The sequence below is a fragment of the Bombina bombina genome, chromosome 1 (assembly GCF_027579735.1).
Source record: "Bombina bombina isolate aBomBom1 chromosome 1, aBomBom1.pri, whole genome shotgun sequence".
Taxonomy (NCBI): domain Eukaryota; kingdom Metazoa; phylum Chordata; class Amphibia; order Anura; family Bombinatoridae; genus Bombina; species Bombina bombina.
In genome coordinates this window covers 1,158,771,794-1,159,060,151 of record NC_069499.1, presented here as the reverse complement: position 1 = coordinate 1,159,060,151, position 288,358 = coordinate 1,158,771,794, and the positions used below count along the sequence as shown (strand labels likewise).

Sequence of the window (288,358 nt, the reverse complement as noted above, 5' to 3'; positions counted from 1 at the left end):
ACACCAGTCAGTTGCTTCAACAACCTCTTCAATAACCCCCATATTCTTCATACGCAGAAGCTCCTTCTCAAATTGAGGCATGAGCGGGAACGGAATTCTACGGGGAGTGGTAATGCTGTATGGGACTGCGTCACCTTTAAGTGAAATACGGACAGGGTTGCAATTCAGTAGGCCCAATTCACCAAACATATCTTCTGAGATCTCATTCACTCTGGCTACTAGACCCAAACCACAGGCTGCTTTTCTGCTCAATAAGTTGTTAACACACTGACCTCTAATAACATGCACCCACATGGTGAATTTCCTTTGCTTGTACTCACAGCTGGCAAGAAATTTCCCTGCACCATGACTATGGACTTTTGTCATAACATTCGCCAGCTGGGGCTGTTGAGGCAGTTTCATGAATGTTACAAGAGATATTACAGTGATGTCTGCTCTTGTGTCAATCTTAAAGGCAACTCTGGCTCCCATTACAGTAAGAGTAAAAGTTCATATGTAAGGATATATCAGTGTTCTCTGGGTTCAATTCCCCACTTCTTAACGTTCCTCAATGAGTTCTCAGATAAAAGGAAACAAAAGAAATAACATAGTGTAACTCTGTAACCACTTGTAGAGGAGTAATTAGGTGTTGTAACGAGTAATTACTCACATTTGTTGGAGCTTACAACTAAGCTCAAGGAAATGCGCACTCCCACTTTATACTGGTGGGAAAACAGTAATCTCAGGCAAATCTTTAAAACAAATATTTATTTAAAATACATAAAAGCGTCACAAGTGCCTCTGTTACACCTAAAGTTATGGGTGAAGGATTAATGCTGATGTAACAATTACTCAAAGGAGCAAGTCTTGGATGGGTGTGGATGGACCAGCAGAGTATAGACCGCCGAAACCACCACCTCACAATCACAAAACAAAAACGCTCTTTTCCCAGGTGTATCGGCAAGTGTAGAGACGCACTGAGAAGTCTGTGATAATAGTTCCGTTCCGACGTACGTTTCGCTGATTCAGCTTTCTCAAGGAATGAAGTGCGCATGTCCAAGGGTCCTTTTAAACTTCCAATTGATGACTCATAGTTCATATGAGGCTGTGTCCTCCATTTTGGAAATTGGCATGCTATTAAAAAACATCTCGTTATCCGGTATGGCTTATATCCCGTTTATAATACTTATCCTTCTATCATTGTTGATATATGCATACAAGTTAAGGAAAACCACTTATTGAATTTTGTGAAGTAATATACTAAAATAATAGTATCTATAATATAAACTATCTTTAAAATTATTATTATAACCCTTTATATTATAATTCCTGTGATTTGATAGTGAAAATGACTGGATTGTTTCCATCTTTAACATGGGTATTTTGTGAGCATTTAGATGCATAACTTTTACACTTTTTCTTTTCTACATGATTCGCACGTGTAAGTGTAACTATTTATTTTATACTTTACCAAATTCATAGTAATACTAGTGCGTGCAATCTAGTTAATGGTCAAAACTGTATCCAAATTTTGATATTTCATTGTCCCTCATTATCTGCAAAAAATGCTATGCTTTATCTATGTTTTTAACTATCAAATCACATATACACATATTATGTTTGTCTCTCCCACATTCTTGAGACGGGTATAAATGTAGTATCCTATAGTTGTTAGACATCTATGTAGTGTAACACATGGATAATGATGTTATGAGGATATCTTTCACAGAAAATGATGAATTTCGAAGTCTTTGTTTAGTCCATTAGGTATGAAGCTATCCATAATATGGATCCACTTCATTTCTAACTGACCCAATCTGTTCTGAGTGTCCCCCCCTCTCCAATTCTGTTCCACTTTACTAATACCTAAAAATTCCAGATCTTTTATATTTCTATTATGTTTTTTGTCAAAATGAGCAGATACAGTATGGTTACAATATCCTTTCTCAATATTGTAAATGTGTTCATTTAATCTACTTTTGAGAAGTCTGGGGATACGCTCTAGGTAATAAAATTGCATGAACAGCGTAACATATAGATTACATTTTTACTGTTACAAGTTATAAATTGATTAATGTCATACTCTTTTTTACGATCTGTAGAATAAAATTTGTCACATAATTTAGGAGTTTTTTTCATAAGTTTGCATACATTGCAAAACTGACATTTTCTAAACCCCATATGGGACGGTAACAACCAATTTTTAGTGGCCTTGTTGTTGTCTGTATCTTTAGTCCCTTGGGAGAGTTGCAATTTTAGATTGGGAACTTTTTTAAACATGATATTGGGTCCATCCCCTAAAAATTCAGTTATGCTTGAATCCCTTGATAGAATACCCCAATGCCTCTGTATGATGCTTCTTACCTCCTTACTTTGAGTACTATGTTGAAAAATTAATCTGTTAGCTAGGTTATTATCTGTTATGCCTGTATTGTTTTTATTTTTTATTTTGTATTTTAGTAGATCCACCCTGTCCATATTGGTTACCTCTTCAATTTTTTCATCTAAAAATTTATTAGAGTAATTTTTCTCCAAAAAGCTTTCTTTTAGCACTAGTAATTGAGCCCTATATACCTCTTTCTCCTTGCAGTTACGTCTTAAACGGACAAACTGACCTTTTGGAATATTTTTTAACCAATATTTCTGATGACAGCTATCAAGACTGATATAGTTATTGACATCTATGCTTTTGAAGTAGTTTTTGGATTTCAATATGTCATCCTCAATATAAATTTCCAGGTCTAAAAATTTATATTGAGGATGACATATTGAAATCCAAAAACTACTTCAAAAGCATAGATGTCAATAACTATATCAGTCTTGATAGCTGTCATCAGAAATATTGGTTAAAAAATATTCCAAAAGGTCAGTTTGTCCGTTTAAGACGTAACTGCAAGGAGAAAGAGGTATATAGGGCTCAATCACTAGTGCTAAAAGAACGCTTTTTGGAGAAAAATTACTCTAATAAATTTTTAGATGAAAAAATTGAAGAGGTAACCAATATGGACAGGGCGGATCTACTAAAATACAAAATAAAAAATAAAAACAATACAGGAATAACAGATAATAACCTAGCTAACAGATTAATTTTTCAACATAGTACTCAAAGTAAGGAGGTAAGAAGTATCATACAGAGGCACTGGGGTAGTCTATCAAGGGATTCAAGCATAACTGAATTTTTAGGGGATGGACCCAATATCATGTTTAAAAAAGTTCCCAATCTAAAATTGCAACTCTCCCAAGGGACTAAAGATACAGACAACAACAAAGCCACTAAAAATTGGTTGTTACCGTCCCATATGGGGTTTAGAAAATGTCAGTTTTTCAATGCATGCAAACTTATGAAAAAAACTCCTAAATTATGTAACAAATTTTATTCCACAGATCGTAAAAAAGAGTATGACATTAATCAATTTATAACTAGTAACAGTACAAATGTAATCTATATGTTACGCTGTTCGTGCAATCTTATTTACATAGGGCGTACCTCCAGACTTCTCAAAACTAGATTAAATGAACACATTTACAATATTGAGAAAGGATTGGGCTCCCTTCTCTGAGTAGGCCAGCGTTCCAGGCAAAAGGCACATTTAGACACATGGCTTGCAATGTTGGAACTGATCCCAGGCCACCATACTGCCATAGCTGCCCTTTCTCTGCACTTTGTAATGCCTAAGTGGCCATCGTGAATCCTGTTTAACATCTCTTTCCTCATGCTGACAGGAATAGCAATGCGGTCCTGGAACAGCACCAACCCATCCAGCTCCGTGAGCTGCGACCTCTCTGACTGGTAAGAACTTAAAGACATCCAGGCTTCCCGACTCTCGGGCCAACCTTCTTTTATGCACTTTATAACTTCTTTAAGGTCTGTATCTAAATATGTCTCTTTCTTTATTTTTTCTAGTTTCCCTGAAGAAATGGACTTGGAGGCCAGAACTGAATCTACATACACTTTCACATCCGATTCCGTTGAAGACTCTTCAGCAGCAGCCAGCGGGAGCCTGGATAGTGTATCTGCCATAACCAGTTGTTTCTCCGGCACATGCACTGCCTGAACGTTGAACCTGAGCAGCCTCATTAGAAGTCTCTGGCATCTTAGGGGTGTTTTGTCAATACCATAGGACTAGCGGTTTATGATCAGTCTCCAGACGAAATTTCTCTAAACCCACTAGGTAACGCTGAAAGCGCTCACAGGCCCAAACTGCAGCCAGGCACTCTTTCTCAATTTGGGCGTATTTTGACTCAGTAGCCGTCAGTGTACGGGAACAGTAGGCGATGGGCTGTAGTTTGTTTTCATTCAGCTGCAGGAGGGCGGCCCCTAATCATCATTTTCTGTGAAAGATATCCTCATAACATCATTATCCATGTGTTACACTACATAGATGTCTAACAACTATAGGATACTACATTTATACACGTCTCAAGAATGTGGGAGAGACAAACATAATATGTGTATATCTGATTTGATAGTTAAAAACATAGATAAAGCATAGCATTTTTTGCAGATAATGAGGGACAATGAAATATCAAAATTTGGATACAGTTTTGACCATTAACTAGATTGCACACACTAGTATTACTATGAATTTGGTAAAGTATCAAATAAATAGTTACACTGTGACTGCAACAGTGCTGGCTGGCAACCATCTGGAGAAGGGTCCAATATGGTTCTATCAAAGAAAGATTTTAAACTTCAATCTACCAATAAAGTGCTCTTTGCAACCCTTCTGGAAATGGAATTTGATGAGACAGACTACCATTCTTTTTGAAATTCTTCAGGAAGTAACACTGGAAAAGGTACATTCTCCACCTTTCCTATTTCACAATATGACTCACTAGAGCCATGTGGCCCCGATGTTTCGAGCCATCACAGGCTTAGAAAGTATCTTATTAGAAACTGGATTTGTGACTGTGGTAGAGATACTGATCCTCTCAAGTTCAATTGGGTTCCCAGAAATACAAGTTCCTGTGATTGGATTAGATGACTTTTCTGAAAGTCATACGTTATTTTGTAGGAACTGTAGCAAAATTTCTCAGTGTAAACTTTCTTGCTCCAAAGAATTTGCTATGAGGAGCATATGGTTAAGGTAGTGAATTATTGTGATACAGAGTTCTGCTATAAGTGGAACTAGTAGCTTTGTGAAAAGCCTTGGAGTTGTAGAAATGCCAAAGGGCAGCAACAGTAAATTGGAAATGTTGGTTTCCAACAGCAAACCTTAGATGCGTTCTGTGAGCTTCTGTGATGAAAGTATGAAAATAGGCAACTTTGAGAACGACAGAGTAGAGAAATACTCCTAGACGCATTAGATTGATCTTGAAGCTTTGTACCATAAGGAAGAAGTTTAACTTCCAAAGAACTAGAACAGGCCTCCAGGAGCCTTCCTTTTTCTTTATCAGAATCAGTAAAGAGTAAAAACCTTGATTGTGATGGTGCACAGGTATCTCTTAAATATATCTCATCTCTTGAATAACGTGCTTGACAAACTGGTATATGGTTTCCAATTTTATGGAATCCTTTGGGAGTGGCAATTTCCCCAAGTGATATACATGCCATTTCTTTTTGAATAGTAGGTAATAACCAGTTTCTAGGAGACTGAGGACCCATTTGTCCAAAATACTGGATGCCCAATCCTCTTTAAATAAGTAGGCAAACCCTCATTGTTTTTTAACTTAATGAACTGAAAATGACTGTCACATTCTCTAACCTTAACCTGGGACTGAGAATTCCAGTCTTGAGCATGAAAATAATCCCTTCTGGGTAAATACTAGTAGTTTTGATAATGAAACCATTGCCTTTGAGCAAAGAATAGAGTCTTATGAACTCTAGTTGATTGTGGGAGAAAAAAGCTCTTACCGCCAGACTTCTTAGCTAATAGCACATACAGAAAGAGAAGCAGTCTGCAAGGAATTAACAACAGATCAGTGGATTGTTCTATGACCTGGTTACCACCTGAGAGTAGCTTTTTTTAGCCCAGTTGTGCTTTTCACAGAGGAAAACTTTCCTTAAAGGGACATGCCACCCACATTTTTTCTTTTATGATTTAGAAAGAGAATGCAATTTTAAACATCTTTCTAATTTACTTATATTATCTAATTTGTTTTATTCTCTTGATATTCTTTGATGGAAAGCATATCTAGATATACTCACTATCTGCTGATTGGTTGCTGCACATAGAAGCCTCGTGTGATTGGCTCACCATGTGCATTGCTTTTTCTTCAACTAAGGATATTTAAAAAATGAAGCAAAATAAATAATGGAAGTAAATTGTAATGTTGTTTAAATTTCTATTCTCTATCTGAATCATGAAAGAAAGATTTTGGGTTTAGTGGCCCTTTAAGTATATCAGTCTTATCCCGCCTAACAAGGTCAGTCCAGCCCTGAAATACAAGGCGATTCTCCTCTAAACAAGAACTTTGGGCGTTGTCAGTGACTTGCAGCCATATCCCTCTAAGCACATTGTCCAAGGAGTCCATGCCTGGTTCCCCCATCACCCAATGATCGAAAGTGCTGCAAGGCAGCGATATATTTAAAAAGGATTCAATGCAATGTCAAGAATGTTGGCAAAATATTCAAAAGTGGTGACATTACTCTTAAAGGCAGCATCGCATAGGGGCATTTTACTATACATCGCTATGGGTGGCGATGCTGGCAAAATATTCCAAGCAGCATCGGCACCAACACTGGCAATGTAAAGTAAAGGATCCCTTTGAAATATATAACTCATAACCTAATGAATATACCTATGTACCCCTAAACCAACATAATTTACCAACGCAAACTAATCCTACACTACTTAACCCCTATGCCACCAATAGTCCACCGCAATAAACTTCCTAACCTATTTACCCCTATACCACCACAAACCCCAACGCAAACACCCCATAACCTATAAACCCCTATACCTCCACAACCCCCCAACGCTAACAGGAGTGGGCATGCGGCGAAGACAGTCCTCAGATGAGGCCCCCATGGTATTACAGTCCAATGACATTACAGTAACATGGTGGCTCCCACAAGTAAGTAATTACCCACATCACATGCACACCACATATACTGTAAATATTTCACTTTCCAATGTTCTTCACATAAGGGAATACGTTCTAAGTATTTTTAAATAGATATTCCTATATATATATATATATATATATATATATATATATACACAGTATATCTGTATATAGGTATACGTTTAGCAAAGATGTGCACTCTCACTTATATGCAACAACCAGGGTGCTAGTGAAATTAGATACAAAATCAGAAACAGACCTTGCACTCGCTGGATTTTTTAACAAACTTTTTTACTTGGCAAAAATAGTGACGTTTCGGGGACAGTGTATCCCCTTCCTCAGACAGTGAATGCTTCAAACTTAGGTGAATTTATACAAACAAATAAATAACCCCTCCCCCCAATTAGCAAGCAAAAACCGCCAAAAGTGTTGCTATGGTGACCATATGTCACAAAGTGAACATCGTATATACATTATAATATAAGCAATCAAAGCTATGACAGTGAAGATGATCAAATTAAAAGACCTGTAGTAAAATGAACATGGTAAACAACTTAACATTTCAAGTACTGGTATTCTTAACAAATCCCTAATGTCCGTTATTGTCCGGTGGAGCCAGCCAATATTGGAAGCCCTATATGATGTAGCCTAGGTGGTCAGGCATAAAATACACACTCTAAACCTACCAAGATGGGAAAACAAAGTTCTAATGTAGATCGCCGCGTCCCACGCCACCGCAACTACGACCGCACTAGGTAGAACAGACAAACCCGGAAGTGCATCGGCCGATCATGTGTCTGGCCATGCACCAATCACTCGGGTTGCGGTTGGGGTTGTCATGGCAATGGGTCACAACGATCCAAATAGCAACAAAGAAGCATATCGGACAAATCAGCTACTAAGCATAACATTGTAATAGTGCACATCAATAGATACTTGTAATAAGTGCTGCTACAATGGCTATACCACTGCCGTAAATATAACCAGTAAATCATATATATAGAGCCATCTTGCCGTATTCTGATGGGGGTATTATAATATCATACATTCTCCCTAGAGCGCATATATATCATAGTGGACGCTGCTACAGGGACTATATCACTAATGTGCATTCACTATCCAATATGCACAGTATATCATGGTGGAGAATGTGTACAAATTTATACACGGTAATATCACCCATTAAAGAAGGTGAACTGGGATGGCATGACCAATGAGAGAGTACCAAACGCCCCAAAGAAAAGAACCAAAATAACCCCACCAATACTTAAATACAAGGAAACCGAATAAAATGAGAAAAAAGAATGTTAGTGAAAAAAAGGGAAGGGAGAAACAGACGAATAAAAATAAACAAATATAAAAATAAAAATAAAAATAAAAAATAAAAAATAAAAAAATAAAAAAATAAAAAAATAAAAAAATAAAAGTAAATATAGATATTAAAAAATATAAAAAAATAAATAAAAATAATACTAAAAATAAAGTAAAATAGAATAGAATAAAAATTAATAATAAATAAATAAAATTAAAATTAAAAATAAATAAAATGGGAATAGAGTGTGGACTCTCAAGTAGAAAAATTCTGGATAACATGGACTCCCATGGTAAATAGGCAGATCTCCCTAAGAGCTGGGTCTAATTTACAAGAAACAATGCCAGTCAAACATAGTATTGAGTCCATGTGGTTGCAGGGTATTCAAACGAAAAATCCATTTGGCCTCAACTTGCAGGAGAAGTGTATCCCTATCACCACCCCGCCTTAATGGGGGGACATGATCAATTAAGGTGAATCTCAGATCATGGAGTCCATGGCCTTTCTCCACAAAGTGCCGGGCCACAGGTTGGTCACTAGAGCCCTTCTTAAGGGCCGTTCTGATGGATGATCTGTGGTTAGCGAACCTGGTCCGGGCATCGTCAGTTGTTTTTCCCACATAGAACCGCCCACAGCTGCAGTTTAATAGATATACCACATGAGAGGTGGTGCACGTTAGCACATGCCTAATCTTGAACCTCTGATTGCGATGGGGATGTCCAAACGTTGGTCCTGGAATCATGGCATTACAGGTGGTACATCCCACACACCTATAGCATCCTGGTTTCTTTCTCTGTGTCAGCCATGTCTCAGGGTTATAGCAATGTGTGGGGTCTGTGAGCATCAACAGATCTTTTAAATTTTTGTCACGTTTATAACCCACTCTCGGAGGTTGCCACTTGTTAAATGGAAGAGAGGGGTCACCTTGTACGATGTGCCAGTGTTCTCTTAGTGTTATGCCTAAGGCTCTAGTCGAAGGACTGTATACCGTAGTAAAGGTCATCCGCTGCTCGTCTTTAGGATCGGTTCGGGTAGACATAGTGGTATCTCTTTCCACTCCCATTCTACTTTGTTTAACAAGGTGCGGATTATATCCTCGTTGTACAAATCGTTGCTGCATCTCATCCAGTTGCTGGTGTCTTCTGGTCTCATCACTATTATTTCTTGCGGCCCGCTGTAGTTGGGCTTTCGGAATGGCCCTGAGAAGTGCAGTCGGATGGTTACTTGATATTATAATACCCCCATCAGAATACGGCAAGATGGCTCTATATATATGATTTACTGGTTATATTTACGGCAGTGGTATAGCCATTGTAGCAGCACTTATTACAAGTATCTATTGATGTGCACTATTACAATGTTATGCTTAGTAGCTGATTTGTCCGATATGCTTCTTTGTTGCTATTTGGATCGTTGTGACCCATTGCCATGACAACCCCAACCGCAACCCGAGTGATTGGTGCATGGCCAGACACGTGATCGGCCGATGCACTTCCGGGTTTGTCTGTTCTACCTAGTGCGGTCGTAGTTGCGGTGGCGTGGGACGCGGCGATCTACATTAGAACTTTGTTTTCCCATCTTGGTAGGTTTAGAGTGTGTATTTTATGCCTGTCCACCTAGGCTACATCATATAGGGCTTCCAATATTGGCTGGCTCCACTGGACAATAACGGACATTAGGGATTTGTTAAGAATACCAGTACTTGAAATGTTAAGTTGTTTACCATGTTCATTTTACTACAGGTCTTTTAATTTGATCATCTTCACTGTCATAGCTTTGATTGCTTATATTATAATGTATATACGATGTTCACTTTGTGACATATGGTCACCATAGCAACACTTTTGGCGGTTTTTGCTTGCTAATTGGGGGGAGGGGTTATTTATTTGTTTGTATAAATTCACCTAAGTTTGAAGCATTCACTGTCTGAGGAAGGGGATACACTGTCCCCGAAACGTCACTATTTTTGCCAAGTAAAAAAGTTTGTTAAAAAATCCAGCGAGTGCAAGGTCTGTTTCTGATTTTGTATATAGGTATAGATATATATTTTACAAAAAGATCATCAGATATATATATATAGAAATATGTATTTATTAATAAATAGAACATTCTGCTATGTGAAGAATATTGGAATGTGAAATATTTCATGTCGGGTTTGCGCACTTGAGTAAATGCGATCAGGTTTGTGCGCTAGTAAGGGTGTTTTTTCCCCTTTCGCACTCCTTTGAAGACTATGGGGGAATACTTTAACGTGTTTGCGATATTCGAGGTTCAGCTTTTTGCATGCGTTGGGTGAGCTCTTATGCAAAAACTTTTTACTTTCAATTTGTAATACGTGCACTACCTGATGCGTGCAAAAAGCTCATGTCTAGTGAATTTGTGCATTCAGGTAGACAGACAAGCTTAGTAAGATCAGCGGCCAGGCTTAAAGGTTGATATGGTAATGAGTAATGTCAGTAATGTTACTACTGGGGGGGAGGGTAATTTCTTTCTTGGACCCAGGCAGCACAATATATTGAGCTGGCCATGGGTTCTTGATACAGTTAAACAGTTTATATTCACATTTTTCTATGTTACACTACTACTTTCATTCTCAAGTTTCTTATTTTAGCTTAAAAATAACTTAAGTCAAGTAAAAAAAAATGTTTAACATATTGGGGCCTATTTATCAAGCCGTCAACTGTGCTGCATTCGCCGGCACCAATACGCTCGCCTAACATCGCTGCCGCAGACCTGAATATGCTCTCCACAGTTAACAAAAAAGCTGTCAAAAAGCCACGCACCAAGTACGAGGTGATGAGCAGCGGACTGTTGTTAACTAACAGTCATCGATCTCGCTGCTCTTTGGCTTTTTCCCAGCTTTATTTGTATACTGTCACTAAGCACCACCACTATACTAAACTGTTTAACCCCTATACCGCCGCTCCCGGACCCCGCCGCAACTAAATAAAGTTATTAACCCCTAAACCGCCGCACCCGGAGCCCACCGCAACTCTAATAAACATATTAACCCCTATTCCGCCGCTCCCAGAGCCCACCGCCACCTACATTATGTTATTACCCCCTAATCTGCCGCCCCCTATACCGCCGCCACCTACATTATACTTATTAACCCCTAATCTGCCACCCCCTATACCGCCGCCACCCACATTATGTTATTAACCCCTAATCTGCTGCCCCCTACACCGCCGCCACCTACATTATGTTATTAACTCCAATCCTGCCGCTCCCGGAGCCCACCGCAACTAAATAAAGTTATTAACCCCTAACTCGCCAGCCCCCCTCATCGCCATAAACTAAATTAACCTATTTACCCCGAAACCTAACAACCCGCTAACTTTATATTAAATATTAACTCATCCCTATCTTATAATCAATTTAAACTTACCTTTTAAATTACATTAAACTATATTAAATTAATAATTAATCTACCCTAACTTTTATACTAAAATTACATTAAACTACATTAAACTATTAGTTAAACTACCCTAACTTTTATAATAAAATTACATTAAACTATATTAAATTAATAATTAATCTAACTTAACTTTTGTAATAAAATTACATCAAACTACAAATTAAATTCACTATATTTTATATTTAAACACCTAACCCTACTTAAATAATTTAAATCTACACTAAAAAATTACTAAGTTACAAAAAACTAACAACTAAGTTACAAAAAATAACAAACACTAAGTTACACAAAAAAAATAAACACTAAGTTACAAAAAATAAAAAAGAAATTATCAAAGATTTAAACTAATTACACCTAATCTAAGGGCCCTATGAAAATAAAAAAGCCCCCCAAAATAAAAAAACCCTAACCTACAATAAACTACAAATAGCCCTTTTTGCGGGGCATTGCCCAAAAAAAATCAGCTCTTTTACCTGTAAAAACAATACAAACAACCCCCCCAACAGTAAAACCCACCACCCACACAACCAACTCCCCAAATAAAAGCCTAACTAAAAAAACCTAAGCCCCCCATTGCCCTGAAAAGGGCATTTGGATAGGCATTGCCCTTAAAAGGGCATTTAGCTCTATTGCAGCCCAAACCCTAATCTAAAACTAAAACCCACCCAATAAACCATTAAAAAATCCTAACACTAACCCCTGAAGATCGACTTACAGTTTTGAAGATCCAACATCCATCCTCCAAGAAGCCAGCAGAAGTCTTCATCCAAACGGCCAAAGTCTTCATCCAAGCCCGCAGAAGTCTTCACCCAGACGGCATCTTCTATCTTCATCCATCCGGCGCGGAGCAGCTTCATCTTCCAGACATCCAACGCGGAGCATCCTCTTCCATCGACGTCTTCTTCGGAATGAATGTTCCTTTAAATTACGTCATCCAAGATGGCGTCCCTTAGATTCCGATTGGCTGATAGAATTCTATCAGCCAATCTGAATTAAGGTTGAAAAAATCCTATTGGCTGTTGCAATCAGCCAATAGGATTGAGCTTTCATCTTATTGGCTGATCCAATCAGCCAATAGGAAGAAAGCTCAATCCTATTGGCTGATTGCAACAGCCAATAGGATTTTTTCAACCTTAATTCCAATTGGCTGATAGAATTCTATCAGCCAATCAGAATCTAAGGGATGCCATCTTGGATGACATCATTTAAAGGAACATTCATTCTGAAGAAGACGTCGATGGAAGAGGATGCTCCGCGTCGGATGTCTGGAAGATGCAGCCGCTCCGCGCCGGATGGATGAAGATAGAAGATGCCGTCTGGGTGAAGACTTCTGCGGGCTTGGATGAAGACTTCGGCCACTTGGTTGAAGACTTCTGCCTGCTTGTTGGAGGATGGATGTCGGATCTTCAAAACTGTAAGTCGATCTTCAGGGGTTAGTGTTAGGATTTTTTTTTTTTTTCCCCAAAACAAGCTTTATTAAAGATAATATGATTACATAACAGAATCAAAGTACCATACAATTTCGTACATTTAGAAAAAGTACGTAATCCAAAAGGTTATAGTTAAAGTTTCAAGGAATGTAAGGTAAAGTCCATTTTAGACATAAGGCACGAGGGGGCCCCCACCAGGTATCGGCAGAGACCTGTCCCATGCCGTAAGGCATTATATGCTGATTGTCCTTAGGTATGTTTGCACGGAACTCTGTAAATTGCAGCTTTGTTTTTCAACTAAACATTTTTTTTTCAATATACAAACATAAAGACCATATTTAAGTAAACACAAAATAAAAAAAAATAAAAAAAATATATTCAGATACTCATCTAAGACATTTCGTCCACGCCAGGTTTAGAGGAGGAGAGGAGACATGTAGTAGAGAAGGAGGAGGTTAAGAAGAAAGTAGGGGACATGGAGGGGGAGGAGAAAGAGAAAAAAAAAAAAAGGGTGGGAGAGGGTTTCAAGAAGTAGGCTGTTTTGTGCCTGAGTGGTTTAAACTTACGTTTGAGAATCGATGACTATGTTAACTATTTTGATTAGGGGAGGGGAGAAGACCAGGTAGCCAGCATCATTTCATACGTGGCCATTTGTTTACTCATGAGATAATGTAGCTTTTCCAATAATAGCAGTTCATCTACGGCAGCTCGCCACTCAGAGATAGTTGGCACCTCCCTCGACTTCCACAATCTAGGGATTAGCCTCTTGGCTCCTGTAAGCATGATCAAGAGAAGGGCCCGTTTCTGCTTCTCCACTAAGTCTGGGAGATGCAAAAAGAGGATGATTTCAGGTGACATTGGTATGTGTATGTTTAATTTCTCTGATATCTCCCTAATTACCGTCGCCCAGTAGTTTGTCAGTTTGGGGCAGGCCCACCATATGTGTAAAAGTGTTCCTATCTCACCACAGCCCCTCCAACAGGCGGCAGAAGCCGCCGGGAAGATTCAATGTAGCCTTGACGGTGTATAATACCATCTGGCTAACAATTTGAGCTGAATTTCCTGGACTGTCGCTGAGACAGAAGAGTATTTAACCATTCTGAATGATTTGAGCCATTCATCTTCCCCGATATCATTATTCAAGTCTTTGTTCCACGCTCTTGTGTATGTTGGCAATTGTGTGTCTGGTGGTGTGTTTAGCAGTTTGTAAATTTTTGAGATTAGTCTTTTTGGTGGTATGAGACTTGTGCATAAAGTTTCGTAAGGAGTGAGTTCCCTGCAAAATTCGCTTTTGTTTTTATGGTATGTTAAAAAATGGGACAGTTGGTGGTATCTCAACCAGGATGAAAAAGTGTACCCAAAGAGTTCTATCATCTCTTGTTGGGGTCTAATTTTGCCCCCGATCAGCGCAGAATGTAGAGTGCCTAATCTCAAACTGTATGGTTTGCAATTGCATTTACTCAGAGCATAGGATTTTCTAGGATTGGGATTAGTGGTGAAGAAATGCTAGATATATGAGTACTGGTGGAGATTGTTCTATCCCACTCTAAAAGAGTTTCTGTTATCAGATGGTATTTAGATAGAATCTTAGGGCGTTTGGATGAGGGGGTCCAGGCAAGGGAAGCAACATTACTATATTGAAGAATCTGACCATCAATCCTGACCCATTGTTTTTGCAGCGTATTGTGCGACCACTCGGTCAACCTTTGGAGGAGTATGGCCCTTCTGTATAGTGCCAGGTTTGGGAAGCCCAGGCCCCCCCTATCCCTGGGAAGGTAAAGTGTCTTTTTAGGTATTCTAGGTTTCACTCCAGTCCATATGAACTGTTCTAAAGTACTCTGAAGGTTAGCGAGATAATCCCTAGGTAAATGGATAGGGACAGTTTGCAACACATATAAAATTCGTGGTAGGATATTCATCTTAATTAGACTAATCTTACCTACCCACGATAGAGACTTATTCTTCCATGAGGATAGGTCATTAATTATATCTTTTCTTAAGTTAATATAATTGTTTTTGTAGAGGTCAGAGGAATTAGCCGATAGGTATATACCTAGGTATTTTAATTTGGTAAGTGCCAGTGGTACATTATGATTCATTGTTAGGGCTTGGGTATGTTCGAGGGGTGAGTTAACATTGAGAAGCTCAGATTTCGATAAGTTTAAGTGGAAGTTGGAGAGTTCTCCGTATTTCCTAAGTTCTGTGAGGAGTTCTGGGACCGATGTATCAATGTTAGATAGGGTATAGAGAACATCGTCGGCGTATAACGCCTGTTTGTGCTCTGTGTCTCCAATCTGGACTCCTCTGATGTTGGAGTTAAGGCGTACCTTCTGTGCCAATGCTTCTATCGAGAGGGCGAAAAGTAAGGGGGATAACGGGCACCCCTGCCGAGTGCCGTTTGATATAGAGAAGGTGTTAGATAATGTGCCATTAATTCTAATCCGCGCATTTGGGGATGAATAAAGTGCAAAGACCATGTTGAGGAATGGTTCCCCAAAGTTCATAACCCTCATTACCTGACGCAGAAAAAGCCAATCGACGCGGTCGAAGGCCTTCTCTGCGTCAGTTGAGAAGAGTGCCATAGGCACCCCTTCTACCTGTGCAAAATTTAATATCTGTATCACTTTGGTGGTATTGTCTCGTGCCTCCCTGCCCGGCACGAAGCCCACTTGATCAGAATGAACCAAATTCGCGAGATATCTGTTGAGGCGATTTGCTAATATTTTGGCCAGAATTTTGATGTCTAAATTCAGTAGGGAAATGGGTCTAAAATTTGCTGGAGAATTGGGGGGTTTGCCCGGCTTGGGTAGTACAGTAATATGTGCCTCAAGCATTGTATTAGGTAATGTTGGTTGTTCTATTAGGTTATTGAAGAGTTGGAGCATTAATGGCCCTAGCGTATCCTTAAATGTTTTAAAATATTTTGGTGAGAAGCCGTCTGGGCCCGGGCTTTTTCCATTGGGGAAATCCTTAATAGCTAGCATAAGTTCCTCTGAGGTAATGTGGGAGTCTAAACTGTCTTTTTGTTCGGGATTCAATTTTGGCAAGTCCAGCGTTGCCAAGTATTGGTCTATGATTTGCTCCCTGGATTGTACGTCTTCGGAGGGGCCTAAAGAGTCTGGGGACTGTTTTATATTATACAGCGTTTGGTAATAGGAATGAAATGAATTGGCTATTTGTTTGCTGCCTTTTATTGTAGTCCCATCTGAATTTAGTAAGAGGTGAATGTGCGTCTTTAACTGCTTTCTGCGTATTGCCCTAGCTAGTAGTTTTCCGGGTTTGTTGCCGCCTTCATAATATTGTTGCTTTATGTTCAATATCTTACGGTGGTAACTCTCTAGGAGATGTGCCTTAAGAGCCTTTCTGGAGGTGTCTAGAGCAGTTCTGGTGTCATGGTCTAGTGGATTTCTTTTGTGTTTTTCTTCTAATTGTGTTATTGTATGTAGCAATTGGTTATGCCTTAGTCTGTTTTGTTTGTTAAGGCGTGCCTTGTGTTTAAGAAATACCCCCCTAATAACACATTTATGCGCTTCCCAGGCGTTTGTAATTGATGTTTGTAGAGGGTCATTATGTGTTAGGTAGTCCTCTAGTGATTTTTGTATGTCTGCTTTGATGATAGGGTCGTTCAGTAACAAGTCGTCAAGCTTCCAAATGTATGTCGTGGGGGGGAGGTCAGGCCACAAGACTGAGCATGTAACTGGGGCGTGATCTGACCAAGTTATGGACCCAATGGTACAATCAGTTACCATGTCCAAACCGTTCGAGTCTGTATAGAAATAATCTATACGGGAGTATTTATTATGGGGAGGAGAGAAGTATGTATAATCTTGTGCGGTATGTAGCGTGCGCCATATATTGTGTAGTTGGAGATTAAGGAGTGTAGTTTTGACAGATTTAATTATTTTAGGTGATGTACTGACGGCACCGTTGGATGTGTCCAACCGAGCGTCCATAGATAAGTTAAAGTCACCGGAAAGGAATATCGGGCCCTTCGCGAGATCAAGGAGGAGCCTGGAGATTTTAGAAATGAATGTATGTTGGTCGGTATTTGGGCTATATAGTGTCGCTAATGTTATAGGATGCTCGTAAAGTAGACCTGTCACAATCAGGTATCTACCCTCCGGGTCTTTCTCGATATGTGAAATTTTTAAGGGCAGTGAGTGGTGTATTAGGATGCCCACTCCGCCTTTTTTAGATTGCCCTGAGGCAAAGATTGCTGTAGGATATTGGGAGTTGAACCATTTCGGTTCTCTACCCTTGCGGAAGTTGGTTTCCTGGAAGAACAACACATGGCTGTATAAATTTTTTAGAGCTCTGAAGGCTATGGACCTCTTACCTGGGTTGTTTAGTCCTTTTGCATTTATGGTAGTCATCGTCAGGCCATGTGAGCCAAACCTGCTCGGTTGGCGATTCATCCTGAAGGGGAGAGAAACCAAAAAAAAAAAAAAGAAGGGGGGTGAGGAGAGGGAGGAGGATGGAGAAGTTTAGATAGAAAGTCTATCGAGGTAGGAATAAAAGAGGTTTAGAAGGGTTAGTTAGTATAGCGAGAAAAGAAAGTCAGGAACAAAAGATAGAAAAGTGAGACCTGGCGTGCAGTCTTATCCCAGATTATTTTCTGAATATGATAAGGATAATTTTCAAATTACCGTTACACTACAAGTAAAGTAGCACAAAAGAAAAAGGTTTTGATCGGGGTAGTAACCCCCAAGCTTGTACAAGAAGTAGCGATGAGTTTTACACTCCTAAAGTTGGTTTAGTAGTTAGCATGTGGAGCATGATAATCTGGCCATATTGGTATATTTGGTAGGGATGTGGGGCTTAGAGATAATTGGAGAGGAGGGGTAGAGGGGGGAGGAAAGAATAGGAAGGGAGAGAGAAGAGGTGGAGTTGTGTAGGAGGGCGACTAGAGGAAGAAGTAGAAGTACGAGAGGCGAGGGGGAGGAAGTAGAGGAAAGTGGGAAGATGGGGAGGGGAGGAATAAAGTTAAGTAGGGGGAGGGTAGGGATGCCGGGGGGAGAGGAGGGTCTGAGGGGGAAGGAGGTTGGAGGAGTGAGGAAGGGGGGGAGGGGAGGGACGGTGAGGAGAAGATGGAAGTAGGGTGAGGGAAGGGGGAGATTGGGATGGATAGGAAAGGGGAATAGGGAAGAGGGGGAGGTTTGGGGGTGGATAGGACAGATGGAAAGGGGGGAAGCGAAGGTGGGTGAGGAGAGAGGTGGGAAAAGGAGGGGTAGAGGAAGGAGGGGTGTGGGGATAAAGTGGAGAGAGGGGTTGTGAAGGTTAATGTGAGAGTGAGCCTAAGTCTGATGTTGGGTAAATGAGATGTGGAATCTTATACCCTTATATATGAACCCATAGGTGGAACTGTGTTGCTGTGTACCTGTGTGCGGTGCGTTTAACAAGACAAAAAAGAACATTGATTTAACCAAACTTTGATAATGTTACGAGGCAACAAGACTATGCCTCTATATAAAGACAAGGTAACTAAGGTAAACAGTGTGTAGATTAATTAATTTAAACATTTTAAATGAACAACTTAAATCATCATAGCATTTTATAATTAAGAGATGACATATTGAGCTGAGAGTTATTAAGAGGACCCATAGTCCTGAGACCAGTTCACAGGCTCTCAGCATTTATTTTGTACCAAGGGCTGATCGGCTCCTGTATAGGGGTACCTTGGTAACATCAGGTGCAATAACATTCAAAGAACAGCCGACAGCCCCTAGTAGTGTTCAACATCAGAATAAGAGAAAAAAGATACATTAGAGGCCTCTCTTCACTATAGACCTTGATATCTTCTATGGCGGTCTAGTCTCCGATGTTGGCTACCAGATCAGGAGTTTGAAGAATCACTATCAGGGGTAGTATTCCGTTGAGGAGGATCTTCATTGATTGAGAGTACTGAGTAGAAAACCTCTTCGTCTGAACCTGGGTGGTATATTGCCGATGTGTTCTGGTGTGTGGCCACAATTGACACGGGGAAGCCCCAGCGGTACTGGATTTTATGTGCCCTAAGTTTGGCCGTGATATGGCCCAACTCCCTCCTTTTCTGGAGAGTAGTGGGTGATAAGTCCGAGAATATTTGTATTTCTTCTCCTGCATGGTGTACTGGGTGTTTGAGTCGTGCGCATTTGAGTATATTTTCCTTGTCTTTATAGTTAAGGAAGCGGGCAATGATATCTCTGGGGGGGGCTTGGGTGGTGGTTTTGCTCTGAGCGCTCTGTGTGCGTGTTCTAAAATTATGGCAAGGGCTGAGGGTGAGTCCTTCAGGGTACGAAACAGACTTTGAAGATAACCGTCTATTGCTGGAGGATGAATAGATTCTGATACTCCTCTGAAGCGTAAGTTATTTCTTCTCCCCCTGTTGTCCAGGTCTTCAATTTTATCAGACAACTGTTGTATCATTTCAGAGTTACTCTGGACTTCTGCAGTGATTGATTTCACAGAGGATGAGTGCTCTCGTTGCTCCGCTTCTACCTGTGAGACTCTAGTGTCGAGGGCAGAGATATCTCCCCGTAGTTCATTAAATAAACTGCGCATTTCTTGGACTGCATTCTTAATATCTTCCTTGGAAGAGAGGTGTTTTAAGTCCTCTTTTGTAATTAAATGATGTGCTTGTATATCTGAGCTTTTTTGTTGCATATTATCAGCACGTGGGTTAGCTTCCATGTTGTCCACCGTTAATGGCGTGGTGGGATCTGCTTGTTTTAGATATTTATTAAGTGTGCCTGCAGGGATATTTTTCTCCACTTTTTGCTGTTTTTTGCAAGGCATCACTTATTTTTCTTTTCTTTAAGTAATGAAAGAGTTAACAAGTATGTCTTTGTAATACATTCATCATAGGCAGAAGTTGTCTTTGTGGGGATATCTAGTGAATAAAAAAGGTGCAGGGAATCCAAGCTGTGTATTGTGTCTCTAGTATTTTGAGGTACCAAAGATACAAAGCTGAAGTATGTCAGTTAATATATCATGCAGTGATGAAGCTACACCAGCCCCAGTTTGAATGTGATGAAGCCTTAATAAATGTCTATTTAACTCTCTTTATTGTGTCCCAGGTTAGGTGTTATCTCACTCTGTAGCAAGAATTATAACCTACGAGGCTAATTGAAATGTCTAGAAAGGCTGCTCACTGTATCCTTATAAACAGTGAGGTGTGTATGTCTGTGAGGTCTTTTCTTTCTGTGTTCCAACCTCCAGAAATGGCCTAAAGTATAACCCTTCTCCTATTTTAGAGTGGCCGCAATGCTTAATACCCCCACTGTATTTATCACTGTTATACCTCCGGTTTCGGGGTGCTATAGTAGGAGCCGGGTCTCGTGCGTCTCCTTTATTAGCAGCTGCATATGATTGTGTCAGTCCGGAATATAGTGCTATGTTGCGCTGGTTCAGCTGGGTGTACTGAGTTAGGCCCTGTTGCTGGCGTTGTGTCACAGGGGCTTACATGTGTTATCAGCTTACCGCTTGCGATGTTGATCGGTCTCTTTCCTCCTTACCAAGTCTGGGTGCCGATATTGAGCAGGTACCTTCTTCTGTGTGGCACCGGGCTGGGAGGAGATGATAGAGGCTGCTGCTTCACAAGCGCGAACTTTCCTTCTCAGCGTGAGTAAAGGATGAGGCCCTGCAACCCCTTCCCTCGGCTTGTTCTATTTAGCACAATGTGTTGGCCGTCAAAGTGAGATCAGACGAAGAGGAAAGCTTCAGTGCTCCAATGGAGATATAAATTTAATAAAAAGGAGTAATATTATAACATTTATATTTTAAGTACAGCCTGAGGGTTGAAGAGCACTTCTAGAACACTGCCATCTGCCTGCGTGGCTTGGCTCCGCCCCGTGTTAGGATTTTTTTAAGGGTTTATTGGGTGGGTTTTAGTTTTAGATTAGGGTTTGGGCTGCAATACAGCTAAATGCCCTTTTAAGGGCAATGCCCATCCAAATGTCCTTTTCAGGTTTTTTAGATTAGGTTTTTATTTGGGGGGTTGGTTGTGTGGGTGGTGGGTTTTACTGTTGGGGGGTATTTGTATTTTTTATTTACAGGTATAAGAGCTGATTTCTTTGGGGCAATGTCCAGCAAAAGGCCCTTTTAATGGCTATTTGTAGTTTATTGTAGGTTAGGGTTTTTTTATTTTGGGGGGGCTTTTTTATTTTCATAGGGCCCTTAGATTAGGTGTAATTAGTTTAAATCTTTGATAATTTTTTTTTATTTTTTTTTTGTAACTTGGTGTTTATTTTTTTGTGTAACTTAGTGTTTGTTATTTTTTGTAACTTAGTATTTTTTTAGTGTAGATTTAAATGATTTGAGTAGGGTTAGGTGTTAAAATATATAATATAGTTAATTTAATTTGTAGCTTATTGTAATTTTTGTATAAAAGTTAGATTAGATTAATTATTAATTTAATATAGTTTAATGTAATTTTATTACAAAAGTTAGGGTAGATTAATTATTAATTTAATATAGTTCAATGTAATTTTATTATAAAAGTTAGAGTAGATTAATTATTAATTTAATATAGTATAATGTCATTTTATTATAAAAGTTAGGGTAGATTAATTATTAATTTAATATAGTTTAATGTAATTTTATTCTAATAGTTAGGGTAGGTTAATATTAGTTTAATATCGTTTAATTTTAAAGGTAAGTTTAAATTGATTATAAGATAGGGATGAGTTAATATTTAATATAAAGTTAGCGGGTTGTTAGGTTTAGGGGTTAATAGGTTAATTTAGTTTATGGCGATGTGGGGGGCTGACGGTTTAGGGGTTTTTATTTAGTTGCGGTGGGCTCCGGGAGGGGCGGGATAGGGATTAATAACTTTATGTAGGTGTCGGCGGTGTCAGGGCGGCAGAGTAGGGGTTAATAAGTGTGATGTAGGTGGCGGCGGTGTAGGGGGCAGCAGATTAGGGGTGTTTAGACCCCGGTACATGTAAGGGTGTTAGGTGTAAACATAACTTTTATTTTCCCATAGGAATCAATGGAATATCGGGCAGCAGCGAACATAAGCTTTCGCTGCTTTCAGACTCCCATTGATTCCTATGGCATCCGCCGCCTCCAGGGTGGCGGATTGAAAACCAGGTACGCTGGGCCGAAATAGTTGCGATCGTACCTGGTAGTTATTTGTTAACTAGCAAAAGTAGTCAGATAGTGCCGAATTTGCATTCGGAACATTTGTAGTGACGTAAGCATCGATCTGTGTCGGACTGAGACCGGCAGATCGTATGTGACGTCACAAAATTCTACTTTTGCCGGTCTGTAGGCTTTGATAAATAAGGCGAATCAAGCTCTCCACAATTGCGCTGCGGAATTCCAGCGAATTTGCGGTTGACGGCTTGATAAATAGGCCCCATTGCCTTCATTTTAATATATGTTGTAACCATCTTTTGCAGATTGTCTTCTACACATCACTTCCAGCCCTAATTCACAGTGGCATCCCCAAAGTCTGCTGTATGTTTCACGGTCTAATATATATTGAAGGTGTCAATGATCAGTATGATGGAAGACCTTTATCTGAATGTGCACATTTCTACTAAGCATAGGGGAGGCAGTTGGCATGGGGGTTGTGTGTTTTCTGTGTTTTTATTTTAATGTGTTTTGCAATCTTTATACTAAAATGTCATTCTTTTATTGGATTAACATTTGGTTCTAAAAGAAAAGTTTTCAAAAGATTTATCTCTACTCTGTTCTGAAGCACAGCTAATCAATTTAATGGTAAGCTTGATGCAGCTTAACATTGCTGTGAACAATAACTGCATATCTTTTATAATTTGACATATTTTCTCTAGAACAGGGCAAGCTGCTCTTAAAGAATCCATGGAGACTTTATTGCCAACCTCCTATCCTGGCATTTTGACAACCACCCAAATTAAAACAAAAATGGGTTCATAGAAAATTAGCTTTAGAACATATTAGCCTATATAGTAAAACTCTAACTCTATATAGATGAACAAAATAAAGTCACAGTTGCAAGAAAAAAATAAAATAATTGGATCATAATTATTTATATAGGCAGTTTTTTTATAGGATTCAACATACACAATACTTGCACCCTGCCAAAAATTCTACCTATGGATATTAGAAATGTGCATTCATGATGAAGCGGGTATATTCTTTCGTTTCCATAAAATGAATACCTGAATGAATGCACCCCAAAAATTAGGGAAAATGAATAAATACTCGAAAATTGACTAGTTTTAATTTCTTTACCTTTTACTTACCCTTTTTGCACTGTAGAGCTGTGCTTACCCGCTCCTCTTGTTTACAGAGCCCCAGCCGCGCTAATAGGAGGCTAAGCGCAGCGACTCCCAGGGCCTGCACTAAAGGACCTAATGTTTAGTATGAGGTATGGATGAACTTTTTCACCTGTAGCTTTGGAACATTCATACTCGTTTAACAAAAACAAAATGTACATTTTCTAAGAATATTCAGTATTCTTTCAACTAAAAGAATACAGAATAGTGCTGCCAGGTCATGTACGGAGAAATTACTTTCCTCAAATGTTCGTTACAAAAAATTCTACCAAACCTATTTTTTTCATGGTTGCACATGCATGTCTGATGCATATGCACATTTTTAATATACACTATGTTATTTTTTTGCGCCTCATTTTGTTCCGCCGCATGGCCCTAAATATACGTACATATGTGCAAAGATAAAAGTATTTTCCACAAAAAGGTGAAACACCAGGGCAAGGGCACATGATCTCCAGTTGGAGGGTAATGGCTTCAAGAGTAATCTGCATAAGCACTTCTTTTCAGAAGGTGTGATTTGAAATTCTTCTTATTATTATTATCAGTTATTTAAAAAATGGCAACAGATTACACAGCACTATAAAAAATAATAATTTGTGGCATGCATTACATTCACATAGAGATGCAACAAGGGTACAATACATTTGTTAAGGTGCTTAACAGCAGTGCAATCATTGAGCTAGCAAAGTCATGCAAAAAATGAGGAATGCCCTGCCCTTCAGCACAATCAATAGAAGGTTGACTTACATACAAAGTGACCTACAGGTAGACTGGCTCTTCTCAAGCTTACAATCTAAAGGAGACGGAATGGAAACAGAAGGTAAGTGAGAAGGGGAATAAGTCTGATATGAGGCAGGGGGGTCTGAGAATGGGTGATTACATAGTAAAAGACTAAAGAAAGAAAATGTGTAATGAGTGAGCAAATAAACAGCTAGATTACGAGTTTTGAGCGTAATATAGGGAAATTAATGACCGCCACAAAAGCAGCGTTATTCAGCTCCCTATAGCACTGCTATTACAAGTTTGTAAAAAGCAGGCTTGCACCAAAATACAAGCGCTGCTTTGACGTGCTCATGCACGATTTCCCCATAGACATCAATGGGGAGAGACGGCAAAAAAGAAGCCTAACACCTGCGATTGCGGAAACAAAAGTTCCGTAACGCAGCCCCATTGATGTCTATGGGGAAAGATAAAGTTATGTTTAAACCCAACAACCTAACGTAAAAACCATGTCTAAACACCCCTAATCTGCTGCCCCTAACATCGCCGCCACCTACATTGCAGTTATTAACCCCTAATCAGCCGCCCCTAACATCGCCGCCACCTACATTACAGTTATTAACCCCTAATCTGCCGCCCCTAACATCGCTGCCACCTACATTACAGTTATTAACCCCTAATCTGCCTCCCCTAACATCACCGCCACCTACCTACACTTATTAACCCCTAATCTGCTGCCCCCAATGTCGCCACCACTATACTAAAGTTATTAACTCCTAAACCTCTGGCCTCCCACATCACTAACACTACATAAATTAACCCCTAAACCTAACCCTAACGTAACCCTAAGCATAAGTCTAACTCTAACACCCCCTAATTTAAATATAATTAAAATAAATCTAAATAAACCTTACAATTATTATCTAAATAATTCCTATTTAAAACTAAATACAAACTTACCTGCAAAAAAAATAAGCTAGCTACAAAATAACGGTTATATTGTAGCTATCTTAGGTTTTATTTTTATTTCACAGGTAAGTTTGTATTTATTTTAACTAGGTAGACTAGTTGGTAAATAGTTATTAACTATTTACTAACTACCTAGTTAAAATAAATACAAATGTACCTGTAAAATAAAACCTAACCTGCCTTACAATAAAACATAACTTTACAATCAAATCAAATAAATTTAGTCAAATACAATTATCTAAATTACAAAAAAAACAAAACACTAAATTACACAAAATAAAAAACAAAATTATAAAAAAAATGAATTACTCCTAATCTAATAGCCCTATCAAAATAAAAAAGCCCCCCCCCCAAAATAATAAAACCCCTAGCCTAAACTAAACTGCCAATAGCCTTTAAAGGGGCCTTTTGCATGGTGAATGGCCCCCAAAAAACTGCTCTTTTACCTGGCAATAAAAATTACAAACACACCCCCAACAGTAAAACCCACCACCCACCTAACCAAATCCCCCAAATAAAACTCTATCTAAATAAACCTTAGCTAACCATTGCCCTGAAAAGGGCATTTGGGTGGGCATTGCCCTTAAAAGGGCATTTAGCTCTTTTACGGTGCCCAAACCCTAAGCTAAAAATAAAACCCACCCAATAAACCCTTAAAAAAAAAATAACACTAACCCCTGACGATCCACTTACAGTTTTCAAAGACCGGACATCCATCCTCATCCAGCCTGCAAAGTCCTCATCCAAGTGGGCAGAAGTCCTCATCAAAGCCGGCAGAAATCTTCATCCAAGTGGGCAGAAGTCTTCATCCACGCGGACAGAAGTCTTCATCCAGACGGCATCTTCTATCTTCATCCATCCGTCGTGAAGCGGGTCCATCTTCAAGACATCCGGCGCGGAGCATCAAACTGTAAGTGGATCGTCGGGGGTTAGTGTTAGGTTTTTTTAAGGGTTTATTGGGTGGGTTTTATTTTTAGCTTAGGGTTTGGGCACCGTAAATAGCCAAATGCCCTTTTAAGGGCAATGCCCATCAAAATGCCCTTTTCAGGGCAATGGTTAGCTTAGGTTTATTTAGATAGAGTTTTATTTGGAGGGTCTGGTTGGGTCTGTGGTGGGTTTTACTGTTACGGGGGTGTTTGTAATTTTTATTGCCAGGTAAAAGAGCTGTTATCTTTGGGGCAATGCCCCGCAAAAGGCCCTTTTAAGGGCTATTGGCAGTTTAGTGTAGGCTAGGGGTTTTATTATTGGGGGGGGGGGGTTATTTTGATAGGGCTATTAGATTAGGAGTAATTCGTTTTTTGTTGTTGATAATTTCGTTTTTTATTTTGTGTAATTTAGTAGTTTTTTTTTGGTAATTTAGATAATTGTATTTGATTAATTTAATTTATTTGATTTGATTGTAATGTTAGGTTTTATTGTAAGGCAGGTTATTTATTTTAACTAGGTAGTTAGTAAATAGTTAATAACTATTTACTAACCAGTCTACCTAGTTAAAATAAATACAAACTTACCTGTGAAATAAAAATAAATCCTAAGATAGCTACAATGTAACTATTAGTTATATTGTAGCTCGCTTAGGTTTTTTTTACAGGTAAGTTTGTATTTAGTTTTAAATAGGAATTATATAGGTAATAATTGTAAGGTTTATTTAGATTTATTTTAATTGTATTTAAGTTAGGGGGTGTTAGTGTTAGGGTTAGACTTATGCTTAGGGTAATGTTAGTGTTAGGGGTTAATATATTTATGTAGTGATGTGGGAGGCCAGAGGTTTAGGGGTTAATAGTTTAATTTAGTATTTCGGTGTGGGGGGCTTGCAGATTAGGTTTATTATAGCAGCGGTGTGGGCAGACGGCAGATTAGGAGTTAATAATATTTAAGTAGTGTTTGGAATGCAGGAGGGCAGCGGTTTAGGGGTTAATAGGTTTATTATAGTGGAAACGATGTCAGGGAGCGGCAGATTGAGAGTTAATACATTTATTTTAGTATTTGCGATGTGGGAGGACCTCGGTTTAGGGGTTAATAGGTAGTTTATGGGTGTTAGTGTACTTTTTAACACTTTAGTTACGAGTTTTATGCTACAGCTTTGTAACGTAAAACTCATAACTACTGACTTTAAAATGCGGTACCAGTCTTGACAGGAGAGGGTCTATCGCTCACTTTTTGTCAGACTCGTAATAACGGCGCTATGCAAGTTCCATTGAAAACTGGTACGAATCTTGTGTTTATAGAGTGTACCGCTCACTTTTTAGCCTCCCAGGCAAACTCGCAATACCGGCACTATGGAAGTCCCATTAAAAAAAAGGACTTTTTTAAAAGTGCGGTACTGACGTTGCGTGACGGCCAAAAAGGTGTGCGGTACACCTATACCTACAAGACTTATAATAGCGGCGTTAGGGAAAAAGCAGCATTATGAAGCATAACGATGCTTTTTCACTCATAACGCCAAACTCGTAATCTAGCTGACTCTTTGTAAAAAGTGTAGCAGAATGTGAAATAGTATCAATATAGAGACTGTGAATGTTTCTCTATTCTGGAGGCGGATCATTAGTGACAACTGCACATGATTACTGTTAAGGGGGTGTTATATTTTTAAAACAGCTGGGTTTGAGGTGGTAGAAAAAGTTGGAGGGATACTGGTTGCTGGTTTGCAACGCAGTAAAACTGATGTCTGTTAGGACACATTTTATAAGGAAATTAAGGAATGTGTGGGATATTGCTAGCTTAAAAATTGATAAATTCAGAATTCAATATGAGCAGACTGGATTGGCTTTTGGCTCTTCTATGCTGTAAAAGTTCATGAATATATACAAGTTTGTACTATATTTAAAACCTCCTTACTTAGTGGTTTCATGAATTTCAGTGTTAGAACTGTTAAATCTTGTTTTAGAAGATGAGATAAGTTGTGGTCACTTTCTTTTTATGGAAATTAATATCCTGCACTGTTCTCCTTCATTTTAGAGGAAAATCTCCCCGAAATGGAAATTGGGGTTTTGTTAATAAATTAAAAAAATAAAACATGTATTTTTAACATTAAAAGTTAAAAAAAAAAATGAAAAAACATTATTGAATAAACATGCCTAGTATACCCATCATACCCATACACAAATGGCCTTTAGATTGTTTAACACTTACTGTAAAAACCACTGTATCCAGTTGCTGAACAGTCACAGACTCCATAAATCCCTTCAACCCATTTGTTATTTCAGTGTTTGGCGTCCATTATCAGTAGTGTTGAGTGCTGTTGTTCAAAAATGGGAATAAAAAATCGTAGAAGTTTGACTCTGGAAAAAATGGAATCCACCCCAATATTAGTTGACAATGCACATTTAATCTTAAAATGTAATTAGTGAACTGCTCAGCACCTCTAACTATAAGGTTGATCACAATTTGCACTTGTTTTCTTGTGTGGAATCCAAAACCATAGAGATATGTGTGTATGTCTCTAAGGGATTTGAACATGGACATAATCACTGCAGTGGGTGTTTGCTGGATTATCAATTTTACTAATTTTCATTACTGTAATTTTTTTTGCTTTATTTGATTGAGCATTAAGCATTTATATCTTTATGTGACTTTGCTTCCTGATGTAACCCAGTCTGGCAACTGACAATTTGAGTCTTTGGTAAGTGTTGTACAGAGCATCCAAACATGGAGTCATGTGATCATTTACTGATTACCATTGGTTCATAGCAGCTGAAATACTAAAGAGATGTTTCCCTACACATGTAATTTACTGATGCAATTTCAGCTAAAGAACTATTGATTTCCCCTGACATAACCCATTTAAATTAAGTAATTAGTTCAGAAACACATAGACACATAACTCCAGGTGCACTTGACTTCCCTGTCTGGACATTTACATAAAACCCTGGAACTTTTTTTATACTACAACTTATCTATTTTAAGGTTTTCTGCAGGTTCCTTCACCTAGCTCAGTATCTTTAAAAGGACAGTCTAGTCAAAATTAAACTTTCATGATTCAGATAGGGCATTCAGTTTTATACAACTTTCCAATTTACTTTTTTCATTAAATTTGCTTTGTTCTCTTGTTATTCTTTGTTGAAAGCTAAACCTTGGTAGGCTCATAAGCTAATTTCTAAGCCCTTGAAGGCCACCTCTTATCTCAGTTTGACAGTTTTTTACAGCTAGTTCATGTGTGCCATATAGATAACATTGTGCTCACTCATGTGGAGTTACCTAGGAGTCAGCACTGATTGGGTAAAATGCATGTCTGTCAAAAGAGACTTTGATACAAGGTAATCACATAGGTAAAAAGTATATTAATATAACTGTGTTGGTTATGCTATCTATCTTTTAAAACAATAAAAATTCTGGAGATCTATTACAAGTTTCCTGTGCTTTGTTGAACCCCTGGGGTATAAAAGAATCTTTTTAAAAAAAAAAGTATCATGATTTATTTATAGAAAATTCACTGATAAAAACTGTAGGTAAATTATTGCACAAACTATTCTAAATGACTAGAATATACAGCATTACATTTTCTTTTGTGATTCAGACAGGCCATACAGTTTTTAAAAAAAGTTTCTAATTTAATTCTATTATCAAATTTGCTTAGTTCCCATGATATTCTTTGTTAAAGAGATACCTAGGTAGGCATCTAGACATGATACCTAGGTAGGCATCTAGACATGGTAGGAAAGGGTACTGCAGTGCACTCTAGTGCTCTTGTAAATGGATAACATTCTTGCAAAACTTCTGCGATAAAGTGCTCTAGAAATAGGCAGGCTCCTAAGCTCACGTCCCTGCTTTTAAACAAAAGATACAAAGAGAACAAAGAAAAATTGATAAGTAAATGAGTGAATTAGAACATTGTTTATTCTCTATCTGAATCATGAAAGAAATAAAATAGTTTTTCATATCCCTTTAATATATGCGTTAGTTCCCTTTGTTCATTTGGCTCTGTGACTTGTTGCATGTAAATATGTAGTTTGCTTATTTATAAACTGACTCAGGACTCACTGCTTACACTGCAGAGAGAGTAATTAAGGAATCCTATTGGCAAAAACTGTGTATCCTGCTACAAGTCAATGATAATCCTTTCCAGCTTGGTTGCTATAGTAACCACAGTTTTATTTTTGCTGCCCTGAATCCCTTTATAGTTATTTATTTATTTTTCATCTGGGAAGCAGTAAACGTGTGTGCTATTGTGTTTCATAGATCGCAGCACACGTACAGCTGTGAGCGGACAACTTTAATAAATCTCACTACTGTACATTTATTAAATGCAAATTAATGTATAACTATATCAACAAGGATCCTATTTACAAGTTACCATTTGTGAATTTGAAAATCTAATTTCACTGCAATTGAGTATCAACAACACTGAGAATGTCAAAAATAGCTATACAATTTCCATACTTTACACATATAAAGGACTGCAGCTGTAATTAAATATGAATATATATATATATATTATAGTATTCCAAGAAAGGGCACTCACAGGGCTTGACAGTAGAAAAAATCTTTATTTCATACAATTCATCATAATGTGTTAGTCAACGTTTCGGCTATACATCTAGCCTTTTTCAAGATAAATTAAAAACATAATAGATATACAAAAATTAATATACAATCAATAATTATCTAAATTACAAAAACAAACATTGTGACCAAACCTCATCCCTAAAGAAAAATTAACAAAATCCTGTGTTTTAAAAGTTCAGAAGTAGAACCATTAATGCATCATAGTTTACATGCTATATCTAAATCAATAAACCAAAAAAGGAAAAAAATAAAATAAAAAATGTATTATTATATTACGATATCACATAATGTCCAAAGTATACATTTCTATCATCAAAGTATCATATTATGCTATGCTGTAGTACCATTCAATTATTGTTAAACTGTATCGTTGCCAAAGTACATACAAAGCTGCATTAGATAAATTCCTTCTGATGGCACTATCCATGGGCCACATAGATGAGACTATTTTTAAGTTTTTGATTAATTAACACCCTAGGTATCCTTTCATTTATACTATCCTGTCATGTAATGTCCCTTTAAGCAGGTTTTTAGGATAAGGCAGCATATTGGTCAGGCAAGCAATGGTCAATGTCCCTTTAAGCAGGTTTTTAGGATTAGGAAGCAGATTGGTCAGGCAAGCAATGGTCAATGTCCCTTTAAGCAGGTTTTTAGGATAAGGCAGCAGATTGGTCAGGCAAGCAATGGTCATTGTCCCTTTAAGCAGGTTTTTAGGATAAGGCAGCAGATTGGTCAGGCAAGCAATGGTCAGAATCCAGAAGACAAGTTATTTTGGAACAGGCAGAAGAGTAGTCAGGCAAGGCAAGGGTCAAATTCAGGCAGCGGTAAAATTAATGAATATACTGAGAGGAGAAACTTACAGAGCCACAAGTGGCGGTTTAGGGGTTAATATGTTTATTCTAGTAGCGGCGATGTCGGGAGCGGCAGATTAGGGGTTACAAATTTTATTTTAGTGTTTGTGATGCGGGAGGGCCTCGGTTTAGGGGTTAATAGGTAGTTTATGGGTGTCAGTGTACTTTTTAGCACTTTAGTTATGAGTTTTATGCTACGGCGTTGTAGTGTAAAACTCATAACTACTGACTTTAGAATGCGTTAGGAATCTTGGAGGTAGAGGGTGTACCGCTCACTTTTTGGCCTCCCAGGACAGACTCGTAATACCAGCGCTATGGAAGTCCCATAGAAAAAAGACTTTACAAAGTTTACGTAAGTCGGTTTGCGGTAAGGCCAAAAAAGTGTGCAGTACACCTAAACCTGCAAGACTCGTAATAGCAGCGGTAATGAAAAAGCAGCGTTAGGACCTGTTAACGCTGCTTTTTCAGCTTAACGCAAAACTCGAAATCTAGCCGATAATTAATATATCCTCTATCCTCTCTCTCTCTCTATAGCATAACAAAATATATTCTTATATGATAGACACAAGGAAAAAGTACCTCCACACAAATAGAACTATCTCCTAATATGGACAATGAGCATGTAGCGTTATAGTCCCAATTCTATCAACTCTCACAGATATAAAATGGTTACACAATGCATATGTCATATGTGAATACTAAACGAGATGTCAGCTTGGGACCAATTCTTATTATTGACATAAATGTGTTTCCAATGCCGGCATGTTATCAGTGCTTTCATGTTTATGCCCTTTGTATCTCTTCATGAATTTCAATAAAGCTGTATTTAAAAAAACACCTTGACATTTATTTTCTTCACTTACCCTGTAGTTTACCTCTAAAAATTGTAAATATCTATACTATAATCGCGTTTGTAATGTGTCCATCGCCGGTTGCGCGCGCATCCTCAAACGAATGTTGGCTGCGCGAGGCAGCCAAAAGAATTCACCTGGATGCAGTGAAGCTGCATCCCGGTGGATTCAGAAAATGGCAGTTGAATTCTTTCACCACCCTGCCATTTTTAAGATCCACCTGGATGCAGCAAAGGCAAACGGAGCATTACAAAAAAAAAAACCTAACCACCCGCAATAAGTATTTTTTTTAAAAAACTAACCGCCCGCAATAAGTATTGAGAAAAAAAACCTAACCACATGCAATAAGTATTCAAAAAAAAAAACTAACTGCCCGTACGAAGTATTAAGAAAAAAGAAAAAAGAAAAAAAACGCCTGCACGAAGTATTAAAAAACCCAAAAACGACCTAATAAAATTATTAACCCCTAAATCCACCAACCCCAACATTGCAAACTACTTAAACTACTTAAAAATCTATTAGCCCCACATCGCAAATTAAAAAATTAATTTATTAACCCCTAAACCGCCATCCACCACCAACGCCTGAAGTCCTGGTGGAGAAGGTCTTCTTCCAGACGAGGTACATCATCTTGTATCTTCATCCACAGAGAAGTCGGCACGGAGCGGAGGTGCAGAGCGGTCTTCCCAGATGTGGCGATCCTCGGCGGCGGTCCTCAACAGCGACAGTCCTCGGCGGCGGTGCTCCTCAGCAGCGTGAAGGCTCCTCTTCATGCGATCGTCCGTCGCACACTGAAGATTGAATGTACAGTACCCCATAGTTATAGGGTACCTTGCATTCCTATTGGCTGAAATTTTGCAATCAGCCAATAGGATGAAAGCTACTGAAATGTTATTGGCTGATTTGAACAGCCAATAGGATTTCAGTAGCTTGAATCCTATTGGCTGATTTCAAAATTTCAACCAATAGGAATGCAAGGTACCCCAAATTGATTGTGGTACCTTGCATTCAATCTTCAGTCTACGACGGACATCGGATGAAGAGGATCCTCCATGCAGCTGAGCAATGCCGCAGAGGACCGCCGCAGAGTACCGCCGCTGCCGAGGTCCACTGCCGCTGAGGATCCAGGCATCAGGAACACAGCTCTGCACCTCCGCTCCGCTCCACATTTGCTCCGGATGAAGATAGAAGATGATGGATCCGTCTGGAAGAAGACCTTCTCCGCCGGACTTCAGGAACAGTGAGTACCTATTTGAGGCTTAGGTTTAGGCTTTTTTATTTTAATTTTTGGGGTGGGGTTTTTTTTAGATTAGCGTTTTTTGAGGCTAGAAAAAGAGCTGAATGCCCTTTTAAGTCAATGACCATACAAATGCAAGGGCAATGGGTAGTTTAGTATTTTTTAGTGTTAGTTTTGTTTTATTTTTGGGGGGGGGTTGGGGTTTTTTTTTTATTGTTAGGGGGAACTTAGTATTTTTTAGAGTTAAAAGAGCTGTTTAACTTAGGACAATGCCCTACAAAAAGCCCTTTTAAGGACTATTGGTAGTTTATTATTAGATTAAGGAGTGTTTTTCTTTTGGGGGGATTTTTTATTTTTATAGGGGTATTAGTTTAGGTTTAATTTTTCTATTTTGGATAGCTTTGTTTATTTTTTTTATTTTTTGTAACTTTAGCTTAGGGGTTTGCATTTTTTAAACATAGACTGTAGGTTTATCGCCTAGTATGTATATATATATATATATATATATATATATATATATATATATACAGTATATACAGTATATGTATAAGAATGTATCCATGTCCTTCTAGATCATGTGGTGGCCAGTAAAAATCATAAACTTGTATATTGTAAATATGTATTTGAACAGGAAATTTCCACGCTTGCACATTTTGAATTGATGTCACTAATGATGTCATCAGTGTAGCATAAATGTGCTGAGGCCTGGAGGAAGGGCACATAAATGAGAACATACAGTCCTGCCAGAACAAGTGTGAATTTGAAGCTGTATATGTGTGTGGTGACACATCATATAAAGATAACAGAAGTGTGTTTGGAAACAGTTTTTTTTATCATATTTTTATTTTATAATTATTCTTAGCATATTATTAGATAGTACATTTCCATTTATCCTATAATACTGCTAGACCACATTCATTGAAAATCACTAATATAATGGTCTGTAATAAAATGGCTGTGGCTAAACCTATCTAACGGCTAGATTACGAGTTTTGGGGTATGAGTGAAAAAGCAGTGTTATGGCTCTTTTTCACTACCACTGGTATTACGAGTCTTGCAAGTTTAGGGGCATCGCACACTTTTTTGGCCATAACGCAATGTAACTACAGCAGCTTTCAAAAACTCCTTTTTCAATGGGACTTCCTTTGCGCCGGTATTACGAGTCTGTCTGGGAGGCCAAAAAGTGAGCGGTACACCCTAAAACTTCAAGATCCATACCGTAAACTGAAAGTCAGTAGTTATGAGTGTTACGCTACAAAGCTGTAACATAAAACTCATAAATAAAGTGCTAAAAAGTACACTAACACCCATAAACTACCTATTAACCCCTAAACCGAGGCCCTCCCGCATCGCAAACACTAAAATAAAATTGTTAACCCCTATTCTGCTGCTCCGGACATTGCCGCCACTAGAATAAACATATTAACCCCTAAACCGCCGTACTCCCGCATCTCAAACACTAGTTAAATATTATTAACCCCTAATCTGCTGTCCCTAACATCGCCACCACCTACCTACATTTATTAACCCCTAATCTGCCGCCCCAACGTCGCCTCCACTATACTAAATTTATTAACCCCTAAACCTAACCCTAAGTCTAACCCTAACCCTAGCACCCACTAACTTTAATGTAATTAAAATAAATCTAAAACACCTTATAATTAATAACTAAATAATTCCTATTTAAAACTAAATACTTACCTGTAAAATAAACCCTAAGCTAGCTACAATATAACTAATAGTTACATTGTATCTAGCTTAGGTTTTATTTTTATTTCACAGGCAAGTTTGTATTTATTTTAACTAGGTAGAATAGTTACTAAATAGTTATTAACTATTTACTAACTACCTAGCTAAAATAAATTCAAATTTACCTGTAAAATAAAACCTAGCCTGAGTTACACTAACACCTAACCTTTCACTACAATTAAATCAATTACATAAATTAAATACAATTACCTAAATTACAACAAACCCCCCCCCCCACTAAATTACACAAACTAAAAAAAGAAATTATCAGATATTTAAACTAATTACACCTAATTTAATAGCCCCCAAAATAAAATAAAAAACCCTATCCTAAACTAAACTACCAATAGACCTTAAAAGGGCCGTTTGCGGGGCATTGCGCCAAAGAAATCAGCTCTTTTACCAGTAAAAAAAATACAAACAACCCCCAACAGTAAAACCGACCACTCACACAACCAACCCCCCAAATAAAATCCTAACTAAAAAACCTAAGCTCCCCATTGCCCTGAAAAGGGCATTTGGATGGGCATTGCCCTTAAAAGGGCATTTAGCTCTTTTTCCGCCCAAACCCTAATCTAAAAATAAAACCCACCCAATAAACCCTTAAAAAAGCCTAACACTAACCCCCAAATTCTATCAGCCAATCGAAATTAAAGGTGAAAAAATCCTATTGGCTGATGCAATCAGCCAATAGGATTGAGCTCGCATTCTGGGGGGTTGTTTGTATATATTTTTTTTCAGGTAAAAGAGCTGATTTATTTGGGGCAATGCCCCGCAAAAGGCCCTTTTAAGGGCTATTGGTAGTTTAGTTTAGGTTCAGGGTTTTTTATTTTGGTGGGGCTTTTTTTATTTTGATAGGTCTATGAGATTAGGTGTAATTAGTTTAAATATCTGATCATTTCTTTTTTTATTTTGTGTAATTTAGTGTTTTGTTTGTTTGTAAATGATTTAATTGTAGTGTAAGGTTAGGTGTTAGTGTAAGACAGGTTAGGTTTTATTTTACAGGTAAATTTGTATTTATTTTAGCTAGGCAGTTAGTAAATAGTTAATAACTATTTAGTAACTATTCTACCTAGTTAAAATAAATACAAACTTGCCTGTGAAATAAAAATAAAACCTAAGCTAGATACAATGTAACTATTAGTTATATTGTAGCTAGCTTAGGGTTTATTTTACAGGTAAGTATTTAGTTTTAAATAGAAATTATTTAGTTATTAATAGTAGGTTTTATTTAGATTTATTTTAATTACATTAAAGTTAGTGGGTTTTAGGGTAGGGTTAGACTTAGGGTTAGGTTTAGGGGTTAATAAATTTAGTATAGTGGCGGCAACGTTGGGGGCGGCAGATTAGAGGTTAATAAGTGTAGGTAGGTTGCAGCGACATTGGGGCGGGAGATTAGGGGTTAATAACATTATGTAGGTGTCGGTATGGAGCTCAATTTTGCTCTACGCTCACTTCTTGCCTGCTAACGCCGGGTTTTTGTAAACCTGTAATACCAGCGCTGTAGGTAAGTGAGCGGTGACAATAACTTGCAAGTTAGTAAGTTAGTACCGAGCAGCTCTTACCGCAAAACTCGTAATCTAGCTGTATGGACAACAGGAACATTTACCTGCACAGTATCTCTCTCTCTCTTAAATTAAAATCTTGAAAAAGTGGATTCTTCATATTTATAACTTCTAATACCTGTTACCTCTAAACCAATGGCATCTGAACTGTTGTGATTCTAGAGCTTCATATTTGGGGTGGGCTAATTGGGGGACAACAAAAGTGCTGAAAAAGTTGAAAGACAAAACACAAATAATATGTGTGGGAACTGCTACTGAGTCTTAGGTTGGGAGGTGCTGAGTGGTTAAGCACCCCAATCACTATTGTAGCATCCTGAATTTCAATAGTCTTAGTACGTCTTCTGCTCTAGCAGAACAAAAAATGGAGACAAATTTGGTCTTGGGGGGGGGGGGCGGATATTAAAGTAATTTCTTTGCATCATACAAATATCAGTAATTATTCACTACATTGCAGAAGATATAAATATATACATTTTTCAAAAAGATTTAAATTGTAATTTTCATTTTCATAGCTAATTTGCATTGCATTCCAAGCCAAGAGTGTGCAGTAATCTTTATAAAGTATATTTAAAGATGTTTTTTCCTTTGCTTTGGCCAATTAAAAAAAATATTAATGAGGTCCTGCACTGATCAGTCAATAATTGTGTATAGCATATTGCAGAATAAAAGTTCTAAACCATGTAGGATGCTCTCCAGTCTCTCAGGAGAAGAAGGAAAAAATGTAATGTTACATATACATTAGAGTTTTATTACTATGCATAACTAATTATGTCTGCTTGGAATACTATTTTGCATTTAAAGTCTCTTAAAAATAAGATAAACAGGATTGGGAGCCTAAGTTAATGGGGCAGTATACACCAATTTTTATATAACTGCATGTAATAGACACTACTATAATGAATAATATGCAGAGATCCTGATCTAAAAATCCAGTTTAAAACCTTTTAAAAACTTACTTGGAAGCTCCCAGTTTAGCACTGTTTAAAAGGTTAGTCTGGGACACCCAGTGAAAGGGGAAGCACAGCAAAAAGAGCAGACACTAAGGCCTCCATTACATATGCAGCGTCGCCCGCAAAATCCTCCGCCACAAGATTTTACGCGATTTTGGTATTACATATAAAGCGTAGCATACAAGTTACGCGCGTATATTTCACCCGTTGCTCGCAATTATTAATCCCATAGGCTAACATGGGACCATAAATCAGTATCCAATATCCAGCGCAAGCATACAATTGTAACTTAGGTTAGGATTTATTTTACAGGTAAAGTTGTATTTATTTTAACTAGGTAGCTATTAAATAGTTAATAATTATTTAATAACAATTGTACCTAGTTAAAATAAATACAAAGTTGCCTGTAAAATAAAAATAAATCCTAAAATAGCTACAATGTAATTAGTAATTATATTGTAGCTATCTTAGGGTTTATTTTATAGGTAAGTATTTAGTTTTAAATAGGAATAATTTAGTTAATAATAGTAATTTTATTTAGATTTATTTAAATAATTTTTAAGTTAGGGGGGTGTTAGGGTTAGACTTAGGTTTAGGGGTTAATAACTTTAATATAGTGGCGGCAACGTTGGCGGTGGCAGATTAGGGGTTAATACATTTAATAGGCTATGTGGGCTATGGTGGTTTAGGGGTTAATACTTGAATAGGTTTATTGTGTTGTGGGTTAATGGCGGAGTAAGGGTTAATAGTTTTAAGAGGTAGTTTGCGATGTTGGGGTTGGCGGATTTAGGGGTTAATAATTTAGTTATTATTTGCGGTGTGGGTTTGATGGCGGATATAGGGGTTAATAGTTTAAATAGGCATACTGCGTTGTGGGGGGTTGTCAGTCTAGGGGTTAATACATTTAATATTAGTAATGAGAGGATTGCGGACATAGGGGTTTTATGTGTCGGGCTTATTTTTGGGAGGCATGTTAGACTTTTACGGGAGATGTTATTTTCTTTACTTTTCTTAGGCGCCGGCAGTTTCTAAAGTGCCGTAAGTCACTAGCGACTCCAGAAATTTGTATTTACGCTCATTTCTGGACATCGCTAGTTTATCGGACTTACGGCACTTTAGGAACTGCCAGTGGGGTTTATGTAATACCCCGATAAGCGAGCTGAAATTACGGGTGGCGCAGGTTCCCATGCTAGCGCCGAAACCTGCGCCGTATATTTTATCGTGCCCTAACCCCTCCCCCCTCTTCTACATATGAAAAGATACTTTACACAAACAGGGTAAGCTGGAGTAGGTAGACAACAGTCTACTTCTAAAACTTTGGGGCTTGGTTAGGAGTCTGAAAATCAGCACAATGTTATTTTAAAATAAGTAAAACTATACATTTTTTTTACAAAAAAAAAAAAACTCTGTATAGGCAATATAAATGGATAATCTACAAAACATTAATGCAAAGAAAAATCTAGTGTATAATGTCCCTTTAAGTGAGAAACACTTGCAGGGTTGGGTTGTTTTTGTTTGGAGCCATGAGCAACAGGTGCAGTGTTGTGGGTATTCAGTGGGTGGAGTTAAGTGGAGCATGGGCAGAGTTGGATCAGGTCATGGCAGGGACATGAGATGGTCCCTAATTTCACTTTAGAATCTGGGACTTAAGGTAGTTAAAGCTGGAGCAGGAGGAACATCAGGGCAGATGTGGGGCGATTGGGAGCTCTTCCCCATACTAAAGCATTTATATGTCCTCTGCACTAATCTTAGCGCATACAGAGACTGTGATGTGTATATATGTACTGCATGTGCTTGAGTGATAGTCTAGACATGTAAATTATACTATGCTTCAGAATCTGCACGGGGTTAAATTAGGGAATATGTTGTGTTTTTTAAATTATCTATATTTTACACATTTCTCTGTGTCTACAAATAGAACAAGGTACACTTTATTGTTGTCTAATAATAAAGTTCATTTCTGTATTTGTGTAAATGTGTTCCATTGTTAGATATAGGGCCATTATTTGTTGTGGGGCTGCATGGAGGTACGTGCATTATGTCCGCTCCCATGGAAAAAAGGAAAAAGGTGTTTATTTAGGAGAGGTATTTTCATATCCATTGGGTAAAACTGATATCCTTACAAGAGGCCACACATTCATCCATAATCTTTTGTTCCAGAATAAAGTGCACAGGAATCATCTGCATGTGGGCTTCCTGCGGGAAGCCAGGGAATTAACAGCCTAAGAAAGGCAGAAATACACGGCAGGACTTCTTGTGGGGTGGGTCTGATGACCTTTATCCTACATTGCTTAAAGATGCTTTGACATTAACAAGCTCTGTTCCAGATTTCCGGGTAAATATTACAGGTCAGAAAGCAGCAGGTCTTTCATTTATGTATTATACATGAGTAAATTCACTTATGAGCACCGATACATTTGCAAGTGCACGCAATAGTGTATTCTATTTTCTACTTATATGTTTCTACTAATAACTTAAACACACCTGTTTTAGTCTATATGAGTCAAATGGATATTTTCTAATTATTTAGAAAAGTGATTTATTAACATCATTTCTCCTAGACTCTAATGGTACATTTTCTAGGGGGGGGGGGGGGAGAAGGTTTTCTTAAAGATTAAAATATAATGCACATTTTTAAAAAAAAAATCATGTTTAAAAAAAGTGCTCATTTAAAGAAAACAGCAAATGAGCAAATATCAAATACCAAAGTAATCATTGAAGGCTGCTTTTTTTTTTTTTACTTACCAGCACTTCTTTTTCCTCTTCAAAATGGACTTAACCTTAAAGGGACAGTATACACTCATTTTCATATAACTGCATGTAGTAGACACTACTATAAAGAATAAGATGCACAGATACTGATATAAAAATCCAGCATAAAACTGTTTAAAAACTTACTTAGAAGCTCTCAGTTTAGCTCTGTTGAATTGGTAGCTGGAAAGCCCACTGCAAGTGGGAAATAAGATACCCCCCTCCCCATTCTTTTGCATATGAAAAGAGGTAGCTGACGGTATTCTCATAAAACTTTGGGGCTTGGTTAGGAGTCTGAAAATCAGAGCAATGTTATTTAAAAATAAGCAAAACTATACATTTTAAAAAAACAAAAAACTTTATGGGCTATATAAATAGATCATCTACAAAACATTTATGAGTGTATAATGTCCCTTTAAAAGCCAAATCTACAGTGTATACATCACTTTTTAGAACAGCCTTGCTAAGTGGGGTTTTTCACCAGTGCTGACCAATTTAAAACTTACTTTGGCCTGTTTCAAACCCCACAATCATTTTTTAATTAATATTTTTTATTTATTTTTTACAAAAATAGCCTATATTCCACATTTATACAATGAAATATAAAATATTTATTTACGATTGCAATTAGTGTTTTGACATTTAAAAACCTTTTAAAAACTACAAAAAGTTTGTGAAATCAATTTTTCTCTTTCATCCACGTCCAGGGAGATTAGCTACAGTGCCATGGGCTGTAAACTTCTTGACAATGTTGCGCACAGTGGACACAGGAACATTAAGATCTCTGTAGCCCCCAATAAGCAAGTGCTATCCATGGTACTGAACCTAAAATGGGCCAGCTGTCAATGCCAAAATCTAAAGACCGCTGCTCCATAACCCTGTCCGCCTGCTCTGATGAGGCAGACAGGAATCACCGGAAATCAACCTGATCGAGTACAATCGGGTTGATTGACACCTCCCTGCTGGCGGCTGATTGGCCGCGAGTCAGCAGGGGGCGACGTTGCAACAGCAGCTCACAAGAGCTACTGGTGCAATGTTAAATGCGGAGAGCGTATTGCTCTCCGCATTCAGCGAGGTCTTGCGGACCTTATCCGCACTGTCGGATCAGGTCCGCAAGACCTTTAATAAATAGGCCCCTATCTATTTTCAAATGAATATTATCATATACATCCTTAAATAGCTGGGGGGAAAATTTATATTTATATATAACAGGAATGGGTGTGGTTCTAACATGCCATGTCTGGTTCAAAGCCACATTTTAAATGGTGTTATAGGAATACAGTGACTAATTTGTTATTGGCTTGTTTTCATGGTTGAAAATTTTTAAATAATTTGCTGACAGCATGAAAATATAGTGGTTAAAAAACACATTCTTGTAGCTGAGATGTGGTGTACATTTTATTATGGATTATAAAAATAGTTGTTAAACAGAACTAGATTATATATTAAAATATCTTTCAAGTAATTTTTCAACTAAAAGAGGGGATATTAAAATATATTAACATTTTCTGGTCTTTAATATATATTTTTATTATGAAAAATACCTTTAATGTGTTTTTTATGATGATCTTTTAGCATATTTAAGGCTAGAATACAAGTGGAGCTCTATTTTATTGTGCGCCTGTAAATGGGCAAATTCGCATTTCAAGTGACTGGTTATAGCTACCGTGAGCTTGCGGTAGCAATTAGCACTCTAAAAATTAACCAGATGTCAGAAATCTGGTTAATTTTAAAAAAAGGTCCCCCAATTGCCACTAAAATTAATTGTGCATATTCCTGTTAAAAATAACAAATATCAGCATCTTTAATTCTTAGAAAAATTACTGCATGAAGCCATTTTATGGCCTAAAATCTTCAAATGCAGCACAATTAAATCTTCCTCTATGTACATTGCAACTTTTAATTAATTTATATATCACAGCCCAGAGGTGGCTCTAAAGAGGTAATTGATATTTAGTGCATAAGATATTCAGATACACAGGTGTGGACATAATTACCAGGTAAAAAGGGGTTTCAGAATCTGCAGAAGTTAAAATCAGGTCAATAACATACCATCTAGAGCGGAAATATGGACTACTTACTATAGTCCAATATTCGGCCAAAGCAGCATGTTGGTACTTGACGTAATGTGACATTTTAGCTGTCCTTTACTTTCTTGCCAGATATTGGACCACTAATGGACCAGTTGAAAGAGGTGAGGGTGGGGCTAGTAAACACCTTGTAATTACAAGACATTTATGTTGCTTAGAATGACATATCAGCCAAGTCAATAGCCAAACTCCACCTACCATTTGCTTTATTTGGAGGGACCAATTTGGGCTATAGTCTGCAGACAGCAAGGCTAGCCATGGTCATAAAGTTAGTATAAAGTAGTCTGTTTTGAAGTTTTTATCAGTTAAAGCAAATTAGTCACATACATATAACAAAGTTAGCCTTGAGAAGTCAGCAGGGTGCATTTCATGTTCTAGAAATTTCTCAAATTTCAAAGCTAAATTACATGAAAAGGGGCAAAATAATTAACAAAAATATATTGCAAAATTTCATTATGTATAATTAAACATTTTATATAAAAATCTCAAGGTGTTTACTGTACCTTTAAAGGAATAATAATATTAAAAATGAATTCCCCTTAAAGGACCAGATTACAAGTGGTGTATGTTTGAGCGAAAAGGGGTTTATCGCGGCTGTTTGCACACATTGGTGTAGCACTCCTATTACAAGCTGAAAGTTGATTTGAACAGCCAATAGGATTTCAGTAGCTCTCATCCTATTGGCTGATCTGAATTTGAAGAATCAAATCAGCCAATAGGAATGCAGGGTACGCCATTTTGAAATGGCTGCCTTGCATTCAACTTCAGTGTACGGCGGTGACCGTATGAAGAGGACGCTCCGGGCAGGATGGGATCGGCTTCCAGGATGGCTCCGCTCTGCGCCGCCGGGATGAAGATAGAAGACGTCCCCAAGATGGATGAAGGTGTTGCCGCCTGGATGAAGACTTCTCGCCGCCTGGATGAAGATGGATGTCCGGACTTCAGGAACCGTGAGTAGATTAAATAGGGTTAGTGTTAGGGGTTTTTTTTTAATCTTTTGGGGTTTTTATTTTTTTAGATTAGGGATTTGGGCTTTTGTAAAAGAGCTGACTGCCCTTTTAAAAACAGTGAAAAGGAGCTGAATGCCCTTTTAAGGGCAATGCCCATACAAATGCCCCTTTAGGGGCAATGGGTAGCTTAGTTTTTTTTAAGAGTAAGGTTTTTTATTTTGGGGGTTGGTTGGGTGGTGGGTTTTACTGTTGGGGGACTTTGTATTTTTTTACAGGTAAAAGAGCTGTTTAACATAGGGCAAAAGGACTATTGGTAGTTTATTGTAGGCTAGGGGGTGTTTTTATTTTAGGGGGGCTTTTTTATTTTGGGGGGGCTTTTTAATTTTTATAGGGCTATTAGATTAGGTGTAATTGTTTTTATTTTTGATAATTTAATTTATTCTTTTTTGTAAGCTTAGTGTTTTTTATTTTTCGTAATTTAGTGTTTTTTTGTAATTTTAGATTTTTAAAATTTTTCTCGTAGTGTTAGTTTTTTTAAAATTTGTAATTTACATTTTTTAATTGGTAGTATTTTTTTAATTTTATTAGAATAGTTATGTCAGGTTAATTTATAGTTTAATGTTAGGTATATTTTTATTTCACAGGTAAGTTTTTATTTTTTTAAAGATAGTTATATTGTAATTTTATTTTAAAGTTTTGCTATTTGGGGGGCTGGCAATTTAGGGGTTGATTTAGTGGCGGCGATGTGGAAGGCCGGAGGTTTAGGGTTTAATAACTTTATTATAGTGTCGGCGATGTCAGGGAGCGGCGGAATAGGGATTAATAACTTTTATTAGTGTCGGCTATGTCAGGAGCGGCAGATCAGGAGTTAATAACTTTATTTAGGTGTTGCGATGTCTGGGGCGGCAGATTAGGGGTTTTTAGACTTGGGGTTTAAGTTAGGGTGTTAGGTTAAAACTTAACTTTTTTCCCCTCAAAGACATCAATGGGGTTGCGTTACAGAGATTTTTCATTCCGCAGTTCAGGTGTTAGTTTTTTTCTAACATTCTCTCCCTATTGATGTCTATGGGGGAAAGTATGCATGAGCACGTCAAAGCAGCCCTTAGATTTTGTGCGGTATGGAGCTTAACGCCACCATATTGCACGCACAAGGAGGCTTTTCAGTAACTCGTAATGGCAGTGCTATGGAGAGTGAAATAACGCAACTTTTAGTTTCACACCCTGTTTAGTGCAAAACTCATAATATAGGTAATAGTTTTTTAAAAAATTGTTGTGTACGTACCTTATTTATTTTACCTGCTTTCCTTTTATTTATAGTTTTATGATTGTAGATTTTTACTCTTACACTAAGAGTCTGGGGTGCTTTCTATGGAATTCAGAAGCCTGACCCAGCTGAATGCTTCACATTGATTGCTTCATATGTGCAGGAACTCATTCATAGTTGTCCCTAATTGGCCACCACAAATGTGATAAGACAAACAACACTTAAAATGCTTTTCAAAAGGTATGTCACTGAACCGGGAAAAAATGCAAAATTAAAAATGATTTATTTAATATGCAGGTCGGGCAGTGATTACTTTATGAATATGATGCATACAAAGGTTACAATGTCCGTTTAAAACAGCTGCTCCCTTTTATTCTGCCACTTTCATTTCCTTTTTAACCTCTATACTTCTCTCTCTTTTACCAAACCCACAGTCACTTACTTGGCCACAATAACCTTCTATTGATCCCTGTTTCCTAGCAAGGTCAAATCCCATTTGTTTAGCAGGCTCTAGCATATTTTGTTGTTTCACATGCTCAGGCCTGAATCTAAAAACTAAGCATTTTATTTATTTTAGGGTTGTATTATTCTCTGTGCCCTCAGTTGTCAGATTCTAGGAGGCCACAGACAAGGGAAATTTGAGTCGGGGAAGTAATAATGAAGAGCCCAGAGACTTGAAAAGAAGAGGGAAACACTGGTTGGATTGTGGGGGGACAGAAAGGTTAGCAAGTATGGTAGATATTGGGATGAGTGTAGAGAGTTGAGCATGGTATAGATAGAAATGTAAATTTAGGGTTAGAGAAAGACAGTGAAATAAGCCAAACGAAAAAGCCAATATGGTATCTAAATGGGGCTACATATACTGTCAAAGCAATGTTAGGTTTAAATAGAAACATCCATAGACCTATTTTAGATCCCTTTAAATCTATAAATAGAAAACAATGACAAATAGAAATAGGGGAAATGAAGACTTTTACCTTTAGTTTAAACATCTCAGCACTGCAAAACCCTTCCTCCCTCATCAGTCAAGGTGAAACTATACTTTAGTGCTAGGCATATGTTATAATTTCTAAAACTCTTTGACATACAACACCATCTCCAACAAAGTGAAATTCTATTAAATGTATAAAAACACAGGATATGTTTGTTTCCTGTTAAGATAGCACCAAAATATACTAGTTTACAGTTCTGCAGCTATTTCAGTGCATGTTCCAGATTAACCTTCAACAGCATCCTGGAGTAAATAAAAATGCTTTTAGTTTCTTTGGATAAGATAAGGACTTCAAAGACAACTGTCAAGCTATCTACCAAAACCGGACATGTTTATGTTACTGGCAGAAGACTTTACTAACTGATGGATGACCGATAAATAGGCTTTTGTCACTCACTGAGTATACAGATACTTTAGTCCTCATGTTTGTGACACAGGTATAGGTTATCCAAAAATACTATATGTCTGTAAATGATTACTAAAAAAGATGTTTTCACTCATGGGGAGACTTTACCAAGCTGCTTTTGCAGCTTCTAGGACATTGTAGTGTAGATTCCCGTGAGCATCCAGCAACCACAAACTTAACAAGGACTTCCTGCTTTTTTTCCTCTGCTATTTCAGAGCTGGCGGGATAAATTACCCCAAACTCGGGTGAGCGACAGGCTCTGCTCTTGCGCCATTGCTTATACAAGAGCAGAGGGTAGTATTGCACAAGAGACATTGTGCAAAATCTTGAAGGGATAGTCAAGTCCAAAATAAATTTCAAATAGGGCATGTAATTTTAAACAACTTTAAAATGTAATTTTATTACCAATTTTGCTTTGTTCTCTTGGTATTCTTAGTTGAAGCTAAACCTAGGTAGGCTCATATGCTAATTTCTTAGACCTTGAAGGCCACCTCTAACCTGAATGCATTTTGACAGTTTTTCACCACTAGAGGGCGTTAGGTCATGTGTGTCATATAGATAACATTAAGCTCACGTACGTGAAGCCACATAGGAGTCAGCACTGATTTGCTAAAATGCAAGTCTGTCAAAAGAACTAAAATATGGGGGCAGTTTGCAGAGTCCTAGATACAAGGTCATTACAGAGGTAAAATGTGTATTATTATAACTGTTGGTTATGCAAAACTGAGGAATGGGAAATAAAGGGATTATCTATCTTTTTAAACAAAGAAAATTCTGGTGTTGACTGTCCCATTAAATTTCAACGAGTGATGCTACATCACAAGTGGTGACTTCAGGTTGACAGGTTCACTGATTAAAAAATTTGTCTGCCAGCAGCTTGATAAATTATTCCTTTGGTCATAGTTGCTAATATTTGAAACACAAATTCTGACACTTTGCAGTAGAGCAAACAAGTAAGCAGGTAACAGAAGTATTGACCACATCCACTCACGGTTCCTGTATCTCCAACAACTTTGCTCGTACACCAAAACACTCAGGGGCCTATCTATCAAGCTCCGAATGGATTCTTCAGACTCGCCAGAAACACAAGTTATGGAGCAGCGGTCACAAAGACCGCTGCTCCATAACCCTGTCCACCTGCTCTCAGCAGGCGGACAGGAATCGCCGGAATTCACGATCGGGTTGATTGACACCTCCCTGCTGGCGGCCCATTGGCCGCAAGTCTGCAGGGGGCGTCGTTGCAATGCTGAATACGAAGAGCATATTGCTCTCCGCATTCAGCGATGTCTTGTGGACCTGATCCGCACTGTCGGATCAGATCCACAAGACAGTTGATAAATAGGCCCCTCAATGTAAATTGCAAACAATCGGCTAGATTACGAGTTTTTGTCGGTAATGGTGTGCGTGGCTAACGCACAGTTTTCCCTCACCGCTCACCTAAAGTAACGCTGGTATTACGGGGTTTTTTAAACCCAGCATTAGCCACAAAAAGGTGAGCGTAGAGAGAATTTAGCTCCACATCTCATCTCAATACCAGCGCTGCTTACGGTAGCGGTGAGCTGACTAAACGTGTTAGTGCACGATTTCCCCATACGAATTAATGGGGCAGAGCCGGCTGAAAAAAACCTAACACCTGCAAAAAAGTAGCGTTCAGCTCCTAACGCAGCCCCATTGATTCCTATGGGGAAACACTTTTATGTCTACACCTAACACCCTAACATGAACCCCGAGTCTAAACACCCCTAATCTTACATTTATTAACCCCTAATCTGCCACCCCCGACATCGTCGACACCTGCATTATATTATTAACCCCTAATCTGCCGCTCTGGACACCGCCGCAACCTGCATTATCCCTATGAACCCCTAATCTGCTGCCCCCAACATCGCCGACACCTACTTTTTATTTATTAACCCCTAATCTGCCACCCCCAATGTCGCCACCACCTAACTACACTTATTAACCCCTAATCTGCCGTCGCCGCCAACGTCGCCGCCACTATAATAAAGTTATTAACCCCTAAACCTAAGTCTAACCCTAACTTAAATATAATTTAAATACATCTAAAAAAAATTACTATTATTAACTACATTATTCCTATTTAAAACTAAATACTTACCTATAAAATAAACCCTAAGCTAGCTACAATATAACTAATAGTTACAGTGTAGCCATTTTAGGATTTATTTTTATTTTACAGGCAAGTTTGTATTTATTTTAACTAGGTAGAATAGTTATTAAATAGTTATTAACTATTTAATAACTACCTAGCTAAAATAAATATAAATTTACCTGTAAAATAAAACCTAACCTAAGTTACAACTACACCTAACACTACACTATAAGTAAATAAATTACCTAAATTAACTACAATTAATTATAATTAAATTAAATAAACTAAAGTACAAAAAAAACACTAAATTACAGAAAATAATAAAAATAATTACAAGAATTTTAAACTAATTACACCTAATCTAATCCCCCTAATAAAATAAAAAAGCCCCCCAAAATAAAAAAAATCCCTACCCTATACTAAATTACAAATAGCCCATAAAAGGGCCTTTTGCGGGGCATTGCCCCAAAGTAATCAGCTCTTTTACCTGTAAAAAAAAAAAATACAATACCCCCCCAACATTAAAACCCACCACCCACACGCCCAACCCTATTCTAAAACTCACTCAATCCCCCTTTAATAAAACCTAACACTAACCCCTTGAAGATCACCCTACCTTGAGACGTCTTCACCCAACCGGGCAGAAGTGGTCCTCCAGGCGGCCAGAAGTCTTCATCCGATCCGGGCAGAAGAGGACCTCCAGACGGGCAAAAGTCTTCATCCAGGCGGCATCTTCTATCTTCATCCATTCGGAGCGGAGCGGGTCCATCTTCAAGCCATCCGACGCGGAGCATCCTCTTCCATCCGACGACTAACACTAAATGACGGTACCTTTAAGTGACGTCATCCAAGATGGTGTCCCTTCAATTCCGATTGGCTAATAGAATTCTATCAGCCAATCGGAATTAAGGTAGAAAAAATCCTATTGGCTGATCCAATCAGCCAATAGGATTGAGCTCGCATTCTATTGGCTGTTCCAATCAATCCTATTGGCTGATTGCATCAGCCAATAGGATGTTTTCTACCTTAATTCAGTGGTTTCAGAAATAAATGGACTATAATTTAAAAATTGGTTCCTCTTTCTTAAAGGGACATTCTACACTGTAGTTATCAATAATGCTTACATTAATATGATAACCGTTCCGCCTCCTGCACCTATTGTCACATACAATAGCAGTAACGAAGTGCCCTCTTTAAAAAAACATTTTTGGCCATTTCCAAATAGCCACCAAACTCCTCTCCCTCCTGCTTCCTGCTCCCTACAGGGGATTTCTCTATGCATGTAAGATGTAACACTTGTGCACTTAGCACTGACAGACTTTTTTTCTGTCAATTGCACAGTCGCAGCAATTGCAGCATGCTAAGAAATAGAAGTCAGGGGGGACTCTTTATAAAAAAAAGTGCATTTGTGCAGTGTGCATCTTCCGGGTTAGCATCCATGTGTATTTGTGGCTGTAGAAGCTCTCAAAATTAAAACTTTACATATTAATTGCAAAAGTTTCAGCTTACAAAACAGTGGACTGTCACATTTATAATTGTTAGTATGCTTTTAACTGTGTCCATAATCTTCCCTGCTGTGTTGGAAATGACTCTAGAAACACTAACGTTCCACACCCTATTGTCCCTTTGAAACTGCATTCACAAATCAGCGTAACTACTACTGTATGTTGCAATGAGTGCAGGAGGCTTAACAGTTATAATACTAAGGTAAGCGTTATTGATAAGTATAGCGTAGACTGTCCCTTTAACAATACCTCCCTCTACTTTTGCACAACCAATTCCTAGTGTGTACTAGTCATGTGCTTTTGTTTCATTACAATTGTAGATTCATTTGGTATTTGAACAGATATTCATTTAATTTTCACAAAATAAATATATCCAAATGAACGAACCACGACAATTAATAAAATACTGACGAAATTTGTCAGTGTTTATTCATTTCCTTTAAATTATCTGAGGGTTTAAAAATAGAATACACAAAATGTGACTAAGTGCACTACAAAGGATATCCACTCACTGGCCACTTTATTAGGTACACCTGTTCAATTGCTTGGTAACACAAATTGCTAATCAGCCAATCACATGGCAGCAGCTTAATGCATTTAGGCATCTAGGCGTGGTGAAGACGACTTGCTGAAGTTCAAACTGAGCATCAGAATGAGGAAGAAAGGGATTTTAAGTGACTTTGAATGTGGCCTGGTTGTTGGTGCCAGACGGGCCGGTCTGAGTATTTCAAAAACTGCTGATCTACTGGGATTTTCTTGCACAACCATCTCTAGGTTTTAAAGAGAATGGTCAGAAAAAGAGAAAATATCCAGTGAGTGTCAGTTGTCTGGACGAAAATGCCTTCTTGATTTCAGAGGTCAGAGGAGAATGGGCAGACTTGTTTGAGATAATAGAAAAGGCAACAGTAACTCAAATAACCACTCATTACAACCAAGGTATGCAGAATACCATCTCTGAACACGCAACATGTCAAACCTTGAAGCAGATTGGCTACAGAAGCAGAAGACCACACCGGGTGCCACTCCTGTCAGCTAAGAACAGGAAACTGAGGCTACAATTCGCACAGGCTCACCAATATTGGAAAATAGAAGATTGGAAAAACGTTGCCTGGTCTGATGAGTCTTGATTTAAGCTGCAATATTCAGATGGAAGGGTCAGTCAGAATTTGGCGTAAACAACATTAAAGCAGGGATCCATCCTGCCTTGTATCAGCGGTTCAGGCTGGTGGTGGTGGTGTATTGGTGTGGGGATATTTTCTTGGCACACTTTGGGCCCCTTTGTGCCAATTGAGTATCTTTTAAATGCCACGGCCTACCTGTGTATTGTTGATGACCATGTCCATCCCTTTATGACTAAAGTATACCCATCTTATGATGGCTATTTCCATCTGGCTAATGCACCATATAACAAAGCTCAAATCATCTTAAACTGGTTTCTTGAACATGACAATGAGTTCACTGTACTCTAATTGCCTCCACAGTCACCAGATCTCAATCCAATAGAGCACCTTTGGGATGTGGTGCAACGGGAGATTTGCATCATGGATGTGCAGCCAACAAATATGTATCAAAATGTCTGAGGAATGTTTCCAAAACCTTGTTGAATCTGTGCCACAAAGAATTAAGGCAGTTCTGAAGGCAAAAGGGAGTCCAACCCGGTACTAGCAAGGTATACCTAATAAAGTGGCCAGTGAGTGTATATATATATATATATATGAATAGCTGCAGTCCCAGATAAGTGGAATACTGATTTCAACATTCCAGAAACCTTTAAAAAAAAGGAAAAGGCAACAACAGTGAAATCCTGTTGAAAGGTGGAGTCGTACTCACGTATTTCAGAGCTTTATCTACGCTCTAAGTGTATAAGCTCATATATCTCTTTCAATAAAAGCAAAGAAGTGGAGCCTTGACTTGCCAAATACATCTTTTATTCCAGGAATACGCACAATCACTGATATTATAACAATGGAGTAATTCACATCCAGAACTCTCTACATACATAGATCGTTACAATGTCTCTTGTTAGAGGATCAGCTGTTCAGAAGGAAAGCTCCCTCCCTCTTTGTGACGTCACTCCAACACGTAACTGACATACGTTTCACCTTCCATGAGAAAGCCTAGGTGAAACTTACGTCGGACACGTGTGGGAGTGACGGCAAAGAGACGGAGGGGACTTTAAATATGTGAGTATTTGTGAGTTGTTTTAACAGGACTTCACTGTTGTTGACTTTTCCTTTTTTGGAGGTTTCTGGATGCACTTACCTGGGATGCATCTATTCATATATATTGTAGTGCACTTTGTCACATTTTGTGTATTCTATTTATTATTTTTTTCTGATTTACAACTATTCTAATATATTGTATTTTGAGGGGGTTAAAAATACTTACCTATAGCACACTAAAGAAATACACTAATCCAACACTTCTTCACAGAGCCCCGGGACACGCTAATAGTAGGCTTATACTGCTCTAAAAAGGTTTAGTGCACTCTAACCCTCCTAATATTGCCGTCCTGGGGCTCTGTGAAGGAGAGTCTAGATTAGCACAAACTAAAGGTAAGTATTTAACACTACAGGTGAACGTTTTCACCTGTAGTAAAGGAACTTTTACATTCGTTTAACGGAAACAAATGTAAATGTTACACAAATATTCAGTATTCGTTTAATTTAAAACAAAACAAATACCGAATAGCACTGGTACGAATATTTGAAAGACAAAAGTTTTTTTAAAAAATACATTACGAAAGAATCGGCCGAACCAAATTTCTCATCAGTGCACACCTCTAGTGTGTACTAATTTGCATATTTGATGGTGTCACAGAAAGAAACATACAGAATCCCACTGTCTCTGTGTGATTTGCTCGGCACCTGTACGGCTGTCCCAATGTCTATCTATCTATCTATCTATCTATCTATCTATCTATCTGTGTGTATATATATATATATATATATATATATACACAGTATATGTGTGTTTGTGTTTTTATTGAAATAAATGTTTTAACAGTGATTTAAAAGGATATGGAGTGGGATTGGTAAGATGTATATATATGTCTATATGCGTGTATGTAGATATTAATATGTGTGCACAAATAGATGCAAATAAACACATACATTCACATATAAACACATACACACATATTGGGCTACATTACACGTGGAGCATTCATTTAACGCAGGCCTGCAAGCGGGCAAATTTCACAAGTATATTGCATTGTATGTAATCACATTATAGTGTGTAGAGGCTTGTGAGAAAATCAGATATTATTAAAGTAAACATGGCTAGGAGTAACTATATATACTATATATAAGACTCTCTAAGACCAATGCATACTAATGATTATGAGGTAAGATGACTGTCATGAGATGCAGGACACAGCAAAGAGGGTACAACACTATTTTATTGCAGAGCATGGAAATATACATCTGGTAGCATTGATCTCACTTAGTAACCGTGACACAGACAAACAGACCTAAGCTCCGCCCCCATCCGGTGACGTTACTTCCCACTCTCATCACATCTTCCCCCTTTTCAAAGGACAAGGCATACATTTTTTTTTCCATTTGAATACAACAAATAACTTAATATACAAAAAGCATACAACAACAGTATAAACAACATGAATTACATCCTGACTTGAACATCGGGGTAGACTACCCTTGTCCACAGTGACCATGGGATTATTCTGCCCATACTTCCGGTCACTGCTCTAACTAATGTTAATCCCGATATCGGGCCGGAAGTTTCACCTCTATTCTACTTGATGTAACTCTACATGAACTGTCCTCGGATACAGAAGAAGGTGATTGAGAGTCTGCTGGAGGCAAAGACATATCCCTGCTGTGATCTTGCTGAGGGGAAGGCACCCATCGTAAAACAGGGGATCCCACCGGCGGTGGTACTGAGGCATCCAGTTCCAAACTCTCAGGTACAGGCTGAAGATGTTTTTGATTTCGACATGTGACTACATAAGACCTTGGTTCTGGAGAGCGTACAATTACCGTAGCAGGCGTCTTCCATTTCTTCTCATCATCCAGTTTAATTCTGACACTTTGCCCCGCATTCAGCTCCTGCAAGTGCCTCACAGAATGTCTCCTGTCGTAGAAGAATTGATAGCCCCTTTTTGCCTCTACATCCCTCCTAAGGACTTCTTCCAGAGGAATAGAGCTAGTTTGCTGGAAGACACCCACAGAGGGTAAGGTGGTGTGAATCTGGCATTCTAGCATCAGCTGTGCTGGGCTAAACCTTGTGGCTTGAATGGGTGTCACCCTATAGGACAAGAGGGCCAGGTAGGCTCAGATTGCTTCAAAATGAACTTTGTTGTTTGAACTGCCCTTTAAGCCATTTCATTGGCCTGCGGGTAATGTGGACTTGACGTGGAATGTAAAAAATCACATTCTCTGCTGAAAGAACTGAACTCTGTGGAAGCGAACTGCATTCCGTTATCACTCACCAACTTCATTGGTATGCCCCATCGGGCGAACAAGCTCTTGAGACGAGTGATAATGGCTTGACTAGTAATTTCATTCAAAGGTGCAATTTCCAAATCCCTGGAATAGTAGTCGATCTTGACTAGGTACTTTTTCCCGTGCAGATTGTACAAATCAGCAGCTATTTTCTGCCACGGGCCTGCAGGCAGCAGAGTAGAAATCAAGGGCTCCCTTCTCTGAGTAGACCGGAGTTCACGGTAAAAGGAACATTTTGACACATGGCTTGCAATGTCAGAACTGATCCCAGGCCACCATACTGCTGTAGCTGCCCTTTCTCTGCGCTTTTTAATGCCTAAGTGGCCATCATGAATCCTGTTTTAACATCTCCTGCCGCATGCTAACAGGAATAACAATGAGGTCCTGGAACAGCACCAACCCATCCAGCTCCGTGAGCTGCAACCTTTCTGACTGGTAAGAACTTAAAGATATCCAGGTTGCCCGACTCTCGGGCCAACCTTCTTTTATGTACTTTGTAACTTCTTGAAGGTCCGTATCTAAATATGTCTCTTTTCTTATTTGTTTTAGCTTCCCTGAAGAGATGAATTTGGAGGCCAGAACTGAATCTACAAACACTTTCACATCTGATTCCTTTGAAGACTTTTCAGCAGCAGCCAGCGGGAGCTTGGAAAGTGTATCTGCCACAACCAGTTGTTTGCCCGGCACATGCACTGCCTGAACGTTGAACCTGAGCAGACTCATTAGAAGTCTCTGGCATCTTAGGGGTGTTTTGTCAATATCATAGGAGTTGATTAGAGGGACTAGCGGTTTATGGTCAGTCTCCAGACTAAATTTTTCTAAACCCACTAGGTAACGCTGAAAGCGTTCACAGGCCCAAACTGCAGCCAGGCACTCTTTCTCAATTTGGGCGTATTTTGACTCAGCAGCCATCAGTGTACGGGAACAATAGGCGATGGGCTGTAGTTTGTTTTCATTCAACTGCAGGAGGGCGGCCCCCAAAACATAACTGCTTGCATCTGCATTAACCACAGTCTTTTTGGATGGGTCGTAGAACCCCAACACTGGGGCAGACCCCAGTAGGGACTTGACCTGCATAAAAGATTCTTCCTGTGAAGGTCCCCAGACCCAGGCAACATCTTTCTTTAGCAACTCTGTGATAGGGTGTAGTATAGTGAATAAATCTGGGAGGAACCTGCCCACATAATTTACAAGGCCCAATATTTGTCTCAGCTTATGTACATCAGAAGGACTTTTCATCTGTTCAATAGCACAAATTTTCTCTGGGTCTTGCTTGATGCCATCCCCATTGATGATATGCCCAAAGTAACATAACTCAGCTTTCCTAAAATGGCATTTCTCTTTATTTAACTTCAGCCCGGACTCTCTAATAGTCTGCAGCACACAGCTCAGTCGCTGATCATGTTCCTCCAATGTAGACCCATACACCAAGGTGTCGTCCATGACGACTGCCGTGCCCATGTGGTCTCTTAGGAGAGAACTAATTTCTCTTTGAAAGATTTCAGGAGCAGAGGATATCCCAAAGGGAAGTCTGCAGAAGCAAAACCGACCTACCGGTGTAATGAAGGTAGTCAGTTTCCGGCACTTTGGATCTAGAGGTATCTGCCAGAAGCCGCTAGAAGCATCCAATGTAGAGAAGAACTCCACCCCAGCCAATTTCGGAGCTATGTCTTCAAGTGTCAGCAGCACATATCTCTCTCTCTTCACCGCCTCATTCAGCCTTTTCAAGTCTACGCAGATGCGTACCTTCCCGTTTTTCTTCGCAACAGGTACAATGGGGGCACACCAGTCAGTTGCTTCAACAACCTCTTCAATAACCCCCATATTCTTCATACGCAGAAGCTCCTTCTCCACTTGAGGCATGAGTGGGAACGGAATTCTACAGGGAGTAGTAATGCTGTATGGGACTGCGTCACCTTTAAGTGATATATACAGACTGGGTTGCAATTCAGTAGGCCCAATTCACCAAACATATCTTCTGAGATCTCATTCACTCTAGCTACTAGGTCCAGACCACAGGCTGCTTTTCTGCTCAATAAAAAAAGGACACTTCTTGACCCTCCTGGTCGCTATCCACCTGCATCTCCTTAATATTTTCAGTTTTACACACCACTTCAAAATGGCCCATTCTGTTACATTTTCTACATCTTTTGTCTTTAGCAGGGCATATGACACTCTGATCATGGGCACGGTTGCACCGTGTGCATCGGGCGTGCTGCGCCCATCCACTTCTGGGCCTATCTGTTGCCCTAGGTCTACCGCTCACACTGTGCCTTTCACTAGCAGTTCTCCTGAACTGCTGCACTTCATCCACAATACTCTCAGACCTCAGATCCGCACTTTGCTTTTTCCTAATAGCCCCATTTAATGTTAAATCAGACTCTAACTGTAGCTTCAGTGAGTCTTCGGCATCTGCAATTCCTATGACTATTCTGTCTCTGATTTGCTCCTCTTTAGCAACACCAAACTCACAGAATTCAGCTAGTTCATACAGGCTGCGCACAAATGACTCCACAGATTCTCCCACACGCTGAGCACGTTTGTGAAAACAAGCCCTCTCATGAATCACATTCCTTTTGGGCACAAAGTGGGCACTGAGTTTATTCATAACTATTTCAAAGTCAAATTCTTCCCCTTCTTGGAAAGTAAAGGCATTGAACACTTTGTCCACATCTTTCCCCATAGAGTATAAAAGAGAATTAACTTGTACTTCACCACTCTCCTTGTCTAGCTTGGAAGCAATCCTGAAGCGCTGAAACCGCTGACGCCATGTGGGCCAAGCTGCAGGCTGAGAAAAATCAAAAGGCTCAGGTGGGGTAAACTTCAACATCGTCATCAATCAGGAAACAGAAGAGCAGGCAAGAACTTCTGACACCATGTCATGAGATGCAGGACACAGCAAAGAGGGTACAACACTATTTTATTGCAGAGCATGGAAATATATATCTGGTAGCATTGATCTCACTTAGTAACCGCGACACAGACAAACGGACCTAAGCCCCGCCCCCATCCGGTGACGTCACTTCCCACTCTCATCACAATGACATTTTGTGAATCTATTAACACTGCTATTATTTGTTTAATTGTTAATTAATGAATTCATTATTTTTTTTATAAATAAATTAGAAGGTTTAATTGAAGGGACAAGCAATAGTAAAAATAAAAAGTGGTGTGATAAATATCAAAAGCTTTTTTATACCTTTTTTGAAATATATGTATAAATATCTTGACAAATTTGCAAACTTGTTTATAATGCTTATTAAAAACAGCTGGCATTAAAACACATTTTACACAAGGTGAAAGTTCATAATACATTTAAATTCCTTTCAAATACCACAGGACAACCTTATGTAAACAGAATCCATTCCTGGAAATCCCTTCACATGTATGTGCTCTGGAGTCCTGATCAATACAAAAGGTTTATTACTAAACAGCACATCCTCAGAATGTTTGGGATTGTTGTGTGATGACCTAAGGGTCTTCTACAGGGTGAAATAGGTTGTTAGTTAGTAAACAAGTGTGGAGGTTTATCTGGAAGTTTGGGTTGTAAAAACTCAGTTTCCAGGCACCTGAAAGTCAAATATTTGCTAACAGTAGCTAGTATTAAACATTGGATAGGAGGGATGTGGTCAGTCTTGAGAGGTATTCCCCATTAACTCTATTTAGCGTATGTTTTTTTCTATGTCCAATAGTTATGTCACAGGTTATCTCAACAGAACTATACTAATTTTGCTGATCATCTTAACCCTCAGGTTAAATGGGTCCATATTCCAAACCATCACAAAACGTATAATAACATTTCTAATTAGCATACATTTGCATAAATAACTAATAAAAATTAAAACCTATAGGAGTGATTTTAAATGATCTTTTTTTTCACTTTAGATCTAACTCACTTAGAAAAGTTTCACCGTAAGAGTGCTCTTTATTTTGTATTTGTAGGGCCATACTACAAGTGGAGAGCTAAATATTGCTTGCTTGCAACCGATATTAGAGCTCCGCTATGCAATACCAGCGCACGATAATGTGCGCTGGTAGTACAGGTTAATAGTAATGCGAACGCAAGCTCGCTTTCACGTTGCTAGGAAGCATTGCGCTCACAAGAGCGGCCCTCCATAGGCTATTTTGGGAGCCTTGTTCTGATGCTGTCACAAACAGCATCAGAACCTCGAACAGCGCAGCGATGGGCAGCATTTATAATATATATGTATATGAATATTTGCATATATATTTATGTGTTTTTTCTAACACCCCACTCCCACCAACTTTAAAGCCCTAAAACTGCCTAGTGCAGTTGTTTTTTTTATTTAAAAAAGCTAGATTAAAAAACTAAACAAAACTATAATGCCCTCTTTTTTGAGGGCATTTGGCGCACTTTTAGAAAATTAGCCAGAAATCTAATCTCTGGTTAATTTTCGGAGCACATGTTCACGGTAGCAATAATCAGCCACTCGTAATGTTTGCGGGAGCGAAATAATTTAGCGCTCCACTTGTAATCTAGCCCCTAGTCTTTAGTATTTACATAGAACTGAAACTTACTGGGATGTTTTTAAAGATTCCTGAGCTGGTCCTTCTACTACTCACCGCGCCATTATATCATTTTATTTATTTATTTATGTATCTTATATTATTTGTAACTCCTCTACAGATCCTGTAGTGCTATACAGGGGGTGTAAAAAATAAAAATGAGGCAGGGGTACACCATAGATTGTAAGCTCTTTAAAGCAAGGTCATCCTCCTCCTGAATTTGTTTGGTTTGTTTAGTCTGTTTTATGGATCTCTATTTTTTACCATGAATCAGTGTAATTGTGCACCCCTACTCATTTATAAATATAATAAAAATAATAATAATTCAGAATGAGAAAGATGGGTTAGAGAGCCCTGCTTCTTAGAGAGTTTCCATTCTAAAAGCCACAGTAATCAACCTACTACCATAACCAGCTGCAAAATGCCACCATTACCACCACAATACACAGTAACTTACTGTGAAATTGCTGCCAATTACCTCTATTGTTCAGATGCAAGCATTGATCAGTTTAAAGAAATGCGACCCAGAAAGAAAGCTATTGTACAAAATATAAATAAAAAATGTATCACAACCTGCCAAAAATGTGCTCTAATTTGCATACCCAATGATGTCCCAGAAAGTGCCACCACATATAGAAATTAATTCCAATACATAAACCATCCTTTTCATTTAAATAGGAAATTTTAGTACAAGATTCTACTTTTTATTTTTGTAGCTGAATGCAGTTTCCTTGAATTAAATTAATGTTTCAGCCCACTTTAAAATAGCCCGATAAAAATAGCATTCAAATGGAGAACATTTATATTATTATATAATGGAATCTTTACTCATATGAAATGGAAATAATTGCCTAAATGTAATATTATTGTACTTTAGCCATTTGTGATGTGGTAAGACCAGCCTGTGTCTAGACGGCTCTGATATTACCTAATAAATTGATGTCAGCTTGTTGATAATTCCTGATTTTTGTTTATCACTTATTAGGAAAACTGTAGAGCTTGAGCTCAGATTCTGTATAGTAGGCTGAAAATCTTTTTACCTGGAGAATATGTTCTAAAAAGTGTGCTCCATAGGTGTCTCTCCATATAATATACACCTTGTAGCTAACATTAATACCTCAAGCCACTATTGTTGAAATTGTGTCATGTGTATGTGCACAGGCAATTCTCTCTTGCTACACATTGCCACTGATTTCATTATGTTCATGAAATTTTATGCTTTTTATGATCCCCCCAGGAAAAAAATCCTTGTAGACACCAACAAGCAAGTTTTTAATGCTCAACTGAAATGGTTAGTGTAACACTATCATCCCCATATTGATCAAAGTAATCTTCTTTTGTTGAGCATTGACATCCCCTATTACAGCATAAATACATTCCTGGAACAGGGTATCATTCACTTATTAGAACTGTTGTTCCTATTTGCATTTCTTGAAGTCTCCCAAAACACCTTGGCGATTCAAAGTAAAGGATCCCTTTTAAATACACAACCTAATAACTTGTATGTACCCCTAAACCGACATAGCCCACCAGCGCAACCTAACTCTACACTACGTAACCCCTAAACAACCAACAGCCCACCCAATTATCTTCCAAACCCATTAACACCTAAAACACCAATAGTCCACCACAAACACCCCCTACACTTCTTAACCCCTATACCACCAATAGCCCGCCGCAAACACCCCCTACACTACTTAACCCTTATACCACCAATAGCCTTGGGTGACAATCTTACTACACTGACTGGTTATTTGGGATTTGGGAAGTATCTGTTTAAATCCCTGTAGCCAAAAGTGGCGATTTGGGATACTAAGGAATAGACAGACCCATAATCACAGAGTTTATTCTGGCATCAAATCACACATTGTATCTTATGGACATATACTAAAGCTTGCTGGAGATTCTTTAAACTAACATATGAACGCTGAAATTTGCATTTGCATGGCTTTAGCTATTAACCGTCCGTATATTGAAATCACTAATCAGCAATGCTACCTGTTAAAACTTTGCAACTGCTTTGCTACTGATTTTGATACTGTTGATATTAATTGAGCTCCCTATCAAGATTATATTGCATTAGGTGCTAATACTGATTAAAAAGAAATAAATAAAATTCTAAGCACTGCACTTCTGCACTGGCCCTGAGTGTTAGAAGTTTATTTATTTATTTTGAATCAGTAAAGCTGTGTGTATATATATATACAGTATCCCACAAAAGTGAGTACACCCCTCACATTTTTGTAAATATTTTATTATATCTTTTCATGTGACAAAATTACATTTTGCTATAACAGTGTAAATTTGCTGTCCCCTTAAAATAACTCAACACACAGCCATTAATGTCTAAACCGTTGGCAAGAAAAATGAGTACACCCCTAAGTGGAAATGTCCAAATTTAGTCCAAAGTGTCAATATTTTGTGCGGCCACCATTATTTTCCAGCACTGCCTTTACCCTCTTGGGCATAGAGTTCACCAGAGCTTCACAGGTTGCCACTGGTGTCCTCTTCCACTCCTCCATGATAAAATCACGGAGCTGGTGGATGTTAGAGACCTTGCGCTCCCCCACCTTCCATTTGAGGATGCCCTACAGATGCTCAATAGGGTTTAGGTCTGAAGACATGCTTGGCCAGTCCATCACCTTTATTCTAAGCTTCTTTTGCAAGGCAGTGGTCGTCTTGGAGGTGTGTTTTGGGTCATTATGATGTGGAATACTGCCCTGCGGCCCAGTCTCTGAAGGGAGGGGATCATGCTTTGCTTCAGTATGTCACAGTACATGTTGGCATTCATGGTTCCCTCAATGAACTGTAGTTCCCCAGTGCAAGCAGCACTCATGCAGGCCCAGATCATGACACTCCCACCACCATGCTTGACTGTAGGCAAGACACACTTGTCTTTGTACTCCTCACCTGGTTGCTGCCACACACGCTTGACACAATCTGAACCAAATAAGTTTATCTTGGTCTCATCGGACCACAGGACATGGTTCCAGTAATCCATGTCCTTAGTCTGCTTGTCTTCAGCAAACTGTTTGCGAGCTTTCATGTGACAACTTCTGGATATGACGCTGAGCATGTGCACTCAACTTCTTTGTTCAACCATGGCGAGGCCTGTTCTGAGTGGAACCTGTCCTGTGAAACCGCTGTATGGACATGCCCACCATACTGCAGCTCAGTTTCAGGGTCTTGACAATCTTCTTATAGCCTAGGCCATCTTTATGTAGAGCAACAATTCTTTTGTTTCAGATCCTCAGAGAGTTCTTTGCCATGAGGTGCCATGTTGAGCTTCCAGTGACCAGTATAAGAGAGTGTGAGAGCGATAACATCAAATTTAACACACCTGCTCCCCATTCAAACCTGAAACATTGTAACACTAACGAGTCACATGACACCGGGGAGGGAAAATGGCTAATTGGGCCCAATTTGGACATTTTCACTTAGGGGTGTACTCACTTTTGTTGCCAATGGTTTAGACATTAATGGCTGTGTGTTGAGTTATTTTGAGGAGACAGCAATTTTACACTGTTATACAGGCTGTACACTCACTACTTTACATTGTAGCAAAGTGTCATTTCTTCTGTGTTGTCACATGAAAAGATATAATAAAATATTAACAAAAATGTGAGGGGTGTACTCACTTTTGTGGGATACTATATATATATATATATATATATATATACACACACACACACACAGCTATACTGATTAAAAATAAATAAATAATTTTCTATGCACTGCACCTTCTGCACTGGCCATGAGTGGTCCGGGGGCCAATAGCCACCCTGGCTGAGTCCACCACTGGGTTGCAGACTCGCTCATGCAATCTTGCAACAAAAGCCTTAAAAGGTGTGAATGCAACAATACATTTTCCCTATAGAGGGAGTCATAAAATAAGCAGCAGAAGTAACTAGGAAGGAAAATTGAAACTCCTGCAAAAAGAGGATAAACATAGGAGCATATACAGAGATGCAAAAGAGGAGCTGATGGCGAGAGGGAGCCTCACCCTCACAAAACTCTATAAAGGTAATATTGTCACACATCCTAGCCCTGTGGTGGCCTAATCATTCAGCTCCAGCAATCCAATAACGTAGCCTGTAAAATAAGGGAGGAAACACCTGCTTTCCAAAAATAATCTCAAAATAAAAATGGAAATGTATTTTACTACCAGGGCTGATCCACTAACACCCATAATGACTTTCTGCAGTAACAATAAAATCATTCCTTATTGAGAAACCAGAAATAGTAAAGGGAAAATATTCTATTTAAAAGCCAGTTTTTAAGGTTTTAATGCTTGCAAAATAATCCTTAATTAATCATTGCTTAATATGATCCTAGAGAGTAATTGTCCTATAGCATGCTATGGTTCATGTCTGCAATGGTCTTACTGTAGGTTATTTGAAGAGTGTGTATTAGTTGATAGGCACTATCCTTCCTCTGTAAGTTTATGTGTTTGTGCGCTCGCATGCAAGCGTGTGTGTCACCACATTTGTGTATGTTTGTATGTGTGTGTGTGTATATGTGTATATGTACGTATGTGTATATGTGTGTGTATGTATATATGTGTGTGTGTGTGAGTACGTATGTGTGTGTGTGTGTATGTACGTATGTGTGTATGTACATATGTGTTTGTGTGTGTATGTCTGTGTGTGTGTGTATATGTGTGTGTATGTACGTATGTGTGTGTGTGAGTACGTATGTGTATATGTGTATGCGTGTGTATCTCTGTGTGTGTGAGTGTTTGTGTATGCGTGTATATGTCTGTATGTCTGTGTTTGTGCATGTGTATGTGTGCTTGTGTGTGTATGTGTGTCTTGTAAGTCTGCAGGAACTGCTGAAAAAAATATTTTGCCCCAATAATTTTAGGGACTTGCACAGGATGTTGATAACAGCGGAAACAATAAAAGCGACAGTTAATACTTTGAGATTGTAATATAAAATGCTTAATTATCCATAGTAAAACATCTTTACAATATACTTTCATATTTGTTTTGCCCAATTTTCTGTAATTTAATTCTGTAAATTCTGGATTTTCCCGGTCCTGAAATTTGTAAGAGCACATGGCAGGTCTCACAAGCCTAACCCTTGCCACATATTTCCCCTTAATTTGCAGTTAATTTTATATTTTCTGATGGAGCCAAATAAAGTTTTTTTAAGTCCTGTCATCTCCAGACTCAAGTCCAGATTGGATACTGCAATTAAGTCAAATTGCGGGTGAACCTATGAAAAACAATTGCAGCAAACAAGGTGTTATCATGTTATCATATAGTTCACACTTTGCTGATATGTTAATCATGTTGGAAGACTTCAAAAAAAATTTATAATTCACAAGATTTCTGCTGTCCATTTAACAAGGTAAGCAGAGATGCTTCAATAAGGAGCACAGGAAGGAATATACGTATAGTGGTGCAGGTTGCTGTTGTGGAATTATGCAGCCACAGAATGCAGGTGAAACTGTTGTCTGAACTTGTGCTTCATTGAACAGCTGAGACCAACACAGCTGACCACCCTCAGTGATTCTAGTATAGGCCTGACAACAGCTTTCACTTTAGTAATCTTTCTCATAAGTACTCGGTTGTACTAGATTATATGGCTACCAAAGATAACACAGATGGGATTTTCCACATAGCTAACCATCCATAATATCATTGTTATGTGAACTGACTTGGCATATTTTCTGTATGTCATACTTCCCAAAATTTGCTGGTTGCTTTCTGGGATTTTAAAGCGACAGTCAAGTCCAAAAGAAACTTTCATGATTCAGATAGGGCATGTAATTTTAAACAACTTTCCAATTTACTTTTATCACCAATTTTGCTTTGTTCTCTTGGTATTCTTAGTTGAAACATAAACCTAGGAGGTTCATATGCTAATTTCTTAGAACTTGAAGGCTGCCTCTAATCTAAATTCATTTTGATAGTTTTTCACCACTAGAGGGCATTAGTTAATGTGTTTCATATAGATAACATTGAGCTCATGCACGTGAATTTACCATGGAGACAGCTCTGATTGGCTAAACTGCAAGTCTGTCAAAAGAACTGAAATAAGGGGGCAGTCTGCTGAGGCTTACAAGGTACAAGGTAATTACAGAGGTAAAACGTGTATAATTATAACTGTGTTGGTTATGCAAAACTGGGGAATTGGTAATTAAGGGAATTTTATCTTTTTAAACAACAAAAATTCTGGTGTTGACTGTCCCTTTAAAGATTAAGGAGCTTGTGGGAATTTTGAAAAGCAGAGTCACACATAGAGGGGCAGCATTGCGGTGGGGTTTGAGCATGTTGTGGGTGTGTTGTTTAGCCAGTGCCTTATAACCCAGATAAGAAGAGGTTACAGGTGGGATGCAGGCTGTACCTCCTAACCCATGACAATCCCACAAGATGAGGGCAGTTGGGAGGTATGGTATAGTTTTAAAAAAGAGACATTTTTCAGGTCAATGCCAGGTGTCCCAGAGGTGTAGTTCTAATAATCATAGGGGCATATTTATCAAGCTCCGTACGGAGCTTGATGCCCCGAGCTTGATGCCCCGTGTTTCCGGCGAGCCTTCAGGTCTAAAGACCGCTGCTCCATAACCTGTCCGCCTGCTCTGAGGTGGCGGACAGAAATCGACAGAAATCAACCTGATCGAATACGATCGGGTTTATTGACAGCCCCTGATAGCGGCCGATTAGCCGCGAATCTGCAGGGGGCGGTATTGCACCAGCAGTTCACAAGAACTGCTGGTGCAATGATAAATGCCAAGAGCGTATGCTGTCTGCATTTATAGATGTGCAGCGGACATGATCCGCTATATCGGATCATGTCCGCTCGCACAATCATAAATATGCCCCTTAGGGTGAAAAAGTTAACAAAAAATAGAAATATAAAAGTTTCATGGGGCTCTGGTGGAGGACCCCATTTTAGCACAGGACATCTAAAAACAACACTACAATTCAAATTCAGGGCAACTTGTGCTTTTAAAGTTTGGGAGTAATCAATCCTGGTAATAATCCACTAGAACCGCCACTGGTGTCCCCTGAAACCACGACTGGTGTACCCTTAAACCACCACTGGTGTCCCCTAGAACCGTCACTGGTTTCCCCTAGAACCACCACTGGTGTCCCCTATTGTGGTCAACATTCCTGCTAACAATATCCCATTTAAATTGAAACTGATGTTTGTGTCTGTTTCACTGCTCGGTATTAAAACTGTCCCCAGACCACTCTACCCTTACTCAGTTTGTCCAAATCATGCCCCATGACCTGCCCAACTTACACCTTCAAACTACTCAAATCCTGCTCTCCAGGACGTGCCACCATCATGATTTTCCAAAATAACATGTCTGGTGTTAATCAATCACGGTTTTATGTTAACAGGAAATTAAGAATATCCACAGTAAAATAATAAAAATTGTAAAACAACTTTGCAGTATGCTTCAATTATTGACTTTCTCTCCTCTTCATGGAACCACACCATGCAGACTTCTTAAGGCTAATCCTGCTACATATCTATCCATATTTGGCCTCATCAGAGCTTAGCAGATAAACAACAAAACAATGCAGTTTTTGTAATGACAGGTGCTACAAGTGTATATTTCAGACCAGATTGGCTCCTCCAAAAAAGACAAGTGGTGAGTGGAGTTTGGATTCTGAAAAATAATTGAAACAAATAAGGTGTTGAAATTGTTTTTAAAATGTTTACACCCTGATATGTTATTCCATGACAAATCTAAAGAAATGTTGTGTAAATACAAACAATTAAGTGTCCCTTCAAAGGGACATGGTCAACACCACAATAATTGGCAAATTAAACATAAACAACGTACCTACCTAATTGTACCTAAATGGTTCTGTTCTATTGTTTTATTTTTTCATGCTTGCCAATAGCATAATTGTAGTGTTACTATGGAGGAAGTTTATGCTTCTCACCTAGAAAAATAACTTGAAAGATTGGAATGATGTTAGTTGGATTCTTCAATTCTTTCCCCTTGGCACAGCAATTTTACACATCATTTAATTTCCATAAACTGAAACAGCCAAATAATGACACCACTCACCCCTCCTTCTCTGGATTTGGGTCTAAAGCTGCTAAAAAAAGCAAAATGATGTCAGACTGTATTTGTGTAGCAAGTATCTGGCAAATATATTCTTGTCCTTTGGATGCAACTAAAGCCTTGGGATTGTTTGTGACCGTTTGCCAAAGAAATAATAGAATTTTCTAAGTCCTGCAAACTATGAAAGGGTCACGTAATTTCCTCTAGAGAGAAATTTAGTAAACATCATTATGAATAAATAATCATTTGCAGATCAGCAATAGGGAGGGGGAAGATGACCAAATAGCTTAGGGAAAGCAGTCTATAGTCAAGTAGTTTTTGCGAGAAGTCATCTGGAAAAAAAACAAAAAACGTTTGTAATGTTGCACGACTAGTATTATGCCATTCTATCTTCTACGGATTTTATAACAACCTAAAGAAAACTTTCACCTAGATTTAGAGTTTTGCGGCCAAAGGGGTGCGTTAGCTACGCGTCTTTTTTTCCAGCGCTGCTTCTAAAAAACGCTGGTATTGAGAGTTCTCTGAAGGGCTGCGTTAGGCTCCAAAAAGGGAGCGTACAGGCATATTTACCGCCACTTCAACTCTCAATACCAGTGTTGCTTACGGTAGCGGCTAGCTGGAAAAACGTGCTCATGCACGATTCCCCCATAGGAAAAAATGGGTCAGTTTGGGCTGAAAAAAAAACCTAACACCTGGAAAAAAGCAGTGTTCAGCTCCTAACGCAGCCCCATTGTTTCCTATGGGGAAACACTTTCTAAGTCTGCACCTACCACCCTAACATGAACCCTGAGTCTAAACACCCCTAACCTTACACTTATTAACCCCTAATATGCCGCCCCCACTATCACTGACACCTGCATTATATTATTAACGCCTAATCTGCCGCTCCGTACACCGCCGCAACCTACATTATCCCTATGAACCCCTAATCTGCTTCCCCCAACATCACTGACACCTACATAATATTTATTAACCCCTAATCTGCCCCCCCCCCCCAACGTTGCCGCTACCTTACCTACACTTATTAACCCCTAATCTGCCGACCGGACCTCGCCGCTACTCTAATAAATGTATTAACCCCTAAAGCTAAGTTTAACCCTAACCCTAACACCCCCCTAAATTAAATATAATTTTAATCTTACAAAATAAATTAAATATTATTAACTAAAGTCTTCCTATTTAAAGCCCTACCTTGAGTCGTGTTCACCCAGCCGGGCACCGATGGACCAAAAGAGGACAGTAGTTAAGAGCTTTATAAACCGGCGTTAGCCCATAAAGCTCTTAACTACTGACTTTTTTCTGCGGCTGGAGTCTTGTCGGTAGAGGGTCTAATGCTCACTTCAGCCAAGACTCTAAATACCGACGTTAGGAAGATCCCATTGAAAAGATAGGATACGCAATTGGCGTAAGGGGATCTGCGGTATGGAAAAGTCGCGGCTTGAAAGTGAGCATTAGACCCTTTCCTGCCTGACTCTAAATACCAGCGGGCGGCCAAAAGCAGCGTTAGGAGCCCTTAACGCTGCTTTTGACGGCTACCGCAGAACTCTAAATCTAGGCAAATGTAAATCTCTTGATTCTATAAAATTAATGAGATGTTAAAGGGACATTATGGTCAAAATTGAAATGTACATAGTTTAATTAAAAACATTTTTGCAATATACATGTATTGCAAAATGCTTTTAGTAAAAGTTATCACTGTTTTAGTGTTAACATTTTCTCTGCATGTGCATGTAAAGCATAGCTACATATTCTCAGTGCACACTACAGCTGCTTAAAGCGCCAGTGGGGCTTGTGTAATTTCAAACAATTACCAAATTTAGTCATTACCAGATGATACAAGCATCTTAGGCACCCTGAGTAAGTGCTGTGTTTAAAATGCTGGTGCACGGTTCATACTTAAATAAACTTTTGAAACAGCTATAGCTTTTACTAGAAGCATTTTTGCTAATACCTGTATATTACAAAAATGCTTCTATTCAAAACTGAAATGCATCCATGTACACTCCAGTTTTGGCTGGTATGTACCTTTAAAACAAACCATTTTTATTTATGCATAGTATATATTTACTATTAAACACTGCATTTAAAAAGATCTGCAAGTCAAAAAAAAATCCTAAATCAGGGTTTGCTAAAGCAGTCAAGATACACACCCTATGAAAACCAACCATCTCAAGTAGGGTTACCCGGTCTCATTTGCTGTGGCCAAGAAGTGACCATATATAAACAAGCTCCTCCGCAAATATATAATACATATAACTATGTTGCTGAATCATTAAAGCTGGCCCATCTCTCCATTGTATAGTAAATCAGTTGTATAAAATATAACATTTTGCCCAGTGAAAAGCCCTGTTTTAGTTAAATAACTGACATAGCTAGCAAATCGTCTTCATTACAAATGTGCAATTCCTGAAGCTTGGATAGATTAATAGACCTGACAGACAAGAAGTTGATAAAATTCATGACTCCCAAGTTGCCTAAAGGAAAAGTCACTTATTACCAGACTGAGGTACACACAGAGTCCCATTAATAAACAGAATATGGCCATTTAGCCAGATGCCACTTATCTTCCAGATACATTCCAAAGCGCGCCATGCCCATAAAACATCAGCTATCCTAGCCTTACTCTGTCCATTTAACTTCTTCATTGTTCTCTTAAAGGGACATAAACCCAAAATCTTTGTTTTATGATTCAGATAGAGCACACAATTTTAAACAACTTTCCAATTTACCTCTATTATCAAATTGTCTTTGTTTTCTTGTTATCCTTTGTTGAACAGCAGCAGCAGCAAGGTAAGTTCAGGAGTGTGCATGTGTCCTTAATACCACATGGAAGCAGTTTTGTAAATGTCATACATTAGCAAGAGCACTAGATGGCAGCACTGTTTCCTGTGATGTAGTGCTTCAGGCATGTGCATGCTACCTATCTAGATATCTCTGCAACATATAATAACAAGAGAACAAAGCAAATGTGTTAAGGTTTTTTTTTAACACAAAATGACATCCCAGCTAATACAATGTTTATGGTAGAATTTAACTTTTTAAGAAGTTTCTTGTACCCAATTCTCTTAAATCCAGCAGTTGTGAATGGCACTCAGAACAAGAAGTTTTAGGATCACATGTGCCATTGGAGTCCATTAAATCACTGACATCTATGAAAAAAGCATTCCAGGGCAACTTAAAGGGACATTCAAGTAAAAATTATACTTTCATGATTCAGATAGAGCATGTAATTTTAAACAACTTCCAATTTGCTTCCATTAACAAAATGTGCAGTCTTTTTATATTTACACATTTTGAGTCTCCAGCTCCAACTGAGCATGTGCAAGAATTCACAGAAAATACGTATATGCATTTGTGATTGGCTGATGGCTGTCACATGGAATAGGATAAGTGGAAATAGTCAGAACTTCGAAATTTGCAAATCTACTGTATTTACTGGTCCTTTAAACACATCTGAAAGCAGAAAAAACAGCAAACAGAATATCATCTAGATTCAATAAAAGAACTGACGGCTAAATTACGAGTTTTGCGTTATGAGTGAAAAAGCTTCATAACGATGCTTTTTCACTACCGCTGGTATTACGAGTTTTGCAGGTATAGCTGTACTGCACACTTTTTGGGCCGTAACGCAACATAACTACCGCAGCTTTCAAAAAGTCCTTTTTCAGTGGGACTTCCATAGCACCGGTATTACGAGTTTGCATGTCTGGCCAAAAAGTGAGCGGTACAGCCCATAACTACAAGATCCGTACCGTAAACTGAAAGTCAGTAGTTATGGATTTTATGTTATAAAGCTGTAGCATAAAACTCATAACTAAAGTGCTACAAAGTACACTAACACCCATAAACTACCTATTAACTCCTAAACCGAGGCCCTCCTGCATCGCAAACACTAAAATTAAATTATTAACCCCTAATCTTCCACTCCGTACATCGCCGCCACTATAATAAACATATTAACCTCTAAACTGCCGTACTTCCGCATCGCAAACACTAGTTAAATATTATTAACCCCTAATCTGCTGTCCCTAACATTACTGCAACTTACATTACTGTTATTAACCCATAATCTCCTGCCCCCAAGATCCCCACCACTATACTAACGTTATTAACCCCTAAGTCTAACCCTAACCCTAATGTAACCCTAACACCACTAACTTTAACATAATTTAAATTATTCCAAATAAAAATTACAATTAATACCTAAATTATAGTTATATTGTATCTAGCTTATGTTTTATTTTTATTTCACTGGTAAGTTTGTATTTATTTTAACTAGGTAGACTAGTTAATAAATAGTTATTAACTATTTACTAACTACCTAGTTAAAATAAATACAAATTTACCTGTAAAATAAAACCTAACCAGTCTTACACTAACACCTAACATTACAAAAATTAAATAAATTACATTCATTAAATACAATTAACTAAATTACAAAAAAAAAATAAACACTAAATTACACAAAATAAAATAGAAATTATCAAATATTTAAACTAATTACACCTAATCTAATAACCCTAGCAAAATAAAAAAGCCTCCCCAAAATAAAATAACCCCTAGACTAAACAAAACTGCTAATATCCCTTAAAAGGGCCTTTTGAGGGGCATTGCCCCAATGAGATCAGCTCTTTTACCTGTAAAAAAATCAAACAACCCCCAACAGTAAAACCCACCACCCACACAACCAATCCAAAAACCCAAAAATAAAATCCTAACTAAAAAACCTAAGCTCCCCATTGCCCTGAAAAGGGAATTTTGATGGGCATTGCCCTTAAAAGGACATTTAGCTCTTTTCCATTGCCCAAAGTCCCTAATCTAAAAATAAAACCCACCCAATAAACCCTTAAAAAAACCTAACACTAACCCCCGAAGATCCACTTACAGTTTTGGAAGACAGGACATCCATCCTCATCAAGCAGGAAAAAGTCTTCATCCAAGCGGGCAGAAGTCCTCATAGAAGCCGGGAGAAGTCTTCATCCAAGTGGCAAGAAGTGGTCCTCCATGCAGGCAGAAGTTTTCACCCAGACGGCATCTTCTATCTTCATCCTACTGACGCGGAGCGGCTCCATCTTTAAGACATCTGGCGTGGAGCATCCTCTTCTTTCGACGGCTACTGAAGAATGAAGGTTCCTTTAAGGGACGTCATCCAAGATGGCGTCCCTTGAATTCCGATTGGCTGATCTAATCATCCAATCAGCCAATAGGATTGAGCTTGCATTCTCTTGGTTGTTCTAATCAGCCAATAGAATGTGAGCTCAATCCTATTGGCTGATTGGATCAGCCAATAGGATTTTTTCAACTTTAATTCCGAATTAGCTGATAGAATTCTATCAGCCAATTGGAATTCAAGGGACGCCATCTTGGATGACGTCCCTTAAAGGAACCTTCATTCTTCAGTAGCCGTCGAAAGAAGCGGGTGCTCCGCGCCGGATGTCTTGAAGATGGAGCCACTCCGTGTCGGAAGGATGAAGATAGAAGATGCCGTCTGGATGAAGACTTCTCCCGGCTTAGTTGAGGACTTTTGCCCTCTTTGAAGACTTCTCCCGGCTTGATGAGGATGGATGTCCGATCTTTAAAAACTGTAAGTGGATCTTCTGGGGTTAGTGTTTTTTTAGTGTTTTTTAGTGTTAGTGTTTTTTTTAATGTAGGTGGCAGCGATGTCGGGGGCGGCAGATTAGGGGTTAATAAGTATAATGTAGGTGTCAGCGATGTCGGGGGCGGCAGATTAGGTGTTAATAAGTGTAATGTAGGTGGCGGCAATGTCGGGGGCAGAAGATTAGGGGTTAATAAGTGCAATTTAGGTGTCAACGATGTCGGGGGCGGCAGATAAGGGGTGTTTAGACTCTGGGTTTATGTTAGGGTGTTAGGTGTTAACATAACTTTTCTTTCCCCATAGGAATCAATTGGGCTGCATTACGGAGCTTTACGCTCCTTTATTGCAGGTGTTAGGTTTTATTTTAGCCGGGTCTCTCCATTGATGTCTATAGGGAAATCGTGCACAAGCACGTAAAACCAGCTCAAAGCAGCACTGGTATTTGAGTGCGGTATGAGCTTAACGCCGCCATATTGCCTGCTAACGCTGGGTTTTTGCAAACCTGTAATAGCAGCGCTATAGGGAGATAAGCGGTGGAAATAACTTGCAAGTTAGTACCGAGCCGCTCATAATGCAAAACTCGTAATCTAGCCGTGAGTTATTTATAATAAAACAGGAATCAGAACATCCCATCAATAAATATAAATGAACAAAGAACCATTATACATATACCCAAAGAGATGGTGATCCATGGGTCATCATGCAAAAGGTGAAAAAGCTGATTCCGCATTACCTTTCAATAACAATAAGGTGTCCATTCCTGCCCCCCAAACCAAATCAGGAGCGCAGTCAAGACATGTATCAATTCCATCATTAAAATATCTTTTTTGATAAGAAGATGGCTAATTATTTAGGGCTAGATTACAAGTGGAGTGGTAATTACAGATCACGCTTGAACATTAACTTTACTAGAAGTGAACTTTTGCTAGCTGTGGTATTCCAACTTAAAATTAAAAAGTTAAGTAACTAATATCGCAATCCCGATATTACATTCTCCCCATTGACTTCAATGGAGCAGAAAAGTAAAAAAAAAACACTTATACTCACACTTTAACCTTCATCGCAACAAGTCCCCTACTCTAATAACCCCTAAACCACCACATCACCCTACTATTTAAACCATGTTAAACTATTAACCTCTATTCGACCACATTCCCTATCGCAAACTACCCCACTACACTATTAACCCCTGAACCACAATAATCCCTACACTACTTAACCACTAAACTGCTATTACCCCCTCCGCAATAACCCCTACTCTATTAACCCCTAAGCTGCCATTACCCCACCACAATAATTCTACACTACTTAACCCTTAAACCACCATTACCCTTACAGCAATAACCCCCTACACTACTTAACCCCTAAACCACCATTACCCCACTACAATTACCTCTTACTCTCTTAACTCAAAGACCCCTAACCTAAGACCCCTAAGTTACAAAAAATAAAACAGTACCAGTAAAGAAAAACTACCAAAAATATAAAACACTACCAATAAAAGCCCTGTCCTAAAACTAAACTAAAGCATCTCCTGCACAGCTGTTTGTTCTGTTGTTTTTATCATGCTTGTGGATTTTGGACTTTTAACTTTGATTCATCAAAAATAAACGTTTTATCAAGGATACTCGGATGTTGCTCTTTTGTTTTTTTCATTATCTTTTTGACCAGTACTGAGCATTCATTCTCTCCCCTGCCTCCGATCGTGAATCTAGAGCCTTAAACCACTGCCAGAGCCTTTGCCATTCAAGGACATATAAAGTAAAGGTTTTTGAGAAGAGCCTCGTTTTTATGTGAACATGTGAATATCACTGGGGTCGTTTTCTTCCAGATAGTCGGGCTTCAATGGCTACTTGCCTTACTGTAGGACTGGATAAAAGTCGAAGTGGATTGGCTGACGAAGCAGACACCCAAGACACACCAACTCCAGACACACTGCAAGGAACCGGCCCGCAAAGGTTTGAGGTGAGAGATTGAGTCTGTGGCGGAATTGAGGGATTTACATGGCTATCGGTGAGTTAAACACCTAGTAAAAACAACGGTGGTATTGTCAGCATTTATCATAGATATATGTATCCTAACTGTTTTCCTGCCATTTTTAGACATCTCTCTACCCTATACCTGACTTTTGATGCGGTTAATATACACTGCCTAACTGGATTAACTTTTATGTGTTTTTTTGGCTTTTTCCGATGGTATATGCTAATAATCTATATCATTCATAAAGAAATTGTAATTTTGAAGGATTACCCTGACTCTAACCTTCCTCTTGTGTCTAAAACTAAAGTACCCAACAAAAAAAACTATACTAAAACTAAAATAACCTCACAAATAAAAAAAATCCCAATCTAAAAATCACCATTTATCAGGCAGTGTCCTTGTTAGAGGGATCATAGCTCTTTTGCAAAAGTAATTATAGCTCTTTTGCATCCCCACCAAAAAAATCTTAGGCTAAACCCCAAACTTTATACTCACCATCTTAAATCCGACACCTTTGGGGGTAACTTTTTAGGAAATTGATTATCTATGCTACAGTATTTTGCACAAACAGGCGTGTATATATTCTTCATCAACCTTCTTTATAATTTCCAGTGTATCTTATATGTGACTATTGCAAGTTGTTTCTCGTTTTTGTCATCTCTTACCACACAGCAATATTTTCTACCTGTCTCATCATAATTGCCTCCATATAATTATCGGAGACAAGCAGGCGTTGGAACTCCAGAAGCTGCATGTAGTTCTACAGAAGAATTAAACAGTTCAGTCTTTCTAACCGCAGCTAACAGCTGGTGCTTGACATGGTTTAATACATCTTTTGGGAAATACACACATTCTGAATCAGGCTCATTACATGTGAGTCATGTTCACATTAATCATTCGAGCCTTGTAAAAAAAAAGAAAAAAGCAGATTATTAACATCAGATACTCTGCATATTCTTGTAGAGTGGTCTCATAGCTTAATTAAGATAGTGGAACAGCATAGACGTTATTAATATTATTAACAGACAGCAGAGACAAAAATAAAACTATAGATGGCAAACAAAATGCTCCAGCCACATAGATGCTGAAACACCATGTTCTTCCTCACAATATTTAGAGGGGAAATACCACATTATTATTATTATTATTATTATCGGTTATTTGTAGAGCACCAAAAGATTCCGCAGCGCTATAAACATAGACGGAATACAAGGAAACATTTATAGGGATCAGACGGGTAGAGGGCCCTGCCAAGAGTCGCACTGTTGTAGTCAGCTCTAAAGAAGGTGATCTACAAACAGCATGGCTCTTAGGCTTACATGCTAAGGGGGTTCAAGGGGACAGCAATGGAGGAGAGGAAATGGTATAAAGAAAGGTTAGTGTAGGTTCTATGCATCCCTGAACAGTAGAGTCTTTAGGGAGCGCTTGAAGTTTTCAAACTAGGGGAGAGTCTTGTGGAGCAAGGCAGAGAGTTCCACAAGATGGGAGCTAGTCTGGATAAGTCCTGTAAGTGGGAGTGGGAGGAGGTAACAAGAGAAAAGGAGAGTAGTCAGAGGTGAACAGAGCAAAGGGGTCGGGAGGGAGAGTATCTGGAGACAAATTCTGAGATATAGGGGGAGCAGTGCAGTTGAGGGCTTTGTATGTCAGAGTTAGAATTTTGTGTTTAATCTTGGAGGCAAGAGGAAGCCAGTGAAGGGATTGGCAGAGAGGTGCAGCAGATGAAGAGCGACATGTAAGGAAAATGAGCCTGGCAGAGGCATTCATTATGGATTGTAAAGGATTTAAGCGGCAGCTGGGGAGACCAGAGAGGACAGAGTTGCAGTAATCGAGGCGGGAAAGGATGAGAGAGTGGATTAAAATCTTAGTTGTGTCTTGTGTAAGGAACTGTCTTATTTTAGAGATGTTTTTAAGGTGGAAGCAGCCAGATTTAGCCAAGGACTGAATGTGAGGAGTGAAAGAAAGATCTAAGTCAAGTGTGACCCCCAAGACATCGGGTATGCGGTATAGGGGTAATGATGGAGTTGTCAATAGTTATAGAGAGATTGGGGGTGGAGATTTTGGAAGAAGGGGGGAAAATAAGGAGCTCAGTTTTGGAGAGATTTAGCTTGAGGTAGTGAGAGGACATCTAGGAAGAGATGTGAGAAAGACAGTTAGTGACACGGGTTAGCAAGGAAGGAGATGGGTCTGGTGCAGAGAAGTAGATTTGGGTGTCGTCGGCATACAAATGATAGGGAATCTAATGATGGCGTGTAGATTGAGAAGAGAAGGGGACTGAGGACAAAGCCTTGTGGTACCCCAGCAAAAAGTGGTGACGGGGCAGGGGAGGCGCCAGAGAAGGCTACACTAAAGCTACTGTTTGACAGGTAGGAAGAGAACCACGAGAGGGCTGTGTCACAAATGCCAAAGGATTGGAGGGTTTGGAGCAAAAGAGGGTAGTCAACAGTATCAAAGGCTGCGGACAGATCAAGGAGGATAAGCAGAGAGAAGTGGCCTTTTGATTTTGCTGTAAGTAGGTCTTTGGTAACCTTAACGATTGCTGTCTCTGTGGAGTGATCGGGACGAAATCCAGATTGCAGTGGGTCAAGGAGGGAGTTCAATGTAAGGAAATGGGATAGGCATGCATATACTAGTTTTTTGAGAAGCTTTGAGGCAAGGGGGAGTAGGGAAATAGGGCGGTAGTTGGATGGGGAGGTTGGATCAAGAGAAGGTTTTTTTGAGGATAGGTGTGACCAGTGCATGTTTCAGAGATGAGGGAAATATACCGGTGCTGAGGGAGAGGTTGAAAATGTGTGTGAGTGTAGGAGTAAGGGTAGAAGAGAGGGAGGGGAGCACCTGTGAGGGGATAGGGTTAAGGGAACAGGTGGTGAGGTGAGAGCGCATTATAAGTGCCGAAACTTCTTTCTCAGTAACAGGGGAGAAAGAGCTAAATTTATGGCTATGTGGGTTGTGGTTGATTGCGAGCATTTGAGGGGGGTGAGAGAATGGAAGTATATTGAGAGCTGATTTTGTTTCTGATGGAGTTGATTTTCTTATTGAAGTGGCTGGCAAAGTCTTGAGTTGACAGAGAAGTTGGATTAGGGGGTGGGGTGGGCGGAGAAGAGTATTGAAAGTGGAGAACAGGCATTTTGGGTTTGAAGAAAGAGTGGAGATAAGAGTAGAGAATTAATGTTGCTTATAGAGATTAAGGGCAGAATTGTAGGAGTTCATGATGAACTTGTAATGAAGGAAATCAGCTGAACGAGATTTTCTCCAGTGCCGCTCAGCAGTACGGGAACATCTGTGTAGGTACCTTGCCAGAGGAATATGCCAGGGCTGAGGATGAGTGTGTGATTTCCGAGCAATGGTAAGAGGGGCCAGATGAATTGGATTTCTTTTAAATCACCTTCTTTTGGTTGGACACCTTGGCCTCAGTGTGGACCTTTGATGTGTCACTGTTATAAAATTGGTAGTAGCTTCACTTTCAATGAGAAAAATGTCATACAGGTGTGACCAAAAACATTTTTCTGGTCTTATGTTTAAAACTACGGAACATGCCATAAAATTAAAAAAAATTGTTTGTCACTGGAAACCCTGTAGAGTGCTTAAAATAGTGACTGTCCTTTTAATGGAATATTTTACTTAAATGACCAGTAAAAACAGTAGATTTGCATAATCAACAAATGCATGATAAAAAGACAATGCATTGGCACTTAGACAGAACTTCAAATGAGTAGCAGATTTTTTTCTGACAAATTTCAAAGTTATGTCTATTTCCACTCCTCCTGTATTATGTGACATCATCAGCCAATCACAAATGCATATACGTATATTCTGTGAATTCATGCACATGCTCAGTAGGAGCTGGTGAGTCAAAAAGTGTAAATATAAAAGACTGTGCACATTTTGTTAATGGAAGTAAATTGTATAGTTGTTTAAAATGTGCATGCTCTATCTGAATCATGAAAGTTTAGTTTTGACTTGAGTGTCCCTTTAAACAAATGATATCATGAATATGGAAGTACAGCAAATATACATATTAAAATATTTTTGCATGAAGGTTTTTAGGAAAATAATTTATATGTAAACTGAAACTAATAATGAATGCACATTGCCTGTCTATGCATTTATTACTTATTGGCTGATAGAGAGACATCCCACTGCATTGTGGGTAGGAGCAAACTTATATAAGCTAAAAAACAAAAGAAACACTTGTATACTATTTCCCTTTAAATAAGACATTAAAGTGCAAAATGAAAATGCACATAGTTAAAGTCAGCTCCAAAGCAGCAATGCACTGCTGGAACTAAGATGAAAACATCTGGTCTTTGACAAGAGGCATATGTGTGTATCCACTAATCATCAGCTAGCTCCCAGTAGCACATTGCTAAGTAAATCTTCTATTTTTTACCCATATTACTTAAACATATTGTGATGTTTTAGGGAATGACCCATCAAACCTGTGAATACTATTAGTATACACATGGACTGGGACAAACTGTCCAGCTCCCAGCACACTTTAGTACAGGAAAGAAGGATCAATGAAACATGCAGCTACCACTAATTAACTTTATTCCTAGTATGCCTGGTACTGCCTCTAAATAGGTCTAGCTAACTGCTACTAAACGGCTATATTTTAACTTATTCCATTCACCAGATTTTTCCAGTCAGATCTGCTTAGTGCAGATCTGGCTGGCTGTTATTTACATTTGAAATTCTTACAAAGTAATTCCCTTGTATTGCTTGGAACTTTCTTGGAACATAAAATTACACATTTATTCCACATTGTGGCAGAGAACCTTAGTTTAATAAAGGTCATATGCATCTCAGTCAATGCTAATTCTTAAAGGAATAGTAAACACCAAAAATGTTATTGTTTAAAAAGACAGATAATCCCTTTATTTAACATTCCCCAGTTTTGCATAACCAACACTGTCATAGAAATATACGTTTTATCTCTGTAATTACCTTGTATCTAAGCTTCTACTGACTGCCTCCTTATCTCAGATCTTTTGACAGCAATTAGTGCTGACTCTTAAATAACTTCACGTGCATTAGCACAATGTTATCTATATGAAACACATGAACTAACGCCCTCTAGCTGTCAAATGCAGAGGTGGCGGCTAAGAAATTAGCATATGAGCCTACCTAGGTGTAGCATTCAACTAAGAATAGCAAGAGAATAAAGCAAATTTGATTATAAAAGTAAATTAGAAAGTTGTTGAAAATGACATGCCCTATCATGAAAGTTTAATTTGGACTTTACTATCCTTTTAAGTTTTCTATGGAGAGCACAAAGAAAATGAGAACACAATGATAGAGTAAATGTATAACCATACACAGCTAGCACACGCAATTATCATAATGCTGAATTTGATAAGTGTAAAACAAATTATAAAATAGGAAATTCAAAAAAACAGTGACCAAATAATATATATTTTTGTTAGTTTTTCTCTCCTTGTTTAAACTTTGTTTTAATAGAAATCTTCAAAACATCAATATATGGGTTTGTTGTCTTTATAACTAGGATATGCCCACAGTACAAACTCTCTTTATAACTAATCAGAATGCAGGACATGCCCACAGTACAAATTCTCTTTATAACTAATCAGAATGCAGGACATGCCCACAGTACAAACCCATATATTGCTGTTTTGAAGTTTTCATTTAAAACAAAGTTTAAACAAGGAGAAAAAACTAACCATCAACTTCACTTAAATTGACAGTAAAGTCAAAATTAAACGTCTATGACTCATATAAAGAAATTTTTTTGAAAGAACTTTACTTCTATTATCTAATTTGCTTCATTCTCTTGGCATCCTTTGTTGAAAAGCCTACTTAGGTAGGCTCAGTAGCACCAATTTAGCTGCTTTGCCATTTGCCTGCTGAGCTAATTGTTGTATTGTTTGTTGCTGACTGATAATAACACAGCTGCTGACCTTTGGATCTGTGCTTTGGAATATTCTTCTAAATGTCTTCCTCTACTTTACAATCTCGCTAATTCCTGATCTTGGCCTGAAATCTGACTATTCTCCAGTCTACTCTTCTGATACTGATGCCTGGTTCCTGAATTACTGTACAGCTACACACCTTGTCTTGTCCTTAAATATGGCTTCCAGTCCCACTCCTGGGCAAGTGAATCCAGCAGACAACCAAGGTAAAGGGACAGTCAAGTCCAAAATAAATCTTGGCATTTTTAGTTAAAAGCTAAACCTATGTAGGCTCATATGCTAATTTTTTAGAACTTGAAGGCCGCTTCTTATCTGAATGCATTTTGACAGTTTTTCACCACTAGATGGCGGTAGTTCGTGTGTGTCATATTGGTAACACTGTGCTCATGCACTTGGAGTTACCTAGGAGTCAGCACTGATTGTCTAAAATGCAAGTCTGTCAAAAGAACTGATATAAGGGGGCAGTCTGCAGAGGCTTAGATAAAAGGTCATCACAGAGGTAAAAAGTGTATTATTATAACTGTGTTGGTTATGCAAAACTGGTGAATGGGTAATAAATGGAGTCTCTATCTTTTTAAACAACAAAGATTCTGGTGTTGACTGTCCCTTTAACACAAAATATAAAGAATTGATCTTGATAACAATCCAGGCATGGATAAAAATCATCCTGAAATGTATTTGTTCTGTGCACAATATTACAGATGACGTTTACTAGAATGTGCCAACATCCAGTTTTCTGATGTTGCTTCAGGCCCTCAAAAACCCAGTTTTGTTACAGATGCAAAAACTGACAATTTGTGTGTTGGGTGAGGGGGCAACTTTTTTAATTTGTGGATATCTAGGACTAAAATTTGGACTCTTTCCGTGTTGTATATTTATTTGTTTATATCTCATTATACTAAGGGAATCTACAAATTATTTGATCTGATTATTGTTTTGAGTTTTTATTGTTAATTTTTTTATACATACACTGATAGAAGCAATATTCCAAAACAAAAAAAAATAGAACAGTATAAGACAAAGCATAATTTGAACAGAGAAATTGGAGATTTGGGCAGGTTCAATTACCAGACATAACACCATATTCAAAATGATGGCTATGAGGGTTAAAGGATAATGAAAAAAAAAAAGATGCATGAATGAATGTTGCTGATTATTGTTTTAGTGCTTACCATACAATTTTGTTATTTTTCTGCCACTGCATTCTTCACACCATGAAGGCATTCTACCCTCAACATAATATCTCTGCATCATTTAATGTTCTGTTCCACTTTACAATTATCCATTTTAAATGTGAAGGGACTTCCCTCTTGTAGAATTCTTCATGGTAAAGTAACTATCTAAAATAGTGAAGGATACTTTCTGTAAAAGCAGTAGTTTCCTTTTTGGGAAAACCTGGCAAAAAGTAAATATTCAAAATACATAAGGATACTTTTTGTAAAGGCCTCTTCCCTCTTTTGGAACTCTGAGAGAACCTGGCCTTAAATGGATAGTCTAGTCAAAATAAATTAAACTTTCATGATTCAGACAGAGCATGCAATTTTAAGTAACTTTCTAATTTACTCCTATTATCATTTTTTCTTCGTTCTCTTGGTATCTTTATTTGAAAAAGCAGAAATGTAAGCTTAAGAGCCGGCTCATTTTTGGTTCAGCATCTGGGTAAAGATTGCTGATTGGTGTCTAAATATAGCCACCAGTCAGCAAGCGCTACTCGGGTGCTGAATCAAAAATGGGCTGGCTTCTAAGCTTATATTCTTGCTTTTTCAAATAAAGATACTAAGAGAACAAAGAAAATTTGATAATAAGAGTAAATTAGAAAGTTGCTTAAAATTGCATGCTCTGTCTGAATCATGAAAGTTTCATTTTGACTAGACTATCCCTTTAAAACCAGAAAGGCTAGCATTAGACTCAATAATGATGTTCATTCCATTACAGAAAATGTAGAGTATATTCAAAGTAACAACACAATTACTTATCTATAGTGATAAATTAAACACAATGCAGTTTTTGCATGTGTAGCATTGTTACAGCTTTTTGAGGCTAGTCAGTGGTATGTAACCAAGGGGTTAATTTGGACGCCTCTCAAATATACTTAAAGGGACAGTCAACTACAAAATTGTTATTATTTAAAAAGATAGTTTATTACCCATCCCCCAGTTTTGCACAGCCAACATGGTTATATTAATATACCTTTTACCTCTGTGATTACCTTGTATCTAAGACTCTTCTGACAGCCCCTTGATCACATGACTTTTTATTTATTATCTATTGACTTGCATTTTACTACTGTGTTGTGCTAACTCTTAAATAACTCCTCGGGCGTGAACACAATGTTATCTATATGGCCTACATGAACTAGCAATCTCCTGTTGTGATAAGATAAAATATTAGAAACAGGCAGACATTTAGAGGTTTAAGGTTATAACGTATATTAATATAACAATGTTGGTTGTGCAAAACTAGGGAATGGGTAATAAAGGCATTATCAATCTTTTTAAACAATATAAACAATAACAATTTTGGTGTTGACTGTCCCGTTAAATTAAGCATATTTAAAAAAAAAAAATAAAAAAAATGTATAGCTTGAAATAAATAAAAACAAAGTGATGTAAGGAGACATAACTGTATGGTTAGCTAACTATGCAGACAGATTCTCTACATCTGAATTATTAGCAGGCTTAGTCCCTGAAATACCTTTGAGTATGAAGACTCTTTCAAATAATTTTTCACATTCCATCTTACCAGAGTGAATTTATATCTTCGAATGGTCTTTATCACAGACTGTTCTGAGCTAAGCACATGAAACAATAGATTTATTATGAGGCATTTGCTTGGTGAAGTGCAGCTAACATTTAGCTAAAAGAGCATATATTTTACATTGTATGCCAGATACCCTTTAAATCCAGAATGAAGACCCCCCTTTAACCAATCAGGACACCATACATAAGGACCGTGTATGAGTGCCCACAGGTGTTTGCATAAGGGTGGCAGGAGCTGGTACAGCGTGTGACATCTTTCAGTAGACACTAACAGCACAAACATATAATGACAGATTAAGCATTACATAAAAAATAGTTTAAATTGAAATGTGAATTATTATTCATTTGTAGAGCACCAAGAACTTATATGTAATATGCCATGATATAATTTACAAAAAGGCAACAACAAAAAAATGAAGGGGGTATAAATGGGGTATAAAATATAGAAAGCACAGCAGAAGTGGAATAACTGATTATTAATAGATATACTTTTGAAACTTATTTTGAAAAAGAATACTTTGAAATTGTCTTTACCTGCTTCCTTGTTTATTATATGACTAGTCCTAAAGCCTGTTTACACGGGCCATTTTTTGCAGTACAGAGGTCCCACCCCTTGCTCTCTCTCCCTCCTCTTTTTTGCTCTCTCTTCCCCCCTCTCTTTTGCTCTCTCTCCCCCCCTCTTTTGTGCTCTCTCCCCCCTCTCTTTTGTGCTCTCTCCCCCCCTCTCTTTTGTGCTCTCTCTCGCTCCACATCTCTTTTGCTCTCTCTACCCCCTCTCTTTTACTCTCTCTCTCCCCCTCACTTTTGCTCTCTCTCTCCCCCTCACTTTTGCTCTATCTACCCTTTCTTTTGCTATCCCCCCTCTCTTTTGCTCTCTCTCCCCCCTCTCTTTTGCTCTCTCTCTCTCTTCCCCGCTCTTTTGCTCTCTCTCCCCCCTCTATTTTGCTCTCTCTCCCCCCTCTCTTTTGCATTCTCTCTCTCCCTCCTCTCTTTTGCGCTCTCTCCCCCCTCTCTTTTGCGCTCTCTCTCTCCCACCTCTCTTTTGCGCTCTCTCTCTCCCCCTCTCTTTTGCACTCTCTCTCCCCCTCTTATTTGTGCACTCTCTCCCCCTCTCTTTTGCGCTCTCTCTCTCCCCCCTCTCTTTTGCGCTCTCTTTCTCCCCCTCTCTATTGCACTCTCTCTCCCCCTCTTATTTGTACTCTCTCTCCCCCCTCTCTTTTGCGCTCTCTCTCTCCCCCCTCTCTTTTGCGCTCTCTCTCTCCCCCTCTCTTTTGCTCTGTCTCTTTCCCCTCTCTTTTCCTCTCTCTCTCCATCCCTCTCTTTTGCTCTTTCTCTCCATCCCTCTCTTTTGCTCTCTCTCTCTCCATCCCTCTCTTTTTCTCTCTCCCCCCTCTCTTTTGCTCTCTCTCCCTCTCTCTTTTTCTCTCTCTCCCTCTCTCTTTTTCTCTCTCTCCCCCCTATCTCTCCCCCTCTCTCTCTCTTCCCATATCCCCCCTCTCTCCCCCTCTCTTCTTTTGCTCTCTCTCCCCTCTCTTTTGCTCTCTCTTCCCCTCTCTTTTGCTCTCTCTCTTTCCCCCTCTTATTTTCTCTTTCACCCTCTCTTTTTCTCTTTCCTCCCTCTATATTGCTCTTTCCCCTCTACTTTGCTCTCTCTCCCTCCTCTCTTTTGCTCTTTCCCCTCACTTTTGGTCTCTCTTCCCCTCTCTTTAGCACTTTCAAATCTCTTTTTGTCTCTCCCCCTCTCTTTCTATCTCTCTCCCCTCTCTCTCGCGCCGACCATGCCCGGCACCGCCCCTGCCACACCCGATCACGCCCCCATTCACGTCCGGTCACGCCCACTTTCGCCACACTGTGCCGCAAACAGCAGATCAGGTAAGGCCAGGTGTGTTTGTCCTGTGTTGTCTCTACTGCGCATGACAGCTTCGGACAAACTTGCCCTTTTATATTAACCCTTTGCGTGCTAATGACGGCTCTGAGCCTTCCCAGAGTTTCTCACTCTGGTGCTAATGACGGCTCAGACCCGTCATGAGCACTCTCCCACCTTGAGGGAGATCTGGGGGCTCCTTACTGCTCCTACCCCGGCGATCGTGCCTGTAGAGTGACAGGCATCGCCGGGGCTTCACGTGATGTGCGGTGATGTCACGCGCAATTACGTGATGACGTCACCGTGCAACTTTATTTATACTTAACAATGTTAAGTATAGGAGGAGGGGATGCTGCTTAGAAGCCTGTATCTCAGGCATCTAAGCAGCTACAGACCCCCAAGACCCATTTTTGGAAAGGTAATCGCCTAACCTTTCCAACAGTGTAAGTCTTGGGGGTCTGTAAAAAAAAATAAAAAAAAGTTAATAAAAAGTTTTCAAAAATTTCAAAAATAATAATAATAAAAAAAATATTAGCACCCAGGTGGGAAAAAGGATTAAAGGGACACTGAAACCAATTTTTTTTCTTTCATGATTCAGATAGAGCATGCAATTTTAAGCAACTTTCTAATTTACTCCTGTTATCAATTGATATTTGTTCTCTTGGTATCTTTATTTTAAAAAGAAGGCATCTAAGCTTTCTTTGGGTTCAGAACTCTGGACAGCACTTTTTATTGGTGGATGAATTTATCCACCAATCAGCAAGGACAACCCAGGTTGTTCACCAAAAATGGGCCGGCATCTAAACTTATATTCTTGCATTTCAAATAAAGATACCCAGAGAATGAAGAAAATTTGATAATAGGAGAAAATTAGAAAGTTGCTTAAAATTTCATGCTCTGAGTCACAAAAGAAAAAAATTGGGTTCAGTGTTCCTTTAATAACAGGATGAAATGATGATCTTCAATTTGAGTTATATTCTGCTTTTTTAAATAAAAAGATTTAAAAAAAAAAAAAAGGAGACAGAGAAAAAAAAGTAGAGCGCACTGGAAAATGAGCAGGATCCACAAGTACACAGGGCCTAAGGAACTAGAATGACAAACACACTAAGTACTCAAACTGAAACCCAAATCAAAAAGCCTGAAGAAACCCCTGGAACCAGAATCATAAGTATATAGAACTGTATGAACCAAAACAGCTGATACAGGAGCAGCTGAAACCAACACAGCAAGTATCCCAGGTTGTCAAGATCCAGAATGGTAAATACATTGGGATTCTGGGAACTAGAAGGAAAATAGAAAGTGAGTAAGAGTTTGAATAGCAAAAGCTAAAGGACACACAAAAGCAGAATGACAAAAACACAGAGATCTAAACAGAATGGAAAACACAGTAACCCCAGAAATCTGAAGAGTAAAGAGGAGGAGATCCTAAAAATCATAATTGTAGGTACACAGGGACCCCAGAAATGAGAATGGAAACCAACCAGGTAACCATAGAAATAATAAAACGATGATGATAATTCCATTGGACTGACTTTAGAGTTAGGTTCTTCTATGGGTTATATTTTAAATGGATTATTTGATGACCCCTTCCCAATGTGTGTGCATTTCATTGATCTGTCCTCATGCATCTTTGTCATCAGTATAGTCCCTTGTGACTAGAAAGCACTTAGTCAGTGGTACATTATCTCAAAAGCATAAACAATGATGCCATATTGAGACACACAACAATAAATAAATTCATTGCACAGCTATAAAATGACTAGCAACCACGAATAGACACAATAAAGTACATATGATAGGAACAACTACAGTATCCTTAAAGGGACAGTAAAGTCAAAATTAAACCTTTACGAAGCCAATAGAAAATGCCATTTTAAACAAATTTTCCATTTACTTCTATTATTAAATTTGTTTAATTTTCTTGGTATCCTTAGCTGAAAAGGAGCAGTAATGCAGTAATGTGCAGCCACCAATCACCAAGCTCTCAGAAGTGCATTGCTGCTCCTGACGCTACCTAGATATGATCTTCAACAAAGGATGCCGAGCAAACAGAACAAATGTGTTAATATAAGTAAACTGGATACTCTGCTCGGCTACTAAGAAGGTTAGTTAAGACTTCGGCTAGATTAGAATTTAGGCAGATATGATTGACCTTCTGTTTATATCAGCTGACAACAGATGTTTCTTTAGCTATATTTGAAATGAAAAAAATGTAATGCAAAATCATTCTTGAAAAATTTGCCGTATTGATCAGTTTTCTAACATACAGGAATCTTCTTTACATGTTATATCATTTACATTTTCCATTGTAGCATTTAAATAATGCTTTATGAGAAACACTTTTTTTGAGCCATCTGATAAATTAAATAGTATTTTAAGATTTTATTAAATCGATGTGGGTGTAGCCTCCATTGGCCAATGACAGTGAATACTGAAGTATGAATGGTACATTTCTTACTTTCAGTATGAATTTCAACTGTTTCATGTAAAATAATTAAAGGGACATTAAAGAAAAAAAAATATTTCATGATTCAGATAGATCGAACAATTTTAAACAACTTTGCAATTTATTTCTGTTATCTAATTTCCTTCATTCTCTTTTAATCTGTTGTTAAAAGAGCAGCAATGCACTACTGGGAGTTAGCTAAAAGCCAATGACAAGATTCATATATGTGCAGCCACCAATCAGCAGCTTCTGAGCCTAGCTAGGTTTATTTTTCAACAAGTGATACAAACAGAACAAAAAAAAAATTATAACAGAAATAAAATGGAAAATTATTTAAAACGGCATGCTCTTTCTGAATCAGTTTAGATGCCCCTTTAATAAACTGATTACTTTATAATTATCTTTAAAGAGCAAACCCTTTGCATATGCTGTTTGTGTAGATGCATGCAGTAGAGAATTCCAGTACAAACATAATTTCAGTACACAGAAAATTAAAAAACATGTTTAAACAAGACAGATTAAAAGGAAAGGAGAACCCTACCCTTGAGCAACACTTAAATAACTTCATCTTTATACAAAGCAAACTTCCCAACATTTTCTGCAGAGCATCCTAGGGGTGGAGATAAAGTAACTCAGGGTCGGAGATATTTATTTATTTATAAAATATTTTACCAGGAAGGATACATTGAGATTTCTCTCATTTTCAAGTATGTCCTGGGTCCACAAAACATTGCATTGGTACAATAAAATACAAAAACAATAATAATACACAATATATGCACAATTTTACATAGAACAGGTAGGAAATATATAATCAACCATAACAGGTGCATTCTATTTTGAGATATGTAGAGAGGGATCTCTTAAAGGATTTTAGGCTTGGGGAAAGTGTGCAGGAGGTCGTTCCATAATTGTTGTGCTCTGTAGGAAAAGGAGGATCGAGCTGCTTTCTTTTTGTATTGAGGCAAACTAAATAATGTGCTGGTACTAGACTAGAATGGCTCCTACAAATAAGGTAAATATTGAGCAGAGTTTGGCCATTGGGAAAACAATTTCAGCAGATAAGGTGTTAATGTATTATTTAATGTGTGTAATAAAAATCTTCCTTTAAAGAAAAAAATAATAATAATGTACAAACCTTGATCTGTGAGCTATTTTGAAATAGTGGGAAATCAGCTAAATATAATCTGCACAGTTACCTAAAATCTAGACAATCCCTAAACAGATCAAATCCTAAATGAACCATTGTGGCCGTCAAGACTCATGTTCCAGTTATGCAGTCGGTGAATGTAGGTCACTTGTGTTCTGGCCTGTGAACAATTCTACAAACCGCTCTGAATTTAGAACAGAGTAAAATACAAATATAGAAGTTAATCTGTCTAATCCCATTTAGTATTAGAATGTTAAATCAGATAAAAATATTTAAATAGCATTTCCTGTCTGCACTGTTATACAAGCACTGACACAATGGATGAATAGTTGTGTATAATTCACAAATAATATCCTATGTAATGGATGTTTGTTATACAGTATCTCACAAAAGTGAATAAATCCCTCACATTTTTGTAAATAATTTATTATATCTTTTCATGTGACAATACTGAAGAAATTACACTTTGCTGCAATGTAAAGTAGTGAGTGCATAGCCTGTATAGCAACGTACATTTGCTGTCCCCTCAAAATAACTTAACACATAGCCATTAATATCTAAACCGTTGGCAACAAAAGTGAGTATACCCCTAAGTGGAAATGTCCAAATTGGGCCCAATTAGCCATTTTCCCTCCCTGGTGTCATGTGACTCTTTAGTGTTACAAGGTCTCAGGTGTGAATGGGGAGCAGGTGTGTTACATTTGGTGTTATTGCTCTCATTCAACATGGCACCTCATGGTAAAGAACTCTCTGAGAACCTGAAAAAAATAATTGTTACTCTACATAAAGATGGCCTAGGTTATAAGAAGATTGCCAAGACCCTGAAACTGAGCTGCAGCACAGTGGGCAAGACCATACAGCGGCTTCAAACAGGTTCCACCCAGAACAGGCCTCGCCATGGTCGACCAAAGAAGTTGAGTGCACGTGCTCAGCGTCATATCCAGAAGTTGTCTTTGGGAAATAGACATTAATGGCTGTGTGTTGAGTTATTTTGAGGGGACAGCCCATTTACACTGTTATACAGGTTGTACACACACTACTTTACATTGTAGTAAAGTGTCATTTTTTCAGTGTTGTCACATGAAAAGGTATAATAACATATTTACAAAAATGTGAGGGGTGTACTCACTTTTGTGAGATACTGTATATCCCACATAGGGGGTCAAGTGCCATAGTTTCAGCTGCTACTCAAAGGGACTGTGTCTACTCCAGAAATGTTATTGTTTAAAAAGATAGATAATTCCTTTTATACCTATTCCCCAGTTTTGCATAACCAACACAGTTATAATAATACATGTTTTACCTCTGTAATTACCTTGTATCTAAGTCTCTGCAGGCTGCCCCCTTATTTCAGTTCTTTTGACAGACTTGCATTTTAGCCAATCAGTACCCTCTCATAAGTAACTTCACAGGCATGAGCACAATGTTATCTATATGGCACACGTGAACTAACACCCTCTAGCTGTCAATAGGGTTGCCACCTCAGCCATGTATTCATGGACACTTATGAGTTACACATGCTGTAGGGTGTGCAGAGAGGAACATGTATTGTGCTGTTCATCCACACTAATCATGTGATGTCTAGAGGCTCAATACATGTTCCCCCTCTGCATACCCTGCAGCATGTATAACTCATAAGTGTCCCAAAAAACATGGCCGAGGTGGCAACCCTAGCTGTGAAAAACTGTCAAATGCATCCAGATAATAGACAGCCTTCAAGGGCTTAGAAATTAGCATATGATCCTACCTAGGTTTAGCTTTCAACTAAGCATAAAAAGAGAACAAAGCAAATATGATAATAAAAGTAAATTGAAAAGTTGTTTAAAATTACATGCCCTATCTGAATCATGAAAGTTTAATTTTGACTAGACTGTCCCTTTAAATTGTCCTGATTTTATAATCAATATTCGTTGCTATTAAGTGAAAAACAACCACTGTCCAAGGGAATTCAGATGAGAGCAAATGCCCCCTCCCTTGTTAAATCAAAACATAATCACCTACATCAGTCACTCTTTTGATGCCATTGATCAACTAATCTTAAAATAATGTGCAGCTAATGTGCACTGTAGGCAACTGTCTCCTGCTGCATATGTTGCCGCTGATACTGCTTTATTCATGGCAGTTTGATTTTATATCCCCCCCCCCCCCACAGCTGCATAGTGTCTGCCAGGGCAATAACTGGAGAACTCTAAACCTTGTGCCTAAAAAAATGTCAGGTTGCAACAGAAAACTTAGACATAAAAAGTGTTGTGCATTCCAGCACCCAAGGGGTTAACCGATGTTCTAAACCATGTGTATCACTAAAAGCATTTTATTATTAAGAGAGTTATTAACACAAAGACATATTCCATATGCAACATGGGATATTTTTACTTGCTTGTTGCAAACACTGCTGCCATATGGTTAAAGACACAAGCAGGCTCCTAAACTCTGCTAGGATTACTCTTTAACAAAGGATACCGAAGAACTAAGCAAAATTGATTATAGAAGTAAATTGGAAAGCTGTATAAAATATCATGCTCTATCCATTACATTTATGTTAAATTTGTCTTTACTGTCCCTTTAAAACTATGTAACACCCTTATGTGATAAAGTCAAGGTTTAGGAGCTTTAGGTCAATATCTTGATTAGCATTGTTCCCAAAATAAGAGAGTATGACCTTAATACAAAAAATAAACTTATACCTGAACATATCAGGTGACATTTCCCATGTTTCCTTATAAATGGACAGTAAGGGCTAGATTATGAGGGGAGCGTTAAATATCGCTTGATATTAGCACTCCACTGAGTAATACCAGTGCACGCTAATAAACATACTAACACATACATAAATATGAATATAAGCATATAAATATATATTTACTGGGAACGCACGGTCCCCATAGACTACAATGTAAAGGCACTTTTCAGTGCCGTTTTTTTCTGACACCCCACAGCCCAAAACTGCCTAGTGCATTTGCTTTTAATTAACATATATGCTTGCAAAATATGTGCTTACCTAATTAGCGTGCCTGAAGAAGACCTAGCGTAAAGTGTAAAGGTTAAAATAATCTATTACACTCCTAAATACACTTTCTGATAAAAAATATTTTATATAAATAGTAATAAAAATGTTTTATAAGGGTTAAAAGGATTATGGTATATGGCAATGCATTTGACTGGGCTATAATGTATATATAAATATGTCTAAATACAAATACGTGTATATATATATATATATATATATACACACACATATATATCTGTGTGTGTGTGTGTGTGTGTTTGTATATAAATGTGTATTTATGCATTAATATGTATGTATGTATATATATATATATATATATACTATATATACTGTATATATATATATATATATATATATATATATAAAAAGTATATTCACATATAAACACGTATATACACATATATACACATATATACACCTATGTATACACTTTTAAGCCCTTTCCAGTCAAATTCCTTTAAACATGAAATATATATTTTTATATTTAAAATATTTTAATGTGTTTTATTGTGTTTTTAATATAAATATTTTACATCCTTCCTCACTTGGAAGAAAATGTTCCCACGAGAATAGGGCCCTCAATCCCTCCTGTATGTGTTTGTAAATGTTGTCCTATCTCTTACAAGTCATATATTGTTTTATTTAAATGAATTGTATCCATGGACAGCGCTGCTTCATAAATAAAATAATAATAATATATATATATGTAAATATATCAATACCTGTATATATTCATTAGATATATAGGTATACATATATTTAAAAAATAAAAACAAATATATAGATAGATAGATATTTAAAAATAAAAAGAACATTTTCTTATATGTGAAGAACAATGGAATGTCAAATATTCATAGCCACCTTTTGTTTTAGTGCCGTTGGTCTAATGCAAATTTGAAAGTAAACGCGATCACTTGAATGCAATTGCGATTTACACTAGAATGATTACGGCATCCTCAGAGCTCTGGTTAACTGTTTTGCAAAACAAAAACGTCTCACAAAGCACATCAAAAATACATTACAAAATACAGTTACACTCATAATAACACTATCTAATAAACATTTTTTAAAAAAAGTATTGCAAATTGAGGTCTAAGGTGTTTAAAATCTAACGCCCAGATTTAGAGTTCTGCGGCCAAAGGGGTGCGTTAGCTACGCGTGCTTTTTTCTGGCCGCACCTTTTAAATACCGCTGGTATTTAGAGTTCACAGAATGGCTGGGTTTTCAGTGCTTTAGGCTCCAAAAAGGGAGCGTAGAGCCTAATTTAACGCCACTGCAACTCTCGATACCAGCGGTGCTTACGGACGCGGCCAGCTTCAAAAACGTGCTTGTGCACGATTCCCCCATAGAAAACAATGGGGCTGTTTGAGCTGGAAAAAAAACCTAACACCTGCAAAAAAGCCGCGTTCAGCTCCTAACGCAGCCCCATTGTTTGCTATGGGGAAACACTTCCTACGTCTGCACCTAACACCCTAACATGTACCCCGAGTCTACACACCCCTAGCCTTACACTTATTAACCTCTAATCTGCCGCCCCCGCTATCGCTGACCCCTGCATATTTTTTTTAACCCCTAATCTGCCGCTCCGTAAACCGCCACTACTTACATTATCCCTATGTACCCCTAATCTGCTGCCCCTAACACCGCCGACCCCTATATTATATTAATTAACCCCTAATCTGCCCTCCCTAACATCGCCGACACCTAACTTCAAATATTAACCCCTAATCTGCTGACTGGAGCTCACCGCTATTCTAATAAATGTATTAACCCCTAAAGCTAATTCTAACCCTAACCCTAACACCCCCCTAAGTTAAATATAATTTTTATCTAACTAAATAAATTAACTATTATTAAATAACTTATTCCTATTTAAAGCTAAATACTTACCTGTAAAATAAACCCTAATATAGCTACAATATAAATTATAATTATATTGTAGCTATTTTAGGATTAATATTTATTTTACAGGCAACTTTGTAATTATATTAACCAGGTACAATAGCTATTAAATAGTTAATAACTATTTAATAGTTACCAAGTTAAAATAATTACAAAATTACCTGTAAAATAAATCCTAACCTAAGTTACAATTAAACCTAACACTACACGATCAATAAATGAATTAAATAAAATACCTACAATTATCTACAATTAAACCTAACACTACACTATCAATAAATTAATTAAATACAATATCTACAAATAAATACAATGAAATAAACTAACTAAAGTACAAAAAATAAAAAAGAACTAAGTTACAAAAAATAAAAAAATATTTACAAACATTAGAAAAATATTACAACAATTTTAAACTAATTACCCCTACTCTAAGCCCCCTAATAAAATAACAAAGCCCCCCAAAATAAAAAAATGCCCTACCCTATTCTAAATTAAAAAAGTTCAAAGCTCTTTTACCTTACCAGCCCTGAACAGGGCCCTTTGCGGGGCATGCCCCAAAGAATTCAGCTCTTTTGCCTTCATCGGGCTGAAGTCGGAAGTCCATCATCGGGATGAAGTCTTCTATCAAGCCGCATCTTCAATCTTCTTTCTTCTGGAGCGGAGCGGAGCCATCTTCTTTCCAACGAACGCGGATCCAACCTCTTCAACCGACGCCTACTCGCTGAATGACGGTTCCTTTAAATGACGTCATCCAAGATGGTGTCCCTCGAATTCCGATTGGCTGATAGGAATCAGCCAATCAGAATCAAATTCAATCCGATTGGCTGATCCAATCAGCCAATCAGATTGAGCTTGCATTCTATTGGCTGATCGGAACAGCCAATAGAATGCAAGCTCAATCTGATTGGCTGATTGGATCAGCCAATCGGATTGAACTTGATTCTGATTGGCTGATTCCATCAGCCAATCAGAATATTCCTACCTTAATTCCGATTGGCTGATAGAATCCTATCAGCCAATCGGAATTCGAGGGACGCCATCTTGGATGACGTCATTTAAAGGAACCGTCATTCGGCGAGTAGGCGTCGGTTGAAGAGGTTGGATCCGCGTCGGTTGGAAAGAAGATGGCTCCGCTCCGCTCCAGAAGAAAGAAGATTGAAGATGCGGCTTGATAGAAGACTTCATCCCGATGATGGACTTCCGACTTCAGCCCGATGATGGAGTTCTTCAGCCGCCGCTTGGATCCAGACTTCAGCCCGAGGATGGACGTCACTCTTCAGCCCCCCGCTTGGGCTTGGATCAACACTTCCGAGGCTTGGATCAAGACTTCCGAAGACGGATCGGTGAACCTGGTATGGTGAAGATAAGGTAGGAAGATCTTCAGGGGCTTAGTGTTAGGTTTATTTAAGGGGGGTTTGGGTTAGATTAGGGGTATGTGGGTGGTGGGTTGTAATGTTGGGGGGGTATTGTATGTGTTTTTTTACAGGCAAAAGAGCTGAATTCTTTGGGGCATGCCCCGCAAAGGGCCCTGTTCAGGGCTGGTAAGGTAAAAGAGCTTTGAACTTTTTTAATTTAGAATAGGGTAGGGCATTTTTTTATTTTGGGGGGCTTTGTTATTTTATTAGGGGGCTTAGAGTAGGTGTAATTAGTTTAAAATTGTTGTAATATTTTTCTAATGTTTGTAAATATTTTTTTATTTTTTGTAACTTAGTTCTTTTTTATTTTTTGTACTTTAGTTAGTTTATTTCATTGTATTTATTTGTAGATATTGTATTTAATTAATTTATTGATAGTGTAGTGTTAGGTTTAATTGTAGATAATTGTAGGTATTTTATTTAATTCATTTATTGATCGTGTAGTGTTAGGTTTAATTGTAACTTAGGTTAGGATTTATTTTACAGGTAATTTTGTAATTATTTTAACTATTTTAGCTATTAAATAGTTCTTAACTATTTAATAGCTATTGTACCTGGTTAAAATAAATACAAAGTTACCTGTAAAATAAATATAAATCCTAAAATAGCTATAATATAATTATAATTTATATTGTAGCTATATTAGGGTTTATTTTACAGGTAAGTATTTAGCTTTAAATAAGAATAATTTATTTAATAAGAGTTAATTTATTTCGTTAGATTTAAATTATATTTAATTTAGGGGGGTGTTAGTGTTAGGGTTAGACTTAGCTTTAGGGGTTAATCCATTTATTACAGTAGCGGCGAGATTCGGTCGGCAGATTAGGGGTTAATAATTGAAGTTAGGTGTCGGCGATGTTAGGGAGGGCAGATTACGGGTTAATACTATTTATTATAGGATTATTGAGGTGGGAGTGAGGCGGATTAGGGGTTAATAACTTTATTATAGTAGCGGTGCGGTCCGCTCGGCAGATTAGGGGTTAATAAGTGTAGGCAGGTGGAGGCGACGTTGAGGGGGGCAGATTAGGTGTTAATAAATATAATATAGGGGTCGGCGGTGTTAGGGGCAGCAGATTAGGGGTACATAAGGATAACGTAGGTGGCGGCGATTTGCGGTCGGCAGATTAGGGGTTAATTATTGTAGGTAGCTGGCGGCGACGTTGTGGGGGGCAGGTTAGGGGTTAATAAATATAATATAGGGGTCGGCGGTGTTAGGGGCAGCAGATTAGGGGTACATAAGTATAACGTAGGTAGGGGTTAAAAAAATTTAATCGAGTGGCGGCAATGTGGGGGGACCTCGGTTTAGGGGTACATAGGTAGTTTATGGGTGTTAGTGTACTTTAGAGCACAGTAGTTAAGAGCTTTATAAACCGGCGTTAGCCCAGAAAGCTCTTAACTACTGACTTTTTTCTGCGGCTGGAGTTTTGTCCTTAGATTTCTAGCGCTCACTTCAGCCACGACTCTAAATACCGGCGTTAGAAAGATCCCATTGAAAAGATAGGATACGCAAATGACGTAAGGGGATCTGCGGTATGGAAAAGTCGCGGCTGGAAAGTGAGCGTTAGACCCTTTAATGACTGACTTTAAATACCGGCGGTAGCCCAAAACCAGCGTTAGGAGCCTCTAACGCTGGTTTTGACGGCTACCGCCCAACTCTAAATCTAGGCCTAAATGTCTAAATATGTATATGTATGTGTATATATATATATATATATATATATATATATATATATATATATATATATATACAGTATGAGTACATACTGTATATATTTACAGACATATATATACATATAAACACATAAATACATATATACACACATAAGACTATATATATATATATATATATATATATATATATATATATAAAAGTAGATTGGAGCCCTTTGCAATACTCATTTTTAATAAAGTATTATACTGTGTGCATATTTACTATAAACATAGCAGAATATGTTCTATGCATTTATAAATAAATATATATATATACGTATATATATATATATAATATATATATATATATATATATATATATATATATATATATATATATGTTTAAAGATACAAATATCCAAACAGGTGCACTCACTGTGACATAAGGCATCCGCCGGGGTGCTGCGTAGAAAACATATAGCAATATCCGTTCAACCCCTAAAGGTAGAGAAACGCTTCACTCTCCGGTCTTATTCAAAAATCCTTTATTAGGTATCCAGCATCAAATGACAAATCTCCCAAACGTTTCGATACCAATTGGTATCTTTATCAATGGGTAATCAGAACATATCTATCCCAAAAGAAGGTTCCTAATACTAACCACAAACCACTCACCTATATACACCTGTAAAGCGTCCCTGTCACTTCCGGTGTATCAGAAGCTGCCCCACCACGCGCATGCGTCCAGGAGTTAGCCAACCGCATGGCTAATTAGCATATTCAGTCACGTAATGACGTTTGCGCTCCAACCGCGCATAGTTACTCCTGCTAATGCGCATGTCCGGGTGGCTGGAGTTCCGATGACACCGGACTAACTATTACAAGTATAACTACTCTAAAGTGCAAAAAAACTAACTATACCAAATTAAAATCTATAAAAATATTATAACTACCTGAGTTCTCAAAACAGACTTTGTTCCTTATATTTATAACATCTTAATGTATTAATAAGATACTTTGCATCTTTATATACAGTTTGCTAAGCTAATCACTGCCCCTTTATTATCCTATCCATAATCTCCAAAATGTCTATTTACTAGATAAAGTATGTTATATTACAATTATCAATAAAACATATAGCTTCTATGCCAATTGGAGTGCAGTAAGAAACTTTGTTATGGCCACCGCAATACACTGAACACCATACTTTCAGAGACTTTGTGAACACATATATTCTGGACCAGTCTATCTTCCTAGATGTTGATGACCTAGACTGATAAATCATGGACATTTCACTTAAAGGAAGACACCAAAGTCCATCTGTACATTCAGACCCTTAGGAGCCACTGTGTCCAGACGATAAATCCAGGAGGTCTCAACTTGGAGTAGTTTCGTGTTCCTGGATTTATCGTCTGGACACAGTGGCTCCTAAGGGTCTGAATGTACAGATGGACTTTGGTGTCTTCCTTTAAGTGAAATGTCCATGATTTATCAGTCTAGGTCATCAACATCTAGGAAGATAGACTGGTCCAGAATATATGTGTTCACAAAGTCTCTGAAAGTATGGTGTTCAGTGTATTGCGGTGGCCATAACAAAGTTTCTTACTGCACTCCAATTGGCATAGAAGCTATATGTTTTATTGATAATTGTAATATAACATACTTTATCTAGTAAATAGACATTTTGGAGATTATGGATAGGATAATAAAGGGGCAGTGATTAGCTTAGCAAACTGTATATAAAGATGCAAAGTATCTTATTAATACATTAAGATGTTATAAATATAAGGAACAAAGTCTGTTTTGAGAACTCAGGTAGTTATAATATTTTTATAGATTTTAATTTGGTATAGTTAGTTTTTTTGCACTTTAGAGTAGTTATACTTGTAATAGTTAGTCCGGTGTCATCGGAACTCCAGCCACCCGGACATGCGCATTAGCAGGAGTAACTATGCGCGGTTGGAGCGCAAACGTCATTACGTGACTGAATATGCTAATTAGCCATGCGGTTGGCTAACTCCTGGACGCATGCGTGTGGTGGGGCGGCTTCTGATACACCGGAAGTGACAGGGACGCTTTACAGGTGTATATAGGTGAGTGGTTTGTGGTTAGTATTAGGAACCTTCTTTTGGGATAGATATGTTCTGATTACCCATTGATAAAGATACCAATTGGTATCGAAACGTTTGGGAGATTTGTCATTTGATGCTGGATACCTAATAAAGGATTTTTGAATAAGACCGGAGAGTGAAGCGTTTCTCTACCTTTAGGGGTTGAACGGATATTGCTATATTTAAAGATATATATTGTACCAAAAACATCAGGTATATCTATAGAAATATGTATTTATGAATACATAGAACATATGCTATGTGCATAACATAGTAATATGAAATATTCATATTTATTCAAAGAAAAAAAAATAACTTACTGTCCCTTTAAGTGATTGGCAGAATACTGAAGAATATACACATATATATAGTATTAACAGGATTGCTTTTGTTTGAAGCACATCCAGCATTAAAAACATGGGTGTCACTTGCAGTGATATAAATCCTATATAAAAAATAATCTGACATTTTGTGACATATTTTGGTATAAATAATGCTAAACTTCCTCTTTACAATAAGGTACCCCTGGAACCAAAACAATAAACTAATTAAAAGTGGCCTTACAAACTAGCCTTCTGCTGTAAACAAAGAATGACAAATCACAGAATAAAGTGCAGGTGGAAATTTCAGGTAGCAAACAGATATGGAAGTAGTAAGGGTCCTGGTCATAATTAGCTTACTAGAAGAAGGGGGGGTTAAAACCTGCTTAACCTTTTGCTTTGTTATATGCAGTAACACAAGAGGTCTGAAACATCACAGGTCATAATAAGATCAAAAGTTCTAAAACATATTGCTTACCAAAGGGCAACACCCTTGTTCTGGTATAACACAAACAGAAACTGCTCCAAAAAGGCATCACAGAGCCCTCAAGGCAGAGACATGAGAAGTGAGAGCCATTGGCCTGTTCCACCACTTGTGAAGTAGATCTTTTTTTATCTACAGCGCAATTATTGTTTGTTTTTATTTAAGGATTCATATAATTGTGGCTTTCATCTCTGCTTTTAACCTCTCCCAAAGCCAGAATCTGTGCTAAGAAAATAAAAATAATTGTATAACATAAATGGTGCTGTTCTATTTCAAATATACTTTTATACAATGTTTTATAGTAAATTGACTCCAGGGCCAACCTTAGCATTTGCGGGCCCTGGGCAAGATACATTTGTGGGGCCCATTAGCCTAGTGCCCTTATTCCCCTCCTCTGTATGCCCAGCTTCTTATATGGCCCACCCCTGTGTCAACATTCAGTGATAACTACAGGGAGTGCAGAATTATTAGGCAAGTTGTATTTTTGAGGATTAATTTTATTATTGAACAACAACCATGTTCTCAATGAACCCAAAAAACTCATTAATATAAAAGCTGAATATTTTTGATAGTAGTTTTTAGTTTGTTTTTAGTTATAGCTATTTTAGGGGGATATCTGTGTGTGCAGGTGACTATTACTGTGCATAATTATTAGGCAACTTAACAAAAAACAAATATATACCCATTTCAATTATTTATTTTTACCAGTGAAACCAATATAACATCTCAACATTCACAAATATACATTTCTGACATTCAAAAACAAAACAAAAACAAATCAGTGACCAATATAGCCACCTTTCTTTGTAAGGACACTCAAAAGCCTGCCATCCATGGATTCTGTCAGTGTTTTGATCTGTTCACCATCAACATTGCGTGCAGCAGCAACCACAGCCTCCCAGACACTGTTCAGAGAGGTGTACTGTTTTCCCTCCTTGTAAATCTCACATTTGATGATGGACCACAGGTTCTCAATGGGGTTCAGATCAGGTGAACAAGGAGGCCATGTCATTAGATTTTCTTCTTTTATACCCTTTCTTGCCAGCCACGCTGTGGAGTACTTGGACGCGTGTGATGGAGCATTGTCCTGCATGAAAATCATGTTTTTCTTGAAGGATGCAGACTTCTTCCTGTACCACTGCTTGAAGAAGGTGTCTTCCAGAAACTGGCAGTAGGACTGGGAGTTGAGCTTGACTCCATCCTCAACCCGAAAAGGCCCCACAAGCTCATCTTTGATGATACCAGCCCAAACCAGTACTCCACCTCCACCTTGCTGGCGTCTGAGTCGGACTGGAGCTCTCTGCCCTTTGCCAATCCAGCCACGGGCCCATCCATCTGGCCCATCAAGACTCACTCTCATTTCATCAGTCCATAAAACCTTAGAAAAATCAGTCTTGAGATATTTCTTGGCCCAGTCTTGACGTTTCAGCTTGTGTGTCTTGTTCAGTGGTGGTTGTCTTTCAGCCTTTCTTACCTTGGCCATGTCTCTGAGTATTGCACACCTTGTGCTTTTGGGCACTCCAGTGATGTTGCAGCTCTGAAATATGGCCAAACTGGTGGCAAGTGGCATCTTGGCAGCTGCACGCTTGACTTTTCTCAGTTCATGGGCAGTTATTTTGCGCCTTGGTTTTTCCACATGCTTCTTGCAACCCTGTTGACTATTTTGAATGAAACGCTTGATTGTTCGATGATCACGCTTCAGAAGCTTTGCAATTTTAAGAGTGCTGCATCCCTCTGCAAGATATCTCACTATTTTTTACTTTTCTGAGCCTGTCAAGTCCTTCTTTTGACTCATTTTGCCAAAGGAAAGGAAGTTGCCTAATAATTATGCACACCTGATATAGGGTGTTGATGTCATTAGACCACACCCCTTCTCATTACAGAGATGCACATCACCTAATACGCTTAATTGGTAGTAGGCTTTCGAGCCTATACAGCTTGAAGTAAGACAACATGCATAAAGAGGATGATGTGGTCAAAATACTAATTTGCCTAATAATTCTGCACTCCCTGTATAGAAAAATAACACAAAATATTAGACATCCTGATACCATAAACACTACCTTACGACTGACATTGCGGGGGCCCTCCAGAGAGCAGGGTCCTGGGTGGTTGCCCCTCATGGCACTCTCTGCCCAAATGGCAGGCCTGATTGACTCTGTTTGTAATAACTTTCAACTATGATTTTCAGCTATTCTCCACAAGAACCAAGTGACCAGTGCCTCATACCTCAAAAAGTATAAACCCAGACCGGCTCATCCAGTAAAAGAAGAAACTTTATTGTGGATGTTAAAAAAAAAAGCACACAGTTAAAAACGGCTGCAGGTGCACCTACAAGCATACATAAAGATAATTGAGGTCTCAAGATCACACGTTTAGGGTAACCCCTTTGCTGCAATTGTGTTGATAAAATGTTGCATTCTCTTTCATAATGACCTCCATGTGAGCAGCTCCGTTTCATTCTAAGGAACTGCCCTTTTGCAATAGCCATTGACACATGCTTTGGATGATTACTTGTAGCGTGCAGCAAATTATTTTTAGAAATAGGTTTTCTGTATGTTTTGGTTATGATGTCAACTTCACTAGCTTCTCCTCTCAAAGTTAGATCCCAGTAGTTTATAGTATTTTGATTATACTCCACAGGCTTTTCAATTTGACTCACTTGACCTTTCCAAATAAAGATAAGGTATTTGGAAAGGTCCAGTGAGTAAAATTGAAGAGTTCCTACAATACTTGAATTCCAATGAAATTGGTTTAAGCTTCACTATGGAGTATAATCAAGATACTATAAACTACTTGGATATAACTTTGAGAGGAGAAGCTAAAAATAATTTACTGCACGCTACAAGTAATCATCCAAAGCATGCATCAATGGCTATTGCAAAAGGGCAGTTCCTTAGAATGAAATGGAACTGCTCACATGGAGGTGATTATGAAAGAGAATGCAGCATTTAAAAAAACACAATTGCAGCAAAGGGGTTACCCTAAACGTGTGATCTTGAATGCAAAAAAACAAACGGATCTGATTCCAAGATTGAATCTACTAGGGGACAATAGAATCACAAATAAAAGGGGCAATACGAGGGTGAAACCACAAATCACATTTGTAACTAACCATAGCAACCAATATACAAATATAAGTGATATTATTAGAAAGAACCTGCCAATTTTGCGTGCGGACGAGACATTAAAATCCACAATTGAGAAAGGGTGTAAATTTTCATATACCAGGAGTATGACTCTAGGTAACATGCTCTCCCCCACTAAATTACCGAAGGTAGAACGAACAAATTCCTGGTTAACACACAAGGGTACATTTAGATGTTGTAGTCCCCTCTATAAAGCCTGTGAGTACATTCAAGTAACAAAATATTTTGAATCATTTGTCACGGGACAGAGATTTGAAACCTCACAATGTGTTAATTGCTCAATGGGATTTGTAATATATTTAATATCTTCTGTATGTTGCAAACGTCAATGCGTAGGTCTCATCACAAGAGGGGTGAGATCAAGAATCAGAGAACATCTTAGCAATATCAGATGTAAACAAGTATTCTGCCCTTGCATCCCACTTCATTCATGAGCATGGCAGGGATGTTAGCTCATTCAGGTGGCAAGCAGTGGAGTATGTTAGACAGCCACCTAGAGGGGGGATTAAGAAAAGCTTCTATATAATAGAGAAGCATTCTGGATTTTTAAGCTTTGCACACGCTTACCCAAAGGGTTTTATTCAGAATTGGATTTGATAAATCATTAGGAAACATAATAAAAAAGGAGAGATAATTTTTGAGATATTAGGCAATATCTATTGTTGTTCTCAATAGACATGAGCTGAAAGTTGTAGGGCTAAAATATATAATAAAATATTGAGAAACTCTGGTCTTGGGATTTTGCTGAATATAATATAGCTTATTGAGTCGTTGTATGAACAAATAGTTAGAAATGTATCATCTGCTGATTAACCTAGTATTGTTTGCAATAACTGTTTCTATATAACTTAATGTAACACTTATGCTTGCACGCTGAATATTTTGCTTAGGAGGGCTTGCCAAAAAGATCCAATTAGTGAATGATGATGATTATATAAAGGAGGCGGTACTATGAATGAATTATCTATAATGCTGGTACAACCGAAATGCGTTAGAGGGGAGGAGTACGTGTTTAACCGTGTACTTTGTTTTTTAACAACCGCAATAAAGTTTTGTTCTTTTACTGGATGAGTCGGTCTGGGTTGCTACTAGGATCGATGTTGGCTACTTTCACCATAGCGCTCTACAGGTTGTATCAGTTATGGAGCCGATGACCCTCTGACCCGGATGTTCTATAGACAGCATCAGCGGTGCGGACAGTGGAAGGAGACACCAATACAAGGAGTGAAGATCTCCAGTAAATGAAAGCAATAGATAGAGGCGCCAATGGTGCAGATCAATGGTGATTCAGTAACACTTAAAGCCAGTGATATACAGGGTACTCACATGTGTGAAAGGCAATCACTTATGCCTATAGAAACAGGCTGGATTTTAACGGCAATCCAGCTGGCTGATCCAAGGTACAAAGGCAATGTGTGGGTGTCAAAAATTAACACTCTAAAAGTAGCATAGCAGTATACCATACACAGCACTCAGAGTGGATTTACATAAAAACATATTTATTAAAAGGTATAAAAAAAATTACCACTCATCTCAGTGCCAAATTATGGCTAGTGGAGAAACAGTGTGACGCGTTTCTCAGATAGACTGTTTCCTCAGGCATGTTTCTCAACAGTTCTTTACATCCTTATATAGGGCTATGCTACTAGAAGACACCCATGTTCTACCCCTAACAGTAATCAAATGAGGGACCAATCAGAAACCATCATTTGGACAACACCCCCCCTGCTGCAATAATAATGGTATATAATTAAATAAATAACACTGTTAGAAATACAAAATATGAACACTCTCAATTTTTCTCTCATTATTCAACACACAAGGATAACAAGGGCACTATATAGGCAAGCTCCTCACTGGTTTCAATTATTTAAGATACTGTATTGAAATTTAGTATCTATATTCTATATTCCTTTGAGGAGTGGTGCTAGCATCTAGTACTGAACTTGCAAACAAATTGGGATTAGTTCCCAGGAAAGAAATGCTATGTAGCACTCTCTGCCCAGACTGGGGTAGAGCCACTGATGCCTTTAAAATTTAACTTTTATTTCTCACTTTAAAAAATGGGTGAACACAAACAAACAAATTAAAATCTCTCTATCTCTGAATAGCAAGTGTCAATTATTTCTGGTTTTTGTCGAATTGCTCAAGTGACCGGCTTTTTTAATACTTGTGTATGTGGTTTAGTTAGACTAGTCGGTACTTTATTTTATTAATAAAACCAGATTGATCACAAACTTGTAATGGGTATTGGTTGTATTTGGTAGTCTCTTATGTTCTTCGAGACTTAAATTAGTGTAAAGTGGGTTGTGATTAAACCTGAGTGACAGCAGGGATTGTCAGATTTTATTTATATTAATACATGGAACTTGGTAATAGTTGGGTATCTTGAGATCTGTTGTACTTGGTTATGTAAAGGTACGTGTGCTCGTGTTTGGTTATCTCTTATATTCGAGGTTATTACATAAATTCTTCCCACATATGATTGGAAACCTATGATTTTTCTTCACTCCTTATAAATAAAGTGATCTCATATTTGTGTTGCGTGTGTTTTTACTGTATAGTTCTGAATACTTGATTCAATAAAGACACCAATTTGCTTGAATTTTAACGAGTAATTTTGCTCTAGGACCCACTATTCAAAATCTTTCTTTTTGTCTTGTTTATTTTTTATGCAAACCCTTTTTCATATGGATGGCGGGGTGATTATGTATATATATATATATATCTGTCTCTTTCTTTACTGGGTGCTCAGAGACTGTTTTGTTTATAGTTCCAACATCCACCTTTAGATTTTATTCAACTTATTAGTACTTGGCTTCTATGTATTGGGTATATTCCCCAGCTAACCATATAGAATGTAATTCTGCAGTGTTATTTTAAGCGTACAATGTTGCAACACTTTGATTTCGGTTTCTTGCTAGGAATTGAAACACTGGTTGTCTTTATAGTGAAAGCTTGTTTTTAATTTTACTCTTATAATAATATATTATACTCTTATATATTTCTCTCATTATGTATGTGTGTCTCGATATTCAGTAAATACATCATAATTTTTATAGTGGAAAACCAGTAATTGTTGGTGGCTGTAATTACTGTGATCTAATTGGATGCTGTCACCATCCATCAAAAGTTCTAGGCAGATAGTATATACGGCTCTCTGATAAGTCTAAAAAGCCGTCAATCAAACATTATACGCGGCAAAAAGACTTCGGGTTTTCTATCCACTAATCTTCTAGCTCTCTGTGAACTGGCTTCCAATAGGAATGCTGTTAAAGGACTGCGCCTCTAGTTATACTTAGAACAGACTGTTTGTCACTGTTGACGCCCACCTGGTGTAAAGGGAGATACTTCATTGGTCCAGAAAGGATGTAAACAAATACCCCCATTGGTCCAAAATCCGGACAGTATTAACATCGCTACCAAAACTAGCAGATGTCAAACAAAGCTTTGCCAGTGTAATCGTACTCCCCATCTACATTCCAACTGATAACCAGTTGTTAAAAATTCTATGCTTATAAAAAGGTTTGAATGTTGTGCTCAGATTATTGTATCATCCCGTTGCTGGCTTTCCGTAGGCGCACCAATAGACAGTGGATACGTCAACAAAGGCTTACATCCAAAGTGTGCATATCTGTATAAATAAAATTGATTGCAACAGACTAAAATAAAAAGACTATGACTGTGAATCTACTAGGTATATACGAAATAAAAAAATATATATTAAAGATTGTGTAAAATTATTGTAAGATAATATCATCAATTAGTGGAGCAGTGATGTATGGAGTATTAAAGTTTTTCTCATAATCGTAGATTGTTCTTCAGACTAAGGTTTTTCTTAGATATCTAGTTTCTTTTACCATTAAGTGAACTAGTTGGTAATAAATAATTAATTATATACAAGTGTAATTAGTGTATCGTGAATTTCTCACATTAAATGAATATCTATAAAATAGTGAGTAAGTATACGTGTGATGGGGGAAGTGTGAAGACCCTAAATTATATTAATTTAATAAGTGTATCCAATATCAGCAATAGTATAACTTAAATGTGGCCCAAATGTGGGTCCTAGGAGGAATCATCCTAACTGGATACAAGGACAAGCAGCAGAGTGGATGTCCCAAACTTCCGGTTTACAAATGATAAGGCCCCTAAATCAATACTAAAAGTACACCACAATAGGTCCCAATAGGGCTACACACAAGCATCACAATTGAATATATAACTAAAATATAAAGTTGCTACCTTATGACGACAAGTGCAAAACTTGAGAGGTGCCAATAAGTCAAATGGGGCTAGACTAAGCAAATGCCGTGGAATCTATAACTTCATTTAACCCCATAGGAAAGAGCGTATGGAATTTAAAGATCCAATATGCTTCCCTTTGTCTTAGGCGAGTGAATCTGTTATAATGATGGCCATTGGGAACACTTTCTAAAGGTGTAATCCTAAATTGACATCTACCTTTCATACTTTTAGCACAGCTGTGCCTGGAGACACTATGTTTGGGGGACTTTTTAATCACATTCTTTTGGTGTTCCCCCCATCTAAGCCACACCTTTCTACAGGTGCGTCCAATGTATTGGATCCCACATGCACAAATAAGTGCATAGATAACATAGCTGGAGTTGCATTACAGGTGTTCCATGATCTGGTGTTATTCACCTGTTACATTTGATATTAAAGATTTTTTCCCATGAGTAATAAATGTACACATGTGGCAGCGTGTATGTTTGATAGATTTTTTAGTCATAACTACCTTGCTGGGTGCCAGTTTTTGTTTCAAGGTGGGTGCCCTCCTATTCACAATCCTAGGTTGAGGAGCCAACACTTTCTTTAGTACAGGATCTCTAAGCAGGATTGACTAATGTTTCCTTAGAACTCTATTTACTGCCCTAAAATTTGAATTAAATTGAGTGACAAATAGGGGTTGTCCCTGTGGACCCTTATCTTTTTTCTCCTCCTTGGAATTTTTTCCACAAGAGAGTAATTCACCTCTATCTAGCAGTCTTGCTCTATTATAACCATATTCTATTAGTCCCTTAGGATAGCCTTTCTCCCTAAACCTTTCTTTTAGTATGAGGGACTGCTCATCATACATGTTGATGGAACTGCAGTTGCGCCTCATGCGGCAAAATTGGCTGTAAGGAATATTGGTTTTCCAGCTATTGAAATGATTGCTGGAATAATGTAAAAAATTATTACAGTCTACTGACTTAAAATAAGTAGAGGTGCAGATGGTTCCATTTACATCCCAAGTCAGCACTACATACAAAAATTCAATTGTTTGTGTCTGTATATTGGAAGTAAAGTCTATACCCATGTCATTACTATTTAAGAAGTTGACAAATTCTTGTGCTTCTTCAATTGATCCCTCAAAGATAAACAGTAAGTCATCTATGTAACGGCCATAGAACACCAGACTGCCCCTCCACTTTGCATTATAGATGTAAGTTTCTTCGAATATCCCCATAAAGAGGTTAGCAAAGCTTGGGGCAAATCTGGTGCCCATGGCCATTCCCTTGATCTGAAGATAGAACTGATCTAAAAATTGAAAATAATTATGTTTAAGGATAAAGTCTATAAGGGTGATGAGGTATTCTTTCTGTTTATCTGGCATGTATATATCTCTATCCAAAAAGATAGAGGTGGTTTTTAACCCCCACTCATGTGAGATATTGGAGTATAGAGCTCCTACATCACAAGACCGCCATATATAGTTGTGTTTATACTGTATCTGTGTCAATTTTTGTAGCAAATCAGTGGTGTCTTTGATGAAAGAAGGGAGGTGTTGAACATACTTTTGCAGAAAGGTATCCACATATTCATTTAACCTGTCAGTGATACTATTGATAGCCGCTATGATGGGTCTACCCGGCGGGTTCAATGCATCTTTATGCAATTTTGGAAGGTGGTAGTAATAAGGTACATTGGGGTGGTCCGGAAGTAAATACCTCTTTTCTTTTTTATTTAAAATGCCCTTTTTGCTATCCTCTTCCAAAATTTTAATAAGTTTTTTTGAAAATATTAAAGTGGGGTCCTGGGCTAATTTCCAATAATAATTAGTGTCATATATAATACGTTCGGCTTCTCTAGTGTAATCGAAATAATTCTGAATTATTAGGGCTCCACCCTTATCCGCCTGACGAATGACGATGATTTGTCCCCCGTCAGGCGTCTGAGGGCTCTCTCTTCATTCGGCCATATTGTCTTATTTCCAACAATATGATTCGGAATAGTCTCCCAATCATCCAAAACCAATTGTTGGAATAAATCTATATATGATACATCCTCTTTAGGTGGATTAAAAGTAGATATTGGTGAAAGTGAAGTATGGATAACAGAACCAAAAAGTTCCTCAGTAAACTGCTCAGGTTCACAATATAAGGTAGGGGATATGTTTCTACTTGATTGGCTATCAAGGAGTATTGGTGTGCCCTCAATGTTATTTCTTCTAAGCGACTTCAGGGCAAAGTACCTCTGTAGCGACAATTTTCTAGTGTACTTGTTGAGATCCACAAAAAGATTAAATAAATCATGTGTGTTGGGAGGGCAATAGGACAATCCCCTACCTAAAATCCTTATCTCGTCATTGGACAAAGCATGTGAGGAGACATTGTATATCCCTTTTTAAGTTTTTCTAATTTCTCTTTTTGTTGGGTTTTACCTCTACCTCTCCGTCCCAGTTTGGGAATGGTCTTTTTTTCCCATTTTGGGACTGATTGGAGGGTAATTGTTGGTTCCTCCTCCATAAAGGAGCGAGGTTCGGTGTCCCTAAAAAACCCTCATTTGAGGTAGTAGCCTGATTATCGTAATTTGGGATTGAATTTTGTCCAACTCCATACTGCCCCGTATGATTCTCAGATTTCAAGGCTTGAAACCTATTTTGCACTGGGATCATATTGGGGTTATCATACTGTTGGTATGTATTAAATTGATGTAAGGGAGTATAACTATCTTGTTGGGGTGTCTGTTTGTTCTGATGACCCCTGTGATGATTCCTGCCTGGCCCTGAGTTCTGATGACTATTGGTTTTATGAAAATTATTATTGTTTCTACCCTGATTTGTGTTCTGACTTTGATTGTTTCTTGTTCTTGGTCCAATCCTCCTTCTTATTGTTATGGGTATAGTTATGTACCTCCTCTTTACTGTAATCTTCCTCGTCTCTCTTTAATTTTTTATTTTTATTAGTGATGATTTCTAATTGATAATCGTCTACTGCTTTTATAGTTTGAGCGTTTAGTTTGGAATATTCAGAATGCTCTTTTAGAGGTTCCAAATCTTTCTGTACTATATCTATCTGAGTAGATACCTCCGCTATTATTCCGAATCATATTGTTGGAAATAAGAAAATATGGCCGAATGAAGAGAGAGCCCTCAGACGCCTGACGGGTGTCAAAAACATCGTCATTCATCAGGCGGATAAGGGTGGAGCCCTAGTAATTCAGAATTATTTAGATTACACTAGAGAAGCCGAACGTATTATATATGACACTAATTATTATAGGAAATTAGCCCAGGACCCCACTTTAATATTTTCAAAAAAACTTATTAAAATTTTGGAAGAGGGCAGCACAAAGGGCATTTTAAATAAAAAAGAAAAGAGGTATTTACTTCCGGACCACCCCAATGTGCCTTATTACTACCAACTTCCAAAATTGCATAAAGATGCATTGAACCCGCCGGGTAGACCCATCATAGCGGCTATCAATAGTATCACTGACAGGTTAAGTGAATATGTGGATACCTTTCTGCAAAAGTATGTTCAACACCTCCCTTCTTTCATCAAAGACACCACTGATTTGCTACAAAAATTGACACAGATACAGTATAAACATAACTATATATGGCGGTCTTGTGATGTAGGAGCTCTATACTCCAATATCTCACATGAGTGGGGGTTAAAAACCACCTCTATCTTTTTGGATAGAGATATATACATGCCAGATAAACAGAAAGAATACCTCATCACCCTTATAGACTTTATCCTTAAACATAATTATTTTCAATTTTTAGATCAGTTCTATCTACAGATCAAAGGAACGGCCATGGGCACCAGATTTGCCCCAAGCTTTGATAACCTCTTTATGGGGATATTCGAAGAAACTTACATCTATAATGCAAAGTGGAGGGGCAGTCTAGTGTTCTATGACCGTTACATAGATGACTTACTGTTTATCTTTGAGGTATCAATTGAAGAAGCACAAGAATTTGTCAACTTTTTAAATAGTAATGACATGGGTATAGACTTTACTTCCAATATACAGACACAAACAATTGAATTTTTGGATGTAGTGCTGACTTGGGATGTAAATGGAACCATCTGCACCTCTACTTATTTTAAGTCAGTAGACTGTAATAATTTTTTACATTATTCCAGCAATCATTTCAATAGCTGGAAAACCAATATTCCTTACAGCCAATTTTGTCGCTTTAGGCGCAACTGCAGTTCCATCAACATGTATGATGAGCAGTCCCTCATACTAAAAGAAAGGTTTAGGGAGAAAGGCTATCCTAAGGGACTAATAGAATATGGTTATAATAGAGCAAGACTGCTAGATAGAGGTGAATTACTCTCTTGTGGAAAAAATTCCAAGGAGGAGAAAGAAGATAAGGGTCCACAGGGACAACCCCTATTTGTCACTCAATTTAATTCAAATTTTAGGGCAGTAAATAGAGTTCTAAGGAAACATTGGTCAATCCTGCTTAGAGATCCTATACTAAAGAAAGTGTTGGCTCCTCAACCTAGGATTGTGTATAGGAGGGCACCCACCTTGAAACAAAAACTGGCACCCAGCAAGGTAGTTATGACTAAAAAAATCTATCAAACATCAAAAGAATGGGTATAAGAATTATGATCACATGATTAGGAACACCCATGATAATAAGGGTACCTACAGATGTGGACATAGACGCTGCCACATGTGTAAATTTATTACTCATGGGAAAAAATCTTTAATATCAAATGTAACAGGTGAAGAACACCAGATCATGGAACACCTGTCATGCAACTCCAGCTATGTTATCTATGTACTTATTTGTGCGTGTGGGATCCAATACATTGGACGCACCTGTAGAAAGGTGCGGCTTAGATGAGGGGAACACCAAAGGAATGTGATTAAAAAGTCCCCCAAACATAGTGTCTCCAGGCACAGTTGTGCTAAAAGTATGAAAGGTAGATGTCAATTTAGGATTACACCTTTAGAAAGTGTTCCCAATGGCCATCATTATAACAGATTCACTCGCCTAAGACAAAGGGAAATATATTGGATCTTTAAATTCCAAACGCTCTTTCCTACGGGGTTAAATGAAGTTATAGATTCCACGGCATTTGCTTAGTCTAGCCCCATTTGACTTATTGGCACCTCTCAAGTTTTGCACTTGTCGTCATAAGGTAGCAACTTTATATTTTAGTTATATATTCAATTGTGATGCTTGTGTGTAGCCCTATTGGGACCTATTGTGGTGTACTTTTAGTATTGATTTAGGGGCCTTATCATTTGTAAACCGGAAGTTTGGGACATCCACTCTGCTGCTTGTCCTTGTATCCAGTTAGGATGATTCCTCCTAGGACCCACATTTGGGCCACATTTAAGTTATACTATTGCTGATATTGGATACACTTATTAAATTAATATAATTTAGGGTCTTCACACTTCCCCCATCACACGTATACTTACTCACTATTTTATAGATATTCATTTAATGTGAGAAATTCACGATACACTAATTACACTTGTATATAATTAATTATTTATTACCAACTAGTTCACTTAATGGTAAAAGAAACTAGATATCTAAGAAAAACCTTAGTCTGAAGAACAATCTATGATTATGAGAAAAACTTTAATACTCCATACATCACTGCTCCACTAATTCTATATACACTTCACATATTTATGAACAACTAATGATATTATCTTACAATAATTTTACACAATCTTTAATATATATATTTTTTTATTTCGTATATACCTAGTAGATTCACAGTCATAGTCTTTTTATTTTAGTCTGTTGCAATCAATTTTATATATACAGATATGCACACTTTGGATGTAAGCCTTTGTTGACGTATCCACTGTCTATTGGTGCGCCTACGGAAAGCCAGCAACGGGATGATACAATAATCTGAGCACAACATTCAAACCTTTTTATAAGCATAGAATTTTTAACAACTGGTTATCAGTTGGAATGTAGATGGGGAGTACGATTACACTGGCAAAGCTTTGTTTGACATCTGCTAGTTTTGGTAGCGATGTTAATACTGTCCGGATTTTGGACCAATGGGGGTATTTGTTTATGTCCTTTCTGGACCAATGAAGTATCTCCCTTTACACCAGGTGGGCGTCAACAGTGACAAACAGTCTGTTCTAAGTATAACTAGAGGCGCGGTCCTTTAACAGCATTCCTATTGGAAGCCAGTTCACAGAGAGCTAGAAGATTAGTGGATAGAAAACCCGAAGTCTTTTTGCCGCGTATAATGTTTGATTGACGGCTTTTTAGACTTATCAGAGAGCAGTATATACTATCTGCCTAGAACTTTTGATGGATGGTGACAGCATCCAATTAGATCACAGTAATTACGGCCACCAACAATTACTGGTTTTCCACTATAAAAATTATGATGTATTTACTGAATATCGAGACACACATACATAATGAAAGTTCATTCATGTTCATATTTTGTATTTTTAACAGTGTTATTTATGTAATTATATACCATTATTATTGCAGCAGAGGGGGTGTTGTCCAAATGATGGGTTCTGATTGGTCCCTCATTTGATTACTGTTAGGGGTGGGACATGGGTGTCTTCTAGTAGCATAGCTCTATATAAGGATGTAAAGAACTGTTGAGAAACATGCCTGAGGAAACAGTCTATCTGAGAAACCCGTCGAACTGTTTCTCCACTAGCCATAATTTGGCACTGAGATGAGTGGTAATTTTTTTTATACCTTTTAATAAATATGTTTTTATGTAAATCCACTCTGAGTGCTGTGTATGGTATACTGCTATGCTACTTTTAGAGTGTTAATTTTTGACACCCACACATTGCCTTTGTACCTTGGATCAGCCAGCTGGATTGCCGTTAAAATCCAGCCTGTTTCTATAGGCATAAGTGATTGCCTTTCACACATGTGAGTACCCTGTATATCACTGGCTTTAAGTGTCACTGAATCACCATTGATCTGCACCATTGGCGCCTCTATCTATTGCTTTCTTTAATAGATCGTCTCCTATTGGATGTTGTTAGAGAGCTGCCCCCACGATCAGCTAGCTGGACTGCTGATGAAATCCAGCCTGCTCTTATTGGCATAATTGATTGCCTTTTTCACATGTGAGTACCCTGTGTTCTTCTAATATCGGCTACCTATAAGAACCACTATTGATCTGCACCATTGGCGCCTCTTCCTTGTTGTTTTTTCTTAAAAGATCTCCAGTAAGTACGATTTTGCTTGTTTATCAATAGCTGGTTATTCCGGAAGCATTCATGTACCTGTTGGAGGGGATTTTTGACAGATACTACTTACACTGGGGATTTAGTGCATGGACACTTGTTTTGCTTTGTGTTGTCTGTTTATTCATTGCCTCATACCCTCCTATCAAACCTTAACTTCCTGCAGCCCTTTCTTTGTTCCATGCCTTGTACCATGCCTTGCTGCTTGTTAAATACGGCGTGCAGGTTCTCTTGTGAGAACCTGCAGTCATAGGGGGCCGAAAGGCTTGCAAAGCCTTTGATAAATCGACCCTTAAAAGCATAATTTAGACTGTATCTTATTTTACAGATTACAGCACCAAGCTCTTACACCTACCCTATAAAATTGACAATACCAGTTTCTGGAACACATTCTGGCCATATGGTTATTTTTACAACACAGCATAAAAATTAGACAGACAAATGATATGTGAACCGATTAACTAATAATAGCAATATTCCAGTAGGAGTTAATTATATTTAAACAATACACACATACACACACACATAAATATTGTGTATATATATATATATATATATATATATATATATATACAGTGCTTTTTGTAAAAGAAAAGGTGATGGTAATTTTTGATTGATATTTTCTGCTTAGTAACTATGAGTAAAGCAAAGGGACAAGATTATTTACAATGTTTGATGCAATTTGCAGCTCCTACTTGTGAAAACAAATGTATTTACATGATAATTACAAATATTACCTCTTATGAGTTGGCAGAGGTGGGGTACTCAGTACCGATGAGTACCGCTGAGTACCCCCACAAAAAAAGCCCTGTATATATATATATATATATATATATATATATATATATTTATTTACATACATACACACACACCAAATGTTGGGCACAAGAGGTAGCATTTTATACGACTGTCTAGCCAGTAGAGGGTTAATAACACAGCAATACAAAAAATATTTATGTATACTATTTTAATTAGAGTTAAAGGGTTTTAAGTCTTTTCTTTGGTAATCGATTAAACAATATACCAGCAGTTAGTTTAAACATCACACTTCTTAATCAACTTACTTTTATTTGTTAACGAAACTTAATTTCCCATATAAATTATATTAATATATTAGCTAAAAACATCTATTACGACTTAAGTATAACTCAAAACAATCTGCATCATTAGTCAAAATGTATTAAAGTGTCTAATTTAAACAAATAATACATGTGCACATATATTTACAAAACTTTTACTATTAACAATATATATATATATATATATATATGTATATATATATATATATATTTGTATGTGTGTATAGATATATATTTTACCAAAAAAATCATCAAATATAGAAATATAGAAATATTTATTTAAGAATAAATAGAACATATTCTTCTAAGTGAAGAACATTGGAATGATGTGAAATTATTCATATTTCATGTCGGGTTTAGTACTCTTGAATAAGCCCGGCTTGTTTAGCGAGCAAGTATGGATGTTTTTTTAGCTCCACTGGAGTCTACGGGAGAGTATGTTAACACCTTCGCAATATTCAAGTTCAACTTTTTGCATGTGCCGGGTTTTGGCTTGCATGCTAACTTTTTACTTTCAACTAATAATATAAGCACAGCCCAATGAACTTAAAAAACCTCCATCTAGCGATGTTAACAAGCAAGCTGGAACGCTAAATAGCACTTTACTCGTATTCTAGCCCTAAAATGTGTTGAGCTTACAGGGAAATTAGATCTTATTTAACACTTTCTGTATACACAAATGCATCCTTATTTTATATTTGTCTGTATGCTAAAGCCTAATGCTTAGAGAGAACAATTGGGAATTATCATTGTATTACCTCACTGGGAGTATAATTTATTCTGCTGGCTATAGCCAATACTTAAGTAAAGAAACTTTCAGTATAGGTAGGAATACTACAGGCAAAATCTGTTATTTCTAATGCTGAAATAAAGGTAAACTAGCTATTTGTAAACAATATATATATATATATATATTTATATTTTTATTGTAGCCAACTGGTAGCGAAACATACTTAAGTCATACATCTGTGTGTCACACAGGACACTATCGTAATGTATTTTTATACAATCCAAGAAAAAAGAGAAAAGCAAAAAAATATCCACAACATCAATTTAAACTTCTCATGAAGAACCTTATAATTAAGACGTCTATATCTCAACAGCTACCTGGCATTTTCCACAAAATTAAAAAACTAAAATAACACTTTAACATAAAGAGGAGAAAAAAAAAAAGAAGAAAAACTGCCGATAACAGAAAACACGAACCCTCCCCCCCCAACCGTGTAAACCTCCCCGATCTTAACAGTCCTAGTCAACCACAGGGTACTTGCTTGACTAGCCTCTGTTGACATCATCCTCTTGAGATATATCCACAACCTCCTAACCCTGGTGCATCTTTAATTAATACTATGCTAACACTAAACTACCTCTTGTGGCCAATTATAGAGTAATTTCTCTATTATTAGTAATCCAGGTTGCAGGGAACACTTCAGCTAGGACTAATTCTACAAAGCTAATAGAAGCCAAAAAAGGGGACAATAAACGTTTTTGCAGGGGGAATGGAAAATATTTAATAATTACTGCCCATCTTCTCAAAAATTGCCCTATTCTTTTCTCAGATGCAAGAGATAAGTGAAAGGTCTCATAGATAATTTGAAATTGAATCTCCTTCACAATTAAAGAGAAACTAGGGATCTTCTTGGATCTCCAGTTTCTTAAAATAAGGTGTTTAACGGTCATTATAACCGTATTTAAAGTTATTATCAATGGATTGGATTTAGAGCCAGTGACCAGAAATACAATCTCCTCTAATGAAAACATAAATGTTGTTGAATGTAATATATTAAACCAATACAAAACCTTTTTCCATAATTGGTTAATTTTAGGACAGTGCCAAAACATATGGACCAGATCGGCATCTCTGTTAGCACATCGAGGACAGAAAGCCACATTCAGAGGATAAAATTTAGACATTTTAAGCGGGGTATAATAGAAGTCACTTTCATATGTGACTCCTTCCAACTAACAGCGATTTGGCAATAAGATAGACTATTAAAGCTTTCCTGGATTCTTTCAATATCTATCATAGGGATGTATGTACACCAGAACTTTTCGAGTCTATCCATATATCTAGCTCCTTGTTTAGAGAGCATAATATCAAAAATTAATGAAATTGTGGCTTTACCAGCTTTAAATTTAAGTATAAAATTCTTAATGTCGGACCATGCAACCTGCGTGAGAGTTGACCAATTTTGAGACTGAATATAATGCCTCAATTGGTTATTAAGATCTAACATTTGCTGAATGTAACTAAGCCCATGATCTGCCCACATCCTAAAAACCTTGTGATATTGATATATAGCTGGAGTAAATTGCAGATTACCAATTATAGGAAGATATTCTGAATAAGTAAAGTCAATGAGCAGAACTTTTGCCAGACTTGGATAATATTTTTAAAAGAGAGGCAAGATTTAATATTTGCAGGAAGACTCTGAATAGGACAATGCAAAACCGCTTTTAGGGACCAAGGAACAATCAGAAAAGTTTCCAACTCCAAAGTGGTAACTAGTTCCGTCTCTGCCAGCCAATCAATAGCAATTTTGAGAATAGTCGCCCAATTATATAACCTGAGATTTGGACATGCTAACCCAGCAAAACTATGGTCCTGCATGAGTCTATTCAGTGAAAGACGAGGTTTTTAGCCACTCCAAATAAATTGAGAAAACCATGATGATAATTTAATTAAATCTTTATTCGTAATGAACAAAGGTAAGTTTTGAAGAGGATATAAAATACGGGGAAAGATAATTGTTTTGATCAAATTAACTTTCGCCAAAATGGAAAGAGGGAACGAAGCCCATAATCTTAAGTCCTCTTGAATCTTAGAAAATAAAGTTGTAAAGTTAGCATAATACGAATTTTTGGAATTTCTATGGATTTCTATACCTAAATATTTCATTGTATCTACTTGTCTAAATGGGAGATCCACACAAATCGTGCTAAACTTACCCACCCTCATTAATTCACTTTTTTCAAAATTTACTTCATAGCCAGAAAATGCACTATACTCTTTTAAACAGTCCGTTACAATTGGAATGTCTTGTGATATATCTTCAAGAAAAATCAGCAGGTCATCTGCATAGAGTAGCATTTTTAACGTAAAAAGACCTATCCTGATCCCAGCTAACCTGTCTCTCAGTCGTATTGCGAGAGGTTCAAGAGCCAAGTTGAAAAGCAATGGAGACAGCGGACAGCCTTGTCGCGTGCCTCTTTGCAATGTGATTGGTAATGACATGGAGCCATTAATTAACAAGAAGGATATTGGGTTTACGTATAATTTGCTTAAAAACTTCACAAAGTTACCCTTAATACCAAAATTAGTTAACGTTGTAAACATATGATCCCATGAAATACAATCAAAGGCTTTAACAGCATCTAAGGTCAAAATTGCCGGGGCTTTAAAAATAGGCCTATATTTACATTGATCAATATTCCACATGTAATCTACTAGGGTAATAACTTTTTGAAAATTTTTAGCAGGATTCCGAGCCGTCATAAACTCCGACTGATCTGGATGAATTCATTTCACTATTACCGAAGACAATCTTGAGGCTATAATGGCGGTAAGAATTTTATAATCAGTGTTTAACACTGAAATAGGTCTGTATGATACTACATCTTCAAGGTCTTTACCTTTTTTAGGAATCAAGGAGATAATGGCAGCTGAAAATAAAACCGACATGGGAGCCTCTGAGATAAAATAACTATTGTACAAGATCTCCAAGATTGGGATTAATTCTTCTGCTAAACTTCTATAATATTCAGCCAGAAGCCCATCCGGACCAGCAGCTTTATTCAGTTTCGCATGCTCTATAGCTTCCCTGATCTCTTCCTTAGAGATAGGTAAATTGAGTAGCTCTAAATTTTCTGTTGACATTTTTGGCAAAATAGTCTGTGCCCAAAAGTTATCTTGCTTTTGCTTATTTTTTTCAATCCTTAAGTATAATGTTTCATAATAACTAAAAAAAGCTTTATTAATTCCCTCAAGGTCCGTAAATCGCTTCCCGTTTTTCCTAATAGCCATTATATAGTTCTTCTTTTTCCTAATCTTGCTGGACAGATTGTTGCGTTAAAATCCCTGCCCAAAACCCAGTTTTCTTTAACAAAAGGGGGGGGGGGGAGAAAAGAAGAAAAAAAAAAACACAAACACACCCCAATTACACAAACAGGGAAGGGATACAGACCCCTTTGGGGGACCAAAACCATAACAATATATACTCCTGTATATAATACATAAGAAGATGTTAAATGTCAAAAATATTTTATACATTTAAACCCTGAATCCCACCCCTAACAACATCTTAAAAAAATACAGAAAAAAAATAAGATACATTTTTACTGCGCAAAATAAAATAGGACTATAGTAACAAGCCCTGACCACTATCATTTTATAGAAGCAATATATTCTTTTACCTCTGAAACCTCGGCAAAGGTCAGCCTACTGCCCCAGTCCTCAACAATAATTTTTGCTGGATAAATCATCCACGCAGCAACCCCTTTCTTGATCAATTGAGAACAAAACGGGGCCATCAGCTTCCTCTTCGCCGCTGTCTCTGAGGAAAAATCCTGGAACAAGAGAATCCTGTGATTCCCAATCATGAATGGTGTAGATTTCTTGAACAATTTAAGTAGTTCTACCTTGTCTTGGTATTTCAATACTTTAAAAATAACCATTCTGTTTTTGACAGCGCCTGATGTAGAAAAACTTCTAGGGCCTAATCTATGGGCTCTTTCTATACTTAAGGGTATTTGAAGAGGGGGAAATCCTAAAGCTTTAGGTAATGAGACTGAAGTAAATTGCATAAGGTCCTCATATTCCGGAGTCTCCGGCAGGCCAACAATTCGGATATTATTGCGCCTCGAGCGATCCTCTAGGTCCTCAAGGCGCTATTGCATAGTATTAATTCTGAAACCCTGACTGGAGATAATCTCATCTTGGGCATTCACTTTGTCCTCTAATGTAGAGATTCTATCTTCCGCTTCTTGCATTCTCACAGAGAATTGCCTCATTTCAGCCGACAGAGTACTTAAATCGGCAGAGATTAACCCTAGTTCTTTTTTAATACCTTCAAATTGAGGGGGTGAATATTTCTGAAAGCTGGGTAATTAATACGTGCATTTCAGGTGAAATATTATCAGGGGTATTTTCTGGACTGGCATCAGCCAGTTTAGTTTTTTTATCTTTTTTTACAGGCATTCTGGGTGAATTGGCCTTCACCTGTGTAACAAATTTTTCCATGTGTTTACGACACTAATAATACTTAGTACTTTATATAATACAGGAATGTGCTCTTTCCCAAACACCTAGTGAAAAAACACAATTATAATAAACAAATATTAAATATAGGGACTCGTTTCCCAAAAATAAACAATGTGTTAAGTGACTAATTCCTACTTAATCATTTGACTACCAGGCTCCTGGACCTGGAATTCTAAAAATATAAAAAACAAACAACAAACTTATATATGTGAAAATAAAAATAAAAAATAAGTGACTTAGGGCCTGTAAAAAATTAAATGCCCTCAGATATGCTTCACAACATGAACTCACCTAAGATTTTTTTTTTAACTACTCATAGATATGTTCTTAGGCATAAGTAATTACTAGAGTGATCCTAAACACATTAATCACAATTAAAATCTTAAGCCCAGCCAGATCCAACCAAAGAAAATTTTCATATCAATACACCCACAACAATAGATGCTTTGCAAGGCGTATTACATATTACAAAAAGGACATTCTCTCAATAAACACCAGACATTTATACTGTAGGTAAATTTGTTACTGCAGTTCTTTTATGAAGAAACAAGTTCGTCTGAAAACAAAGTTGCCATACAGTGTTGCTTATGCTGAAAAGGAAAATTCAACCGGCTGTGTTACTTCACACAGCTGGAACCAAAGCAACAAACAATTGGGCACCAAAAAGGACCAAAAAATAACTTCAGCTTATATGACATATGCCTCAAAGATTCCCCTACCGGGGCACAGTTGTACAGTTGTACTGGCTAAAAAGTCCCTTAAGAGACAGAGTTAATTGTTAGGAGATCAACTCCTTGGACTTATAATAGACTCCTGTAACAGTCTCTCAAGTCCACCAGGTTAGCTCATCCGTAGACCATTCACATTAGCCACACTCACGGGATCCACTTTAAACACAGAGCATATCAAATATACTTGCGAATCCTGTGCTGCTATTGTTTATGAGTGTTTTTTCTGTATAACTAGCCGGCTCCCATCCAGATGGTACTGTAGGATACGAATTAGGAGCAGCCCTTCAATCTTTTCTTGAGAATTCAAGGGTCCTTAATTTTCCCTTAATCTTCCACTTCTCCACACCAATCAGAGCACTACGGATCTTCACCATGGCCGTAGTGGAGCGTGGCACTCGGATCCCTGCGCACGCCAACCGCACTTCCGACCTCAGCGTGCTGATCCTCTGGCTCGTAGATTACCGCCTCCTCTGCACACTGCAAGTAAGCGATTTGCCTTTTTTTCTTTACTGCAGCAGTATCTACTTGTGGTCACAGCTTCAGCCTTTAACAAGGCGCAGCTATATTATGTTTCTTGAACACTGTCTGAGTAAAAGAAATTACCGGTGCATCCGCTAGCCCGACCAGGCAGTGTAGTTTCCGCATCAGGCCGACACACGGCCTAACTTCAGCCCAACTGAACCCCAGCAGCTGGGGCTATGAGGCTATGAGAAGGGGCATAGATTTTTTTAGCACTCGGTCAGAACGCCGACATGGAGCGAGCTGTTACTTAGCTCCGCCCTCTAACCGGAAACCACCAAAAACTGGGCTGTCATCAGGCGTAAACAATATTTTATACTCCAGCAGGTAAAATGGATCATTTGGGAACAAATTAAAGGGGAGACAATTTAGGGTACACTGTCCCTTTAATGTCACAATGCTTACTTTTTACCCAGCAGCAGTTCTGTCTGTTTAGGGGGTGGAAAGAGATGTAGACTGCTAGTTAATTAGGTGTCCAGAGGAGAGAGCAAATACCCCCCTGGAATTGTATTACTTATAGTTACAGAGAGTAAATATTTGAGTTACTTGCTTTAATACTATTGGGTCACCATTGTTAAGATGATGTGCAGCACATCTGCAAAACAAGAAATTCTACCACTGATATTATTTTATTTAGGACATTTTATTTAAAAAAAAAAAATTTTTGGCTTGTCTGGAAAAAATTTTGTTGAGGCCCATACGCTGGGGACTGCTACCACAATAGTAGAAATAGAAATGTGACAAACGTCATCCGAAGAAGGGAATCTGTGCCAAAATCAAGCCTTTCACCTTGTGTGACCCTCTCAACACCCCCTCAGGACAGCTGACATGGGAAGTAAAAAAATAGACATTTATTCAACTTTTTGTTTTATTTTTTTAACAAGGCTGTCTAGTATTATGGAAATCTAAAAATCCTAAATAAACTCCTCAAATGTCTGCAAAGACTCACTACCAGGCCATTGGCTGGTGGTTACTATGGTCACTGGCAATAACTAGCGTGACCCTTGCAGGATCAATTGATTTAGCTTATAGATAACAATGTCAGTCTTTGGTAAACTGCTAGCTCAGCCTATAGTCATAAAGTTTGTAAAGTAAACAAAATTACATACTGATGTCGGCATTGGCATCTCCCCAGTTTGTAAATGAGCTCATTTGACTCTGGACCAAAAACACTTTTCTAGAGTAATGATTGCACCACCTAAAAAAGAAGATCCCAAGTTTGTTTGGAGCTTACAGCTGTAATAAATTATATAATTTGAAGTGAAATCGGGTGGGTGATTAAAGGGTTTTGTTTTGTTTTTTTGTTACTGGGAGGTCACTAATAATAGAAAAATGCAAAGCCTCAGGATAGCTGGTTTCTATTCCCCTCTCAACGGTCCCTAGGTAGCCCAACAGTGTGATTTATAGTTTTTTTTCTTTTTTCTTAAAAAGTCTTTAAATGTTGCAGGCACTTGTATGGTTTCCTTGGAGTGGACAGCTCACAGACAAAAGACCTGAGCAGGCAGCAAAGGATTATGGTTGTGATATGTTTCTGACTAGCAAAATACAGGGTAAAAAAACGATGAGGCCCATTAGGGGTTGAAATAAAGTACTTGTCTTAAGTGACATTGCTTTAACCATAAAAATAACAAGGTCACGGCTATTTATTTTTAAAGAAATGAATACCTGAGATTTCTTATTATTGATAAAAAAATATCATAAACTATATTTTTTTCATCATAGTTAAATAACAGGAATTTTTTTTAGCGAAAAACTTAAAACTGAGTATGTCTTTTGGAGAGCTGACATTATTTTTGTTTCAAGCTAAAGGTTGTCATGAATTGTTGCAAATATAATGATCATGTGGTACAAAGGAATATTTTTTATTGATGAGATAGGAGATGAAAATTGGAGCCAGATTGCTCAGATCTTGCAAAGAAAAATAAAACATGTACGTATACTAGACTTTGGATCACTTTGGATGTTACTTTTTGGATAACCTGAGAGCTAGCAGTAATTTAGCAACTGATTGTAAGAGAAATCATTTTCACAAACTTTAACAGGTTTGATTAAACATTTTTGAAGCCATCCTTTTTGATATTTACAGCTCTTGCTAGCACCCTGGTGGATGTGTTTGTTTCAAGTGGGAGTGCGATAGATAGATAGATAGATAGATAGATAGATAGATAGATAGATAGATAGATAGATAGATAGATGAGACAGTGTGATCTATATCATGACCCAGAAAATCATATTTAATATGACCTTTTATTAGATCTGGGCTATTAATAGACTGCATTACAGGTGTGGCCATCTCTGTACTAGGAGTGTCTATGGATGAGTCGGCTATCTTGTATGCTAACATTGAGCAGATAATGCTGTTAAGCAATAGTTCAAACTACAGACACTGAATTTTAGATTTGAATATATTTAATAAAAAAAAACTTACAAGTCTTGTGATTTGGGATCTGCAATTGTTTTCCTAGTGTATCCAGGGCCAGTGCTAGACTATTTTGTGCCCTAGGCAAGACCAGCTACTTGTGCCCCCCACTTACATACATTTGTTACAGGTTACTATAACACACCTAATTGTCATTACACGACTTGCTGGACACACTAATGCAGGTAAGTAAGTGACGGTAGCTCACAAAACGCAGTCCTTAACTCCTTGGCTTTTAATGACATACAAAATATGGATTAAAGGGACGCTCTAGTGCATATTATTATTATTATTAATAACAATGATTATAAACTTAAAAAATAGCCCTAGATGAAATGGGATGCTTTCTGTCGCTGCCCTTACTGTTTGTGTGAGAGGAGCAGAAAGGGTGATCTGGGGGATGTGTGATGTGTGTTTGTGTAGGGGAGGTAGGGTGAGCAGGGGGCTGTGTGTGTGAGAGAGAGAGGCAGGTAGGGTGAACAGGGGTCTGTTTGTGTAAGAGGGGCGGCTAGGGTGAGCTGGGGTCTGTGTCTGTAGGTGTGTGAGAGACAGGCAGATAGGGTGAGCTGGGGTCTCTGTGTGTGTGTAGGGCAGATAGGATGAGCAGGGGGCTGTGAGTGTAGGTGTGTGAGAGACAGGCGGATAGCGTTAGCTGGGGTCTCTGTGTGTGTGTAGGGCAGATAGGATGAGCAGGGGGCTGTGAGTGTAGGTGTGTGAGAGACAGGCAGATAGGGTGAGATGGGGTCTATGTGTGTGTGTTGGGCAGGTAGGGTGAGCAGGGGGCTGTGTGTGTGAGAGGGAGAAGCAGGTGGGGTGAACAAGGGGATGTTTATGTAAGAGGGGCGGCTAGGGTGAGCTGGGGGCTGTGTGGGTGAGAGGGAGAGGCAGGTAGGGTGAGCTGGGGGCTGTGTGTGTGTGAGAGGGAGAGGCAGGTAGGGTGAACAGGGGGCTGTTTGTGTAAGAGTGGCGGCTAAGGTGAGCTGGGGGCTGTGTGTGTGTAAGTGTGTGAGAGGCAGGCAGATAGGGTGAGCTGGGTCTGTGTGTGTGTGTTGAGAAGGTAGGGTGAGCAGGGGGCTGTGTGTGTAAGAGGAGTGGCTAAGGTGAGCTGGGGGCTGTGTGTGTGAGAGGGAGAGGCAGGTAGGGTGAACAAGGGGCTGTTTGTTTAAGAGGGCCGGCTAGTGTGAGCTGGGGGCTGTGTGTGTAGGTGTGTGAGAGACAGGTAGGTAGGGTGAGCTGGGGTCTGTGTGTGTAGGTATGTGAGAGACAGGTAGGTAGGGTGAGCTGGGGTCTGTGTGTGTAGGTATGTGAGAGACAGGTAGGTAGGATGAGCTTGGGTCTGTGTGTGTGTGTAGGGCAGGTAGGGTGAGCTGGGGGCTGTGTGTGTGAGAGGGAGAGGCAGGTAGGGTAAATAGGGGGCAGTGTAGGTATGTGAGAGACTGGCAGATGTGATGGACCAGATGCTTTCAATAGGTGGCTGTCACACACTGTATGTATACAATATGGAGACTATCACTCACTGTACACATGGTATGGACTCTGCCACTCACAATATATACACAATAAGGGAGTTCATTCACTGAATGTATGGCATGGGGATTTCACTCTGAATATATATACACAATGTAGCGATTGTCACTCACAGTATATACAAAATATGTAGATTGTCACTTACTGTATGCATGGAATGGGGAGTGTCCCACTCACAGTATATAAATAATATGGGGGTCGACAGCTCACTGTATGCATGGCAGTTGTCATTCACAGTAAATACACAATATGGGGGTTGCCAGATTACTGTATGCATGGCATAGGAGCTGTCATTAACAGTAAATAAACATGGCAATTGTAGATTGTCACTCACAGTACATACACAATACGTAGATTGTCACTGTATGTATTGCATGGGGACTGTTACTAACTGTATATAAAGCATGGGGCTATCACTCACACAACATATACATAATATTTATTTTATCACCTGTTTGCATGTCAAGGGGACTGTCACTCACAGTATATACGCAATATGGGAACTATATTTATCTCAAACTATGAGCCCTAAGGGCAATTATAACTTAGTATGAAGCTGTCACTTACAATATTTGCCAGTGATGGCTCTCAGCAACACTATCCTGGTCAGCCAGAAGCTGCCAGACAGTCCTGAAGTTCCGAGCTTCTGTTTCTGAGGACTCAACTGTTTCTGAGGACTCAACTGATGTCTGAGTTGCCCCAGTTACCTTGTGCCTCCGCAAAATAGGTTCTCATGTACATGTCTCTGAAGTGCTCATGGGCGCCGCCATCTTATCAGTGCACCGTGCGCATGCGCCACAGTGTCAGGCTGGATAGGGATTGTGTCCAGTATGCAGCGAAGAGGATAAGAGCCGGGTGGTTGAGGGACTGTGTGGTAGAGGGGTGTAAAGGAGAAAAGGGGAATGTGGTATAGAGGGATAAAGGAGAAGGGGGAAAGTGTGGTATAAAGGGATAAAGGAGAGGAGGTGGAGTATCATACCAGCGGAGTCTGGGGAGCCCGAGCTGGGGCTGGCTGCACCCTTGGCGGCTGCTTAGCTTGCCTAGTGGGAGCACCGGCCCTGAGTGTACCAGCAATACAAGCAATCGCAGCAACCCTTTTATTTTAATATAAAGAAACATTGTCTGAGTCTATCAGTAACCAGTGGTTTCTTTTTTCTCAATCTTCAGGTGGTTAGTGTTGTTTGAAGTACAAGGATGTCCCAGCATGGAAGTGCCCATTACTGGAGTATAACGAATAATATACACTACAGAGTACTTTTTTTCACTTTATTTCCGACTTAAAAAAACAAAAAAGTACTATAGAGTGTTTGCATATATCTATATGTTTAACCTACGGTTGCCACCCCAGCCATGTTTTCCTGGAAACTTATGAGTTATACATGCTACAGGGTGTGCAGGTAGGAACATAAATTTCAACCCTGGACATCACACAAATAGTGAAACTGAACAGCACTATTCATATTCTCTCAGAACACCCTGCAGTCTGTATAACTCATAAGTGTCCAGGAAATCATGGCCGAGGTGGCAACCTTAGTTTAACCCCTGCAAAGTCTGGAGACCTAGCAGAATACATCTGGTGAGCCAATGAGAAGAGGCATACACAATAGCTTCCAGCACTGCACTCCTGAGTCTACCTAGGTATGCTGTTCAACAAAGCATACCAAGGGAACAAAGCACATTTGGTAATTTAATTTGGTAATTAAAGGCTCTGCCTGATCATGAAAGTTTAATTTTGATTTTCATGTCCATTTACGTCATACGCAAGTATGCTGTCTGTAACAATCAGTATACAATGTGAGTAATCTGTGTGCATGTTATGTTTTCTAATGTGAACTGGGTCAAAAATCTGTGTTTATTGTAGACAATTCTGCACGCTACATCAATATTTTCGGTAAAGAATTTTTGATGCTTAAAACCCCAAACACTTTCTACACCAAACATATAGAATTATTGGGTTGTGTGACCAGGAAGTGGATGACTTTGGTGAAGTGATGAGGGGTCTGTAAGAGAATATACAGTATGGGCGCCATGTACTATGAGGCGGGCGGACAGCTTATTAACTCGCGAAGCTGTCCGCCCGCCTCCGCTACACACAGGCAGCAGGTCTATTGATCCGCTTGCCCGTATGTACCATTTCACACTCATCGGAGTGTGTAATGCCCGCCCCTTCAATTGCGTGACCAATCACGCGACTGAAGGGGCTGTCAATCACTGAGAGCGAGCGTGCTCTCTGTGATTTTGCTTCGCCACCTAAGAGGTGGTGTAGGCTGTAGGAAGCAGCGGTCTAATGACCGCTGCTTCTTACATTGCGGGAAGCAGGCTCGCATATGCGAACCTGCCCCGCAAAGGCTCCGGAGCAGCTTTCGCTGCTTCGTACATGGAGCCCTATATCTAGTATCAGTATATTGTATAGTTATACTGGCTGTTAGAGTGCTGTGTCCATTGCTGGCTGATCTGCTGTTATTTAGAAACCTTTTTTTCTGATCTTTTGCAATTCAGTGTTTAATTGATTAAAAGAGGCAATGATTATTAAGGACATTTCAGTAAGTGCCATTTAGTTCAGATAACTATGGTGGATTTTATTAATTGTTACTTAAAGGGATGATCAACACTAAAATTGTTATTGTTTAAAAAGATAGACAATGCCTTTACTACCCATTCCCCAGCTTTGCGCAACCAACATTGTTATATTAATATACTTTATAACCTTTAAGACAGTCCCCTATCACCTGTTTTTTATTAGTTTTTCACAACAGGAGACTGCTAGTTCATGTGGGTCATATAGACAACATTGTGTTCACTTCCGTGGAGTTAATTACCTAAAATGCAAGTCAATAGATAATAAATCAAAAGTCGTGTAATCAGGGGGCTGTCAGAAGAAGCTTAGATACAAGGTAATCACAGAGGTAAAAAGTATATTAATATAACAGTGTTGGTTATGCAAAACTGGGGAATGGGTAATAAAGGGATTATCTATCTTTTAAAACAATAAAAATTCTATTGTAGTCTGTCCCTTTACGAGTTCAGATCCTCTCAACCGAGCTGAGTAGCTGGGATCATTTAGTCAAACAACAAATAACTGCAATAAACGTATTTTAGTTTGTTGTGTGTCCCTTTTAATTACACTTTTTTTTAATGTAGAACAATCCCAAGGGTTCACAGGATCATGGGAATTTGGTCCCTAACTGGTACGTTCGTTTGACTCCAGTTTCCTATGCTTTCTGGGACTTTTAAATTGAAAAGATATATTACTTGCAGGACAGTCCTGTTTGTGGCTACCATGTGAATCAAACGAACTGTCAGTTTTCAGTCAATAAATGTGATCAGATAAATGCTGGTAAACTGATTGTTTATATAACAATAACTACACGCCAACTTGTCCCAATCCTGCAGTAGTATTTACAAATCCACAGCACAGGTCAAAGAGAAACTAAGATGACGCAAGCAAATAAACATGAATCTAGGGCACTGCGTCATCAGTCATTGTGAAAACACCTTTCATGTCCTTTACTTCCACGTAATCGTACAGGTTATTGAATCTGTTACATAACAAGAACAATTAGTCCTACATGCTAAATAGTCTCTATATGTAAATTTGTACTTTTTTTCCTCTTGCTTGATCCTGTGTTTATAAAAAATAATCAAAACAACTATATTCAGTGCAGGGCAGCTTTTCATCTCGTGTGTTCGCTCTAAAACCCTTAAACATACATCTCAATGAGAGACAAGTAATAGCACTAATTAAAATAGTAATGTTTACTAAATTTACTAACTCTTAAAGGGACATTGTACTCAGGCAAGCATTGCATTTAAAGGGACAGTCAAGTATAAATTAAACTTTCATTATTCAGATAGGACTTTTAATTTTAATTGACTTTCCAATTTACTTTTATCATCAAATTTGCTTTTTTCTCTTGGTATTCTTAGTTTAAACTAAACATAGGTAGGCTCATATGCTAATTTCTAAGCCTTTGAGGGCTGCCTCTTATCACATGCTTTTTAAATCTCTTTTCAACACAAAGAGACAGAAAGTACACGTGGGCTATATAGATAACACTGTGTTCAGGCACAGGGGGTTATTTAAGATCTAGCACAATACAATGCTAAATTTAAGACAATAGATAATAAACAGTCACAGTCATGTGATCAGGGGGCTGGAAGAAGGTTCCTAGATACAGGGTAATCACAAAGGTAAAAAGTACATTAATATAACTGTGTTGGTTATGCAAAACTGGGGAATGAGTAATAAAGGGATTATCTATCTTTTAAAACAATAACAATTATATGGTTGACTGTCCCTTTAAAGCTGATTCAGGACCAACCTTTTTAAGGGGTTGAATTCTCTCTCCCACCCCCACAGTGTATATCACACCAACGATGTCCACAGCAAAAAAAATGTCTTATAAATGCTTTATTAAGGCAATAAAAACAGCAACATTGTGGGTAATCCCCTTAATCATGCTACCACAGTGGGTAGTTGATTTCTTCTAAAGTTTTGTTTACATAGCTTTTCCTTAGCCATTACTGCAGTATTGAATTTCTGCTATAGATGAATTATTTTTTAAACAAGAAAATCAGCTATTTCAAATGACAAAATAAAAGTAAAGATGCTATTTGTAAACAATGTAATGGACTCCAGCAGATAAAATGGATCATTGTGAACAAATTAAAGCGGAGATACTTTTCCAGTACACTGTACATCTACATAGTATAGAAAAGCCTTCCAGCTGAAGTAGTAGAAATAAATACATTAATTCAATAAAGTCTGTAACATACATAAGGCTATCCTGAGGATTATTTAAAGGTACACAAACGACAAATATGAAATAAAGAGAATGCTTTTTGTAAGGAATAATATTACTGGAAGCTGTGATAATCTTTACTGCTCATACAACTCATCTGCCATGCAGATATCACACACGCACATGCCGTTTCACCTCCTGAACATACTGTAAGAGACGATTTTGTCTTGCTGTGAGCAGGGGCGGGCTGACAAATCGGGCAAAGTGGCCCTTGCCTGAGGGCCCGGTACATCTTAAGGGGCCCAATCCTCCAAATGCATCATAGCAGCAGAATTTTAATTTTAATATATATTATTATTTTTTTCAGCTTGGTTGGATTTTTTTTTCATACTGGTGGCTGGGGGGGCCTCATCAGTTTATCACTCAGCATGGGCGTGGCTGGAGGAGACTTAGTAGTTGGAGAAGGAAGGAGCCGCCAGTGGTAAGGTAACTAACTATGAGGCAGAAAGAGGGGAATCCACATGCACTTGATTAACCGCTATATTCTTGTTAGGTTGTGTACACAGTAAAGAATTATCATAGCCACTTTACATTTACAAGAAGAATTTTTGCAGACATTTGTATATTGCAATTTGTAAAGATGCTTCTGTGCAAATTTGAATTACACTGCTGTTCATTTGACATTTAACTTCTGTTAATTCAGCACTCTAGAAATTATTTTATTTTAAACAAGAAGATTTACTTCTATATTATCAAACATCAAAGGGACATTATTAAGATATTTATCTTACAAAAAAATATAGACCCAGGAATGTTTGATTAACACAGTGAGAGCAGAAATGACTCATTTGAGCGTTCTGTGTTACAAATTGCTAGTTTTGTTGCAATAAGGATGCAAGATACATAAAACACTGTCAGGCAGTAATTTTGGCCTCCTATCCTCAGACTGGACTCTTGAGAAGTATAACAATATTAAAAAATGTCCCCTTTAACTTACATTTGAGCCTTAACGGAAGATTACCAATTGTATGAAAGCAGGTCGGGGGAATTGATCTCGCCACCTCTGAGGGGGTGGAAGGGTAAAAGAACCAGTCTCTGGTTCTTACATTTATGGCTGCAGCTCATTGTTCATAGCATCAAAAGCTGAGAATGCAGTTTAATACATTAACCTCATAGTGTATTTTGGAAGAGACTCCAAGTAGTGTGTCACATTCCCTCACAGTGTGACTCGACAGCTCTATAGAACTGGTTTGAACATAACAGGAAAAAAAAGACAGTGAGGTAAAGTGTCTGACGTAATCTCACCAATCACAAGTGCTTTGCTCTCAGGAACCAGGCTAATCACTGAAGGGAAGGCCTCTGACGCTTGTAGAACTCAATGAAATATCATTAGAGCAGCTACTCCTGCTTACTCAATTTATTATTATTATCAATTATTTTTAGAGCGCCAACAGATTCTGCAGCGCTATAAACATAGGCAGAAAACAAGGAAACATTTATTGGGATCAGACGGGTAGAGGGCCCTGCCAAGAGTCGCACTGTTGTAGTCAGCTCTAAAGAAGGTGATCTACGAACAGCAAGGCTCTGAGGCTTACATGCTATGGAGGTTCAAGGGGACAGCAATGGAGGAGAGAAAACAGTATAAATAAAGGTTAGTGTAGGTTGTATGCATCCCTGAACAGTAGAGTCTTGTTATACAATAAGTAGAGTCTTGTTATACAATAAGTATAGTCTTACTATACAATAAGTAGTCTTATTATACAATAAGTAGAGTCTTATTATGCAAAACAAAAAAAGACTTAGAAACAGAACAGAAAAATGCACATGTTCGCCAGTAATAAAACTTCTCATTCTGGATCCAGACTTTGTTTAGAGTTTTTTGTTTTTTTAAAGAGTATTATGTTGGGGGGGAGTTCTCCCCTTTAGGGGGTGATTTATCAAGCTCTTTGTCAGGCTTTCTCCTGCCTACGACTGCAGGTTCTCACAAGACTTCCCTACCCTTTTGCCACCTTTCAATCTCCCTGGTCTAGTCTGACCGGGGAGATTGACAGCTCCTGCCAGCGCGTGATTGGCTGTGAGTGGGCAGGAAGCGTGATTGCATGGGAGGGCAAAATAGCCTGAATTCAGCCTGCCAGAGGTGAGCTGTGGTGGACAGGGGCATATAAGTGCGCCCCTGTCCGTCTCAGCTTTATAAACCTGCTGGAGTGTATTAAATTAATTACATAAAGCTAATGTACCTTTATTTTGTCATTTGAAATAGCTGCTTTTGCCTGTTGTATCTCCATTTATACTGAAGCCTACATGAGAGAGGAACTTTTTTTTAAATTTATTTTTATTTGTTCTCTCAAAGTATGGGTATGGATTTATACAGTAAGATATAAGCTATATAAACAGAGATAATATAACAATGTCTGCCCTTCCTGCAAGCTCAGCCTATTTGTTTGGGGTGTGGTTTAAATAAGCAGAATCAGAAATTTCAGAAATTTACAAAAATAAATAAAGGAGAACAATGTCCCTTAGATTTTAATTATCTGACAAAATATTGACAGTTGGTATCAGCAGATAAGGTGGGGCAAGTGTATCTTATCATTTGTCAGTTTCTATATTTTGTGAAAGTCCTGGGTAGCATCACATTAGAAGAAGTTAAGATAAGAGCATACATAGTTGTGATGTAACGTTTATTTTATTATTTCTTATCACCAGAGTATTTCTTTCTAGCTCACGCTGTGAAGTAATTGAAACATAAACACAATAGGGGCCTAGCCCCTTTAAGGTTGATTGCATCCTTCCTAGAAAACCAATTATACTCTCAGTTAAACTGGTAGTTGCCAAGTGAATTAACCAAGCTTGAGAACTTTTTACTGTGATCACTAAAACGTCAAGATTCACTGCATTAGGTCAAAAGAACAAAGAGCATCTGAAGATGATGGAAAGTTCATGACGCTGGTGCAATCAGGGTGTGTCTGTTTAACTGTTTCCTGATGAAGGCTTCTTGTAGTAGCTGCTGTTTTTCTTTTTGGGATCCCAAAGCCCACCAGGAAAGAGGAAACATATTGTGTTTGTTTCTAGGATTTCCTGATTTTAGCAGTGTTGTTCCTCCCCTACAGCCAAGTGAAATGGTTAGTACCATTGCATTATTATAATTATTAATAATATTACTATTATTACTAGCATGATGTAACAATATAGATATACATTTATCGAGGGTCCAACTTCCATGGGAAATAACAATTCAGGACAAGATGTTCCAACAAACTTAGTATTAGCAGAACATAATATTAAATTACACAGATGTAAATCAACAAAAATCATGTTGACATATCACTATGCTCTTTGAATAATGTAACAGACCTGAATAATGTAACCATGTTTCCTTCAATCCTTTCTCATGTATTAAAGTTGTCAAGTTCAGATAGACAGATAAGCCACAGCTACTGTCTTGTTCCTAAAAAGAACACAATATACCAAAAGTATAAAAGTTTTTGAAATAACAAAGTTACATTAAAAATGATGATATATTACTTTACAGTATAATAAAAACATAAAACACACCATATATACAATACAATATACCCACAATTCCCCAGCTCATATGGGTTTATTATATAGTTGTTTTATGTTCTTTATTAACAATGGTGATTGCATACATAGCCTATACCTTGTACAGGTAGCCCTCAGTTTACGCTGGGGTTAGGTTCCAGAAGGAATGGTTGTAAATAGAAACCGTTGTAAATTGAAACCCAGTTTATAATGTAAGTCAATGGGAAGTGAGGGAGATAGGTTCCAGTCCCCTCTCAAAATTGTCATAAGTAACACCTAATACATTATTTTTAAAGCTTTGAAATTAAGACTTTAAATGCTAAACAGCATTATAAACCTAATAAAATAATCACACAACACAGACTTCACTTGCATTTTTCTGCAAACAGTTCTTTCTATGCATTCCAATCTGGACTGATTTCGAGACAGGAAGATCTTGTTCCTTTGAAATCCGCTCGATAGCTCAGGTCTGGTTAAACTGATTAATTTCACCTTGCTTGGCTTTGCTGCAACACAAGCGGACAGCTCCACCTACTGGATATTTTAATAAATGCACTGCTTCTCAATGCTTTTCAATAGCAGTCACATGACTGAAAAAAAAGGTTGTTATTCTGAAACGGTGTAAATTGAACCGTTGTAAAATGAGGGCCACCTGTATTATAATGGGAAAACATCGCCAGGATGTTTTAATGTTCTAAACAATATCCACCAGGTTAGGGGGACCATTTCACAAATACTTGTCTCTCCTCAATGGAGAAATCAACAATTGTAAGAAATCTGTTGCATGTACTGGAATATTTATAATTTGAACCAAACAGAAACCATTTTTTAAACATGCTTTGAAAACACGCCCCCTCCACATTGCCACAATGCAAATTCACTGGGAATGTGGTCGGATTGCTGAAAAGGCAGCAAGCCCAGTACTACCCTATGGAAGGCACAACGTCACTTGGTTTTAAAGAGAGGGTCAGTCCAGTTTTATTATAACATATCTCTAAGTGGCCATATTACAAGGCTGCCGGGACTGTTATGAGCATTTCTTGTAGACCTGATAATCCTTTGAACAACGGCACTAAATGAGAACATTGGGCCATGAGTTAGAATGGTTCTGTAACAGGGAAGGTTTTAGAGCTTAGAATCCTGCTCAGGGCCAGTAGTCTTTGGACTGAGGGCAGAGGGTATAGCATCTGTTACATGGGTGGGACTGGTGTTTCATGTGTTGGGCGGATCCAGGATAAAGCTAAATTGTCCAGTAGTGAATAGAGACAGTGGCAGGTAAGTGCAAATTTTATCCTACCACTCAGCCTAAACACCTGAGTTCCCAATAAAAACCAGGGACAATACCCACCATTAACCTAACCCTGTCCATGCTCCATTCAAGCACATCTATCAAACACCCGCATTCCTGCCCCTTGATCAACCTTAGCCTTCCAGTCCTAGAAGGCATTGGGCAAATGCTGGAAGTAAGGAGCACAATGAAGATGCAACTAAAACATTGGGATGCATTTGCATCCCCTGGAACCAGAACTGGTCTAAAATGGTAGAGAGATATAGTGAGTGCATATTAGTATATTGGGGTAGATTATTATGAAAATATATAGAAGAGATATGTCATGTTGAGTTTTAAAGTTAATATTAGGAATTTAAAGAAGTGACAGGGGGAAGCCAGATTAGCTGGGGGAGTAATGGATGATATGGGGAAGATTAAATATCCAGGCTGAGGGATTTTGGATTTTCTATACTGACGTTAATATATGGGCGTAAAGAAAAAGATTTGCAGACGTCCATATGGGAAAAGATTTGAGTTAATCTAATATGTGGTGCAGAGTCACACAAAGGGTAGATCTCATAGAGAGGAATACTTCTGCAGCGTTTTCTCTGAGAGAAAATACCCTTGTAAAACCTCATTATGTATTTGTGGTTGCTCAAATGAATATAGATTTGTGCGCCAGGCCGGCAGAATCTCTATTCCCAGTGCAACGGTACAAGCCAGCTTCAGTGTGATCACAGTACAGATTGAAGGTTTGCTGGAACAGCTTGTGTACATCACGTACCGCCCTGCTCTTGCTCTCATTAACCCTCTGAGGCTGATCCCTGCTGCCGTGTCCGCAGCCCTCGCACAGGAATGTTAAGCATTTCTGATAACATGCCAGCCAGACTGAGCCCATTATCCTGCACTCTAAAGGATGGCAAAATTCAGGCTTTTCATGCAGAATATCAAAATATAAAGGGATTTGATATTGTTGAAATAGTTAAAGGGACAGTGTACTGTGATATTTTTAACCCCTTTAAGGAAATATTATGGAGTGGTACGCTAACTGTTGCGCACAAGCAATATCAGGTTTATTGTTCCTGTAAAGTAAACGTGATCGCTTAAACGCAATTTAATTTAACACGCATTGGGATAGCGTGATTTCAGAGGTCTGGTTAACATTTAAAAGTACAGTTACACTCACAATAACTTTGTCTAATAAAAGTTATAAGGACTCAAAGTTGTGACGTCTCAGGTGTTAGAAAACAAAGTGACTGCTGAGGTCTTTAATATAGAGATACGTACTGTACATACACGTCTAAATATGTATATATATATATATATATATATATGTTTATATTTACAGACATATTCACATTTAAACACATAAATACTGTATATATGTACACATATATAGATATATATAGAAGTGCATAAGAGCCCTTTGCAGTCAAGTAGATGAAAACATGTAAAATCATAGTTATGCAATATTCATATTTAATAAAGTGTTTAACTATGTATTTAATGTACATTTTTCACATTCCAATGTTCTTCACATAGGGAAATATGTTCTAAGTATTTGTAAACATCTATATATTTAGGTATAAATCACATATATACATATATATATATATATAAATATTTATTTATGAATAATAGAACATTTTCTTCTATGTGAAGAACATTGGAATGTGAAATACTAATATTTCATGTTGGGTTAGTGCACTTGAGAGAATGCAGTCGGGTTTGCACGACTTGCTGGGTGTTAGTTTTTTTCCCATTGTTGCACACTCCATTGACTTTTGTGATTTTGATTTTTGTTCACCTCAGGTTAGCGTATGGGCGAAAACATTTTACTTTCAACACGCAAGAAATAGCACTCCACTCGCAATCTTAATGTGTTACTAATTATTCATTTTACCTATTGGAGTGTATAAAATTGTTTACAAATAGCTCCTTTGCCTTCATTTTGTTATTTGTCTGCTTTTGCCTGCCGAATTTGCCGCTAATACTGAACACAGCAGTATGGCAGTACTGGTTATAAATAAAATTCAAACAAAAAGATGCAGAAGTCACACCATCAGGGGAAGGGGGTGGCAGAAAGAGGTATTCAAATGTTCATTTTCATTTGTTCTCTCTAAAAATTGGTATTTGTTTATTGAGTGAAAGATAAAATAAGGACCTTATGTATGTAGAAATATATAAGATAATGAGGTCAGCTCTCCCTGCAAGCTCAGCCCATTTTATCAGGTTGTAGTTTCAATTAGCAAAAACACTGTATACTGCATACAAAAAAAACTAAAAGAGCATTTTACAGCTGCTATAACAAGTTACTGGAAACCAATTTGACAGAAAACTGTCCCTTTAAAGGGGCACACAAATTTATTTTATTATTGCACACTTGCACATTGTGTTTAACTCTTGCATAGGAGTTAAAGGGGAATTAAACAGATTAATATAATAAAAATGTTTAATTGTGTAGTAAAATATTTTGCAATATACATTTATTATTGATTTTTTTTTTCATGTAATTTACTATTGTGGGCTTTTAAAGTAATGACTGCTCCTTTAAAAAGCAAGAGTACTTGGACTTGGAGAAATGTATGTTGGATATTATTATTAATTTTCCTTCTTTTGTGACTGTCCATCGAATCTGTTTGCTTTTAATATTTTACAATTTTAATAAACTCCTTACGGAATTGGCAGAAATTGCCCAAGTCATGAGAATCATTTTTAATAAACGCCATTACCACCAGGAGCTAGATTTTAAAGCTCCGAAGAGTGTGAGAAACATCCATACGTTTAGATAATAGATTTTTTTGGAACAATATATGTTTTTTCTTGTTCTATGTGTTTATTCATTATTGAAAACAAAGATAACTCCTTGAATAAGACATATTTTTCATGCACAGTGTTAATAACTAGGGGGCCGATATATGAAAGTGCGAGCAGACATGATACGATGTAGCGTATCATGTCCGCCGGACATAGATAAATGCCGACAGCATACGCATATAACTGACCTCAGCATAAGAGATTAGATAAGAAAAGCACACATCTGAGAAACCCAGTGTCCAGTTCTAAAGAGGGAGGGGCGAAACGCATAATGTTGGGACGCTGATGGAACAGTATTACAACAAATAGCCTGCCAAAAATTAGGACCTCCGTAGCTGTTATTTCGATTGATTACCCCATTGTGGAGCAAGTAAAGAGCCAAAGTTATCCCCTTGTGGCAACAGAAAGTCTTATACCTGAGAACAGAACTGTAACTGAAGTTAGCTTGATATGCAGGGGGAGTGGACATAGTCTTGCAGTAAGCGGTGTGCTTTACCTATAAAGAAGTGGACTGCACTTTGTTATAATATATTTACTGGAGCGTGTTTTAAAGGGATATGAAACCCAATTTTTTTCTTTTAAAATTCAGATAGAACATGCAATTTTAATCATCTTAGCACTGAGCGTTTCACATGTTTCTGCTCCTTTTAATTCTAGCCACGCCTCCAGTCCTTGATGCAAGAGCCTCCACCAATCGCAGAACATAGCAACCAGGAAGCATCTCCTGCCCTTCTAGCACAATAGCCCAAGTGATCTACAGGCTAACTCTCCCTATGTCCAGAGCAATCGGTGTAGAATCTTGGACCATGCAGCTGTGCAGAGGCACTGTGAGGATGGGGCTGGCTGTGCTCCGGGCAATGTACACCCAACTGTTCTTTGAAAGTTTGCTCTGTGATTGGTGGGTGCGGTGCCATGTGATATTCACCTAGGACAGCGCATCTACTGAGGATGGGGGGACTAGCTAGATTGTACTATTAGGAGGGGGAAAAGTAACAAACAAACTTGGGCCGTGTGTGTAACCTATATGAATTACTCTACTGCTAGAAATTTCATCCAGGTACTGTGAGTGATACACTTTTTTGGGGGAGCGCATCAGTTTTCTGTGCCTACATGCGCCTGAGATGTAAATCCGGCTCTGGCTGATAATACGAGTGCAAGAATAAGAGCGCTATTGATTAACTTGAACAATGTTAGTGCGCAACAGCACTTATATTTTTGATCTCCACTTGTAATCTAGCCTATTATAAGCACAGCTTAGATGAATTACATCTTTACTAGAATTAAATCTTTGGATAGAAACAAATTTACAATATACAGTACATATATTGGCAAAAATGCTTCTAGTAAAAGTTATCACTGTTTCAGCGATAGCATTTTTCTCTGCATGTGCATGTGAAGTATAGCTAGATATTCTCAGTGAACCAGCATTTTATACAGCAGCTGCAGAGTCAGTGGGGTCTTGTATCAAGTCAGCAATGATGCAAATTGAGCCACAATAAAAATATAAATTATAAAAGCGTCTTAGGTTCTCTCTAGGTGTTTCAAATTATGGTGCATAGAGCATGCTTAAAGGGACAGTCTAGTCAAAATTAAACATTCGTGATTCAGATAGGCCATGCAATTTTAAACAACTTTCCAATTTACTTTTATAATCAAATTTGCTTTATACTCTTGGTATTCTTTGTTAAAAGCCAAACCTAGGAAGGCTATATTCTAATTTGTAAGCCATTTGAAGGCAGCATCTTATCTCACTGCATTTTGAAAGTTTTTCTCACTGGTTCATGTGTTTCATATAAATAACATTGTGCTCCCTCCCGTGGAATTATTAATGAGTTGGCACTGATTGACTAAAATGCAAGTCTGTCAAAAGCACTGAAATAAGGGGCATTCTGCAGAGGCTTAGATACAAGGTAATCACAGAGGGACAAGGTGAATTAAAGGGACACTCAAGTCAAAATAAACATTTATGATTCAGAAAGAGGATGCAGTTTTAAGACACTTTTCAATTTAATTCCATTATCAAATTTTGCTCAGTCTTTTTATATACACACACTCTGGGGAACAAGATCCTACTGAGCATGTGCACAAGCTCCCAGTGTATATGTATACTAGTCTATGATTGGCTGATGTCTGTCACATGATACAGGGGGACGGAAAATGATAGAAAAAATAAATGTCAGAAAAAATCTACTACTTATTTGAATTTCAGTGTTAAATCATTGTCTTTTTATTATGCACTTGTTTATTATGCAATTCTACTGCATTGAGTTGTCCTTTAATAGAACAGTCAGTGTTGGTTATACAAAACTAGGTAATGGGTAATAAAGGGATTATCTATCGTTTTAAAGAATAAAAACTCTGGAGTAGACTGTCCATTTAAGTACACTATTGAAACAGCGGTAGCTTTTATTAGAAGCATTTTTACAGACGCATGTATAATGCAAAGATTTTTCTATTCAAAATGTAATATGTTGCCCCTTTATAAATAAACGATAATAATAGCAAGAAACATTTTTGTGTGAATTCCAGTTTGTAATGTTCATTTAATATCAATATCCAGCACATGAAATTCTCATAAAAAGTATCTCATGTATTTGAGACTGGGAAAAATAAATAAATTAATTGCAGGTTCTCAACAGACTCTTTGGATTATCTATTAGTGTGGCTATTATGGTTCGTCAGCCTTGTTTGTATTTAGGAGTCATAGCCCGAAGCCTCTCCAGCCCTTGTGTAATTTGGTAGAAATGCATTTTGCTGAAACAGTCAATTCCATACTGGGCCTGTCCACTCCTCTGGCCTGGAATTTATAATGGATTTCTTCCAAGACCTCAGTGTTATTAAGAGCTTGATCAGTCATCTGAACAGTTTATATTTGAGGCTTTCAAGGCACAGAGCACTTGCATAGTTTAATGCACTAAGTCATCCCCTAAGCTCACTAACCATAAACAAAAAGTCATGGTCTGGATCTTCTACAGTAGCTCAACATACTTCTAACTTTCTAACTACCAAAATAATTAGTTCTGAGAAAGGATGAGTTGTTATGAATTCTGTAACTCTTTATGGATGATAAGATATTAAGGGTCCATAAAATGTATGTTCAAATTCAAATATATACTAATGTCCCTTGTTAGTGATTTTATTTAATTCATAGCCATTCCAGTAAATCAGTGAAAGCTGTTTAATAAATAAGAAGGGGAAAAAATCAGTAATATTATTGTAAGTACACAAACATGCATTGAAATATAATAGGCAGTCATCATCGGTTTTCAGATAATTATCTCTCAAGTCTTTTGTTTAGCCTGTGTATCGTTAAAGGGACAGTCTACACCAAAATTGTTATTGTTTAAAAAGATAGATAACGCCTTTACCAACCATTCCCCAGCTTTGCACAACCAACATTGTTATATTAATATACTTTATAACATTTAAACCTCTAAATCTCTGCCTGTTTGTAAGTCTCTACAGACAGCCCCTTATCGCCTGTTTTTTATTAGCTTTTCACAACAGGAGACTGCTAGTTCATGTGAGTCATATAGATAACATCGTGCTCACGCACATGGAGTTATTTAAGAGTTAGCACAACGCAGTTCTAAATGAAAGTCAATAGATAATAAATAAAATGTCATGTGATCAGGAGGGCTGTCAGAAGATGCTTAGATACAAGGTAATCACAGAGGTAAAAAGTAAATTAATATAACTGTGTTGGTTATGCAAAACTGGGGCATGGGTAATAAAGGGATTATCTATCTTTTAAAACAATAAAAATTATATTGTAGACTGTCCTTTTAACTTTTGTAAAGATCTCTAAAAATCATTGAACAAACACACTTGAACATTTTAATACATTTTAATATATATGTTAAAGGGACAGTAAAGTAAAACTGTCATGATTCAGATAGAGCATGCAAATTTTAAATAACTTTTACATTTACTACTATTATCAAATTTGTTTTGTTTTCTTTGTATTATTTTTTGAAGACTAAACCTAGGTAGGCTATAGCGGTCTAAGGCAGCAGTGTTTGTAACTATGTATAACATTGCTATAAACATTGTTGCAGATAATGGTGTCAGATAGACTAAGGCACATGCACGCTCCTGAGCTCATCTAGGATTACTCTTTAACAAAGGATACTAAGAGAACTAAGCAAAACTGATAATAAAAATAATTTGGAAAGTTTAAAATGTAATGCTCTTTCCAATCCATTTAAGTTAAAGTTTGACTTTACTGTCCCTTAAAAGGGACATAAAACCCTTTTTTTTTCTTTCATAATTCAGATAAAACATAACATTTTCAATAACTTTCCAGTTTACTGCTATTATCAAATTTTCTTTGTTTTCTTGTTATGCTTTGTTGAAAAGCAGGAAGGTAAGCTCAGGAGCGTACACGTGCCTGCAGCCTATATGGCAGCAGTTTTACAACCATGTTATACATAGCAAGCGCACTAGATGGCAACACTATTTCCTGTCATGTAGTGCTTCAGGCACGTGCATGTTACCTATGTAGCTATCTCTTCAACAAAGAATAACATGAGAACAAAGCAACTTTTAGCATAGTAAACTGGAAGTAAACTGGAAACTTTTTTTAAATTGTATGTTTCATCTGAATCATGAAACAAAAGTTTTGGGCTTCATGTCCCTTTAACATTAATTCAGGATGTGCCATTAATAATTCCATATGATTTTTTTTTAATTTACATGTTCAAAGGTACAATCAACACTAATTAAAGGGACAGTCAAGTCCAAAAAAACTTTCATGTTTCAAATAGGGCATGTAATTTTAAACAACTTTCCAATTTACTTTTATCACCAATTTTGCTTTGTTTTCTTGGTATTCTTAGTTGAAAACTAAACCTAGGAAGGCTGATATGATAATTTCTAAGTCCTTAAAGGCCGCCTCTTATCACATGCTTTTTTATTTGCTTTTCACAACAGGGGAGAGTTAGTTCATTTAAACCATATAGATAACATTGTGATCACGTCCATGGATTGTGGCAGACACTGCACTGATTGGCTAAAATGAAAGTGAATAGATAATAAATAAAATGTCATGTGATCAGGGGGCTGTCAGAAGATGCTTAGATAGAAGTTAATCACAGAAATAAAAAGTAAATTAATATAACTGTGTTGGTTTTGCAAAACAGGGGAATGGGTAATAAAGGGATTATCTATCTTTTAAAACAACATCAATTCTGGTGCTGACTGTCCCTTTAAATGCTAGCTAGAATGTTATATGTAAAGACAAGTTTAGCCTCAGATTAATATGCAGATACACTAGGGTGTCTGTTTTCTAGTAATTTAGGTGGTAATTTCACGTAATTGTTTAATATTGTGTATAACAATAAAGGGTCAATTTCAACTTAACCGATTCTGTGATGTTTCTCAGACTGCCCTGATTCCCCCTCGGGAACTGTGTTTATGTTAATACTAATAATATAGGAGGTTGCTGGCTAATGTACACTTTATTTTTATTTTCCTGTTTTTCTTTCTTTTCTTATCTTGCGTTCTCTTTTTTTCTTGGGTTATATATATATATATATATATAAAACAAAGAAGGTACAGCACTGTTAAGGAATAGTGCAAAGTTCTTTTGCTAGTGCACGGTGACCAACAGGGTCCTGCAAACCCCACAATAATGCAATATGACAAAATCCTTTACTGAGGATAAAAGGAAGACACTAAACAGCTATGTAGTAAAGGCTATGTAGGCCTGAAACGTCGCTGTCTGCTGTCTTCCTTTTAACCTCAATAAAGGATTTACCTTGACGAAACAGTGCTGGGTACAGTGTATTATATATATATATATATATATATATATATATATATATATATATATATACTGTATATATATATATATATATATAGTATATATAGGTATATTTGTACCAAAAAAACATCAGATATATGTAGAAATATTTATTTATAAATAATTAGAACATATTCTTTTGTGTGAAGAACATTGGAATGTGAAATATTCATATTTTCATGTCGGGTTAGCACACATGATTATATGCAATCTGGTTTGCACTTTTTTCTCCATGGGGAATAAGATTTTGCACGCGTAATATTCTAAATTCTGCTTTTTGCTATCGTCAGGTTAGCACATGAGCAAAATCAGTTTACTTTTAACTCATGAAATGAGCTCAACCCGACACGCACAAAAAGCTTATTTCTAGCGCAGCTACACTCGAGCGGGAGCGTTAAATAGTGCTCCACTTGTAATCTGGCCCATAGTGCCCATAAAGCAATGGTTTCCACCATGCTGTAACCTAGGTTTCTTTAACTGCAGTGGACAATTAGAGATTATTATAAAAAGGTCAATTGAGGGTGTAATTAATGACTTTGCGGAATATAGCAGTTAAATCTGGAGCCTATTGTAACAGGAATAGGAAAGCTCACAATTTTCAGAATTAAATTAGAGGAAAGGGGGACAAAGAGAATGATTAAAGTATATTGCAAGTTTTTTTGTTTTGTTTTTACTACATTTAATTGGAATATAAAATGCTTAATCCTAGTGTTTAATGTTCCTTTAAATGCCCAAACAAGACTGGCTCTATAACTGGACCAGGTGGGACTATGAGACCCAGGTAGAATTTGATAGGGGTGGCACATATTCAGAGCATATTCTAATAGTTGTATGTTTTGTTTTGATAAAGGTAAATGTTAGTGTCATATGTGGTCCATCATCTACGTATCAGCATGCTTTCCTGTTAAAGGGATACTAAACCCACATTTTTGTATTCAAATTTATTAAAATTTTAAGCAACTTTCTAATTTACTACTATGATCAAGTTTTCTTCATTCTCTTGCTATCCTTAAAAGGACATAATACTAATATGCTAAATCACTTGAAACTGATGCAGTATAACTGTAAAAAGCTGACAGGAAAATATCACCTGAGCATCTCTATGTAAAAAACAAAGATATTTTACCTCACAATTTCCTCAGCTCAGCAGAGTAAGTTCTGTGTAAAAAGTTATACTCAGCTGCTGCTCAGCTGCAGGTAAAAAAAAATAATAATGAAGAAATGAACAGCAGCCAATCAGCATCAACAGTGCTGAGGTCATGAACTCTTTTACTGTGACCTCATGAGATTTCACTTAACTCTCATGAGATTTCATTGTAAACGTCCTTAAGCTGAATAGGGAAATAAGATGAGAGTGCACGTAAGCTTGCTCCTTCAGCTCTCCCGGGACAGGTTTACTGATTTGTTGCTTAGAAGTCCTTTACAATGGGATTTGGCTACTGAGAAACTTTTGAGGTAAAATATCTTCCTTTTTTACATAGAGATGTTCAGGTGATATTTTCTAGTCAGCTTTTTACAGCTATACTGTATCACTTTCAAGTGTTTAAACATTTGGGTATTATGGCCCTTTAATTAAAAATCAGGAATGTAAAGCTTAGGAGCCCATTTTTGGTTCAGAACCTGGGTTATGCTTGCTTATTGGTAGCTAAATGTAGCCACCAATAAGCAAATGCTATCCAGGATGCTGAACCGATCGGGTTTAACCAAGTGCACTAACCTAATATTTAATATCAATATTTCACATTCTAACAATGTTCTTCACATAGCAGAATATGTTTTATTTATTCTTAAATATATATTTATTTATATATATATATATATATATATATATATATATATATATATATATATTTATATATATTTTTTGTTAAATATATATAATTATATATATATATATATATATGTATATATATATATATACACAATACTGTGCAAAGGTCTTAGGTTACCATTAGATTTGTTGTTTTAGCAATGGTATAATAACCATATATAATTATTTCTCAGTTTATTTCTCAGTCTCTTTATTAGAATATAACCAGAAAATACAGGAATATTTGTATGCAGTATTAAAAAAACTGAAAAAATCAGAAAAAATGCTAATATAGGCTAAAGTGGCAAGTGTTTAGTTTGACCTCCCCTTACACTTGAGCAATAGCAGGAACCTAGCTCTTGTAATCTTAAATGTAAACAAAACCTAATTAATATCATTGCTAACACCTGTATTTGTCCTACTATTTCATGTCAAAATGACTGCTGTGAAAAAGGTCTATTACACCAGGGGCGCGATCCGATATAGATCGCAGTTTGCGGCGCAAGCGAGGGAACCGGCGTCGCCCGCAGTTTCAGCTCGCAACTCGAGCTATCCCATATAGGTCGCCGTCAGATGCTAACGTGCCGTAAGTCTGACAAACCTGCGATGTCCAGAAATCTGCGCAAGTACAAATTTCTGGCGTCGCCAGTGACTTGCGCCAGAATCTGCCGGCGCCTATAAAACCTGACTAAAGTCTAAAACACCCGCACTGTCTAACACGCCTCCCTAACATAGCCCGCACTGTCTAACACGCCTCCCTAACAAAGCCCGACACGTCTAACCCTCTATCCGCTATCCCCCCTCACTAGCCTAACAATAAAAAAGCTATTAACCCCTAAACCGCCGCTCCCGTACCCCGCCGCAACCTAATAAAGTTATTAACCCCTAAACCGCCGCTCCCGTACCCCGCCGCCAGCTATATTATATCTATAGCCCCCTAAAGTGAGCCCCTAACACCGCCGCCATCTATATTAAAATTATTAACCCCTAATGTAAGCCCCTTACACCGCCGCCATCTCTATTAAAATGATTAACCCCTAATTTAATCTACCTACCCCCGCCGCCAGCTATATTATCTATATTAACCCTAAGTATATTATAGTTAATATAGTTATTACATTATATATATTAACTATATTAACCCTAATTATATTAGGGTTAATATAGTTACTATAGTATTTATATTAACTATATTAACTCTATCTAACCCTAACACCCCTAACTAAATTTATATTAAATTAATCTAATTCATTTATAAACTAAAATATTCCTATTTAAATCTAAATACTTACCTATAAAATAAACCCTAAGATAGCTACAATATAATTAATAATTACATTGTAGCTATGTTAGGGTTAATATTTATTTTACAGGTAAATTGTTAATTATTTTAACTAGGTATAATAGATATCAAATAGTTATTAACTATTTAATATCTACCTAGTTAAAATAATTACCCAATTACCTGTAAAATAAATCCTAACCTAAGTTATAAATACACCTACACTATCAATAAATTTAATAAACTACAAACATCTATCTAAAAATACAATTAAATTAACTAAACTAAATTACAAAAAAAAACAAACACTAAATTACAAAAAATAAAAAAAAGATTACAAGATTTTTAAGCTAATTACACCTATTCTAAGCCCCCTAATAAAATAATAAACCCCCAAAATAAAAAAAATTCCCTGCCCTATTCTAAATTAAACAAATTTCAAAGCTCTTTACCTTACCAGCCCTTAAAAGGGCCTTTTGTGGGGCATGCCCCAAAGAATTCAGCTCTTTTGCATACAACAAATACAATCCCCCCCCCCCCCATTACAACCCACCACCCACATACCCCTATTCTAAAACCACCCAAACCCCCCTTAAAAAAGCCTAACACTACCCCCCTGAAGATCTCCCTACCTTGTCTTCACCACACCGGGCCGAACTCCTGATCCGATCCGGGCGATGTCTTCCTCCAAGCGGCAAAGAAGAATTCTTCCTCCGGCGACGTCTTCCTCCAAGCGGCAGCAAAGTCTTCATTCTTCCGGCGGCATCTTCAATCTTCTTTCTTCGCTCCGCCGCCGCGGAGCATCCATCCCGGCCGACTGCTGTACTACGAATGAGGTACCTTTAAATGACGTCATCCAAGATGGCGTCCGCCGAATTCCGATTGGCTGATAGGATTCTATCAGCCAATCGGAATTAAGTTAGAAAAATCTGATTGGCTGATTGAATCAGCCAATCAGATTCAAGTTCAATCCGATTGGCTGATCCGAACAGCCAATCAGATTGAGCTTGCATTCTATTGGCTGATCGGAACAGCCAATAGAATGCGAGCTCAATCTGATTGGCTGATTGGATCAGCCAATCGGATTGAACTTGAATCTGATTGGCTGATTCAATCAGCCAATCAGATTTTTCTAACTTAATTCCGATTGGCTGATAGAATCCTATCAGCCAATCGGAATTCGGCGGACGCCATCTTGGATGACGTCATTTAAAGGTACCTCATTCGTAGTGCAGCAGTCGGCCGGGATGGATGCTCCGCGGCGGCGGAGCGAAGAAAGAAGATTGAAGATGCCGCCGGAAGAATGAAGACTTTGCTGCCGCTTGGAGGAAGACGTCGCCGGAGGAAGAATTCTTCTTTGCCGCTTGGAGGAAGACATCGCCGGAGGAAGAATTCTTCTTTGCCGCTTGGAGGAAGACATCGCCCGGATCGGATCAGGAGTTCGGCCCGGTGTGGTGAAGACAAGGTAGGGAGATCTTCAGGGGGGTAGTGTTAGGCTTTTTTAAGGGGGGTTTGGGTGGTTTTAGAATAGGGGTATGTGGGTGGTGGGTTGTAATGGGGGGGGGGGGATTGTATTTGTTTTATGCAAAAGAGCTGAATTCTTTGAGGCATGCCCCACAAAAGGCCCTTTTAAGGGCTGGTAAGGTAAAGAGCTTTGAAATTTGTTTAATTTAGAATAGGGCAGGGAATTTTTTTTATTTTGGGGGTTTATTATTTTATTAGGGGGCTTAGAATAGGTGTAATTAGCTTAAAAATCTTGTAATCTTTTTTTTATTTTTTGTAATTTAGTGTTTGTTTTTTTTGTAATTTAGTTTAGTTAATTTAATTGTATTTTTAGATAGATGTTTGTAGTTTATTAAATTTATTGATAGTGTAGGTGTATTTATAACTTAGGTTAGGATTTATTTTACAGGTAATTGGGTAATTATTTTAACTAGGTAGATATTAAATAGTTAATAACTATTTAATATCTATTATACCTAGTTAAAATAATTAACAATTTACCTGTAAAATAAATATTAACCCTAACATAGCTACAATGTAATTATTAATTATATTGTAGCTATCTTAGGGTTTATTTTATAGGTAAGTATTTAGATTTAAATAGGAATATTTTAGTTTATAAATGAATTAGATTAATTTAATATAAATTTAGTTAGGGTTAGATAGAGTTAATATAGTTAAAATAAATACTATAGTAACTATATTAACCCTAATATAATTAGGGTTAATATAGTTAATATATATAATGTAATACCTATATTAACTATAATATACTTAGGGTTAATATAGATAATATAGCTGGCGGCGGGGTAGGTAGATTAAATTAGGGGTTAATCATTTTAATAGAGATGGCGGCGGTGTAAGGGGCTTACATTAGGGGTTAATAATATTAATATAGCTGGCGACGGTATAGGGGGATTAGATTAGGGGTTAATAACTTTATTAGGGATTTCGGGGGGGGGGGATCGCGGTTGACAGGTAGATAGACATTGCGCATGCGTTAGGTGTTAGGTTTTATTTAGCAGATCGCGGTTGACAGGGAGATAGACATTGCGCATGCGTTAGGTGTTAGGTTTTATTTAGCAGATCGCGGTTGACAGGGAGATAGACATTGCGCATGCGTTAGGTGTTAGGTTTATTTTCTAGTTAGTTTAGGGAGTTACGGGGCTCCAATAGTCAGCGTAAGGCTTCTTACGGCTGCTTTTTGTGGCGAGGTGAAAATGGAGTAAGTTTTCTCCATTTTCGCCACGTAAGTCCTTACGCTGCATATTGGATACCAAACTGCGCTGGTTTGGTATACCTGCCTATGGGACGGCAGAAATATACGCGCGTAACTTCTAGGTTACGCCGTATATAGGATACCAAATCAGCGTAAATATTGGCGTCGCCGGCTTTTGCGGGCGACGATTTATATCGGATCGACCCCCAGGTTTGTGCAAGACATGCTTGAGCATTACATACACATGTGGTATGAATTTAATTCATTGGGAGCTTGCTAATAAGACCAGCTTTAAATCACCATCAAAATGAACAAACCATGGAAAACCACTTGTAGGTAAAACTTCTCTTTTATTCAGTCATTTAAAAACATCACTGCCGTGTGTAACAATCCATTCAATATGTGTAGAGAAGCGTCACGGGTCAGCTACCCGTTAGCTGACCCATGACGCTTATCTCCACCCATTGAATGGCAGTGATGTTTTAAATTTACTGAAAAAAGTGAAGTTTTACCTACAAGTGGTTTTCCCTGGTTTGTTCATTTTGATGTGGATTATCTTCTCAAGCCTGACACTGGGGAGCCAACTAGGATCGTGGAGCAGTCCAGAAGAGCGGTGCACATATTGAAATCCTGTGAGACACAGGAACCGAGGAGGGGATTAGTGTTCAAGCATTATTGTAGCAGCCTGGTTCTGCTAAGTGAGTTTATTGTCTTTGTACTGCTTGAGTTTACACTTCCCCAAGGACCAAGGTCTGTGGATTACCTCACATAAGGTATTTAAAAGCATCGCTCATATTACTTTTTGCAATATTTTCTGCTGTTTATGGTAACAAGAAAGGCTGTTTAGTGCACTATTTACAGAGTAAGGAACTTTGTGTTGCAACTTTCAATCACATCATTCCATTCAGAATGCCAAAGATCACAGAATTTGACAGACATAAAATCATACTTTTGCATCAGCAAGGCCACTCTCAAAGGGAAATTAGAAAACAAACTGGATACTCAAGATGTAGTATTCAAGCTGTTATAAAGAAATTTGAAGAATCAGGAGAGGTCAAGGACAAAAAAGACTGGAAACTCAGGGTTTCTTCTTTGAGAGACCGGAAGAAGTCCAGCAAGGACCTGGCTCCGCATTTGGCAGCTTCATTGGGATGCCAAGGTGACCCTTCTACAGTCCGAAGAAGCTTGATAAGGAATGGTCTTTGCGGAAGGGTAGCAGCCAAGAAAACATTTTTTTGGAAGGGGCACAGGTTGCAAAGGATAAGATATGCTAAAGCTCACAAAGATTGGAATGAAGATCAGTGGGAAAGAGTATTATGGAGTGACAAAACCAAGTTTGAAATTTTTGGATACAATTGTCAACAATATGTGAGAAGAAGAGTTGGAGAGAGATGAAAGAATGAGTGCTTGCGGTCTTCAGCGAAACATGGTGGAGGGTCTGTCCTGTTTGGGGCTGCATTTCTGCCAGTGGTGTTGGCTATATTGTCCGAATTGATGGGATAATGAATTCTGAAAAGTACAGACAGGTTTTAATTCATCCTGCCATTCCTTCTGGAAAATGCCTGATAGAGATAATGGTATTATTTTTAAGCATGATAACGATCCCAAGCACACTGCTAATGCAGTGAAATCATTTTTGGAGAGAACAACAGCTGATAAAACAGTGACAGTCATGGACTGGCCTACACAGAGTCCAGACCTGAATATTATAGAGGCAGTATGGGATCATCTGTCCAGAGAAAGATATAAAAGACAACCTAAATCTAAAGAAGAACTCTGTGAACTGCTGAAAGAAGCCTGGTATAATATAGCAGAAGATTAATTCAGAAAACTTCAGGACAGTCTCCAAAAAAAAATTCAAGATGTGCTTTGTGCCAAGGAAGGTCACACTAAATACTGACTTTTGGCTGAAGAAGCCGTTTTGTTCAGAAAATTGTGGGTTTTTTATATTTTGTGAACATATTTCCTGTATTTCCTGTTTTTTATATTAATAAAGAGACTGGAATATAAATATGGATGTTCATTAAAACTTTGCTAAAACAACAGCTGGTAGTAGCCTAAGACTTTTGCACAGTACTGTATATATATATATATATATACACAGTATATATATATATACATATATATATAATTATATAGGTATAGATATATACAGATATCTATTTAACAATACTTAGAACATATTCCCCTATGTGAAGGACATTAAAATGTGAAATATTTTTTTTGCGCTCAAGCAAACGTGTTTACTTTCAACTCGCAAAGAGCTGCAATATAATTATTATCGCTCGCACGCAACAGTTAGCGCACAACTAGTAGTCTAGCCCTTAGTTGCTAGTATTTTATTTCTGTACAACTTTCTTCATTTAAAAGACGAGTGATATTTTTTGCTTCTTATTAAACAGAAAACATTCTGGTTGAGTAACAGAGCAAACAGCAAAGTAATTCCACCATACAGCCAAAAATATGTTTTCAATAAATGCTGTAAAAAAGAGATGAATGGGATAATATCGCAGGGTTTTCTAGGGAATGGTTTTCTGAATAGATTTAATATATATATATATATATATACTGTATATATATATATATATATATATATATATCCATGGCAGGGATAGGCAAGGTGTCCGCCACAAACTTAATATATCTTTTATTTCTGATTAAATAATAGAAATAACAACAAATACGTAGTGTGAATAAAGTTAGTGGCTTTTCAAGAGACTGCTAGTGATATTGGGTGCTAAGTTATGGAATAAATAAAGCCTGAGTGAATTACTGGATGTGTATCTGCATCTGTATAATAACATCCAGCATTATATAATGACACAGTAGTGACACTGGCTCATGGGTATAGCCAGAGGAGGGCTGGTTTATGGGATCAGTGGTATCTGCATCAGTATAAACACCAAGCACTATACAAAGACACTGTAGTGACACTGGTACATGGGTATAGCCAGAGGAGGGCTGGTTATAGGATCAGTGGTATCTGCATCAGTATAATAACACCAAGCACTATATAATGACACAGTAGTGTCACTTGCACATGGGTATAGCCAGAGGAGGGCTGGTTATAGGATCAGTGGTATCTGCATCAGTTTAATAACACCAAGCACTATATAATGACACAGTAGTGACACTGGCACATGGGTATAGCCAGAGGAGGGCTGGTTATAGGATCAGTAGTATCTGCATCAGTATAATAACACCCAGCACTATAAAATAATGTTTTTTAATTTTAAGTGTACCTTGGTGTCCTTCACTAAAGTCTGTACTTTGGAAAATGTCCGCCACAGCCTTTGTCTGTGCCTATCCCTGATCCATGGACTGCATTCTGGTTGTTTGGAATAGAACCCATAGGCCCCTATTTATGAAAGTCTGGCGGACCTGATCCGACAGTGCAGATCAGGTCCGCCAGACCCAGCTATATACGGCGAGCAATACGCTCGCCGTATTCAGCTTTGCAACGCCGTCCCTTGCAGACTCGCGGCCAATCAGCCGCCAGCAGGGGGGTGTCAATCAACCCGATCGTACTCGATCGGGTTGATTTCCGGCGATGTCTGTCCGCCTGCTCAGAGCAGACGGACAGGTTATGGAGCAGCGGTCTTTGTGACTGCTGCTTCATAACTGCTGTTTCTGGCGAGTCTGCAGGCTCACCAGAAACACGGGGCATCAAGCTCCATACGGAGCTTGATACATATGCCCCATAGTGTGAGGGAGAGTTGTGTGAGGTGCTGCAAGTGCTCTGTTTGGGTCACAGGTGCATTGTGGACAGGACTCAGTGTGCAATAGGTGATATTGGACAGGTCATGGGTAGATTTTTTTCAGTCCATGGTTTCATCCTGGAAACCAAGAAATTTGTGCTAAATAGTATGGGTGGGACAATAACGCAAAACTACCAAACGGTGGCACTCCCATTATATGAGAGACGAATGGAAGCACAATGCATTGTTGTTCCTGAGCAGACTTTAACTATGTGTTTATTAACCCATTTGCAGGATTAACAAGAGCACAACAATTCTCTTATGGATAATAGAATTTTGCTATTGCACTAGCATATTATTATTATTATTATTATCAGGTATTTGTAGAGCGCCAACAGATTCCGCAGCGCTGTAAACATAGACGGTGTACAGGATAGCTTTTGTAGGGGTCAAGTGGGTAGAGGGCCCTGCCGAGAGTTTCACTGTTGTAGTCGGCTCTTATGAAGTGATCTGTAAACAGCTGGGCCCATAGGCTTACAATCTAAGGGGTTCAAGGGGAAAGCAATGGCATTAGGAAAGGTTAGTGTTGGTTGTATGCATCCCTGAATAGTAGAGTTTTTAGGGAGTGCTTGAAGCTGTTAAAACTAGGGGAGAGTCTTATGGAGCGAGGCAGGGAATTCCACAAGATGGGGGCCAGCCTGGAGAAGTCCTGTAAACGTGAATGTGAGGAAGTAACAAGAGAGGAGGAGAGGAGGAGATCCTGAGCTGATCGAAGGGGACGGGAGGGAGAGTATCTAGAGACAAGTTCTGAGATGTAGGGGGGAGCAGTGCAGTTGAGAGCTTTATATGTCAGGGTGAGGATTTTATGTTTAATCCTAGAGGCAAGAGGAAGCCAGTGAAGGGATTGGCAGAGAGGTGCAGCAGATGAAGAGCGACGAGTAAGGAAGATGAGCCTGGCAGAGGCATTCATAATGGATTGTAAAGGAGCTATGCGGCAGCTAGGTAGACCAGAGAGGACGGAATTGCAGTAGTCGAGGCGGGAAAGGATGAGAGAGTGGATTAAAATCTTGGTTGTATCTTGTGTAAGGAAATGTCTAATTTTAGCAATGTTTTTAAGGTGGAAGCGGCAGGCTTTTGCCAAGGACTGGATGTGGGGAGTGAAGGAAAGATCTGAGTCAAGTGTGACCCCAAGACATCGGGCGAAACGGGGTAGGGGTAATGATGGAATTATCAACAGTTATAGAGATTTTGGGGGTGGAGACATTGGAAGAAGGGGGAAAAATAAGGAGTTCAGTTTTGGAGAGATTTAGCTTAAGGTAGTGAGAGGACATCCAAGATGAGATGTGAGAAAGATAGTTAGTGACACGGGTTAGTAAGGAAGGAGGTAGGTCTAGTGCAGAGAGGTAGATTTGGGTGTCATCGGCATACAAATGGTATTGAAACCCATGGGACTTTATTAAGGAACCTAGCATATCCTTTTAATAATCTGTGATATTGAACATTCATTACAATTCCATATGTTATTCAATCATTTGTTATTTTTTATAAAGTTCTTTACATTAAATGAATATATATATAATTTACATGGAATGCTGCAATATATGGGAAACTATACTGAAATTCATAAATTGTCAGTGATCATTTAAAATTGTTCTTGATAAAAGCTATAAACTTGCAGTTAATACAAAGTTCTTTTCTGCTGTCATGTATTATTGTATTTTACTGGTATGGGTTCCATTTATCAAGCTACGTATTCAGCTCTGGAGTGCCTTCGGTGCAGGTTCAAAAGTTAAAGGGACACTCAAGTCAAAATTAAACTTTCATTATTCAGATAGAGCATTCAATTTTAAACAACTTTACAATTTACTTCCATTAACAAAATGTGTCTTTTTTTATATTTACACATTTTGAGTCACCAGCTCCTACTGAGCATGTGCAAGAATTCCTAGAATATAACTATATGCATTTGTGATTGGCTGATGGCTGTCGCATGATACAGGAGGAGTGGAAATAGACATAACTTTGAAACTTGTCAGAAAAAATCTGCTACTCATTTGAAGTTCCGACTGAGGGGCCGATTTATCAAATGGTGGGCGGACATGATCTGCTGTAGAGAAACATGTCCATCTGACATTGCTAAATGCCAACAGCATACGCTGTCGGCATTTAACATTGCACAAGCATTTCTGGTAAAATACTTATGCAATGCCGCCCCCTGCAGATTCACGTTCAATCGGCTGCTAGCATGGGGTGTCAATCATCCTGATCGTACCTGATCGGGATGATTGCAGTCCACCACCTAAAGCCCTATGTGCTATTGCATTGTCTTTTTACCATGCATTTGCGGATTATGCCAATCTACTGTATTTACTGCTCTTTTAAGAAGCAGCGGTCATCAACTGAATGCCAGCTCTTAGCTGTCAGATTAAAATCACCCTGGACAAGTACAACCAGGGTGATTGAGAGCAATTGCTTGTGAGTGATTGGCCTTTCAAGAGAAGGGGGAGGCATTGCACAAGCAGATGTTATGCCATGCTGATCTATTTAAGATACATTGCGATAGTGGAATATTAGCAACAAAGTAATAATCATGTAACCGCTCTTACAGAGGTTCTAAAAAAGTGTGTGGCACCTTTAATGAGATAATGGAGGCGTGACTGAATACCTGTTTTAAGGATGTCTCAGCTATACTGCAAGACATCTGACGAAGCCCAGGTCAGCCCCAAAGTGGGAGGGGTGAAACGCATGAGTACCCAATAGATAGATAGGTAGTATGTGTCAAATAATATACTTAAAAGAGCCTTAGGGGTAGATTTACCAAGCGGCGGATGCTGCTATCTACCCCTTACTTTCCAGGTCGCTGGATTGTAAGTTAAGAAGCAGTGGTCATAAGATTGCTGCTCCTTAACTCGTCCGACACCTCTGAGGTGGCAGACAGCAATCAGCCTGATCGGATACGATCAGGTTGATTGACACCACCTGCTAGTGGCCGATTGGCCGCAAATGTGCAGGGGGCGGCATTGCACAAGCATTTCACTACAAATGCTTGTGCAATGATAAATGCCGACAGAGTATGCTGTCGGCATTTATCGATGTGCGGCGGACATGATCGGCTATAGTGGATCATGTCCGCCCGCACATTGTTAAATCTACCCCTTAATACTGTTCTACGTGTAATATCAGTGTTTTGTTTATCCTCCTCAGCTGCCAGTAACACAGATTAGTACATGTGCAATGTCACTTCTTTTTAGGCCGTACTTGTAATTTACCTATTTGAAATTTTGGGTTGACTGTCCCTTTAAAGATTCAGACAGAACAGGGCAATGATATAGATTGAGCATAAATAATGATACTGAAGGTGAAGGGATAATGACAGAAGGAGTAAATACAAACAGAACAGGGGCAGAAATAAGGAGAAGAGAGAGTTATTCACGCCTATGGAATTGCCCAGAAACTAAACCCTGTTACCATTTCTGGACACAGGGCTGCAACACAACCTCATCTAGCACAGCACATACAGCTTACAACCCTTCCAGTGAATTGAATGCAATTTTGTTTTGCAAAATACTGTTTTTATTTTATTTATATTTTGTGTTGCTTTCTGGGTGTGGTGCTAATGGGAGGTGCTATGAAACTGATCTGGGCACTTTTATCCAGACTTGTGTAAAGCTGTGTGTATGCACTGATACAGTGCCTATATACACTAGCAGACTATAAATAAATAGTGCTTCTGATAGAAATGCTGCTCACATCACAGTCAGATAAGGACGATCTGCCAGGATTTGTTAACACTTGAGTGGCTGCGTGGCTCCCAGGTTATGAAAACAAAGGGTGGTTTCTGTCAGATGACAAGGTGCTTTTGTCTTTGTTTCATCATCTGAAGAGCTCACTCAGCTGCTTTCAGGCCCTAATGTCAATAGCCCTTGTTCACCCGGCCCTCCCCCCTCCTTTGTTCCCCCTTAGCCACAATAACCAAGTAAGCTTGTATGGCCTGTTACACAGAGCTTATTTGACCTGAAGGTTAATAGAGCTTAGGGACATCACGATAACCTTGATGTATATAATGTCCAACTGCTTTCATTAACCTTGTTTTAATGACAATGACTATAACCATTTTTTAATTAAAGAGACATACATTAAAAGAGAAATTATTTTATATTGCTAGAGCAGTTTATTGTTTGACAAGTCACCCCTGTTCAGGTTCTTCAGCATCTTCTAACACATTTGCTGTATATTTCTGTACTGGAGTTCACGCTACATTAAAGTCTATTAGCAGAGCAGTATGGCATCTGATTGACTGTACTGCCCCTTTAAAGGGACATTGTACTCTAATATTTTCTCCCCTTTAATGTGTTCCTTTATGTTCTCATTTGAAAATGATTTTGCCTATTGTATCCCCACCTATACTAAACTTAAAGGGACAGTGTACTTTTCTCTTTAATGTGTTTACAATGACTCGTTATACCAGCTGCGCTGATTAAAACCCCGACCCAATTAAGGGCTAAAATATAAGTGGTGAGCTATTTAGTGCTCTCACTCTTTTGTTAACATACACCTAGATTATGAGTTATGCGCGCTATAAGGAAATTAACGAACGCAACATAAGTTGCGTTATTTAACCCTCTATAGCGCTTGTGCCTGCGATAAGACTGTTTTGACGTGCTCATGCATGCTTTCCCTATAGACATCAATGGGGAGAGCGGGTCAGAAAAAAGCCTAACACTTGCGATCGCGGAATGAAAAGTTCTGTAACGCAGCCCCATTGATGTCTATGGGGGGGAGAAAAATTATGTTTAAACCTAACAACCTAACATAAACCCAGAGTCTAAACACCCCTAATCTGCCGCCCCCAACATCGCTGTCACCTACATAATGTTATTAACCCCTAATCTTCCGCTTCCAATATCGATGCTACCTAAATAAAGCTACTAATCCCTAATCTGCCACCCCCAACATTATTAACCCCTATTCCCCTGCACCCCTACATCGCCCACACTTTAATAAATCTATTAACCGCTATTCCGCCTCTCCCTGACATCGCCGCCACTAAATAAAGTTAATAACCCCTAAACCTCTGGCCTCCCACATAACTGCCACTAAATAAACCTATTAACCCCTAAACCGCCAGCCCCCCACATCGCAACAACCTAAATTAAACTATTAACCCCTAAACCTAACCCTAAACCAAACGTAACCCTAAACCTAACCATAACACCCCCTAACTTTAACATAATTAAAATAGACCTAAATTAAACTTACAATTATTAACTAAATAATTCCTATTTAAAACTAAATACTTACCTGTTAAATAAAACCTAAGCTAGCTACAATATAACTAATAGTTATATTGTAGCTAGCTTAGGGTTTATTTTTATTTCACAGCTGTTTGTATTTATTTTAACAAGGTAGATTAGTTAGTACCTAGTTATTAACTATTTACTAACTACCTAGTTAAAATAAATACAAACTTACCTGTGAAATAAAACCTAACCTGCCTTACACTAAAACCTAACATTAAAAATAAATAAACCTACCATTACAAAAAAATAACAAACAAAATAATACAAAACAATAAAAATGATTCCTATTCTAATACCCTTTAAAAAAAAACACCCCAAAATAAAAAAGCCTAATCTAAAATAAACTACCAAGGGCCCTTAAAAGGGCCTTTTGTAGGGCATTGCCCTAAAGTTAACAGCTCTTTTGCTACAAAATAAAACAAACACCCCCTAACATTATACAAACCCCCACCCCCCCAAACCCACAAAATAAAGTAAAACCTAATCTACCCATTGCCCTGAAAAGGGCATTTGTATGGGCATTGCCTTTAAAAGGGCATTTAGCTCTTTTGCTGCCCAAGGGCATTTAGCTCTTTTATGAAATGCCCAAGCCCTAATCTAAAAATAAAAACCCACCCCAAAACAAAAACAAAAAATACATTACACAAAATAACAAACAAATTATAAAAAATAATAAAAAATATTCCTATTCTAATACCTATTTAAAAAAAAAAAAACCTCAAAATATAAAACCTAATCTAGAATAAACTAACAATAGCCATTAAAAGGGCCTTTTGTAGGGCATTGTCCTAAGTTAAAAAGCTATTTTACCTTAAAAAAAATACAAATATACACTAACATTACAAACCCCTACCCCCAAACCCACAAAATAAAAAAAACTATCTAAAAAACCCTAAGCTAACCATTGCCCTGAAAAGGGCATTAGTATGGGCATTGCCCTTAAAAGGGCATTTAGCTCTTTAGCTTTGCCATGAAAAGGACATTTAGCTCTTTTACAAACAAGCCCAAACCCTAAACTAAAAAAAACCCACCCAAAAAAACTCTTAAAAAAACCTATCACTAACCCCCGAAAATCCACTTACAGTTTTTGAAGTCCCGCTTGAATGATCTTCATCCAGGCAGCGAAGTCCTCATCCAAGCGGCAAGAAGTCTTCATCCAAGTGGCCTCTTCTATCTTCATCCAGGCAGCAAAGTCCTCATCCAGGCGGCAAGAAGTCTTCATCAAGGTGTCCTTTTCTATCTTCATCCAGACATCATCTTCTATCTTCATCCCGGCGGCGCGGAGCGGGTCCATCCTGAAGACATCCAGCACAGAGCATCCTCTTCATATGGTCGCCACCATACACTGAATCTTCAATGCAAGGTACACGATTCAAGATGTCGTCTCTTGCATTCCTATTGGCTGATTTGATTTTGGAAATTCAAATCAGCCAGTAGGATGAGAGCTACTGAAATCCTATTGGCTGTTCAAATCAGCCAATAGTATGAGAGCTAGTGAAATTCTATTGGCTGATTTGCCCATACAAATGCCCTTTTCAGGGCAATGGGTAACTTAGGTTTTTGTTAGAGTTAGGTTTTTTATTTTGGGGGGTTGATTGGGTGGTGGGTTTTACTGTTGGGGGGTCTTTGTATATTTTTTTACAGGTAAAAGAGCTGTTTAACTTTGGGCAATTCCCTACAAAAGGCCTTTTTAAGGACTATTGGTAGTTTATTGTAGGCTAGGGTTGTTTTATTTTGGGTGGGCTTTTTTATTTTGATAGGGCTATTACAAATGGTGTAATTCTTTTTTATTTTGGATAATTTCGTTTGTTATCTTTCGTTATTTATTGTTTGTTATTTTTTTGTAATTTAGTCTTTTTTATTTTTTGTAATTAGATAGTTTCTAATTTTTAGAGTAGTGTTATGATTTTTTTTAATGTGTATTTTAGTTTAAATTAATTGGTAGTTAGTTTAATTTTAGTTAAATAGTTATATTAGTTTAATTGTTAGTTTAAACTTAGTTATTTTAATTTGACAGGTAAGTTTAATTTAAAGGAACACTCAATCAAAATTAAATTGTCTTGATTCAGCTAGAACATATCATTTTAAACAACTTTCCAATTTACTTCCATTAACTAAATGTGCACAGTCTTTTTATATTTAAACTTTTTGAGTCACCAGCTCCTACTGAGCATGTGCAAGAATAAGTGTGTATGCATTTGTGAATGGCTGATAGCTGTCACATGGTACGTGTATGCATTTGAGATTGGCTGATGGCTGTCACATGGTACAGGGGAGTGGAAAAACATAACTTTTAAAATTGTCAGAAAAAAAATCTACTACTTATGTGAAGTTCAGACAAAGTGCTATTGCATTGTCTTGTTATCTTGCATTTGTTGATTATGCAAATCTACTGTGTTGACTGGTCCTTTAAGATAGGGAAATTGTAATTTTAATCTAAAGTTAGGGGGGCATTAGGTTTAGGGGTTACTAGTTTAAATTAGTTTATTGTGATGTGGGTTGCTTTTGGTTTAATGGTTAATAGTTTAATTTAGTGTATTTCATTGTGGGGGGCTTGCGGTTTAGGGGTTAATAGGTTTATTATAGTGGCGGCGGTGTAGGGCTTAATAACTTTAGTATAGTGGGGGCGATGTGAGCTGACGGCAGATTAGGGGTTAATAATATTTAAATTGTGTTTGCAATGCGGGAGGGCAGTGGTTTAGGGGTTAATAACTTTATTATAGTGGTGACGATGTCGGGGAGCGGCGGAATAGGGGTTAATACATTCTTTTAGTGGCAGCGATGTCGGGAGCGGCAGATTAGGGGTTAATAACTTTAATATAGTATTTGCGATGCGGGAGGGCCTCGGTTTAGGGGTTAATAGGTAGTTTATGGGTGTTAGTGTACTTTGTGACAGTTTAGTTATGAGTTTTATGTAACAGTTTTGTAGCGTAAAACTCATAACTACTGCTTTCAGATGGCGGTACAGATCTTGTCGGCTTTTTAGCCTCACCGCAAAACTCGTAATGGCAGCGCTATGGAAGTCCCATGAAAAAATGTAATTTTAACACGTGCAGGACTGACGTTGCGTTACAGGCTAAAAGGCTTGCAGTATAGCTATACAGACAAGACTTTAAATGGCTGTGGTGCTGTTTAACGCTGAAATTTCAGCATTAAAACACGAACACAAAACTTGTAATCTAGGTGTTAGTTAACCTAGAAATTAAATTTTTGTGTTCACCGGGTAGCGCTCATATTACAATTTAAAGTAGAAATTTTGCACTTGAGCGAAACCCAACATGCTCAGAGGTTTCGCAACCACCTTAACATATTCTCCACATTGAAGTCAATGGAGCACGCAAACTGAAAAAAAAAATATTAAATGTAAAAATAATGTAAAAAATATTAATAATAATTATTAGAGGTTCTAAATTATTCTAAAAAAAATTAGAATACATATGTAATTTTTAGAATTCTTTATAACATCGATAATAATTTTTAATGATTATTATTAATATTTTTACATTATATTTATATTTAATATTTACATAACACACCTTAAGATAACTGTCTTCAAAAGCGCTAAACCCAAATTGTGATCCACATTTTTTACATTCCAATGTTCTTCACGTATAAGAAAATATTCTATTTTTTTTTTAATTATTATTTTGCAAATATATATATATATATATATATATATATATATATGTACCTGTATATCTAAATGAATATATACTGCTAAAGGTATATGTGTATATATATATATATATATATATATATATATATATATAAATATAAAACACATGTGGTCCTGGGCTTGATCCTTTGGTGCCAAATGTAACTGACCCCCCCCCTAGTTTTGCTTTTAAACATTACTGTGAATCTGCTGGCGAGTGCCAGGTTTTCTGTGTGTTGTGTTGATTTACACCTAGATTACAAGTTTTGCCCTAAAGTTATTTCACCCTCCATAGCGCTGCCATTACGAGTTTTTGAAAAGCTGGTTTGTGCGTGCGATATGGTTGTGTTTAGCTCCATACTGCACAAAATACAAGCGCTGCTTTGACGTGCTCGTTCATGTTTTCCCTATAGACATCAATGGGGAGAAAGTGTTAGAAAACACCCCATGTCTAAACACCCCTAATTTGCTGCCCCCGACATTGCCACCTACATAATGTTATTAACCCCTAATCTGCTGCTCCCGACATCGCCGCCACCAAAATAAATCTATTAATCCCTAATCTGCCACTCCCGATATTGCAGCCACTATACTAAAGTTATTAACCCCTATTCCCCTGCAACCCAACACCTCCCTCACTATAATGAATCTATTAACCCCTATTCTGCCTCTTCCCGACATCGCCGACCCTAAATAAAGTTATTAACCCTAAACCTCTGGCCTCCTACATCACTACAACTAAATTAACCCACATTGCAACAACCTAAATTAAACTATTTTAACCCCTAAACCTAACCTAACTCCCCCTAATTTTAACATAATTAAAAAATTTGCTAAATTAACGTTACAATTATTAACTAAATAAAACTGAATACAAACTTACCTGTGAAATATTTTTATTTTTATTTCACAAGTAAGTTTGTATTTATTTTAACTAGGTAGACTAGTTAGTAAATAGTTATTAACTATTTACTAACTACCTAGATAAAATAAATACAAACTTACCTGTGAAATAAAACCTAAGCTACCTTAAACTAAAAGATAACATTACAAAAAATAAAAAACACTAAAATTTAAAAAAAAAAGCTACCATTATAAAAAATAACAAACTAAATTATCCAAAAGAATAAAAATTATTCCTATTTTAATACCCTGTTTAAAAAGAAAAAAAAACACCCCAAAATAAAAAAAACCCTAGTCTATAATAAACCTTAAAAGGGCCTTTTGTAGGGCATTGCCCTAAATAAATCAGTTCTATTTCTACAAAAGAAAAACAAACATCCGATAACAGTATACAAACTCCCACCCCCCAAACCCACAAAATAAAAATAAAGTAAAACCTAATCTACCCATTGCCTTGAAAAGGGCATTTGTATGGGCATTGCCCTTAAAAGGGTATTCAGCTCTTTTGCTGCCAATTAAAGGGACATGAAACCCAAACATTTTCTTTCATGATTCAGATAGAGAATACAATTTTAAACAACTTTCCAATTTACTTCTATTATTTCATTTGCTTCCTTCTCTTGTTATCATTTGCTAAAAGCTTTATCTAGGCAAGTTCATGAGCAGCAGAGAAACTAGGTTCTAGCTGTTGATTGGTGGCTGCATTTATATACCGATTGTCATTGGCTCACCCATGTGTTCAGTTAGAAACTAGTAGTGCATTGCTGATCCTTCAACAAATGATACCAAGAGAATGAAACAGATTAGATAATAGAAGTAAATTAGAAAGTTGTTTAAAATTGTATTCTCTATCTGAATCATGACAGAAAAAAAATTGGGTTTTATGTACCTTTAAAAATAAAAAAAATGACTATTCTAAAAAAAAAAAAAAAATCCCAGAAAGAAAAAATAAATTACACAAATTACACAAAATAACAAAAGAATTATCCAAAATAATAAAAATTATTCCTATTCTAATACCCCGTTTTAAAAAAAAAAACACCCCAAAATAAAAGAACCCTAATCTATAATAAACTACCAATAGCCCTTACAAGGGCCTTTTGTAGGGCATTGCCCTAAAGAAATCAGCTCTTTTTCTAAAAATAAAAACAAACACCCCCTAACATTACAAACCCCCACCCCTCCAAACCCACAAAATAAAAAAACCTAAGCTACCCATTGCCCTGAAAAGGGCATTTGTATAGGCATTGTCCTTAAAAGGGCATTCAGCTCTTTTTCGCTCTTAAAAGGGCATTCAGCTCTTTTAAGAAATGCCCAAACCCTAATCTAAAAAAAAAACACCCCAAAAAACCTTAAAAGAACCTAACACTAACCCCTCTTTAGGTACTCACAGTTGCTGAAGCCCAGCTTGAACGATCTTCATCCCGGCGGCTCCAACTTCATCCAGGTGGCTCCATCTTTATCTATCGGGGGACAGGCATCTTCTTCATCGCTGCGGAGCGGTCGAGGTCCAGGTGAAGGTCCAAGGTGGATGTCCAGGCGATGGTCCAATGTGGAGGTCCAGGTGGAGGTCCAAGGCAGAGGTCCATCGATCCGCCATGGAGGTCCTCTTCATGCGATCGTCCGCCGCACACTGAGGATTCAAATGCAAGGTACCCCTTTTATACTGGGGGTACCATTGCATTCCTAATGGCTGAAAAATGTAAATAAGCCAATAGGAATTAGGGCTGCTAAAATCCTATTGGCCCCGTCGTGTGCCAACCTGTTTATGGGTTGGCTGGAATATACCTTTCTTCTGGGGGATAGCAACCCCTTCGCCTCTGGGATCAAATTTTTCAAGAGATACATAATTGATCTCATATTTATCAGCGTGTTTGATCAGAATCAGAGGGAGGCAAAGAGATTTGTAGACTCGCTACTTGCTACTGTAGCATATTTTGGATGCTGCTCTGCTGTTTACTTTTATCCTTTGGAATTTAATAAAGATTGAACATTCATTTTTTATGAAGTTCCTTTGCCTTTTTTGGAAACTTGTTTATCTACATATTGATGGAGGAGTGGGAAGCTCCTTCTTTCCTGTCGTAAAGACCCCATATTGCTTCTGATGCAGATCTCATAGCCTGTGCATTACAAATTGGTTGCAGCTGCAGGAACAAAAAGTGGCGAAAGAGAGAGGAGAGCGGCTACAAAGTTGCAACAAAACCACAGACGATATCGACGAGATTGGAAGGTGCGGATCATTGACGTCATCCGGAGGCGCCAGGTACACGACCTGCAACAGTAGCGGGAGCAGAGGAGGCTCCAGAAGTGTAAGGCAACCTGGTTTTAAAGCTAGAGTCAGTGGATTGAGGAAAGAATGGTCAAGGAAGTCACAAACCATGGCCCTCTACAAGTCCCGACAGGATCCTAGCTTGTCCTACGAGTGGTGAGTCGATCTATGAAATAGCACAATAACTGACTTGTATATCTGTGTAGTGTGCCGCATACTCTCTGTATCCACTTCTTCCGTGGTAAAAGTTTTATATATAAACGGAAGGCTGGAATCACATTGGGCTATTTCGGAATATTAATACACATGAGAGTGACTCTATACATTTGCTCTATTGAGGTTTATTTAGTGGTATTGATGTGAGAGGCCAGAGGTTTAGGGGTTAATAACTTTATTTAGTGGTGGCGATGTCGTGGAGCGGCGGAATAGGAGTTAATATATTTATTATAGTGTGGGCAATGTTGAGGTGCAGGGGAATAGGGGTTAATAAATTTTATTAGTGGTGGCGATGTCGGGAGCACCAGATTAGGGGTTAATAACTTTAATATAGTGTTTGAGATGCTGGAGGGCCTCGGTTTAGGGGTTAATATGTAGTTTATGGGTGTTAGTGTACTTTGTAAAACTTTAGTTATGAGTTTTGTGTAACAGTTTTGTTGCGTAAAACTCATAACTACTGCTGTTAGATGGAGGCACAGATTTTGTCGTTATAGGGTGTAACGCATGTTTTTTAGCCTAACCGCAAAACTCGTAATGGCAACGCTATGGGAATCCCATGAAAAAACATAGTTTTTTGGAGTGCGGGACTGATGTTACAGGCTAAAAGGCTTGCAGTAGAGCTATACCGACAAGACTCGTAATGGCTGCGTTGCTGTTTTTCAGCATTAAAACACGAATGCAAAACTTGTAATCTAGGTGAATGTTTGTAATGCTTCCCTGCGGTCCTGTCACCCAGGCTTCTCAGGGGTTAACTGCCTGGGTTGCTGGGAACTTTGCAGTTGTCTGTCAGTGTTCAGGGCTGTGGAGTTTGCTGAGGCTTAGGATGTGTACCCAGTCCAGTCTGTGAGTGTGGTCCATTCCTGTGTTTTGTATTTACATAGGGGAGATTACAAAAGAGACAAGGTGCGCAGCCGGCAGCTCCAGTATGCTAAACCCCCAACCGGAAATCTGGAACTCCAACAAGCATCACAGCCACAAGCACAAACTCCTGGAGTGCCGTAGCCAAAGTTATGGGTGAACCACTCCACTGCAAAGTCAGGTAGAAAAAATCAAGCAGGCGCTACCACAGGTGTAGCAAAAGTCCTTAGATTATTGGTAAAAAATCAATCAAAAAACGAAAAATGGGCAAAAAAACAAAGGGCACAAAAAGTACATCAGACAGACATGGTGGAGGACAAACACAGACGCCTCTCTTTGTCCTCCACCATGTCTGTCTGACATTGCACTTTTTGTGCCCTTTGTTTTTTTGCCCATTTTTTGTTTTTTGATTGATTTTTTACCAATAAACTAAGGACTTTTGCTGCACCTTTGGTAGTGCCTGCTTCATTTTTTCTACCTGAGATTACAAAAGCCTGTGTCACCCTGGGAGGTTCCCAGTTAGTTTGTTTGAAAGTATGCATTGTGTGGGTGCTGGTTTAGGGTCCCAGGAAGGGGAAGACCTTGTCGTGATCCTGGGCTTGATCCTTTGGCGCCAAATGTAACTGACTTCCCCCAGTTTTGCTTTTAAACATTACTGTGAATCTGCTGAGAGAGAGAGAGAGAGAGAGAGAGAGAGAGAGGGAGGGAGGGAGGGAGGGAGGGAGGGAGGGAGAGAGAGAGAGAGAGAGAGAGAGAATAACACATTGTGTAATTCATTAACAAATCTAGACAGGACACAAGTCTAAATTACATTGTTTCCAATGCAGCAAAGGATTCTGTGTAAGATATGCAAATGAGGTTCACAATGACACACTTTTTTTACTTCAAGTCTGCTTTTACGCAGACTCCCTTTTTGCCAAAGCATCGCTGTTCACACAGCTTATAAGCTTAGCTAGGGTTAGTGCAGTGATTCAGAACCATCCCAGGACAGACTGTTTTGTGGTGTTTGCCACTCATCAGCTGGGAGAAGGCTTGAATCACTGCTGGGTGAAGTTGATTTCTGAGCAAAATTCAACAACAATAGTAGTGTAGTAGTAGTGGAGGATTTTAAACTCACTTTTTGCCTCCCCCTAATTTTAAATGTTGTTGTATTTTGCCCAGAAATCAACTTCACCCAGCAGTGATTCAAGCCTTCTCCAAGCTGATGAGTGGCAAACACCACGAAACAGGCTGTCCTGGGATGGTATGTATAAAGAGAGTGGTGTGTACTAAACGGACACACCACGCCCTTAGGGGGCGCTTCCTCAATTTCAAATGTAATAACACTTAAGAGGTCTCAAAATAAAATATTCATGCATAAATCTTGTTAAATGGTAATAACAACAGTTGTGGAGCTATATAGAGAACCCTAGAAAATAACCTAAACTAAAAAAATATATAAATGGCCACAAAAGTGATAACAATAATAATATTAGTAATAAAATATAAAATATAAAAACATAAAAAATATATATATTGTTAGAATATATATATATATATTAATCAGATAAAATCCAAATAATACTGTGAAAGTCTATATATCAGGGTGATGAAAAATTCCAAATGTTGAGGCTGCACTCTGTCAAAGGATGGCTGTCCTGTAGTATGGAATCTAGAAAAGAATAAAAAACAGAGGCGCCACCATGGCCTAATATCGCCAGTACAGGTATAATGAGCAGCAATAGGAGAATGTGAATACTCACAAACATAAAGCACCCCACTGGTGCTAGTAGAGCAGGCTGACACTTCACAGTGGTTCAGCACACTGTATCCAAAGCGCAAAGACAGTCAGATATCCTCTGAAACTCCAATATTGGTGTGCCTATGGATATAGGAAAAAAAGCAAACCAACATGGCCCAATATCATCAGGACAAGGGGAAAAATATGTCCTGGGATGGTTCTGAACCACTGCACTAACCCTAGCTAAGCTTATAAGCTGTGTGAACAGAGAAGCTTTGGCGTAAAGGGAATCTGCTGATAAGCAGACTTGAAGTAAAAAAGTGTGTCGTTGTGAACCTCATTTGCATATCTTACCCAGAATCCTTTGCTGCATGGGAAACAATGTAATTCAGAGGTTTTCTGTGGAAAAAACAAGCCTTCTGGCCTGTCTAGATTTGTTAATGAACTACACAATTAGTTATTTTCTCTATATTTTGTGCATAGTGGAGGATTTTAAACTCATTTTTTGCCTCCCCCTAATTTTAAATGTTGTTGTATTTTGTCCAGAAATCAACTTCACCCAGCAGTGATTCAAGCCTTCTCCCAGCTGATGAGTGGCAAACACTAAGAAACAGTCTCTCCTGGGAGGGTTCTGAATCACTGCAAAAACCCTAGCTAAGTTTATAACAACAGTGATGCTTTGGCGTAAAGGTAATCTGCGTAAAGCCGACTTGAAGTAAAAAAGTGTGTCGTTGTGAACCTCATTTGCATATCTCACCCAGAATCCTTTGCTGCATGGGAAACAATGTAATTCAGAGGTTTTCTGTGGGAAAAGCAAGCCGACTGGCCTGTCTAATAAACTGCACAATGAGTTATTTTCTCTATATTTTGTGCATTGTGGAGGATTTTAAACTCACTTTTTGCCTCCCCTAATTTTAAATGTTGTTGTGTGTATATATATATATATATATGTGTGTATATATATATATATATATATATATATATATATATACTCAAGCAAAAAACAGAGTAGGAAGCAATTGCTATCAAAAGGTTGTGGAGAAAGGGGATAGAAAAAAGTATACTACCCCCTAGAAAATTGCCCAGTAAGGCTAATGGTGCAGACCCTTATAAATAATATAACAAGAAAATATGTGAGCAAGAGAGAAACAAATAAATATTTTGTTTAAAAAAAGACAGGGAATTCAGCACTCTTTTGTCACAAAAAATACATAGCTCTTAAGTTAAATAAATATAGTGTCAATTTATTGGTACAGTAATTCGATTCAAAAACACATTGCATCCCCTTTGAGTATGTACAAGAGAATAATAATCTTGGTGCGTAAGCCAATCAAGTTATTGTAAAGAGATATCATGCAAGATTGTAGAAAATTTCATCTACAATGAACAGTATAGGAAAAACTAAAGGAAAAACCTGACCGGCCTTAGCAGCAAAATAATAAACCATATAAAGATGCTAGATTTACAGGGATACATCTTTTGCAGGCTTATTGTTTGAAACTTTTTGCCATACTAAGAGGCCCTACTAGGCCTCGCACCTTCCGGTCAGTGTTTTAAGGCCTCAAAAGCAGACAGATCAGATAAGACGGAACGTTTGAATTGTCCACATAACTGTCTGCTTAATCGCACCACCTGTGCCCGACTAGCAGTACCACTCCTGGAGGGTCGGGTCTCCGTTCCGGAGTTGTGAAATACCCCTGGGCCTTAGGCGGTCTTAGACCTGTGGGGGCTGAGTGCTCGACTCGCGCCTAGTGGGCCTGGAAACAAGTGAGTGAACATAAGGATCTAGCACAAGGTTAACAGCAGTACCTTGCACTCTGAGGGAGAAAATTAAACACACCACACCTAATAGAGGCCCACCTAACTAAACTGGGAACAGTGCTGGGATACTGACCCCCTTCCCACCCCTCTCCTATATACTGCATCCTTGTGAGCTGAGCCCATTTCTCCCTCCCCTTATGTCACCCTAGATGGCTTTTCCCTGGGAAGGGGGTGCAGGTTTTTTAGTCCTGAATTCCTTTCCAGATGGGGCCAACTACCATGTAGGCCTCCAAAGCCGCCGTGTTTCCTACGCCAGACTGGCGGTCAGTAGGTGTGCCCGTCACAGGCGGAACTTCAAACGGCTTGTAAATGTAGCCGAAGTGTTCCTGGTTGGGTCAGGAGCTCTTTTTAGACAAATTTGGGCAGTATAGCCTAAGATAATAGCTCTAACGCTAGGATTGTCATAGGAGCTCTTTAGAAACATGTCTGCCCTGTTAAGCTGTCAGCTCCACCCACCATGATTGTTAATGTTTTGAGGTATTTAACTGGAAAGTGCACCAATGTGTGTGTGTATGTATGTATATATACATACAGTATATATATATATATATATATATACTGTATATATGTTTATATGTGTATATACTGTATGTATGTAAATATATAACATATATACAGTACACATATAAATGCATAACTACATCTGTACATGTATGTATGTATGTATGTATATATATATATATATATATATATATATATATATATATATATATATATATATATATATACAGGGAGTGCAGAATTATTAGGCAAGTTGTATTTTTGAGGATTAATTTTATTATTGAACAACAACCATGTTCTCAATGAACCCAAAAAACTCATTAATATCAAAGCTGAATAGTTTTGGAAGTAGTTTTTAGTTTGTTTTTAGTTATAGCTATTTTAGGGGGATATCTGTGTGTGCAGGTGACTATTACTGTGCATAATTATTAGGCAACTTAACAAAAAACAAATATATACCCATTTCAATTATTTATTTTTACCAGTGAAACCAATATAACATCTCAACATTCACAAATATACATTTCTGACATTCAAAAACAAAACAAAAACAAATCAGTGACCAATATAACCACCTTTCTTTGCAAGGACACTCAAAAGCCTGCCATCCATGGATTCTGTCAGTGTTTTGATCTGTTCACCATCAACATTGCGTGCAGCAGCAACCACAGCCTCCCAGACACTGCTCAGAGAGGTGTACTGTTTTCCCTCCTTGTAAATCTCACATTTGATGATGGACCACAGGTTCTCAATGGGGTTCAGATCAGGTGAACAAGGAGGCCATGTCATTAGATTTTCTTCTTTTATACCCTTTCTTGCCAGCCACGCTGTGGAGTACTTGGACGCGTGTGATGGAGCATTGTCCTGCATGAAAATCATGTTTTTCTTGAAGGATGCAGACTTCTTCCTGTACCACTGCTTGAAGAAGGTGTCTTCCAGAAACTGGCAGTAGGACTGGGAGTTGAGCTTGACTCCATCCTCAACCCGAAAAGGCCCCACAAGCTCATCTTTGATTATACCAGCCCAAACCAGTACTCCACCTCCATCTTGCTGGCGTCTGAGTCGGACTGGAGCTCTCTGCCCTTTACCAATCCAGCCACGGGCCCATCCATCTGGCCCATCAAGACTCACTCTCATTTCATCAGTCCATAAAACCTTAGAAAAATCAGTCTTGAGATATTTCTTGGCCCAGTCTTAACGTTTCAGCTTGTGTGTCTTGTTCAGTGGTGGTCGTCTTTCAGCCTTTCTTACCTTGGCCATGTCTCTGAGTATTGCACACCTTGTGCTTTTGGGCACTCCAGTGATGTTGCAGCTCTGAAATATGGCCAAACTGGTGGCAAGTGGCATCTTGGCAGCTGCACGCTTGACTTTTCTCAGTTCATGGGCAGTTATTTTGCACCTTGGTTTTTCCACACGCTTCTTGCGACCCTGTTGACTATTTTGAATGAAACGCTTGATTGTTCGATGATCACGCTTCAGAAGCTTTGCAATTTTAAGAGTGCTGCATCCCTCTGCAAGATATCTCACTATTTTTGACTTTTCTGAGCCTGTCAAGTCCTTCTTTTGACCCATTTTGCCAAAGGAAAGGAAGTTGCCTAATAATTATGCACACCTGATATAGGGTGTTGATGTCATTAGACCACACCCCTTCTCATTACAGAGATGCACATCACCTAATATGCTTAATTGGTAGTAGGCTTTCGAGCCTATACAGCTTGGAGTAAGACAACATGCATAAAGAGGATGATGTGGTCAAAATACTAATTTGCCTAATAATTCTGCACTCCCTGTATACACATATTTAGACATCTTTGTATGAATATATATGTTAGAGCCTTTTTTTGTCAAACACCTTATACCGTATATCTTTGAGTCCTTATAACTTTAAAAAAAGATACGGCTAGATTACCAGCTGTGAGTTAGGCTGAAAAAGCAGAGTTAAGAGGTCCTAACGCTGCTTTTTTACGCCCGCTGGTATTACGAGTCTTGCAGATTTAGGGTGACCGCACACTTCAATTGCCTTACCGCGAAATGACTTACATAAACTTTGTAAAGTCTTTTTTCTATGGGACTTCCATAGCGCTGATATTATGAGTCTGTCCTGGGAGGCCAAAAAGTCAGCGGTACACCCTACCCTGTCAAGAGTCCTAACGCATTTAAAAGTCAGTAGTTAATAGTTTTATGTTACAATGCTGAAGCATAAAACTCATAATTAAAGTGCTAAAAAGTACACTAACACCCATAAACTACCTAACACCCATAAACTACCTATTAACCCCTAAACCGAGGCCCTCCCGCATTTAAAATTTTAACCCCTAATCTGCCGCTCCGAATACCGCTGCCACCTACATTATATTTATGAACCCCTAATCTGCTGCCCCCAACATCGCCAACACCTACATTATATTTATTAACCCCTAATCTGCTGCCCCCAATGTCGTTGCAACCTACCTACACTTATTAACCCCTAATCTGCCACCCCCAACGTAGCCGCCACTATAATAAACATATTAGACCCTAAACCGTGGCACTCCCGCCTCACAAACATTAGTTAAATATTATTAACCCCTAATCTGCCGGCCCTAACATCGCCGCCACCTACCTACAATTATTAACCACTAATCTGCCTCCTCCAACGTTGCTGCCACTATATTAAAGTTATTAACCCCTAAACCTAAGTCTAACCCTAAATCTAACACCCACTAACTTAAATATAATTTAAATAAATCTAAATAAATATTCCTATCATTAACTAAATAATTCCTATTTAAAACTAAATACTTACCTGTAAAATAAACCCTAAGCTAGCTACAATATAACTAATAGTTTATTAGGGTTTATTTTATAGGTAAGTATTTAGTTTTAAATAGGAATTATTTAGTTAATGATAGGATTTTTTATTTAGATTTATTTTAATTATATTTAAGTTAGTAAGTGTTAGGGTTAGACTTAGATTTAGGGGTTAATACATTTAGTATAGTGGCGGCGACTTTGAGGGCGGCAGATTAGGGGTTAATAAATGTAGGTAGGTGGCGGTGATGTTAGGGACGGCAGATTAGGGGTTAATAATATTTAACAAATGTTTGCAAGGCGGGAGTGCAGCGGTTTAGGGGTCAATATGTTTATTATAGTGGTGGCGACGTTGGGAGGGGCGGCAGATTAGGGGTTAATAAGTGAAGTTAGGTTGCAGCGACATTGGGGGCGGCAGATTAGGGGTTAATAATATAATGTAGGTGTCGGCGATGTCGGGGACAGCAGATTAGGGGTTAATAAGTGTAAGATTAGGGCTGTTTAGACTCGGGGTTCATGTTAGGGTGTTTGGTGTAGATATAACTTTTATTTTCCCATAGGAATCAATGGGGTTTGTTAAGGCGTTTTACGCTGCTTTTTTGCAGGTGTTAGACTTTTTTTCAGCAGGCTCTCCCCGTTGATTCCTATGGGGAAATCGTGCATGAGCACGTTACACCAGCTCCCCGATGACTTAAGCAGCGCTGGTATTGGAGTGCGTTAATGAGCAAAATTTTGCTCAACGCTCACTTCTTGCCTTTTAACGCAGAGTTTGCAAAAACTTGTAATACCAGCACTGTAGGGAAGTGAGCGGTGAGGGAAAACTGCTCATTAGCACCGCACAGCCTCTAACGCAAAACTCGTAATCTAGGTGATAGTGTTTATATGAGTGCAACTGTACCTTTAAATGTATTTATGTGTTTTATGCAACTTTACGCAAATTAGATTGCGCTCAAGCAAACGCATTTAATTTCAACTCGTAATACAAGTGCTATTTCCATTGTGTGCAAAAAGCTGAGAAATACCCCATATTGCTCTCACGCTGCAGTTAGCGTGCCACTCATAAAGATTATTTTTTAAACTATAAAATATACTGTTTAAATGCATAGTAAAATGGGAAGCCAAAACTGATGTTCTGCAATAAAATGGAGAATCATGACATCAAGATATTTTAAAACATCTGTTTCAGCCCATCGGTTTGAGACTGCATAATAAACCTGCTGCTGGTGGTTACATAGTGCCACATATAAGTAAATATTTTGTTTATCACTGCATTGCAGGACATTTTTATTAATTTACTCAGATATTGGAACCTTTAATTACAAACATTTGAAAAAAGATTCCTTAATCGTATCATGCGCTATTTGTTTCTGGGTAGTTGACACTAGTATCTCCCACTCCTGTGACCATAAGAAACTCATTAGCGAGATGTAGACACTTACGCTGGTTGCATGGTCCCCAAGGGATGAAAAAGAGCTCATCTTTAAGGGTCTCCCAGTCAGATCAAAGGCAGCAAAAGCAGTCACCAGATCTCTGTTGCAAACAAGTTCTTCAAGATGTGGAATCCCCTTTTAGATAGAAATACCCTTTTTTCCTTAGGGGGACTAATTTCTTCTCTCCCTCCCCCATAGCTCAGACAGAAGGGATATTTCTGTACTTATTTATCTCATTCCCAGTGCACCAACGTTTCCCATTACTTGATTGCTCTAAGTCATCAGTCATTCTGTGTTATCACAAAGACGTAATTAACCAAAAGTGGTGGCTATGATGGTTTGGGGTCTTCTCTCAATTTGAAGTGGTGCTTGCTCCTTTTTCCAATTTAAGACATGTTATTGTATAGGACAAATGCCTTTGTTTAAAAAAAAGAAGTGATATGTAAATAAAGGAACATTGCTGTAGAATTTTAAATCAATAGTAGTGAAATTAATATTCAATTAAAAGGATAGTATAGAGTAACCGTCAAATGCTATATTTTGATAAAATATATATTTTTTTAATTAATTCCCTCTTCTCTTCATTACATATTGAATGCTTACTATTGCTTTATATACAAAGTTAGTACAGTGTGTTACCACCCTAGGTAAGATGATGGGTGATAAGTAAATCAGGAGATATATATATATATATATATATATTTATTTATATATATATATGTATATATATATATATATATATATATATACATACTTGTACAGTAACTTTTTGTTTTGTGATTTAGATAGAGCATGAAATTTTAAGCAACTTTCTAATTTACTCCTATTATCAAATTTTCTTCATTCTCTTGGTATCTTAATTTGAAATGCAAGAATGTAAGTTTAGATGCCGGCCCATTTTTGATGAACAACCTGGGTTGTCCTTGCTGATTGGTGGATAAATTCATCCACCAATAAAAAATTGCTGTCCATAGTACTGAACCAAAAAAAAGCTTAGATGCCTTCCTTTTTAAATAAAGATAGCAAGAGAACGAAGAAAAAATGATAATAGGAGTAAATTAGAAAGTTGCTTTAAATTGCATGCTCTATCTGAATCACAGAAGAAAAAAAATTGGGTTCAGTGTCCCTTTAACCCCTACTGAGAGTTAAATCGTTAGATACCTGCTATTGATAGAAAATGATGCACAGCATAGAAACAGTTGTTTAACACTGCAGCAGCTCTGAAGTAATAGTAATAGCTATACCAAGAAAAATGCCCCAACTAAATCTAACTTTGTGCATCCTCCATCAGCAATCCCATTTGAGACCTCTTCTCACATATTAAATACACCCCCCCCCCAAAAAAAAAAACCATAACCTTCAACTTCCAAAACCTAACATTGCAAACGTACAAGTGCCATCTACATGCAAGGGAATAAAATGCAGTGCTTTATGTGAGTGCTTACAACCAGGGTACAGTAGCTAGTATAGGCAACAAATTGAAAGGGTATCAACTAGCGACCTTTGCTCATCTGGCTCACCTGTTACAAATAGAGGACATTATTACCTTGCATTCAATTACACTTCATGTCACCTGTGTAACAGGTAGGTAGCAGGTAGACAATTCTGACAGTAAGGGGCATCAGTTGAGGTCTAATATGGGCATATAGCAGTCATGAGGGGGCTGCCATTGTCATACATCTGATCTGAGGTCTAATGTGGTCATATACTTGACATGAGGGGGCTTCAGGAGTCATACATCTGATCTTAAGTTTAATTTGAACATAAAACATGCAAGAGGGGCTTGCAGAGGCCATGCATATAATTTGGGCACTAATGCAATGTTGCAATGGGCATATGTTTGATCTGCGATATAATTTGGACAAATAGTTTACATAAGGGGGCTGCAGAAGCTATGAATCTAACCTGGGGTCTAATTTGGGCATACATCTGACGTGCCTTCCAAGATGTGCCAGAGGCTTTCCAGGAGAGGGAGATAAGAGGGACTTGTGGACAGTTGTCCTCTGGTGTTTTGTAAGTGGAACAATGACATGAGGGACAGGGGTTAAAGATGTGCAATGAGCGGGTTGGTCATTAGATGAGTTGTGTGGAGTCTGGTATCTCATTGGCAGAGTTGGGACAGAACTTGGAAACTAGAGCATTTGCCCTGACAGGGATGGGACAGCAGACAGACCTCTCAACTTGTGACAATCCTTCAATATCTGGGACAGTTGTGAGGTAGGATAATATCAGGTTTAATTTGAGCACATAGCCTTATTATCATTATTCTTTATTATTATTAGTTAACAATGAATATTATTTCTTAGTCCTGACACTGTTATTAACAGTAGGGATATACAATGACAAAGATTGATGGTAAGATACAAATACCTTACAGACTAAACAAAACAAGTTTGTACAGAAGGAGAAGGACCCTGCTCAGATGAGCTTACAGTCTACAGCTTGAAGGTGCAGAGGCATAAGGTTTGGGGCAGCTTGTCAATATATTTTATTTAGACAGTGCATATAATCAGTTGTGCATATAATCAGTTGTGCTATACAGAGGGTAAAGTGAATAAAGGGATGACCAGACTAACACTGAAGGATCAGAGGGCCCACTTCCCTATAGAAGTGGAGTTAAGAGCAGGCAGAAGCAATACCATTGAGGTCCACTGAATACAGCAGAATATATAATGCTAGAATAACATTTTATATATAATGCACAGTAGTAACATGCAGGGATAGGTACAGACAAAGGCCTCTAGTTATGAAGCCGTCTACTTATCTGCATTCGCTGGCCCAATACGCTCGCCTAATCTCGCTTACCATCGCCCCCGTGGACCTGAATACGTTCGCCAAAGTTATCAAAAAATCTGTCAAGAAGCCGCGCACCAAATACGGAGCGATGAGCAGCGGACTGTTGTTAACTGACAGTCATCGATCTCGCTGCTCATCGGCTTCTTCGCAGCTTTTTTGATAGCCTGTCACTAAGCACCCACACTACACTGTTTTACCCCCTAAACCGCCGCTCTCAGAGCCCCCCACAACTAAATAAAGTTATTACCCCCTAAACCGCCGCTCCTGCACCCCGCCGCAACTATAATAAATGTATTAACCCCTAAAACGCCGCTCCCGGACCCTGCCGCCACCTACATTATACCTATTAACCCCTATCCTGCCCCCCCACTACACCGCCGGCACCTATATTCAAGTTATTAACCCCTATCCTGCGGACCCCGGACCCCGCCGCAACTAAATAAATTGTTTAACCCCTAAACCGCCGCTCCCGGAGCCCACCGCCACCTATATTAAAGTTGTTAACCCCTATCCTGCCCCCCACTACACCGCCGCAACCTACATTAAACTCATTAAGCCCTAAACCGTCGCTCCCGGACCCCGCCGCAACTAAATTAAATGTTTAACCCCTAAACTGCCGCTCCCGGAGCCCACCGCCAACTATATTAAAGTTATTAACCCCTATCCTGCCCCCCACTACACCGCCGCAACCTACATTAAACTCATTAACCCCTAAACCACCGCTCCCGGACCCCGCCGCAACGAAATTAAATGTTTAACCCTTAAACCGCCGCTCCGGACCCCGCCGCCACCTATATTAAACTTATTAACCCCTAAACCTAAGTCTAACACTAACACCCCCCCTAACTTAAATATTATTTTAATAAATCTAAATAAAACTTACTATTATTAACTAAATTATTCCTATTTAAGACTAAATACTTACCTGTAAAATAAACCCTAAGATAGCTACAATATAACTAATAGTTACATTATATCTAGTTTAGGGTTTATTTTTATTTTACAGGCAACTTTGTATTTATTTTAACTAGGTACAATAGCTATTAAATAGTTAATAACTATTTAATAGCTACCTAGCTAAAATACTTACAAAATTACCTGTAAAATAAATCCTAACCTAAGTTACAATTAAAGCTAACACTACACTATCATTAAATAAATTAAATAAATTACCTACAATTACCTAAAATTAAATTAAATTAAATAAACTAAACTATAGTACAAAAAAACAACACTAAATTACAGAAAATAAAAAAGAATTACAAGAAGTTTAAACTAATTACACCTAATCTAAGCCCCCTAATAAAATAATAAAGCCCCCCAAAATAAAACAAATGCCCTACCCTAGTCTAAATTACAAAGTAACCAGCTCTTTTACCAGCCCTTAAAAGGGCTTTTTGCAGGGCATTGCCCCAAAGTAATCAGCTCTTTTACCTGTAAAAAAAATACAACCCCCCAAACATTAAAACCCACCACCAACATACCCCTACTCTAACCCACCCAAACCCCCCTTAAAAAAACCTAACACTAACCCCCTGAAGATCACCCTACCTGGAGCCGTCTTCACCCAACTGGGCCGAAATCTTCATCCAAGGTACGCAGAGGAGGTCCTTCATCCAGTAGAAGTCTTCATCCAGGCGGCGTCTTCAATCTTCATCCATCCGGAGAGGAGCGGAGCCATCTTCAAAGGAGCCGACGCGGATCCATCCTCTTCAACCGATGACTGAACGACGAATAAAGGTTCCTTTAAGGGACGTCATCCAAGATGGAGTCCCTCAAATTCCGATTGGCGGATAGGATTCTATCAGCCAATCGGAATTAAGTTCAATCAGATTGGCTGATCCAATTAGCCAATCAGATTGAACTTCAATCTGATTGGCTGATTCAATCAGCCAATCAGATTTTTCCTACGTCACTATATTCTACTTTTGCCGGGCTGTAGGGCTTGATAACTATGGCGAATCAGCCTCGCCACAAATACGCTGCGGAATTCCAGCATATTTGCGTTTGACGGCTTGATAACTAGAGGCCAAAGGCTGTGGCGGACATTTACAGACCTTAGTGAAGGACACCAAGGTACATTTAAAATTAAAAACATTATTTTATAGTGCTTGGTGTTATTATACTGATGCAGATACCACTGATCCTATAACCAGCCCTCCTCTGGCTATACCCATGAGTCAGTATAACTACTGTGTCTTTGTATAGTGCTGGGTGTTATTATACTGATGCAGATACCACTGGCTCTATAACCAGCCCTCCTCTGGCTATACCCATGTGCCAGTGTCACTACTGTGTCATAATATAGTGCTGGGTGTTATTATACTGATGCAGATACCACTGATTCTTTAACCAACCCTCCTCTGGCTATACCCATGTGCCAGTGTCACTACTGTGTCATTATATAGCAATGGGTGTTATTATACTGATGCAGATACTACTGATTCTTTAACCAGCCCTCCTCTGGCTATACCCATGTGCCAGTGTCACTACTGTGTCATTATATAGCGCTGGGTGTTATTATACTGTACTGATGCAGATACCACTGGCCCTATAAAAGCAATTGAGAAGTGCCACAGGTGCAGACTGGACCATTAGAAGCTGCCCAGAGAGCTTTTCCTCACGATATGTGAACCGGCACAATTGCTTCAAGATCCCAATCCAGTAACGGAATCAGCTAGCTCATTCAGTGAAATATCAGCCACTCAGGAAATGTCCATTAAAAAATGGCAGAGCTTGATAAAAAAACTTTGTGATGACCAAAGGTTAAAATATAACAATCAAGTTTATTAAAACCCAACAGTGTATTTATGCATGTATGTGTGTATGTTTGTGGAACCAGCAAATTACAGACCTTGCTACTACAGCATGGGGGGGCAGGGGGTAAACAGTGTCATTCTATACAATACCACTATATACAGTACGGGGGGGGCTGGACCATGTCACAGACTACTGTGGTCACTGTATAAAGTACTGGGGCGGGTAGGGTCAGACCAGCCATCTCACCGGCAGATTACAGACTGTGTCACTGACTCACTATATACAGTACTGGTGGGTTAAACAGTGTCACTATATACAGTAATAGGGGGTAAGACCATCTCACAGACTGTGGGCACAGGGTACCTCCTTTTGCAAACATGTAATCTGATTCACATTTTTTTCTGTGTTTTAATTATATATATAAAAAAAGATATACCGTATTGTTCCGCATATAGGCCACACTTTTTTCCCTTGATTTGTAGCTTTAAATGTGCAGTGCGGCCTATAATCGGGTGCTTATCGGCAAATTTGTACTTGCGCAGTACAGCCGAACTTCCGGTGCACCCTGTGGCCTTATGGGGATTGTAGTCCGCTGGAGTTGGATAGTTTTGCAACATTTTGCAAAGGTAATTGGTTTGGATAATGAGCAGGACGCTCATATGCAGGAGCCGCCACTGTGAAGGTGTGTAATGATGCGGTAATGCTGTGTAATACTGTGCTGAGCACAGTGTAATTTGGAGCTTGGGCTTATGAGGGAGGAAGTGAGTGGAGCACACAATGTCCCATATGAGTCCGTTTTGCTACTGATATTGTCAGGTAAGAAAGTGCTTTTATCCCCTGCTAAAAATGTACCAGTACATACAAAATTATTTAATATGTTAAAATAAAAAAAAGGAAAGATGCTGTACTCCTTAGTACTGGTAATTTCAAATGTGAAAAAATGCCTTTATTCAGCCATTACAGCTTTAATGGCTGAATAAAGTTTTTTTTTGACATTTGAAATTACTGAGGAGTGCAGCATCTTTCCTTGTTTTTTTTTTTTCTATACTCTTGGGGAAGTGTAAAAGTATCCCCTGGGAGCTGACACCCTGCATTGGGACTCATTGCTTGCACATTGTGTGTGTTTTCTTTAAATTTTTTATTTCTTCAAAATGGCACCCAAACTTTAAGGGTGCGGCCTATAATCAGATGCGGCCTATATGCGGCACAATACGGTATATCAAATTCACTTTTTTTTTTTGGGGGGGGGGGGGACCCTTCTTAGATTCTTGCACCTGGGCCCTGTGGTTTCTAGTTACGCCTCTGATAGTTTTCTGAAATTACCTCAGAATTTCCTTATTAGAGCCTAAAGACTGACAGCATTGATAAATGTATATTATACATATTATGCAGCGCTGTAACATTATATAACAATTTCATTTTTTCATGGATTTAAATATTCTTTCAATCAGAGTCTTTTTGAATGTATGGTTAGTTCTGGTCATTGAGTCTTTGGAAGGCACAACCAGACATCTGATGCCCAGCATAATGAAACTGGTGAAATAGGCATCTTGAAAACAAATACAGAGTGCCATAGGGAGATTAGGGTACACAGCAGAATATACATTTTTATAAACAAATATTATTATACATAATGTTTTCAGTTTACATCAATAGCCTTTGTGTCACTATAGAAATACTATGAGGATGATCATGCTTAATATAAGGGATGTTGTTGGCTATAAGCAGATATCATGCACATTTTGACTTTATCTTTCTCCTTTTCTTCAAGGCTGAAGGTTACATGCATCTCGTTGCCATCTGCTTGCTAAAGAAGCCACTATGTCATATTCGGAGCCATCTGGCACCAGACCTGCCATCTATGTAATATCACTGTGCCCTATTGACCTCTCAATGGAAGCCCCACATGCACATTTGCTGGAAACACACGCTTATCTTTTGTAATGGAAAGTCCTTTAGTTCACATTAAAATAATAAACTTTAATTGAAAACAGCAGCTCTTAAATGACTGTGTGCTGAAAAGCATCAAAGCACGCGTGAGATGATATAGGTTGCTATTGTAATGGCCTCTTTAATATTGCCAAGGAAAATATAAATATTATCATGCTTTATAATCAGACATTTTTATTTTTTTATTTATGTAGCACAGTAAAGTTCCCTAATTGCCTACTGGTTGAAAATGATTCTGGGTTATAACAAAACAAGCATGTTATGATTTTTCCAGAATAAATATATATAGAGGCTAATAATATGATATTGCAACCTCTATGAAATCTGAAGTTAAAATTATTTGCATCAAGTAAACAAAATAAAAACATTTAAACGTGAATATTGACATGGTGCAAATATATTTATTTATTTATATATATGGATCAAAAGAGATATGTGTAATACCCAACACTGAATGTTAACAACTCCTATGAGTAAAACAATAGTTTCTATAAGTAAAACGACAAAAGCAGATTAGTGAATGTGTCCAATCTGACTGCAAACCACTTGAAAGCTGTTATCTATAGTATCTATAGACTGAACCTTTAAGGTCACTAGGATAAAGGAAGTCTATGTAAAAAAAGGGCGGAGCTATGCAGCGATTAACGTCACATCCGGTTTTGACTGCAAACCACTTGAAAGCTGTTATCTATAGTATCTATAGAATAGACTGAACCTTTATGGTCACTAGGATAAAGGAAGTCTATGTAAAAAAGGGGCGGAGCTACGCAGCGATTAACGTCACATCCGGTTTTGTGGTCCAGGAGCACAGAGACCCATGCCGTTTTCCTAAAACAGAACTGCCTGAATCCTTCTCTAAGAGAGACTAAAATACACCGGACTCTTCAATACGGAAAAGTATACACATCTGTATAGTATACTTAAACAAGTGTTTTGCCTACTTCGATCAGTCTATCTATGAACATATGAGTGTTGTGGAGGGTGAACTGACTATTATCAGACATACTACTGCTGCTTTTTTGGAGCTGAATCGCTCTGGAGTTTCAATGATTCTGTCAAATAGAGAACTTTAGTGATTTTTAAACCATATTTGTTTTTTAACGAATTAATAAATAGTTTTTAACTATACAAACAACTTTAAGTATAGTTTCCTTAGTTCTTAATTGGAGACTAAGTACTTCATCTTTAACACAGTGGGGATATTTATCCCAACAGAGCATATTATATACCTTATATTGATGAGGATTCACCAGGTGAGCACTAATAATCTCACATACTACACTATGATGCTGTTCTGTCTCCCTGTTTTTTAAATCTGCTTTCTATCTACCTCTGGTTTATGGCGATTACATCTTCTACTTGAGAGCGCTGCCTAAACACTCCACTTTGTATATATATATATATATATGTGCATAATAAATATAAAATAAATAAAATTATTATTATTATCGGTTATTTGTAGATCGCCAACAGATTCCGTGGCGCTATAAACATAGGCGGTATACAAGGTAGCAATTATAGGGATCAAATGGATAGAGGGCCCTGCCGAGAGTCACACTGTTGTAGTCAGCACTTGTGAAGGTGATCTGCAAGCAGTTGCTTAGGTTTACATTCTAAGGGGGTTCATGGCGGATAGTAATGGAAGAGAGGAACTGCTATTAGGAAAGGTTAGTGTAGGTTGTATGCATCCCTGAACAGAAGAGTATTTAGGGAGTGCTTGAAGCTTTCAAAACTAGGGGAGAGTCTTGTGGAGCGAGGCAGAGAGTTCCACAAGATGGGAGCCAGTCTGGAGAAGTCTTGTAAACGGGAATGTGAGGAGGTAACAAGAGAGGAGGAGAGTAGGAGATTGTGAGCAGAGAGAAGGGGTCGGGAGGGAGAGTATCTGTAGACAAGGGGGTATATTTATTATAGTGCTAGTGGACATGATACGATGTAGCCTATCATGTCCGCTGCACATCGATAAATGCCAACAGCATATGCTTCTTGTGAACTGTTGGTGCAATGCCACCCCCTGCAGATTCACGGCCAATCTGCCGCTAGCAGGGGGTGTCAATCAACCCGATTGTATTCAATAGGTTTGATTTCTGTCTGCTGCCTTAAGAGCAGGTGGACAAGTTATGGAGCAGCGGTCTTTAGAAGTTTCCGGCGAGCCTTCAGCTCCATACATTTTTTTCTTTTGGGATTCAGATAAAGCATGCAATTTTAAGCAACTTTCTAATTGACTCCTATTATCAAATTGTCTTCATTCTCTTGGTATCTTTATTTGAAATGTAAGTTTAGATGCCGGCCCATTTTTGGTGAACAAATTGGGTTGTTCTTGCTGATTGGTGGATAAATTCACCCACCAATAAACAAGTGCTTTCCATGGTACCAAAAAAATAGCTTAGATCCCTTCTTTTTCAAATATAGAAATCAAGAGAGAGAAGAAAAATTGATAATAGGTGTAAATTAGAAAGCTGCTTAATATTGCATGCTCTATCTGAATCACGAAAGAAAAAAATTGGGTTCAGTGTCCCTTTAAGGTAGTGCGAGGACATCCATGAAGAAATGTGAGAAAAATATAATGTAAAAATAATTATTATAATTACTGTAAAATATACATATATATTCTATTGAATTTTTAGAATTATTTAGTATATTTATAATCATTTTTTTAAATTAATTATTAATACTTCTAAATATTTTATATGTAATAAATACATAATGCACCTTAATATAACTCATGTCAGGTTAGCGCATATGAAGAATTAGTGTACTTCTGTCAGTTTTGCGCACATAAGTCCGACAGGACTACACTAATTCTTCATGTGCGCTAACCGGACATGAGTATTATATGCATTTACTAAATGTAAAATATTGAAAAATATTAATAATTAAAGTAAAATAATTATAATAAATGTACTAAAATAGTCTAAAAGATCAATAGAATAAATATGTATATTTTATAGTAACTGTAATAATTATTAATTATTTTTTAATATTTAAATGTAATATTTACATAACACGCCTTAAGATTCTTCATCTGCACTAACCTGACACTGTGTTAGACCTAAATCGCTCAACCCAAAGTACATTACACATATTTCACATTCCAATGCTCTTCAACTACATATATATATATATATATATATATATATATATATATATATATATATATATATATATATATATGTATATATATAAAATCATATATATCTATATGAATATATACAGGTATAGTAGAAATATATACGGATGTATATACTAAGAAAAAAGAGATCCTGTGCACGTCCTGACAAAGGAGACAAAAATACTCCAGCAGATTGTATAAAAAAATCTTTATTTACTCCACATTTTCCTCTATATAAAGAACATTGGAATGTTAAATATTTACAGTAAATGCACAGTAAAACACATTATTAAATATTATTTTAGAATTATTCTTTAGACACACACATACTGTATATATTTATAACTGTTTTAATTTATATATATATATATATATATATATATATATATATATATATATATATATATATATACATATACATACACACATACATATTATAGTCCTTTGCAGTGAAATACATGGCCATATACCATATACCATTGTTTATATGAGCGTAACAATTTATTTTAATCTAGTTATGTTGTGTTTGGAGCAACTTTTATTTGAGCCCTAACTCTTTATACTAGGTCTTCAGTGTTTACTTTCAACTTCTAATACGTGCGCAAATTAATGTGCTCGCAATAGTTCAATATTGCACGTGCTAACATTAGCGTTCCACTTGTAATTTAGCCCATAATCGTTTTCTTTTCAGTATAGAAGTTATACAAGTTCACTGGAAGTTATACAAGATTCTTATTTATTTTACTTAAAGGGACAGTCAACCCAAATTTGATCGGAGAACAGCAGGGGATCTATTTTCTACTGTCATTTGAAGTTTTCCCTATTTTTTTAATTGTATATCCATGCTTAAATATTTATGTAAAGTGATTCAGGGATATTTTGCAGCAATGGTTGAGAAGTAGTTTTATGGCATTATGCCTTCCCAATTGTATGCTCTCCAGTGGGGTTAGGTAACACTTCCGTGCCTCCATGCCTAGGACAATACAAAAATAAAATACACCAATAAATTATTGCTAAAGATAAATAAAACAAGCAAACTGCTCCTAAAGGAATTATTTATTTTCCAAAGATATTAGTACTGTGTCATATAAACCTCCTGCTCAGCACTATGAAATATGGCAACTCATTGCAGGTAGAAGTTATTATTGTTATTATTATTGATGATGCTCTTAGTAATACTATTACTGTCTATAAGCTGCACAAGACTTAAAGGGATAGTCTAGTCAAAATGAAACTTTCATGGTTCAGATAGAGGCCTCTAGTTATCAAGCCGTCAACCGCAAATACGCTGGAATTCCGCAGCAGATTTTTTTGGAGAGGCTGATTCGCTGTAGTTAAGCCCTACAGCCCGGCAAAAGTAGAATCTAGTGATGTAAGCTACGATCCGCCGGTCTCAGTCCGACACAGATCGATTCTTACGTCACTCCAGATGTTCCAAACGCAAGTTCGGCACAATCTGACTACTTTTGCTAGTTATCAAAGAACTAGCAGGTTAGCTCGGCACTTTTCCGGCCCAGCGTACCTGGTGTTCAAGCCGCCGCCCTGGAGGTGGCGGATCCCATAGGAATCAATGGGAGTCTGATAGCAGCGAGAGCTCATGTTCGCTGCTGCCCGATATCCCCATGATTCCTATGGGAGATGTCTGCACCTAATACCCTAACATGTACCCCGAGTCTAAACACCCCTAATCTGCCCCCCCTACACCGCCGCCACCTACATTATACTTATTAACCCCTAAACCGTCGCTCCCGGAGCCCACTGCCACCTACATAATACCTATTAACCCCTAATCTGCCGCCCCCTATACCGCCGCCACCTATATTAAATGTATTAACCCCTATCCTGGCCCCCCTATACCGCCGCCACCTATCTTAAACTTATTAACCCCTATCCTGCCCCCCCTACACCGCCGCCACTATATTAAACTTATTAACCCCTAAACCTAAGTCTAAATCTAACCCTAACACCCCCCTAACTTAAATATTATTGAAATAAATCTAAATAAAAATTAGTATTATTAACTAAATTATTCCTATTTAAAAATAAATACTTACCTATAAAATAAACCCTAATATAGATACAATATAACTAATAGTTATAATGTAGCTATTTTAGGATTTATATTTATTTTACAGGCAACTTTGTATTTATTTTAACTAGGTACAATAGCTATTAAATAGTTAATAACTATTTAATAGCTACCTAGTTAAAATACTTACAAAATTACCTGTAAAATAAATCCTAACCTAAGTTACAATTAAACCTAACACTACACTATCATTAAATTAATTAAATAAATTAACTACAATTACCTAAAATTAAATTCAATTAAATAAACTAAACTATAGTACAAACCCCCCCCACTAAATTACAGAAAATAAAAAAGAATTACAAGAAGTTTAAACTAATTACACCTAATCTAAGCCCCCTGATAAAATAATAAAGCCCCCCAAAATAAAAAAATGCCCTACCCTATTCTAAATTACAAAGTAATCAGCTCTTTTACCAGCCCTTAAAGGGCTTTTTGCGGGGCATTGCCCCAAAGTAATCAGCTCTTTTACCTGTAAAAAAAAAATACAACCCCCCCAACATTAAAACCCACCACCCACATACCCCTACTCTAACCCACCCAAACCCCCCTTAAAAAACCTAACACTAACCCCCTGAAGATCACCCTACCTTGAGCCGTGTTCACCCAGCCGGGCCGAATTCTTCATCCAAGTGGGGCAAGAAGAGGTCCTCCATCCAATAGAAGTCTTCATCCAAGCGGGGCAAGAAGAGGTCCTCCATCCGGTAGAAGTCTTCATCCAAGCGGGGCAAGAAGAGGTCCTCCATCCGGTAGAAGTCTTTATCCAAGTGGCGTCTTCTATCTTCATCCAACCGCAGATCCATCTTGCAGACCTCCGAAGCAGAACATCCAGCTGGCCTGACGACTACCCGACGAATGAAGGTTCCTTCATTCCCTCGAATTCCGATTGGCTGATAGGATTCTATCAGCCAATTGGAATTAAGGTAGGAAAAATCTGATTGGCTGATTCAATCAGCCAATCGGATTGAAGCTCAATCCGATTGGCTGATCCAATCAGCCAATCGGATTGATCTTGCATTCTATTGGCTGTTCCGATCAGCCAATAGATTGCGAGGTCAATCCGATTGGCTGATTGGATCAGTAAATCGGATTGAGCTTCAATCCGATTGGCTGATTCAATCAGCCAATCGGAATTTTTCATACCTTAATTCTGATTGGCTGATAGAATCCTATCAGCCAATCGAAATTTGAGGGACGCCATCTTGGATGACGTCCCTTAAAGGAACCTTCATTCATTGGGTAGTAGTCGGGCCAGCTGGATGTTCCGCGTCGGAGGTCTGCAAGATGGATCCGCGGTTGGATGAACATAGAAGACGCTGCTTGGATAAAGACTTCTACCGGATGGAGGACCTCTTCTTGCCCCACTTGGATGAAGACTTCTACCGGATGGAGGACCTCTTCTTTCCCCGCTTGGATGAAGAATTTGGCCCGGCTGGGTGAACACGGCTCAAGGTAGGGTGATCTTCAGGTGTTAGTGTTAGGTTTTTTTAAGGGGGGTTTGGGTGGGTTAGAGTAGGGGTATGTGGGTGGTGGGTTTTAATGTTGGGTGGTTTGTATTTTTTTTACAGATAAAAGAGCTGATTACTTTGGGGCAATGCCCCGCAAAAAGCTCTTTTAAGGGCTGGTAAAAGAGCTGATTACTTTGTAATTTAGAATAGGGTAGGGCATTTTTTTATTTTGGGGGGCTGTATTATTTTATTAGGGGGCTTAGATTAGGGGTAATTAGTTTAAACTTCTTGTAATTCTTTTTTATTTTCTGTAATTTAGTGTTTGTTTTTTTGTACTATAGTTTAGTTTATTTAATTGAATTTAATTTTAGGTAATTGTAGTTAATTTATTTAATTAATTTAATGATAGTGTAGTGTTAGGTTTAATTGTAACTTAGGTTAGGATTTATTTTACAGGTAATTTTGTAAGTATTTTAACTAGGTAGCTATTAAATAGTTATTAACTATTTAATAGCTATTGTACCTAGTTAAAATAAATACAAAGTTGCCTGTAAAATAAATATAAATCCTAAAATAGCTACATTATAACTATTCGTTATATTGTATCTATATTAGGGTTTATTTTATAGGTATTTATTTTTAAATAGGAATAATTTAGTTAATAATACTAATTTTTATTTAGATTTATTTCAATAATATTTAAGTTAGGGGGGGTGTTAGGGTTAGACTTAGGTTTAGGGGTTAATAAGTGGCGGCGGTGTAGGGGGGGCAGGATAGGGGCTAATAAGTTTAATATAGGTGGCGGCGGTATAGGGGGGGCAGGATAGGGGTTAATAACTTTAAGATAGGTGGCGGCGGTATAAGGGGGCCAGGATATAGGGGGTGGCAGATTAGGGGTTAATAGGTATTATGTAGGTCCAGGAGCGGTGGTTTAGGGGTTAATATATTTATTATAGTTGCGGCGGGGTCCGGGAGTGGCGTTTTAGGGTTTAACATATTTATTATAGTTGCGGCGGGGTCCAGGAGCGGCGGTTTAGGGGTTAACATATTTATTATAGTTGCGGGAGGCTCCGGGAGCGGCGGTTTAGGGGCTAAACAATATAGTATAGTGTGGGTGCTTAGTGACAGGGGTATCAATAAAGCTGGGAAAAAGCAGAAGAGCAGCGAGATCGATGACTGTCAGTTAACAACAGTCCACTGCTCATCGCCCCGTACTTGGTGCGCGGCTTTTTGACAGCTTTATTGATAAATTTGGCGAGTGTATTCAGGTCTGCAGCAGCGAGGTTAGGCGAACTTAGGCAAGCGCATTGGGGCCGGCGAATGCAGGTAAGTACGGAGCTTCATAACTAAAGGCCAGAGCATGCAATTTTAAGCAACTTTCTAATTTACTCCTATTATGACTTTTTCTTCATTCTCTTGGTATCTTTATTTGAATGTAAGCGTAGGAGCCGGCCCATTTTTGGTTCAGCACCTGTGTAGTGCTTGCTAAATCTTGGCTAAATTTAGACACCAATCAGAAAGCACTAAACAGGTGCTGAATCAAAAATGGGCCGGCTCCTATGCTTACATTTCTGCTTTTTCATATAAAGATAGCAAGAGAATTAATAAAATTGGTAATAGGAGTAAATTAGAAAGTTGCTTAAAATTGCCTTCTCTATTTGAATCATGAAAGTTTAATTTTGACTAGACTATCCCTTTATTGTCCCTTTAATGCTCAACCAATAAAACCTGTTATTAACCAAATCTGTCATGATTTTTATTAAAGGGATATGAAACCCAAAAATTTTATTTTATGATTCAGACAGAGCATACCATTTAAAAAAAAGGTTTACAATTTACTTCTTTTATCACATTTGATTAGTCCCAATGATATTCTGTGTTGAAGAGACACCTATATTTTAGTACATTTGCCCAGTATTTTATTCCACTAGGTTAGAAAGGCAATGTTTTTCTAAAAACTACCAAGTTGCTGAATGGTAAATGAAAATATGGAGTGGGTAGGTTTACACTTAAAAGATTAATAAATACCAGAGGCTACAGTTAGTGAGGCCTTTTATGTTTAATTCTTATGGTCCATAAAACATGTTCCTGTACTGTATACCTTTGTGTACTGTTTATTCAGTATGTTTGGGACTTAATCCTTACTGTGGTGGTTATTACTGTAAGAGAATGACGGCAGATACGTATCCTTTATCTTTTCTCTGCATAGCAAAGGTGAAAGTTGCAGAGGGTGTGGTACAACACACACACAAACAGCACAGTGAAGAAGCTGGGGGGCGAAGCCACTATAGAAATATACCAGCACTAGAACCGCTGTTCAATTGCATAATCAACAGATGCATAATAAAAAGAGACTGCAGTGTCAATAACAGATGAACAGTAGATTTTTTTTCTTGACAAATATCAAACTTTCTTTCAGTTTGCTGCCCCCTGTATCATGTGACAGCTATCAACCAAATAAAGTCATTAAACTAAATACTGTAAACTCTTGCACATGCACAGTAATAATTAATGCCTCAGGAGGTCTACACATAAAAAGACTGTACGCAATTTGATAATTCAAGGAAATGCAATACTTTTTTATTATTTCATGCTCAGTCTGAATAATGAAAGTTAATTGTGTGCCTATAACACCTAATAAAATGTTCTTTAGCTTGTAAAACAGAATGTGGAAATGTGTAAACCTACAACAAAATGAAAGCCAAAAACACTTTACCTGAATTGGTTTATTTGTTGGGGCTCACAATTTCTAACAGCAATGTATACAACCCATACACCTCAAACAAGAGTATGATGCAATTTTCCAATTGTTTCTCTATCTCTAGTAAATCACTGACCTATAATGTTAATATTTTTGTGGTCTTTTTCCCTTGCACCTGGCTAAATGTACCATGACAAGTCTGTTTTGTTTTTCCTAGCTTGTTTCTTTTTCCAAGAGTAATGTTTTTATTGTATGTAGATTTATTTTGTTGGAAATATGTTATCCATGTTCCAGAGTTGGTGCTTGGCAGGTTGAGTGCACACGTATCACTGCTCTATTATGTGAAAAGCAACTCACCACATGGAATGAGAGGAAACCATGGAAGAGAACATATCATTTTCACTAAGACCACACAGAACATCCTAAAATTACTACCATGTGGTGCCTAAACATTTGTGAGATTAGCAGAATTTAGGAACTATGTGTTGATAGTATGGATAGTCAAAAAATGGCATATTAAAGGTTTTCTAGAGAGTAATGAAGAGTTAATACAAGATAGCCTCAGAAGATTGGACAAGATCATTATATCTAGTAATTTCAGAGAAGCACATACTAATTTACTCCACCAAACATATCTAACACCTGCAATAATGGCGAGATGGGGGGAAAAAAATTAAAGATAATTATGTAAAATGCCACAGTCAAGGTGCTGATATCCACTATTTTTTGGGAATGCACGCTTGTTAGACAATATTGGAATAAGATAAGTTACTGGCTATCGAGAATATTAAAAAAAGAGATAACAATCCAACGAGATATAGTATTTTTTTATATCCAGTAAAGGACAGAGTCAGAGAAAAACTATTCATTGAAATTGGATATAAAAAAAAACACCATCTATAGCATAATTTAAAAAACAGATATTCAACCAAATGATTGTAGAACAGTGTATGATAGAGCATGACAAGGTAAAATAAATTGAAATATTCTTTAAGAAATGGGATGTATTTATTCAGTCACAGTGAGTTGAAATGCAAAAAAAGATAATATACCCATTACGTTCTTCTGAGTATGTAATGAATGCAATTCTAAGAAATGAGTTGCCTAGTATTCTCTAGTCTCTATACCATTTATTCAGGATAGATTGGAAGGATTGGGAGAAGATGAGAGGGTTGGTACCTCCAACCCCCCCCCCCCCCCACACACACACACACTTTTTTTTTTGCAAGTAAATTTTTTTGTTAAGAAAAATATCCAGTTCTTGATCAATTACAGGCGAAATGGCAAATATGACATAATGTATATTAAATACTGTTTGTTTGTTTTTTTTAGCTGTTCTGAATGATCTCTGTCAATAAGAGTAACAGCATGTTATGGTTCCGATAACTGTGAATTCATTAGATTATTATGTTTGCTGTGGCAGATTCTGATATCTTGTAATTCGAATATTATATCTATGCAGACATATGGTTAAAATATGTAATACATGCTTCTTTTTATGTTTTTTCATTGCAGTTCTGAAAAAAAGGAAAAACATGTACAAATAAAGGAAAATAGTCCTTGCAATTAAAGGTGTTTTCAAAACATCTTGTAGCAGGATAGGCGAGCCCAGTTACTTTATTTTATACCAATAGTATGTGGTCTGTTTATCTATGTTGGTGTCTGTATGTCTATCAATTTATGGTCAGAAGGCCAGATGCTCTTCAGAATGCTAACCTGTGCAAGATAATGTATTTGCTGCAGATTTAACCTTACCAGTTTCCTCCCAAATTGAAAGGTGATCTGTTTTGCTTTCAATGTTACTGTGCCCTCATGCCTCCTGCTTCCTCTGCCAGTGTTACTTGCTTCACATTTACTTGGTATACGTGTTAATGCTAAAAGGAAATGACACTCAGGTGCCTTGTGACCATAATTTTACTTTAAATCACATCATCATTGTTTCTTACTGCAGAGTGAGTGCTCACACAAACCTTGTCTAGATCATGATATCAGATGTTTACATTACAGAGCCTTACACATCCTTAGAGCCAGGGAGTAACATCTCCTAAAATTTTACTAAGGCTCTTAGCTTTTTGGATTATTCAACATCATATATATAAAAATGCTCCTTCATGTGTTCTAAAAAGAGTGTGTTTGGCTTCTCAGTATTCAGTATCAGTTGAATTCTAAATTACAAATGAAAATGTCTCTCTGCCATGTAAAAATGTAACCATGGGTGTTCATCCTCAGGAGCAACAATTCAGCCCTTCATTGGTTTTAATTTGCTTTAATTAATCAGAGTATAGATTATACAGACATCCCAACTCTCCCTGAAGTTCAGGGTGTCTCCATGATTGTAATAGTTACTCCCTGATGCCAGCAAATGGAATGCAATATCCCTGAAACTCCAAGTACTATGATACAATGTGGCCCAAATCCAGAGAAGTGTTTCTTTAAGGAATGCCTTTAGTTTCTGGGACGTTATAAAACCTTCAAAGCATGAATCAGTAACAAAAAAGCCCTCACTGATTTTAATAAAATAAAACACAAATACTACCTTATTTACTGCACGTAATTAAAGTTTGCATTCTAAAATATTTAAGCATTCAACAAGCGTACGATCACTGGAAAATAGGTTTGTTGTATGTGGTTGTGCAATAAAGCTACTTTTTTTGAATGTGCCTTTAGTGGGAAGCTACTTTAATGATAAGTCTCTATTTTATTTAGGGTTTCAAGGTGTCCAATATATAAATGGGAGGGGGGGTGACGGGTGAAGCTACCTTCCTGAAATGAGTTTTTGCAGGTTGGGATGTCTGGATTATATACATATAAATACAGTGTGTGTGTGTATAAAACAATATTAATTGTTTGGTGGGTGGAGGTCTTGGTGAGTTCCCAAAGTTTTTTTGTAGGACTTGACCACTGCAGACAGATAGATAGACAGATAAGTAAACAGACAGACCCCTCATGCTCAGGATTCAAGATGTTTTATTTATTCTTATGTTACAAAAAACATCCAGATGAAAGCATATTTTTGCATGGGTGTAACAAGCATTTAAGGGATGTGATGCTATTTTTACCAGTGTTAAGGCTGCACAATGTGCATAGCACTCTTGGAATGCATGAAATCCAAGGCAGAAAACATATGATTCACTTTAGGGAGCACACTGTCTAATCTCTGAGATCTTCAACAGAGCTCAGAATAACTGTATATATTATCCTTTCATGCTGTCAGAATAATACTAAGAGTGATTTATTTTCCATGCTCCGTTAAAAAAAAACTAGCTTTGTACTGTAGCCTTTCTGCCTAAATCTATTAGAGCCAGACCACAGTGCCAGTTTGGGTTCAGTTCTATAGTTATTTATTTAACACCAAATCACATGCTACTGTTTGCACTCTTTCCCTAGATTATTGCGTTTGACGTTTTTATTTTGTGTAATTGTATTTATTACCACAAGTCTCTATAAATATAGGCCCCTATTTATCAAGGGCTGGCAGACCTGATCCGACAGTGCGGATCAGGTCCGCCAGACCTCGCTCAGCATTGCACTAGCAGCTCACAAGAGCTGCTGGTGCAACGCCGCCCCATGCAGACTCGCGGCCAATCGGCCGCCAGCAGGGGGGTGTCAATCAACCCAATCGTACTCAATCGCGTTGATTTCCGGCGATGTCTGTCCGCCTGCTCAGAGCAGGCGGACAGGTTATGGAGCAGCGATCTTTGTGACCGCTGCTTCATAACTGCTGTTTCTGGCGAGCCTGCAGGCTCGCCAGAAACACGGGGCATCAAGCTCCATACGGAGCTTGATACATATGCCCCATAGTTTTAAAAATCAAGTGTATCACAGAGGACCAACTCGCAAACCAAGTTCTACATGCGGCCCTTGGTACAGGTTTTTGGGGTCATTCAGAAAAAAGCAGAACTAATAAAGCACCATAGTTTTTGTGGCCTAAAAAAGAGGAACTTAAAGGGACAGTCAACACCAGAATTTTTGTTGTTTAAAAAGATAGATAATCCCTTTATTACCCATTCCCCAGTTTTGCAAAACCAACACTGTTATATTAATACACTTTTTACTTCTGTGACTAACTTGTATCTAAGCATCTTCTGACCGCCCCTAATCACATGACTTTTAGTTATTATCTATTGACTTGCATTTTAGCCAATTAGTGCAGTGTCTGCCACTAGCCACGAGCGTGATCACAATGCTATCTATATGGCCTACATGAGCTTGCTCTCCCTTGCTGTGAAAAGTAAATAAAATAGAGGCGGCCTTCAAGGGCTTAGAAATTATCATATGCACCTTCCTAGGTTTAGCTTTCAACTAGAATACCAAGAGAACAAAGCAAAATTGTTGATAAAAGTAAATTGGAAAGTTGTTTAAAATTACATGCCCTATTTGAAAAATGAAAGGTTTTTTTGGACTTGACTGTCCCTTTAACTTGTGTGCTTTGGGGTTAGGGTTGTCACCCAGCTGGTATTTCACCAACATGGCCAGTATTTGCAAGGTTGAAGTCAAAGTTGAAATTAAGGATTACATATATAAATAAAAATTCTATCATGGTCAAACTTCTTCTAAGTGTGTTGGAATCTAATCAAAATCAGCAGCTTCCGTATCTGATTTATGCTGAATAATTACTTATGTACATGTTTGCTACTGAACACAGCTGGTATTTTCTAATGTAAAAGGTGGCAACCGTGTTTGAGGTAAACTCAACTCAATAGAGTCCTCAGAAGAAAAAACATCAGACAGAGGACAACCTGCAGCCTTACCTAAATCTGTACTCTGTGCCACTGAACATTTCTTAGGAAATATATTGTTTGTTTGTCTAATGGTCATACATTTATATAGGGCCCTTAAAGGGACCCTCAAATCAAAATGAACTTTTATGATTCAGAAAGAGTATGCAGTTTTAAGACACTTTCCTATTTACTTCCATTATCAATTTTTCCTCTGTCTTTTTATATCCTCACTTTCTGGGGAACAAGATCCTACTGAGCATGTGCACAAGCTCACAGGGTATATGTATACTAGACTGTGATTGGCTGATGTCTGTCACATGATACAAGGGGCCAGAAAATTTGAGAAAAATAAATTTGTCAGAAAAAAATCTACTGCTTATTTGAAATTCAGAATATGTGTTATTGCCTTGTCTTTTTATTATGCACTTGTTAATTATGCAATTCTACTGCATTGAGTGGTCCTTTAAGGCTTCTAACATTTTGATTCACAGTCCCCATGTGCTAGGAATTTGACCATCTTTACTGTAGATAATGACAAAACAATATTTTTGTTATATTTTAAACTTGAGTTAATCTCAATCTTCAAGAGGCATTTTAGTAAACTTTTTTCTGTTTGACTTAAAAGAGAACATTTCAAAATGTATTTCAGGGTTATTTTATTTTTTTAAATGCATATTCCTGTTGTTGTCCTTATCAGCCAGTGAGGAATAGACAGGAAGTACAAACCCACACTTCCCTACTAGTTTTAATTCAAAATTAAACAGCTTTAACCCCTTAATGACAACTGACGTACCAGGTACGTCATGCAAAAACTAACAGTTAATGACAATGGACGTACCTGGTACGTCAGTTGTCTAAAAGAGTGCTGGAAGCGATCACAAATGCTTCCAGCAGCTCTGAGGGTATTGCAGTGATGCCTCGATATGGAGGCATCCTGCAATACCACTTTACAAGCCTCCGATGCAGAGAGAGCCACTCTGTGGCCCTCTCTGCACCGGTAGCGATGGTGCCAGTGTCCGCCGGTGTGAGGGTGCGCGCGCGTGTGCACGAGGGGCGAGTGTGCACGTGAACGTGCGCGTGCGTGTGCGCGCGCGCACATTAGCCACACTGACACCAATGAATGAGGGAGGAAAGGGATTAAAAGGTAAAAAATTTTTTTTAAATATAAAAGGATCTGGGAGGGGGAGGGGGTGGGGGTATTGTGGGGGGGCTGCTACACTACAGAAATAGTTTTTAAATTAAAAATAAAATAAAAATACTTTTTGGGGGATTTTTGGGGCCAAACTAGGTACTGGCAGACAGCTGCCAGTACCCAAGATGGCGGTAATTAGGTAGGGGAGAGGGTTAGAGAGCTGGAGTGGGGGGGTCAGGGAGGTTGGGGCTAAGGCAGGGGTCCATCACAGTTAAAATATTTTATTATTTTTATTTTAAAAAAACTCTTATTTAGTACTGGCAGACTGCCAGTACTTAAGATGGCGGGAACAATTGTGGGGTGGGGGAGGGAAGAGAGCTGTTTGGGAGGGATCAGGGGGTGGGATGTGTCAGGTGGGAGGCTGATCTCTAAAATTAACCCTGCAAGCTCCCTACAAGCTACCTAATTTAACCCCTGCTGGGCATAATTAACGTGTGGTGCGCAGCAGCATTTAGCGGCCTTCTAATTACCAAAAAGCAACGCCAAAGCCATATAAGTCTGCTATTTCTGAACAAAGGGGATCCCAGAGAAGCTTTTACAACAATTTCTGCCATAATATCACAAGCTGTTTGTAAATAATTTCAGTGAGAAACCTAAAATTGTGAAAAATTTAAAGTTTTTTTTTATTTGCTCGCATTTGGCGGTGAAATGGTGGCATAAAATATACCAAAATGGGCCTAGATCAATACTTGGGGTTGTCTACTACACTACACTAAAGCTAAAATTAACCCTACAAGCTCCCTACAAGCTCCCTAATTAACCCCTTCACTCCTGCGCATAAAACACGTGTGGTGCGCAGCGGCATTTAGCAGCCTTCTAATTACCAAAAAGCAACCCCAAAGCCATATAAGTCTGCTATTTCTGAAAAAAGGGGATCCCAGAGAAGCATTTACAACCATTTGTGCCATAATTGCAGAAGCTGTTTGTAAATAATTTCAGTGGGAAACCTAAAGTTTGTGACAAATTATGTGAAAAAATTAACTTTTTTTTTTTTTATCGCATTTAGCGGTGAAATGGTGGCATGAAATATACCAAAATGGGCCTAGATCAATACTTTGGGTTGTCTTCTAACAAAAAATATATACATGTCAAGGGATATTCAGGTATTCCTGACAGATATCAGGGTTCCAATGTAACTAGCGCTAATTTTGAAAAAAAGTGGTTTGGAAATAGCGAAGTGCTACTTGTATTTATTGCCCCATAAATTGCAAAAAAAAGCAAACAACATGTAAACATTGGGTATTTCTAAACTCAGGACAAAATTTAGAAACTATTTAGCATGGGTGTTTTTTGGTGATTGTAGATGTGTAACAGATTTTGGGGGTCAAAGTTAGAAAAAGTGTGTTTTTTTTCCATTTTTTCCTCATATTTTTTATGAAAATAATGGTATCTTTAGAAAGTCCATTTAATGGCGAGAAAAACGGTATATAATATGTGTGGGTACAGTAAATGAGTAAGAGGAAAATTACAGCTAAACACAAACACTGCAGAAATGTAAAAATAGCCATTATCATTAAGGGTAAGAAAATTGAAAAATGGTCCAGTCATTAAGGGGTTAATTTTGTCAGGCAAAATATTTTGACTTGTGTAAATGCTGCTCTGTTTTTATGCATTAAAGAAACAATACCCCTTTAACTAAAGTATTTAAAAATCTGTGAGAAAGTATTGTACCACGACAGCAATAGCTTGTTCATTCTTATTGATAGTCACTGTCTGCTGAACTTTTAACAGTAGATTTTTAGAAGTAATTATTAACCGTCCCTATATTGAACATAATACCCTGTATCCAAATAGTAACATTTAAATTATCATAGACTTCCACATAAAGCTTTGGCAATCAATATTCAACTGTGATAGATAGATAGATAGATAGATAGATAGATAGATAGATAGATAGATAGATAGATAGATATAGATAGATAGAGATATGAGATACAAAATAGAAAGAAAGATGGAGATAGATAAATAGATAGATAGATGTTGCAGTTAAAGGGACAGTCAACACCAAAATTGTTATTGTCTAAAAAGATAGATAACGTCTTTACTACCCATTCTTTTTTATTAGCAAACTGTATGACATTTAAACCTCTAAAATTTGATTAGCTTTTCACAACAAGAGACTGCTAATCCATGTGGATATATAGATAACATTGTGCTCTCTCCCGTGGAGTTGAGCATGATTCAGCACTAATTGGCTAAAATGCAAGTCAAAAGGTAATAAATAAATAGTCATGTAATCAGGGGGCTGCCAAAAGAGGCTTAGATACAAGGTAATCATAGAGGTTGTGACTATGCAAAACTGGGGGATGCATAATAAAGGTATTATCAATAACAATTTTGGAGTTGACTGTCTTTCATAATAAAGTTATGTATTTCGTTCGTTTGCCCCTTATTAACTTGTCTTACCTGGTTGTCACCGTATAGGCACACAACAACTTCTGTTATATTTCCAAGAGATTTACGCCATTTTGGAAATGAAAATGGCCCCTAAACTCTGCCTACTAATGACATCAGCCATGCCTCACTTCAACACACTACCCCGTGTCTTTCATGAAATTGCAAATAAAGCTCATCCAGCGTTCCCGGTATTGTGCACATGCGCATTATGCAGACAGTGATGTCATTGCATTAAGTAATCCGGAGCATTAACACAGAAGACTAGTTCCTAGGGATGAGTGTTTGTGTTGCACTTGGATGAAGGGAATTGCACTTGGATCGCTTTTTTACTTTTTGCCTGAGCATCTTTGACGTGATCGGTAAGTAGCTCCTTTTTTTCTACAGCAGTATACAATTAGGAGCAGGGCAACAGATTTTTTCCATTAGCATGCACAATAACTCGACGCACAACGTGGTGACGTCATCCACATTCACAGGCACGAAATTAAAAAAAATGTGCTGGGAATGAAGAAGACATCAGTAGGTGGAGTTTAGGGGCCATTTTCAATTACCAAACGGCATGAATCTCTTGGAAATCTAACAGAAACCGTTGTGTGCAGTATGGCGACAACCAGGTAAGACAAGTTAATATGGGGCAAACTAATGAATTATATAACATTATTATGAAGGTAGACTGTCCCTTTAAGTCTGAAGTAAATGCAAATTGCTCATATTGCTATTTTTTTTAACATCTTTAAAAAAAAGAAAAAAACACCATTTCCACAGTTTGCACATTACCTCATTTCCACAATGTGACTGCCATCCCCTACTATGGCAAATCTTTCCATAGCAAGTAATGTTTCACCAGCTTACAAAGCATGAATGGCATCTAGGGTGTAACCGCTCCCAGGGGCAGAAAACTACTAGGAAATAATATGCTTTGTTATATAGCTAAAGTGTACTTAAAAAAAACCTTAGGGTATTATAAGAATGTAAGTAGCTCCTGTAGATACTTACCCTCATTCTACTCTGGTTTATTCTGTAATACATTTACTTTAGAAATGTCTAAAACATGTGTCTTCTTGTATTTAAAGCTAAAGCAGCTATATACAGTGTAATGATGTGCAGTACTGTATAACTGACTATATTTTGTTCAAATCCTGCCTCATCTTTCTAATCAAAATGTATTTCTTAATGTACTACATTCCAAAAGCTGTGTTCACTTGTTTAAAGGTTGTGAATTAAATATACAGTAGATATTACACCTGGGATTTATATTAATAAAACGATATGTAAAGGAGAAAAATAAGGCGCTTCATATGGTAAATAAGTTCATACAATGGGCCTCTATTTAACAAGGTCTGGTGGACCTGATCCGACAGTGCGGATTAGGTCCGACAGACCTCGCTGAATACGGCGAGCAATACGCTCGCAGTATTCAGCATTGCACCAGCAGCTCACAAGAACTGCTGGTGCAACGCTGTCCCCTGCAGACTCGCAGCCAATGGGCCGCCAGCAGGGGGTTGTCAATCAACCCAATCGTACTCGATCGGGTTGATTTACGGCGATGTCTGTCCACCTGCTCAGAGCAGGCAGACAGGTTATGGAGCAGCGGTCTTTGTGACCGCTGCTTCATAACTGCTGTTTCTGGCGAGCCTGCAGGCTGGCCAGAAACACGGGGCATCAAGCTCCATTCGGAGCTTGATAAATATGCCCCAATACCTCAGAAGAAGTTAAATGACAAGTTAAATGACAACTCAGGTTTAGAAAGGCACCACCAGTGGTGCCCGTGACACAAGCTGAGGCACACCGGTCCCCCCAGCAAGACAGACACTGGCAATAGCAGTCAAACTGAAGAAGCAGCAAGGGGATTCGTCGGTGTTATCAATGGGAGCCGGACAGCATCATTGTGTTCTTACGAATACTTGTTTGGTAATCAACTCAGTTCCAGCTGAGAGAACAAGCGGTTTCCGGAGCAAGTGAGACTTCCAAGATTAGGAACGAGAAAAATAGGTCAAACTGTGTCTAGATGCACAACATAAGAGCACACAGTGGATACAACAGTTCCAGGATAAAAACAGTTTAATAAAAGCAACGCGTTTCTCAGTGGTTTAACCACCATTTCATCAGGCTAACAATGAATACTAAAACATAGGTATATATCCACAACAGTGTAAGTACCATCCACCAATTAAGGTATCAGGTGAAATTGAATACGATACATAAAAAACAGGATTCTGTGTCTAACAAGTAAAACAGTCAAATGACTAGAGGAACTGTTATAATCATACAATAAGTTACATCAAATAAAGACAGAATAATACAATAAAAATACACAATAAAAAGAAGAAACAAATGGCTAGATTACGAGTTGTGCGTTAAAGTAAAAAAGCAACGTTAACAGGTCCTAATGCTGCTTTTCTACGCCCGCTGGTATTATGAGTCTTGCAGGTATAGGTGTACCGCACACTTTTTTGGCCTTACCGCAAATCAACTTACGTAAAGGCTTTTTTCTATGGGACTTCCATAGCGCCGGTATTACGAGTTTTTCCTGGGAGGCCGAAAAGTGAGCGGTACATCCTATACCGACAAGATTCCAAATGCATTTTAAAGTCATTAGTTATGAGTTTTACGCTACAAAGCTGTAGCATAAAACTCATAACTAAAGTGCTAAAAAGTACACTAACACCCATAAACTACCTATTAACTCCTAAATCAAGGCCCTCCCGCATCGGAAACACTAAAATAAAATTATTAACCCCTAATCTGCCGCTCCGGACATCGCTGCCACTATTATAAACATATTAAACCCTAAACCGCCGCACTCCTGCATCACAAACTCTAGTTAAATATTATTAACCCCTAATCTGCTGCCCCCAACATCGCTGCCACCTACCTACATTTATTAACCCCTAATCTGCTGCCCCCAACATCGTCACCACCTACATTATACTTATTAACCCCTAATCTGCCATCCCCAACGTCGCCACCACTATTCTAAATGTATTAACCCTTTAAACCTAAGTCTAACCCTAACCCTAAAACCCCCTAACTTAAATATAATTTAAATAAATCTAAATACAAATTCCTATCATTACCTAAATTATTCCTATTTAAAACTAAATACTTACCTATAAAATAGACCCTAAGCTAGCTACAATATAACTAATAGTTACATTGTAGCTAGCTTAGGGTTTATTTTTATTTTACAGGCAAGTCTGTATTTATTTTAACTAGGTAGAATAGTTACTAAATAGTTATTAACTATTTACTAACTACCTAGCTAAAATAAATACAAATTTACCTGTAAAATAAAACCTAACACTACACTACAATTAATTAAATTCCCTAAATTAAATACAATTAAATAAATTAAATACAATTAGCTAAATTACCAAAAAACAAACACTAAATTACAGAAAATAAAAAACAAATTACAAGATCTTTAAACTAATCTAATAGTCTTATCAAAATAAAAAAAGCCCACCCAAAATAAAAAAACCCTAGCCTAAACTAAACTACCAATAGCCCTTAAAAGGGCCTTTTGCGGGGCATTAAATAACAAATTACAAGATCTTTAAACTAATCTAATAGTCCTATCAAAATAAAAAAAGCCCACCCAAAATAAAAAAAACCCTAGCCTAAACTAAACTACCAATAGCCCTTAAAAGGGCCTTTTGCGGGGCATTGCCCCAAAGAAATCAGCTCTTTTACCTGTAAAAAAAAATACAAACAACCCCCCAACAGTAAAACTCACCAAAAACACAACCAACCCCCCAAAATAAAGCCTAACTAAAAAAAACTAAGCTCCCCATTGCCCTGAAAATGGGCATTTGGATGGGCATTGCCCTTAAAAGGGCATTTAGCTCTATTGCAGCCCAAAGCCCTAACCTAAAAAAAAAAACACCCAATACACCCTTACAAAATCCTAACACTAACCCCAGAAGATTCACTTACCGGGAGAAGTCTTCATACAAGCGGCAAGATGTCCTCAACGAAGCCGGCAGAAGTGGTCCTCCGGATGGGCAGAAGTGGTCCTCCAGACAGGCAGAGGTCTTCATCCAGATGGCATCTTCTATCTTCATCCATCCGGCGCAGAGTGGCTCCATCTTCAAGACATCTGGCGCGGAGCATCCTCTTCCATCAACGTCTTCTTGATGAATGAAAGTACCTTTAAATGACGTCATCCAAGACGGCATCCCTTAGATTCCGATTGGCTGATAGAATTCTATCAGCCAATTGGAATCTAAGGGACGCCATCTTGGATGACATCACTTAAAGGTACCTTTATTACAGAGAAGACGTCGATTGGGTTTTACTGTTAGGGGGGTTGTTTGTATTTTTTTTTACAGGTAAAAGAGCTGATTTCTTTGGGGCAATGCCCCGGAAAAGGCCCTTTTAAGGGCTATTGGTAGTTTAGTTTAGGCTAGGGTTTTTTTTTTATTTTGGGTGGGCTTTTTTATTTTGATAGGGCTATTAGATTAGGTGTAAGTAGTTTAAAGATCTTGTAATTTGTTTTTTATTTTCTGTAATTTAGTGGGGGGGTTGTAATTTAGATAATTGTTTTGAATTTAGTTAATTGTATTTAATTTAGGGAATTTATTTAATTGTAGGGTTAGGTTAGGTGTTAGTGTAACTCAGGTTAGGTTTATTTTACAGGTAAATTTGTATTTATTTTAGCTAGGTAGTTATTAAATAGTTAATAAATATTTATTAACTATTCTACCTAGTTAAAATAAATACAAACTTGCCTGTAAAATAAAAATAAATCCTAAAATAGATACAATGTAACTATTAGTTATATTGTAGCTATCTTAGGGTTTATTTTATAGGTATTTAGTTTTAAATAGGAATTATTTAGTTAATGATAGGAATTTTTCTTTAGATTTATTTAAATTATATTTAAGTTAGGGGGTTTTAGGGTTAGGGTTAGACTTAGATTTAGGGGTTAATAAATATAATATAGTGGCTTTTTATAGTATACTTTTTCCACCTGCACTGTGAATTTTTACATGGTGTGTTCAATAAAAACATGGCAACATTTCATTCTTTGTGTGTTATTAGTTTAAGCAGACTGTGATTGTCTATTGTTGTGATATAGATGATGATCAGATCACATTTTATGACCAATTTGTGCAGAAATCCATATAATTCCAAAGGGTTCACATACTTTTTCTTGCAACTGTATGTAAAATTATTAGTGTGTTTTGCTCATGTAATGAAGGATATACAAAATATATATACTACTGATACGTGTCAGTTTGTGTAACTTGAGCGATACAAGAAAGTGTATGCTCATGCTTAAAGTAAAATTGTATGTACTGAAAAAAAATAATAGTGAAATAAGTGATGCAATAAATAATTAATCAAAGACCTACTGGACTCAAAGTTATAACAATTATAGCTATATTTATATTATACACGGTCTTTCATCCACATACCATACATAATTTAGTAGCTATTTTCTATATATCTTGTCCAACCAACAAACCCATTAGCACATAGCATCATATTTTCTTTTATTCACTTTTGTCATATACAACCCTAATACAAACATAAACATATACACTTCTTATCACTTATTTCACAATTATTTTTTGTCAGTACATACAATTTCACTTTAAGCATGAACGTACACTTTCTTGTATCGCTCAAGTTACGCAAACTGACACGTATCAGTAGTATATATATTTTGTATATCCTTCATTACATGAGCAAAACACACTAATAATTTTACACATATATATCCGGTCTTTTATCCATACACTGCACATTATCTAGTAGTTGTTTTCTATATACCTTGTCTTATCAATAAACCAATCAGCACATACTATCATATCCTCTTTTATTCACTTTGGCCACATACAACACAAGCACAAATATACAAAGTTCATATCACTTATTTCGCTCAACACACTAATTGTATTTTATATTATACCCCTTGTTGACATACATAATTTCTCTTTAAGCATAAGTGCACACTATTGTGTATCGCTCAAGTCACATAATTGACACACATCTGCACATCCACACATATACATATATTATTTGTCACACTATTTGTCAAACATACGTTAAATCAGACCGTTAAGAGATCCCATGTGGTTTCCGTTTCCCTCTCCAGTTTACACAACTGTGGGATCTTATTATAACTTTTTTTATTACAACTCTTTTTTTTGTTCTGTTGCATTTACTTTTTAAATATATGGCCCTATTTTTTACAATATTTGTTTCTTCTTTTTATTTTGTTTTTTTATTTTATTATTCTGTCTTTATTTGATGTTACTTATTGTATGAATATAACAGTTCTTATAGTCATTTGACTGTTTTACTTGTTAGACACAGAATCCTGTTTTTATGTATTGTATTCAATGCCACCTGATACCTTAATAGTTGGGCGGTACTTACTCTATTGGGGATATATACCTGTGTTTTAGTATTCATTGTAAGCCTGATGAAATGGTGGTTAAACCACTGAGAAACGCTTGCTTTTATTAAACTGTTTTTATCCTGGAACTGTTGTATCCACTGTGTGCTCTTATGTTGTGCATCTAGACACAGTTTGAGCTATTTTTCTCTTTCCTAATCTTGGAAGTCTCACTTGCTCCGGAAACCGCTTGTGCTCTCAGCTGAAACTGAGTTGATTACTAAACAAGGAATCGTAAGAACGCACTGATGCTATCCGGCTCCCATTGCTGACATCGCCAAACCCACACGCTGCTTCTTCAGTTTGACTGCTATTGCCAGTGTCTGTCTCGCTGGGGGGACCGGTGTGCCTCAGCTTGTGTCACGCACACCACTGGTGGTGCCTTTCTAAACGTGAGTTGCCATTTGTCTTCTTCTGAGGTTGTTTACCTTGTATGAACTTACTCACCCTATGAAGCGCCTCCTCTTTCTCCTTTACATTTCGTTTTAGCACCTTTTGGGAATCAGGATCCCTGCTTTGGAGTGACAAATCGCTGGTGAATCTTCTATCTGGACTGTACATCCAGTTTGTCCACACTTCGAACCTGCTGGTTTTCGGACATTTTTTTTTCCAACATTAATTTTTATTAATTTTCAAAGATTTGGGAAAAACAATAGGGGACTCGCAGGACCCCAACACAAACAACACATTCCAATCTTAAATATGCAGTAAAGATACGGACCATACGGTCCCAAGATAAATAAATAGTATACAAAGAAACAAGGAACAGGTTGGTCACCACAAGTTCAGAGATAAATGCAAACACCAAATTGGACACTAATGGGAGACCAAAGGGTAGTCAATACAACACCTTAATTAACATGTTTTAGGGACATAGTGGGGGAGAAGGGGGAGGGGGGAATGATTGTGAGGAGGGGTGGGGAAATCACCTACTTGGGGGCAAAGTCCATATTACGGGAAATATTAGTTATCTAATGGGGAGTGGGCGCTAAGTCTTGTGTTGTGGCAGATGGGCTCCAGGAGGTTTCATATTTGTCTTTCCAGTCAGCCCATATCATTTCAAACAAGTCAGATTTATTTAAGTCAAGGTATATGGACTTTTCCATATTGTATAAGAAAGCCATGGTGTTCATTATCTCGTTCCACTTCGGGGGTGTATCTCTTTTCCAGGTTCTAGCTAAGTTAGTTTTAATAAAAGCTAGCAAGTATACACAAAAATGCTTTGGTGCTTGGGTAAGTCTTGTAGGTCTAAGTGTAGTAATGCTGTGGCTGGGCTGACGGGAACCCTGATTCCAAGGTCAGTAAGAGTGTGATGCCCCTTTACCCAAAGAGGTTTGATTTTAGGGCATTCCCACCAAATATGGAGCATGTTGCCCTGGAGACCACAATTCCTCCAACAAAGGGGCGAAGCTCCTGGAAACATCTTGGACAATCGAGAAGGGACCAAATACCATTGAGAGATAACCTTATAGTAAGTTTCAAACATAGTAACACAATGAAGGGTTTTCTTTGTCAAAAGGATGGCCTTTTGCCAAGAATCTGCAGATACTTGAACATGCAACAAAGCGTCCCACCTCATCAAATGCGGGGCAATTTCGGGCGGGACTGAGCAGTCTAGTAGTCTGAAATGAATTGATAAAGGTTTGACAAGTCTACGCCCTGCCTGCCAAATGGATTCCCTCGGGGTGAGTTGCCGAGAGGAGATGGGGAGAAAACCCCAGCTCTTCAAGAAGCTTTTGACCCTTAGGGCCTCAAAGAAAAGAAACAGAGGAATAGCTGTAAGAGGTTCCAGTTGTGCCAAGTCTATGAATCCATCTGGCTGCGACGCAGACCAGAAGTCTGAGACCTGTTTAATCCCCAGTCTAGCCCAGCTATTAGGATGAGTTTCTATCAGCCCAGTGAAGAGGCCAGCTATCGAGGTAATAGGAGAAGGGTGAGGGGCAATTAATTGGCGATGCTGAACCCTATCCCAGACATGTAGACATTGTAGGATAACCATATTACTGATTCCCAAATTTCTGCGGCTATGTGGTGGGGTCCAAATTACGTCCTTTAGAAGGACACTATAGGGCAGTGAGGCCTGCTCAATTTCTCGCCATCTGTCGCAAGACTGGAGTACTCCACATTGGGAAATGTGAGTGAGCATAGCGCTCTCATAATATTTTACCACTGATGAAGATGCTAGACCATCCAAATGAATAGGGAATTTTCGGGTTTTTTGGGCAATTCGGGGAGTCTTCCCCTGCCAGATGAACTTTGATATCTTGCTCTGAAACTGTAAGAGAAGTTGCATAGGAACTCTGATTGGGAGGCATCTGAACAGACAAGTAAGTTTGGGGAGAAAAGACATTTTAATGGAGGCGATGCGCCCCATCCATGAAATAGATTTATGGTCCCAAGTATTTTTTAAGTTACGCAATTCTGACAGCAAGGGAAGATAATTGTCTTTAACCATTTGTGTAGCACTATTGGATATCTTTACTCCCAAATGAGTAACCTGCTCATGCGTCCACTTAAAATTGAAGCGCTCCTTTAGGTTAAGGATGTAATTGTGTGAGTATCCCCACCAGTAAATTTCCGTTTTTTGTACATTCAGTTTGTAGAATGAGAGGTCTCCAAAGGTCTTCAAAAATCCAATAGTCTAGGAATGGCTCTACCTGGGTCCGCAGTAAAAATGGTGATGTCATCCGCGAACAACGCAATTTTTTGCAGTGTACCGGATAACAGGATCCACAGTATGGACGCATCTAACCGAACATGAGCAGCCAAGGGCTCAATCACTAGAGCGAACAGCAAGGGCGACAGAGGACACCCCTGCCTAGTGCCATTCGAGATGTGCAAGGGGTTCGATTGAAAACCCAGACCCCGGACAACCGCAGTTGGGGAGGAATATAGAACCTGGATAGCTTTGCAGGTGGAATGGGGGAAATTAAAGGCTTTGAGGGTTTCCCATAGATAAGACCAGTGGACTCCATCGAAAGCCTTCTTGACATCCAGAGAGATAACCGAGAAAGGCTTATGCATCCTAGTAGATTCACATACGATATTTATCAGACATCTTGTATTATCAGGTCCCTCACGTTTATGGATGAACCCCACCTGGTCGGGCCAATCAGGCTAGGTAGGAGCTTGCCGATGTGATTAGCAAGGATTTTGGAATAGATTTTAACGCCAACATTGATCAAGGAAATTGGCCTGTAACTTGCACATAAGGAAGGGTCTTTGTCGGGTTTAGGCAAGGTAATTATGGATGCTTTTAAGAATTCTTCCTCCAGAATGCCCTCTTTACTTGCTAAAACAAAGAACCTTTGCAGATATGGAGAGAGTTTGTGGCTATAGACCTTGTAAAACTGAGCAGGGAAGCCGTCCGGCCCTGGAGCCTTAAAGGGTTTAAGATTTTTTATCATTTGTTTGATTTCTATTAGGGATAGAGGGGCGGTAAGTGAGTCTTGTTGTTCTGTTGTGAGTGTGGGAAGGTTCGCTGAAGATAGAATAGCCTAATGTCTTGGCTGGAGGTGGGGGTTAAATTCTCAAATTTTTTAATGTTGTATAATTTGGAATAAAAATCAGCGAAGCTTTCTCCTATTAAGGAGGGCTTCTTGTGTGTTTCGCCATTGTGAGCAATTTGAGATATACAGGAAGTACTGTATTTATGCCTGAGTCTGTTCTCAAGCATGGAGTCAGCCCTATTTCCCTTGTGGTAATAAAGTTGTTTTAATTTGCTAAGGTTGTGTTGGGTACATCATAATTCTAGGAGTTTGATATGTTCCTTGACTGTAGAAATTTGGGTTGACCAATCTTCACTAATGGAGGTGCGATTAATTGATTCTAGGGATCTAAGTTTTGTGTGTGCCTGCGCAAGGGTAAGACCCGCCAACTTTCTCAAATGACACTGCATGTGAATAATGAGGCCCCTGACCATTGCCTTAATGGCGCCCCAAAGGATGTCGTCCGAAGTCTGGCCATTGTCATTGTGACCCAGCAATTCAGTCAAATGCCATCTCAATTCTTCCCTAAAAGGGATGTCTGCTAATATATGTCTTGAGAGGCACCAATTAGATTTGGATGGCGAGTTATCAGAGGGGAATAAGTCTGCCATGACTAAGTCATGGTCAGACCCAGAGCTAAGTGAAATGTTAGCTTGAGAAACCGAGTCCAGGGATCTGGACTGACAAAAAAATGTAGTCTAATCATGAATAAGTTCTGTGTGGTTGGGAGTAGTGAGTATTGTCTCTGTCAATAGAATGTAAACTTCTCCAAATGTCAAATTACCCATGGTGTGTCATTACCGCCCGGAATTGAGCTGAGGTATGAGACGCCTGAGAGTGCCTACTGCCTGTGCTAAACAGTTTGCAGTCCAATTTTGGGTCCCATGTCATATTAAAGTCACCTGCAATCAGAATCCTCCCTTGTTTGAATTTGTCAATAATTTGAAGGATTTTACGGAGACATGTAGGCTGACGGGAATTAGGTAAGTATATGGAGACCAATGTGTGGAGGACATGATCCAGTTTACAAACCAAGATAGTGTATCTAGCCTGAGGGTCTATAAATGCTTGTATCTGTTCATAAACAACTCTTTTATGAAGTAAAATGGCAGCGCCTCTAGCTTTCTTAGAGAAGGGGGAGTGTTCTAGTATTTTGTATGAACGGGAGTGGAAGTATTGGGGAGAGCCCATCTGCCAATGAGTCTCCTGTAGGAAAACTACTTCAGGATTATGACATTTGAGCTCACGGGACAGAAGCCTCCTTTTATATGGAGAATTGAGGCCCCTTACGTTGTGAGTAAGGACTTTTAGGCAGTGTGCCATCCTAAAGGGTGGGCTCGGGGTAGAGAGGCAGAGGGGGGGGAAGGGGAATGGGGCTGGGGGGGACTAGATCAGAGTGCAAGCTTTTAGGCATTGTATTGGGGGAAGAGGTGAAAATAGTTCACCTGATTGGAACCCTGGTGTGGGCTACCTATATGGAGGGGGAGCTAGGAGAGGAGTATTAAGAGAGAGGGCCAAAACCATCGCTCCCCCTCAATGCACAGTATATAAGTGTTTAATTTAAGTGGTAAACCTGAGAATAAGTTAAAAGATGCATATGGACATCAACAACAACAATAATAAGGATGCAAAATAACCATCTAGACAGTAGTGCAAATAACAAAAACATAAAGTGGTAAAGCAGTTTAATTACTGTCTAGGAAGTAAATGAATGATCCCACCTACAATATTGGGGGCAATTGACCTGTGCTGGGTTGGACACAAAGTATTTATACACAGACTTAAACTCTAACAGTGCAAATGTGAACATAAACAGGTGTAACAAAGAGAATGATAGTAATAGAAAAAGAGACCGTATACAGTCCAGCACAAAATGGATACCTCTGTGTCTGTAAGGCCACACTCTAAGGACAGACCTTGTGAGGAGGCGTGGTGGTGGAAAATATTATTGATGGCCAAAGGTGCCTCTCTTTCAAGGTGAAGGAGCTTGAGACTCCCGAGAGTCCTGTATCTGCTGTATCCTTTGCCTCTTAGATCGCTGCTCTTTAGCGGGTCATTCAGGTGCTGTGGCTCTCAATTTTGCCTTGCCAAGAGTTGGTTCCAACGGGTCTCCTTTTGTGAGACCCCATTGTGCGAGTAATGCAGTGCCCTGAGGCAGCGAAGATACTGTGTGTGTTTGATTGTCCCTTGTAATCAGCAACTTGGATGGATACCCCCATCTGTACCTTATGCCTGCTTTTATAAAGGCTAGCGTGACTGGTTGGTATTGTCTTCTATATTGCAATGTATGGGCAGACAAGTCCGGAAGTAGTTGGATAGCTTGAAATCTCTCCGCCACTTGAGGTTTGCGGAAGGCGGCCTGCATCAGTTTGTCTTTGAAAAGGAAGCTGTGAAAACAGACAATGACGTCTCTTGGTTTCTCCTGTGAGACTAACCTTAGGCGCAGATCTCTATGAGCTCTTTCCATAGTAGTGGTTAAACCTTTGGTGGGGCCCAACAAGCTAACAAAAATCTCCAAAAGAAAGCCTTGCAGGTCTGATGGTGCAATATCCTCCGGTATTCCCAGGAATCTAATATTATTTCTCTGGGCCCGGTCCTCAACATCGGCAAGTTTAAACTCCAGTTGACTCAAATTATCTGACAGGGCTTCAGAATATGCTAAGAGGTTTAATTGTAGTGATGTCATCATGCCGTCTTTCCAAGGAGTCCACCCTGTCTCCTATTTCTGAAATATCCTTTTTAAGCTCAGCATGGCTTTTTTGAATTTCTTTTGTGATAAAACGTGTTTGGTTAGCAAGCATTTTTTTGAGAGTATCCTCCGTGATGAAGTGTTGAGATCTGGGAGTTGGCACAGCATCATGCTGGGAGTCCTCTCCCAAGGATTCAGAACCACTCGGGCCATCATTGAAGTCATCTTCTGGCTCTTTGTGGGATTGGGCAAAGTGGTCTAGGACAGTTTTTGTCACTGATCCAGGGGTTTTAGCATGCCGTCTGGAAGTATGAGGCATTTTGCAAGTGTGGCAGAGAAGGACGCAAGGGGGAAAAAATACAAACACAGGTCAAGCAGATCTATAGAGGCACCAATAATTGAACTCTCAGGCTGTTATAAAAATGAATACATTAATAGGAAGCAATAAAAGTTAGCACATGGAGAGGAGCCCAAGGGCCACCCTGACCCCTACCCCTCCATGGCGGCAATCACAATGGAAAACAAACATCCTCCTGCACAGTTTTTAATAAGGAAAGCCAACACCAAGGGCTGGGAACAGGGGATACGACCTCACGGAAGGGAAAAGGGGAAGAGGAAGTGACCAACCCAGACAAGCTGGGTCGAAAAGGGGGGGCCAGCCGGAGATCCCCTACCTGTACTGTGTAGCTAAAATTACTGGCTAGGCAATGTTGGGTAGCTTCCCACCTGTACCACTTGTGTAGTTTAGCGTATACTATGAGACTAACCTCTAATCTGAGCAAATATTACTATAGCTGGTCACAATAACAAGTCAGAAATTGTAATGACAATTGTTACCAACAAGGACTCTGTGAAATAAAAACTTTGGGTTAAACAGAAAAAAATTACACTACAAATGGGATAGTGCCCAATACACAATTAGACTGACGCAGCAGCCAGGACACACTTTAGGGTAATGACTCCAGGTTGGCTCAGCCAGCTCCACATCTGCAGCCAAGGTGAATCTGCACAAGTGTGGCCCAAGTGGGCAATATAGAATATTGGGTGGTCTCTAAACAGTGTGCAGATAATGATGTTAGTGAGTTCTGTTAATGCACCTCCTTGATCCTTTGCTGGAGGGTATTCTCCTATATAGGAGTTTTATATGAGCCCAAGCAAGGGCATAGAGTGACTGGAGTACAATCAGCAGTGTTGAAGCCTCAGTGCCACTGAGGGGATTCCCCGCAAGTATAGCTGAGGATGGCTATTGGGGGGAAAATGAGGGAGAAGTATACCCAGGAAGGGCTGATTGGCAAAAGGTCAGGCAACAGACAACCTCAGGGGTCAGATGGGTAAGTCCCATAGTGATCAGGCAAGGTACAGTCAGAGTGTACACTGGCAGGGTATTGAGGACTCCTCCTGTGTATAGAAATAGGTTCTGCGTTCTGGGTTATGGTTTATATTTGTTGCAGGTAAGGACTGGAGAATAAATAAGAACCAAAGCTGGAGAGGTGGGGAATTATCAAAGTTATGCCAGCCCCAGACAATATTCACTGCATGCAGCAGGCTCTTAACTTCTGCCAGACTCAGCTGGGATGCAGCAATGAACTGCACTGGGCTTAGGTAGTGCAATACTATATGTAGCTGGGGTAGTGCCTCATAGTAGGGGACCTCCAGATCTTAGGTCCTGGTCAAAATATGGGGAGTGTGCTTAGGGTCTGTGAATGAGGAAGAAAATGTATGGCATATATTTGTCACCCGGAGCACCAGCTCCCTTGCACTTCCGTTCCGGATCAGGCCTCCGCTCCTCAAGAAGACTCCCACAAGGGACCGGATAGCACTAGCCTACTGGATAAACCATCTGGAGCTCCCCAGAAGCCTCGTGGGCTGAGCGTGCTGAATGTCCTCAGAGGCTGCAAGATGGCTGCCGTTCGCGCCAAAGCTGCAGAGCAAGCTCCGGCATTTTCCTCCGAAGGATCTTTCCGACCCGCCCTCACTCATTATCACCTCCTCTGCCTCCCAGGGCCCAGCAAGAGATTGAGTCCGGCTCAGGTAAGTATTCGCCCTTTTATGACTGTTAACGGGTTTGTTCTAATGGCTTCTCATCCGTCTTTTGGTCACTCCTTATGGTGCCCCTAATAGAAGCAGGTCTATGTACCAATAGACCACATCCCATAGGCCTTTCTGTTTAGTGCATTCTCCTTTTTCCACAGGATTTTGCTTTTACCACGGACTGGGAATCTGGGACAATACTACCTATCCTTAAGAATTGATGTAACTCATCGGATCAATATAGGATTACAATTTGGGACTTTTTTGGGGGACTTATAATGAATCATTCATCTATAATTATCTGTAGGATTTATTATCTGTTAGATTAGGATAGATTGTAATAGATGACTTTCTTTAGACTTATTCATTTTTATTCTCACCAGAGACACCAGTCTCACTGCAATTGTACTTGTCATAGCAGGATTGGGACACACGGTTTTCTTGAATTTGTTTTTTGATATTGCTTGTTTTTTGATATCACATTTTGATCACTTGTTTATCACAATTTTCTTTTTGTTCTCCTTTCTTTTTTTTTGATCATACCGGTATTTGATCCAATTTGGGCTAGGCTCAATTTGTCTTGGCTTAATTTGAATTCTTAACTCACAAATTTTTATCACAATATTTTTATTCACATTTTGTACCCACATATGGGCTATAACTTGATATACACATTGTTTAGTTTCAGATTACATTTGTACAATTTACATTAATGTTGTGACTATCCTCTGGGATAATTATCTGAACCATAAATTGAGTCTTTGATTCTTATCCTAAATAGATAGATCTGATCATATATACTTTTGATCTTAGAATCCTATCCCAAATAGATAGATCTGATCATTTAATATTTCTTTTACATTGGTTTTAATGTTTTTACTATATGTGAATTAAATTATCATTATGTATGAACTTTTGTCGGTGGATTGTATTGTAATTAATAGATCCCATCCAGCTGTCTTGAAACACACAGTTAATTAGTGGTGTTGTTTAAGTATTAACCTGTTGTATACCTTAGCCTTTGGCGCTCCTATATACCTTTTTTTATAACATTTTTCTCTAGGACCTTATTAGGGGGTCTATTTATACAGGGAGTGCATAATTATTAGGCAAATGAGTATTTTGACCACATCATCCTCTTTATGCATGTTGTCTTACTCCAAGCTGTATAGGCTCGAAAGCCTACTACCAATTAAGCATATTAGGTGATGTGCATCTCTGTAATGAGAAGGGGTGTGGTCTAATGACATCAACACCCTATATCAGGTGTGCATAATTATTAGGCAACTTCCTTTCCTTTGGCAAAATGGGTCAAAAGAAGGATTTGACAGGCTCAGAAAAGTCAAAAATAGTGAGATATCTTGCAGAGGGATGCAGCACTCTTAAAATTGCAAAGCTTCTGAAGCGTGATCATCGAACAATCAAGCGTTTCATTCAAAATAGTCAACAGGGTCGCAAGAAGCATGTGGAAAAACCAAGGCGCAAAATAACTGCCCATGAACTGAGAAAAGTCAAGCGTGCAGCTGCCAAGATGCCACTTGCCACCAGTTTGGCCATATTTCAGAGCTGCAACATCACTGGAGTGCTCAAAAGCACAAGGTGTGCAATACTCAGAGACATGGCCAAGGTAAGAAAGGCTGAAAGACGACCACCACTGAACAAGACACACAAGCTGAAACGTCAAGACTGGGCCAAGAAATATCTCAAGACTGATTTTTCTAAGGTTTTATGGACTGATGAAATGAGAGTGAGTCTTGATGGGCCAGATGGATGGGCCCGTGGCTAGATTGGTAAAGGGCAGAGAGCTCCAGTCCGACTCAGACGCAAGCAAGGTGGAGGTGGAGTACTGGTTTGGGCTGGTATCATCAAAGATGAGCTTGTGGGGCCTTTTCGGGTTGAGGATGGAGTCAAGCTCAACTCCCAGTCCTACTGCCAGTTTCTGGAAGACACCTTCTTCAAGCAGTGGTACAGGAAGAAGTCTGCATCCTTCAAGAAAAACATGATTTTCATGCAGGACAATGCTCCATCACACGCGTCCAAGTACTCCACAGCGTGGCTGGCAAGAAAGGGTATAAAAGAAGAAAATCTAATGACATGGCCTCCTTGTTCACCTGATCTGAACCCCATTGAGAACCTGTGGTCCATCATCAAATGTGAGATTTACAAGGAGGGAAAACAGTACACCTCTCTGAACAGTGTCTGGGAGGCTGTGGTTGCTGCTGCACGCAATGTTGATGGTGAACAGATCAAAACACTGACAGAATCCATGGATGGCAGGCTTTTGAGTGTCCTTGCAAAGAAAGGTGGCTATATTGGTCACTGATTTGTTTTTGTTTTGTTTTTGAATGTCAGAAATGTATATTTGTGAATGTTGAGATATTATATTGGTTTCACTGGTAAAAATAAATAATTGAAATGGGTATATATTTGTTTTTTGTTAAGTTGCCTAATAATTATGCATAGTAATAGTCACCTGCACACACAGATATCCCCCTAAAATAGCTATAACTAAAAACAAACTAAAAACTACTTCCAAAACTATTCAGCTTTGATATTAATGAGTTTTTTGGGTTCATTGAGAACATGGTTGTTGTTCAATAATAAAATTAATCCTCAAAAATACAACTTGCCTACTAATTCTGCACTCCCTGTAGTGTAGCAGGTACACTTATCTAGGCGCTAGTTGCTTATTTTGATCTGCTCTTCCGACCGGCCTCCGATATCAGCTGCTCCGGAGCGGATCCCCGACCCTCCGGAGCCTGAGGCTCAGTCACTCGTGTACCGTTCGCATCACAGGGGTACCCCAGGGACCACCAGGTGACTTTATAAGTGCCTTTTGGGTATAGGTATATGTTGTGGGTATTTCTGTGTGTAGCCAGAAAGCAGCTTCAAGACCCAAAATTGGCCTGAATATAACTTTTGATATAGTTTAAAGCTGGAGCTCTGTGCTCACACGTCCTCTCTGCACGGCTGTTGGCTCCGCCCCCTGGTTTTCAGACATTTGTATATTTGCTTTGAACATTATTTTATATTTTATCTATTTTTACTTTTTATTTCTACTTTTATTTTTTTGCATTTACTTCCCTTTGGGATACATTTGTAATTTACATGCCTCTGTAGTGAGCTCCCCCTTTTGTTATTGTGCACAGTGGTTTTATACCTAGTGTACTTTCTAAATAACAATTTATATTTATATTAATAAAGGTGAGAGAAACATTTTTTTATGAACACCAAGATTGGATTTATCAGTAGGCAAATGCTGATGTGGGATGTTTCATTATGAGGGGCACTTGACTAACCAATGATTTGTTTCATATTTCATCAACAGGTTTCCAAGTAAATTGCCCCTTATGTATTTCTTGCCTGCATGCCAGCTACCAAGTCCCAGACCAGCAAGGGTGCCACCCCATTCTTTCCTTTGCAGCATCTAATAGTACCACTACCTATAATATCTGCTTGATTGACAACAACCAGGAGCAGCACAATTTATCCCTTCACTCCCTAGACCTGTCCTCCAATAAAGTAGTGAGACTTCTGCTTATAAGTAGGGATGGGCAAATGTGTAAATTTCCGGATACGAATGTTAGAATGAATGTTATTACCGAAATTCGAATTACAAATCTGAATGTTGATACGAACGAATATTCTTAAAAATTCTATAATCGTATGCTATTTACAGTTTTCGAATGTCACTTTCGAATTTGAATGTTTATAATTAGATCAAATGTCCACATTCGAAATTTTGAATTTAACATACTATTTAACAAATACTATTCAGAAGTTCAATAGTTCATGTGGTAGGGAATCTAGTAAATTGATACATAATAGACACAAATATATCAATTTTAATGTTTCTATTTCGAATTCGAATACTGCATAATTTGAATATTACATTTAAAGAAAGCATTAGAAATACCATTACAAACATATAAATTTCGAATTTTTCTAAACAAATATTTTCGAATGTAATCGAAAAATTCGAAACCGAACATTCGAAAATCGAATGTTAGAATGTTATGTAAACATTCAAAATTCGATTCGAACAAACTAATGTGTTAAAATTTGTTTCATTTTTCGAATGTTGCAAAACATTTGCCCATCTCTACTTATAAGCCAGTGAGCAATCCGTTGTATTTAGACATTCACTCCATATTAACTTCCGAAGCAAAATGCACAGTGTGAACATGAGTTTATTCATGTAAAAAACATGTTTCAATGAGATTGCAAGTGGAGGGAAAGTTAGCGCGTGTATTACAAGTTGAAAATAAACAATGTTTGCACAGGCGCTAACCAGGCGTGCGCAAAAAGCTGAACTTAGTATATCACATCCATGTTAACATATTCCACGTAGGCTTCAACAGAGTGTTAAAAGTGGGGGGAAATTTTCACATTCTAATGTTCTTCACATAGCAGAATATGTTATGTCTAAGCATACTGTTCTCACAAAAATGAAATGTCTTTGGATAATTTTATTTTCGCTATTTATTGAGATATATGTAGAGTTTATCATCTTATAAGTGTAAAATCTAATGGTTTTTTTATTATTTATTTATTTTTTCCCCTTTCTTCTGTGTTGTGTTAAGAAATTTGAGGGGGGAAAGGGGTATATCAGTATGAGGTTAATGATTCCACAGAGACGGATTGCTTTTTTTTTTTTTTTTTTTTTTTGTGAATAAAGTTTTATGTATTTTGAATATGTGATGTGAAATATTCTGTGAGATTTCATTTGGTAACCTCTTAACCCCTAATAAAAATATTTCAAAAGAAAACCAACAATGTTCAGAGTTCAATTCTGAAAGTATATTGCAAAGCTTTTTTTTAACTACACATAATTAAACATTTTATATTACAATCTCATCAATCATCATGTTTAATATCTCTTTAACCAGAAAAGTTTCAAACTGTCTATAATAAAATAATCATTGTAAGTTTATTCATAAACACATATTTATATCTATATATAAATGATGGGGTTTTTTGTAAAATATATATCTATCCCTATATCATTATATATAGGTATGGATATATACAGATCTATTTGGGAAAATCTTTTTAAATTTACTTAAGATATATTCCCCTAAATTAAGAACATTGGAATGTAAAATATTTACAGTGCATACACACTACAGCTAATTGACTGCAAATAGCTCAAATGCACTTCTATATATATGTGTATATCTGTGTACATATGTATTTATGTGTTTATATGTGTATGTATCTAATCTGCCGCATCTTGAAGCAGTGCTCCAAGACCAGTTCACAGAGGTAGAAAAGTAAATCTCAAAAAACAAACTCTTCCTAAACACTGAAAAAACTGTCACAATGATCTTTGGAAGGGGACCTAAATTACACAAATTAAAAAAATTCCAATCTACGCATCAAAACAAAATCCAATTGCACACTGAGCGCAGTCCGCTCTTTCAAATACTTGGGTATGTTGTTAGACCCCAATCTATCTTTTGGCCTCCACATAGAAAAACTTGCATCTAAACTTTATCCAAAACTAGGTGCCCTGTACAGAAACAAATCTTGCCTCAGCCCTACAGTAAAGGAAAAGATTGTACAGCAAATGATGCCTATCATGGATTACGGGGATGTAGTATACGCACCTGCACCAAAAACTCTCCTTAATAAACTTAATACATTGTATAACTTGTTCTGCCGCTTTGTGCTACAATGTAACTACAGGACCCACCATTGTGACATGCTAAAAGAACTAAACTGGCTGACGCTGGAATCCAGACGCACCCTCCATCTTTCCTGCCTTGTGATTAAAGGGACACTCAGGTTTTATTACATTTTCATGATTCAGATACAGCATGTAATTTTAAACAACTTTCCAATTTACTTCCATTAAAAAAAATGTGCACAGTCTTTTATATTTACACTTTTTTTGAGTCACCAGCTCCTACTGAGCATGTGCAAGAACTCAGACTATACGTATATGCATTTGTGATTGGCTGATTGCTATCACATGGTACAGGGAGAGTGGAAATATACATAACTTTGAAGTGTGTTAGAAAAGAATCTGCTACTCATTTGACATTCAGAGTAAATGCTATTGCATTGTCTTGTTATCTTGCATTTGTTGATTATGCAAATCGGCTGTGTTTACTGGTCCTTTAAGAGCCTTTCTGGGAAGCTCCCACCCTACCTGAGCAGAATTCTCTCCCCGGCTGTTCCCACCTCCTATAACCTCTGATCCAGTACCAGCACATTATTTAGTTTGCCTCAATACAAAAAGAAAGCAGCTCAATCCTCCTTTTCCTACAGAGCACCACAATTATGGAACAACCTCCCGCACACTTTCAAACCTTCCCCAAGCCTAATATCCTTTAAGAGATCCCTCTCTACATATCTCAAAACAGAATGCACCTGTCAGGGTTGATTATATATTTCCTACCTGTTAAATTAGTTAAATTAGTTAAATGTTTGCATATATTGTGTATTATTATTGTGTTTGTATTTATTGTACACTATTGTATCAATGCAATGTTTTGTGGACCCAGGACATACTTGAAAACGAGAGAAATCTCAATGTATCCTTCCTGGTAAAATATTTTATAAATAAATAAAATATGTCTGTAAAAACACATATACACATATAATACATAAGTACACACACATACATATACATATTAAGAAATGTGTATGTATGTAGCTCTATGGTAAAGCCCATTGCATGTCTTTTTTTTCTTTCTAACACCTGAGACCTCATATCTTTGAGCCCGTATAACTTTTTAATGCAATATTTTTTAATATTGTTTATTAGGCAGTGTTATTATAAGTGTAACTATACATTTAAATGTAATTTTGATGTGTCTTGTGCAACTTTTTTGTCTCAAGTAACAGTTAACCAGAGCTATGAAGTTGCGCTTTCCTGACGTGCGTTAAATACAATTGCACTGAAGCAAATGCGTTTACTTTCAACTCATAATACGTGCACTACTTCCGACGCACGCAAAGAGCCGTGATAAACCCCATATCACTTGTGCACAACAGTTAGCGCTCCACTTGTAATCTAGCCCTAAATAAGATAAAATATCAAATATAGATAGCTACATACTCAAAAGAAGACCGCATCTGTGTTTTTGTACAAATACTTTTAGAAACGGAAGTGATATACATTTGCCTTGTTTAAAATGCATTTTATTTAGAAACAATAGAATTATATATAGACAAACTAGAGTAACATGGTAATAAAACTAACTAATGGTATTATCAGCAGAAGAAGATGGGTAGTCACTGCCAGGACACTAGATGCCTAAGCCTAGCCGTATGGATATACTTCAATGGACTCCTACTAGTAAAGTTGTGTTTGCTTTTTTTAATACAAATTGAGTGTCTTCTAAGCAGTATTTATTTTCTTATTAAGTCTGAGTACTCCTTTCAAATCAGATCTATAAAGCGATCACCTCTTCTTGCGCTACTAATTTTCATCTTTTTCTCGCACCTATTTTGGCGTAGGTCAATTAGGCCTGTGTCTAAGGCAGCAGGATTTTGGGTGATGTAAATGTTTAGTAGTAGCTCTATGACGCACTGCTTTCCCTATGCTCTTCAATCCAGTGTATAGCCAAGCTCTTGACCTCTTCATACATCATCAGAGCGTTGTGAGAAAACTATAAGGCAAATATTGGCTACAATTGTTGGGGAAGCAGGGAGCAGCAGATTTGTATAAATATTTTGTTTACTGAAATAATTTACTGCATTGCTTGCCTACTTATAAATGATCCAACAATTGCTTCAGTCAGCAAAGTATAACTGTTACATTTACAATATTAAACGTATTATTAATATACAGATTGTCTTATGGGTCCTGAAGAAAATCATGATTTCTAAGGAATATTAATAGTATATAATGGTGGTTGAAGCTGGTTCCTGGTCCTTATTTGCCAATATCTTAAACTAGACTCTCATGTTATTTTGTTCAGAGACAAGTAAATTGATAGATGAAAAAGTGGGATTAATGAAATTTATTAGGGGATTTTTTTTGTAGGTTTCACATCAGCTCTGAATGACATCTTTGTAATTAAAAAACAAAACAAGGACCTGTAGCCAGTTAATCTGCATCATGGTGTCTGGCATGGAATGGGATAATCTGCCTCATTTAGCTTGCTCCTTAGAATACTAACTGGTTTGATCTGTTGTATCAGTGGGGTATTTTAAGGATGTCAGCACTGCACAGAGCCTCTGTAAAAGACCCCTCAGGCTTAACAAATAACAGACTTAATGCCATTATTTGGCCCGTGTGCTAAAAGATTATGGAATTACCAACAGAACAATGGGTACCAGTTCCCACCCTTCATCGTTTATCAAGTAATTATTAGCCAGCTTGCAGCCAGGATCACAGCCTGATGACTGCAATTGGAATAAAAAGGTTCCTCAAATGAATGCCATATAGCTCCATCACACCACAATGAACATGACACTCAAATTACAGAGAGCGTGGAAAATAAAACCCTCAATAATTTATCACATTTGTTCTGCAAAGATTAACACATATAATGCTTGCTTCCCAAAATCTGCCTGCCAACACTGGCTTCATGCGAGATATTATTTTTAAATGGCATAAAAGCAGAAAAGAAAGGCAGACAATACAGGCATGCATGAGCTTATGATAAGGAGTTAGGTGGTTCCACAGGAGAGTTGTAGGGGTTCATGGGACAAAAGTATTTATATAAGAGAGAACAGGAGGTATAGGGTGTAGGTGTATTGCTTGCACATTTTGATAATGGAAGTATATTAGACAGTTTTTTAACTGCATGCTTTTTCTGAATCATTAAACCTTAATTTTGACTTTAGTGGCGCTTTAAGTTTCTATTTACCTCTCTCTTCTGCTGAGGACAGTTAGCTACAGGTATAAACCATATTTTTTTTTTATTATTTATTTATTTTTTCCCCTTTCTTCTGTGTTGTGTTAAGAAATTTGAGGGGGGGAAAGGGATATATCAGTATGAGGTTAATGATTCCACAGAGACGGATTGCTTTTTTTTTTTTTTTGTGAATAAAGTTTTATGTATTTTGAATATGTGATGTGAAATATTCTGTGAGATTTCATTTGTTAACATCTTAACCCCAAATAAAAATATTACAAAAGAAAACCAAAAATGTTCAGAGTTCAATTCTGAAAGTATATTGCAAAGCTTTTTTATAACTACATTAAACATTTTATATTACAATCTCATCAATCATCATGTTTAATATCTCTTTAACCAGAAAAGTTTCAAACTGTCTATAATAAAATAATCATTGGATGGAAATATACAAAGTGACCAATAGAGAAATACAGTGCATTAATTATAACGGAATGATAAGACAAACACTGGGGAGTTATTGTTAGTGATAGCTTTTGTTGCATACAGTTTGTGTCTGTGTCTTTACATTAACATAAATATCCCTGTACTACTGGGGATAAAAAGGATATGAAACCCATTTTTTTTTCTTTAGTGACTCTGCCAGAGCATAAAATTTTAACATTTTTTCCAATTTACTTCTATTATCAAATTTGCTTTGTTCCCATGGTGTTCTTTGTCAAAGTGATACCTGGGCATGTGGAGCACTATATGTCAGGAAATAGTTTTGCAAATACTCTTGCAATTGGATACCATTCTTCTGCTGCCATATAGTGCTCCAGACATGAGCTTGCCACTGAGCTTTTCAACAAAAGATACCAATAAAACGAAGAAAAATTTTAAAAAAAATATATTTCATGTCCCTTTAAGGGATTAAATGAACTATCACATTGTGTAAACCCACTACCTACATTCCTACTTTTCTTTTCTTGGTTAATAGCAAATAAACACAGACAACATTTTTGGGAAGAAAACCGCCAGGGCCGCATTTATGAAGTCTACACAAATATCAGGCATAACTTTTGTAAAGAATATAATTAACTCAAATGGCAACAATGATACTAATATCCCATGCCTAGATGGTTGAGTGCCCAGACATGCTGGCACAGAGCGGAGCCTGGCTTCAACGCTCTTGAGCAGAGGACTTCAATTTCTGAGCTGTTCGGCCCATTGCACATCCAAAGGAGGATGACCCCCGGGTCTGGACCTGGGGCATTGCTTCCCCTGTCAATGGACATCACTCACCCCTCTCTCTCTATCTGCTTTCCAGGCCATGACCAACTGCCCAGGTGAAGTGAAATCATCAAAACTTCAAATCTTGAGGACCAGGGTCGGGAGTTGAAATTAGCATTTCTGGACTTTACAAGCTGGATCAACTAACCCCCCTTGAGCCATTGACAACCTCTAGAATCCTTACAGGAGCCGTGACTGATTGCCAACCACCAGGTGAAGGGTGGGGAAGCTTCTGATCCACAGGGAAGAAGAGGCCGAATAGATGCTCACATCACCTTTTAACCCAAGGGTAAGTCCCCTCCCTCACATTTGTACCAAAGTTGCAATTACACACACACTGCTCTTATGGTCATTAACCCTTAGGAGTGTCTCAGGAAAAGGCAACCTACACTAACTTTATCAGTACTTGTGCAAAGCCAGCAATTAGTTTACTGAAACACTGCTCATTAGACATTTGTTTCTATATAATTACAGTAGTTATTTTTTCTTATTTGATAGTAATTTAAACATTTCACTCTCCGTAAGTAAAAAAAAAAAAGCCTTATGCTTATGTGATCTAGTGTAGTTATGTGGGTGTTGGGGGTAAAGCGTTATTCACTGAAGTGCAGTTGTGGGGGATGCCCGGCACATGTGTTGTTGTGCTCTAATGTCACGGTAGAAGTGCTGAATTTACTGTATATGACAACAACGCATTGCTTCTACACTGCAGTGACTCTGAAATAGGGTTTATAAGGCTGATGTTTATTTTGAGAAGGGGCAGAAATAACCTGACACGGTCTGCAGGTATTGCTGTGATGTTCTAGTGTAATGAGGCTGTATCAGTTTTCATGGGAGGGCAGGAGAAGGATTTGATAGCAAATATTCAAGGGCTGTAGAGAGAGAGTGTGCTATATTCCCAAGCTGAGAACTGTGGGACATGAAAACTATACTGAGGTGAAGGCTGCGAGAAGCCTGTATGTCTTTACAATGAGAGTAGTAAAGATGAGCTGAGGCCATTAATGTCATGTTAGGACTCTAAGTACATTAACATTGAGCTCAGGACTCTGAAAGTAAGTTGGGTGAGCTGTAAGGTATATTTGTATATATTTGTATATGCAGGATGTGACATAATGTTCTGTGGTTTAGGTTATTGGACAAATCTCTGGATCAAGAGATGGGTTATTGGGAGAATCTGTGATGGGGAAACTGAGAAAGACACACTCAGTAATGTGAAATATGGATGTCAACTTCCATGGCCCCTGTATTAACCTCTTGGCTGCCAGACAAGGTGGGGATGTAATATGGTGTGATCCTGTTAGGCATAGTGCATACAAAGGGGTAGATTTATCAAAGCCATTCTCCTTTAATTCCGTCTAAAATTGCGCATACGAACTGATCATCATATTCATCAAAGCACTCTGCTCCTGTAGTTGCGCAAATCTGAAAGAATCTTCATCGCACTCCGCTTGCATTCGCCTAGGCGCACAGGCACGTTCCCGAGTGCAACAATATACATTAGTAATAGGCGTAATTTAACAGCCCAACCTACAAATATGCCCAGTTTCTTATTTATCATTGCTTTTCACCGATAGGGAACTGAAATTTCATCTTCAATTGGGTGTTCTATATTTTGCCATACAGACCGAGGAGAACACCATTATAATACATGCTTTTACATCTTGTGATCCAGTACTTTCTTCTTTTAACTAATTTTTCAAAGGCTCAGCGCCAAGAAGAGACTGTTATTGACAAAAATTTGCGCTTCCTCAGGCGCATATGGGTACCAGCAGTTTTATTTATTTATTTATATATTTACATATACTTATATATATAGATATACATGTATATATAAAAATATAAATATACAACAACATTTAAAATTAAGGGGAGGTAAAAGGTGAGTTTAAAATCCTCCACTACGCACAAAATATAGAGAAAATAACTCATTGTGTAGTTCATTAACAAATCTAGACAGGCCAGAAAGCTTATTTTTCCCACAGAAAACCTCTGGAATACATTGTTTCCAATGCAGCAAAGGATTCTGGGTAATATATGCAAATTAAGTGCACAATGACACAACTTTTTACTTCAAGTCTGCTTTTCAGCAGTTTCCCTTAACACCAAAGCATCGCTGTTCACACAGCTTATAAGCTTAGCTAGGGTTAGTGCAGTGATTCATAACCATCCCAGGTCAGACTGTTTCGTATTTTGTTGTATTTTGCCCGGAATCAACTTCACCCAGCAGTGATTCAAACCTTCTCCCAGCTAATGAGTAGCAATAACTACGAAACAGTCTGTCCTGGTATGGTTATTTTCTCTCTCTCTATATATATATATACGGTATATATATATATTGATATATTTATTTTTGCGTTCTTAAATTATCAACATATGGCAAAACAGCACAGAAACATTATATAATATAAATATAAGCTGAATAGTTACCTAAAAAAATGCTTTTTTAATAATCAAGACATGGTGGCGTAAATATTCATAGGGATGTACTGTGATAAATAGGGAGTTAATGCTTTTTCCGACAGGCGAAATGTATCATTATTAAGCCCCAGCTCGCCTGCGCAAAGTTACGTCTACTTTTTTTTATAAATTCAGGCGTACATGTGCGCTTCTCTGGAGGCGAGCTGGGGCGCAGTTACAGGCGAAGCACATACAGAGTTTGCCTAGCCTTTGATAAATTTAGCCCAAAGGGTTAAATACTTAACAGAAACTTGACACTTGCTCTTTCTCTCCCACAGTCTCACACATATAACATATATACTGTCCAGAGACCTTTTCAGATATATTAAATCCTATGTATTATCACAACTAAACCACAAGGCTTTGATCAGCAAAAGGCACAAGCGTAAGAACAGAAGCAACTGCATTCTAGTGTGCTCAGCAGAGAGATAAGCCATTCCCTAAAGCAGTATATTGACATTATGTATGAAATGTAGAACCAGAGCTGCACATTTATTACTCAGACATAAAATCTCCTGACATCCTTTGTCCACAGCCTTTTATTAATGGCTCCCAAAGGAGAACTTTGTGGAAATGAAGAGCAAGGTTCACTGGAAAGATGAATTGGTTAAACTGAGGCTTGGGGGCATTCATTATGCACATTTTTATGTATTTTGTACATTGATGCCTTCTCAGGCTCTGCAGTATGATAGACTGTTAGGGAGTAATATGACATTAGACTATACAATTAACACACAAACCTTTATACATTTAGAATATTTCATAGTTGTAAACCAACCCTGTCCAACCCAAGGACCCAGGGCCACAATATAGCACACTAATTCATTTTATCTAGTTCACCTATTTCTTCAAATGCTCCGTGTCTCGATCAGGATAAACGTTTTCGCTTGTTTTATCTTCTAATATATATAATATTTCAGCATCTAATAAAGGTGTATTGAATGCATTAATTCCATGTGGATGTATAGTCAAAATATCACAGCCATGAGTTTAACTAAAAATACACACAGCACTAATGCAGTATTATCACTGTACTGCAAGATGTTTGCTTTGCTTAAAAGATCATTAAAATAACAGTCAAGTCAAAATTAAGCTTTCATGATTCAGATAGAGCATGCAATTTTAAGCAACTTTCTAATATACTCCTATTATCAATTTTGCTTTGTTCTCTTTGTATCTTTATTTGAAAAAATCAAGAATTGAAGCTTAGAAGCCGGCCCATTTTTGGTTCAGCACCTGGGTAGCGCTTGCTAAATGGTGGCTACATTTAGACACCAATCAGCAAGCGCTACCCAGGTGCTCAACTAAAAATAGGCCGGCTACTAAGCTTACATTAAAAAAAAAGATACCAAGAGAACAAAGAAACATTGATACTAAGGGGCCGATTTATCAAAGTCTGGCGGACATGATATACTGTAGCGTATCATGTCCAGTCTGCCAGACATCACTGAATGCTGACAACATACGCTGTCGGCATTTAACATTGCACAAGCAGTTCTGGTGAACTGCTTGTGCAATTCCGCCCCCTAAAGATTTGCAGGCAATTGGCCACTCGCAGGCAGTGTCAATCAACCCGATCGTATAGGATCGGACGGATTGATGTCCACAGCCTCAGAGGCAGCGGACCATTTAAGGAGCAGCGATCTTAAGACCGCTGCTTCATAACTGCTGTTTATAGCGAGTCTGAAGGCTCACGCAGAAACAGGGGCATCAGGGGTCATTCGGCCCTTGATAAATCAGCCCCTAGGAGTAAATTTGAAAGTTGCTTAAAATTGCATGCTCTATCTGAATCATGAAAGTTTAATTTTGACTAGACTATCCCTTTAAATACCATAGAACAGTATAATCACAATATGCATAATAAAAAGACAATGCAATAGCACTTACTTTGAATTTCAGGTAAGCAGTAAAAAAATTTGTTCTAACAAATTTCAAAGTTTGTTTTGATTTCCTTGTCCCCTTTATCGCATGACAGCCATCAGCCAATCACAGAATCATATACATATATGATGTGAACTCTTCCCTATGCTCAGTAAGAGTTAATGCCTCAGAAAGTGTGCATGATTTGATAACGGAAGTAAATTGAAACATTGTTTAAAACGTAATGCTCTATCTGAATCGTCTAAGTTTAATTTTACTATAGTATCCCTTTAACCCTAGCATTAACTGTGTTACTGAATCATAACTGAGTCCTAACCCCCTTAAAATAAATCTAATCCCAAAATGTAACTATTGCCCTAGCACTAACCCCAACCCTAGGTTTAATCCTAACCCTTAAAGGGACATGAAACACAACTTTTTTATTTCATGGTTCAGATAGAGCATACAATTGTAAACAACTTTCCAATTTACTTATTTTATTTAATTTGTGTGTTTTTTTCTTGATATGCTTTGGTGAAAAAGCATACCTAGTTAGGCCCAGGAGCTGGGAGCTCACTGCTGATTGGTGGCTGCACATATATGCATATTGTGATTGGCTTACCAATGTGTTCAGCTAGCTCCCAGTAGTGCAGTGCTGCTGCTTCAAGAAAGGATACCAATAGAATGAAGCATGTTACAGTACCAACAGGATACCAAGGGTTAATACCAGATGAACCATGTCCTGAATAGGGAACCAGCAATTCACAACCCCAATCCGTTTCCCCCCTCAAACATGAGACCAGGCTCCAAATTCAAGGTAAAACAAAAGTGAACTTTATTAAGGGCCATATGCCCAGTATTTATGCAGATCAGACCCCAGATGGGGGGTTGAAAGAATGTTGTACATTAGATGGAGGGAACACGCCCTTTGACATGATACAATAGAATACCTTGCTCAAGCTGATAACAACTTAAACACAAGACACACACTTGGCTTTTCTTATCATCTAGGCGTCTGCTCTCTGCAGGTGATTGAACAATGGAATGTTTATCACTAACTTTAATGACAGTACACAATAGCTGAGGCTAGTAACCTTGTCGCTAGAAATTAGCTTCTTAAAGCTGAACACAGTTAACTCCTTCAGTCCTGACAGAAGGGTCTGTCACATGGCTCCCCCCTGGTGGAACACTCCGGCAGACCCGGCTTGAACCTTTGGCGGGTCAACTTGGGGATGACCGGACTAGGAGGTGGTAGGCATGTCAGTTTGCCGGGATAATCCATCTGCATTCCCGTTTAGCTTACCGGGCCGGTAGCTGATGGTGAAGTTATAGGGTTGGAGGGCTAAACTCCACCAATCTGCCATTGTCTCCTGAGACCCGGTTAAGCCAGACTAAGGGATTGTGGTCCATTATGAGAGAGAATTCCTGTCCATATAGATAAGGGTTCAACTTCTTCAGTGCCCAGACCAGGGCTAAACATTCCTTCTCTACTGCTGCATAACTGACTTCCCGAGGTAACAACTTTCTGCTCAGGTATGTGACAGGGTGCTCTCCTCCATCACAGCACCCAGTCCATACATGGAAGCATCTGTATGAATGAGAAAACGTTTGTTAGGGACTGGGGCAGCCAAAACAAGGGCATTCACAAGGGCCTGCTTCAGTGCCTGAAACGCGGCTTCACAAGCTGGAGACCACAGGACCTGTTTGGGGAGGTTCTTTTTAGTTAGGTCAGTCAGGGGCTTGGCGATAGTACTGTAGTCCGGGACAAAACGTCGGCAATACCCGGCCGTCCCCAGGAAGGCTAGCACTTGGGTCTTAGTGATAGGTGTGGGCCAGTTAGCCACAGCCTCTACCTTGGCTGGCTCCGGTCTCTGGCTCCCACACCCCACTCGGTGAACCAAGTACTGTACCTCAGCCATACCTAGATGGCACTTGTCTGGTTTCAAGGTCAGGCCAGCAGCCCAAATCTTGTCCAGAACCACCCCTACATGGATTAGGTGTTCTTCCCAGGACTCACTGTAAACCGCAATGTCATCCAGGTATGCACAAGCAAATTCCTGGAAGCCATCGAGGAGTCTATCCACCATACGCTGGAAGGTAGCCGGGGCATTCTTCATCCCAAAGGGCATGACCTTAAACTGGTACAGGCCGAATGGGGTGACGAATGCCGACTTGGGGATAGCATCCTTGGCCAGGGGAATCTGCCAATAGCCTTTACACAGGTCTATGGTGGTCAGATAGCGTCCCCTAGCAATACGGTCTAGTAATTCGTCTACCCGGGGCATCGGGTAAGCGTCAGTGGTGGTCCTTTCGTTGAGCCGCCTGTAGTCCACACAGAACCGGGTGGTCCTATCTTTCTTAGGTACCAGGACTACAGGTGAAGCCCAAGGACTATCGGAGTGCTCGATGACTCCCATCCGAGCCATCTCCTGTATCTCCTTCCGCATTCCTTCTCGGACTGCTTCAGGGATACGGTAGGGGGGCTGTCACAGGGGATTCTGACCAGGGGTCTCTACCTTATGTACAGCTAGAGTAGTGTAGCCGGGCTCTTGGGAGAACGTCGCCTGCTTCTCCCACAGTAGCTGCCTTGCCTGTACCCTCTCGGTAGGGCTTAACCGGTCCCCTAGCTGCACAAGACTAGTGAGGTCAGTCTGGGGGTCCTTCTCTAATAAGTCGGGCAGGGTTAAATTCTCTGGGTTTTTAAAGTTTTTTCCTATTTTATTCTCGAACCCCAATAAAAGTTAAATTTTAATTATAGTCAAGTGTATGTCTCTTCCACACTTGGATTTCATTTTTTGATCTCTCGTTATTAAAATGACTCAATAAGTGACCTGTGAGTGCTTCCAAGTGTATTCTTTTCCTTTCTTGCTCCCTAAATTCTCTGGGTCGTCTGCAGCAGGGGCACACACTGCAGCGACATCCGCTGGCCTTTCCTGATACTCCTTCAGCATGTTCACATGAAAGGATCGCTGGATCCTTTCATCTGCACAGCTGGCTATAATATAGGTAGTATCACACACCTGAGATAACACCTTATACGGGCCCTGCCAAGATGCTTGCATCTTGTTGGCCTTCACAGGCTTGAGCACCAAAACTTTCTGTCCAACCTGGAAGACCCGCTGCCGGGCACCCCGATCGTACCACCCCTTCTGTCTCCCCTGGGCCACCTGGAGATTCTCTCTTACCATCAGGGACAGTTTCTCCATGTGGTCCCGGAGTTCCAGAACATATGGCACTATGGGGATCCCCTCCTGCTCTGTCTCTCCCTCCCAGTGTCCTCTAATGAGATCCAGGGGTCCGCGGACCCTTCTCCCATAGAGTAACTCGAAGGCACCTCTCTGTACGCAAATAACAGATGAGGCAGGAATCGTTCCCAATCTCTGCAAGTGTCAGTAAAGGTCCTCAGCATTTGCTTGAGGGTGCCATTAAAGCACTCGCAGAGACCATTAGTCTGTGGGTGATAAGGCGAACTGAGCAATGGTTTAATGCCGCACACCTTCCACAGCTGCTGGGTGAGCACAGCAGTAAACTGGGTCCCCTGGTCAGAGAGGATCTCCTTAGGGAACCCGACCTTAGTAAAGAACCTTAACCAGGGCGTCAGCTACTGTTTCTGCCTCTATATTTGACAGTGCTACTGCCTCTGGGTAACGAGTGGCATACCGTCTTACCTGATGGACTAGCCCTGGCCAGTGGGCCCACAATGTCAACGGCTATGCGGGAAAAGGGTTCCCCAATGACAGGCATAGTCATAAGCCTAGCTTTCGGGTGGTCCCCCCGCTTACCCACCCGTTGACAGGTGTCGCAAGTGTTACAATATACCCGCACATCTCGGTTAAAATTGGGCCAGAAGAAATTTTGGGTGATCCTATGAGCTGTGCGGCGGGACCCTAGATGTCCAGCTAATGGTACATTGTGCCCAATCCACAGAATCTCTTGCCGGTATTTCGCAGGCACCACCAGCTGCCGATTCTGTGGAGGGGCAGTACTTTTCTGGGCAGGTTTGGGGATTCTATATAGCCTATCCCCCACCCACTCATAACGTTCCCCATCTACCCCCTCTTCTCCAGCATCTGCCCTAGCCCTGTACTTCTGAAGGGTGGGATCTTCCCGGGTTTCCCTCCCGTACGTCTCTGGGGTATCCCAGCCTAAGGGGGCCTGATCTAGGGTACAAGTCGGGGGAGAGAGTCTTACCTGGGTCTCAGCAGCAGGGGGGTCGATCTCAGCGGCATGGGTCTGGGCACGGGTAGTTACAGGGTTAACATCAGCGGGACCCATTGGAGCGTAGGCAGAAACAAGGGGGGCCAGGTCATTTCCAAGGAAAACATCAGCGGGTAAATCCTTCATGACCCCCACATTCACATGTCTAGCGCCCACTCCCCAATCCAAATGTACCCGGGCAACAGGTAGGCGGGACACAGTGCCCCCTGCTACCCTCACAGCCACAGTGTCTCCAGTGTGCTGGTTCTTGGACACCAAGTTCTTTTGGAGCAAGGTCATGGTAGCACCAGTATCCCGTAGACCACTGACCTCCTTCCCATTCACTTTAACCAGTTGCCGGTGCTGTTGTTGGTTATCCCGGTGGACAGCTTGCCCGGGGTCTACTTCATGTAGGATGCCCCAGCATTCTTCCCCCTCTACGCAGTGGGCAGCAGGCGGAGGGGTACATGGGATTCCGCTGGTGGGTCGCCTCCAGGACTGTGCTTGGTTCGCAGTGTTTAGTAGACACTCCGATCTTTTGTGCCCTGGTTGCTTACATCCAAAGCACCGAATAGGCTGTGAGTAATCCCGTGAGTTGAACCGGGCTGTCTGAGGGTAGTTTGTGGCTGAAGGCGGTGTGGTATAGTGGTGCACCGGGGTTGGTAACCGGCAGCTGCTTGGGTGACTGGGGGTCTGTACTCCACTCTAGCAGGGGGCTTAGGTGTAGCAGTATCCAGTTTGCGGGCATCCGTATACTCATCTGCCAGGCGAGCAGCTTCATGCAGGGTGGAGGGTTTACGGTCCCGAACCCACTCTCTAACTCCTGCTGATAACTTGTCAAAGCAATGTTCCAACAGGAATAGCTGCAGCACCTCTTCCCCAGATACGGCTTGACACCCCGCCATCCAGTAAGATGCTGTGCGGTGCACCTTACATGCCCTCTCAACGTAGGAATCACCAGCTAATTTGGCAGTGTCTCTGAACCGCCTCCGGTATGCCTCCGGTGTAACCGCATACCTGGAGAGCAGAGCCTCTTTTACAGTATTATAATCCCCGACTTCCTCATCTGGAATGGCCCGAAAAGCCTCACTGGCCCGGCCGGATAATTTTCTGGATAATATCGTGACCCAGTCCTCTGCGGGTACCTGGTGTAGTGCACCTTGCCTCTCAAAATCCGCAAGGTACCCATCAATCTCTCCTTCTGTTTCTAGGAAGTTTTTAAAAGCGGCAAAATGCACTTTTCTCTTTTCCATTGGGGTTACCGTGACTTGGGCTACTGCAGCGCCACTTTGGCGAAGTAGGTTGGCCTCCACAGCGGCTATGACCCAGTCGATAATTTCCGCAGATGGGTTGGGGCCATAATGTGCCAGTCTTATTTTAACCGCCCGATCAAAGCTTGCTTCTTCGGGGGTTCTGTCTGATATGTTGGGCCCATTGGTTCCTTCGGTCCCTGGTCCTCCGTCCATCTCGGTCAGTCTTGTAATAATCTCCCTCTTCCTGAGGTTACTGGTTTGTTGGCCCCGTTGTTCTAGCAGGTCTTTAAGGGTAGCTCTTTTTAGCCTTTCATACGGTATTCCCATTTAGTCTGGATGTGTAGTTGCTCTTCTGGGCGATAAGGCTTGTCCCGTCGCTTGCCACCAATTGTTACGGTACCAACAGGATACCAAGGGTTAATACCAGATGAACAATGTCCTGAATAGGGAACCAGCCATTCACAACCCCAATCCGTTTCCCCCCTCAAACATGAGACCAGGCTCCACATTCAAGGTAAAACAAAAGTGAACTTTATTAAGGGCCATATGCCCAGTATTTATGCAGGTCAGACCCCAGATGGGGGGTTGAAAGAATGTTGTACATTAGATGGAGGGAACACGCCCTTTGACATGATACAATAGAATACCTTGCTCAAGCTGATAACAACTTAAACACAAGACACACACTTGGCTTTTCTTATCACCTAGGCGTCTGCTCTCTGCAGGTGATTGAACAATGGAATGTTTATCACTAACTTTAATGACAGTACACAATAGCTGAGGCTAGTAACCTTGTCGTTAGAAATTAGCTTCTTAAAGCTGAACACAGTTAACTCCTTCAGTCCTGACAGAAGGGTCTGTCACAAAGCAAAATTGATAATAGAAGTAAAATGGAAAGTTGAATACAAATGTATAGTCTATCATTTATATAAATACCGTATATAGTCTGCTAGTAATGTTAGCAATCTTATAACAGATACACCAAGACCAGTGATATTCCAGATACAATATTGTATCTGGAACAATTTAAATGGCACAAGGAAGGACAATCATCATTGTCACTGTGCCATTTAAATTGTCAGGAGGAATAAGCCGTGGCGACGTGCACCGCACTGGAGTGTCAGATTCTATTTCCTCCTTCCTCGCAAGCCCATCAGTCAGTGTCAGTTGTTGCTGGAGCTTGAAAGGACCTGGAGCGGTGTTTTAGCTTTACTTCCTTGATTGTCCTTCCAGTTGTGCTGTTTAAATTGTCAGGACTCAGGAGGAATAAGCCTTTGCGGCGTGCACTGCACTGGAATGTCACAGATTCTATTTCCTCCCTCCTCGCAAGCCCATAAGTCAGTGACGTGTCAGTTGTTGCTGCAGCAGAGCTTGAAAGGACGTGGAGCGGTGTTTTAGTAATCTTTACTTCCTTAAGTGGCGATTGGCGATATTTCATAACTCACAATTCATTAAAACAAATAGTAGGTCTTAGATCGTATATTACAATAGGAGTAGGACTGACTAACTTACTGTGAAAATACACTGAGAGGTTCCCTTTCCCACCCATACTTCCGTAGCAGCCGCTGCCTCTCATACGCCAGTTTTTTATCTGTTCTCTAAGCAGCATCCTCTGCGGCTATTATGTGGATGGAATGTTGCCCCTGCACTCAGTCAGACTGACACCAATAAAGGGCCAATTCTTGAGTGGCCCGGCCCCAAAAAGTGCCGCCCCTTCAAATCTGCCGCCCTTGGCCCGTGCCTTGTTGGCCTAGGCCATAATACGCCCTGTCGACAGTGTAGAATGCTGCTGAGAGGTCTAGGAGGATGAGGGCGGCGGTTTCACCTCAGTCGAGCATGGCATGGATGTCATCTGTGGCAGCGAGGAAGGCGGTCTCGGTGCAGTGGTTGCTTCTGAAACCGGATTGGGAGTGGTCCAGGGTGTGGTTGGCCTCAATGTGGTCAATAAGTTGATGGACTTCTCTATGACTTTGGCCAGGAATGGGAGTAGAGAGATGGGGTGGTAGTTATTCAGGTCCGTGGGGTCTGCGGAGGGTTTCTTCAGCAGGGGTTTCAGTTCCGCATGCTTCCAGACATCTGGGAAGGTGCTGGTTTTGATGGAGCAGTTGATGGTGCGACGGAGTTCAGGGGCGATGGTGTTTCTTGCTTTGTTGAATATGTGATGGGGGCATGGGTCCGAGGGTGTGCCAGAGTGAAGGGATTTCATGATTCTAAGGGTGTCCTCTTTAGTGAGGGGGCTCCAGATAGTCCATGTGGGGGGTGAATTTGGGTGGGGTGTCAGTGGGTGTAGGGGGTGGAGGTTGAGGTTAAGTTATAAGGCGTGAAACTGTCATAGATGTTGAGGATCTTGTGGTGGAAGTGTGCAGTGAGGGTATTGCAGAGGTCCTGGGAGGGTGGGATGTCGGTGGTGTCACAGTTGGGTGTAGAGAATTCCTTGATGACTGAGAACAATGCCTTGCTGTTGTGTGCGTTAGAGTTGATTCTGTCTTGGATAGCTGTTTTTTTTTGCGTTTTTTTTTAGGTTGGGGTGGGTGGTGATTGCTTCCTTAAAGGCAGCTTTTACAGAAGGGTCTTGCTGGATCTCCAGGTTCTTTCCAATCGTCTGCAGTGGCGTTTGGAGTCCTGGAGGGTCGGGGTGAACCAGCTGGCCTTGTTGATGGTTTGATGGCTGGATGGATTCTTGAGGGGGCCGAGGGTGTTGAAGCAGTCTGTGATCCAGTGGTGGAGGTTGCGGGCAGAGGAGTTGACATCTGTGCAGGTAGGTGGGGAGGATTTGTTTAGGGTGCGGTGCAGTTGGTCTTGGGTGATGTTGTTCCAGTTTCTGCGGGGTGGGTGGTACTGCCGGAGGTGGGTTTGTTGAAGGTAATGTGTATGCAGTGGTGGTCAGTCCAGAGGAGTTCAGTGATGTGATTGACTAAGATGTGGTTGCCTGCGGAGAAGATAGGGTCAAGGCTGTGGCCAGCTGCGTAGGTTGGGTAGTTTACGAGTTGCTTCAGTCCAATGGTTCTGAGGTTTTCCTGGAGGGTGGAGGTGTTGTGATCATTGGGGTTGTCAAGATGGAAGTTGAGGTCACCAAGGAGGATGAAGTCCGTTGAGGCGAGGGCATGGGGTGTGATGTGGATGGTTATGGAGTCGCAGAAGGTGGGAAGAGGTCCGGGAGGTCTGTAGATGAGGGGGCCATGGACGGTGGTGTTGGGGTTGACCTGGATCTTGAAGTGTAGGTGTTCCAGGCCTGGTGAGTGGTTGTCGGAGCTTGTTGTGACTTGGATGGTGTGTTTGTGGATGATGGCAATGCCTCTTTCAGGTCGGTTGCTGCAGTCTTTGTTGCAGATCTTGTAGCCATCGGGTATTGCAGTGGCGCTGATGTGGGGTTCAGCCAGGTCTTGGTGAGGAAAGCGATGTCTGGGGAGGTGGAGTCTAGCAGGTTAACCTATTAACCCTTATTCCGCCAACCCCCAAAATGCAATCTACCTATTAAAACTATTAACCCCTAATCTGCCAACCCCCCCACAACACAATCTACCTATTAACACTATTAACCTATTATTCCCTAAACCGCCATCCCCCACAATGAAAAATGTTACACTAATCACTAAGCCCCCCAACCTAACATCCCCTAAATTAACCCTAATTACATAAAATAAAAAAGACTATCTTACTAATAAATTAATTAAAAATTACCAAAATAAAAATATCCTAACTTAAAAATAAAATCAAAAATCCTAACATTACATTAAAAAAATAATCTAAAATTAAATTAAAATAAAAAATCTAATATTACAAAAAATAAAAAATCTAAAATTACATAAAAAATAAACGAAATTGTCCGAAATAATGTTTTCCACCTAATCTAAAAAAACTACAAATGAAACCCTAACTGTAAAGCCCCCCACCCACCCAACCACCCAAAATAAAAAAGACCTACCTCTAAAAAAAAAAAAAACTACCAATTGCCCCTAAAGGGGCATTTGTATGGGCAATCAGATCTTTAGTGCCCATTAAAAATAAAAAAAATCCCTAATAAAAAAAAAAAACACCCCAAAAAAGAACCCCAAAAAAACTAACACTAACCCCAACATAGGTACTCACCATTCCTGAAGTCCTGCGGTGAAAGTCTTCTTCCAGGCAGCTCCATCTTCATCCATCTTCTTTCTTCTTGTCGGAGTTGCGGTGCGGTTTACACCGGTGCGCGGATCTGGATCGCTGGTCCTCCTCAGCGGCGGCGGTCTTCAGAAATGTGGGGGTCCTCTTCACGCGATCGCATGACGCACACTGAAAATTGAATGCAAGGTACCCCTTTAATATTGGGGTACCTTGCATTCCTATTGGCTGAAACTTTCAAATCAGTCAATAGGAGGAGAGCTACTGAAACCTTGTTGGCTGTTTTTTTTATTTTGGGGGGTTGGGTGGGTAGGGGTTTTACTGTTAGGGGTTAATTTGTAGTTTTTATGTAAAAGAGCTGATTGCTTCAGGGCTGTAGAGCATTGGCCCCTTTAAGTGCTATTGGTAGTTTATTCCTAGATTAGGGGGTGTTTTTATTTTGGGGTGGCTTTTATGTTTTTATAGGGGTATTACATTAGGTTTAAAGAAATGTATTTTGGATAATCTTGTTTATTTTTTTATGTAATTGTAGATTTTCTTCTTTTTTGAAATATTAGATTTTTTATTTTAATTTAATCTTAGGTTGTTTTTTTTTTATTTAATGTTAGGATTTTTCATTTTAATTTTAAGTTAGGATTTTTTTTATTTTGTTAATTTATTTTTAAAAAGATAGTCTTTTTTAATTTTATGTAATTGGGGTTAACTTAGGGGTGTTAGGTTATGGGGCTTAGTGATTAAATTAATACTTTGCATTGTGGGGGGATTGCGAATTAGGGGTTAAAACATTAATTAGGTACTTTGTGTTGTGGGGGTTGGCAGATTAGGGGTTTATCACTTTATTAGGTATACTGCACTGTGGCGGCATGGCGGTTTAGAGGTTAATACATTTGTTATTAGTTGCAATGTGGGGGGATGGTGAATATAGGGGTTTTGACGTGTCGGGTTAATTCTTGGGGTTAGATTTTTACTTGCGATTAAACTATTTTTTGTTTTTTACTTAGGCGCCGGTAGATCATTTACTGTTGTAACTCACTGGCAACTCTAGAAATGTCTATTTCCGCACATTTCTGAACGTCGCCGGTTTATCCGACTTATGGCAGTATATGATCTGCCGGCGAAGAATATGTAATTCACCCGATGTGCCAGGTAAATTTACGGGCGGCGTGGATTTCAGCAGTTTTGCTAAAAACCTACGCTGTATTTGTAATCTCGCCCCAGGTTTCTAACACATCCAAAACACATCCCAACATTTTTTTTTAATTTAAAAATAAAATTTATGCTTACCTGATAAATTTCTTTTTTTCCGGATATGGATACTCCACAACGTCATTCTAATTACTAGTAGGAATATCACTCCTGGCCAGCAGGAGAAGGCAAAGAGCACCACAGCAAAGCTGTTAAGTGTCACTCCCCTACCCATAATCCCCAGTCATTCGACTGAAGGGAAATAGAGAAAGGAATAACACAAAGGTGTAGAGGTTTAGTCAAAAATAACTGTCTTATTCAAGGGTGGGGTCATGGACTCTCCATATCTGGAAAGAAATAAATGTATCAGGTAAGCATAAATATTGTTTGCTTTCTTAAGATATGGACAGTCCAGGTCATGATTCCAATTACTAGTGGGAACCAATACCCAAGCTAGAGGACACGAAATGAATAGGGAGAGAGAACAAGACAAGCAGACCTAAACAGAAGGCACCACCGCTTGAAGAACCTTTCTCCCAAAGGAAGCCTCAGCCGAGGCAAAAGTTTCAAATTTGTAGAATTTGGAAAAAGTATGCAGAGAGGACCAAGTTGCAGCCTTGCAAAGCTTTTCCACAGAAGCTTCATTTTTGAAAGCCCAAGAAGAGGAATCAGCCCTAGTAGAATGAGCTGTAATTCCCTCAGGAGACTGCTGTCCAGCAGTCTCATAAGCAAAACGAATCATACTTCTCAACCATAGGGAAAGAGAAGTAGCTGTAGCCTTCTGACCCTTACGCTTTCCAGTGAAACAAAAAACAGGGCAGAGGACTGGCAAAAATCCTTAGTCGCCTGTAGGTAGAATTTTAAAGCATGCACAACATCCAAGTTGTGCAACAGACATTCCTTATGAGAAGGGTTAGGACAGAGAGAAGGAACAACAATATCCTGATTAATATTTCTATCTGAAACCACTTGAGGAAGAAACCCCAATTAAGTACAAAGAACCGTCTTATCCTCATGAAAGATAAGGTAAGGCGAATCACACTGCAAGGCCAAGAGTTCCGAGACTCTCCGAGCAGAAGAGATAGCAAAAAGAAACAAAACCTTCCAAGATAATAACTTAATATCGATGGAATGCATTGGCTCAAACGGAGCCTGCTGAAAAACTTTAAAGGAACAGTCTACACCAGATTTTTTTATTGTTTAAAAAGATAGATAATCCCTTTATTACCCATTCCCCAGTTTTGCATAACCTACACAGTTAAATTAATATATGTTTTACCTCTGTGATTACCTTATATCTAAGCCTCTGCAGACCGCCCCCTTATCTCAGTGCTTTTGACAGACATGCAGTTTAGCCAATCAGTGCAGACTCCTAAATAGCTCCACGGAAGTGAGCACAATGTTATCTATATGACACACATGGACTTGTACTGAGCTGGGGGCAGTTTTCAACAGTTTAGAAATCAGTTTGAGCCTACCTATATTTAGCTTTTTAAAAATACCACCAAGGGAACAAATTAAATTTAAAAATAAAAGTAAAATGGAAAGTTGTTTAAAATTGCATGACCTATCTGAATCATGAAAGTTTTATTTTGACTAGACTGTCACTTTAAGAACAAGGTTAAGGCTCCAAGGAGGAGCAACAGGTTTAAACACGGGCCTGATTCTGACCAGGGCCTGACAAAAAGGTTGAACATCTGGCACATCCACCATACGCTTGTGTAACAAAATAGATAATGCAGAAATCTGACCTTTCAGAGAACTGACTGACAATCCTTTCTCCAAACCTTCCTGGAGAAAATACAAAATTCTAGGAATCCTGATCCTACTCCAAGAGTAGCCCTTAGTTTCACACCAATAATGGTATTTACTCCATACCTTATGGTAAATTTTTCGTGTAACAGGCTTGCGAGCCTGGATCATGGTCTCAATGACCGACTCAGAAAATCCACACTTAGACAGAACCAAGCGTTCAATCTCCAAGCAGTCAGCTTCATAGAAACGAGATTTGGATGGAGGAAAGGACCCTGAGTTAGAAGGTCCTTCCTCAGAGGTAACCTCCAAGGAGGAAGAGATGACATCTTCACTAGGTCTGCATACCAGATCCTGTGAGGCCATGCAGGAGCTATTAGAATCACTGATGCTCTCTCCTGTTTGATACGAGCTATAACTCATAGAAGGAGCGCAAATGGAGGAAACAGGTATGCTAGACCGAAAGCCCAAGGAACCGCCAGAGCATATATCAGAGCGACCTGAGGATCTCTTGACCTTGAACCATACCTTGGAAGCTTGGCGTTCTGCTGAGACGCCATCAGATCCAGCTCTGGCACCCCCCACTTGAGGGTTAACCTGGAGAACACCTCCAGATGGAGAGCCCACTGATGAAATGTCTGTCTGCTCAGGAAGTCCACCTCCCTGTTGTCCACTCCTGCAATGTGGATGACAGATAGATAACAATTGTGAGCTTCCGCCCACTGAATAATTCAAGCCACCTCCTTCATGGCTAAGGAACTCCGAGTTCCTCCCTGGTAGTTGATGTAAGCCACTGAGAAGATGTTGTCCAACTGGAACCTGATAAACCGTGCTAAGGACAATTGAGGCCAAGCCAACAGAGCATTGTAAATCACTCTCAACTCCAAGATGTTTATGGGAGGAGCAGACTGCTCCCAAGTCCATAGTCCCTGCACCTTTAATGAGTCCCAGACTGCTTCCCAGCCTAGCAGGCTGGCATCCATGATCACCCAGGAAGGTCTCCGGAAGCATGTGCCCTGAAACGGATGTTCCTGAGAAAGCCACCATGGGATAGAGTCTCTTGTCGACTGGTCTAGATCGATCCGAATGGCCTCCGTTCCATTGTGTGAGCATGCATAGCTGCAGAGCTCTTAAATGGAATCGAGCAAGAGAATGATGTCCATGGAAGCGACCATCAGACCAATTACCTCCATACATTGAGCTACTGATGGCCGAGCAGTAGACTGCAGAAAGAGGCAAGAAGAGAGAGTTTTGGATTTTCTGACCTCTGTCAGAAAATTTTTCATAGATAGGGAATCTATTAAGGTTCCTAAGAAAACTACCCTTGTAGCTGGAACAAGGGAACTCTTTTCCAGATTCATTTTCCATCTGTGGGAACGTAGAAAAGACAACAAGATTTCTGTATGAGAGTTTGCTTGTTGAAAAGATGACGCCTGAACCAATATGTTGTCCAGATAAGGCGCCACTGCAATTCCCCTAGACCTGATCACTGCCAAAAGAGCCCCCAGAACCTTTGAGAAAATTCTGGGAGCTGTGGCAAGGCCAAACGGAAGAGCCACAAACTGAAAGTGATTGTCTAGAAAGGCGAATCTCAGAAACTTGTGATGATCCCTGTGGATGGGAACATGAAGATACTCATCCTTTGGGTCTATGGTCGTCATGAACTGGCCCTCTTGGACCAAAGGAAGAATGGAACAAATGGTTTCCATTTTGAAGGAAGGTACCCTGAGAAACTTGTTGAGACACTTTAGGTCTAGAATGTGTTGAAAAGTTCCCTCTTTTTTGGGAACCACGAACAGATTTGAATAGAATCCTAGGCCCTGTTCCCTTACTGGAACTGGAACAATCACTCCCAGGGAAGAAAGGTCCTGAAAGCAGTTCAAGAATGCCTCTCTTTCTACCTGGTCTACAGATAATCTTGAGAGGAGAAATCTGCCCCTGAGAGGGAAAGATTTGAACTCTATTTTGTAATCTTGAGATACTATTTCCTCAGCCCAAGGATCTGGGACATCTTGTATCCATGCTTGACAAAAAAGAGAAAGTTTGCACCCTACTTGATCTGATCCCAGACCAGGGGCAGACCCTTCATGCTGCCTTAGACTCAACTGTGAGTTTCTTTTATTGTTTCCCCTTGTTCCAAGACTGATTGGGCTTCCAAGAAGACTTGGACTGTTCCTGCTTGGAAGAGAAAGAGGAAGATTTTCCTTTGAAGTTACGAAAGGTACAAAATTACTATGACATCCTTTAGGTCTGTTCTTCTTGTCTTGTGGTAGAAAAGACCCTTTCCACCCGTAATATCAGAATTGATTTTTGCCAGACCAGGACCAAACAAAGTTTTACCCTTGTAAGGAAGCGCCAGAAGCGTGGAATTGGAGGTAACATCAGCGGACCAAGATTTTAGCCACAAAGCCCTGCGGGCTAGAACAGTGAAGCCAGACATCTTGGCTCCCAGTCTAATAACTTGCATGTTAATATCAGAAATAAAGGAATTGGCTAGTTTGAGAGCCTTAATCCTATCTTGGATCTCCTCCAATGGATTCTCTTCTAAAATTGATTCAGACAAAGCATCACACCAATAAGATGCTGCACTCTCTACTGTGACAATACAAACTGCAGGTTGCCATTGCAGACCCTGATGAACATACATCTTTTTCAAATAAGCCTCCAGCTTCTTGTCCATGGGATCCTTAAAAGAACAGCTATCCTCTATAGGGATCGTAGTTCTCTTAGCCAGAGTTGAAATAGTCCCTTCTACTTTAGGCACCGTGCACCATGAATCTTTAATGGAGTCAGCAACAGGGAACATCTTTTTAAAGATGGGAGATGGGGAGAAACTGCACAGCTAACAATGAAAGTGTGCGATTCTGTCAATGCCCGACATCAGATTAACTAAGAGCATCACAATACACGCCCCCATTCTGTGTGAGTCTGTTAAAATGGCAATTTCACAGTTATACTGTATGAGAAGAAAAAGTAATTGAAGCTGCAAGCTATCTATGAACCCTTAAGTTGTTTGTATATTGCACCAAACATTCCCAAAATTGAGCCACAATCAAATAAAGGTTAAAACTTTATAATTAACCCTTTAGTCTCTAAGTCACATCAGAACAGTCCCTGCACCCTGCCTATAAATATTCTATATAAAGGATATAAAATGTCCCAAACAGAAATTGCAGCTAAATCTTCTTAAGGTGCAAGTCTCCAATACCTAGAAGAGTAAGGCACTTACCTGCAATCCAACTGTCATGCAGGACGACAGCTCACAAGGTGTGAAAGGACACATACTTCTTACAGAGACCTGTAGAAAGAAGAAAGAGCAGAGTAACCAACTCTGGCTTTCTATGACTAGGGCAGCAATATGTTAGGAAAACAAAGTAAGGACCAACACACAACTTCCTAACTGCTTTAAAGCCATCACTACTCTACTGAAGAGATTGACGTGGACTCAGCTTAAGCCAAATCCTTGCTTGCAGGGAAAAGTACCCGAAAAAGGAATTAATTTCTTGATACACCAAGCTTTACCTCAATTGACAGAGACAAAGAGAATGACTGGGTATTATGGGCAGGGGAGTGACACTCCCACTAGTAATTGGAATGACGTTGTGGACTCTCCATATCTTAGGAAAGAAATCAGATTATTAATAAAGGCTATATAGAAATAAGGAAATACTATAGAAATCTTGTGATCTACTAGCCACCCTATAGCGGAATATTTTGTAAACTGTTAAAGGGACATAGTACACTAGATTTTTGCATAAATTTTTTGTAGATGGTCCTTTGATATAGCCAATCTGGGAGGGTTTTTATAAAAATCTATAGTTTTGTTTATTTTTTAATATCATTGTGCTGATTTTGAGACCCCTAACAAAGCTCCACAGTGTCAGATGTATACATGCGTTTACAGACTCCTGCTGGCTCCTGTTTATGTTATCTGTTTTCTCATATGCAGGGAAGGGGGGGTCTGCTCTTCTTGTTTTTCCAGCCCCTTTCACTGGGTGTCTCAGTGCTAAACTGGGAGCTTCTAAGTACCTTTTTAAAAAGTTTTATACTGGGTTTTTTACTAGTATCTGTGCATATTCTTCTTTATAGTAGTGTCTATTACATGCAGTTATATTAAAATTGGTGTATATTGTCCCTTTAACTAATAAACTTAATAGGAGTGTCAAATCACTGCCCCATTGTGTTATTTGATCACGAGTGTCTACAGGACATAATAATATGTGTTGACAAACAACTGCAATACCTACTTATAGTTTTTAACACCCACCCATTTTTTAACAATAAAGTATCTAAGTTTTTTTATTTTTGGAAAAGAGGGTGGTGGAATTTCTGTGACTAATCTATTTTGTTCTAACTTATTGTATATATGGATTAATTAGTCACCATTTTCAGCAACCATAGGATTTAGCACGGGTTATGTTACCACTCATTTGAAAGAGGAGTCTTTTCTTTTACATTGGGTGTCTCATGTATAAATAGATTTATAATGCACAGCAAAAGAAATACAGTTTCAACTCTCTCCCAAATGTATTACTCTCAATCTGGTGCAGAATGGGTTAAGAATCTGCACGTTTTACATTGACCAACTACTATTAATAGAATCAAGTGATAGCTGATTTGAAAAGATGAGATTTTTGTGATTCAAATTGAGCTTGTAATTTGAAAACTTTTTTCAATTGACTGCTGTGAACAATTTTGGTATTTTAGTATCCTTTGTTGAAAAGTATGCTTATGTAGGCTCAGGAGCAGCAATGCACTACTGGGAGCTAGCTGCTGATTGATGGCTGCACATATATGCCTCTTGTCATTTTCTCACCAGATGTGATTAGCTAGCTCCCAGTAGTGCATTGCTGCCCCCTTCAACAAAGTATAACAAGAGAATGAAGCAAATTTAATAAAATAAGTAAAATGGAAAGTTGTTTATTTTGTATGTTCTATCTGAAACATGAAAGAGAAATGTTGGGTTTCATGTCCCTTTAATGAACATTTTTATATTGCAACAAGTACCAAAAATGAGTAAATATCACAATAATAGGATCTAGGGCAGAGCTTTCCAAACTTCTCATGTTGGTGACACACTTTTTAGACCTACATCATTTCGCGACACAGTAATTCAGTTGTACTAGCAAAAAGGAGGTTAAACTAACTTGTTTTAAGAGATATAGACATGTAAATACATTTAGTTATTATATCATTTATGTATAAGTAACAGTATGTAAGTATGTGCAAGAATTTAAAAAAGTTTAATAACTCCAATAACTACTTACTATTTTAATGGGATATATGAGGTTGATGGGATGAACACAATTTCTAAATATTTGGTGGAATATTAGATAAAGACACTCGCATTTCATCATCAAGCATTTTTAAGCTTCCACTTCCTATCCATAAATCAAAAGCAGGAGCAGCAATGCACTACTGGGAGCTAGCTGCAAAAAAAACCCCACTGACTTCTGTCTTCAGCTCAGCATTTAAGCTGCCGCCCTCAGAGCTCGGTGAGTCCGATTGACTACTGCCCACACTGCAAGCACACTGCTGTCCCACTCACTGACTACACATGCAGTCATGAGCCATTTAAGGAGACTACACGTGCAGTCACGAGCCGATGGAGGAGACTACACGTGCAGTCAGGAGCCAATGTGCTGCCAAAGACGCCAATGGCAATAGTTTCAGTTCCCACTGAGCTGCGCCAATAGGTTAAGATGATCTGTGACCCCCTAGGTATCAATCACGTGTCAACCATGTGATATGAGTAGCAGGCAGGCGGAAAGTCAGAAACCAAAAAAAAATATTAAAAAAATTTGTGCTGAAGCAGGGACACACCTACACACTGCTGCCGACACACTAGTGTGTCCCGACACACAGTTTGGAAAGCACTGATCTAGGGGATAGTTTATCTGAGAATGATCACACTAGATGGGCAAAGTGTCCATCAATGCTGTGAAATTCTGTTACTATGGAAAGCAAATATTATTACTAAGTATACGACCATGCGCTTTTGGGGGGGATTGTAATGGGAGAGGATAAATGATGTTACTTGTTAAACTGTATAAACTGTATTGCAGGCATCTAAATGTAATGGCATCTGGTCTGCCAGGAATAGAAGTGAATGCAGCTCCTTAGGCAATAATTAGAATTTGACACCCACATAAATGTCAGGCAAAACTGGAATATTTGTCCTTATAATAAACAATCCTTATTCACATAGTGTCAGAAGTCTGACAATTGTCTGAATAATGGATTGCATTACATGGAACCTCAAAATGAACTGTGATCTAAGGAAGATGTTTAGTATTAGTTACTAGGTATTATATCTCACTGAAGTTATAATAATTATGTTATACTAAACATTGGTGAATATTTTTACTGTGTTCAAAACTGGTCTCAAATGTATCTTTTCTATTATTATCTTTAAAGACATTTCTTAAAGGGATCTTAAAGCAGTGACGGTACCAGAAACTTTATTAGGGGGGCAAATACGGCTAGGTTTAGTTATGTGTGTTCCACAGGTGAGAACAGGGTGGGTGAAGGTTTGGTTATGTGTGTTTCCATGGTCAGGGCAGGAGGAGGTGGAGTCACAGATGTTCTGAGGGCACAGTCAGGTGGTCTAGGGTGTGGTTAGGCAATTGCAGGCGTGGTCTGTTGAAAAGGACAGTGGCAGGGAGTAGTAGTAATTGTTACCTTTTTTCCCTCCTCCTCAGCATAATGGGGGTAAAAAAATATAAGAACCTAGATCTGCATCTTTCTTAAAGGCATGTGACAAAGCAATATTTCAACATTTATTTTTATTTTTTTATTTTTTTTTGTATGAGAATTTGCATTATGTTAAAGGGACACTGAACCCAAATTTTTTTCTTTCGTGATACAGATAGAGCATACAATTTTAAGCAACTTTCTAATTTACTCCTATTATCAAATTTTCTTCGTTCTCTTGCTATCTTTATTTGAAAAAAAGGCATCTAGGTTTTTTTTTTTGGTTCAGTACTCTTGACAGCACTTTTTTATTGGTAGATGAATTTATCCACCAATCAGCAAGAACAACCCAGGTTGTTCACCAAAAATTGGCTGGCATCTAAACCTACATTCTTGCATTTCAAATAAAGATACCAAGAGAATGAAGAAAATTTGATAATAGGAGTAAATTAGAAAGTTGCTTAAAATGTCATGCTCTATCTGAATCACAAAAGAAAAAAATTGGGTTCAGTGTCTTGATTTGTATTGTAACCTTTAAATGTTTAATAAAAAAGATTTAATCTAAAGCTGTTTATGTTGAATCTGAAGCTAACAGGTTCGCTGTGTATTTCTGTTTAGAACTGGACCTAAGGGACTGAATGTTCACTGGCTGATAATCAAAACTCACGCTGCTTTATTGGTAGACAGTTAAATATAAGTTTATAAAGAGCAGCGCCAGGTATTATTCCCCAAAGCTCCCTCACAAGTAATTTTCCCTATAATTACCGTTAAATAATACACAATAACAAAAAATCAATAGTAGTTTGGGAGCGCTAAAAGCTAAATGAGAAAATTCTGGAAACTGATATATATTTTATCAAAAATATATTTATTAAAATAATATAAAACATGTATATAACATTTAGAATAGATTGTGGGACGTCTCCCTTTGTAGTTTAAGAACAAGTAAAATTTACTGCATCAAAAAAACACTTTTGTATATTTCTCTAAAAGATTCCACCTAGGTTTTTCTTTTTCACCTTGAATCAATTATCTTTTAATTTCCACCTTAATTCTGATGCTAAGTAGTCGTAAGAAATTTCTCAGATATTATATCGTTTCCTACTTTTGTATTGTTACTTTGTATCAGATGGAAACAATTTACATTTCATAGTCCAATAGATTGTTATTTCAGTTGTTATCTTTTTGTAGCAATGTCTTTTGGTGTATAGTGTATAAACAGAGTTGTCTGTACTTAGTAAAAAATTTTGATATTTTTTGATGGGGCTTACCGGTTCTTCTGACACGTCTGTGTCTGATGGTATCTCGGTCTCTCTTACCGGTTTTTTCTTTTGTGTCTCTCCTCCCTGTATACTGTAGGTATCTCCGATATCGAGAATAGAAACCTAGACCACGCTCCTGCGTGTATGGGTTTCCTTCTCTGCCGGTTTGTAGCGAGTTTGGCCTCTATATTCAGGATCTCGTTTTTTCCCCCCGGCTGCTTCTTGATACAGGTGTGCACGTCTCGGCGTGTAGAGGTAATCTTGGACTTGTAGTACAAACGGCCGTTTGTTTTTTGAACTTTCTTTTCCTCTACTTCCTTCGATAGGGGATAGGTAAAGTTGTTAGTCCAATTTTTTGAAGGCAGGTAATAGCAGGTAACGTCTACGCGTTTCGCCAGCAGGCTTTGTCAAGACGGATAATGTTTGTTCTGAGCCCGGCAGTTTAAATAGCCCTCTTTTCTTTTTGATTGGTTGGTTGTTCCTTTAATTTGATAGGTGTGATTTTTAAGGTGGATTTAAATAAGGTGGAATCTTTCTGGATCCGTACCTCTTACATCTGATAGTTCTCATGCATCTTTGGATAGGTGTGATTTTTAAGGTGGATTTCTTTAGTATGGATAAGGTGGAATCTTTCCAGGTCTTTATCGTTTATTTCTGATAGTTCTTATGTTTCACTAGATGTCTAATAGTGATAGTTTTTATGTTATAATATATATATGTAATATATTTACACTTGGTTGTAATGACATTCTTTATGATGGATTCTTATCACGTTTAACTTTTTATTTGATTAAGAATTATAAAAATAATTTTAAAAATAATTTTTGCAATAAAATTCAACTGACAGAAAAATATAGAGATTTTGGAACTTATAATTTCTTAGTCTTAATGTAAGGTTTAGCCTTTACTTAGGCATAACTAATTGCCTTTTTGCTTTTACAATTATATGATTTATAGCTTTCTGATGTATGTTGAAGGTATAGTGTTTCTCTGGACTTTTATTTCTAAATTGTAAATTTCCCCTTTGTTTATTGTGTATATTTTGGCTGTTTGATTATCTGATTGTACACTATTCTAGATGAGAATCAGGTTTTTCTGATAGATTGTGTTATATATATTTTTATTGACTTTTAAGACAGAAGGAAAGGGGACAAATCTAGTTCTGAATTTAATCCTGCTGGATAAAGGGTTTGCATATTATAAATTAGTTCTGCTTCTGTTCTTAGGAGTTTTTCTTCAAAATTACCTCCTCTCCATTCTGGTTTTAGTTTTTTTATGCCCCAGAAGGTGAAGTCTTTTAAATTATTCTTATGTATGTCTCTAAAGTGGGTATATAAATGTGTGTCTAGATTACCTCTGTCTATACATGATAAATGTTCACGTATACGTTCCCTTAGAGTCCTGGTGGTCTCTCCTATGTATTGTAATTGGCATGTGCATTGTATAATGTAAATCACACCCTTATCCTGACATCTTATGGTTTCTTTTATATGATGGACTAGACCATTTGTATTTGACTTAATTTTTTTACATTTGTTGCTAAATTTACAGGATCTACAGCCGAAACATGGGTAAAAGCCAGCTAGTTTATTTCCTAATAGATCTTTTTCTGGTGTGGAATTTGTTTTAATTTGTTTAAACTCACTGGGAGCTAGTATTTTCTTGAAGTTTTTTGCTTTTTTAAAAATGATTTTCGGGTTCTCTGTCATTTTTTCACCTATGAGGGGATCTGTTTGGACTAGGTGCCAGTGTTTTTTGATTATTTTTTGTAAAATATGATGGTCACAATTGTAATCAGTAATTAGTGCAACATTAAATTTATCTTCTTGCTCTTCTTTATTGTCCAAATTGTTCAAGTTTTTATTTTTATATGTAAGTAGAGTGTTTCTGTCTTTTTGATCTACCTGTTCTTTTGCCCTTTTTATTGTTTCTATATTGTACCCTCTGTCCATGAATTTCTTTTCGAGTATCTCGGTTTGTTCTAAATAATCTGAAGTTTTTGTACAATTTCGTTTTATTCGCAGGTATTGTCCTTTAGGGATATTTTCTTTCCATTTATTTAAATGGCAGCTTTTAAAGTGTATTAGGTTATTTGCGTCTACTTTTTTGAAGTGTGTTTTTGTTGTTATTTCTTTTTCAACAATTTCAATATCCAGGTCTAGGAATGTAATTTTTTCTTTACTTATGTTATGTGTGAAGTTTATTCCTATGTCATTATTATTCATGTCTGTGATGAATTTATCTAGCTCCATGGATGACCCTTTCCATATAAAGATGATGTCATCAATGTACCTCTTGTAGAGCACGAGATTTGCACCGAGCTCATGTTTGGGAATGAATTCTTCTTCCCATTTTCCCAAAAATAAATTTGCATAGCTCGGTGCAAATCTCGTGCCCATGGCGGTTCCTTTTGTTTGTAGATAGAATCTTTTGTTAAAGGAAAAATAATTCTGATTCAAAATAAAATCAATACCTTGAAGTATGAAGTCTCTTTGTTTTTGATTTAATGTATTATCCCTAACCATATACATTTCTGCTGCTTTTGTGCCTAGTTGATGTTGTATGCTCGTGTATAGAGAAGAAACATCGCACGTGCCAATCAAATAATTATCTTTCCATTCTAAGTTATTGAGATTTTGTAGTATATCAGTAGTATCTTTAAGGTAGGAGGGTAGAATTTTTACATATTTTTGCAGAAAGTTGTCAATGTATTGTGATAAGTTTGCAGTTATAGACCCTATTCCAGATATTATAGGCCTACCAGGTGGATTGGTGAGATTTTTGTGCAGTTTTGGCAGGTAGTAGAATACAGGTATTTTTGGGTATTTTGGACATAGAAAATCAAATTCCTTTTTATGTATTATATTTTGACTTTGAGCATCTTTCAGTATGTTGGTTAGTTTATTTAAGAATTTTTTTGTTGGATCCATTTTAATTTCTTTGTAAGTGTCTATGTCTCCTAGGAGTCTGTTAGCCTCATTTATATAACTTATTGTATCTAAAAGAAAACAAAATAAACCCACCTATAGGGATTTTTAATCTAAGTAGCAAAATATTAACAAAAGAACAAGAAAAAGTACTACAACTTGGTCTAAGTTTTGCCCCTACGGCTAAAATGAATAAATTCAATACACATATTCACATAAGCCAATTTGTACGAAAGCTAACACTAAAAAGATTCTTTGTAAAAAACCCAATAGAAAGACAAATAACCTCTAATAGAACAATCACGAATACAGATACAACAACCCCAGAAATAAAACACACAAATTTAAAATTAAAATCAAAATTCTACCCAACTAATGAAAAAGGAAGAAACCTTGAGCTCTTTGAAAAATTAGTACAAAACGACATTGCTAAATTAAAACAAAATAAACATAAATTAAGAAATCTGTCCAGAAAAGAAAATATAATAATAAAGAACCTACAAAAAGACAAAGAACTGACAATTAAGGCTGCTGATAAGGGAGGAGGTATTGTCCTTTTAGATACAATAAGTTATATAAATGAGGCTAACAGACTCCTAGGAGACATAGACACTTACAAAGAAATTAAAATGGATCCAACAAAAAAATTCTTAAATAAACTAACCAACATACTGAAAGATGCTCAAAGTCAAAATATAATACATAAAAAGGAATTTGATTTTCTATGTCCAAAATACCCAAAAATACCTGTATTCTACTACCTGCCAAAACTGCACAAAAATCTCACCAATCCACCTGGTAGGCCTATAATATCTGGAATAGGGTCTATAACTGCAAACTTATCACAATACATTGACAACTTTCTGCAAAAATATGTAAAAATTCTACCCTCCTACCTTAAAGATACTACTGATATACTACAAAATCTCAATAACTTAGAATGGAAAGATAATTATTTGATTGGCACGTGCGATGTTTCTTCTCTATACACGAGCATACAACATCAACTAGGCACAAAAGCAGCAGAAATGTATATGGTTAGGGATAATACATTAAATCAAAAACAAAGAGACTTCATACTTCAAGGTATTGATTTTATTTTGAATCAGAATTATTTTTCCTTTAACAAAAGATTCTATCTACAAACAAAAGGAACCGCCATGGGCACGAGATTTGCACCGAGCTATGCAAATTTATTTTTGGGAAAATGGGAAGAAGAATTCATTCCCAAACATGAGCTCGGTGCAAATCTCGTGCTCTACAAGAGGTACATTGATGACATCATCTTTATATGGAAAGGGTCATCCATGGAGCTAGATAAATTCATCACAGACATGAATAATAATGACATAGGAATAAACTTCACACATAACATAAGTAAAGAAAAAATTACATTCCTAGACCTGGATATTGAAATTGTTGAAAAAGAAATAACAACAAAAACACACTTCAAAAAAGTAGACGCAAATAACCTAATACACTTTAAAAGCTGCCATTTAAATAAATGGAAAGAAAATATCCCTAAAGGACAATACCTGCGAATAAAACGAAATTGTACAAAAACTTCAGATTATTTAGAACAAACCGAGATACTCGAAAAGAAATTCATGGACAGAGGGTACAATATAGAAACAATAAAAAGGGCAAAAGAACAGGTAGATCAAAAAGACAGAAACACTCTACTTACATATAAAAATAAAAACTTGAACAATTTGGACAATAAAGAAGAGCAAGAAGATAAATTTAATGTTGCACTAATTACTGATTACAATTGTGACCATCATATTTTACAAAAAATAATCAAAAAACACTGGCACCTAGTCCAAACAGATCCCCTCATAGGTGAAAAAATGACAGAGAACCCGAAAATCATTTTTAAAAAAGCAAAAAACTTCAAGAAAATACTAGCTCCCAGTGAGTTTAAACAAATTAAAACAAATTCCACACCAGAAAAAGATCTATTAGGAAATAAACTAGCTGGCTTTTACCCATGTTTCGGCTGTAGATCCTGTAAATTTAGCAACAAATGTAAAAAAATTAAGTCAAATACAAATGGTCTAGTCCATCATATAAAAGAAACCATAAGATGTCAGGATAAGGGTGTGATTTACATTATACAATGCACATGCCAATTACAATACATAGGAGAGACCACCAGGACTCTAAGGGAACGTATACGTGAACATTTATCATGTATAGACAGAGGTAATCTAGACACACATTTATATACCCACTTTAGAGACATACATAAGAATAATTTAAAAGACTTCACCTTCTGGGGCATAAAAAAACTAAAACCAGAATGGAGAGGAGGTAATTTTGAAGAAAAACTCCTAAGAACAGAAGCAGAACTAATTTATAATATGCAAACCCTTTATCCAGCAGGATTAAATTCAGAACTAGATTTGTCCCCTTTCCTTCTGTCTTAAAAGTCAATAAAAATATATATAACACAATCTATCAGAAAAACCTGATTCTCATCTAGAATAGTGTACAATCAGATAATCAAACAGCCAAAATATACACAATAAACAAAGGGGAAATTTACAATTTAGAAATAAAAGTCCAGAGAAACACTATACCTTCAACATACATCAGAAAGCTATAAATCATATAATTGTAAAAGCAAAAAGGCAATTAGTTATGCCTAAGTAAAGGCTAAACCTTACATTAAGACTAAGAAATTATAAGTTCCAAAATCTCTATATTTTTCTGTCAGTTGAATTTTATTGCAAAAATTATTTTTAAAATTATTTTTATAATTCTTAATCAAATAAAAAGTTAAACGTGATAAGAATCCATCATAAAGAATGTCATTACAACCAAGTGTAAATATATTACATATATATATTATAACATAAAAACTATCACTATTAGACATCTAGTGAAACATAAGAACTATCAGAAATAAACGATAAAGACCTGGAAAGATTCCACCTTATCCATACTAAAGAAATCCACCTTAAAAATCACACCTATCCAAAGATGCATGAGAACTATCAGATGTAAGAGGTACGGATCCAGAAAGATTCCACCTTATTTAAATCCACCTTAAAAATCACACCTATCAAATTAAAGGAACAACCAACCAATCAAAAAGAAAAGAGGGCTATTTAAACTGCCGGGCTCAGAACAAACATTATCCGTCTTGACAAAGCCTGCTGGCGAAACGCGTAGACGTTACCTGCTATTACCTGCCTTCAAAAAATTGGACTAACAACTTTACCTATCCCCTATCGAAGGAAGTAGAGGAAAAGAAAGTTCAAAAAACAAACGGCCGTTTGTACTACAAGTCCAAGATTACCTCTACACGCCGAGACGTGCACACCTGTATCAAGAAGCAGCCGGGGGGAAAAAACGAGATCCTGAATATAGAGGCCAAACTCGCTACAAACCGGCAGAGAAGGAAACCCATACACGCAGGAGCGTGGTCTAGGTTTCTATTCTCGATATCGGAGATACCTACAGTATACAGGGAGGAGAGACACAAAAGAAAAAACCGGTAAGAGAGACCGAGATACCATCAGACACAGACGTGTCAGAAGAACCGGTAAGCCCCATCAAAAAATATCAAAATTTTTTACTAAGTACAGACAACTCTGTTTATACACTATACACCAAAAGACATTGCTACAAAAAGATAACAACTGAAATAACAATCTATTGGACTATGAAATGTAAATTGTTTCCATCTGATACAAAGTAACAATACAAAAGTAGGAAACGATATAATATCTGAGAAATTTCTTACGACTACTTAGCATCAGAATTAAGGTGGAAATTAAAAGATAATTGATTCAAGGTGAAAAAGAAAAACCTAGGTGGAATCTTTTAGAGAAATATACAAAAGTGTTTTTTTGATGCAGTAAATTTTACTTGTTCTTAAACTACAAAGGGAGACGTCCCACAATCTATTCTAAATGTTATATACATGTTTTATATTATTTTAATAAATATATTTTTGATAAAATATATATCAGTTTCCAGAATATTCTCATTTAGCTTTTAGCGCTCCCAAACTACTATTGATTTTTTGTTATTGGTAGACAGTGACATGAATTAAAAGCATCCCCAAACTGATCCAGCTAAGGGCTGGAAACAAGAGTACAATGTATAGCACTCATACGTCTATAAAGATATTATGTATCAAAATGTTTCCAACTAAAGAAAAGAAAATATAACAACTTTTATTAGGTATATAAAAATGAAAAATAAAGGATCAAAAATGCAAATGCTGTCTCTGTGTGATTATAAATTACCCAAGTGGCAAATTAACATGTCATAATTCATCCAGGATCTGTATAATTTACACAATAATAGTCATGAAATTGTATTATATACTGTCTGTGAATGAATCATTAGCGGATCCGGAGAAGTAATGTTTAAGTTAAAGTTATCAAATTGCCTCTAGAGCTTATTTTAAATAATTCAGAAAGTTAAAAATAGAGAGCAGAGACGCCACTGACGCGTTTTCCCATTGTGGCTATTTCAAAGGGCAATCTCGCTGAGTTCTCATGTCATGTGATTTATATACCCTTTATTGAACCTTGATTGGCTGTTAGTTCTATCACTCATTTTTCCGGGATTGAGATTTGTTAATATCAGTGTCTCTTATGTTGCCATCATCTGATTGGCTGATATCGATTCGTTTACAGAATTACTATTATTTTCTTCCCTACAGTTGATTATACTTGTATTGACTTGTATTGATATCCTCTGTATATGTGTGGGAAAAGATATAATTTTCCATATCCTGTATTACTCGATAAACAAATCCAGAGATAATACTATAAAATCTTGAAACATCTATTAATTATGTTATACTAAAATTTTGATATTGCTTTTATAATTTAAAATAAAGAATTTTTATTAAAAGAGACACAAAAGTAGTAATCACTTATTATTTATATGTTATTATAGTCACCGTAGTTATTTTTGAACACTTTATCATAATGTTTAATTATAGTCACTTTATTCACATTTGCACAATGTAGTAAATAGCTGTATTATTTACTAGCTATTGATTAAACAAATCACTTTCTAATTAATTTAAAAGTACACATCATATCATCCTAAATATTATATATGTATCTAATAAGATACAATCATGTCAAGATCAACAAATATATATATATTATTTTTTTCTCACAATCCAGTATAATCACATATTAGAAGTACCCATGACACAAATTCTTATATAAATCTCTTCAATGAACATCATGTTCAATGTTAACAGTATACAATCCCATCAGTGAACAAATTCATTTATAATTCACAGGAGATTCCACCAATCAGATATAAAGTATTAATAAAACATCCATACTATGATAAAGAAAAATTATGGAGATATGTACATAATCACCGTATTTTATAGTAGGGTATCTGGAGATACTTACTTGATAATAAGTCAAAAGAACAGATAAAGGAAAGTTACGAGAATATTTAACATCATACTGTCACTAACCAATTAGAGGACCGCAAATATGATTGACAGCTGTACCATCCAATAGGATTGCTAGAATATTGAGTAATACGGGATATGGAAAATTTGATCTACTCCCACACATCTATACCATAATCACACAATACTGTAGTGATGTCAATACAAGTATAATCAACTTTAGGAAAGAAGAAAATAATTGTAAATGTGTAAACTCGATATCCGACAATCAGATGATGGCAACATAACGGACACTGATATTAACCAATCACAATCCCGGAAAAATTAGTGATAAAACTAACAGCCAATCAAGGTTCAATAAAGGGTATATAAATCACATGAGAACTCAGTGAGATTGCCCTTTGAAAAAGCCACAATGGTGAAACGCGTCAGTGGTGTCTCTGCTCTCTATTTTTAACTTTCAAATGCTTAATCTCTGAATTATTTAAAATAACATCTAGAGGCAATTTGATAACTTTAACTTAAACGTTACTTCTCTGGATCCGCTAATGATTCATTCACAGCCACTATATAATACAATTTGATGGCTATTATTGTGTAAATTATATGGATCCTGAATGAATTATGACATGTTAATTTGCCTCTTGGGTAATTTATAATCACACAGAGAGAGCATTTGCGTTTGTAATCCTTTTTCTTTTTTCATTTTTATATACCTAATATAAGTTAAGTTTTATTTTATTTAGTTGGAAACATTTTGATACATAATATGTTTCTAGACGTATGAGTGCTATACATTGTACTCTTTTTTCTTCAGCCCTTAGCTGGTTCAGTTTGTTGAGGTTTTTCTAGTACAAGCACCTATCCCCAAATAGAACATAACTATAAATGCAATCTAATTGGGAACTGTCTATATAAATAATAGTAGTGCCATTGGTACATCCTATAACATGAATCAAAAGCATTACAACCACAAAATGCTTCTGTTCTCTATACAAGAAAAAAACTAACACTCTTTTTTAGTTTTATACTAGTGGTTAAAAGGACAGTAAAGTCATAATTAGACAGAGCTTACAATCTTAAACAACTTTCCAATTTACTTCTATTATTTAATTTGCTTCCTTCTCTTGTTATCCATTGCTGAAAGGTTTATCTATGTAAGCTCCGGAGCAGCAAATAACTTAGGTTCTAGCTGCTGATTGATGGCTGCATATATACACCGACTGTCATTGGCTCACCCATGTGTTCAGTTAGAAGCTAGTAGTGCATTGCTGCTGCTTCAACAAATGATACCCAGAGAATGAAGCAAATTTGATAATAGAAGTAAAATGGAAAGTTGTTTAAAATTGTATTTTCTATCTAAATCATGAAAGTAATATTTTGGGTTTCATGTGCCCTTTAAATAGTTTGTAAAAGTTAAACAAGAAAGAGAAATGCTCATTATTATGATACGATTATGATTCTAAAATTACAAGTTCATTGATTGGGTACTTTTTGGATCTATTCAGTGCTGAAAAAGAAAAGGTATTTTTAATTGCTAGAATGGAAAATAATTAGCCTAACTGGCTACAATAAAAAATGCAACACTAATCGTTTTTTAAATCTGACAGTATACAGATCTTATTCTATATTAGGTGGGGTTTTTTTTTTTGTTTTTTGTTGTTTTATTGAGGTTTTGCATAGTTACAAACGAACATAAATAAGTAACACACTTTACATAAAGCATAATACAATGATGAAAAAATAGCAAAAGTAAAATTCCAAATAGATAATGTAATATGAGCATCTGAAACCTCAGTTTTATATTTTTAACAGCTTTCATAAATGACTAATTAGCCAGCCTCTTATGGACTAATTGATATAGGACATACTGGTAAGTTAAGATAGTCATATCAATGGCCCTATAGTGCTCAAAAGCATAAAGGGGGTATAAGTTTGACAGCAGATAAACACCACTTAAAAGAGATCAAGGAATTTAGCTAATGGTTATAGACTGGGGTAAAAGCTTATATCTTAAGGGAAAGCGTATGTTGCATAACAAATGGACTTCCGAATTAAGGGAAAGGTCTATAGTGTCACGTAGAATTAAAGTGGGAGAAAGCGATAAGATTGAGGCATGTTAAATTGTGCCGTAAGGCGCCATAACTGCACAGAAAATAGGCAGCAGGCAACTATGTGGAGTCTTTGGGCATAATCGGGGGGAGGTAAAAACACTATGTGTGGTTCTTGTTCCAAATGAGGGGTAAATGTTATGTGGGAAGACTGATGGGTCTTGTCAGTGCAGGAGACTGCAGCAATTTAAGTATTGCATGACCATGTAGGGAGTGTAGTGTGTAACTGAGAACAATGAAAAGGCTGTGAGGGTAGGTTGGGGAAGTATTAAGCGCTAATGGATAAGTGAGAAATATTCAGGTTAATAAGTCCATATATATGCTAAATATGTAACAGTTTAAATCCCCTGGATATAACTAGTTAAACAGATAGCTCAGCAACAAAAATTTGTATAATACTCAGTCCCTGGCAAAAACCTATGTTGTCTAATTGCTAATCAAAGAAATATAATTCCCTCATTGTACAGCCGTATATATTCATATAGAATCTTCCACATATAAGAAACATGAATGTAGTGCTAATGCAAATTTGTGGTTATCTATTAAAGAACCCAAGGCGCTTGTTAGTTGTAGGTAACTGTACCTGAGTTCGTACCTGCTGGTGTGGGTGGCTTAGAAATAACTACATATATAAATAGGCTGCCACTAAAACCTGATTAGAGCAGTTAATGTTGCATTTGATAAAATGACCACCCACGCTTTAAGGTGAGTATATGAGTGTTCTAGATGGGAAGCGGGGATATCCGGATACCTGTATAAACTAATATCACAGTTAGTAGAAGTAGAGTAGCTTTGCCCACCTCTTAGTTAAAGTAAGAGCCCCTATGCCACAGTTGCAGGTCACATATAGTGGGATGCAAAGACCTGTGCGTACTATCCTCTATCATAGCAAAAATAAATAAACATGAGATAGCCATTTTGATTACATAACATCATAACATAACACAACATAAACATATTAAGTATTTCCTAGCTAAAGTGTATAGTTCAACAGTGGAAATGGTGGGAATGTATTGGGCTTCATTAATATGAGTAATCATATGGAGCATCAGTGCCAAATAAAGAGGGAGTCCTCGATATTATGTATACAAGACAGACTTATCCACTACCCTATACCACAGGACAGAAGTGGTGAGCTAGGTTCTACGCCCACAGGCTGCAAGGGCCTCCATGGAGAAATCTGAAATATTAGGGTGCTGCGGTTAATATGCAAAACATGTGCTTGATAAGTTCCTAGTGGTTGCTTGGTGCTCTCTAAGTGTAAAGAAAGTCTGGTATCTCTGAAGAACTCTCCACATCCCGGGAGGACTGAGCGCAAGTCATTTGCAGTGGGAGTTTTGTCTTGTGTGATGATAGTCAAAGGCTGTGATCCAGAACCAGTCTGAACTTGGTATCCTCCAGCGATCGTCCGTCTCACTGGGAAGCTAGAGGTCAGTTTCACTGAAATATAGAATAAAAAAAGAAGGCGCCACCATAGTGTACGATCAATGGATACAAACAAGCTTCAGATGCGCATGAAAAACTGGTACTTACAAGCTCCCTGACACTTGAGAAGTGTCACAAACGCCTTCTGGAACTTTATGAGTCGTCCAGCTAACTCCCACTCACGTCCGTATAGACCCGTTCTTTGGGGTATTCAGATGGATGCCGGATAACTTGCTCTCCCGGTTTAGTCTCTGCTTTAGCAAGCTTAAATCTTTTTCTGGAGGTAGCCTAACCCGGTAGGCTCCTATGCACAGTGAAAACCGTATAGCACAGTGAAAAGCACACTCCAAAATATATAAAGCCAACTGCTAAAATTTAATAAAATAAAGTTTGTGGATCCAACGTCTTATAAAACTTAACTTTATTTTATAACACAACGTTTCTCGGTCTTGAGTGACCGTTTCATCAGGTGTATATTGACATTTGTAAAACCACGAACTTTTATTGCCGATTTTTCGGCGTCTCCTGTTGCCCAATGCGCATGTGTGGAGGTGTGTCCGGACCTTGCTTATCCCATTGGATAGACCAATATGGGTGTGTGAATATTGTTGGCGTGTCACTGTTGTTAGTAATTATATGTCACGCCTTAAGTAAAACGAGACTTTTGTGTAAGGCGTGACATATAACTACTAACAACAGTGACACGCCAACAATATTCACTTTATTTTATTAAATTTTAGCAGTTGGCTTTATATATTTTGGAGTGTGCTTTTCATGGTGCTATACGGTTTTCACTGTGCATAGGAGCCTACCGGGTTAGGCTACCTCCAGAAAAAGATTTAAGCTTGCTAAAGCAGAGACTAAACCGGGAGAGCAAGTTATCCGGCATCCATCTGAATACCCCAAAGAACGGGTCTATACGGACGTGAGTGGGAGTTAGCTGGACGACTCATAAAGTTCCAGAAGGCGTTTGTGACACTTCTCAAGTGTCAGGGAGCTTGTAAGTACCAGTTTTTCATGCGCATCTGAAGCTTGTTTGTATCCATTGATCGTACACTATGGTGGCGCCTTCTTTTTTATTCTATATTTCTACAGATTCTGTTCTTTTGGGACACCAGCAAAAGTATTGAAGAAGCTGCGAGCCATCACTTGACCGAGCCTGAGAGAGTACTCTCACATATCTGAACCCCCTTAGGTTTCACCAAGCAATATTGACGTAGCAACATCAGCTAAGTCATTTGAACATTCACATTTTGGTTTATCACTAATCAATACAAATTGACTTCCATTGTGACAATTTATTTGAATTTAAATGTGTTATATTTATATATATATATATATATATATATATATATTTTATGGTATAGTACCACTTTAGCACTGTATTTGTTGGCGCACTGTTCATTTATAATATTTACTGTTGGTCAGTTTCACTGAGCCCGCCATATGAATAGGGCGTACCTCTGTCACCAAGGAATGTTCGGTGTATGTCTCCACCATATCTGGGACTGCGTTGTTACCCTGCTGTCCACCTAGCGCAGCTCGCTCCTCAGAGTCAGCAGCAGAGGGTCTGACTTGTTCCCTACTTCCATGTGAGATAGAGAGGGTTTGAGTTAGGATATCGGGTGCTTTGTCTTCAGTTACATCGCTATGTTCGCCCTTCAATATTCTGCCAAGTGAGTCAAAGTGCATGTCCATCTTGCTTACAAATAGTTGTAACAGATTTGATATTTCCATTATGGGGAACTTAGAAGTATGCTAGTTATTTTAAGGATGCTTCCTTCGCTTTAGGGAGATAAACGTCCAGTCTATAATAAATGAGGCTTACTGCGAGCTTTACCCAGTTTCCTTGTATGCCGGGAGGGGGGTTCAGATGATAAATGGTGAGAGGCCGCAGCCGTCAAGCTTTGTCGAGCTGTTTTTAAAATCCAAAGTGAAGTTATCAATTTCCGGTGCTACCGGTTTCCAGTAACACTTATCAGGTAACAGATGCAACGTTTGCAAAGGATGAAGTTGTATAAAAGAGATATTTGGTAGTTTTAGCCATATATCTGTCGGAGCTCTCTTGCTATGCATCTTAACGTGGCTGCGGCTCGGAGACGCCCTCCCATTAGGTGTTTTTTTATTTAGTGAGACTACATATGCGGCGCAGGCTTCAGCGTAACTGCTGAAACCCGCGGCGAAGGTACTTTTCCCTCACACATTAGGGTATCACATATATGGCGCTGGCAGATGATAAAGTGCCGTAAGTCGGATAAACTAGCGATGTCCAGAAATGTGCATAAATACACATTTCTGGAGTCGCCAGTGATTTATGGCACTTTAGAAACTGCCGGTGCATAAGAAAATTAAAAAATATATAAAATCTCCCGTAAAAAGTCTAACCCACCTCCCAAAAATAAATCTGACACGTAAAACCCCTATATCCGCAATCCCCCCACATCGCAACTAATAATAAATGTATTAACCCCTAAACCGACAACCCCCACAACGCAATATGTATAATTAAACTATTAACACCTAATCCGCCATTCACCCACATCGCAAACCACCTAATAAATGTATTAACCCCTAATCCGCCATTAACCCACATTGCAAAGTACTTATTAAAACTATTAACCCCAAATCCGCAATTAACCAGTATCGCAACAAACCTTATAAATCTATTAACCCCTAATCCACCGAACCCACACAATTCAATAATCCTAATAAAACTATTTAACCCTAAACCGCCAAACCCACACAAAACAATAATCCTAATAAAACTATTAACCCCTAATCCGCCAACCCCCCACAACGCATGTACCCTAATTAACCTAAATATCACTGCACAAACACACACACAGCACCCTCAAAATCACTATACAAACACACACACACCACCCTCACCATCACTGCACACACACACACACAGCACCCTCACCATCACTGCACATACACACAGCACCTTCACCATCATTGCACGCTCACCATCACTGTACATAGAGCACACTCACAATCCCTGCACACACTCAGCACCCTCACTATAATTGCCCACATACACACAGCACCCTCACCATCATTGCACACAGAGCACCCTCACCATCAATGCACACACACAGCACCCTCAACATCATTGCACACACACAGCACACTCATCATCACTGCACACACTCAGCACCCTCTTCATCACTGCATGCACACAGCACCCTCACCATCACTGCACACAGAGCACACTCACCATCACTGCACACACACACACACAGCACCCTCACCATCACTACACACAGAGTACCCGCACCATGACTGCACACACACACACAGCACCCTCACCATCATTGCACACACATACACAGCACCCTCACCATCACTGTGCACAGATCACCCTCGCCATCACTGCACACACACACAGCACCCTCACCATCACTGCACATGGAGCACACTCACCATCACTGCACACACACACAGCACCCTCACGATCATTACACACACACACACAGCACCCTCACCATCATTACACACACACAGCACCCTCACCATCACTGCACACAGAGCACACACAGAGCACCCTCACAATCACTGCACACACACACAGCACCCTCAACATCATTGCACACACACACACAGCACCCTCATCATCACTGCACACATACAGCACCCTCACCATCAATGCACAAAGATCACCCTCACCATCACTGCACACAGAGCACCCTCACCATCACTGCACACACACACAACACCTTCATCATCATTGCACACACACAGCACCCTCACCATCACTGCAGAAAGCGCACCCTCACCATCACTGCACACAGAGCATAAATAAGTAACACACTTTACATAAAGCATAATACAATGATGAAAAAATAGCAAAAGTAAAATTCCAAATAGATAATGTAATATGAGCATCTGAAACCTCAGTTTTATATTTTTAACAGCTTTCATAAATGACTAATTAGCCAGCCTCTTATGGACTAATTGATATAGGACATACTGGTAAGTTAAGATAGTCATATCAATGGCCCTATAGTGCTCAAAAGCATAAAGGGGGTATAAGTTTGACAGCAGATAAACACCACTTAAAAGAGATCAAGGAATTTAGCTAATGGTTATAGACTGGGGTAAAAGCTTATATCTTAAGGGAAAGCGTATGTTGCATAACAAATGGACTTCCGAATTAAGGGAAAGGTCTATAGTGTCACGTAGAATTAAAGTGGGAGAAAGCGATAAGATTGAGGCATGTTAAATTGTGCCGTAAGGCGCCATAACTGCACAGAAAATAGGCAGCAGGCAACTATGTGGAGTCTTTGGGCATAATCGGGGGGGAGGTAAAAACACTATGTGTGGTTCTTGTTCCAAATGAGGGGTAAATGTTATGTGGGAAGACTGATGGGTCTTGTCAGTGCAGGAGACTGCAGCAATTTAAGTATTGCATGACCATGTAGGGAGTGTAGTGTGTAACTGAGAACAATGAAAATGCTGTGAGGGTAGGTTGGGGAAGTATTAAGCGCTAATGGATAAGTGAGAAATATTCAGGTTAATAAGTCCATATATATGCTAAATATGTAACAGTTTAAATCCCCTGGATATAACTAGTTAAACAGTTGGCTCAGCAACAAAAATTTGTATAATACTCAGTCCCTGGCAAAAACCTATGTTGTCTAATTGCTAATCAAAGAAATATAATTCCCTCATTGTACAGCCGTATATATTCATATAGAATCTTCCACATATAAGAAACATGAATGTAGTGCTAATGCAAACTTGTGCTTATCTATTAAAGAACCCAAGGCGCTTGTTAGTTGTAGGTAACTGTACCTGAGTTCGTACCTGCTGGTGTGGGTGGCTTAGAAATAACTACATATATAAATAGGCTGCCACTAAAACCTGATTAGAGCAGTTAATGTTGCATTTGATAAAATGACCACCCACGCTTTAAGGTGAGTATATGAGTGTTCTAGATGGGAAGCGGGGATATCCGGATACCTGTATAAACTAATATCACAGTTAGTAGAAGTAGAGTAGCTTTGCCCACCTCTTAGTTAAAGTAAGAGCCCCTACGCCACAGTTGCAGGTCACATATAGTGGGATGCAAAGACCTGTGCGTACTATCCTCTATCATAGCAAAAATAAATAAACATGAGATAGCCATTTTGATTACATAACATCATAACATAACACAACATAAACATATTAAGTATTTCCTAGCTAAAGTGTATAGTTCAACAGTGGAAATGGTGGGAATGTATTGGGCTTCATTAATATGAGTAATCATATGGAGCATCAGTGCCAAATAAAGAGGGAGTCCTCGATATTATGTATACAAGACAGACTTATCCACTACCCTATACCACAGGACAGAAGTGGTGAGCTAGGTTCTACGCCCACAGGCTGCAAGGGCCTCCATGGAGAAATCTGAAATATTAGGGTGCTGCGGTTAATATGCAAAACATGTGCTTGATAAGTTCCTAGTGGTTGCTTGGTGCTCTCTAAGTGTAAAGAAAGTCTGGTATCTCTGAAGAACTCTCCACATCCCGGGAGGACTGAGCGCAAGTCATTTGCAGTGGGAGTTTTGTCTTGTGTGATGATAGTCAAAGGCTGTGATCCAGAACCAGTCTGAACTTGGTATCCTCCAGCGATCGTCCGTCTCACTGGGAAGCTAGAGGTCAGTTTCACTGAAATATAGAATAAAAAAAGAAGGCGCCACCATAGTGTACGATCAATGGATACAAACAAGCTTCAGATGCGCATGAAAAACTGGTACTTACAAGCTCCCTGACACTTGAGAAGTGTCACAAACGCCTTCTGGAACTTTATGAGTCGTCCAGCTAACTCCCACTCACGTCCGTATAGACCCGTTCTTTGGGGTATTCAGATGGATGCCGGATAACTTGCTCTCCTGGTTTAGTCTCTGCTTTAGCAAGCTTAAATCTTTTTCTGGAGGTAGCCTAACCCGGTAGGCTCCTATGCACAGTGAAAACCGTATAGCACAGTGAAAAGCACACTCCAAAATATATAAAGCCAACTGCTAAAATTTAATAAAATAAAGTTTGTGGATCCAACGTCTTATAAAACTTAACTTTATTTTATAACACAACGTTTCTCGGTCTTGAGTGACCGTTTCATCAGGTGTATATTGACATTAGTAAAACCACGAACTTTTATTGCCGATTTTTCGGCGTCTCCTGTTGCCCAATGCGCATGTGTGGAGGTGTGTCCGGACCTTGCTTATCCCATTGGATAGACCAATATGGGTGTGTGAATATTGTTGGCGTGTCACTGTTGTTAGTAATTATATGTCACGCCTTAAGTAAAACAAGACTTTTGTGTAAGGCGTGACATATAACTACTAACAACAGTGACACGCCAACAATATTCACTTTATTTTATTAAATTTTAGCAGTTGGCTTTATATATTTTGGAGTGTGCTTTTCATGGTGCTATACGGTTTTCACTGTGCATAGGAGCCTACCGGGTTAGGCTACCTCCAGAAAAAGATTTAAGCTTGCTAAAGCAGAGACTAAACCGGGAGAGCAAGTTATCCGGCATCCATCTGAATACCCCAAAGAACGGGTCTATACGGACGTGAGTGGGAGTTAGCTGGACGACTCATAAAGTTCCAGAAGGCGTTTGTGACACTTCTCAAGTGTCAGGGAGCTTGTAAGTACCAGTTTTTCATGCGCATCTGAAGCTTGTTTGTATCCATTGATCGTACACTATGGTGGCGCCTTCTTTTTTATTCTATATTTCTACAGATTCTGTTCTTTTGGGACACCAGCAAAAGTATTGAAGAAGCTGCGAGCCATCACTTGACCGAGCCTGAGAGAGTACTCTCACATATCTGAACCCCCTTAGGTTTCACCAAGCAATATTGACGTAGCAACATCAGCTAAGTCATTTGAACATTCACATTTTGGTTTATCACTAATCAATACAAATTGACTTCCATTGTGACAATTTATTTGAATTTAAATGTGTTATATTTATATATATATATATATATATATATATATATATATATATATATATATATATTTTATGGTATAGTACCACTTTAGCACTGTATTTGTTGGCGCACTGTTCATTTATAATATTTACTGTTGGTCAGTTTCACTGAGCCCGCCATATGAATAGGGCGTACCTCTGTCACCAAGGAATGTTCGGTGTATGTCTCCACCATATCTGGGACTGCGTTGTTACCCTGCTGTCCACCTAGCGCAGCTCGCTCCTCAGAGTCAGCAGCAGAGGGTCTGACTTGTTCCCTACTTCCATGTGAGATAGAGAGGGTTTGAGTTAGGATATCGGGTGCTTTGTCTTCAGTTACATCGCTATGTTCGCCCTTCAATATTCTGCCAAGTGAGTCAAAGTGCATGTCCATCTTGCTTACAAATAGTTGTAACAGATTTGATATTTCCATTATGGGGAACTTAGAAGTATGCTAGTTATTTTAAGGATGCTTCCTTCGCTTTAGGGAGATAAACGTCCAGTCTATAATAAATGAGGCTTACTGCGAGCTTTACCCGGTTTCCTTGTATGCCGGGAGGGGGGTTCAGATGATAAATGGTGAGAGGCCGCAGCCGTCAAGCTTTGTCGAGCTGTTTTTAAAATCCAAAGTGAAGTTATCAATTTCCGGTGCTACCGGTTTCCAGTAACACTTATCAGGTAACAGATGCAACGTTTGCAAAGGATGAAGTTGTATAAAAGAGATATTTGGTAGTTTTAGCCATATATCTGTCGGAGCTCTCTTGCTATGCATCTTAACGTGGCTGCGGCTCGGAGACGCCCTCCCATTAGGTGTTTTTTTATTTAGTGAGACTACATATGCGGCGCAGGCTTCAGCGTAACTGCTGAAACCCGCGGCGAAGGTACTTTTCCCTCACACATTAGGGTATCACATATATGGCGCTGGCAGATGATAAAGTGCCGTAAGTCGGATAAACTAGCGATGTCCAGAAATGTGCATAAATACACATTTCTGGAGTCGCCAGTGATTTATGGCACTTTAGAAACTGCCGGTGCATAAGAAAATTAAAAAATATATAAAATCTCCCGTAAAAAGTCTAACCCACCTCCCAAAAATAAATCTGACACGTAAAACCCCTATATCCGCAATCCCCCCACATCGCAACTAATAATAAATGTATTAACCCCTAAACCGACAACCCCCACAACGCAATATGTATAATTAAACTATTAACACCTAATCCGCCATTCACCCACATCGCAAACCACCTAATAAATGTATTAACCCCTAATCCGCCATTAACCCACATTGCAAAGTACTTATTAAAACTATTAACCCCAAATCCGCAATTAACCAGTATCGCAACAAACCTTATAAATCTATTAACCCCTAATCCACCGAACCCACACAATTCAATAATCCTAATAAAACTATTTAACCCTAAACCGCCAAACCCACACAAAACAATAATCCTAATAAAACTATTAACCCCTAATCCGCCAACCCCCCACAACGCATGTACCCTAATTAACCTAAATATCACTGCACAAACACACACACAGCACCCTCAAAATCACTATACAAACACACACACACCACCCTCACCATCACTGCACACACACACACACAGCACCCTCACCATCACTGCACATACACACAGCACCTTCACCATCATTGCACGCTCACCATCACTGTACATAGAGCACACTCACAATCCCTGCACACACTCAGCACCCTCACTATAATTGCCCACATACATACAGCACCCTCACCATCATTGCACACAGAGCACCCTCACCATCAATGCACACACACAGCACCCTCAACATCATTGCACACACACAGCACACTCATCATCACTGCACACACTCAGCACCCTCTTCATCACTGCATGCACACAGCACCCTCACCATCACTGCACACAGAGCACACTCACCATCACTGCACACACACACACACAGCACCCTCACCATCACTACACACAGAGTACCCGCACCATGACTGCACACACACACACAGCACCCTCACCATCATTGCACACACATACACAGCACCCTCACCATCACTGTGCACAGATCACCCTCGCCATCACTGCACACACACACAGCACCCTCACCTTCACTGCACATGGAGCACACTCACCATCACTGCACACACACACAGCACCCTCACGATCATTACACACACACAGCACCCTCACCATCATTGCACACAGAGCACCCTCACCATCAATGCACACACACAGCACCCTCAACATCATTGCACACACACAGCACACTCATCATCACTGCACACACTCAGCACCCTCTTCATCACTGCATGCACACAGCACCCTCACCATCACTGCACACAGAGCACACTCACCATCACTGCACACACACACACACAGCACCCTCACCATCACTACACACAGAGTACCCGCACCATGACTGCACACACACACACAGCACCCTCACCATCATTGCACACACATACACAGCACCCTCACCATCACTGTGCACAGATCACCCTCGCCATCACTGCACACACACACAGCACCCTCACCTTCACTGCACATGGAGCACACTCACCATCACTGCACACACACACAGCACCCTCACGATCATTACACACACACAGCACCCTCACCATCATTACACACACACAGCACCCTCACCATCACTGCACACAGAGCACACACAGAGCACCCTCACCATCACTGCACACACACACAGCACCCTCAACATCATTGCACACACACACACACACACACAGCACCCTCATCATCACTGCACACATACAGCACCCTCACCATCAATGCACAAAGATCACCCTCACCATCACTGCACACAGAGCACCCTCACCATCACTGCACACACACACACACCACCTTCATCATCATTGCACACACACAGCACCCTCACCATCACTGCAGAAAGCGCACCCTCACCATCACTGCACACAGAGCACCCTCGCCATCAATGCACACACACACAGCACCCTCAACATCATTGCACACACACCGCCCTCACACACACACACAGCACCCTCACCATCACTGCACACAACCACACAGCACCCTTATCATTATTGCACACACACACAGCACCCTCACCATCACTGCACACAGAGCACACTCCCCATCATTGCACACACACACACACACACACACACACACAGCACCCTCACAATCATTGCACACACACACAGCACCCTCACAATCACTGCACACAGAGCACCCTCGCCATCACTGCACACACACACAGCACCCTCACCATCATTGCACACACAGCACCCTCACCATCACTGCACACACACACAGCACCCTCACTGCACACAGAGCACACTCGCCATCACTGCACACACACACAGCACCCTCACCATCATTACACACGCACACAGCACCCTCACCATCACTGCACACAGAGCACATTCTCCATCACTGTGCACACACACAGCACCCTCAACATTATTGCACCCACACAGCACCCTCATCATCACTGCACACACACAGCACCCTCACCATCACTGGACACAGAGCACCCTCACATCACTGCACATAGAGCACCCTCATCATCACTGCACACACACACACAGCACCCTCACCATCACTGCACACACACAGCACCCTCACCATCACTGCACAAAGAGCACCCCCACCATCGCTGCACACAGAGCACCCTCACCATCACTGCACACACAGCACCCTCCCTCACCATCATTGCACAAACACACAGCACCCTCACCATCACTGCACAAAAAGCACCCTCACCTTCACTGCACACAGAGCACCCTCGCCATCAATGCACACACACAGCACCCTCAACATCATTGCACACACAGCACCCTCACCATCACTGCACACACACCGCCCTTACCATCATTGCACACACACACACAGCACCCTCACCATCACTGCACACAAACACACAGCACCCTCATCATTATTGCACACACACACAGCACCCTCACCATCACTGCACACAGAGCACCTTCACCATCACTGCACACACACACACAGCACCCTCACCATCACTACACACACAGCACCCTCACCATCATTGCACACAGAGCACTCTCACCATCATTGCACACACACACAGCACCCTCATCATCACTGCACACAGAGCACCTTCGCCATCACTGCACACACACACACAGCACCCTCACCATCACTGCACACACACACACACACACAGCACCCTCACCATCATTGCACACAGAGCACCCTCACCATCATTGCACACACACACAGCACCCTCACCTTTACTGCACACAAAACACACAGCACCATCCTCATTATTGCGCACACACAGCACCCTCAACATCACTGCACACACACACACACAGCACCCTCACAATCAATGCACACACAGCACCCTCACCATCACTGCACAGAGAGCACTCTTACCATCACTGCGCACACACACACACAGCACCCTCACCATCATTGCACATACACACACACAGCACCCTCACCATCACTGCACACAGAGCAACCTCCCCATCACTGCGCACACACACAACACCCTCACCATCATTGCACACACACACAGCACCTTCATCATCATTGCACACACACAGCACCATCATTGCACACAGAGCACCCTCACCATTGTAACTGCGCACACTTTGCACCCTCACCATCACTGCACACAACATAATTACTGTCACTTCACACATGCAGCACCCTTAGTATAATTGCACACACACAGCCCCCTTACTATCGCTGCACACACACAACACACTTACTGTTACTGGGGGTGTGGTGGTTTATGGGGTTAAAAGTGTAATGGGGTACTTTGCGGTGGGCTATGTGGCAGTTTAGGGATTAATAGTGTAGTCTACATGAACTTTCAAATCTAGTAAAAAGTTTGAGGGTTTGTATTAACTTTAAACTTGTAATATGAACACACATTGCCACTCAATGCCACCCATAGAAAATATGGGGAGCATAAATGACCACAAGTTTGCACAAACTACTTTGCAGTAATTTAAACAGCACGCCATTTGAAATATGGATTTGAGCGTAAAAAACACTGCAATCTTGTGATTGCGTTTATGCTCCTTGTGCTAACAATAGCGCTCTACTCATAATCTGGCTCTGTGTGTTTAAACAAACATGAAACCAAAGGACACGAGGCTCTTGATCCAACGCTAGTGAATAAAGTTTTACACAAAGTGCCTTTCATATAGAAATACTTTGTGCTTACAATAAAAATGGTGAAACAAATGATAAAAAGGAAGGAGAGGCTGATAAGAGAGAAAGTTAAATTTGAGATGAAAATAAACATGGAGTAAAGAGTGACTTATAATGGGTAAGAGTAGAAATTGGAAAATGGTTTCATTATACCCACACACCAACATTCACACACACACACACACACATATATATATATATACATACATTTTGTTTTGTTCCGAATCGAAATTCGGACGAATTTGTAAAATTTGGAGTTTCGGATCGATTCGAATTTTCCGAATTATCGTGGCACTGAAATTAACGAATAAATCCAAATTAGTTTGGATTTATTCGTTACATTCGGATGGCCATGGACTTATCACAATTACACTAGTATTGTACAGTATATTAGGTTATATCACTCTGCTATGGGTTACACCTAATATTACAGTACATAATACTAGTCTAATACACAGCACATCCCACATAACACATACCAAACTTCCGAATTTACGAATTGAATCTGAACCAAATACATCCGAATACATCCGAATTTATTTGAATCCAAATGAATCCGAAACGAATGCCTTCGAATGTATCCAAATTCAAATCGATCGGAAAATGAAATTCGAAAACATCCGAAACGAACCTAAATTAATTTTTCCGCCGCACACAAGTCTAATATTACGGGGATATAAAAAGTTGAAGCTGAAATAATTTTTCACATAAAAAAGAAATACCAGAACAAAGGGTCTCAAGCTGAAGTGTAGCAGGTAGACAAGTAACTTCACAGAAAGGTTATTTGATTCATGGAATAAACTCCCATTAGAGGTGCTAAAGACAAACACTGTGAGGAGTTTAATATAAGGCTGGCATAAGCATAAGGCTGTCCTACAAACTACTTATGGTTCATATCTGCAGTCACAGTCTATGAAGTGCCAGGCACACATTGGCAATGTCATCTCCTAAGTGGTAGAAGTTGCAAGTGATTGTTATTTTAGACCAGTTGTATTTAAAAAATGTTGGGTAGAGATGGGTGGGATGATGGGTAGGGAAGGCAAGAAAATGGTTTGTGTTCTATTGGGCTCAGTGTCTTTTGTCTGAGAGGCTAGTGTGTTATCTAACATGTGTCAATCAAGTTATGTGCAAGTTCATGTGAGGTCAAGGCTTGATACAGAGTTATCATACAGTGTGATTGTACAGTTATTCTTACTTTTACTTAACAATGTATAGGTTTCTGTTTGTGTTAGTTAATCATAATAGAACACTGGATATAATTTATTAATCAATTCCAAAAATATTGTTTTAATAATTGTTTACTAAAATGATCATGAAGTATACAGTGACCTTTTATGTAACTGGAATAGTATAGGAAAGGGGGTTATTTTGCTTTGCATTTCATATAACTATCCCTGTCAAAATGATCTAAATATATAAAAAGATGGTACAGGTCAAATGAAGGAAAGGGCAGCTGATCATTGGCCTCATATTTACTGAGAACCACTTATGTAGAGTTATGTTGTGACTGCTGCCAGGGAATGCTAGAAATGTATTCTAGATTAACTTGTTAGCATAACAGAATCACAGAGAAGAATTGGCCTAACATCACTGAGGCAGTCATTTTAAATAAATATAATCCATAATTGTGTAACATTAATCATAATTCTTTTTAAAAAGATCCCCAATTTTTAAACATTAAAATATCCATACATCCTTAACAAATAATGCATAATCTATATATTTTTTAAATTAGCTCTAAATATTAGAAATCCCCTTAATCCCCAATCTTAAAATGACGTTATTTAAAATAACCAATGATCGTGTGCAATGTTGCTAAATATCACATCATTTTGAACAACCTCTAACGTTACATACATAATAAAAACAGCCATCAATCTCTATTTCAATGAAAAAGTATTTCTCAAAGTGACGTTACCTTAAAGGGATATGAAACCACAAAATGTTCTTTTGTGATTCAGACAGTGCGTATCATTTTTTTAAATTTTCCAATTTACTTCTTTTATCAAATTTACTTTGTTTCCATGATATTCTGTGTTGAAGAGATACCTAGGTAGGCATCGAAAACACTACACTTGCAAATGGATAACATTCTTGCAAAACTGTTGCAATATAGTGCTCCAGACATGGGCAGGCTCCTAAGCTTACATCCCTGCTTATCAACAAAGATACCAAAGAAAAACAAAGAAAAATTGATAACAGAAGTAAATTAGAAAGTTGTTACAAATTGCATGCTCTATTGGATTCATGAAAGACAAATTTTGGGTTTCATAACCGTCTGGATTTTCAGTCCCCAAACAGGTTCATTATGGAAAAAGTTCCTCAATATCCAATAGTAAGCAAGATTTTTAGACCAATGGGATTCCTTCCCAAAGATGACATAATGTAGGTGTTCTCTTTCAAGCCATGTGGAATATCAGTCCCAAAAAAGGTCCGCTGGGGGTAAAGGTTTTGATTGGCCAATAAGGAGCGAAAGTTGAAAAATCCTCTTTTCTAAGCCGTAATGTGCAATGTCCAATTATTTTTTTGAAAATTAAAATGTGATGAACTGAAATTTTAAGCATGACAAATGTGGGATACCGACAGTAAATACCGATAGAATAAAATGACAATGTGAATAGAAATTATTTTTCATTTAAGATACGTAAAATCCTCTTAAAGTTATTATATGTCTAAAAGTACAAGTGATGATTATCACACATATCTCTCATTCTAATTAATTCCTAAATACAATTATAACAAGGATTATATTTCTAAAATATATGAAGTGCTATTTCTACTACTAAGTGCTGTATCTAAATATTTAATTTTAAAGAATTGCCCCTATATTAGTACCTTTGTTCATGACTAACTCCAATCCTTGAAATTGGATCAAAAGGTTTCTTGTTATTCTTCAAGTAACAGCATTTTGCACCTATCAGTCATTTCCTTATTAGTCTGTAACATGTTTACTGTCATTATGAGGCCCTAATTAACATAACTCCCTCAAAGAAAGACAAACTACAGAAAATATATTTATTTGCCTTTTTACTGTCATTTTTTTTTCTCCCTTTGTGTTCCCACTAGAATTACAGATAATATAGTTATTTTCTTTTTTTTTAAAAGGAACAGTATGCTGTAATTTTTGTCTCCCTTTGTGTTCCCATTTTACCTGCTGGAGTTTAGAAATAGCTCATTTACCTTTAGTTTCTCATTTGAAATAGCTAAATGTTTGCCTTCTAAAATTAAAGGGCCATTAAACACAAATTGCAAGCTGCATAAAAATGTACCTTCATATCTGAGAAGAATTTTGCAATGAATTATGCAGCTTTATTTTTAATTTTATGTTTTTTATTTTCCCTGATTTCGCTGTCCCCCAGAACAGAAGAACCATTGCTAACCAATCACAAACTAATACGCAGATATAGCATGTGCAGTTAAAGAAATATAAAAATATAAAATTTTACTTTCATGATTCAGATAGATCATATAATTTTGAACAACTTTTCAATTTAATTCTATTATTAAATTTGCTTCATTGTCTTTGTAACTTTTGTTGAAGGTGCAGCAATGCGCTACTGGTTCTGCACATTGGGTGGGCCAATAAGAAGAGGGATATATGTGCATCCACCAACTAGCAGTTAGCTCCCAGTAGTGTATTGCTACTCCTGAGCATACCTAGGTATTCTTTGCAACAAAGGATACCAAGAGAATTAAGTAAATTAGATAACATAATTAAATTGGAAAGTTGTTTAAAATTGTCTGAATTATGAAAGAAAATTTTTGGGTTTCATGTCCCTATAATGAAAGAAACTGGGGTAACCTGTTCTCCTCTATTCCCTTAATATAGCACTGATTCAGCTTAATTAGTAAAAACATATCTATATATAACCGGTTTCTAAGTAAACCACCATGTATTCCTTTTTAATCTTTATCTAATAGATAAATATAATAGATAAATATAAATATATATTTAGATACAAACACTATAATATTAAGACCTAAACTACCTTGTATGCTCACTGATATTGCAAAGAATACTTTTCCTATCATGATTATTGACAAACTGATAATCCCTCTTAAAGGGAAAGTATACTATAAAACAGTTTTTGCCTTAATGTAATTTCAATAACTTGTTATGCCAGCTGCAGCGTATAGAATGTATAAGATTTGCATTTTCAGGTTTATTTTTGTATATGAAATAGCTGTTTTTGTGCTTCTAAACTACAGCCTATTAAAATGGGTTGAGCTTGCAGGTAATTTCAGATCTCATTATGTTATCACTTTGTGTACACACACTTGCTTACTTATACACTCCTCATACATTCCAAAATACAATTTAAAGTATTAACCCTAACTTACAAAGCAGTCAACAGTCTAATTTCCAACTATATTTCTTCTCATTGTGATATATTTCCCATCCCATCCTCTTTGATCAACCTCTGACCTACATCTCTCTACTCCTGTTATCTCAATGTCCCTCTCCCGTATCCAAGAAATCGCATGTGCTGCTTCTGTCCTCTGGAACTCTCTACCCTGCTCCATAAGATTGTCTCCAACCTTGTATAGCTTCAGACGCTCCTTGAAAACTCATCTATTCAGAGAGGCTTTCCATCTCTCCTCCATCTCTCATCATAACCAAACTAATGCATGAACTGCCTGACTCATTGCTGCAACTACAACTGATGTGACAAGCTACCCCCAACCTTATGTCTCTGCACCCTAAACCTGTAGGCTGTGAGATCTCCGGAGCAGGGCCCTCTTCCTCCTGTACTAGATGTGTTTAGTTTTGTATTTTATCACAAATCCTTGTCATTGTATACCCCTATCAATGTACCCAGCTCTACGGAATTTGGCGGCGCTATACAAATAAATGATAATAATAATAATAATCTTATATCTGTAAACCAAAGCTTAATACTGGAAACTTATACATTTTATCACTTAAAGGGACACTGAACCCAATTTTTTTTCTTTCATGATTCAGATAGAGCATGCAATTTTAAGCAACTTTTTAATTTACTTCTATTATCAATTTTTCTTCGTTCTCTTGTTATCTTTATTTTATGGACAGGTTATGGAGCAGCGTTCTTTAGACCGCTGCTTCATAGCTGGTGTTTCTGGCGAGTCTGAAACACAGGGCTTCAAGCTCCGTACGGAGCTTGATAGATATGCCCCAAAGGGTTAAACAAATAGTTACAATCCGCTCCAGATCAGCAATGCACTGCCAATCCTGAGTTGAAGAAGACTGGTGATTGGTAGCTTACTGTGATGGTTTGAAATAGAAGTGTGTTAATTATTGGAATTGTAACTCTTTAGAAAATCAAACAGGAGTTTAATTCTTGTAAAAACCTGATTAATTCCAGAAGTGAGTCAGTTTATTTATGATGAATATAATCAGGGCCGCCACTAGAAATTTTGGGGCCCCTGACTTAACCATTGATCAGGGCCCCCCCCCCTCCTTTGACATGTGCAATTTTTTCCAAGTGACTAAAACGTATATGCACTTTTTTCTTAATTGTCTATTTAAACTTTGAAATGTTTTAAAGGTAGAAACATACACTGAAACACACACACACACTCACACATAAGGATTCACATACAGACTCTCTAGCAAACACGCAAAGAAACTCAGACACAGACACCCAAACAGACACTTGGCACTTGTTTACATTGCCCTGACAAGTAATGAGGTAAACTACAGTTTTGTAAAAAATGGAGATTTAGAAAACAAAATATGGAGTTCTGATTATCTTTTTGTAAAGGAAGATGCCAACTAAATGATGACAACATCTTTACAGTGGCTGAAAGGAAGGGCCCTGAACTGCATAAACAATAATTTAAAGGTTAAATGGTAGATTGGTGACTTCCGGAAAGGTCTCATTAGTCTCAAAGTCTGTAGAAAGATGTGAATAATCAATAGTAAGGTCAAAATGTCCTAGAAAGGAACATACAATGGACACCCACACACAAACTCAAACTTGCACATACACCCAAGGAAACACTAACAGAGACAGCCTCAGAAAACACACAAAGACATACACACACACAGAGACACCCACAGAAAACACATAAAGACATACATACACACCCTCACGGAGACATCCACAGAAAACACACAAAGACATACACACCCTCACAGAGACACTCACAGAAAATACACACCGTCACAGAGACATCCACAGAAAACACAGACATACATACACACACACACACACACACACACACAGAGACATCCACAGAAAACACACCCACCCTCACAGAGGCATCCAGAGAAAATACACAAAGACAAACACAAGCCCACCCTCACAGAGATACCCATAGAAAAAGCTCAAAGACATATGCACACACCCTCACAGACATCCACAGAAAATGCACAAAGACATACACACCCACCCTCACAGAGATACCAACAGAAAAAAAATACATACACACTTATAGAGACACAAATCAAACCACAAAAACATAAACACATACACCCACAGAAACACTCACAGGAGGAAACATTTATGCACCTTGCATCCCCTAAATCAACAGTGTGTGACATGCATGATAAAAAAATGCAGAAATTAAGAGATCACTTTTTAAAGAATCATATTTGTAAATGTGCAAACAAAAATAATTCTGTGAATTCAAAATTGTACATTAATGATCTGGGTAGATGGCTAGATGAAGAAAAGTACTTTTAAAAGGTTGACATATGTTTGTTTGATATTTTCCCCATTTTCCCCAACCAAGAGCACCACTTCAAATATAGTGTTCAAATGTTCCCATCTGTCAGCTGTACTTGTGGATTTTGAAAATGCTGTACTCTATATGGTCTTGGTGGAACCATAAGCTGTGGTACGCATACCATTAGATCTGGTTAAATGCAGGATTTAAGCTTGTTGGTATGCATTTCAAAATTAAGTCAGCTGTAGAGTAAACTGAACACTGAGCAATCTTAGTCTGAGAGTATAACATGTTATGCAGATGTAAAAATCTTAGATAAAATGCCTCCTTGTATCTGAAAAGTCCTTGCATAAAGGGGCAGTAAACTGGAATGCAATATATTTAATTTGTGTATTGAGGAGGAAACATTTCTGCATGGTTTTAAATATAGAATTTCTACAGCATTGTCAAATAACCATAAATACACTGCTGCTAAAAAAAATTGTTTTTATGGACCCCTGGCCCCACCATACAACTACTACCACACTGAAGTTACAATCTTAAATTGCACAAAGAAATAAAAAACATTTGCTAGTAATTCCTACCTCCTCTGCAAATGAAAGTGATCAACCGTCTGACTCAGGCACACACTCTACAAAGTGCCAAGTCTGTCTCACACTGTGCATAGTGGTTTAGTGCACACTCAAAAATCCTCACAAATGCTAATACTTTACTCCTTGTTATAACATTTCCCATGCTCAATTAGCACTCTTCTGTAGTACCCACTGGTGGCTGCCAAAATTAAAAAAAAAAAAATAAAAAAAAAAAATAATTTTTTTGTTTTTTACTTCTTGCCTCATGGGGCCCCACTAGCCCATTGGGCCCCTGACAGGAGTCACCCCTGTCACCCCCTGATGGCGGCCCTGAATATAATTCAATATATATCAATGTAAACAGACTGAGTTTACACTGAGTTGCCAAAAGGAATAATATAGAAACTTTATGTAGTATAATGTTGCAGCACATTAAACATTTGTTGCAATATCTCAGGATGATGTCCCCTTTAGTCTTCACGCACTCACACAACAAACAGCTCTAAAATATATACAAGTCATTCATCCATATGTTGCAGACAGAAAACACACGAACGGTGTAATAAATCAGGATGGCGTCAGGCAGCACAAGTGGTCACGAAAGAGGCAAGATAAGAATTACAAGTAGCGGAGCTGAGCTACGATGTGGCGTACCTGGTGTTTGCAGAGGCTTCGGTGCGAGTGCGACTTCCGGTCGCGGTAAGGAAAGTAGATCCGGCCGGTCCAATACCGGATAGTAAGATGCGGATAAACTCACAAACGTAAAGTTCAGAGACTCCTAAACACTGTTGAAATAATTAGATCAAAGTGGCAGTCCAAGGAGGTAGTTTAAAGTTTAACAACAAGGAATAAGTTGAATTCAAATAACAGCACGAAACTTAGCTTAAGAATGAGCTTCACAAGTTAGCAACAAAATTTTCAGGCACTGATGATCAGCACCCAACCCCTTTTAAAGGGAAGTTCTTATTGAGGGCGGGATGCACCTTAAAGGTGTATCACACACTCCCCCCCTCAAAGCCCCCCTAAAGCAACGGCAGAAGCTTTAAGAGGATAACGACGATGAAAAGCACGGATAAGGCGTGGAGCGTGGACCTCAGTGTCCCTTATCCACGTATTTTCTTCAGGACCATAACCCTTCCATTTTAGGAAATATTCCAACTGACCACCTCTCAATCTGGAATCCAATATCTTTTCAATCTCAAATTCCTCTTGGCTATCTACCTGAATAGGGTTAGTATCCTGAGTAGTTGAAACTTTAGATGCTTGATATGGTTTTACAAGTGACACATGAAATGTTGGATGAAACTTATAATGAGTAGGTAACTTCAGGTGTACAGTTGAAGGATTCAATATTTTGTCAATGACAAAAGGACCTAAAAACTGGTTAGCCAGTTTCTTTGTAGGTACACGTAACCTAAGATGTTTCGTCGATAATAACACTTTGTCCCCTACTTGATACTTAGGAGCAGGTCTATGATGTAAATCATAGTAATGTCTCTGTGAGGTCTTAGCTTCAGAGAGATGTAACTTTACTGCATCTAATCGTTCTTGCAATTGAGTGGAATAATCAGTAGCTGCAGGGGAATTCACTTCGATATCGGATAAAGGTATGGTTGTGGGATGGAAACCATAAGTTGCATAGAATGGTGTTACCTTGGTGGTGGAAGAAACAGAATTGTTATAAGCGAATTCTGCCATGGGGAGATATGACAGCCAATCATCTTGTTGGTGAGCTATGTAGCAGCGCAAATACTGCTCTAAAGTTTGATTCAATCTTTCCGTTAACCCATTAGTCTGTGGGTGGAAAGCAGTAGAGAACTTAGGGTTTATGTGTAACTTCTTACATAAGGACCTCCAAAAAAGATGAAGTGAACTGTGTACCCCTATCAGTTATTATATTTTTTGGTAACCCATGTAATTTCACTATATGTCGTATAAAAGTGTTAGCAGTAGTATATGCTGATGGTAATCCTTTTAACGGTATAAAGTGTCCTAACTTAGTTAAGTGGTCCACTACCACTAATATGGTGTTGTAGTTTTGGGATTTGGGTAAGTCTACTATGAAATCCATAGAAATAGTTTCCCAGGGTCTATCAGGAACGGGCAGAGGAGATAGTAAACCTATCGGACCTCTATGGTCTATTTTATTTCTTGCGCAAGTGTCACAAGACTGAACATACGTATGTATGGACTGATCCATTTGTGGCCACCAAAATGTTCTTCTAGTTCTTTCTATAGTTTTTTTGTATACCACTATGACCTGCTAAATGTATATCGTGGGTGTGATGAAGAATTTGTTTCCTTAACGCGGTAGGTACGTATAGTTTGGTTTTATGATAAAATAATCCAGTCTTAGTATCTTTCATACAGGACTTTGGTGGAATAGGTTCCTTCTTTAAGGCTTGTTTAATCCTTATCTCAATAGGTGTTAAGATTCCTATAAATTTGTCAAGAGGAATAATAGGATTAAGTGCATCTACAGGAGTTTGCTCGTGAAATCTGGAGAGAGCATCAGCTTTTGTATTTAGTACCCCAGGTCTGTAGGTTATCAAAAAATTAAACCTGTCTAAAAACAACGACCATCTCATTTGTCTTGCTGATAAGGTTTTACTCTGCTGAAGGTATTGGAGGTTCTTATGGTCGGTATAGATTAAAAATGGCTCGTTAGTGCCTTCCAATAAATGTCTCCACTGTTCAAGTGATACTTTTATAGCCAGCAATTCTTTATCACCTATACCATAGTTATTTTCTGCAGAGGTGAATCTTCTAGAGTAGTAAGCAATAGGTGAGATTATTGTTTTTTCCTTGTTATATTGGGAAAGAACAGCCCCAATCCCTGAAGTAGAGGCATCCACCTCCACAATATATTGCAACTGTGGATCTGGCATATGCAATAAAGGAGCTGAGCTGAAGTTTTGTTTTAAAACATCAAATGCTCTCTGGGCTTCTTCAGTCCATTTATATCGTTGTTTTTTACTCGTAAGTTGGGTTAACGGTTTAACTATATCTGAAAAATTACTAATAAATTTTCGATAATAGTTAGCAAATCCTATGAATCGTTGAAGTGCACGTGTGGTTGAGGGTATTGGCCATTGTAATATTGCAGAGATTTTTTCGGGATCCATTTGTATCTGATCAGGGGTAATAATATACCCTAAAAATTTAATTCTATTGACATGAAATAGACATTTTTCTTTTTTAGCGTACAATTTATGTTCTTTCAACCGTGTTAGAACCCATCTTACATGTTTTTCGTGTTCCAGCTGTGTCTTAGAGTAAATCAGTATATCATCTAAATAGATAATAACACATGTATCCATTAGATCATGAAAGATTTCATTTATAAAATGCTGGAACGTCGCCGGAGCGTTACTGAGTCCAAAGGGCATGACGTTATACTGGAAGAGGCCATACCTCGTGCGGAAAGCGGTCTTCCATTCATCTCCCTCCTTTATACGTATGAGATTATACGCTCCTTTAAGGTCTAATTTTGTGTAAACAGTGGCACCCTTTAGACGTTCTATCAATTCGGGTATTAATGGGAGTGGGTACCTATTTTTGACAGTAACAGCATTCAAAGCTCTATAATCAATTATTGGTCTCAATGTGCCATCTTTATTTTTTACCAAAAACATCCCTGCAGCTGCAGGGGATGTAGAATGGGAGATAAACCCTTTTCTCAGATTATCATCCAGATAAGCTCTTAAAAATGTTAATTCACTTTGAGATAATGGGTAAATTTTCCCATGGGGTATAACTGCTCCTGGGATGAGATCTATAGGGCAGTCGAAAGTCCTATGTGGAGGCAGATTTTCTGCCTCCACGAGATTGAATACCTCTGCCAAATCCTGATAGAGTTCTGGGACAACCTCCATCTCAGCAGAGATGGATCTTACACTTTGGGGAAAACATGTAGTCAAACAATAATTAGATCTTAACTTAATTTGTGAATGTTTCCAATCTATGTCTGGATTGTGTTTTTGCAGCCAAGAATACCCCAGAATGATAGTGTGAAGGGCAATGGGTATGACGTCATAACTAACATACTCAGTGTGACCTTCCTTTAATGTGGTTAATAGTGGTATGGTTTGATGTGTGATTGGACCTTTTTTGATTAAGGTTCCATCAATAGATTTAACATAGACAGGGTTTTGCTTGCACACAAGGGGTATTTTATTATTTACAACATATAACGAATCGATATAATTTCCGGAAGCACCAGAATCAATCAGCGCCCTGCATTGGGTATTTTCCTGATCCCACTGTAATGAGAGAATCAAAGTCAATTGCAAAGTTTCTGTTATAAGACATATATTAAAAGGTTTATTTTGCTTACCCTTCCTTTGTTTTTGGAGAAGTGGACAATTAGATACATTATGCTCCTTTTTTCCACAATATAGACATAAGTTTTCCAATCTTCTCCTTGTTTTTTCTTCCTCCGAAAGAGGACCTTTTATTACTCCAATCTCCATGGGCACAGGGTTAGAGGTAGATCTCTCTGTGTGGGTGGTATAAGTGATAGATCTTTTAGGTGTGTAATCATATGTGGCCTTCTCTGCACGCCTCTCCCTGAGTCTTCTATCAATTGAAGTACTCAGTTTTATAAGACCTGAGAGACTATCTGGTAATTCTTGTCTGGAGAGCTCATCTTTCAGAGTCTCAGACAAACCCAGCCTAAACTGATTTTTTAAACTGATCTGATTCCATTGGGAGTCTACTGCCCACATTTGGAAATCAGTAGTATACTCCTCCACTGTCCGCTTCCCTTGTCTTAAGGAGCGCAGTTTTGTTTCTGCTAGGATTTGAGTGTCTGGGTCCTCATACAGATTAGCCATAGCCTGGAAAAAATCTTGTAAGGAATCTAGTATGGGATCGTTATTCTCATAATACCGGTTAGCCCATGTCCTAGGCTCTCCTTGTAAAAATGATATGGTAGTGCAGACCTTTATACGGTTCGAGTGGTATATACGTGGGCGCAGAGAAAAAAGCAAGTGACAGGCTGTTTTAAAATCCCTAAAGTCTTGTCTCTTACCAGAGAAAGGTTGAGGATACTGTATGTGTGGTTCAGGTACCTCACTGCTTTTTGCAGCCATGTAATCTTTAAGTACAGTCTTAATGGCTATATTTTCTGCTTGCACCTCAGTTAAGGCATGTGCCAAATAATCAAGTTTTTGTTCTATGCTGTTAAATTGGGTTTCTATTTCCTCAGGAGTCATTTTTAGTTATAATTCCAATTAACACTTTGTTTAGGCCTGAAAATTATGTGATGGTTTGAAATAGAAGTGTGTTAATTATTGGAATTGTAACTCTTTAGAAAATCAAACAGGAGTTTAATTCTTGTAAAAACCTGATTAATTCCAGAAGTGAGTCAGTTTATTTATGATGAATATAATTCAATATATATCAATGTAAACAGACTGAGTTTACACTGAATTGCCAAAAGGAATAATATAGAAACTTTATGTAGTATAATGTTGCAGCACATTAAACATTTGTTGCAATATCTCAGGATGATGTCCCCTTTAGTCTTCACGCACTCACACAACAAACAGCTCTAAAATATATACAAGTCATTCATCCATATGTTGCAGACAGAAAACACACGAACGGTGTAATAAATCAGGATGGCGTCAGGCAGCACAAGTGGTCACGAAAGAGGCAAGATAAGAATTACAAGTAGCGGAGCTGAGCTACGATGTGGCGTACCTGGTGTTTGCAGAGGCTTCGGTGCGAGTGCGACTTCCGGTCGCGGTAAGGAAAGTAGATCCGGCCGGTCCAATACCGGATAGTAAGATGCGGATAAACTCACAAACGTAAAGTTCAGAGACTCCTAAACACTGTTGAAATAATTAGATCAAAGTGGCAGTCCAAGGAGGTAGTTTAAAGTTTAACAACAAGGAATAAGTTGAATTCAAATAACAGCACGAAACTTAGCTTAAGAATGAGCTTCACAAGTTAGCAACAAAATTTTCAGGCACTGATGATCAGCACCCAACCCCTTTTAAAGGGAAGTTCTTATTGAGGGCGGGATGCACCTTAAAGGTGTATCACACTTACACACATATGCGTCTCCGACTGGCTCAGCAGTGCATTGCCAATGCCAATCTGGAACTGACTTTAACTATGTGTTGAACCACTCTGTGGGTTCTGTTCAAGCAAAAGTGCAATAATAAATTGTTCTAGTTCTTCCATTGTCTGTGTCTTTTATATATTCTGCATATTATTTTCTCTTACAATGGTTGCCAGGCAGAAAGAAATTTGATCACTCACAGAGAATGTGGAGACCTAATAAAGAAAAAATCATGAAAAACACCCAACCCATTAGTGTATTGTAAAGATACATATACAATTATCAACACATTTTATGAATTAATAAATGTCCTTATACAATATATGACTGTTTTCAGAAAACTGTCTATTATATAAATGATATGTAACTAACAGCTTGATAATATTTAAAGGGATAGTCTACTTCAGAATTTGTATTGTTTAAAAAGATAGATGATCCCTTTATTACCTATTCCCCAGTTTTGCATAACCAACACAGTTATAATAAAACACATTTTACCTCTGTAATTACCTTGTATCCAAACCTCTTCAGACTGCCCTCTTATTTCAGTTCTTTTGACAGACTTGCATTTTAGCCAATCAGTGCCCTTTCATTAGCAACTACACGTGCGTGAGCACAATGTTATATATATGACATACATGAACTAATGCTCTCTAGGGGCGCGATCCGATATAGATCGTAGTTTGTGGCGCAAGCGAGGGAACCCCCGCCACCCGTAGTTTCAGCTCGCAACTCGAGCTATCCAATATACGGCGCCGTTAGTTGCTAAAGTGCCGTAAGTCGGATAAACCAGCGATGTCCAGAAATCTGAGTAAGTACAAATTTCCGGAGTCGCCAGTGACCTACGCCACTTTAGAAACTGCCGGCGCCTACAAAACCTGACTAAGTTATAAAATCACCCGTACTGTCCAACACGCCTCCCAAACATAGCCCGACACGTATACCCCTCTATCCGCTATCCCCCCTCACTCTCCTAATAATAAAAAATGTATTAACCCCTAAACCACTGCTCCCGGACCCCGCCGCACCTAATAAAGTTATTAACCCCTAAACCGCCGCTCCTGGACCCCGCCGCCAGCTACATTAACTACCCCCTAATATGAGCTCCTACCTGGCCGCCAGCTACATTAACTACCCCCTAATGTGAGCTCCTACCCCGCCGCCAGCTACATTAACTACCCCTTAATGTGAGCTCCTACCCCGCCGTCAGCTATATTAAAATTATTAACCCCTAATTTAATCCCCCTACACCACCGCCAGCTATATTAAATTAATTAACCTCTAATCTAATCCCCCTATACCGCTGCCACCTATATTAAATTAATTAACCCCTAATCTAATCCCCTATACCACCGCCACCTATATTAAATTAATTAACCCCTAATCTAACCCCCCTACACTGCCGCCACCTATATTAAATGAATTAACCCCTAAAATACTAAACTATCCCTCCAACTAAACCTAAGTCTAACCCTACAAATAGCCCTGAAAAGGGCTTTTTGCGTGGCATTACCCCAAAGTAAACAGCTCTATTGCCAGCCCTTAAAAGGGCTTTTTGCGGGGCTTTGCCCCAAAGTAACCAGCTCTTTTACCAGCCCTTAAAAGGGCTTTTGGTGGGGCATTGTCACAAAGAAATCAGCTCTTTTGCCTATAATCTAAATCCCCCTATACCGCCGCCACCTAT

At 38.4% G+C, this 288,358-nt stretch overlaps 1 long non-coding RNA gene across 1 annotated transcript; it reads right to left on the bottom strand.

Annotated features, from left to right (window-relative positions):
- Nucleotides 1-133,035: 133,035 nt before the first annotated feature.
- Nucleotides 133,036-281,432, bottom strand: LOC128641702 (uncharacterized). The gene is made up of 3 exons (XR_008399581.1): nt 281,259-281,432; nt 133,723-133,816; nt 133,036-133,472 (listed from the first exon to the last, which is right to left on the bottom strand). It is a non-coding gene; the product is annotated as an uncharacterized LOC128641702 (long non-coding RNA).
- Nucleotides 281,433-288,358: the final 6,926 nt, after the last annotated feature.